General features: G+C 44.2%; 1 protein-coding gene across 2 annotated transcripts; it reads left to right on the top strand.

The window, feature by feature from the left end:
* The first annotated feature begins 173998 nt into the window (after positions 1-173998).
* CDC42EP1 (CDC42 effector protein 1) lies at positions 173999-271978 on the top strand. Of its 2 annotated transcripts, XM_077452240.1 has the most exons (4): positions 174055-174109; positions 174729-174774; positions 241929-242739; positions 260281-271978. In XM_077452240.1, the coding sequence occupies exons 3-4, from the start codon at positions 242328-242330 to the stop codon at positions 260832-260834; spliced, it is 966 nt and encodes a 321-aa protein (XP_077308366.1). In that variant the 5' UTR covers positions 174055-174109; positions 174729-174774; positions 241929-242327; the 3' UTR covers positions 260835-271978. The 2 variants fall into 2 exon arrangements, with proteins under 2 accessions (XP_077308365.1, XP_077308366.1); XM_077452239.1 differs by lacking the exon at positions 174729-174774 and having other exon boundaries at positions 173999-174109.
* The last annotated feature ends 16380 nt before the right edge of the window (positions 271979-288358 follow it).

Raw genomic sequence — 288358 nt, 5'->3', positions numbered from 1 at the left:
AAAGGGTGTACCTTGGTCCGTAAGCAGTTCCTTACAAATACCCACGCGGCTAAAAACAAGAGATAGCTCTTTGGCTATGGTTTTGGCCGAGGTATTTCGGAGAGGAATTGCTTCCGGATAACGGGTGGCATAGTCCAATATAACCAAAATGTACTGATGGCCCCTGGCGGACTTCATTATCGGACCTACCAAATCCATTGCGATCCTTTCAAAGGGGACCTCAATGATAGGAAGAGGTACCAGCGGGTTACGGAAATGTGGCATAGGTGCCGACTTCTGACACACAGGGCAGGAGGAACAATAATTTTCTATTTCCTTCATGACCCCAGGCCAATAGAATCTCTGCAATACCCTCTCTCTGGTTTTCTCTGTCCCCAGATGACCTCCAAGAATGTGCCCATGAGCCAATTCTAACACCAACTTCCTGTAAGGTTTGGGCACTACAAGTTGCTCAATGGGTTCTTCTGCCCTTTGAGCCACTCGATACAGCAGGTCCCTTTCCATAGTGAAGTAAGGATAAGGGCAAGTCTTATCTGGGTTCACTAACTCGCCATCTATTTTCACCACATTTTCCCGTGCCTTTATTAGGGTGGGGTCTTTTAACTGTTCTGTGGCAAAATTTTCCCTGTGAACCTCAAGATCCGAAAACTCCACAGACTGCATGTTTTCATCTGAGGATGTTGGCTCCTCCCCAGTTTCTCGAGTTTCCCCCGCCAATACCGACAAGGGAAATTCAGGAGAGTCCTCACCACTCCCAGAGGAATTCTGGTCATCTTCCTGGTTTATAGGGGCACCAGTGGGGGGCTCAGGACAATCCCAGAGTTCCCAGAATTTTGGAAAATCCCTTCCCACAATAGCATCATGTGGTAAGTGAGACACTAACCCCACCTGATGAGAGAGGTTACCTTTGGGGGTCTCAAAAAACACTGAAGTTACAGGATACTCTCGGGTGTCCCCATGCACACAAATAACAGCCACCCTGTTCTTCCCAGAGACCTCCGTAGTAACTAATTCAGCTTTTATCAATGTTACCAGGCTACCTGAATCCAGCAACACATCAACATTTCTACCATTAATACACATTTTACATAAATGTTTCTCAGGTCCCGGAATGGCAGTGCATGCAACTGTCGCAAACAGCGACTGACGTCTCTCCCTTATAAAGTCACATTGCATAGGCTCATCCACCACGGGGCAATTGGCTGCAATATGTCCCTCTTGCCGGCAGCGGTAGCAAATAATCTTTTTCACTGTCTCTTGCAGCATGGGCTTCCTGGGCTGCTCCCGCCAGACCTTAGGTAGAACCCCCACCCTCTCACTCTCTCCACCCTCACCCCTTGGAGTCATCTTACCCGCCACTGGGGATGATCTGGTCTTAGGATGGAAAGTCCGTGAGTCCCTGGAAGAGGTGGTCAAGTTCTCTGTAGCCAAGTACCTCTCAACCAGATCCACAAGTTTATCTGCATTTTCTGGGTCTCCATGGCTTACCCATTTTTGGATGGCAGTAGGAAGAGCTCTCAGGAAACGATCCATAACAACACGTTCCACAATGTTTGGTGCGGTCAAAGTCTCTGGCTGCAGCCACTTCCTGCTCAGGTGAATGAGATCATACATTTGAGACCTGGGGGGTTTTCCAACCTGAAAAGTCCAATTATGCACACGCTGAGCCCGGACGGCCAGGGTGACACCCAGCCGTGCCAATATTTCTGCTTTTAGCACCACATAGTCTTTTGCTTGGTCAGGCTCTAGGTCATAATAAGCTTTCTGCGATTCCCCAGTTTACAGAGGGGCCACCAGTCCAGCCCATTGCTCCTTAGGCCACTTTTCCCTTTCAGGAGTCCTTTCAAATGTGGTCAAAAACACCTCCGGATCATCCTCTCCAGTCATTTTTGTCAATAAACGGCTCACACCAAAGGATGCGGTATTATTGTAACCACTTGCTTCATTGGTCTGCGGACGTTGCTGTATTAATGTCTCTATTTTCTGTTGAAAACTCTGCTCTTGCTTCTGCAACAGGTCTATAAAGCGGGCTTCAGATTGCTGCTGGGCTTGTTGCTGAGCTTCCAAACTCTGCTGCAAAGTTGCATTTATCTGCTGCTGATTTGCATTTGTCTGCTGCTGGGCTTGTTGCTGAGCTTCCAAACTCTGCTGGTGAGCCTTCTGCTGATTTTCCAGACTCTGCTGCAAAGTTGCATTTGTCTGCTGCTGGGCTGCAAGGCTCCTTTGTAAACCCGCATTTGTTTGCTGCTGATTTGCATTTGCTAGAGCCAGCTGTCTCAGTATCTCCTCCATGCTGGCCTTTAAAAAAAAAAAAAAAACTGCCAAAATTCTCCACCAACTGTGAGGGGTTAGCTCGGCAGCGGGTGTGTGTGACCCCCTGGATGGGTTCACAACACAAAATCAGGCAGAGCAGACAGCGTTGTAGGTGCAAAAAAAACAAAAGATGCAGTTTATTTCTGCTACATGCAGTGATACATATAACAGCCAAACAAAATAAAACATAAAAATAAATCCTGGTCAGCTTGACCTCTAACTACACACTTAGATTTCCCTGTCTAACAACTGAGAGCAGCCTTGTGCTGCCCCAGTCCCTGTCCCTGTCCCTGTCGTAGAGGTTTGCCACACAGGCGTTAACTCACTGCACAGAACAGATATCACACTCCCCAGTCTATACAACACAAAAACTGGTTCCAGGATGGAGCATCTCCCTAAGCATGCTGGGGTTTTTTGTAGAGGTCTTAATGAGCCCACTTACTTCAGCTGGGCTCATTAACTCTTCCCCTCTAATTGTAAAGGTCTGCATAAAGCCTGAATCTAGGGCACACATATTTCCCATCCTGGATACAACCAGGTGACTTTACCTGCTTGCTGCCACATGGGATTGGAGATCCCAGCTGATGAGGAGCAAGGAGAGGTCTGCCTTGTTCTTTGGTGTGGGTCTTTTAAGTACTCTTGCCAACGGACTGCATGGGAGTTCGACAAATGTCTGGTCAAGCATGTGCTGCCCAAGTGGCTGATGTTTTGGCCATGCTTGATACGCTTCAGACATATGTTGCAAACAGCAATGGTGCGCTCTGCTGAACATGTCTCAAAAAAGGCCCACACCAAAGAACTTTTGAAAAAACACATGGAGTCAGCAGCACATTGCACATGCGGAGCTCTGCGGTGTGATGCAGTCGGGTTGGCTGCCCTTAAGCTGGCCTCTGGAGGGCATCCTGCCTCATTTGAGATGTGCCTCCTCCTCATCCTCCTCCTCTCTCCTATCAGGCACCCACATAGAGTCAGTGACCTCATCATCCCCTCCCTCCTTGTCACTGGAGCAAACCTGACAGTATGCTGCAGCTGGGGGAACATGACTGCCAGTTTGTTGTCCTCCTTGGGCACCCCCTCTCTCTGGGCTCACGTTACTGCCTTCCTCAATCTGGGTACCATCATTGCAGCCTGCAAAATGGTGCGTATCCTGCCGCATGTACCCAACACTGTGGTCGAACAGTTCAGGGCACTCCTCAGGGTATGATGGTGGGGCTAGAGCAGGAGTGACTGATGACATTGAGCCGATGGAAGAGGCCGCTTTGGCAGCTGCATTGGCAGCCAAAGTACTCTGAGCCTGGGTGCCAGAGGATGAGGAAGATGAGGACGGCTTGGTCATCCACTCTACCAACTCTTCTGCATGTTGTGGCTCAACACGGCCACGTGCTGAGGATGCACCGTGTCCATGACCAGCAATGTTGACTGTAGACACAGAGCCTGCTTGTCCTCTTTTAGTAGCCGGTGAGCGTCTGCCTCTCCTCGTTGGCCTTCCAGATGTACTGTATTTGATTTATTTGTAATATATTTGAATAGGTACACCAAGAATGGCCTGCAACGAGATGTAGCTGCACAAAGCTGGGATGTGTATATATATATACTGATTCTGAATATACTGCAGGTAACTGAATCAACTGCCTGCCTGTAGTATATTAGGAAGAGAACAACAAGAATGGTCTGCAGTGAGATCTATCTGCACAGGATACAGTACTGAATATACTGCAGCTAACTGAGTCAACTACCTACCTGTAGTATATTAGGAACAGAATAACAGGAACATTCTGCAGTGAGATCTAGCTGCACAGGATACAGTACTCAATATATACCGCAGCTAACTGAATCAGCTGCCTGCCTGTAGTATATTAGGAAGAGAACAACAGTAATGGTCTGCAGTGAGATCTAGCTGCACAGGATACATCACTCAATATATACTGCAGCTAACTGAATCAACTGCCTGCCTGTAGTATATTAGGAAGAGAACAACAGGAACGGTCTGTAGTGAGATCTAGCTGCACAGCATATTGTACTGAATTTACTGCAACTAACTGAATGAACTGCCTGCCTGTAGTATATTAGGAACAAAACAACAGGAATGGTCTGTAGCGAGATCTAGCTGCACAGGATACAGTACTGAATATACTGCAGCTAACTAAATGAACTACCTGCCTGTAGTATATTAGGAACAGAACAACAGGAACGGTCTGCAGCGAGATCTAGCTGCACAGGATACAGTACTGAATATACTGCAGCTAACTGAATGAACTGCCTGCCTGTAGTATATTAGGAACAGAACAACAGGAATGGTCTGCAGCAAGATCTAGCTAAACTGGATACAGTATACTGAATATACTGCAGCTAACTGAATGAACTGCCTGCCTGTAGTATATTAGGAACAGAACAACAGGAATGGTCTGCAGCAAGATCTAGTTAACTGGATACAGTATACTGAATATACTGCAGCTAACTGAATGAACTGCCTGCCTGCAGTATATTAGGAAGAGAACAACAGGAACGGTCTGCAGTGAGATCTAGCTAAACTAGATCAACTGCTTGCCTGAAGTAGATTACAAATAGTACAACAGGAAGGGTCTGCAGTGAGATCTAGCTAAACTGGATCAACTGCCTGCCTGAAGTAGATTAGAAACAGTACAGCATGAACAAACGGTCTGCAGTGAGATCTAGATAAACTGGATCAAATGCCTGCTTGAATTAGAATCGAAATAGTACAGCAGGAACGGTCTGCAGTGAGATCTACCTAACTGAACAAACTGCCTTCTCAAAGTAAATGAAATGACACACTTTCCCTCTCTCTATCTATCTCTCTATAACGCCAGAAATACACTACACAGGGCCGACGTGCAGACATCCTTTTATAGTGTAGGGCGTGTGCTTAACCCCCTGAGCCATAATTGGCCAAAGGCACCCTGCCTTTGGCAAATTATGGCTCTGTTTGCTTACGGCACTGTGATTGGCCAAAGCATGCGGGTCATAGTGCAAGCTTGGACAATCATCAGCCAGCAAATCACTGCGATGACGCAGTGCATTATGGGCTGTGATGCGCCGCTCAAATTTGGCACGAACGGCCCATAATGTTCAATCTTCGACGAACGACCGAACAGCCAATGTTCGAGACAAACTTATGATCGACTCGAACTCTAAGCTCATCCCTACTCAGAAGTTGATATTGTCAGCTTTAGCAGGAAATTACTTCTTGTAAGCATTTTGCACTAGTCTCTAACATTGGCAGTGAAATGTCTGGCCACGCTTCCATGCAAAATTCTTTCAGTTGCATGATATATGTGAATTTATTTGCAATACATTTCAATGGAACAACATTTCAATGGGATCCAAATTAAGGCTTTTATGCAGTATTCGTAATTGACGCAATGACTACAAGCTGCCCAGGCCCTGAAGCAGCAAACAGATAGGAATAACAGCAGGGTGCAATCTGAGTGTAGTATGTTAAACTTATTTAGTATGGTGAAAAGACAAATGACAATTCACATTGTAACAATTAAATACAGGCTCATCACATAGTAAGGGCTTCCGCTAGACAGTCTCGCAACAACAGGGAGCCTCAGAACAAGATAGGAACACTGAGTGGATGGATACACCTGCAGGGCCAAAAAAATACAGCAGGGGCACCAAACTAATATCAGCATTAGATGTACTGAGAAATAGTAAATTGGCAATTCACATAAGAATAAATTTCACTTTTTGTGCGTAGTCGGTGAGCAGCCGGCTCATGCATCTGGGATGGGGAGCCTCTTCCTAAAGCTTGTAGACTGGAAAGCCTGGGTGTCAGTCTGGATAACAGCTGAGATGAGAAAGTGCCAACCAACAAAATGGCAGAGGGCTCTATGGGATACAGAGTGAAGCAGAAGTGATGTCATCGGCACATCAGGGGCAGAGCTACGCATTTTGAGGCTGCCCAAGCCTCTTTCTCAGGTTAGCCTGAGATTATGAGATTTCTGCAGATTATTCTCCCTACAGTGGAATGACTAACCTACATTTTTTTTGGTGATATTTGTAAATCCCTGGCAGACTCATATGCATTAACAACCTTCTTTCTGAATTCCTTAGAGAGATCTTGGCATGATGACACTGCACTTGTCAATATCAAAGAGAACAGCAGATTTAGATATCTGAGGTTTAAATAAGGCATATTCCACCTGTATACCTATGAAAGAGGTAATCACTTAATTTGGAATACCAAATATAATTATAATTGCGCTACCAAAGGAATGTGAAAAAATATGTATAGCAGCCAGCATCAACAATAATACAATTGCATAAAAAATAGTGAACAAAAAATGCAGCGCTTAAAATAAAAAATCACCCCACAGTGAATAGAGTAATAAAGTGAAAATTAGAAATCAGTGGCGTAGTGTAAACTAAGCCAAATATAATGAAAATAAAATAAAAAACACACTTCATATAAGTAAATAAGTGTAAGAGTCCCTGTAGAACATAACATGTGAATCAAGGCTATAGATACCATTTATTCATCCATTTTAGTATTTTCTTGATTCACATGTTATGTTCTACATGGTCTCTTACACTTATTTATTTATATGAAGTGTGTTTTTTATTTTATTTTAATTATATTTGGCTTAGTTTACGCTACGTCACTGATTTCTAATTTTCACTTTATTACTCTATTCACTGTGGGGTGATTTTTTATTTTAAGCGCTGCATTTTTTGTTCACAACTTTTTATGCAATTGTATCATTGTTGATGCTGGCTGCTATACATTTTTTTTGTTCACTACCTAATTTGGATTACCTGTTTCTTATTTAACCACTTGCTTACTGGGCACTTAAACCCCCCTCAGTCCCAGACCAATTTTCAGCTTTCAGCGCTGATGCACTTTGAATGACAATTGCACGGTCATATAACACTGTACCCAAATGAAATGTTTATCATTTTTTTCCCACAAATAGAGCTTTCTTTTGGTGGTATTTAGTTACAGCTCGGAGTTTTATTTTTTGCTAAACAAACAAAAAAAGATGCAAAAAAATAAAAATAAAAAATCATGTTTTAATAGTTTGTTATACAATTTTGCAAACGGGTCATTTTTCTCCTTCATTGAAGTGCGCTGATTAGGCGGCACTGATGGCTGCATTGGTGGGCACTGATGGGCTGCATTGGTGGGCACTGATGGGCTGCATTGGTGGGCACTGATAGGCTGCATTGGTGGGCACTGATAGGCTGCACTGGTGGGCACTGATAGGCATAGTTAAGGCGGCACTAATAGGCACAGATAAGGCGGCACCGATCGGCACAGATAAGGCGGCACTGATGGGCAAAGATGGGCACAGATAAGATGGCATGGATGGGTGGCACGGATAAGTGGCACGGATGGGCACTGATAGGTACCACTGATAGATGGGACTGATGGGCACTGATAGGTGGCACTGATAGGTGGCTCTGATAGGTGGCACTGCTGGGCACTGATGGGCGGAACTGCTGGGCACTGATGGGCGGCACTGCTGGGCACTGATGGGCGGCACTGGGGTGCAGCACCTTTGCGGCAGATTGTGGGCACTGTGGGTGGCACTGTTGGTGGCACTGCTGGATGGCACTGTGGGTGGCATTGTGGGTGGCACTGTGGGTGGCGCTGGGGGCGCTATGGGCACTGCTGGGTGGCACTGATGGGGGGCACTTACTTTCATTCAGGATGGCACTGCGGTGGGCAGGTGGGCACTGGCAGGGGGCAGGTGGTCAGCTGTATTGCTGGCCGTGATCGGGACTGATGTCCCGATCACGGCCGCCGGTGATCGGCTTTTTTTTTCTCTCCTCGCGCTGTCAGCGCGAGGAAGAATAATATCCGATTACCGGCTCCGTTCTGTCACATGATCAGCTGTCATTGGCTGACAGCTGATCACGTGATAAGGGGTCGGGATCGACCCCTTACACGGATCGGTGATCAGGCGAGTCTCATGGACTCGCCGATCACAGAGCGCGCCGCGCGCGCCCCTCAGGGGGCGCGCAGGCCGCTCGTAACCGGGACGACGTCAATAGACGTAGTCCTGGAAATGTAGGTCCGCGCTAATGCCGTCATTTGGCAATAGCGCGGATCTCAAGTGGTTAATGCATTCTGCATTTTCACTAAAGTGGTATTAAACCCAAAAGTAAACATTTATTATATTGCAGCTTACCAATACTTACAGTAGATGTGTTTCCTTTTTTTGTTTTTATTTCCTTTATTTTCACCTGGTAATCCAGATAGTAAGTGTGTTATTTTTCAATAGACCAGACTTTCCAGCAAATGTATCAATTACAGCGGTGTTTCTCAACCTGGGTTCCATGAGATACTCAGTTTTCCTCATTAAATGTGTCTAGGTACAATTTTTAGGGCCATGGGCTTGTTGGACACTGCCATGGAGGACATGTACAAATGCAAAACATAAAAGTACAAGATGCAAAGAGTTTTAATGTGACTTCAAAGGACACATGGTAAAAAAAACACAAATCTATTGATTTACATGCTTAGAGATGCCTTTAAGCTGTATCTGGTGTTATGGAACAGTATGATTGTTATACACAGCATCAGTGACACGCTATTCAGACGTGACATATTTTGCATGTGTAATTGATTTTTTTTTACTTTGAAATGATTGCTTGCTTTAACCACTTCAATACAGGGCACTTTCACCCCCTTCCTTCCCAGCCCAATTTTCAGCTTTCAGCGCTCTAGCGCTTTCAGTGACAATTGCGCGGTCATGCTACACTGTACCCAAATGAAATTGTTATCATTTTGTTCGCACAAATAGAGCTTTATTTTGGTGGTATTTATTCACGACTCCGTTTTTTTTTTTTTTTGCGATATAAGCGCAAAAAAAGCGGAAATTTGGGAAAAAAACAATATTTTCTTTTTTCTATTTGAAAAGAAATCCAATAAAATCAAATTTTGTCATAAATTTAAGCCAAAATGTATTCTGCTACATGTTTTTGGTAAAAAAAATTCCGTTAAGTGTATAATAATTGGTTTGTGTGATCACGGACATATGTACGCAAAGGATCATGTACATATGTGTGCAGGTGATCACGTACATATGTGTGCAGATAATCATTGGGACATGTGATTTTAGTGGGACATATGTGGGGGACATGTTTTTATTATTAGGGACATGTGTTTTTATTATTTGGGGACATGTGTGTTTTGGGGACATATGTGGGGACTGTGTTTGTACTGTGTGGTGTGTTGTGTGTTTACACTACACTGATGATCAGTGAGTAAAAAGCTGTAAAAAGCAGCCCATACTCACTGATCATCAGCCGGCTGCAGCGTTCTGCTCTCCTCTCCTCAGCGGTGACTTCCGTGTGAGGAGAGGAGAGCCGATTGCCTAGCAACCGGCTGTTTGTTTACATCACATGACGGCCGTGATTGGATACGGCCGTCATGTGATCAGGAGGGCCAATCACAGAGCCCTCCTGCCGATCTGAGATGTGCCGTGTCCGGGTGACACGAGCACATCGGGATCGCGCCACTGCGCGGGCACGCGCGCGCGATTTCCGCTACTCCTGAATGACGTTCCTGAACGTCCTATCAGGATTAGACGGCTCCCACCCGGCCGTATATATGCATTGGCCGGGTGGGAAGTGGTTAAATATAACAGCAGCACCTCAATATGTTTAATTACAGCTTTAAAAAAGTTAAAGCCCCCAACTTTGTACCAGTTGGGGAGTGACAAAATGTGTTCATAGTATGCCTTGTGAGCTTTTTTTTGTAGTACCAAATTGTATTGTCTTAAAAATTAAAAATAAAAGTCAAAACAGAGTACACAAAAACACTTCAAAACCACAACCCCACATTCCCCAAACCCTCCCCCCAGTCCCCATTTATTCCAAAAATATTGACTTTAGAAATTTGATGGTGCCAGAACAGTTTGTCAAAAGAATAAATAAATGGCCACTTAAATATGCTTTCAATTAAAGGAAAGTATGTAATCAGCTTGATTACATGTAAGACAGATGAGGCAGATTTTATCTCAAAATAAACATTAGAGTGTATTATTTTGGAAAAAATAGGCACACATATTGTAGAGCATCTGCACAGTATGTAAGTAGCTTCTTTAGGCCACAGTGTAAGAGGGTGAGACAAGGCATGTTTTATCCCTAATTATAAATTAGAGCATATTATACCATAGACAATAAACTCACATATATTAAAATAGCTATGCACCTTGGTTAGTCCGCAATGTAAGATGGAAAGACAAGTCAGGTCTTATGTTTAATTAAAAAGTAGAGTGTATTATTTCATAGACAAAAGCAACAAATAATGTATTGCTGCTGTACAATACATAAGCAGCACAATTAACCGCTTAAGCCCCAGAAGATTTTACCCCCTTCCTGACCAGAGCACTTTTTGCGATTCGGCACTATGCCGGTTTAACTGATAATTGCGATGCCGTGCAATGTTATTCTGAAACAAAATTGACGTCCTTTTTTTCCCACAAATAGAGCTTTCTTTTGGTGGTATTTGATCGCCTCTGAGTTTTTTATTTTTTGCACTATAAACAAAAAAAAGAGCGACAATTTTGAAAAAAAAAGCAACATTTTTTACATTTTGCTATAATAAATATCCCCCAAAATATCTAAAAACATTTTTTTCCTCAGTTTAGGCCGATGTGTATTCTGCATATTTTTGGTAAAAAAAAAATTGCAAAAGGCGTATATTAATTTGTTTGCGCAAAATTTTTAGGGTCTACAAAATAGGGGATAGATTTATAGCATTTCTATTATTATTTTTTTTTTATTAGTAATGGCGGTGATCTGCAATTTTTATCAGAGCTGAGACATGGTGGACAGATCGGACACTTTTGGCACTTTTTGGGACCATTGTCATTTATACAACGATCAGTGCTATAAAAATGCATTGATTACTGTGTAAATAACACTGTCAGTAAAGGGGTTAACCACTAGGGGGCGGTGAAGGGGTTAAGTGTTTTACTAGGGAGTGATTCTAACTGTGGGGGGAGGGGCTACACCTCACACGACAGCAATCTCTGCTCTCGAAGACAGAGAGCAGTGATCTCTGTCCTGTCACTAGGCAGAACAGGTAAATGCTTTGTTTACAAAAGCATCTCCCCGTTCTACCTTTCTGTGACACGATCGCAGGCACCCGGGAGACATCAAGTCCGCGGGACCTGCGGTCACAATCACAGAGACCGCAGCATGGCTTCTTAAAGGGGACTTACCTATATTCCCTTTTGCCCACCAGTGCCATTCTGCCGACGTAAATTGGTGTGTGCTGGTCGGTAAGCAGTTAAGAAGCAATTTAAGAGTGGGAGACAACCCAGAGTAAGTAAACTGCCTCTTTAGTTTGTACTGTAAGAGGGACAGATTTGACAGATTTTCCATTCAATTAAAATGAAAGTGTCTTATTTCAGAGAAAAAGAAAAATGGGCTCTGGAACTTTAAATGAGGCATGACTATGTGTGTATGGAATATTGACTAGGATACCTGAGCTACATTGTTTATCACAGTCCTTCATAGGGGAAATCCAAATAACCACGAGGAATTGCGGATCAATAAATCCAATACATTTAAGTTTAAATCACTGAATAATTTAATTATCTAAAGTATCATAGTATAATACATAATTCATGCAAATCACAGGCATAATGTTAGGTAATAGTAATCATTTTTTCAAACTATAAATTGATATTGGATGACCATATTGAAAACACACAATCACAATTGATGAATTAAATGAACATACAAATCAAGTAAAACTTTATTATCCTAATAATTATACATATATATATAAAAAAGGGCAGTTGATAAAAATAATTGGGTAATCTTGACTTGGCATCCCTGAGTATAGACTCGATGCGTTTCATGGCGTTTAAAGCCAATCATCAGGAGTGAGATGCATCGGTAATGGCTAGAAAATAAATAAAATACAAAAAGTAAATAAATGGGTAAAGCGAGTCTCTGCTAATGGATCATGCTTTCAAAAAGAGAGCGGAGTTTTGAGTTGGATATATTACCTATGGTAAAGCCCTGATGTATCGCCCAATAGTCCCCATAAAGGAGTATGGTGGTGGTCCCAAATGCGCTGTCTTGCCCAGGGTTGAGGCGGGGACAGCACTCCCATCCTCTCCCCCAGCTGTAGATTTTCCCAAAAATTGAAGAGAACCGGAGAGAGTGTGCCGGGAAACAAGGACCAGAGAGAGAATCGGATGGCCACAGCAGCATGCCAGATTGTGAGGTTGGTACAAATGGGACACACGTCAGGTTCTGTGAAAGAATGAAAAATAAAAATAAAATTGAGAAATGTTAAAATGAAAATAAATAAGTGGTGGCAATATATTGAATTAAAATCACAACACTAGGGAGAAATTGTGAATTAATCTTAAAAAATGTATAATATGGGTGTACTCACTTAATGTGGGTAAAATATGTGAAGATTATCAACAATAGTGACACTTGGACTTATATAAGATATTTAGCAAAAAATAATATATATATATATATATATATATATATATATATATATATATATATATATATATATATATATATATATATATATATATATATATATATATATATATATATATATATATATATATATATATACAGTGCCTTGCGAAAGTATTCGGCCCCCTTGAACTTTTCAACCTTTTGTCACATTTCAGGCTTCAAACATAAAGATATAAAATTTATATTTTTTGTGAAGAATCACCAACAAGTGGGACACAATTGTGAAGTGGAACGAAATCTATTGGATATTTTAAACTTTTTTAGCAAATAAAAAACTGAAAAGTGGTGCGTGCAAAATTATTCGGCCCCTTTACTTTCAGTGCAGCAAACTCACTCCAGAAGTTCAGCGAGGATCTCTGAATGATCCAATGTTGTCCTAAATGACTGATGGTGATACATAGAATCCACCTGTGTGTAATCAAGTCTCTGTATAAATGCACCTGCTCTGTGATAGTCTCAGGGTTCTGTTGAAAGTGCAGAGAGCATCATTAAGACCAAGGAACACACCAGGCAGGTCCGTAATACTGTTGTGGAGAAGTTTAAAGCCGGATTTGGATACAAAAAGATTTCCCAAGCTTTAAACATCCCAAGGAGCACTGTGCAAGCGATCATTTTGAAATGGAAGGAGTATCAGACCACTGCAAATTTACCAAGACCTGGCCATCCCTCTAAACTTTCAGCTCAGACAAGAAGAAGACTGATCAGAGATGCAGCCAAGAGGCCCATGATCACTCTGGATGAACTGCAGAGAACTGCAGCTGAGGTGGGAGAGTCTGTCCATAGGACAACAATCAGTCGTACACTGCACAAATCTGGCCTTTATGGAAGAATGGCAAGAAGAAAGCCATTTCTCAAAGATATCCAGTCTTGTCTAAAGTTTGCCACAAGCCACCTGGGAGACACACCAAACATGTGGAAGAAGGTGCTCTGGTCAGATAAAACCAAAATCAAACTTTTTGCCTACAATGCAAAACGATATGTTTGGCGTAAAAGCAACACAGCTCATCACCCTCAACACACTATCCCCAATGTCAAACATGGTGGTGGCAGCATCATGGTTTGGGCCTGCTTTTCTTCAGCAGGGACGGGGAAGATGGATGCAGCCAAATACAGGACCATTCTGGATGAAAACCTGTTGGAGTCTGCAAAAGACCTGAAACTGGGACGGAGATTTATCTTCCAACAAGACAATGATCCCAAACATACAGCAAAATCTACAAAGGAATGGTTCACAAATAAACGTATCCAGGTGTTAGAATGGCCAAGTCAAAGTCCAGACCTGAATCCAATCGAGAATCTGTGGAAAGAGCTGAAAACTGCTGTTCACAAACGCTCTCCATCCAACCTCACTGAGCTCAAGCTGTTTTGCAAGGAAGAATGGGCAAGAATTTCAGTCTCTCGATGTGCAAAACTGATAGAGACATACCCCAAGCGACTTGCAGCTGTAATCGCAGCAAAAGGTGGCTCTACAAAGTATTAACGCAAGGGGGCCGAATAATTTTGCACGCCCCACTTTTCAGTTTTTTATTAGTTAAAAAAGTTTCAAAAATCCAATAGATTTCGTTCCACTTCACAATTGTGTCCCACTTGTTGGTGATTCTTCACAAAAAATAAAAATTTTATATCTTTATGTTTGAAGCCTGAAATGTGGCAAAAGGTTGAAAAGTTCAAGGGGGCCCAATACTTTCGCAAGGCACTATATATATATATATATATATATATATATATATATATATATATATATATATATATAAATAAAAAATGTATATTATTAATTATTTCAGAGGCAACAGCCACACATAATTTGAGTGGTGTGTAAGAACCTTGGTTAGGCTTCATAACATGAGAGATATGAGGCAGATTTTATCTTACAATAAAAAGTATAGTGTATTATCTGAGAAGACAATAGTCACAAATATTGTATAGTTGCTTAAGAGTATATAAGCAGCCTAACTGAAACACAATGTAAGAGGGAGACATGATGAGGCAGTTTTCATCCTGAAATAAAAATTACAATGTATTATTTCAGAGACAATAGCCACAAGTAATGCACAGTGACTAGACAGTACGTAAGCAGTGTTGTTAGGCAGCAATATAAGCTGGAGTGCAAAGGCAGGTTTATCTTGAAATAAATATTAGAATGTATTATTTCAAACAGACAATAGCCACAAATACTTTTGTGTGCTGGAGCACAGGAATAATCTGCAAACTTTAACTTGCAACATGGGATTCAACCTGCATTAAACATTATACATTTTACAGCCAAGGCCCAGTTGCAGAAACATTATACACTTCCCGGCCACTTTATTAAGTACATCTGCTCAATTGCTTGGTAACACAAATTGCTAATCAGCCAATCACATGGCAGCAACTCAATGCATTTAGGCATCTAGACATGATGATGACGACGACCAAGCATCAGAATGGGGAAGAAATGGGATTTAAGTGATTTTGAATGTGGCATGGTTGGCAGGCATGCAGGTCTGAGTATTTTAAAAACTGCTGATCTACTGGGATTTTCACACACAACTATCTCTAGAGTTTACAGAGAATGGTCTGAAAAAGAGAAAATATCCAGTGAGCGGGAGTTGTATGGATGAAAATGACTTGCTCATGTCAGAGGTCAGAAGAGAATGGGCAGACTGGTTCAAAATGATAGAAAAACAACAGTAACACAAATAACCACTTGTTACAACCAAGGTATGCAGAATATCATCTCTGAATGCACAACACATCGGACCTTGATGAAGATGGGCTACAGCAGCAGAACACCACACTGGGTGCCACTCCTGTCAGCTAAGAACAGGAAACTGAGGCTACAATTCGCACAGGTTCACCAAAATCAGGCAATAGAAGATTGGAAGAACGTTTCCTGGTCTGATCAGTCTCAATTTTAGCTGCGACATTCAGATGGTAGGGTCAGAATTTGGCGTAAACAACATGAACGCATGGATCCATCCTGCCTTGTATCAACGTTCAGGCTGGTGGTGTAATGGTGTGGGGGATTTCTTTGGCTGTTTCCGGGAATACTGACATCAGTTCCGGTCGTGTGGAACACACCTTTGGAATGCACGCTACTAACGATGGTTTCATACGATCTGTTCCATGTTTAATGCTTGTTTAATCCCTTTGTTTTGTAAGTACCCATCTTTTGTTCAAATAAATCAATCCAGCAGGATAATGCACCATGTCAACAAGCTCAAATTATCTCAAACTGGTTTCTTGAACATGACAATGAGTTCACTGTACTCCAATGGCCTCCATAGTCACCAGATATCAATCCAATCGAGCACCTTTGGGATGTGGTAGAATGGGAGATTTGCATCATAGATGTGACGCAAAGAAATCTGCAGCAACTGCAGGATGCTATCATGTCAATATGGATCAAAATCTCTGAGGTATGTTTCCAACACCTTGTTGAATCATAATGCCATGAAGAATTAAGGCAGTTCTGAAGGCAAAGGGGGGTCCAACCCGGTACTATCAAGGTGTACCTAATAAAGTGGCCGGTGAGAGTATGTGGTACCTTTACAGAGCCTAAGCACAGAAATAGTCTGCAAACTTGGAGGTGCAGCATAGGATTTGCCCTGTATCAAAAAATAGAAATGTTGCACCTAAGACAGCTGTGGAAACATTATGTATGGTGCTTTTACAGTACTGGAGCATTGGAGTAGGCCAGGAAAAGTGGTTGGAGCTAGTAATGCTGGCAGCAGTAAACTAGGAGAAGTGATGGGAGCTAGTAATAGTGGCAGATTGAGGGAGGTGGTATGAGCTGGGAATGGTGGAAAACCAACTGAGGTGGCAAGAACTGGTAACTGCGACAGCCCGGCAGAGGTGGAAAAAGCTGCTAATTGTGGCAGACCAGCAGAGGTGGCAGGAGCAGGTAATAGTGGCAGTGACAGGCCAGGAGGGGTGTCAAAAGCTGGTAATGGTGGCAAATCAGCAAATGGACATGAGTCTGTAATGGTAGCAGGCTGTAATGTCTGATCTATCCACTGGGAGCTCAGTCATCTCCACTATCTCCGTAACAAATTGATGACATCACAGCTACATCTACTGACTCCTCCTCTTGTTCCTATTTAAATGGCTGCCGCCAATTACTCATCGTTCATGCTAGGAACCTGTTACCAGGCGAAGATCACGATCCGCACATTACCGCTTACTACACTACGTTTGGGCCAGACAGAGTCCCCTCTCTCTACTCTTCGTTTGGGCTGGACAGAGCCCCGTTTTCTACTCTTCGTTTGGGCCGGACAGAGCCCCATTTCCTACTCTTCATTTGGGCCGGCCAGAGCCCCCCACTTTCTACTCTTCGTTTGGGCCGGACAGAGCCCCAACTCACTACCCTTCGTTTGGGCCAGACAGAGCCCCCACTTCATACTCTTCGTTTGGGCCAGTGAAAACCTCACCAACCTCTCTCCACGTAGGCTACCAGAACATCTCTTTGGAAAGAACTGAGTGTCCCCATCCTTGTATTTCAATTCACTGTATATGTGTTCCATATAAACTTTATACCTTTGAACTCCTTCTGTCTATTAGTTTCTCCTAAATACCTACGTTACCGCTGTATATAATCATAGTAAATAAAAACCAATCAATCCTAACATTACTTCGTTCCTTTATGTTATACTTGCCAATATGGCGTAACCAATTAGCAACATAATATGCATGTAAGTCCGAAGCTGTGATCCACTCTAAATCACTCCAAGCACACTGCCTGACGCATTACAGATATCACGAACCTCCTAACAAAAGTGGTAAAATGGATCCATCGGATGTAGTTACGCACATGGCGGCATTCAATCAGAGACTTGACGCTCTTTCACAGATGGTCTCAGACCTTGCTACTGAAAACCAGAATCTCAAAACTTTTGTTACTGATAACTTCCCCATTCGGGTTATACAATCTGACACCCCAGAGCCAAAATGATTAGCTCACCAGACATTTTTTGGGACGATAGGAGAAACTACAGGGAATACATTAACGCTTTCAAAATTTTGTTTGACATTAAGCCACATACTTATGCCTCCAACAGAACAAAAGTTTGCACTGCTATTTCCTACCTTAGAGGAGAACCCCGAGCCGGGCTAACACGTTCATAGAAGAAGATGATCCAATTCTTAACTCATTTAGCGACTTCAGTGCCACCATGGACCTACTATATGATGACCCCAGCAAGCAGATCTCTGCAGAGTCTGCCTTACGTGCTCTGCGACAGGGTAAACACCCTGCCGAAGATTACATCGCCCAATTCAAACATTAGGCCATGCAATTAGAGTGGAACCAAGTCTCCCTAAAAAATCAATTCAGGCTGGGCTTATCAGAGTCCTTGAAGGATGAGTTAGCCCGTAATACAATGTCCTCTACCTTGGATGCTCTCATTCTTCTCAGTATATTCATTGATAGAAGAATGCGTAAACGAAAAGCAGAGAGACTCTCAACGGCCTCAGGACATTCAGAATCAGTAGTTTCCATGGAAATTGGAGCAATTAGGGGACAACTTTCCTCAGCTGAGAGATCTAGGCGTAGGTCCCTTCAGCTCTGTATGTATTGTGGCCCGCCACATTACATTGCAGAAGACTGCCCCATGCTCAGGAAAAAAAGGCCAGGTAAGTCAGCTTACTTATGCAAGCTAGCAAACCCCCACTTACCAGACACTAACTATTTCAAAATTCTTGTCTCTCTACAGTGAGTGGGACCAAACCCGAATTACTCTCAAGGTTTCTCTCGAGGCTATGATTGACACCGGAGCATGTGGGAATTTCATAGACTATCATATTATTAAAACCAATAAAATTCCTGTATCCACTAAATGCAAACCTGTCTCTCTTAGATTTATTGACGGTACTACTTTAACCTCGGGTCCCATTACTTCACAAACACAACCTCTACTTATGGTAACATAATCTACACACATAGAATATATGTGTCTAGATGTGATACCATCTCCCCATTTTCCTCTTATCCTAGGTCTTCCCTAGCTGCATAAACACAAACCCACATTACGTTGGGAAGACAGCAGAGTGCTCCTTGACTCCCAATATTGCCAGGAGACCTGTTATTAAGAGACTTCTTTATCACTGGCACAGTCACTGTCCCCAGGGGAGGTCAACAAGGTTCCTAAGGCATACCAAGATTTTGCTGATGTCTTCAACAAAAATAATGCAGAGCTTCTACCCCCTCATAGAACATATGATTGCCCAATTGAGTTACTCCCAGGCAACAGAATCCCTTTCGGACATATATATTCATTATCACAGCCTGAATTAGCGCATCAAAGAATATATAGAAGAAAATTTGAAGAAAGGTTTCATAAGACCGTCTACCTCACCCGCAGCTGCTGGCATGTTTTTTATCCTGAACAAGGATCAAAGTCTACGCCCCATCATCGATTTTAGAGAATTAAACAAAATCACTGTGAAAAACAGATACCCCCTTCCTCTCATCCCCAAACTATTGGACACGTCTACAAACAGGAAAGTTGTTCACCAAACTTGATTTGAAGGGGGCGTATAATCTGGTCAGAATCCATCAGGGCGAAGAATGGAAGACCGCTTTCCGCACCCGCTGCGGCCTGTTTGAGTACCTGGTCATGCCCTTTGACCTGTGCAATGCACCTGCCACTTTTCAGTTCCTCATGAACGATATCTTTAGGGACCTCCTCCATGTTTGTTTAGTATCTTGACAATCTTGACAACATACTGTACTTATATACTCTGACAACATCACAGACCATCGCAAACATGTCAGATGGATTCTTTCCAGGCACTCATTATCACTAATTTATACGTTACATTAGAAAAGTGCATTTTTGAATCCAACTCTGTCACCTTCTTGGGTTACATCATTTCCGAGAAGGGCATTCAGATGGATCCTGGTAAGGTTGATTGTATCCAAAAATGGCCCAGACCCCTGAATAGGAAGGCACTTCAAAGATTCCTAGGATTCGCAAATTTTTATCGCAAATTCATAAAAATTATTTCCTTAGTTGTGAAACCGTTAACTCAATTAACCAGTATTCGTGCCAACTATACATGGAACACACAAGCTCAGCAGGCCTTCGATACCCTGAAATGTCAGTTCACTACTGCACCCATCCTATGCTTACCAGACCCTAACCTACAATACATCTTAGAGGTAGATGCCTCCCATTTAGCCCTAGGAGCTATCCTATCCCAAAGATCATCCATTGATGGACGACGTCACAATGTCGCCTACCATTCCCGTTCCCTTACTCCTGCTGGGATCAATTATCCCGTAGGTGAAAAGGAGTTGCTAGCAGTGAAAGCTGCCTTGGAAACACCTACTCGGGGGAACCTCACTACCTTTTATAGTGTACTCAGACCATCAAAACCTCCAATACATTCAGAGTAACAAAACACTCTCCTCCAGACAGATACTCTGGGCCCTCTTCTTTGATAGATTCCACTTCGTCATCACCTACTGACCCGAATCCAAAAACGGAAAAGCGGATTCCCTTTCTCACCTAGATGAACACCAAACTGCTACTCAAAGTCATTCCCAAATCATCCCACAGCAAAAAAAATGTATGCCCCATCCTGCCCCTCAAAGAGGAGTTGCAACAGGCCCTAAACCCCCACTACAGTTAGAGTCAGATGTAGAAGGCTTCCTCTACAAGAATAACCGGTTGTACATCCCGACTACTCTACACTATCGATTCCTTCAACTTACTCATAACGTTCCACTAGCTGGGCATCCCGGCATCACTAGGACACTCGATCTCCTTCGCCGCCACTTCTGGTGCCCAAAGATGGAGGAGACAGTTAGGCAGTATGTATCCTCCTGTGAGACTTGTGCCCACTGTAAACGCGAGTCCCAACCCCCTTTTGGTCTCCTCACAAGTCTCCCTATACCTGAAAAACCATGGTAGGCCATTTCACTTGACTTTATTGTTGAGTTACCTCTCTCAGGGGGGTACAACACGATTCTAGTCGCAGTTGATTACCTTACCAAAATGGCCCTCAAGAAACTACCAAACTCCAAAGAGACGGCAGAAATTTTGACACAGCATGTTTTCAAACTCCATGGAATCCCTTCCAGAATTGTGTCAGATAGAGGTTCACAGTTCATCTCCAGATTCTGGAAGGCTCTCTGTCTAAAACTCCAAATTGACCATCAATTATCATCTGCCTACCATCCACAAACTAATGGGCAAACCAAAAGGGTAAACCACTGTCTTGAACAATATATCTGTTGCTATTGCACTTATCTACAAAACAATTGGCATGAGTTACTCCCCCTAGCGGAGTTTGCATATAACAACAATACCAGTTCTACCACTGGTTATTTACCTTTTTATGCTAACTACAGTTTTCATCCCTCCTTCATCCCTCAGCAAATACCTACCAACAACCCTGCAGCTGAAGATTTTATCAACACTTTAAAGAACCTCATTCCTCATTTGCGTGACAACATCATTAGAGCCCAAAACAGACAAAAGTCTTACTACCATCTTCACAGGAGAGCTCCACCCCCATACAAAATCGTGATTTAGTATGGCTATCCACCAAACAACTTAACCTACAGATGCCATCACGCAAATTTAGTGGATTATTCATTGGTCCTTTTCCCATCCTTTCAGTAATCAACCCAGCAGCAGTGAAGCTAAACCTACCATTGACCCTACGGATTCATCCGACCTTCCACGTCTCCCTGATAAAACCATACCATCCCAACACTTTCCCCAGCAGTTCCAGTCCCTCTACCACCAGTCATGGTTAATGGCCACTAAGAATACGAAATTGATCAGATCCTAGATTCCCGAGTGCATATAAACCATTTACAGTATTTGATTCATTGGAAAACCACGGTCCACAGGATGACTCCTGGGAATCCGCCTCCGAGGTTCATGCCCCCCCCCCCCCCCCACGGCTTGTACACCTCTTCCATTTTCACAATCCTGACAGGCCTGCTCCCTTGGCCCCCAGGAGGGGTTCCGCAGCGGGGGGGGGGGGGGTCATGTAATGTCTGATCTATCCACTGGGAGCTCAGTCATCTCCACTATCTCGCAACACATTGATGACATCACAGCTACATCACCTGATCACGATCCGCATGTTACCGCTTACTAAATTTCGTTTGGGCCAGACAGAACCCCCTCTCTCTACTCTTCATTTGGGCCGTACAGAGCCCCGCTTTCTACTCTTCATTTGGGCCGGACAGAGCCCCGCTTCCTACCCTTCGTTTGGGCTGGACAGAGCCCCCACTCACTACACTTCATTTGAGCCGGACAGAGCCCCCACTCACTACTCTTTGTTTGGGCCGGGCAGAGCCCCGCTTTCTACTCTTCGTTTGGGCCAGACAGAGCCCCGCTCCTACTCTTCCTTTGAAAAGGACAGAGCCCCCACTCACTACCCTTCATTTGGGCCAGACAGAGCCCCCAATTCCTACTCTTAGTTTGGGCCATTGCAGGCCTCACCAACCACTCTCCACGTAGGCCACCACAACATCTCATCGGAAAGCACTGAGGGTCATCATCGTTGTATTTCAACTCACTGCAAGTATACCTGTTCCATATAAACTTTATACCTTTGAACTACTTCTGCCTATTAGTCTCTCCTAAATACCTACGTTACCACTGTATATAATCATACTAAATAAAAACCAATCAATCCTAACAACGTTACTTTGTACCTTTACATTATACTTGCCAATATGGCGTAACCAATTAACAACATAATATGCATGTAAGTCCGAAGCTGTGATCCACTCTAAATCACTCCTAGCACACTGCCTGATGCATTACACAGGTCAGTAGAAGTGGCAGGAGCTAGAAATGTTGAAAGGAACTATTGTTTTAGGGGGTCAAATGACAAAAAAAAAAATCTTAGTCAGCAGCATTAGCTGCAAGGGTTTTGCAACCATTGATGATCCAGAACTTGTTCATTTTTTTGAATGTGAGCCAAGTCACAGTGTCAAGGGACAGCCACATATGTCTCTCTGTAACAAAACTGCCTGCTGTTCTGAAGCCCTTCTCAGACAGCACACTGGCCAAAGAGTACTCCAAAAGCTGCAGCACATACTGTGCAAGATTCAGCCAGTGTTTGTCTTCCCCACCTTCCTTATTGGTGGATTCAACTTGGCAGTAAGCTGTAGCTGCGGTAATATCACTGGCAATTAGCGTTTCCTGTCTGCTGTCCATTCCCTCAACATTCCTTTTCTTTTTCTGAACATCAGATAACAAATTATTGTACATATTTCTGCATAAATTGAGTGGTGGGGTTGATTTACTAAAACTGGAGAGGGCAAAATCTGATGCAGCATTGCATTGTAGCTCATCGGCTTCTAATGTCGCCTTGTTTAGTCACATAGGGTGGGGGGCCGGTATCTGGGGGCCCCCTTATTAAAGGGGGCTCCTGGATTCTGATAAGCCCCCCGCCCGCAGACCCCGACAACCAACGGCCAGGGTTGTCGGAAAGAGGCCCTTGTCCTCATCAACATGGGGACAAGGTGCTTTGGGGTGGGGAGGCCGCATGGGCCTCCCTTCCCCAAAGCACCCCCCCATGTCGAGGGCATGCTGTCTGGTACGGCTCAGGAGGGGGTGGCGCTCGCTCTTCCCCACCCCCTTTCCTGACCGGCCGGGTTGCGTGCTCGGATAAGGGTCTTATATGGACCTTGGGGGGAGACCCCCACACCGTTTTTTTGGCTTAGGGCTTCCCCTTTAAGTCCATACCATGTGATGGGGCCAGCGATGTGTCAATCTTGCCGCCGAAGGCGGGGACATTGACTTCCTTCGCTAGTCCCGTCTACCTGGAGCCACATTCAAAATGAATGGACTTTTCTCCGTGTGCGGGAAAGTCCGTTCATTTCAAAAGTCTGGGGGACTGGCGCACAGACGGCCGGAGTCCGGCGGACAATTTTTGTGTCAAAACTTCTTTCTAAGTCTGCCGGACTTTTGAGGTAAAAAAGTCAGCCGGAGCCCACACACGGGCGGATCGTCCGGCGGGCTCTGGTCCGCAGGACCAAGTCCGCTGGATAGTCTGATCGTGTGTACGCAGCATAAGACATTTGTTCCTAGAACAAGGGTCCCTATTGAAATATTCCCTCTTTATTCTGGTTTTGTTAACCACAAAAAAATTTGGATTATCTCTCAGGCTCATTCATGGTGACAATTCTGACCCCTCACGATTATTTACAAAACTTGAAAAAAAAAAGTTCTTTATACATATTTTGACGTGACGTGTCCATAGACATAAGATGTTTGTTGCATGATCAGGAAAATGTAAGGCTATTTCACATAGCACTGGGTGGCAATCTCCTGTCTAATGTCATTAGATTAGAGATCAGGTGAGAAACAGCAACATATTGGAAAACCTTGTTTAATCATTATTGTTTTCTGAAAGATAAGTCAATGCCAGAGGTGTCATTGGCACATCCCTTTCCCTCTTGCACAAGCATAATCAGGAACAGTTGGATAACCTGAGTGGTCATATTTATAGCTGCAACCCAACTTCTAAAGGTGACATTATGCTTGCACACCTGGTCATCCTCTAGTACCTACAGCCAACTTTACAGTAATGTTCTGTGATGATGAATTTAAACCTGTCATATGTACCTTTGCCACAGGCTAGCCTGCCTGCGTTGGCGTAATTTGTCTTGTGCTCTGAGATTTTAAGTAGAATCTTACTCTATAATGAACACCTTTGCAAGTTTCATAACCAGCCACTCGGGGATATCACTATTTTTACATCTTAATATTTTTTATTCTAGTTGATAGCTATATTAACCAGTATGAGTACCTCAAAATGTAAAATAACGATTCACATACTAAGGCAGGTTTTATGCTGGCCATATTTTTCAATCATTAGTGGGGTCAAACTGATGAGAAAATTCAAAGGAGCAGGATGGAAAAAGTTTCTCAAATGGACACATTTTCAAACAGTCTATGTGGCGTTCATTCGAGAAATACATTCATTACAAAATTGAATGTTAAAAACAAGTTACATATTCTAACTGCATTTGTCTATTCATTGAATATACATATAATCTTTGTAAGACGTATTCGTATGAATATTCTCGTCCAAAAATTTGTAGTGTATGGTACGCACTTTTTTCATTAAACTCAGTGGGCTGAATAAAAACTGAGAGATCGCCATACTAACACAAGTGATGTTAGTGCATTGACCTCTGCTGTGCCTTTGTGTTCTCCCTCTTCCCCCCAGAATACACTGATCAGCGCTGGCAGCCAATGGATCAGATGCAGGTCAAATGCTGGTTTTCCAGTACGCCCATTTGACAGAAGCCATTGCTGTGTCATTGTATTCTGACAGTGGAGCGAGTTCTATAGCCTGCAGTACTGATCAAGCGGCTAAAATCCGACAAGGCAGTACTAATCAACTTCCGTTTAGCTCCAGTGGCCATACATAGATCAAAATTTGAGCAGTCCTTGTTGGACCAGCCAAAGTTAGATCCAATTTAAAAGGACACTGGTTATATAAAAGAGCTGCCTTCGCTGACCTCCCTCTTAAAACACTTTTCACAATAAAGTTTTATTGAACAAAAGCTTGTTGTTACAACAATACATAATGATAGTAAAGTACTTGTAATGAATGTGTATCATTCTGAACAATCATCTTACAATTAGAATTATTCATTGTACAGACATTCTACGTAGATCTATCATTTATAATCAATCAGCCTGTCAACATAGCAATTGAATTTATCAAAGATTAGTAAGAGAAGTCTCAGACAGTTAGGAAAGTATAGAAAGGTTTGAGCAGAAGGGTAGCAAAAAGAACCTACCATAGGACCACTGGATCCCTATACGTTCAGGGTTCCGTCAGGTGCTTATAGTTTCTGGTATGTTTGTAAATCACCCAGGCTTGCCTTAGGGTGTTAAGTTGCTCAATAGTTTCCTGTGAAATGGCTCTCAGTTCCTCCAGTTTATACATCTCATGTATAGTTTGTAACCATTCCTTAACCGAGGGCATATTTATGGACCTCCAGTATCTGGGGATTAGAGTGTGTGCTGCAATAAGAAAATATCTAATTAGGGATCTTTTATATATCTCTTCATGGAGCCTTTTGAGGTGTTCAGTAAGCAGCATGTGTCCATCAGGGTGATGGAAGTTTTGGTGATCAATTTGATAAATTCACATACCTTTTTCCAAAATGGTTGTATTAATTCACATTCCCACCATATATGATATAGCGTGCCCACTGCCTTGTTGCACCTCCAACATGTATCTGGTACCCCCGGAAACCATTTATGTAGCTTAAACGGAGTGTTGTACCAATTTGTCAAAAGTTTATATGAGGTCTCCTGGTGTCTCGTACTGATCGAACATTTGTGTGCGAATACACAGGCATGGAGCCATTGGTCTTTGCTAAAGGTGGTGTTCAATCTATCCTCCCCGAATCTTCTGTTTTTATTTATTTCAGGGGAACTAGTGGCTTGCAGCCAGGTGTATGCTGTCGAAATGGCCCTCTCCATTTTGTCGGCTTGAAAACACACCTCTTCTAGTGGTGACAAGGGACTACTGTAGTATTTACAGTTAGAGGAATTTGAGATAAAGCTGTGGATTTGGTGGTATTCCCAGTGGGAGAGTGTGTCTTGTCCATTAACCCGTCGGAGCTCTTGCCATGTTTTCATTTTGTTTTTCTGGAAACATTGGGTAGCAACCAGCCTCTTAAAACACTTGTTGCCTGCCTGTCTCTGGCTTCCTAAGGCCAGCCATAGACAGAGCGAATTTCTTTCCTGCAACCACAGACAGTGTCGACAGGGGAATCCTTCCCACTGAGCCATTGTGTTCTCTTTGTGGGGAGCAGAGGAAGCCACCCCCCCGCACGAGAACACAGTGATTATTGCTAGGGGCTATAACAGCATCTTGCAATAATCACGTGTGAAATCCTTCTGAACCGGCCGAGATTTGAACTGCATTTTGCCGGTCTAAGTTTCAGAGTCACATACCTAAGACAAAGGAAAAATTAGGTGAGAACTTCTAATCTGCGTAAAAACAAAAAGCCAGGTGGTCAACGACTCTAGGCAACTCAAATTTTCAGAAGTATTGTTTCATTTAACTTTGGCCATGTATTATTTCTAAAATAAAGAGAGATGTTTTCAGATGTGTAAGGGCCCATTCACATCATTGCTTTGTGGTAACACAGGTTTATGTTCCTTGGTGTGTTAATGTGGCATTCATTTAAAATGAAGCCTTACAATGCACTTGCTTTGCAGCACACCACAATGCACAGATTTCTGAAAACCACAATGCACCAAAACGTGAATTTGTGAATTGGTCCTTAGCCCTATTTTTTTTAAGTGACTAAAGTGATATATTTGTATGTACGGTATATAAACTAAGTTGTATCCCTAAATGAAGCAGTTCAACTGTGAATAGGTAGGCATCATTTGTATTATGAGATAGGTAACAGCAATTATACCAGGACACAGAATGTTGGCACCATGAGCCTAGTGAATGGGAACCTTTACCACCACATGCACTGAATTTAAATGGTTGTGCAGGTTCTATGCATTTTAATGCTAGTTAAGTAAAAGTGATTTATTGGTTGATGGTTTCAAGCGCTGGTTTTAATGACTCCAGACAAGCTTACATCTGTCCTTCCTGAGGTTGCTGGTTGTCACAGATTATTGGTGGTAGTTTACCTTTCCAGATGACCTCAATCTGATGGCCAGCATCATTTAACCATTTCCTCTTAGCCCAGATCATCCTGATTCCACCCTAGACTGTGACTGGACAGTGAAAGGAAAAGCAGCGCTGTGATAATATAATCTTTCTTTTATTAGCTTTTGTTAGCTTTTATTAGAATTCATAAATCATGCTTTGGATGCTTGTTGTATGTAGAGAAGACTTTACTTTCATGGAGGTTATCTTTTATCATGGCTTTACATCATGTAGAAGCATCAAAAAGGAGCATACAACTACATGCACTGAGGAACAATAACACTTCCTCTAAATACATTACCATTGATACACACTACAGTGTCACCTGCTGGATAGATAGGTATAATGCATATATATATTGTCAATTTATATAAGCAATTTTACATTACATGTTGTTCTTCCAACACCCCTTCTCAACAGCATATGCTTTGTCAAATTTAATTCAGCTTCTTCTGAATATACTGGAAGTATGAGGTTCCTTCAACAAAGGCTTGGTGAGTGCATCGGCAATCATCTCCTCTGACAAGAAGTATTGAATGTCAATAACATGTTGCTCTTGATTATCACTCAGTAGGTGATACAGTACTTGAGATCGGTGGGTTTGGTCCTAGGATTGACCCTTTCTGATTGCGTAAGCTTTATACATCCCTGGTTGTCTTAAAAAAATGGGAATTGGTTTGACATGTCTATCCCACTGTCCACAAAATGCTGACAAATCCATATCGCTTCTTGACATGTGTGTGCTGCTGCAATGTACTCTGTTTCAGTTGAAGATAGTTGTTTGCTTTAAACTAGACCAACTTATGGTTCCTTACCCATAATGGAAGAAAAATCCGCTTGTGAATTTGCAGACTCTGCAGTTCCTGGCCTAATCAGCAGCCACATATCCGACCAGTTTTGGATGTGATGTTGCTGGTAACTGTAACTTCATCTGAATTGTTCCTTTGAGGTACTGCATTACTCTTTTTACTGCGTTCCAGTCATGCTGACAAGGAGCTGAGACTTTCCTTCCTAGTATGCCCACTGCTGCGACTATGTCTGTTCTTGTCACAGTGGCAACATTTAGCAGCTTACCAATTGCTCTGTGATACACGTCATTGTTGGGTAGCTAGTTTTCTGCTTCATTGCTCTTTTGATAGCCTGGTTCCATAAGAGTTTTCACTTGCTTTGCATCTTGCATATGGAATTGTTCCAAGATTTCTGAGATTTGTTGAGAAGATAACTTCCATCTTCTCTCTTTATTTGGATTTCCAGATAGTAGCTATGTACCATGATGTTCCATAGCTCTTTGATTTCAAAATTTTCTTTCAGCTTGTGAATTATCTGATTGTAATCCCCTTCTTGTTCAAAACAGGTTGTAATGTCATCAAGATAAGGAGATAAGGATGTATATCTCTCTGTCTTTTTGATTCTAGGAGTAGAGACAGGGGTCTGCTTTACTGCTTGAGAATCCCTCTTTAGTAAGTACTTTGTTCACTTTCTCATTCCACATCCTTGGAGAATGCTTAAGCCCTTGTACACACGGTCGGACATTCTGACAACCAAATCCGTTGGATTTTGTCCGACGGATTTTGTCCGAAACTGTTGCATACACACGGTCAGACAAAGTTTTCGGAGAATCCGTTTGTACATAACGTGATGACGTTATTTTGTTACAACAGGACTACGTTCAGGCTAGTAGCCAATAGCTTTGGTCTAGGAATTTGATCTGAGCATGCATGGCACTTTGTCCGTCGGAGTAGGCTACACATGATCGGAGTATGTCCGATCGGAGCATGTTGTTGGAAAATTTTATAGACAAGTTGGAAAACTTGGTCCGTCGGAATATCCGATGGAGACCACACACAGTCCGATTATCCGACAATACGTTCCTATCGGACACATTCCGTCGGAATCTCCGACCGTGTGTACAAGGGCTAAGACCGTAGATGCTCTTTTGAAGTTTACACACAAGGTTGTCTTCATGCTCAAATCCTGTTTGTTGCTCCATGTAGAGATCTTCCTTAATGTCTTCATATAGGAAAGCAGTTTTAATGTCTAGGTGTTTCACTTGCATGCCCTTCCCGGCTGCAACGTTAAGAAGCACTCTGATGGTGGAGTGTTTTACGATGGGAGCGAATGTTTCATCGTAATATTCACCAAATTCTGAGAGTAACTCTTGGCAACTAGTCTGGCTTTGTATTTGTGGATATTCCCTTCTGCGTTTGACTTTACTTTGAAAGTCCACTTACTTCCTATAGTTTTGCTGTTAGGAGGGAACTCTGTGAGTGTCCAGTTTTTTATTTCTTGAAGTGACTTTAATTCTTTTTCTGCTGCCTTTCTCCTTTTTTCACTTTTTGGTAGTTTTTCTATGTCTTCCCAGGATGTTGGTTCAAGTATACTGTGTGTTTTGACAGTGTATGGAAGCTTGCAGGGTGGTATCCCCCTTGTTGTCCGAGTGGATCTTCTGACTTCAGGGAGTTCAGCAGGATCTGGTGGGGAACTTGATTTAGGTGATGTGAGTTCCAGCTCTTGTTCTGACTCCGGTACAGGTTCGCTTTGGTTGACCTTTTCTTCTGGTTTGCTTGGCATATTCACTTCGCAGCTTTCAGGGATCAGTGTTTCTGGTGATGGGCTCTCTTCAAAATAAACACTATGACTTATTGTCACTTTGTCAGTCTTTGGGTGTAGGATTCTCTAACCCTTAGTTTGCTCACTTTAGCCTACTAGAATGCCCTCTATGGCTCTGTTCTCCAGCTTGGATTGCTTTTCAGGATAGGCCTAAGGCTTATGGCCTAGCAGCCCAGACAGCTGTCCAGGTGGCACAGAACCCTGATCACCTAAATCCACTAAAATAAATAGGAAGAAAATCCATGCCCATGGGCTGAGACACCCCATTCATTCATAGTCTGTCCTTGCTATGCCCTTGTCTTATCCAATGTCACCAGATACCCAGCCACCTAGTGACAGAAGAGAGACTTGCGGCAATTAGGGGGAAATCAATTGATCTAACAATTGGCCAAGGCAACTATCACCTAGCAACTACATTTAATAGCAGCCCTGCCTAAACATCAAGGTGCTACATGTACTCTCCTCCATTATTGGGACATATTATTCCTGGTTAGGGATGGCCGAACTGTTCGCCCGGCGGTCGTTTCGCAGCGAATTTTGCGTGCTTGCGATTCGCGCAATCGGCGGACTATTGCCGCTATTCGCCCGGCGGACATATGTGTTTACAGTGTGAAAGAACTTTGACCCATGATGACACATCCATCACGGGGTACAGGACAGCCAATTGAGACATTTCAGCACATGGACAATTGGATATTCCCCCTACCTTGAAAATAGACCTGATCTGGCGGCCATTTCACATTCTGTCTTATTTCAGTGTAGGGACAGGACGCTGTGTGGAGCAGGGAGTGACTGTAGTGACACAAATCGCTAGCTATTAGGTCCACAAAAGTCCTTTTAAGGACTGGTATGGTATAGGTGTAGTACAGTATATAGGGTTGAGTGCACTGCTGTGCTGGTGATTGCAGCAGCCTGTCGTTTGTCAGTGCAGGGAGGGACAGGACACTGTGTGCAGCAGGGACAGTCAGTTTAATCACTAGCTATTACTATTAGGTCCACAAAGGTCCTTTTAAGGACTGGTATAGGTGTACAGTATATAGGGTTCAGTGCACTGCTGTGTTGGTGATTGCAGCAGCCTGTCTTTTGTCAGTCCAGGGAGGGACAGGACGCTGTGTGCAGCAGGGACAGTCAGTTTAATCACTAGCTAGCTATTACTATTAGGTCCACAAAGGTCCTTTTAAGGACTGGTATATGTGTACAGTATATAGGGTTGTACATGTATAATATACTTTCTTCCAAATATAGAAAGAATATTATACTTGACTGCTGCCCTATTCTGCAGCAGTCCTTTATCAGTGTAGGGACTGAGGTACAGTCTGAAAATCACTAGCTACTTGGTCCACAAAGGTCCTTGTAAGGACTGGTATAGGTGTAAAATATATAGGGTTGTGGTGCACTGCTGCAGATTGCTGCCCTATTCTGCAGCAGTCCTTTATCAGTGTTGGGACTGAGGTACAGCCTGCAAATCACTAGCTACTTGGTCCACAAAGGTCCTTGTAAGGACTGGTATAGGTGTACTATTTGGAGGGTTGTGGTGCAGGGACTGAGGTACAGTGGACAACAGTAGGTGTACAATATATAGGGTTGTGGTGCACTGCTGCAGATTGCTGCCCTATTCTGCAGCAGTCCTTTATCAGTGTAGGGACTGAGGCACAGTCTGCAAATCACTAGCTACTTGGTTCACAAAGGTCCTTGTAAGGACTGATATAGGTGTACTATTTCATAGTTTCATAGTTAGTTAGGTTGAATAAAGACACCAGTCCATCCAGTTCAACCTGAGTGAGTGTCTACAATTGTCCCTATCCCTGTACATTGCACAATCATGTCAGTCCCTACCCTCAAGGAGCCCACAATCCAAGGTCCCCATTCATATACTAGGGCCAATTTTTGACAGAAGCCAATTAACCTACCTGCATGTCTTTGGATTGTGGGAGGAAACCGGAGTACCCGGAGGAAACCCACACAGGCACAGGGAGAACATGCAAACTCCAGGCAGGTCGTGTCCTGGTTGGGATTCGAACCAGCGACCGTTCTTACTGCTAGGTGAGAGTGCTAACCACTACACCACTGTGCTGCCCATTTGGAGGGTTGTGGTGCACTGCTGCAGATTACTGCCCTATTCTGCAGCAGTCCTTTATCAGTGTAGGGACTGAGGTACAGTCTGCAAATCACTAGCTACTTGGTCCACAAAGGTCCTTGTAAGGACTGATATAGGTGTACTATTTGGAGGGTTGTGGTGCACTGCTGCAGATTACTGCCCTATTCTGCAGCCGTCCTTTATCAGTGTAGGGACTGAGGTACAGTCTGCAAATCACTAGCTACTTGGTCCACAAAGGTCCTTGTAAGGACAGGGGTAGGTGTACAATATATAGGGTTGTGGTGCACTGCTGCAGATTGCTGGCCTATTCTGCAGCAGTCCTTTATCAGTGTAGGGACTGAGGTACAGTCTGCAAATCACTAGCTACTTGGTCCACAAAGGTCCTTGTAAGGACTGGTATAGGTGTACTATTTGAAGGGTTGTGGTGCACTGCTGCAGATTACTGCCCTATTCTGCAGCAGTCCTTTATCAGTGTAGGGACTGAGGTACAGCCTGCAAATCATTAGCTACTTGGTCCACAAAGATCCTTGTAAGGACTGGTATAGGTGTACAATATATAGGGTTCTCTGATGTACTCTGATGTAAGGGGGCTCAGTGCGGACTCTGATGTAAGGGACCTCTGTGCGGACTCTGATGTAAGGGGGCTCAGTGCGGACTCTGATGTAAGGGGGCTCAGTGCGGACTCTGATGTAAGGGGGCTCAGTGCGGACTCTGATGTAAGGGGGCTCAGTGCGGACTCTGATGTAAGGGCGCTCAGTGCGGACTCTGATGTAAGGGGGCTCAGTGTGGACTCTGATGTAAGGGACCTATGTGCGGACTCTGATGTAAGGGACCTCTGTGCGGATTCTGATGTAAGGGACCTCTGTGCGGACTCTGATGTAAGGGGGCTCAGTGCGGACTCTGATGTAAGGGGGCTCAGTGCGGACTCTGATGTAAAGGGGGCTCAGTGCGGACTCTGATGTAAGGGACCTCTGTGCGGACTCTGATGTAAGGGACCTCTGTGCGGACTCTGATGTAAGGGGGCTCAGTGTGGACTCTGATGTAAGGGGGCTCTGTGCGGACTCTGATGTAAGGGGGCTCAGTGCGGACTCTGATGTAAGGGGGCTCTGTGCGGACTCTGATGTAAGGGACCTCTATGCGGATTCTGATGTAAGGGACCTCTGTGCGTTCTCTGATGTAAGGGACCTCTGTGCGGACTCTGATGTAAGGGACCTCTGTGCGGACTCTGATGTAAGGGACCTCTGTGCGGACTCTGATGTAAGGGGGCTCAGTGTGGACTCTGATGTAAGGGGGCTCTGTGCGGACTCTGATGTAAGGGGACTCTGTGCGGACTCTCATGTAAGGGGGCTCTATGCGGACTCTGATGTAAGGGGGCTCTGTGCAGACTCTGATGTAAGGGGGCTCAGTGCGGACTCTGATGTAAGGAAGCAGGGAGCGGGAGGAGCTGGAGATCTGCACAGTGAGTAAAGAGTAAAAGGGGGTGGGCATGATTGCAGGGATACTAATATAAAGAGGACTGCACTGTAAAGGGGCACTGTAATCATTACAGTGCAGTCCCCTTTATATTTATATCAGTGCTCCTGCACATTATAGCGTGGCGGACTGATATCACATCAACCCCCCCATTCATGGAAAATTGGCTGCTCAGTCTAAATTAAAGAAAATTGATGTAAAAAAAAAAAAATTGAAATTCTAACTCTTTAATGAAGGGGAGGGGGAGTGCTGGGGGAGGGGGGGGGGGCGCTGATACAGATTCTCGCCAAGGGTGCTGGAGACCATAGGTACGCCTCGGCATGGTGCTGGTGTCAGTGCTCTATATCACAATGCTGGTGTCAGTGCACTCTATCACGGTGCTGGTGTCAGTGCACTCTATCACGGTGCTGGTGTCAGTGCTCTATATCACGGTGCTGGTGTCAGTGCACTCTATCACGGTGCTGGTGTCAATGCTCTATATCACGGTGCTGGTGTCAGTGCACTCTATCACGGTGCTGGTGTCAGTGTACTCTATCACGGTGCTGGTGTCAGTGCACTCTATCACGGTGCTGGTGTCAGTGCACTCTATCACAGTGCTGGTGTCAGTGCTCTCTATCACGGTGCTGGTGATCATCTCCTGCACCCTCTTCATAGCCTACCCTGACCTTTCCTCTCCTCAATTGCCTTCATGCGCTCCTGAGTCCTGAATTGTCAAAATTTCACATATAAAAAAAGAATGCTTGTAGTTGTCGATCCCAGATTCACTTTATACTTTTGTTATGTCAGTGGCCATGTGGTGGGACTATGTGTGCACAGCTAGTAAGTATTTTGTGGCTGAAAATATGACCTGTAGGTTTTTGAAGTTCGCCTGCCATTGAAGTCGATGGGGCCCGCCGCAAACTTTGCGGTTCGCGAACTTTGCGGTTCGCGAACTTTCAGCGGCTCGTGTTCGCAAAACATCCCGTTGGAAGTTCGTCCAACTCTATTCCCGGTTTCCGTTGGAATTTGCTGCTAGACATGGCAACGAACTCTTGAAGTTTCTCTGGTGTTTCTTTCTTGTGTTTCATTAGCTAAGTAGTTATGTACCTGGAATAATCGTCAATGAAAGTCAGTAGGGAGTTTTCATTGTACCGCATACGTCACTGTGTATGAGCTGCAAGGGGTGGGAAGTTTTTCTTTGAGATGCCTGTTGAAGGGGAGCATGTGCGGCTTTTGCTTCAATACAGAATTTGCATTTCTGTCAGGGCTGGACTCAGCCCTTCCTTCTCAGAGCTTGCTGCTCACCTGTCAGCTAATTGCTAGCTCCTATCTCTTCACAGTTGCTCAGCTGTTGATGATATCCTGCTCGTCAGTCCTGCCTATTAAGCCGTCCAGCCCAAAGGATCTCTGCATTCACCTTGGTCAACATCACAGAGCCTCCATCTCCTGAGTTCCTGTTTAAAGACTTGCTTTGCTGACATCCCTTTTAGCTCCAGATCCTGCTTGCTGTTCCACTACATTGATCCCTGACTTCTGGCTTGGCTGACAATCTGTTCTGGTTACTGAACTTTGGCTATGTTTTGACTACGTTTGTTCTTTTTACTTTTATTATTAAACAAGTGTGATTTAACTTTACTTCTGTCTTGGTCTGATTTCATGGTTTCTGACAATTTAATGAGCACTCTGCAGACAAATCTTCTGATAACCCTCTCTTTATAGTGTCTGGACTTCTGTGTCCCAACCGCCTGTGCCATAAGTGAATATATTTGCTGTGTAGGTCATTAAAGACTACATTGGCTTGCTGGTCTGTGGTGATGAGCCTGTATAAGTGATCATCAAGTTTTCCTTTTGTGAGGAATCGCTTATTATTGTGAATTGTGTGTTCATTACCCCAGAACTTAACTGTGAGACCATTGTTTGCAAGACTTTTCACTGATAGAAAGCTGCCGTCTAGTTCTGGAACATACAGTACTTTCTTTACAAGGATACTGTGCTTGTCTCTTTGTGGTATAATGCAGTTTAGGAAACCCTGGCCATTATCTTCCCAAGTGATGCTTTTCCCGTTTGCCAGGAAAACTTTGTCTTTTGCATTATAATCAATGTTTGTGAAGAAGACCTCATCGCTAGTCATGTGGCTTGTTACACCTGAGTCTATGCACCAGCCAAATGGCTTGCCACTCTGTGTCACTTTAAAGGTGCCACTCCATGATGCTTTTTCAGTTTCCTTTGTAGCTGCTTTGACTCTTTATTTTGTGGATAGCTCTAGCTTTCGCTGCTCGGTTTTCCAGATAGAACAGTCCTTTTTTAAGTGACCGGTCTACTTACAGCAAAAACAGGCTCTGCTTTCTTTGTTGTGCTTTATGCATTTGTACAACTTAAGAGCTTTGTCCTCATGGTGCATATTGTCTTTCCTTCTGTCATATTCAGCGATGAATTTCCCTTTGACATATTCCAATGTCAGCTCCTGCTTGGGTATGGTTTCTAAAGCGTTAATGAGAGCAGTATATGTCTTTGGAAGGCTGCAGAGGAGCAGGGCAACAATATGACTTGAACGCTCATGCAGCTTTGGTAATGATGTCCACATACCTTTGGCTGTTTTCTCTGTTCTTACTGTGCCTTGCAAAAGTATTCACTCCCCTTGGCTTTTTACCTATTTTGTTACATTACAGCCTCTAGTTCAATGTTTTTTTTTATCTGAATTATATGTGATGGATCAAAACACAATAGTCTAAGTTGGTGAAGTAAAATTAGAAAAATATATACATAAACCTATTTTTCAGAAATTGAAAACTAATAATTGGCATGTGCGTATGTATTCACCCACTTTGTGATGAAGCCCATAAAAAGCTCTGGTGCAACCAAATACCTTCAGAAGTCACATAGTTAGTGAAATGATGTCCACCTGTGTGCGATCTAAGTGTTAAATGATTTTTCATTACATATACACACCTTTTTGAAAGGCCCCAGAGGCTGCAACACGCTGCCATGAATACCAAGGAACTCTCCAAACAGGGACAATGTTGTTGAGAAGTACAAGTCAGGGTTAAGGTATAAAAAAATATCCAAATCTTTGATGATCCTTAGGAGCACCATCAAATCTATCATAACCAAATGGACAGAACATGGCACAACAGCAAACCAGCCAAGAGACGGCCGCACACCAAAACTCACAGACCAGGCAAGGAGAACATTAATCAGAGAGGCAGCACAGAGACCTAAGGTAACCCTGGAGGAGTTGCAGAGTTCCACAGCAGAGACTGGAGTATCTGTACATAGGACGACAATAAGCTGCATGCTCCATAGAGTTCGGCTTTATAGCAGAAGAAATCTATTACTTTCAGCAAAAAACAAAATGGCACGTTTTGTGTTTGAGTGCGAAAAGGCATATGGGAGACTGCCGATATGGATGGAGAAAGGTGCTCTGGTCTGATGAGACTAAAATTGAACTTTTTGGCCATCAAAGAAAACGCTATGTCTGGCACAAACCCAACACATCACATCACCCAAAGAACACAATCCCCACAGTGAAACATGGTGGTGGCAGCATCATGCTGTGGGGATGTTTTTCAACAGTCGGGACTGGGAAACTGGTCAGGGTTGAGGGAAGGATGGATGGTGCTAAATACAGGGACATTCTTGAGCAAAACCTGTACCACTCTGTGTGTGATTTGAGGCTAGGATGGAGGTTCACCTTCCAGCAGGGCAATGAACACAGTGCTAAAGCAACACTTGAGTGGTTTTAGGGGAAACATGTAAATGTGTTGGAATGGCCTAGTCAAAGCCCAGACTTCAATCCAATAGAAAATCTGTGGTCAGATTGCTGTTCACAAGCACAAACCATCCAACTTGAAGGAGCTAGAGCCGTTTTGCTAGGAGGAATGGGCAAAAATCCCAGTGGTAAGATGTGGCAAGAACATAGAGACTTATCCGAAGCGACTTGGAGCTGTGATAGCCCCAAAAAGTTGCTCTACAAAATATTGACTTTAGGGGGGTGAATAGTTGTGCACATTGACTTTTTCTGTTATTTTGTCCTATTTGTTGTTTGCTTCACAATCAAAAAAAAATCTTCAAAGTTGTGGGCATGTTCTGTAAATTAAATGATGAAAATCCTCAAACAATCCATGTTAATTCCAGGTTGTGAGGCAACAAAACAAGAAAAATGCCAAAGGGGGTTGAATACTTTTGTAAGGCACTGTATGTGGATAAGCTGGTCATCTTCCACTAGTAAGCTTATAATTGCCTTTGCCTGCCTATTTTTCCTGTCCCATTCCCCCGTCTCTCCGCTTGTGGGTCTGTCTGTATTCAGCACTTGCCACAAGTCATCATTGATCAAGAGCAATTGTAGTTTCAACTTCCACAGCTGCTAATTGGCATTGTTCAGCTTTGCGATTATGAACTTCACATCTAAACCACCATGTGTCATCAGCTTGTATACAGTATATACTGACTTTCTGTACTCCCTGAGTATTCTTTCTAGGGCCTCTGTGCTGCTGGGTGCCTGGGATATCCTCTCCAATGCCAGGGTGTGCCTGGACCCATAACCCATTAGCAGGTTATTGAAATCATGCTTTGGAAGCTTGTTGTATGCACAGAAAACTTTGCATTCATGAAGGTTATCTTTATCATGGCTTTACATCATGTACACAGGAACAAGGAGCATACAACTACATGCACTGAGGAATGATAACACTTCCTATTAATACATTACCATAGATACACACTATAGTGCCACCTGCTGGATAGATAGGCTTAATGCATATATATATATATATATATATATATATATATATATATATATATATATATATATAGTAGGAAGGCCAGTATGGTGGCCTGAATTTATGGGAGGAGCCCGGGGGGTATTTAATCAGCCGACTTGCCTGTGGTCTTTGTCGGTTTCCTGTGTGCGATACTACGTCACTAGGTTGACTATTCGAGATCTGTTCGCTTTCGCAAGTTCCGTCTCCAGAAATCTTGTGGTTTTCGTTACCTATCGTCTTTTGTACAATGTCTCTGGCTCGGCTGTCGCAGGTAGGGTTTCTTCGTTTGAGCTTCATTTCATGCATTTATGTTAGATATCTTGTCACAGATCTCGATATCGAAACTTACAGGGCGCTCGTTAAGAAACCCTACACATAGCCGTATTTCAGCCACTCAATCGCACCGCGACATTTTTTTCATTTCACGTGCCTCACTCCGATTCAAACTTTAGTTATATTAGTTTTGTACCGCTTCATTCAAACATTTCTCATGTTGTATCTTCATTTCCGTACCATGCTCCACAGATCTGGTCGTTGCCAGTCACAAAATTGCGGCACAAGTTTCATGCCTCCATCATGGCTAAATCATTTCAATCATTTCAAACATTTCACTCATTTCACTGTCATGTACCGTGCTCCGATTCGCATCCGCAATGCGCCGATTCATCCCGGTGTGCCCCAGTTGTTTTTTGGCCTCATTTCAGTACATGCTCCAGAGTCCAGTCGTTGTCAGTCGCAGTTTTCGGCTCATCGATTCGTGCCTCTGTCATGGGAAATCATTTCACTGTCATGTATCATGTTCCGATTCGAATCCAGACGCATCTGTGATGCACCGATTCGTTCGGCGTGCCCCAGTTGTTTTTTTACCTCATTTCAGTACATGCTCTAGAGTCCAGTCATTGTCAGTCGCAGTTTGCGGCCTCTCTGATTTGTGTCTCTATCATGGGAGATCATTTCACTGTCACATATCACATTCCGATTAGAATCCGGGTGCATTCTCAGGCACCGATTCATTCTGACCTACCCCAGGGATTTTTTGGCCTCATTTCAGTGCATGCTCCAGAGTCCGGTTCTTCATCAGTTGCAGTTGCGGCCTGTCGATCTGTGCCTCTATCATTACGAACGTTTTATTAATTTCACTGTCACGTACTGCGCTCCGATTCTAATCCAGTTGCATCTAACATGCACCGATTCGTTCTGGTGCGCCCTAGATATTTGTTTGCCCACATTTCAGTACATGCTCCAGAGTCCGGTTCGTTGTCAGTCGTAGTTGCAGCACGACCATTTCGTGCCTCTGTCATGGCAAATTCCTACTTTATTTCACTGTCACCTACCGCGCTCAAATTCGAATCCAGTGGCATCCATGATGCATCAATTCGTCTTGGTGTGCCCCAGTTGGTTTGGCCGCATTTCATTTCATTTTTTCCACAGGTTATCTCAAATTACTAGTCACAGTCGTAGCACTAGTTTGTGTCTACGTGTTAGCACAAAACGTTTCACTCATTTCAGGTTTCACGCAACTGTCACATCAAGTCAAAGATTCAAAACCACTTTAAACCAACAAAGTCGCCATGAGTCAGTCACTTACATCACTTTTTAACTCCTCACCAGTTGTCATCTGTCGTTTCTCTTTCCAGGTCAGTCAAATTCAGTAGGTCCACCCTGCACCAGGTTGGACGGTATTTTCCCAGGTAAAAAAAAATAAAAATGTTTAAAAAAAAGAATACATCTTTAAAGGATGGGAGCTGGGTTTGTGTGTTGATATAGGAAAGAGACTTGTGTCATCCTCAATAGGTTCCGGTCAACCATCTTGCGACCTCAAAGAGATAGGACATCACTTCGAGGGCACAAACCACCTAGAGCCATGTCTCAAGCTGGCAGCGAAGACCTCACCGCCTCTCTGTCATCTCCCCCAGTGTCAGTGAGCGGCAGCGTGCAGTCCCTCAGGGGATGGACAATCCCCAAGCTGATGGCAGAACTGAGGCCCAGGGGTGTGCCTTTCCCCGCCACAGCCAGGAAGGCAGAGCTTTTCAGGCTCCTCTCCCCCTGCCAGCCGCAGCTGGGCCCAGTACTCAACCCCAGGCTTCTCTCCAATCAATTTTCGCAACTCCACAGCATGGTGTCGTCTTTGGCAAACACAGTCACGGATGTCCAGGCCAGAGTGGCACTCTTGGAGGCTCGCCCGGCCACGACTACCCCTGACCCAACCGCAGCTCTGACACTACTTCCAACAGGTACCACAGGGACAAGTCCCGTTGTCTGCCCAGCACATTTAGTTCCAGCCGGCATAAGGAAGGACATCCTGGATGGCAAGGACATTAACCTTGCCTCCCTACTCATTTCTGTCCATGACCTGGCAGAAAACTAAGCCTATACCCGGGGAGATGTCTCGGTGGTCCTCAAGGCCAAAGACCTATATATATATATATATATATATATATATATATATATATATATATCCTGCTGTACAGGGACTGCGAGAGGTTGATACCAGGTCAAATTCATAATAATTTGTGTCTTTTATGTCTACCTAGTGAATAGGAAGAAAACTGGTCATGCACCACCGTTTTAATCCAATAAAACATCCTTTTTTCTTCAAACATGGGACAATAGTGCAGAATAAGTTATAGTTGACATACCTAAGCTTTCCTATGTGTATGTGTGCCAGCACCTGTGAGTAACCCATTACATAATACACCTGAGCGGTATCTTGTTCTCCAGTCTGCATATCTACCTAGTGCTCAGCTTTAAAGCATTTGTTACCCCAACACTTCATATTCCTGATATGTGGCTACTGTATGATGTACTTGTATGGGAAAGTATCCAGTTCTCTTTGTATTGCTTCTTTTTGTGGGAGATCCCTGGTGTTACTGTCAGTCCCTCTGCTTTCCAATTAAACACTGACCACACTAAGCAGGACAACACACAGCAGTCAGTTCTCTAACTATGCTGGGAACTTAGCCTCCAATGATCAGACTTCATCTTCTGACAAGCACACCGCTGCACAGCCATTCACTGGGAAGCTCAGTGTTTTGCTGTTTTCCTCCCTACCCCCCCCAGTTGTTATGCAGCTGAGCACAGAGGGAATGTGATAATTTAGAAAAAAAGGGAAAAAGGTATTTATCATGTTTATATCTATACAAAAATATTTGCCTTTTATTTCTATTTTAAACGGAATTGGTTGTTTTACAAGGTGATTGTTTACAATCACTTTAAAGTGTTGCTAAACTTAAAAATGTTTTCAGTCTCCCTGTGGCCCCCTCCCCCCTTTCCTGTGTGAAGGGTAAGAGAGGGGAGAAGAGATCAGCGCTGTGAAGGGCTGCATCTATTCTCCCTTCTTTTCCTCTTTACACAGCATTCGAGCAGCAGCAGGAGCCATTGGCTCTTGCTGCTGTCAATAAAATGCAGTGAGGAGGAAGTGTAGGGTGGGCCTAAGTCCTGCCTTATAAGTCTATGAAGCACGGCTCCATAGACACACAGGTCGAGAGTGCATGGACTACCTCTCCCCATAGCCAGCAGCTGGCTATGGTGGTCCCAAGAAGAAGAGGGGAAGCCGAGATCACTATTCTGTGCAATACCACTGCACAGAGCAGGTAAGTATAACATGTTTGTTATTTTAATAAAAAAAACAGTTTTGCCTTTACTAACACCTTAACCGCATGCCGACCAGCCGGCGCAGTTGTACTGCAGCAGCATGGCTCGGCTGCGCGAACCGCTGTTATGCTAAGTTGCCCCCGCTCGCTCCCCAAGCCAATGGGAGTGCCCGGCGGTCTCGATTGCTGCCTGGCTTTCGCGATCGCTTGGGGAAAACACGGAGAACCGGCAGCTGTGTGTGTAAACACACAGTTTCCAGTTCTCTGAGCAGGGAACTGACAGATCGTCTGTTCATACATAATGCATTTTTTCAAAATTGGCGCTCTTTTTTTGTTTATAGCACAAAAAATTAAAACCACAGAGGTGCTCAGATACCACCAAAAGAAAGCTCTATTTGTGGGGAAAAAAGAACATAAATTTTGTTTGGGAGCCACGTCGCACGACCACACAATTGTCAGTTAAAGCGCCGCAGTGCCGAAACGCAAAAAGTGGTTTGGTCTTTGACCAGCCAAATGGTCCGGGGCTTAAGTGGTTAAGTGAGTGACTGCCACTGCTTCTTGTAAGGAATGATGATATTTAGGGATGAGGCGAACACCCCCTGGTTCGGTTCGCGCCAGAGCATGTGAACAGACAAAAAATATGTGCTAACATGCAAACACGGTTAAAGTCTATGGGACACGAATGTGAAAAATCAAAAGTGTTAATTTTAAAGGATTATATGCAAGTTATTGCCATAAAAAGTGTTTGTGGACCCGGGTACTGCCCCAGGGGACATGTATCAATTCAAAAAGAAGTTTTAAAAACTGCAGTTTTTTCGGGAGCAGTGATTTTAATAATGCTTAAAGTGAAACAATAAAAACATTCCTTTAAATATCATAACTGGGGGGGGGGGGGGTCCCCTTAGCCTGCCTGCAAAGTAGCGCCTCTTTCCCATGTTTATAACTATACCGCAGCAAAATTACATTTATAAAGGAAAAAATTTAATTTAAATTGCACGTGGCTGTAATGTATTGTCGGATCCCAGCAATATACATTGAAAAATCATTGAAAAAAAAAATGTGTGGGTAGCCCCCCCCCCCAGTCATTTACCAGGCCTTTGCGAAGTGTGTGGTATCATCCAGTTAAAAGAGTAGTATGATTTTTTTTTTTATCCCATAATCATACTTACCTAGGTGGATGCAACATCGGTCCGTTGCTGCATCTGTCCCCCAGCACCGAGCCACGAACATTGTCAATAGCTCGGTTCTCTCACCTCCTAGAGCAGAGAGCTGCTGACTGTCAATCAGCAGCCCTCCTGCTCTGTTCCTCCACACTCACTGAAGCGCTGAGCTGTGTAGGGGTGAGGAGTTGCCATCTCAGCCTCTCAGCGGCTCGCTGAGAGGCTGAGACAGCCATCAGTCCAGGCACCTGGCGGATCCAGACTTCCAGAGTCAGAATGACGCGGTGCCTGGACTGATCTTGGTGACGTCAGCAGAGAGCAGACTTCAGACCGCTCTCTGATGAAATCGGGTCACAGGAGTGCAATACTATTTGCACTCCTGTGACCCTTAGGAGAAGCCCAGCCAAACGAGCTCAGGCTGGACTTCTCTTTTAAGCTTTTTAAGTAGATAACATAAGCATCCATCCTCATGCAGTGTCTATTTGAGGGTCCGCAACTCAGATGCCCACAACCTACTTTTCTACACCTGGAGCAGTCTATTAAGGCCCAACTGAGGCAGAGCCAGTGCAGGGTTTTCTAACCACTCCTATCAAATTTTGGTAAATTTGCTGGCTGCATTCCTGTGCTGATATGCATTCTTTTCTCTAATCAATATATTATTAACTTGCTAAATCCATTGGCAAGACGTAGGAGCTTGAGGAGACAGCCAATAGCATGCTATCAACTTTCTGGCTAAGTAATCTAGTTAAGGCAGTGTATGTAGCAGGGGAATATAGTTCTTCCTCCAATTCACCAAGCAAGCAAGTAGGGATGAGCCGAACACCCCCCGGTTCGGTTCGCACCAGAACTTTCGAACGGACCCCAAATTCGTACGAACGTTAGAACCCCATTGAAGTCTATGGGACTCGAACGTTCGAAATTAAAAGTGCTAATTTTAACGGCTAATATGCAAGATACTGTCCTAAAAAGGGTTTGGGGACCTGGCTTCTGCCCCAGGGGACATGGGTCAATGCAAAAAAAAGTTTTAAAAACGGCCGTTTTGGCGGGAGCACTGATTTTAATGACGATTAAAGTGGGAAAAAAAGTGAAATATTCCTTTAAATATGGTGCCTGGGGGGTGTCTGTAGTATGCCTGTGAAGTGCCACGTGTTTCCCGTGTTTAGAACAGTCCCTGCACAAAATGACATTTAACGGAAATAACGTCATTTAAAGCTGCTTGCGGTTTTAATGTTATATCTGGTTCCTGCAATATGGTTGAAAATCATTGAGAAAAATGGCATGGGTAGCCCTCCCTGCCCATTACCAGCCCCTTTGGGTCTTGTACGCATATTAAGGGGAACCCCGTACCCATATTAAAAAAAGGAAATGCGTGTGGCCCCCAGGCCCTATATACTCAGAACAGCAGTATACAGGCGGTGCAAACAAGACAGGGACTGTGTAGGTTTGTTGTGTTAAGTTGAATCTGTTTGTAATTTTCAACTGGTACATTTTTAACCACTTGCTTACTGGGCACTTAAACCCCCCTCAGTCCCAGACCAATTTTCAGCTTTCAGCGCTGATGCACTTTGAATGACAATTGCGCAGGCATACAACACTGTACCGAAATGAAATTTTTATCATTTTTTCCCACAAATAGAGCTTTCTTTTGGTGGTATTTAATCACAGCTGGGAGTTTTATTTTTTGCTAAACAAACAAAAAAAGATGCAAAAAAAAAAAAAATCATGTTTAATAGTTTGTTATAAAATTTAGCAAACAGGTCATTTTTCTCCTTCATTGAAGTGCGCTGATGAGGCGGCACTGATAGGCTGCACTGGTGGGCTCTGATAGGCTGCATTGGTGGGCACTGATAGGCTGCACTGGTGGGCACTGATAGGCATAGTTAAGGCGGCACTAATAGGCACAGATAAGGCGGCACCGATGGGCACAGATAAGGCGGCACTGATGGGCAAAGACGGGCACAGATAAGATGGCACGGATGGGTGGCACAGATGGGTGGCACTAAGAGGCACTGATAGGTACCACTGATAGGTGGCTCTCACTAGCTATATAGGTGAGGTGAATATAGCGGTGTATACTGCGGTCAGGGCACGCAGACAACAACCACTACACAACAGCAAGATCGAAAATCGTCCGAAAACGATCGGTGTGTACTGTGTTGAAGGTACACAGAACACCCACTAACTCCTGTAGATGCCTTTATTATAGAACACTAGAGATAAAGGGGTATATACAGATGTATACTGTGCTGTGCTGGAGGCACACACAACTTCCAATAACTCCTGCAGATGGCAAGTGGGCTCAAATAGAGAAGAGCTATGTAGGTGAATATAGCAGTATGTACTGGGTACAGAGCACGCAGACAGCACGCACAAGCTCCTAACACTACTGACTGCAAGCTCTATTATAAAAGATAGATCACTAGCTATATAGGTGAGGTGAATATAGCGGTGTATACTGCTGTCAGGGCACGCAGACAACAACCACTACACAACAGCAAGATCGAAAATCGGCCGAAAATGATCGGTGTGTACTGTGTTGAAGGTACACAGAACACCCACTGCTTCAGACGCCAACACACTACACAAGGCCGCCGCGCTGGTGGCCTTATATAGTGTGGGGCATGCACTACACAGCCTGAGCTATGATTGGCCACAGGCATCCTGCCTGTGGCCAATCATGGCTCTCCTCGCTGCTGGCGCTGCGATTGGCCAAGCATGCGGGGTCACAGTGCATGCTTGGCCAATCATGAGCCAGCAATGCACTGCGCCATCGCAGTGCATTGTGGGCCGTGAGCGCCACACGAATTTGGCGCGAACGGACCAAAATGTTCGGACTTCGCCAAACGGACGAACAGCCGATGTTCGAGTCGAACGTATGTTCGACTCAAACACGAAGCTCATCCCTACAAGCAAGTGACCGGGTTCAGTTGTAGCTGTAATTGATAAATATTATTAATACTCCTGACCACTTCCTGCCAGTATCGTACCAGTTTAGGACACTTTCATAGCATATGAATCAGAGTGCCATGGTGTAGTTGGCCTTTTCGGACACAAGGGGGAGTCCCTCCTACCCCAAACATGTAACTGAATAGGAGTTCTATAAGCATGATGGAGGATAAATAGCACATACACTTTAATGGCATCCCAGTCTTAGTCCGTAGGGTTCTATAATAAGTTGGCCCACAGCTTCAACTCTTCTAGGAAGGATGTCCACAAGGTTTAGAAGTGTGTCTATGGGAATGTTTGACCATTCTTCCAGAAGTGCATTTGTGAGGTCAGGCATTGATGTTGGATGAGAAGGCCTGGCTTGCAGGCTCCGCTGTAATTCATCCCAAAAGTCTTCTATCGGGTTGAGGTCAGGCAAGTCAGATTTTCCTTGGAGCCCTCCCGACAACAGACAGATCCTCTCATGAAAAACAGAAATGGAAGGTGCGCACACCTAGTGCATTATCAAAGTTAATTTATTAATAAAAATGTTTTATATAAAAGTGGGTACTCACTTTTATATGAAACATTTTTACTAATTAAATTATCTTTGGTAATGCACTAGGTGTGCGCGCCTTCCATTTCTGATTTTCTTGTAGTTCCTTTTGGATTTCCCCATCTGAGGAAGGCAACATCCACCCAGTTTTGGATATCATATATACAGTGGTGTGAAAAAGTGTTTGCCCCCTTCCTCATTTCCTGTTCCTTTGCATGTTTGTCACACTTAAGTGTTTCGGAACATCAAACCAATTTAAACAATAGTCAAGGACAACACAAGTAAACACAAAATGCAATTTGTAAATGAAGGTGTTTATTATTAAAGGTGAAAAAAAAATCCAAACCATCATGGCCCTGTGTGAAAAAGTGATTGCCCCCTAAACCTAATAACTGGTTGGGCCACCCTTAGCAGCAACAACTGCAACCAAGCGTTTGCGATAACGTGCAATGAGGCTTTTACAGCGTCCTGGAGGAATTTTGGCCCACTCATCTTTGCAGAATTGTCCTAATTCAGTTACATTAGAGGGTTTTCGAGCATGAACGACCTTTTTAAGGTCATACCACAACATCTCAATAGGATTCAGGTCAGGACTTTGGCTAGGCCACTCCAAAGTCTTCATTTTGTTTTTCTTCAGCCATTCGGTGGTGGACTTGCTGGTGTGTTTAGGATCATTGTCCTGCTGCAGAACCCAAGTTCGTTTCAGCTTGAGTACACGAACAGATGGTCGGACATTCTCCTTCAGGATCTCTTGGTAGACAGCAGAATTCATAGTTCCTTTTATCACGGCAAGTCTTCCAGGTCCTGAAGCAGCAAAACAGCCCCAGACCATCACACTACCACCACCATATTTTACGGTTGGTATAATGTTCTTTTTATGAAATGCAGTGTTCCTTCTACGCCAGATATACTTGGACACACACCTTCCAAAGAGTTCCACTTTTGTCTCATCGGTCCACAGAATGTTGTCCCAAAAGTCTTGGGGATCATCAAGATGTGTTGTGGAGAAATTGAGACGAGCTTTGATGTTCTTTTTGCTCAGCAGTGGTTTTCTCCTTGGAACTCTGCCATGCAGGCCATTTTTGCCCAGTCTTTTCCTGATGGTGGAGGCATGAACGCTGACCTTAACTGAGGCAAGTGAGGCCTGCAGTTCCTTGGACGTTGTTGTGGGGTCTTTTGTGACCTCTTGGATGAGTCGTCGCTGCGCTCTTGGGGTAATTTTGGGCGGCCGGCCACTCCTGGGAAGGTTCACCACTGTTCCATGTCTTCGCCATTTGTGGATAATGGCTCTCACTGTGGTTCGCTGGATTCCCAAAGCTTTGGAAATGGCTTTATAACCCTTTCCAGACTGATAGATCTCAATTACTTTCTTTCTCAATTGTTCCTGAATTTCTTTGGGTCTCGGCATGATGTGTAGCTTTTAAGGATCTTCTGGTGGACCTTACTGTGTCAAGCAGCTCCTATTTAAGTGATGCCTTGATTGTGAACAGGTGTGGCAATAATCAGGCCTGGGTGTGGCTAGAGAAATTGAACTCCGGTGTGGACAACCACAGTTATAGTATGTTTCAACAAGGGGGGCAATCACTTTTTCACACAGGGCCATGATGGTTTGGATTTTTTTTCACCTTTAATAATAAACACCTTCATTTACAAATTGCATTTTGTGTTTACTTGTGTTGTCCTTGACTATTGTTTAAATTGGTTTGATGTTCCGAAACACTTAAGTGTGACAAACATGCAAAGGAACAGGAAATGAGGAAGGGGGCAAACACTTTTTCACACCACTGTACCTTTCACACCACCATGTTATCTGACATCTGTTACTCCACATTTTGGAAGACCTATTAGCGCTGGAAGTGACTGTGTTTTTAGATCCTCTTTCATATTCAAGACCTTCTAGGTCCCTGATGGCACAAGACTCCCTGAATGGGAGTCCCTCTCCACCAGGGATCTGGTTACTCACAACACCGCTCCCAACAATATCAGAGTCATTCCTATCTCCATTTGTACACGCCAGTCAAGTTCCTCCACCTCAAACTCGCTCATCCATGTCTTTATGGACCTTGCATTGTGCACTGGTCCAAATCATTTGGTGGAGGGGGGATTATGGTGTGGGATTGAAGAAAAGTGAATCAGTCGCACACCACTCTATGTAGATACTCGTGCTTTATTACATTCAAACCAGGGACGACACAGGTGACACAAGTGCCCCGAGTCTGTATCTTTAATGCGTTTCGCACATCACTGTGCTTAATCATAACAGCCATTATTGCTAGAAAAAAAAAAAGAAAATATGATGAGCGAAAAATTGGATTATGATACAAACAGTGTTTATTTTTGGCACAGGAGATGCTGTTGGAATAGCTCGGCCACAGTGACTGCAAATGAAAACATGTCGGTTTTTCCAACATGGAAACTGAGCTAATTGACGATACTCTGGCCGTCTCTGACTCAGATTACTCACCGGTTAAACACCCAATCCTTAAATTGCATGAGCTATCTGACACACCTGCTGCTCCCCCACCAATAAAATGGGGTTCAGGAATCACAGGAGGCCACGGAACAAAGGCACAGAAAGACCCGCAGAGGGCAGAAGCTATGGGGGGGGGTAAAATTGGTACCCGATACGATCGCAATCTTGCAGGATGTGAACATGGGTAACAATATTTTAAATGTATCTAATAGAAATTTAACTTGCAATGAGATTTCATTATTATCAAAAGGATTGAATTTTTGCCTACAGAGACATTTTAACCTATTTTAAACCATTTTGGACATTAATACATTTATTAGAAATTTGACTATTAAAAAACATTATCATTTTTCAGATGGTGATAGGAATTACTCTGATATTGTTGGGAGCGGTGTTGTGAGTCACGAGATCCCTGGTGGGGAGGAACTCTATTTCAGGGAATTTTGTGCCCTCAGGGACCTGAAAGATCTCAAACATCAAAGTGGATCTGTCTGTTGTCGGGAGGGCTCCAGGGAATCTGACTGGCCTGACCTCAACCCGATTGAACACCTTTAGGATTAATTAGAGCACAGACAGTGAGCCAGGCCTTCTTGTCCAACATCAATGCCTGACCTCACAAATGCACTTCTGGAAGAATGCTCAATCATTCCCATAGACACACTCTTAAACCTCGTGGGCAGCCTTCCCAGAAGAGTTATAGCTGCAAAGGGTGGGCCAACTTAATATTGAACTCTATGGAGGAAGACTGGGATGCCATCAAAGTTCATGTGCGTGTAAAGGCAGGAGTCCCAATACTTTTGACAATATAGTGTATATATATATATATATATATATATATATAAATACACAGTATCTCACAAAAGTGAGTACACCCCTCACATTTTTGTAAATATTTTATAACATATTTTTTAATGTGACAACACTGAAGAAATTACACTTTGCTACACTGTAAAGTAGTGAGTGTACAGCTTGTATACATTTTCTGTCCCCTCAAAATAACTCAACACACAGCCATTAATGTCTTAACTACTGGCAACAAAAGTCAGTACACCCCTAAGTGAAAATGTCCAAATTGGGCCCAAAGTTTCAATATTTTTTGTGGCCACCATTATTTTTCAGCACTTATGGAGCTGGTGGGTGTTAGAGACCTTGCGCTCCTCCACCGTCCATTTGAGGATGCTCTACAGATGCTCAATAGGATTTAGGTTTGGAGACATGCTTGGCCAGTCCATCACCTTTACCTTCAGCTTCTTTAGCAAGGCAGTAATCGTCTTGGAGGTGTGTTTGGGGTGATTATCATGTTAGAATACTGCCCTGCGGCCCAGTCTCCGAAGGGAGGGGATCATGCTTTGCTTCAGTATGTCACAGTACATGTTGGCATTCATGGTTCCCTCAATAAACTGTAGCTCCCCAGTGCCAGCAGCGCTCATGCAGCCCCAGACCATGACACTCTAACCATCATGCTTGACTGTAGGCAAGACACACTTGTTTTTGTACTCCTCACCTGGTTGCCACCACGCATGCTTGACACCATTTGAACCAAATAAGTTTATCTTGGTCCCATCATACCACAGGACATGGTTCCAGTAATCCATATCCTTAGTCTGCTTGTCTTCAGCAAACTGTTTGCGAACTTTCTTGTACATCATCTTTAGAAGAGGCTTCCTTCTGGGACAACAGTCAGGCAGACCAATCTGATGCAGTGTGTGGCATATGGTCTGAGCACTGACAGGCTGACCCCCCCACCCCTACAACCTCTGCAGCAATGCTGGCATCACTCATTCGTCTATTTCCCAAAGACAACCTCTGGATATGATGCTGAACACGTGCACTCAACTTCTTTGGTCAACCATGGCAAAGCCTGTTCTGAGTGGAACCTGTCCTGTTAAACCTTTGTATGGTCTTGGCCACCGTACTGTAGCTCACTTTCAGGGTCTTGGCGATCTTCTTATAGCCTAGGTCATATTTAAGTAGACCAACAATTCTTATTTTTGGAGACATGTTGAACGTCCAGTGAGCAGTACGAGGGAGTGAGAGTGATAACACCAAATTTAATACACCTGCTCCCCAGTCACACCTGGGACCTTGTAACACTAACAAGTCACATATACACCAGGGAGGGAAAATGGCTAATTGGGCCTAATTTGGACATTTTCACTTAGGGGTGTACTAACTTTTGTTGCCAGCAGTTTAAACATTAATGGCTGTGTGTTGAGTTATTTTGAGAGGACAGAAAATTTACACTGTTATACAAGCTGTACACTCACTACTTTACACTGTAGCAAAGTGTAATTTCTTCAGCGTTTGTCACATGAAAAGATATAATACAAAAATGTTAGGGGTGTACTCACTTTTGTGAGATACTGTGTGTATATATATATATATATATATATATATATATATGCTTAAAATAGTTTCTGTGTCATTAGTGGCCAAAGTTACATAAGGTAAAGGTTGCTGCATGCATATGCTTCTCAGCGGTGAAGACAAAGTGACAGATTTGCTATAGTTCGTAAATACCACATCTGTGTAGAATTTTGAGTGTTATTGTCAAGTCCATACAATTTACACCAATGACCTTGAATCTAAAGTATTTGCTCAATTTTTCAAGATAAAAATAACCTAATAACACTTTTTACGCAGCATCTGCCATATTCTCGGTTTTGAAAATAATAGCTGTAATTTGTAACATGAACATTAATCTGACAATGTATGAAGTGATTTTGACATGAAACAAAGTATTTTGGCATAACTTTTCAACAAATACGGGATATCATTTAATGAAATAAACAACAGGGGAACCCTGGATTCAGGAACATAGAATCCCCTTTCGCTGACATTTTTCAAGGAAATTCATAAATTTCTTTTAAAAAGGCACAATTTCACCACACGGTTCCCTTTAGGATCAAAACGCTATGAATTTCAGTATCATCCCATATACTGCTTTTTAAGGGAAAACCCAGCATTTTTTGTTTTCTTTGAAAAAAAAGCTAAAAGAAAGCAATAAAAGGAGTGAATAAATAGCATATGACAAAATATCTGTATATTTCTGTTAACAGTTAATTGGCCCTATGCAGATCAAATCTTCAACTGAGTAAATCAGTAAATATCTGTGAATCTCTGCTGAGTGTTAATTGGCCCTTGTCGGATGTAATCTTAAACTGAGCAAATCAGAAAATATCTTAGTATCTTTGCTAATTGGCATCAGACTTTGAACCTTGTAGATTTAATTTTATGCATCTGTCATACAGCAAAGCTCAAAATTTCAATTCCTGAGCTACTAACCAAGCCTTAAGGGTTACTCACCACCAGTTGCCCCACCTATTCCTTACCCTACCCCTAATTCCACCCCTAAACACACCCTCAGAAATTATCTCATGAAATTACACGTAAATGTTTTATGCAGAATTAAGTTACAAAAAATAGGATTTTTATACAGCTTACCTGTAAAATCCTTTTCTTTGAATTACATCACAGGACACAGAGCCATAGTAGTTACTATATGGGTTATAGGCCACCTTCAGGTGATGGACACTGGCACGCCCTAAATTAAAAAGTGCACTCCCTATATAACCCCTCCCACTGGTAGGAGTACCTCAGTTTTGTAGCAAAGCAATACATGTGTATACCAAGAAGTGAGGGACCTCTGTGTCCCGTGATGTACTTCAAAGAAAAGGATTTTACAGGTAAGCTGTTATAAAGATCCTATTTTCTTATCATACATCAAGGGACACAGAGCCATAGTAGTTACTATGTGGGATGTCCCATAGCAGTGCCAACTGAAGGGATGGAGACACAACAAAAGTAGGGCACCAAGAGACTAAATGACTCATACTGCAACCTAAACTATGCCCAAAGGCGATGTCCTCATGCCTTTTACATCTACTTGATAGAATCTGGCAAATGTATGGACTGAAGACCAATTTGCGGCCTTGCAAATTTAAGAAATGGATGCTTGGTGATGCACTGCCCAAGAAGCACTAACAGCCCTTGTGGAATGTGCATTAATATGAAAAGGAGGAACTTTCCTCTTAAAACCATAGGTTTGAACAATCACTTGACGAATCCATTTAGAAACAGTAGATTTCGATGCTGCCTGTCCTCTTATAGGATCATCTGGCAACACAAACAAAGCCTTTGTTTACGAATCTGAGCGGTCACTTTCCATAGACCCTGACCGCTCTCACAACATCAAGAACATGTAGTGACTTTTCTTCCACAGAAATGAAGTTCTGGAAAAAAATGAAGGCAGAACAATATCCTGGTTTAAATGAAAACCCGATACTACCTTCAGTACGAATTCAGGATGAGGCCGCAATACAGCCTCATCCTTATGCACAACTAATATGGCTCCCCACAAGAAAGAGCAGCCAACACTGATACTCTTCTTGCAGAAGATATGGCAACCAAGAAAAATATGTATTGTCCCCCGTCAAGAGGTCCAAGGGAATATCTTGTACTGGCTCCATAAAAAGACTGCTTCTATAAGCCGACAGGACTAAAATTTAGTCCCAAGGGTTCAGGGGTAACCAAACTGGAGGATTAATACGCTTACCCCCTAAATAAAGTTACAAACCAGAGAGGGAGAAGCAAGTGGTTGATGAAAAGAAAGACCAATAAGGCCAATATCTGGCCATTGACAGTACTCAAGGCCAGCTTCAATTCTAATCTTTTCTGTAGGAATTCAAGGATCCTACCTTTGACATATTTACTGGGGTGCCAACCCCTGGATCTACACTAGAAGACGTATTCCTTCAAGATTCTTGACTCTGGAGGCCGGCTTCCTAGCATTTACCAAAGTAGAACTACTGAGGCTAATCGCCCATGATTTTTCAGAATGTGGATCTCAATAGCCAAACCGCAAAATTTTGTGTTTGTAAGGTAGGATGGAATACCGGATCTTGTGAGAGAATGTCTGGCCATAGTGGTAGGGTCCAAGGGTCCCCTACCGCTATTCTTTATGATCTCGGCAAACCAAGATCTCCTGGGCCACACCGGGGCCACAAGAATCACCTCCTACCCTCCTTGCTTCATCCTGTGAAGAAGGTGCTGAAACAGCAGAACAGGAGGGAACGTATAGATCAGTGAAAAAAAAAAACTGATCCCATGAAAAAAAATCAAGGCATCCGTTTCATATGCCAATGGATCCCTTGTCCTTGACACAAAGTTCCACATCCAGAACTCCTCATCTTCTGGTATATCAACAGAAAACTTGTCAGGGTTAAAGGACCATTCTCCCAGGAACAATTGTTGGTGACTCAAGTAGTCCTCCTATCAATTTGTATTCCTGGAAATTAAAATTGTAAACAGGCAAGGAATGTTGTTTTCTGCCAAGATAGAATATGATTCACCTCTTCCTGGGTGGCACGACTTCTTGTGCCCCCTTGGTGAATGATAAAAGCCCCAGCTTGTGACACGATCGGATTGGATCCTGATAGGACAATTCCATAGTTTGAGCATCCAGGCCTCGAGGACCAGCCCTGCCCGAATCTTTAGAATATTGATGGACAAGGTCATCACTGATTTGGACCATTTCCTTAGCACAGATGCTTCTTCCAGGACAGCTCCTCAGCACAGGAGGCTGGCATCTGTTACCACCTTCATGTAACTGGTAGAAAGGATTCCTCTTTTTTGAGAATTCTTGGATATCAACCACCGATTGGGGCTCTTGGCACACATTGGGGGATCAACTCATTAGGAAGCCCAGAGTTTGGGCCTTCTTGTTCCCTGTAGACAAGATACTGTTTTGCAGCAGTCTTAAATGAAACTGAGCATAAGGAACGGCCTTGAAAGAAGCCACCATCTTTCCCAACAAATTCATGCAAAGCTGAATAGAAGGATTCTTCTTTGACTTGAGTAACTTAATTAGTTCCTAGATTTCTCTAGTCTGAGAATCCAACCTAGGTATTCCAGGTAGCTAACTGCGGTGACCAAAGTTTGGATTAAGCGGGCTACCTAATTGATCTATGAAGAGAAGATCTAAATAGGCTAGTATTGTTATACTTTGAGCCATTACCCTGGCTAAAGGAGGAGACAGGACCTTTGTAAACACTTGAGGTGGAGTATCTAGACCGAAAAGGTAGAGCTACAAACTGAAAATGAAGATTTTCTACCTTGAAGCGTAAATTTCTGGTGAGCGGGGAAAAAATGGCACATGGATAAAAGCATTCTTGATGTCCATTAACGCCAGAAGTTCTCCCCCTTGTAGGACAGAGACTACTGATTGTATTGACTCCAGTGTGAAAAGAATGGATATTCAAACCCGGTTTAGATCTTTGAGATCCAAAATTGGTCTGACATCCCATACGGTTTTGGAAACGTAAAAAAAGGTTTGAAAAACCCTAATCCTTGCTCTACCAAGGGGACCACAGATATCACTCTTTGAGACAAGAGATGATGATCCAAGCTAGAAAGAGAGACTTCTTTTCACTGGATCTCTGGGAATGTTTTGATCTGAGAAAACTTGTGATAATTCTCCCGCTCTACAAGACTCTGGTCCGGCCGCAACCTGGAGTATGCTGTCAAGTTCTGGGCACCAGTCCTCAGGAAGGATGTACTGAAAATGGAGCGAGTACAAAGAAGGGAAACAAAGCTAATAAAGGGTCTGGAGGATATTAGTTATGAGGAAAGTTTGCGAGCACTGAACTTATTCTCTTTGGAGAAGAGACGCTTGAGAGGGGATATGATTTCAATATACAAATACCATACTGGTGACCTCACAATAGGGATAAAACGTTTTCACAAAAGGGAGTTTAACAACACTCATGGCCACGCCTTAAAATTAGAAGAAAGGGGGCGTGGCTTGGCGCATGGAGGAGACGGCTGCCTGAGACCTCGGCTCCCGCTCCACCATACCGAACGGCGCACAGCACGGCCGACTGCATCCTCGCTTTCTTCCCTCATGAGCAGGAGAGGGACCGGAGACACCCCCCGATCCTCGGGGGATCTCAAATCCAAGGAAATCGGCAGCTATTTCCCCACGAAGGGACCCGCAGGCCGGACCACGCCGGCCTCCAAGATGGCGGCGACCCGCTCGGCGGCAGCACAGGCGGCCCTCACCGCCTCTCAGGTACCTTCTCCGCTCCCGGAGCCCTCTCCCCCCTCACCGCAATCCCCCGGTTCGGACACCCGGAGCCCCCGCTACCCTGCATGTCCCGGAAGCCCACCGCCCCAGCCACACTCTCAACCAGTGACTTGGGACATGGAAAGCTACCTCAAGGCCCTCCCCACTAAAGGGGACATTGAGGCCTATATCAGCAGGCTTGAGCGCTCCTATAAACGTGAGATCACAGACCTACGCCACGATATAGGACAGCGCTTTGATGATATTGAAGCGACGGTGGAGGAATCTGTAACCAGAATTATTGAACATGATCACATCCTTCAGGAACACACTAATCAGATCCAACAACTGTTTTACGGTCTCGATGACCAGGAGAACAGAAGTCGACGCAATAATATCTGTATCCGTGGGGTGCCTGAATCAGTTGAAAACAAGGATCTTGCCAAAGCAGCCATCTTGATATTTAATCAGTTATTGAACAAGCCTAAGGAAGAGCACCTGGAAATTGACAGAATTCACAGATCCCTGGGCCCCCGCAATCCCAACCCTGCTTATCCTAGGGACGTTCTCTGTCGCATTCACTTCTTTCATACCAAGTCTGACATTATGCAGGCCGCCCGGAATCGGGACTCCATCCTTTTTAACGGATCCCCCGTCATGCTTCTGACGGACCTCTCCAGGCAGACCCTTCTCATGCGGAAAGCTCTGAAGCCGCTCACGGACGCACTTCACTCCAAGCAAATCAAATATCGCTGGGGCTTCCCTTTCCACCTGTTTGCATCCCATGAGGGTAAATCGGCCACGTTTCGCACCCTGGGTGATCTTCCTAACTTCCTCGGAGTGTTTGAACTGCCACAGATTCGGATTCCGGATTGGCCCTTGGAGGCGGCTACTCCCGGGTTCCCTAAAACGCCTCGCTGGGAGAAGCAATCTAGGAAGAAGAGATCTAGATCCCGCACCTCTAAGTCCCCACCTGGCTGATTTTTCTTTTCTTTTTATACTTTTGTATTTTTTCCTTGCCACCTGCTGGCTTCCAGGCTTGACTCTCTGTTATGCATTGTTCCTTTTTCCCCCTCTAGGTGATTTTTGACTTGGCCATCCGGCTTTGATGAGGACTTACAGCCTGGGAAGCTCTCCGTTTTTCTACAAGACTGTCCGCTGACATTTCTTATTTTTGTCACTCTGTTTTTGTTCTGACCCTTACCTGGGCCTTTTTGTACACCATTCATATTATGGTTGGTCGCAGGCCCCGGACAGTGGCTTGGACAGTATTTTTGCTACTATGTTACTGACTTTACACTGTTGTATTACTGTTTTATTGCTCCGCACGTGCTGTGCTGTGTGCTTTAGATAAGCACTTTATCTTTATTATTGTCTGTTTTGTTATGTTGGGGCAGAGCCCCTGAGTTTTGCCCTTCCACGTTCCCCACGTTAGGGTGTGCAGAGTCTTTACTGCCTCTGTTTTTTGTTATTTTTTAGGAAACCTGTGTAGTGTTCACCTCCCTTTTCCCCCCTGAACACTAGTGGGTGGGGTTTGACTGCTCCCTACCCGTCCTACCTGAGGGCACCGTATCCTGACCCACCCACTCGGGTTCTTTTGAGCCCTCCTGGAGCTATTCAGCTTGACGCCCTCTCCCCCCCCTGACCCTACGATTCACTTGCCGACCTTCTGTTTCCTCAGCTGGAGACTACCTCCTCTAGCTCCCATGACAGGAACCCTGACGCACCCCCCACGTCCCCCCCGCTTGGTGTGCCCTCCCTAGGTATTAAGATCTCTTCCCTTAACTGTAGGGGGTTTAATACTCCGGAGAAACGTAGACAGCTCCTGCATCACTTTCACAAAGCCAAAACGCACATTTTACTATTGCAGGAAACCCATTTCAGGACAGACAAGCTCCCTACTATCTCCGACAAGCGATACCCATGTTGGTTTCATAGTACCAACCCAGACGCCAAGACACGGGGGACCTCTGTGGCCTTCCATGCCTCTTTTAACCCGACCATTCTCGACCAAGAGATAGACCCTAATGGTAGATATGTATTTTTGAAGCTGCAGATTCAACAAACAGTTTTAACCATTGTTAATGTTTATTTCCCAAACCAGAACCAGCACCGATTCCTCTCCTCCGTGGCATCCCGCCTACGTGCTTTTGGCACTCATAACTTGATCCTGGGTGGTGATCTGAACGTACCATTAGTACCGAGACTGGACTCATCCACCGGTAAGTCAAACGTACCTCCTTCCTCACTGACTAGTATACGCTCCATTTTGAACGACCTCTCCTTAGTGGATCCCTGGCGGGTACTTTACCCCTCTGCGCGTGACTATACCTACTACTCCCCTGCACACAACTCCTACAGCCGACTCGACTACATACTGATCTCCCAAACTTTGCTGGACTGTGATCCTACCTGTGAAATCGGACTGAGAATTTGGTCTGATCACGCCCCGGTGCATTTGTCGCTGGGGAGACCCCCACACAACTGCACCCACAAATCATGGCGACTAAACGATAACCTCCTGCGTGACTCCGTCTGCAGCGCAGCGATCACTGCGGCAATCACAGAGTTTAACCTGGTCCATGCTGACGACAGCACCTCTAGCCTGACCAAATGGGAGACGCTTAAATGTGTCCTCCGGGACATTCTAATTCAAAATGGCTCCAGACTGAAAAAGGCCCGTACGGCTGAAATTTCCAGGCTATTCGCACTGATCTCTACCCTTGAGGATTCCCACAAGCGTTTTCCCGATCCTAGGATACTAGTAGAACTTTCTAACGCACGTAGGGATCTCCAACGGATTTTTACCGAACGCTCTGTGATTGCCTGCGCTAAGGGCAGGCATATTCACTACGCCCACGCGAACAAATGTGGGAGACATCTTGCTCGCGCAATCCACCCCCAACAACGCAGACAGCATATTTCCCACTTAGTGTCCTCTACTCAGGTTAAACGCACTAAAAACTCGGAGATTGTTTCTGATTTCCGGGATTTTTACTCTTCCTTATATAACCTTCCGGTAGAGCAGGCACCCTCCCCCTCTTCGCATCTAGACCTCTTACAATATGTACAGGACACTTCTTTACCGCAACTTTCCCCAGACGCCGTGTCAGACTTGGAACGCCCGTTGACCACCTCAGACTTCTTGACTGCCATTAAGGGGCTTAAGCAGGGCAAGAGTCCGGGTCCTGATGGCTACACGCCTTTATTTTTCAAGCAGTATGCCCACCAATTGGCCCCATTGATGGCGCGGGCATTTGAGGAGGTTGGCGACGACCATCCGCTTTCTAACGAACTCCTGCAAGCTCAAATAGTGGTGATCCCTAAACCTGGGAAAGATCCTACACTCTGCAGTAATTACCGCCCAATCTCCTTATTGAATGTTGATCTGAATCTTTATGCCAAAATTCTTGCCACGCGCCTAGCCCCCCTCCTTCCCTCTCTGATCCATGGGGACCAAGTGGGGTTTGTCCCTGGCCGCGAGGCCAGGGACAACATGTATGAGTTCTACAATGGGCGTTGAGGTTTAAAGTGGAAGATTTTCCCATCGTTTGAATACTTGATTGAGAATTCCCAGGAGAGCCCTTTTATGTTGGACAACTCTATATGAGAATATTCTGAAGTTTGATTGATCCTTCGAATGTATATTCGTTTGGATCCATTCTATCTGGTAAGCCTACATCTTATTTGGTGATGGATATGCCACAGGGTGCCTGCATGTGGTCTTCATAGGACGAAGGTGGATGGCTCTTTCCCTCTCACGTGTGGATTGGATTTAATCGAATAACAGATTTTTTGGACTGTTTTCACATTTTTTTGGGTTCATTATAATTTTTTCATTATTCATGCAATTGCTGGGCAGTTTGGGCAAGCACTTTTGTATGTCATGCAATTTTGATCCCTACTATCCAGACTGTTGGAGTGGTTCCCTAGACCCCTGACTAAACTCTCAGTGACTATTGAACAGGATATGACCCCTAGGGACCTTAGGGCCCTCCTATGGGGACATCATGCTATGTTCCGCTCGCTTCGTGGGGTCTCCCCCCTGACGATCGCGGTTCTGACCAAATGGTATACCATCTCCAGTACAACGGGCCTGTCCACGGATCCTAGCCCTCTTTCCTCCCTTTTTGACAACCCACTTCTTCCCACTCTCCTTTCGGCTACCCACGTTGGGGCATACCGCAGGGAGGACTGGCCCACGGCTACTCAATTTGTCCACCCTTCCACTGGTCGCTTAAGAGACCTAGAAACCTCGTCACTTTTGCCGGGCTTGGATTGGCTCTCTGAGCGATCCGTCAACCAATTTTGCAATTCGCTCTTCCTATCCGGTAATACTCATAGACCGCTTACCCTATTTGAGGAACTTTGCACTCTTCCCCACACACCGAAGCACACGCTATCTCTTCTTTACAAAGAAATCCAATCTCTTACTTACACCTCACTTCCTACTTATACGGACAAGTGGTCCGCTGACGTTGAGACCGAAATTACTCCATCGCAGTGGCATACCTCCTTTATCCTTACCCACCAATCCTCGAGGTCAGGGTTTACTCAAGAAAAGAATTACAAATTACTGTCACGATGGTACAGAGTTCCAGTCTCGGTACGCAGGATGTTCCCCGGTTCAACGGATGTGTGCTGGCGGTGCCATGGTGCGACAGGTACATTTCTTCATATTTGGTGGGATTGTTCTATTGTTCGCCCTTTCTGGGAAAAGGTCTTTGAAACTTATAATGCTATGTATCAAGTTGACATGTCCCCCTCGCCCTTGGTTGCTTTATTGTCCATTGTACCGGGCTCCATTAAAAAGCACAAAGCTTGCCTACTTAGATTTCTCCTCTCTGCTGCCCGCCATAACATCACCCTTTCTTGGAAGACGGACCGGGTCCCGTCGGTGGTTAGATGGGTAGAAATTCTTAACGATATGATGGTCATGGAGGAGCTGCAGGTGAAGGCGGACGACAGATACGACAAGTTCACTATTTTGTGGTCTATCTGGCGCCATCACTCTGCCTCATCGGGCTTCCTTAGTGGTCTCCGATAGGACAATGTCCCGTCCCATATTGCCAGGTGCTGAGCATTAAGCCATCGTCCCGGGTCCGCCCTGGAGGCTGAAATATTAATCGATGTGATTTCTGTTTCGGGGTTCCTGTCTCCCTCTCTCCCTCTCCCTTGCCATCCCTTGTCCCTTCCCCCTCCTTCTTCCACCCCTCCACCCCTCTTCCCCACCTACCGATTCCTTTCCTTATTTCCGTTTCAACAGGTATTAATCAGCTTTGTTATTCTCGCAGTTTTTTATGCTTTTACATCTGTACCCCACTGATTGTGTATTTTCGGAAACGTACTGCCATTTTGTACTCCTTCTTTGCACTGATTTTGTGATAATAAAAAATATGTTCAACCTTAAAATTAGAGGAAAAGAGGTTTAACGTTAAATTACGTAGAGGGTTCTTTACTGTAAGAGCGCAAGAATGTGGAATTCCCTTCCACAAGCAGTGGTCTCAGCGGGGGGCAATGATAGTTTCAAGAAACTATTAGATACGCACCTGAACAACCGCAACATACAGGGATATACAATGTAATACTGACATACAATCACACACATAGGTTGGGCTTGATGGACTTGTGTCTTTTTTCAACCTCAGCTACTATGTAACGAGGAGACGGGAACATTGGCATCATTTCTGCCAGACCCTTGAAAGCTGTAGAGGCCTTCCCCCCCACTCGAGAAAGCGGGGGCGCCCTTTCATAAGGCTTTAGTATTTTTTTAGTGCCCCTGGCACTAGAGAAGAAGCACATTTAAAAGAAAAATACTTAAACTCCTTAACCGGAAAAAAGGTAACTTTTCCCATTAGAAATTCTTTGGATATACTTATGCAGATTGTCTCCAAATAACCATTCACCATAAAAAGGGAAACTGGCCAATAGGGATGAGCTTCGTGTTCGAGTCGAACGCATGTTCGACTCGAACATCGGTCGTTCGTGCGTTCGCCGAATTCCGAACGTTTGGGCCGTTCGCGGCAAAATTCGTGTGGCCCACAATGCACTGCGATGGCGCAATGCATTGCTGTCTCACGATTGGCCAAGCATGCACTGTGACCCCGCATGCTTGGCCAATCGCAGCGCCAGCAGTGAGGAGAGCCATGGTTGGCCACAGGCATCCTGCCTGTGGCCAATCATAGCTCAGGCTGTGTAGTGCATGCCCCACACTATATAAGGCCGCCATTAAGGCGGCCTCGTGTAGTGTGTTGGCGTCTGAAGCAGTGGGTGTTCTGTGTACCTTCAACACAGTTACACACCAATCGTTTTTGGCTTTTTATCTTGCTCTTGTGTAGTGGTTACTGTCTGTGCCCTGACCGCAGTATACACCACTATATTCACCTCACCTATATAGCTAGTGATCTAGCTTTAATAATAGAGCTTGCAGTCAGTAGTGTTAGTGCGTGCTGTCTGCGTGCTCTGTACCCAGTACATACCACTATATACACCTACATAGCTGTTCTCTATTTGAGCCCCATTGTCATCTGCAGGAGTTATTGGAAGTTGTGTGTGCTTCCAGCACAGCACAGTATACATCTGTATATACCCCTTTAAGTCTGCTGTTTTCTGGTTATTGTCTGCGTGCCCTGACCGCAGTGTACACCGTGATATTCACCTCACCTATATAGCTAGTGGTCCATCTTTAACAATAGAGCTTGCAGTCAGTAGTGTCACTCAGGAGATAGTGCGTGCTGTGTGCGTGCTCTGTACCCAGTACATACCGCTATAATCCACCTACATAGCTGTTCTCTATTTGGGCCCGATTGTCATCTGCAGGAGTTATTGGAAGTTGTGTGTGCTTCCAGCACAGCACAGTATACATCTGTATATACCCCTTTAACTCTGCTGTTCTATAAAAAAGGCATCTGCAGGAGTTAGTGGGTGTTGTGTGCCTCCAGCACAATATAAACTACCCAACTACTGTTTTACCCAACTCCCTTCAGGCCATTACCATGTCTGGAAGGCCAGCAAGGAGAGGCAGACAGGCGCGAGCCGATAAAAGAGGGCAAGCAGGCTCTGTGTCTAGAGACAACAGTGCTGGTCGTGGACGTGGTGCATTGTCATCAGCACGTGGCCATGGGACATGCTTGTCCTTCTTTTCTGCAGCTGGACATGTTGAACGGCAACATGCCAACGACTTGGTAGAGTGGATGACCAAGCCCTCTTCATCCTCCTCATCCTCTCTCACCCAGTCTCAGGGTAGTAGAAAAGCAGCTGCCAACACATCGTCGTCCCTCCTCTCAATGTCATCATCAGTGACTCCTTCCCTAGACCCACCACGTCCTCCTGAGGAGTCTCCTGAACTCTTTGAGCACAGTGTTGGGTACATGCTCCAGGAGGATGCCCAGTGTTTGGTGGGCTCTGATGATGACACTCAGCTAGAGGAAGGCAGTAGCATGAGCGCAGAGAGAGAGGATGCTCAAGAAGCACAGCAATCTGGCAGTCATGTTCCACAAGCTGCAGCATACTGCCAGGTTTGCTACAGCGATGAAGAGGGAGGGGATGATGAGGGCACTGACTCCACGTGGGTGCCTGGAAGGAGGGAGGAGGAGGAGGAGGAGGAGGAGGCACATGTCCAACGAGGCAGGATGCCCTCCGGGGGCCAGCTTAGGGGCAGCACACCGACTGAATCACACCGCAGAGCTCCGCCTGCGCAGAGCGCTTCCTCTGCCCGTTATTCTAAAAGTTCTTTGGTGTGGGCCTTTTTTGAGACGAGTGCATCAGATCGCACCGCTGCTATTTGCAACATATGTCTCAAGCGTATCTCACGTGGCCAAAACATCAGCCGCTTGGGCACCACATGCTTGACCAGACATATGTTGACCTGCCATGCAGCTCGTTGGCAAGCATACCTCAAAGACCCACACCAAAGAACAAAGCGGACCTCTCCTTGCTCCTCATCAGCTGGCATCTCCAACCCCACTAGACCTTCAGTTCTCTCTGAAACCTGCTCTGAGAGGAATGAAGGTGTAGAATTAGGTGTGTCACAGCCAAGTGCTTCCGGGAACTCTGCTAGTGGTACATCCACGTCCGATTATAGCAGGCAAATGTCCCTCAGTGGCAGGTCCCCAAACGCCACTTTTTCTCACGGAAGGCGATTCCGGCTCTCTACCGGCATGTGGAAGGCAATGTCCTTGCCTCGCTGGACAGGGCAGTCAGCGGTAAGGTGCATATTACCGCTGACTCATGGTCCAGCAGGCATGGACAGGGACGTTACCTGTCTTTCACGGCCCATTGGGTCACTCTTCTGGCTGCTGGGAAGGATGCAGGACAAGGTGCAGTAGTGTTGGAGGTTGTTCCGCCACCACGCCTCCAAAATGCTACTATTGGTTGTGACACACCTCTCTCCTCCACCCCCTCCTCTTCTTCTTCCTCCATGGCCTCTTCCAGTGCTCTGTCCTCAGAACCAGCGGTGCTCCGTAGGCGTTGCAGGGGCTACGCAAGTACGCAGGCAAAACGATGCCATGCCGTGCTTGCGCTGGTTTGTTTGGGGGACAGGAGCCACACTGGGGCGGATGTTTTGTCAGCTCTGCAGGGGCAGGCCGAGAGGTGGTTGACGCCATGCCAGCTTAAGCCAGGAATGGTGGTTTGCGACAATGGCACCAACCTCCTCTCCGCCCACCGACAGGGACAACTGACCCATGTGCCCTGTGTAGCTCACGTCCTTAACCTGGTGGTGCAGCGGTTCTTGGGCAGGTACCCCGGCTTACAGGATGTCCTGAAACAGGCCAGGAGAGTCTGGGTGCATTTCCGCCGATCATTTAATGCCTGTGCTCGGCTGGCTGAGCTCCAAAAGGAGTTGAACCTGCCCAAGAACCGCCTTATATGTGACATGCCCACCAGATGGAACTCAACATTGGCCATGCTGCAGCGGCTGCACACGCAGCAGAGGGCCATCAATGAGTACCTGTGCGACTACGGCACCAGGACAGGGTCAGGGGAGCTTGGTTTTTTCTCACCACGCCAGTGGGGCATGATCAGGGATGCATGCACTGTCCTGTCACCGTTTGAGGAGGCCACAAGGATGGTGAGCAGTGACAGTGCATGCATCAGTGACACTGTACCTCTTGTCCACCTCTTGGAGCATACGCTGCGTGGAATAATGGACAGGGCACTTGAGGCAGAACAGAGGCAGGAAGAGGAGGACTTCCTTGCCTCTCAAGGCCCCCTTTATCCAGACAGTGTTCCTGCTGTGCCACCCATCACACAGGAAGAGGGTGAGGAGGAGGAAGAGGAGGAGGAGGATGATTGTGTCAGCATGGAGGTGGAGGCTGGCACTCAGCATCAGCATCAGCAGCAGCAGTCTTATAGGGATGATTTACAGTCCCAAGAAACACGTGGACTTGTACGTGGCTGGGAGGAGGTAGCTGCGGATCATGTTGTCCTTAGTGACCCAGAGGACTCCGGACCGAATGCCTCAGCTAACCTACGCTGCATGGCCTCCCTGATCCTGCAAAGCCTGCGGAAGGATCCTCGTATTCTTCGGATCAAGGAGAGGGACCATTACTAGCTGGCCACTCTCCTTGATCCACGGTACAAGGGTAAGGTTGCCGACCTTATCTTGCCATCGCAGAGGGAGCAGAGGATGAGACATCTCCGGGAGGCCTTGCAGAAAGCTCTGTGCAACGCGTTCCCAGAGACTGGGAGGTCACAAACTCCTGGTCCTGGACAACGTGTTGCTGAGGCATCAGTCAGAAGGAGCGGTGGAGAAGGTGGCCGTCTGACTGATGCTTTCAGACAATTTTTTAGTCCGCAGCCCCAAGGTATGATTGGTTCCAGCACCCATCGCCAGCGTCTAATTTACATGGTGCAGGAATACCTAGGGGCAAGGTCAGACTTGGACACCTTTCCCACTGAAAATCCTCTGGCTTACTGGGTCTTGAGGATGGATCACTGGCCAGAGCTTGCACAGTATGCAATTGAGCTACTGGCCTGTCCTGCATCCAGCGTTCTTTCGGAACGCACCTTCAGTGCTGCTGGTGGCTTCATTACCGATCACAGGGTGCGCCTGTCCACCGAATCAGTTGATCGACTGACCTTCATCAAGATGAATCAGTCTTGGATCACCCACAGCTACCAAGCACCTGAAGCTGATGTAACCGAATAATTTTTTTTTGAAATACCACATCCCTTCAAGACTGCCTATGCTGATGCTGAGTGACTGTCCTGTTATGTTGATTGTCTATCCTCTTCCTCCTCCGCTGATATGTTGGAAGAACATTTTTGGTTCTGGGTGATGCCAGCAGCCCAATTTTTCTGCCCCTGTTTAACAGGGGCGTTTAAGTACAATTTTTGATGCAATGCTTTGCAGCAGGGCTAATTCCTGCAATAAAACTACAGTATATGGCAGAGGTTGCAGTGTGATGGCACCAATGCCTAAGGCCCAATTTTTCTGCCCCTGTTTAACAGGGGCGTTTAATTACAATTGTTGATGCAATGCTTTGCAGCAGGGCTAATTCCTGCAATAAAACTAGAGTATATGGCAGAGGTTGCAGTGTGATGGCACCAGTGCCTAAGGCCCAATTTTTCTGCCCCTGTTTAACAGGGACATGTAATTACAATTCTTGATATAATATTTCACAGGAGGGCCCCTTCCTGTGCCCACCCAGAGTAACGGTGTGGACTTATAGTGTTGTGGCACCAGCACCACAACCACCAAAGGTCAATTTTTCTACCACTGTTCAACAATGGCATGTAATTACAATTCATGATATAATCGTTCACAGCAGGGCGCTCCAGCGCCCACCAAGAGTCACTTTGAGGGCTTACAATGTTGTGGCAAAACCAACACCTTGTTCCGCCATTTCTGCAGAGCATATAGGGCAGGCCCCTACTTTCAAACATCCAATTTACAAACATCTCCTACTTGCAAACGGAAGGAGACAACAGCAAGTGAGATGAAAAAAGATGGACGACAAAACAAATTATACAGGGGTGATAACCCTTCCCTATGTTTTCCAAAAAGCTTAAAAATAGTTTTTTTGACTGGAGCTACACTTTAAAAATGTACCAGTTGAAAATTACAAACAGATTCAACTTAACACAACAAACCTACACAGTCCCTGTCTTGTTTGCACCACCTGTATACTGCTGTTCTGAGTATATAGGGCCTGGGGGCCACACACATTTCCTTTTTTTAATATGGGTACGGGGTTCCCCTTAATATGCGTACAAGACCCAAATAGGCTGGTAATGGGCAGGGAGTGCTACCCATGCCATTTTTCTGAATGATTTTCAACCATATTGCAGGAACCAGATATAACATTAAAACCGCAAGCAGTTTTAAATGGTGTTATTTCCGTTTAATGTCATTTTGTGCAGGGACTGTTCTAAACACGGGAAACACGTGGCACTTCACAGGCATACTACAGACACCCCCCAGGCACCATATTTAAAGGAATATTAAATTTTTTTTTCACTTTAATCGTCATTAAAATCAGTGTTCCCGCCAAAACGGCCGCTTTTAAAACTTTTTATTGCATTGACCCATGTCCCCTGAGGCAGGAGTCAGGTCCCCAAACCCTTTTTAGGACAGTATCTTGCATATCAGCCGTTAAAATTAGCACTTTCCATTTCGAACGTTCGAGTCCCATAGACTTCAATGGGGTTCTAACGTTCGTTACGAACGCGGGGTCCGTTCGAAAGTTCTGGTGCGAACCGAACCGGGGGGTGTTCGGCTCATCCCTACTGGCCAAGAACTTTTTGTATGGCGCTTCGGCTTACCATCTTTCAACCATAGGCTTCTATGCACCTGTAGCAGCCTTAGCATGAGCCGTGAGGCCTGGAGAATAGAATCTTTCATAGTGATAACTGTAAAACAGAACGCTTCTGATATGCCGGCCAAACCCTGGGCCTGCTGATCAGGAATAATGTTGGAGTACCTTTATAAACTGGTCCTAGAAGCCTACGGCACATGGAATTCACAGGCGGTCTCCCATACAGGTACTAACCAGACCTGACCCTGCTTAACCCCCATAGATCAGACGAGATCGGGCGCTTTCGGGGTGAAGTGGCCATAGGGTGAAATATATATATATATATATATATATAATTTTCTTTTTTTTTTTAAAGAAACTCCAACTTCTTATCTATTGGACCCTTTAGCATATGAGCATTGTTTACTGGACAAGTCAGGTTTTTGGATTACAGAGGATATAGCAACATTAATCGCTGGAACTCCCCATAAAGCCCTTCCTCCATAGAATAAAGTATTCTAAAGTATAAAAAACTGTTTATCTGGGTGCTCTCACTCCGAATACATAAGCTTTCTTAGCCATGAATGGATAAAAAAAGCATGAACAGATTGGGGGGGGGCTTTTAGTGAACCCAAAGCAGAAGTGGGCTCATCGACTGACTGTGTTACTGGCAGTAAAAATGTGGAGTAAACCAATTCAGTGAGTGACTGAAAACAAACTTTCCTGCGAGTTTGATACTTCGCATCAGTTTCTACTGAAGAGGAGACATCAGCCTTTTCCTGGTCCCAGACAGAAAATTTGCCATCTCTCGCTCCTTGTTCCTCAATATGAGGGTTCTGAGCAATGCACAGGGACCTATTACGCTTAGATCCACTCTGGGATGCGATTAAAGCATCAAACTTTTACTTTAAGCTTAAAATGGTTGAAGAAAAAACCTTCTTAGCAATATACACAGGGCCTGCAGTGTTTAAGAGCAACTGCAACACTTGCCCCTACTGACAGCTCACCGTGACCAGCCATATTACTCTCAGGGGAGGATGTCATCTTACTGGGATGGATCTAGGCTTCCGTGTGACTAAATAAGTCTTCATTGAGATGTTTTTACCCCCTTCTACCATAGCCTGATGCATTAAGCAGAGGTACTACAAGAAGGAATCCATATACTGCTTGAGCTATAGATCACCACAGTTGCTGCTATTAATGCCCAGCCTGATGCAACAGTAACAATGTGTCAAAGGAAATGCCTGTGTCAGCAAACCTGATAATGCTATCTCTTTGCCTCCACAGCCTGCAGCAGCACACAGTGGGCTTTTAAAAACGGGCCTCCTCGTGCACCTGGCATTGGAGAAACTAAGCCCCGCACCCCCGCATTGCCTACGGCTCCACCCCCTATTTTAAAAAGAAGGATTTTCCCGTGCAAGCGGCGGACTACAGGTCCTCTCAGACCTACAGAAAGAAGCATGTCAAGGGGGGTGGCGGGCTGATCGTGCTTCCTGTCCGTTTTTTTTAAACAAATCTGAGTGCTTTTACCCCATGAGGGGGAGAATATCAGCATAGGGGGACGATAAGCGGGGAGACAAATCCCCCTTAAGCTTACCGGAGGATCTGCTGTTCGGCGTGAGAAGGAGGAAGCATTTCGGCTCCAGCATGTTTCCAGCATTAGGCGGTGAGTGTTCAATATATCCCGCAGAGGTGACACATAGGCATGACAACATTTTTATGTTAATGGAGACATTCATAAGAAAATTCAAAAAAGTTTCTTAGAAAACTCCACTTACCTTTCCCGCCGCAAGGTTTTCTGTGGTAAACCAAAAGACCCAATCTTCACCCTTCACAGTGGGTTCCGTTAAACGTTCAGGAGCAGGGGATCCTAGAGGAAACCTACAATCCTGGACCTGAAACAGCACCCGGCCAGTAAAAACCTTCATGGCCTTACTACCAAAAAGTACTGGATCCCAGGATCCAGCTCTCTAAAAAGAGAAGCATTCACAGGAAAAAAACTAGTTTCTTCAGATACGAGGCCCGAGTACCATTCAATCTGGCCAAAAAAAGGCACTTTGAATAGATCCAGTCAGCATGACTAGCCCCAGGAAGGATTGCTCCAATGGAGCTCAGCACAGCACATCTTTACTCATGACCAACACTTTAGACACAAAACTGAGGTACTTCCACCAGTGGGAGGGGTTATATAGGGAGTGCACTTTTTAGTTTAGGTCGTGCCAGTGTCCATCATCTGAAGGTGGCCTATAACCCACATAGTAACTACTATGGCTCTGTGTCCCTTGATGTAGGATAAGAAATAAATATTAACAACTTTATCAGTGTCTATCGGTGCAGCCTCACCAGTGCCCCTTAATGCAGCCTCATCTGTGCCCATCAATACAGCCTCACCTGTGCCCATCATTGCAGCCTCACCTGTGCCCATCACTGCAGCCTCACCTGTGCCCATCATTGCAGCCTCACCTGTGCCCATCATTGCAGCCTCACCTGTGCCCATCACTGCAGCCTCACCTGTAACCATCACTGCAGCCTCACCTGTGCCCATCACTGCAGCCTCACCTGTGCCCATAATTGCAGTGTGACCTGTGCCAATCATTTCAGCATGACCTTTGCCCATCATTGCAGCCTCATCTGTGCCCATCATTGCATTCTCATCTGTGCCCACCATTACAGCCTCACCTGTGCCCATCATTACAGTGTGACCAGTGCCCATCATTGCAGCCTCACCTGTGTCCATCATTTCAGCATCCACACCGGCATTGGACCAGCATTCTGCCTGTCACAGGCACTGGGTCAGGAGGTGGGACTGTGTGTGACCACGAGCGGGGGCAATTCAAATGTAAGCTGTTACAGCAGACAATCCCTGCTCTGTGATCCAGTCAGTTCTCGTCTTCCTCTACACTCTCTTTCCCTGTGATGATCCAGCCACCCTCTCTCTTCCTCCACGTTCTCTGCCCCTGGGTGCTCCCATTCAACCCCATCTACCGGCAGTGCACAGCCCCCCCCCCCCCCCCGCTCCCAGGCAGCCCACACTCACCAGCCATCATTTTCCACTCGCAAAATGTGAGTAGGGGGGTGGAACATGTGAGGGCTCTCATACAGTGTACATGCTACTGCTGTGCGCAGTGCACAATGCTTAAAGCTGAACTCAAGGAAATATCTGTTTTGCATATTTATATTTGTCCTGCTTGGCATTATTTAGCACACAGCGCTGGCATTCAAACCCAAATCTAAAATTAGGTGCAGCGGCACCTTGGCGGCGCTTCTGGGTCTAATTGCAGTTTTGATACTATTGTAATGTGAGTGCAATGGCAATGTTTTTCATTTATATTATTTAATAAAGCGGTATTACACTATGCAGGCTCCCCCTCTTGTTCCCCTGTATAGTATTTGAGGCACACAAGTCTGAGAAAGACAGTTTAACAGAACACTGGGAGAGGAGAGTAGTGGAGGAGGAAAGAAAGGAGAAGGAGAAGTTGAATATACCTGCCAAGACCCAGAAGGGTAATATCCACAAGCATACGTTGACTTTTGTGCTGGAAAGCATGTCAATAATATCCGGTGAGTTTATAGAATCACTGAGTGTTGAATGGAGCACTAAAAGCACATAAGTTACCTGTACTGGAGCACTGTTGTTGTTTATGAAGCACTTTATTAAGGACTATCACATTTGCACATCATTAGTTTGTAAATACATATATACAGTTATACAGTTTTCATATTTTTGGTTCTGTATGCCACCAGAATAAAATGAAAAAGTAACAATCCAAATGAATGTGAAGTGTAGAATTTCAGCTTTAATTCAAGGGGTTAAACATAAATATCAAGTAAAAATTGTAGGAACTGCGACCATTTTTACACATATACCCCCCCCCCCCCCATTTTCAGGGGCACAAATGTAATTGGACAAATGATTATCATCATAAATAAAATGCTCATTTTTAATATTTTGTTTAGACTCCTTTACTGGCAATGACTGCCTGAAGTCTGGAACCCATGGACATTACCAAAGACTGGGTTTCCTCCTTTCTGATGCTTTGCCAGGCTCTAACTGGAGCTGTCTTCAGTTGTTCTTTGTTGGTCTTTCTGCCTTTAGTTTTGCCTAGACATGGGCGCCGTCAAAAAATTAGTTTTGTTCTGTTCCGTTTCGATTCGTAATAAAATTAATTCGTAATTCGTATTTCGTGTCCGAAATTCCGTTCTGTTTCGTACGAAATACGAATTTTCGTACGAACGTTCTTTAACATGAATTTAAAGGCAAAAACATTGCTCATTATGCTTATTATGACTTGCAGAAGACTTCTGTCATAGAAGTCAATGTAAGTTGCCTGAAGACATTGGTGAAGCACTTTCATCCTCTCTGGGCAGTCTGCCAAGAAAAGAACAAAATGATACAATGTTTCTTCTTCAATGGGCTGAACTCCATGTGTAGAAGTTCTCAGTTTAACCATTTAAAGACTAAATCATTTTTGACACTTGTTGCTTACAAGTAAAAATCCAGTATTTTCTGCTAGAAAATCACTCAGAAGCCCCAAAAATTATATATATATTTTTTAGCAGAGACCCTAGGGAATAAAATAGCAGTTGTTGCAATATTTTATGTGACGCGGTATTTGCGCAGAGGTCTTTCAAACGCAAGTTAGCCCTTTTTTTTTCGGTCGACCTCTAGAAAGCACTGACATTAGCAGCGTGACATACAGCAATGACACCTGCACCGTGATAGCGTGATCTGACACCAGCACCGTGACATAACACATGTATGAGGTGAATCTGGGATCGACAACTACAAGCATTCTTTTTTTATATGTGAAATTCTGAAAATGCAGGAATCTTGAGATAATGGAGGCGAGGGAAGGTGAGGGTAGGCAAAGAAGAGGGTGCAGGAGATGATCACCAGCACCAGAACCGTGATATAGAGCACTGACACCTGCACCGTGATAGAGTGATCTGACACCAGCACCGTGACATAACACATGTATGAGGTGAATCTGGGATCGACAACTACAAGCATTCTTTTTTTATATGTGAAATTCTGAAAATGCAGGAATCTTGAGATAATGGAGGCGAGGGAAGGTCAGGGTAGGCAAAGAACTTTGCTGCGTTTGGCTGAATCTGGGCTGACAGTCTATCTCTAAACACTGCAGAATTCATCCGGCTGCTTCTGTCTTCTGTCACATCATAAATAAACACCAATGATCTAGTGCCACTGGAAGCCATGCATGCCCATGCCATCACACTGCCTCCACCATGTTTTATAGGCGAAGCTGTGTGCTTTGGACCATGAGCTGTTCCAAGCCGTCTCCATATTTTTTTCTTCAAGTCATTTTAGTACAGATTAATCTTAGTTTCTTGCTATGCTTTTCCAGAACTGGTCTGGCCTTTTTAGGTGTTTTTTGGGAAAGTCTAATCTGGATTTTCTATTCTGCAGGCTTATGAATGGTTTGCACCCTCTGTATTTGCTCTTGTGAAGTCTTCTTTTGATTGTAGACTTTGACAATGATATGCCCACCTCCTAGAGAGTATCCTACACTTGTTTGGATGTTGTGAATGGGGTTTTCTTTACAATAGAATAATTATAGTTACCTAGGTGGATGGAGCATTGATCCAATGTTGCATCTGTCCCCAGCTGCTTCTAATGCCGCGTACACACGATCAAACAAGCGGGTGGAAAAGTCCAGCAAACTGAAGTCCGCCGGACAATCCCCCCGTGTGTAGCCTCCGGCATACTTTTTTGACCCGAAAGTACGGCGGACTTAGAAAGTAGTTTTGCACTCCAATCTTCCCGCCGGACTCGCATTTCGGCGGACAATCTGGCCATGTGTGTGCCAGCCCGCCGTACTTTTGAAATGAACAGACTTTTCCCGCCCGGAGAAAAGTCCGCTCATTTCGAGCGGGTCTCCAGGTAGGCGGGGCCGGCGAAGGAGACGTCGCTGGCCCCGCCACCTGGTATGGACTTAAAGGGGAACCCCAACGCCGAAAAAAATCGGCGTGGGGGTCCCCCAGGTCCACATCAGACCCTCGTCCGAGCACGCTACCCGGCCGGCCAGGAAAGGGGGGACGAGCGAGCGCCCCCCCCCCCTCCTGAGCCGTACCAGGCCGCATGCCCTCAACATGGGGGGTGCCTTGGGGAAGAGGGGGGCCGCACGGCCCCCCCACCCCAAAGCACCTTGTCCCCATGTTGATGAGGACAAGGGCCTCTTCCCGACAACCCTGGCCGTTGGTTGTCGGGGTCTGCGGGCGAGGGGCTTATCGAAATCCGGGAGCCCCCTTTAATAAGGGGGCCACCGGCCCCCCACCCTATGTGAATGAGTATGGGGTACAATGTACCCCTACCCATTCACCTGTAAAATAAAGTACAAAAAAACACACAACACACAAGATAAAATAGTTTATTGCACAGCTCCGGGGGTCTTCCGTCTTCGGGGGTCTTCTCGCCGGACTCCTCCGCTATCTTCTTGTAGCTCTTTTGCTAGCGGAGGAGCCCGGCATTCTTCTGCGTCGCCGCGGCCTCTTCTTCCGACTTCGGGGGTCTTGTCCCCCTCTTCGGTTCTTCTGCCGGGCCACCGCGCCTTCTTATAGCTCTTTTACAGGCAGTGGCCTGGTCTTCTGTCGCCGTCGCCGCCGCCGTCGCCGTCGCCGCCGCCTTCCGTTCTTCTTCTTCTTCTTCTCCTTCTTCTCCTGGAGATGTTGACTCAATGCTCTCTGCGGCCGCAATGCCAGGGATGCGCTGCGCGGCGACTTTTATAGGGACAAGTGGCGGGGTTATCGGTTGATGTCACATGGGTTGATGTCACATGAGTTGATGTCACATGAGTTGATGTCACATGGCGACAGTCCCAGCATCCTCCGGGACTGTGACATCGTAAGGGGCGGGGTCACCATGTGACATCAACCCATGTGACATCAACCGATGACCCCACCCCTTGTCCCTATAAAAGTCGCCGTGCAGCGCATCCCTGGCATTGCGGCCACAGAGAGCGTTGAGTCAACATCTCCAGGAGAAGAAGGAGAAGAATAAGAAGAAGAAGAACGGAAGGCGGCGGCGACGGCGGCGACGGCGGTGACAGAAGACCGGGCCACCGCCTGTAAAAGAGCTATAAGAAGGCGCGGTGACCCGGCAGAAGAACCGAAGAGGGGGACAAGACCCCCGAAGTCGGAAGAAGAGGCCGCGGTGACGAAGAAGAATGCCGGGCTCCTCCGCTAGCAAAAGAGCTACAAGAAGATAGCGGAGGAGTCCGGCGAGAAGACCCCCGAAGACGGAAGACCCCTGGAGCTGTGCAATAAACTATTTTATCTTGTGTGTTGTGTGTTTTTTTGTACTTTATTTTACAGGTGAATGGGTAGGGGTACATTGTACCCCATACTCATTCACATAGGGTGGGGGGCCGGTATTAAAGGGGGCTCCCGGATTTCGATAAGCCCCTCGCCCGCGCAGACCCCGACAACCAACGGCCAGGGTTGTCGGGAAGAGGCCCTTGTCCTCGGCTCAGGAGGGGGGGGGCGCTCGCTCGTCCCCCCTTTCCTGGCCGGCCGGGTAGCGTGCTCGGACAAGGGTCTGATGTGGACCGTGGGGGGACCCCCACGCGGATTTTTTTGGGCGTTGGGGTTCCCCTTTAAGTCCATACCAGGTGGCGGGACCAGCGACGTCTCCTTCGTGGGCCCCGCCTACCTGGAGACGCGCTCGAAATGAGTGGACTTTCCTCCGCGTGCGTGGGCGAGTCCGTTCAGTAGGGCGGATAGTACAGAGGACTTAGTACGCCGTATTAGTCCGCTGAAAAAGTGTCGTGTGTGGGCAAGTAGCCCGTTCGGAAAGTCCGGCGGACAGTCTGGCGGGAAGTCTGCCAGCAGTCTGGCGGGAAGTCCGCCAGACTAAGTTCGTGGGATAGACAGCTACGTATGTACGCGGCATTAGCCCAACAACAGAGTGATCAAAGACAGCTGATCACTCAGTTCTCAGCCTTCAGCGAGCAAAGATAGGTGACTGTTAGGAGTAGCTGGCTCAGAATCTCTGCGACTTACTGAGAGGCTGAGCGAGCTACTGGTCCAAGCATCTGGGTGAATCCTGACTTTAAAGCGGAGGTCCACCCTAAAATGGACCTCCGCTCATCGGAATCCCCCCCCCCTCCGGCGCCACAATCGGCACCTTTCAGGGGGGAGGGGGGTGCAGTTACCTGGATAATCCAGGTAACTGCACCCACTTCCGGGCTAGCTCTCTGCGGAACGGGGCGTACGTTCCGCAGCGCCCGCCCTCTTCAGCAAGTGCCCCGCTGCCTGCTGGGAAACACACAGCTCCCAGAGGCAGCGGGGACCGTCCGGATTGCGCCGCGCGGCTCGCGCATGCGCAGTAGGGAACCGGGAAATGAAGCCGAAAGGCTCCATTTCCTGATTCCCATACCCAAGATGGCGGCGGGACCCGGCAGCCGAGCGAGCGATCGGCTTCGGGTGCCGACATCGCGGGCGCGCTGGACAGGTAAGTGTCACTATTTAAAAGTCAGCAGCTGCAGTATTTGTAGCTGCTGGCTTTTAAAAAAAAAAAAAAAAACGCGGAGTCCCGGTGGACTCCCGCTTTAAAGTTAGGATCTTTCCACAGCACGGACCTGCTGAGGGATGTCAGCTGACTGCTGGCTATAGCTTGCTGTCAGCTAAAAATCGGTCACAAAAGTGCCGAACGAACTGCACTCCTCCCCAGGTGAAGTATAACCAAGCAGTGTGCCTTCCCTTCAGAGAGCATGAACTGGTGACATCACCGGCTGCTTTCCATGTGAATATCTCCTAAACACCACAAGTTTAGAAGATATTCACTATATCTACAGATAAGCCTTATTATAGGCTTACTTGTAGATACAAGTTCCAAAGCTGGGTTTGCTACAGTTTAAGACTCAATAAAAGACAATCATATTGACCAGGCGCAAAGGGCACCATCCTGTGGTAGGCAGTGCACAATATTTTTATTTTTTCATCTCTTAAAACATTTCATAAAATTTCTTAGGACACATTTTTTTAAGGTTTAAATAAATCACTGAATGTACTGCCCACCACAATATGTTGCCCTTTGCACCTGCTCAACTTGCACAGTAAGGTTAGCGAAATTCCAGTCTTGGGTCTCAGTCATATATCCTACATGACCATCCATGGTGCAGCAAGTATACTGCAGACCTTCACCCTGGATCAGATGTTCTAATCTCTGCTCAGCCTGTACACCTGAGTGATGGGCTGAAAAGAGTCATGGATGTCTGCTGCTGTAAACATGTATCCACATGTATCTGTACATCCAGGGGCTACCTGCAGGTAGGAATACATTTTTGCCCTTGGATAAAATCTCTCTGCATCTAGGGTCAGAAATTTGTCCCTAACAGCAGGTAACCATGGTGACCCACAGTTTGTTAGTGTGTCGCTCAGGGTTAATCGATGTGGGGAGTGATGTAGATGATACCGAATGTGCTGCAGATGTGCCGACGAGGGATAGAGCTTATCCCAGCTCCAGTAGTCACTGGAGGGAAGAGATAAAGAAAAATCCCTGGTGCCGCACATCCACGGAGTCTTATGTTAATGTAGTAGTGATGGGAGAGACCTCAGCCTGGCTTCCCACCAGGCCAAACCCCAATGTGTTTTGTTTTGTCCCCTGGAACTTAAACATGGGGACCACTGGATGTACAGATACATGTTAACAGCAGTGACTCTTTTCAGCCCATCACTGGTGAACAGGCTGAGCAGCTGACAGAAATTGGAACATCTGGGATTCTGGTTGTAGGTATTCATGGTATATTTACCATTCCATGGCCATTTAGAACATATGAATGACATTTAAAGCCGGATTCACATGATAAGTTTTTTTTAGTTCAGCCCAGCGGGCTGAAGGAAAAAAAAAATCTAGGGCCTCCTAAGCTCCCTTTTTTTTTGCTGTACCAATGAGTACACTACGGCACCACAACTGCGTGAATTGTGTTCCATTCAGTTGAATGGGGATAATTTTATGCTGCGCTGCATTGCAAAGTCTCCTGGCCCCACTCTGCTGTCACCTGTTTTTACAGTACCTTCTCCAACATAAAAGTGTAAATGATGCCTTTAAGTTTGAAAGACCCGAACCCCCCCTCCAGGAAAAAAAACTATGTACGGCCCTGCCCACCATAGGCAGAATGCCACTCCCTGTGCGAGGGTGACATCACATTTACTTCCCCATCAGCGGACATGACACAAGGTATGTCCAGAGACTGTGGATGTGTCAAAAGAGAAGCTCAGAGATTGCCAACATGGCACAAGAGACAGTTAGAGACTGCAGACATGACACAAGAGAAGGTCAAAGACTGCAGACATGGCATAAGAGACAGGCAGAGAGTGCGGAAATGGCACAAGAGAAAATCAGAGACTACAGGCATGGTGCAAGAGACAATCAGAGACTGTGGACATGGCACAAGAGATGATCAGAGACTACGGACATGGCACAAGAAATGATCAGAGACTGTGGACATGGCACAAGAGACGATCAGAGACTGCGGACATGGCACAAGAAATGATCAGAGACTGTGGACATAGCACAAGGGATGTCCAGAGACTATGGACGTGGCACAAGAGAAGGTCAGAGATTGCCGACAATGGCACAAGAGACAGTCAGAGACTGCGGACATGGCACATGAGATGATCAGAGACTGCGGACACGGCACAAGAGACGGTTAGACATTGCTGACATGGCACAAGAGATGATTAGAGACTGCAAACATGGCACAAGAGATGATCAAAGACTTAGTACATGACACAAGAGACAGTCAGAGTCTCCGTTCCGCCACTGCTCTGCAGCGGAATTTAAGCGGGGGACAAGGAATAACCTGGGGCAACCCCCTCCCTTTCCCCCCCTGTAATGACACCACTGAGCGAAAGGCTGCGTGCAAAGTTGCGTACCCCACAGCAAGCAATCAGTTATTGATCTTACTAAGAATGTTGAAAGCTAAGCTGATGAAATCTGATGTCTTGCTGTGTGCATACTGTACTGATTATGTTTTGAATTTGACAAAAAGTTCAATTGTGTTGTGTTGCAAACTTTTAATCGCTGAGCTTTTTCCTTCCTACACAGTTACATAGAAATGGATGACTGCTAGGAAATTGTAATTACAGGGCATTAATTGTTTTCTTCTTCTCACTTTGTAGGGAAGAATTCCAGGATAAAAAATAAAAGTTCTTTAATTAACTAGAAGCTATACTTTTTTTTCTTGTTTCTATAAGTTCTATGACCAAACAATACAATGCATACATACTTTCACTCTTGATCTAACCGACTGATAATCCTGCTGTACTGCCAACCTCAGGCTCCTGTAACACGGGCATTCCGATTAGGTCTACCTGTCAGTTTTTCTGGCGGACCTGATCGGAAGGTCCATGGAACCCTATGTACTGGCAGATGTAAACAGACTTGTGTCCGTTTCCATCCACCTACTTCTGGGTCCATACAGGTCTGGTAAAAAAAGTGTCCCTTTCCATTTTCTAAGCAGGGGCTCTCTGGGACCCTGATGTAAGTGGGGGATCCACACTCAGATATGTAACCATATATATATATATATATATATATATATACACACACACACGTTTATTATATGCATGTGTATGCCCACCAAAATGTATGACTTTTTTACTTTGCTGCTATGGGCTATAGCCCGAGTTCTTTTGTAGACCCAGCAACTACCCTGGAGGGGGCCCTTCATGTTTTCTTGCACCGGGGCTCTGAAGATTCTAGTTACGCCTCTGCACAGTATACAATATAGTGCAGCTGGTGTACAGTTGCTAATACAGTGCAGGCGGTGTACACAGTATCTAATACAGTGTGTACGGTTTCTAATACACTTCTGGAGGTATACACAGTATATAATACAGTGCAGCCATTGAACAGTTGCCAATACAGTGCAGACGGTGTACACAGTATCTAATACAGTGTATACAGTTTCTAATAGACGTCAGGCAGTGTATTAATATATATACAGTCTAAAATATATATATATATATATATATATATATATATATATATATATATATATATATATATTGTAAGGGATCTTCCCGGGGTAGGGTGTGTTTGGACACAGTTCACAGCAGACTTGGAATTTGATAAAGCAGATCTTGGCGTTTATTCGTGGTACAAACAGTCCAGCAAACAAAATATACAGCAACACCGTGCTTTCTAAGTACAACAAAAATAAAAGTCCTAGCCCGGCTGGGCGCTTACTAACAGGTTCTGCTCACCTATCTGACACTTACAAACACCGCGTCTTTCGCCTGGATATCGCAGGGTGAGTTTTAGCTCCAGCAGTGGCTGTGCTTGCAGCTTCCTTCAACACACAGATTGTTCATTCCCTGGCTGAGAAGCAATCACCTGCAGACCCTACAGAGCCTTTAGCTTCCCAGGCTAATTAGGATCCAAGCTCACCTGATCCCAAACCCAGAACTGGATCGGGGGATGTGGAATGACAGGTCCCTCTACCAAACCTACCTGCCATTCCATATAAACCCAGGCCCGGCAAAATTAAATAACAACTCAGCAGCATATCGCTGCTGAGAAACTGATCCATCCTGGATTTACCATCTCACACTGTGTAGCAACCTAGGTGAGATGTACACCCCCTCGATCACTTCTCCAGTGACATGTCTACATATCCCCCCCCCTCTTTTTCAGACCGGAGGGCTGAGCCTTTTGTCCCCACAGACAACTTACCCTTGACAATGCGTCAGCATTTGCCTGTAATTTCCCTGGCCTGTGTTCCACAGTGAAATTAAAGTTTTGTAGGGAGAGAAACCATCTAGTCACTCTTGCATTTCTCTCCTTGTTTAACTTCATCCATGTTAGGGGGGCATGGTCTGTCACCAACTTGAATTTCCTGCCTAGCAAGTAATACTTTAAAGATTCTAGGGCCCACTTCACTGCCAAACATTCTCGCTCCACAATGGCATAATTTTTCTCGGCCGGGGTTAGTTTTCTACTCAAGTACGTCACCGGATGCTCCTCACCATTCACTACTTGTGAGAGTACTGCACCTAAGCCTGTGCTAGAGGCATCTGTCTGGACCAGAAATTCTCGCCTGAAATCGGGGGTGACTAACACAGGTGGTTGGCACAAGGCAGACTTAAGGCTTTGGAAAGCCTCCTCGGCCTCTGGGGTCCACGTGACCATTGCTGTCTTTCCGCCCTTTGTCAAGTCAGTTAGCGGAGCAGCAACTGAGGCAAAGTTCGGCACAAATCTACGGTAATAACCCGTAATACCCAGGAAAGCTCTAACCTGTTTCCTTGTCAGGGGTCTAGGCCAATTCTGTATTGCCTCAATTTTATTTAGCTGTGGCCTAACCAATCCTCTTCCAACAATGTAGCCCAGATATTTGGCCTCTTCTAGGGCTAGAGCACACTTCTCGGCATTTATGGTCAACCCTGCATCACTTATGGCATCCAACACGGCCTGTACCTTACAGAGGTGACTTTCCCAATCAGGGCTAAAAATGACCACATCATCGAGGTAGGCGGCTGAGTAATCACGATGTGGTCGCAGAATCAAGTCCATCAACCTCTGGAAAGTTGCAGGCGCTCCATGTAACCCGAACGGCATCACTACATACTGGAATAGCCCATCAGGGGTGGAGAAAGCAGTTTTCTCTTTAGCCTCGTCAGAAAGTGGAATCTGCCAATAGCCCTTTGTGAGATCGAGGGTGGTTATGTACCTGGCGTTACCCAACTTCTCAATCAACTCATCTACCCTGGGCATAGGATACGCATCGAACTTGGAGATCTCATTCAACTTTCTGAAATCGTTACAGAACCTCCAAGTTCCATTGGGCTTTGGGATTAGCACAATTGGGCTGGACCATTCACTTTGTGACACCTCAATTACCCCCAGAGCAAGCATACGTTTTACCTCGGCAGATACGGCTTCCCTACGTGCCTCGGGTATCCTATAGGGCTTAAGGTTTACTCTGCTTCTAGGCTCAGTTTCAATGTGATGATGGATGAGGTGTGTACGCCCTGGGAGGTCAGAGAACTTGTTTTTGTTTTTCTGTAAAAATTCCTGAGCCTCCTGTTTCTGTGACACTGATAGAGTATCACCTACCTTGACTGGAGGGATTGGTTGTGACAAATTATTAACAGTATTTGTCGCCCCCAAGGATTCCCTGTCTTTCCAGGGCTTGATCAAGTTTATGTGATAAACTTGGAAATGCTTCCTTCTACCTGGTTGGTGCACCTTGTAGTTCACCTCACTGATCTTTTCAACAATTTCATAAGGACCTTGCCACTTCGCTAAGAATTTACTCTCAACAGTGGGGACTAGTATAAGGACCCTATCGCCTGGGTTGAATGTCCTGATTCTTGCGGACCGGTTGTAAATTCTACTTTGGGCCTCTTGAGCTCTCTGGAGGTGTTCCCTTACCAGGGGCATTACAGTGGCTATACGGTCCTGCATTTGTGCTACATGCTCAATAACACTCTTGTATGGGGTGGACTCATTCTCCCATGTCTCTTTTGCAATGTCTAGTAGACCCCTAGGGTGATGACCATAGACCAACTCGAATGGTGAGAACCCTGTGGACGCTTGGGGCACCTCCCTAATAGCAAACATGAGGTAGGGTAATAAATGATCCCAGTCACGACCATCTTTTGCCACCACTTTCTTCAACATATGTTTCAAAGTTTTATTAAATCTCTCCACTAATCCGTCCGTCTGGGGGTGGTACACAGAGGTACGGATGTGTGAGATTTTAAATAGTCTGCATAATTCCTTCATTACTTTCGACATAAATGGCGTACCTTGGTCAGTTAGGATTTCTTTGGGGATCCCAGTCCTAGAGAACATATAAAACAACTCACGTGCAATTGTTTTAGATGCAGTGTTTCTTAAGGGTACAGCCTCAGGATAGCGGGTCGCATAATCCAGGACTACCAAAATATACTGGTGTCCTCTAGCTGACTTTACAATGGGACCCACTAAATCCATGGCAATACGCTCAAAAGGCACCTCTATAATAGGGAGCGAAACCAAAGGACTGCGAAAATGTGACACTGGGGCACTAACCTGACATGTGGGGCACGACTCACAGTATTTTTTAATGTCATCATATATGGCCGGCCAAAAAAACCTCTGGAGAACCCTCTCTCGCGTTTTGTCAGTCCCCAAGTGTCCCCCAAGAACATGGTTATGTGCCATGTCAAGCACCTGACGCCGGTACGGCTTAGGTACCAGAAGCTGTTCCACAATCTCATCTTTAACCTTATTGACTCTATAGAAAAGATCATTAGTCACCGAAAAATGTGGAAATCTTTTTTCAGCATCTGGTTCCTGAGGTACCCCGTTCATAACAGCAACCTGCTCTCTCGCATTTTTGAGAGTGGGGTCCTGTAATTGTGCAGTCCCAAAATTATCGCTAGACACCTCTAAGTCTAGTATATTTTGCTCAGTGGGAGGAGCCTCCTCCTCCCCAGCCAGGACCTGCAAAGGAAAACAATCATTTTCATCCTGCACATTTTTATCATTCACAGTGGACAAGGCAACCCCCTTAGAGGTATCCTCACTCCTTTTGGGGATTTTTCTTTTTTCCCAAAGAGCCCAGAATAATGGAAAATCGCGCCCCAATATTACATTATGCATGAGGTTTTTAACCACACCCACTTCATATTGTACGGTGCCTTGTTCAGTCCCGACTTTAGCCAGCACTATAGGGTACACTTTTGTATCACCATGTATGCACACAACACTCATATGCTTTTTAGACTCTAAGTCCCCAGTCACCAGGCTAGCATGCACCAAGGTTACAAGGCTTCCTGAGTCCATTAACGCTTTAACAGGAAAGTCATTGATTGTGATGTTGCAGATTTGCGGTTCAGTCTCTAGTCCAGGAACTGCAGCACAAGATGGTTCCGCAAATAGCGACTGACGCCTGCTAGCGTCACATTCCATGGGTTCAGAGGTAAGAGGGCAATGGGCCGACACGTGTCCCGCCTCATGGCATCTCCAACACTGGATAGGGCCTGGTCTCTTTGGCAAGGAGTCCTTTTCAGAGCCCCTTAGCCACCCGGGACCATCACCAGTCTTTTGTCCCTGAGACACCACTTGAGCCCTTTTCCCCCCATCAGCACCCCTCCACACTCCCCCAATAGATGGAAGTCTCTTACCAGCTGACGGCACAGATCTGGCGCTCCGGGGAGGTGAAGATGCTGCAGGAACATCACGGAGGTAGTCCTCAGTCGCCTGGAACCTCTCCACAAGGTTGACAAGTTCGTTTGCATTCTTAGGATCACCTTGTCCCACCCAGCGTTGCAAGTCAGTAGGAAGGGCTCGGAGGTAGCGATCCATCACGACCTTCTCTAGGATTTGTGCAGGAGTAGAAGTGTCTGGCTCCAACCACTTTCTTGCCAAATGGATTAGGTCATACATCTGGGACCTCGCTGATTTGTCCAGACTGTAGCTCCAGTTGCGTACCCTCCGGGCACGGACTGCAGTAGTAACTCCTAGTCGGGCAAGCATCTCCTCTTTTAGCCGAGTATAGTCCTTAACCTCTTGCTCACTGAGGTCATAGTAGGCCTTTTGAGGTTCACCTGTTAAATAGGGCGCAATTACCTCTGCCCACTCAGCGGCTGGTAACTTCTCTCGCTCAGCCACGCGCTCAAATACTGTTAGATAGGCCTCAACATCGTCCTTAGCAGTCATCTTTTGCAGCGTTTTCTGCACAGTCCTTCTCCCAGAAAAAATCTCTGGAGCGGCTCCCTCCATTGTGGGTGGATTAGCAACCACAGGCGCCTCTCGATTTACTATCAGGTGCTCGATAAGTTGTTGTTGTGCAGCCATCATCTGCTGTTGTGCAGCCATGGACTGTTCATGTCGTCTATTGGCCTCTGTCTGCGCCTGCTGTTGTGCAGCCATCATCTGCTGTTGTTCAGCCATGGACTGTTCATGTCGTCTATTGGCCTCTGTCTGAGCCTGCTGTTGTTGCAAACTCACTTGCATAAACTGCTTCAGCATCTCCTCCATGTTGCTGGACTGTTTTTGGAGTGTAGTTGCAGCTTTCACCCAGGACATCAGCAGCTGTAGCCAAGTCTGTCCACACCGTTGCCCCTAGCAACCGCGTTGCCCGCTACCTCCACCAATTGTAAGGGATCTTCCCGGGGTAGGGTGTGTTTGGACACAGTTCACAGCAGACTTGGAATTTGATAAAGCAGATCTTGGCGTTTATTCGTGGTACAAACAGTCCAGCAAACAAAATATACAGCAACACCGTGCTTTCTAAGTACAACAAAAATAAAAGTCCTAGCCCGGCTGGGCGCTTACTAACAGGTTCTGCTCACCTATCTGACACTTACAAACACCGCGTCTTTCGCCTGGATATCGCAGGGTGAGTTTTAGCTCCAGCAGTGGCTGTGCTTGCAGCTTCCTTCAACACACAGATTGTTCATTCCCTGGCTGAGAAGCAATCACCTGCAGACCCTACAGAGCCTTTAGCTTCCCAGGCTAATTAGGATCCAAGCTCACCTGATCCCAAACCCAGAACTGGATCGGGGGATGTGGAATGACAGGTCCCTCTACCAAACCTACCTGCCATTCCATATAAACCCAGGCCCGGCAAAATTAAATAACAACTCAGCAGCATATCGCTGCTGAGAAACTGATCCATCCTGGATTTACCATCTCACACTGTGTAGCAACCTAGGTGAGATGTACACCCCCTCGATCACTTCTCCAGTGACATGTCTACAATATATATATATATATATATATATATATATATACACACACACACACACATATATATATATGTATATATATATATATATATATATATATATGTATATATATATATATATATATATATATATATATATATATATATATATATGTATATATATATATATATATATATGTATATATATATATATATATACACACACACATATATATATATATATATATATATATATATATATATATATATATATACTGTATATTAGGGATGAGCTTCGAGTTCGAGTCGAACTCATGTTCTACTCGAACATTGCCTGTTCGCCTGTTCAGCGAACAGTGAACAATTTGGGCTGTTCGCAGCAAATTCGAAACACCCTATACAAGTCTATGGGAGAAATCTAAAGTGCTAATTTTAAAGGGTAATATGCAGGTTACTGTCCTAAAAAGTGTTTGGGGACCCGGGTCCTGCCCCAGGGGACATGGATCAATGCAAAAAAAAGTTTTAAAAACTGCCGTTTTTTCAGGAGCAGTGATTTTAATAATGATTAAAGTGAAACAATAAAAGTGTAATATTCCTTTAAATTTCGTAGCTGGGGGGTATCTATAGTATGCCTGTGAAGGGGCGCATGTTTCTGGTGCTTAGAACTGTCCCTGCACAAAGTGTCATTTGTGCAGGAAAAAAAGTCTTTTAAAATCACTTGCGGCTAAATTGTCGGCTCCCCGTAATACAGAGAACACTCAATGAGTGTTCTCTGTATTAGCCGACAATTCATTCATTCATTGATTAAAAAAAAAAAAAAAGCGTGGGGGTTCCCCTAAATTCAATTACCAGGCCCTTCAGGTCTGACATGGATATGAAGGGGAACCCCGTGTCAAATTTTAAAAAAAATCGACGTGGGGGTCCCCCTAAATATCCATACCAGACCCTTTATCTGAGCACGCAACCTGGCAGGCCGCAGGAAAAGAGGGGGGGACGAGAGAGCGGCCCCCCCTCCCTCCTGAACCGTACCAGGCCACATACCCTCAACATTGGGAGGATGCTTTGGGGGTCTGTGACCCCTCAAAGCACCTTGTCCCCATGTTGATGAGGACAAGGGCCTCATCCTCACAACCCTGGCCGTTGGTTGTGAGGGTCTGCGGGCGGGGGGCTTATCAGAATCTGGAAGCCCCCTTTAACAAGGGGACCCCCAGATCCCGCCCCCCCCCTGTTTGAAATGGTAAGGGGGTACAAAAGTACCCCTACCATTTCACAAAGAAAGTGTCAAAATGGTTAAATAAGACAAACACACTTTTGAAAAATATCTTTATTAAAAATAAAAAAAATAAAAAAAAGATTCCAGCGGTGCTAATCCACTCTTGCTATCCAGCAACGGATCTCCATGGTCCAGCGATGGATGATCATATCCAGCGACGAGGGATCTCTCAGTCCAGCGCTGTCCATACATCCTTCTTCTGTCTCCACTGCGGAGACTGCGGAGATCCCAGCGCTGACGTTTCTTATATTAGGAGGGCGGGGCCACCCGTCACCTGACCCCGCCCCTCTGACGCTGGAGAGGGAAGCCAGGGATTCCCCAGTGACGTGTGGGTGACCCCGCCCCCTCTGATGAGATGCAGGTTTCCGTTACATCAGAGGGGGCGGGGTCACCCACACGTCACTGGGGAACCCCTGGCTCCCTTCACCAGCGTCAGAGGTGGCAGGGTCAGGTGACGAGTGGCCCCGCCCTCCTAATATAAGAAACGTCAGCGCTGGGCTCTCCGCAGTGTCTCCGCAATGGAGACAGAAGAAGGATGTATGGACAGCGCTGGACTGAGAGATCCCCCGTCGCTGGATATGATCATCCATCTCTGGACCCCGGAGATTCGTCGCTGGATAGCAAGAGTGGATTAGCACCGCTGGAATCTTTTTTTTATTTTTTTTATTTTTAATAAAGGAATTTTTCAAAAGTGTGTTTGTCTTATTTAACCATTTTGACACTTTCTTTGTGAAATGGTAGGGGTACTTTTGTACCCCCTTACCATTTCAAACAGGGGGGGGCGGGATCTGGGGGTCCCCTTGTTAAAGGGGGCTTCCAGATTCTGATAAGCCCCCCGCCCGCAGACCCTCACAACCAACGGCCAGGGTTGTGAGGATGAGGCCCTTGTCCTCATCAACATGGGGACAAGGTGCTTTGAGGGGTCACAGACCCCCAAAGCATCCTCCCAATGTTGAGGGTATGTGGCCTGGTACGGTTCAGGAGGGAGGGGGAGCCGCTCTCTCGTCCCCCCCTCTTTTCCTGCGGCCTGCCAGGTTGCGTGCTCAGATAAAGGGTCTGGTATGGATTTTTAGGGGGACCCCCACGTCAATTTTTTTTTTTTAATTTGATGCGGGGTTCCCCTTAATATCCATATCAGACCTGAAGGGTCTGGCATGGATATTTAGGGGGACCCCCACGTCAATTTTTTTTTTAATTTGACACGGGGTTCCCCTTAATATCCATGTCAGACCTAAAGGGCCTGGTAATTGAATTTAGGGGAACCCCCACGCTTTTTTTTTTTTTTTTTTAATGAATGAATGAATGAATTGTCGGCTAATACAGAGAACACTCATTGAGTGTTCTCTGTATTACGGGGAGCCGACAATTTAGCCGCAAGTGATTTTAAAAGACTTTTTTTCCTGCACAAATGACACTTTGTGCAGGGACAGTTCTAAGCACCAGAAACATGCGCCCCTTCACAGGCATACTATAGATACCCCCCCAGCTACGAAATTTAAAGGAATATTACACTTTTATTGTTTCACTTTAATCATTATTAAAATCACTGCTCCTGGAAAAACAGCAGTTTTTAAAACTTTTTTTTGCATTGATCCATGTTCCCTGGGGCAGGACCCAGGTCCCCAAACACTTTTTAGGACAGTAACTTGCATATTACCCTTTAAAATGAGCACTTTAGATTGTGAACGTTCGAGTCCCATAGACTTTAATAGGGTTCCAAAGTTCACACGAAGTTTAGGTCTGTTCGCAGGTTCTGGTGCGAACCGAACAGGGGGGTGTTCGGCTCATCCCTACTGTATATATATATATATATATATATATATATATATATATATATACTCATCAACTAATCTTATCTGCATTTGTACACTCTGGTTTTTGAATACATTTGAAGATGTTTTATGAGCAACGATTGGTTGTGCGGATCATCTCTATGGATCGTTGTACACTATGCAACCTCATTGTACAATCTCTGTACAATTTTCTTTAGATTCACCAAAGAACATTTCAGAGCAAGTCTGCTGTGCCAAGTAAGTTTAGAACTGCGTGAGGTCAATATAAACACTGCTCATGCGCAAGTGGCTCTTGCGCTTGTTCAAATGCATTTTTTCACTGCGCAACCAAAATTTTAGTAAATATCAAGCAACGTAAATTGTGTGGATTGAACAGGCACACTTCTAATCTTGAATTTGTTTTTTTTATGCTGCTTCAGAAGGAGGCATGCACATGGGTCATGTTAGCATGTTGCGTTGCCAACATGTGACATGGACCTTCTTAAAATTATGTAAAAAGACTCTCGCTCCTCTAATTCCTCCTAAAAGGGCATCTAACCTTCCCCCTCTAATGTATATGATTTCTTTGGTCTAGCTTTTGCTTTTAAAGGGGAACTACACACTCCGTTCTCCAATGCTCTTGTCTCCCCCTCTTACCCCTTTGATTTCCATGGGCTAACTTTTGCTTTTAAAGGGGAACTCCACACTCCACTCCATTCTCAGCCCAATATCAACCACAAAGCACCTTGTACCCACTAGTTTAAAAGGGGCTTTCCACATTATATAAAGCCCCCTGTCTGCAGCCCCCCCCCCCCGCAACCCCAGCCTAGGGTTGTATGGAAGAGGCCCTTGTCCCCCTGAATATGGGAACAAGGTGGTTGACTTTTGGGGAGCCCCTCCTGCCCTCAAGCATCAACCCCCCTTTCATGGGCTGGCTTGGTGTGTGTTTGACAAGGGGTTTGTTAGTGTGTGGGAGGGGCACAATATTTTTTGAGTTTGGGGTGGGATTTTTCACATGGGGTTATCATTTCAAGGCTTAACAGTGTGTCTCTGTGTGTCTCTGTGTCTGTGTGTGTCAAGAGTGTACATTTGTGTGTTTTTATAGAGTTTGTAACACCTGTATTTCCTCTTTGTATTTTGTTTCCTATGTCTTTGCAAAAGAGCAAGTTTTTTTTTTACTTTGGTTTATTGTATTTTTTTGGGTGGAGGATATTTTACCCTGAAATATTTTTGATGTTGTCAATGTGTTGTTTCCCTTTGATTTAATTGTCTGTGCTGCATTATTTTGCAAAATCTTCCTCAAGATGTTGACTAATGTTTAAATCCTTAATAGATGTCCATTTGTGGGCGCAGTCCTTTCAACTCCTGTTAATTTCCTCTGCAAAATGGGCAGACCTCAAAACCATATTTTGTCAGTGTCTCAAATTACCATACATGTATTTTTTTACTTTCTTAGCTCTTTTCCAAGTCCTGTTTTGTTGACCAATAAAATTTGTAGCAAATTTTTATGTTTTATGTGTTTTGTTAATTTTCATGCAACAGATTTCCCAGCTGCAGCTTAACTAAAACAAAAAAAGTGTGATTTCTCTAAAAGCTACTTTCCCGGTGCCTTTCATGGTAGCAAATGCATGGATTGTGCGTATGCTGCTATTGATAGTCACCAGGAAAGGAAAATGACAGAGCGGTAAGTATTCAATTTTCCATTTTTTTTTTAGTGCAGTGGTTCTCAGCCTCAGTCCTCCAGTACCCCCGACAGGACATGTTTTGGGAATTTATCTTGGCTAAAATAGCTGTTCAAAATACAAAGCCATTGACTGTAATTTAACGCACCTGGGCAAAATGAATGAAAACCTGCAATCATGGCCTGTTGGGGGTAATTGAGGACAGGGCTGAGAAGCACTGATTTAGAGCACTGAGCTAAAATTGAGCTCAAGACAATCCTATTCTAATTGTGGGCATTTGAGGGAAACCAAGAGAGTGTTAGAACCCCTGCTTGTCTTTTTTAGGTTGGGCCTTGTGTCCCTTTTCTTAAAATTGGCTTCACTTCCTGTCACGTAGCCAAACAGGATTTGAGGGTAAAACCCTACCAATGTCTTTCCTTGGGGACACACAGGTCAATCTACCTAGTGTCCTCATTAGGCAACTTTCACTCTAGAACTTTGTTGTGTACACCACACATTATTAGGTATTTTGGGGTTTATTAAAAGGCAAAACGAATCTGCAATACAAGTGTACTCGCTGTAAATCTGAGGGGAAGCACTGGTGATTTTATCATGCAATCATATAGAAGCAGAGATGCTGTTTTATATTTTCCTTGCATGTCCCCCTCGGATCTCCAGCAACTGCACATTCAAGTGCACTTGTAGTGCAAAGTGGATTTGCCTTTAGTAAATAAACCCCAAAGATACCTAATAATTTGGGGTGTACACAGTAGGGTTGCCACCTGTCCAGGATTCACCCGGACCGTTTGGGTTTGGAATCATGTGTCCGGGTTTCAGACTGCCTGAAACCCAAACACATTATTTAGATTGACTATGGCTTCCCTTCAGCTTCCACCCCCACCCCACCCCCCAAACACTCCTACCCCTCTGTGTCTGCCCACACTCCAACCCCCGGCGCTGTGCCTCAGAAATGGAAAGTTGGGGCTGGAAATTTGAAGTTCAGCAGCCTCAGATACATCTGGGTGGGAGGTGCTGACTGCCAAGGGGTGAGTGAGTGAATACACTAAGGCAAGTCAGGGTTCTCAGAGCACCCCTTACATCAGAGTTCCCCTTTACACCAGAGGCCACGGTGTCCCCCCCTTACATCAGAGTCCTCTCCATACATCAGAGTTCTCAATGTTCCACCTTAAATCAGGGTTCCCAGAGCATCCCTTATGACAGAGTCCCCAGAGTTCTCCCTTACATCAGCGCCTAGAGGCGATTCAGTTCGCTATACAAGTATTTCATTCATTCATTCATACATCAGTGTCTGCAGAGTCCCCCCTTACAGTGAAAGTGAACTCTGTGAGTTCAGATGTAAAAGAGGAACTCTGCGGACTCTGATGTAAAGGGGAACTTCATATGATTAGAAATGTTATTTAACAGAAAAATATATGTATAGTTTATACTATAAAAAAAAAAATTGCTGCGTGGGGCTAAAGTGTTTGGTATTGACTTAAAGAAAAGGTGGCAACCCTAGTACACAGCAAAATGCTAGAGTGCAATTTACCTAATGGGGAACTATTTGGATTGACCTGTGTGTCCCCAAGGAAAGGCATTGGTGGGGTTTTGCCCTCATTTCCTGTTTGGCTATGTGACAGGAAGTGAATACATTTGAAGGAGAAAGTGGCAAAATTTCGGAGGAGTCTGCACCCTATCAGGGGTGCAGACACCCCCTAAAAACTGACAAGACTACTAATCCCTCTGCACTCTATCCCCAAGCAAAAATAACAGGATTTCATTTAGTTTAACTTTGAAAAGACACCTTCCTAAGTTCAACTGTGATGCATGTCAATGGCCCATTTAGACCTTGTTTAACCACTTCCTGACCAGAGCACTTTTTGCGATACGACACTGCACCGCTTTAACCGACAATTGCGCGGTCCCACAAATAGAGCTTTCTTTTGGTGGTGTTTGGTCACCTCTGCGGTTTTTGTTTTTTGCCTTATAAACAAAAAAAGGGCAACAATTTTGAAAGGAAAGCAATATTTTTTACTTTTTGCTATATTAAATATCCCCAAAAAATATATAAAAAACTAATTTCTTTCTCAGTTTAGGCCGATATGTGTTCTTCTACATATTTTTGTAAAAAAAATAAAAATAAAAAATCACAATAAGCGTATATTGATTGGTTTGCGCAAAACTTATAGCGTTTATAAAATAGGGGATAGACTTATGGCATTTTTATTATTATTTTTTTAGCATTATTATTAATGGTGGCGATCTGCGATTTTTATCATGACTGCGACATTACGGCAGACACATCGGACACTTTGGACACAATTTTGGGACCATTGTCATTTATACAGCGATCAGTGCTATAAAAATGCACTGATTACTGCATAAATGGCACTGGCAGGGAAGGGGTTAACACTAGGGGCGATCAAGGGATTAAGTGTGTCCTAGGGAGTGATTCTAACTGTGGGGGGGGGGGGGTGGGCTACCACTGACATGATAGCAATCACTGCTCCCAATGACAGGGAGCAGTAGATCTCTGTCATGTCACATGGGCATCTCCCCGTTCTGCCACTCCATGACATGATTGCAGGACATCGAGTCCGCGGGACCAGCAGGCACAGTCACGGGTACACAGCAGGCGAATGCTGCATCTTAAAGGAGACGTACAGGTACGCCCATTTGCGCAGCTGTGCCACTGTGCCAACACATATCGTTGTGCACTGGTCGTCAGGCTGTTAATAGAAAACACCAGTTGACTTTCACTAGAAACATTTGTTAGTCCAGTCCTGGAAATCTGAAATCTGCATCTGCTTTACTATTAATTTCCCTAAAAATTGGATTCCTGCAGCTAGATGTGCCAAATGCATGACCGCTGTGTTTGTGAGATGTGCAACTGCTGTGTGCGCAGAAATGTGTACCCGTGGCGCATATTTGGTTCCCGGAAGTGGTGGCCAGCACACAGGAATGACTTCACGCCCCTCCAGGAAGTTGCTAATTTCTTCCCAACACCTTTCCCTGCTCACTGTTCTCTGAGGAAGAGATGATTGTTATTTTCAAATGAAGATAATTTTTGAGTTATTTTTACATGGATGAAACCCACGCAGGCATCGGGAAAACATACAAACTCCGGGCAGATGGTGTCACGGGCAGGATTCAAGTCAGTGACCCTTTTTGCTGCTAGGTGAAAGTGCTAACCACTACACCACTGTGGTGCCCAAATATATATTTATAGATGTAGGTTCTTGTGTCCACCAGCAGAGAGAAGTTGGGTAAATGCTACACTCCCAATTCTGGAGGCATATTAATGGTCTAGCACAGGGGTCTTCAAACTATGGCCCTCCAGTTGTTCAGGAACTACAATTCCCATCAGTTTAGGCCAATATGTATGCTGCTACATATTTTTTGGTAAAAAAAAATCGCAATAGGCGTATATTGTATTGGTTTGCGCAAAAGTTCTCACGTCTACAAAATAAGGGATAGATTTATGGCATTTTTATTATCATTTTTTTTTCTACTAGTATTGGAGGCAATCAGCGACATTGCGGAGGACAGATCGGACACCTAACTGACTTCAAAGTTTTGGTGTTCTGTACAAGTGTGAAGTTGTTTAGATATTCACTTTGCAGACCAAAATCCGGAATGGCTTCGGAGTGGGACTTGACACACTTTTACAGTTGAAGGATAAATCAGATTGGTTTTCTTGTCATTCTCCCCACTGTTTTTGATTGTTTAATTTGTCAGTAACCAGCAAATATACAAGATAGTTTCGGGATCATTTGAGGATGCCTTGTTTTTAGTCACTTCATAAATCAGATTGGATCCCAGGTGGTAATATTTTTTTCTCAATACTTCGGTTTTATCAGACCGTCCAACTTTTGAACTTCAGAATGAGGGACATTGGATGAGTAAAAAGACCTGCGGCACGCTTCGTCACAGTAAATTGTGGGTGTGGTCAAGTGCCTAGCAGTGGGAGGGGCTTAAGTGATGTGGTTAAACAAAACCCATGCTTCCTTGTGCCTATAAAATATACTTTGATTGCTTTGTCTGAGCCTAACTTAAAGAACTTCATTAACCACTTGCCGACCGCTGCACGCCGATATATGTCGGCACAATGGCAGCGGTGGGCAAATGGGCATACCTGTACGTCCCCTTTAATTGGCAGGACTAGTGGGCATGCGCGCCGCGTACAGTATGACCGTGCCCGTGGGACCAGCGAACTCGATGTCCACTGGTCTCCAGGCGACCGTGTCATGGAGCCACAGAACAGGGAAGTGCCTATGTAAACGAGGCATTTCCCCGTTCTGTCATCGGTAGCAGTCATCGCTGTCATGTGAGTTAAAGCCCACCCCCCCCCCCCCCCCCCACAGTTAGAATCTCTCCCTAAGACACACTTTACCCCTTGATTGCCTCCTAGTGGTTAGCACTATAAACAAAAAAAGAGTGACAATTTTGAAAAAAAAAGCATTCTTTTTTTACTTTTTGCTATAATAAATATTCCCTAAAAATATATAAAAAAACAAATTCTTTCCTCAATTTTGGCTGATATGTATTCTTCTACATATTTTTGGTAAGAAAAAAACTAAATTTAAGCGTATATTGATTGGTTTGCGCAAAAGTTATAGCATCTACAAATTAGGGGGTAGTTTTATGGCATTTCTATTATTATTATTATTATTTTTTTACTAGTAATGGCGATGACACATCGGACACTTTTGACACATTTTTGGGACCATTGTCATTCATACAGCAAGCAGTGCTATAAAAATGCACTGATTGCTGTATAAATGACACTGGCAGGGAATAGATTAACACTAGGGGGCAATCAAGGGGTTAAATGTGTTCCCTGGAAGGTGTTTCTAACCATGGAGGAGAGAGATCGCTGTTCCTGATCACTAAAAACAGACAGATAATCTCTCTCTCTACTCCCCTGGCAGAACCGTGCTGAGGGTTACATAATATTATGCGCCCCCCACCCAGTGTAAAAAGATAAATATGTGACTTTTATAGGAAATCCCTAATAGTAAAGTTTGTTTTCTTTCATGCACAGTAATATTTTTGGCAGATGCTAAACTGCAGAGGCCTCCATAATCTAGTAGTATTATATATAGACCTGCAATAGACAAATATATATGAAATACCATATTGGTGACATAGGGTGAAAATCCCATCACCCCTCTGCCATTTCTCTTATGAGATAGGGAGACAGAACAGCCATCTGGGAACAGAAGGAGCGTGGAGTTTGTGTGACATGGGAAAACAGAGGGAAAAGGGCAGAGAATGTGGTGGAACATGCCAAGTTCTTCTTAACCCTTGGAATGTTTCTGTTGACACAAGCAACCAAGTATTATGGGAGGAATGTATATGTGATGTAAAATGAAAAAAGGAAGGGGACGTTGGTGGATATGAACTTAAAAACTTTGGGAGAGGATTTCTGACTGTTTATTTCAAATGTGCCTGGCAGCAATATCTTATAGTTGTAAAGTATGAAATAATTATCTTTTGAACAGTTAATGGAAGACGTATCCCTATATGTGTAGCCCAAGCGTAAAAAAAATAAAGCATGTGTGTAAAACGTAATAATGGGTATTTGTGAATTATTAATTCATTCTTTGACTTTCTGCAAAGTAGTATTATGACCCACAGTATAACAATTTGGACCTTTATGTACTCATTGGGACAAAGTTGAGGTACAGGAATTGTGGGAAGTGGAAAAATATTGCTGGATCCATAAGGATATCTTATTGGTAATGCAATCTAATAGTATTGATGTTGATGTAAATAATCCAATTCCCAACCAGGCAGCTTTTACGCCCATGGGAATATCAATGGTTTCCTTGTTTTGTAGTGTAATGTGGCAAAAATGTACACTGAAGTGTTACACCACTGCTAAAATGTCCAGATAGGACTTTATTCCAATAAATATTTTAGGGGTGGCAATCCAAAGAGTTGCCAATACATTTCGGGGGTCCAAAAATGTCCCCTTCATCAGGGCTTGATTGAAAACAATGTGCATAGACTAGAGGTGAACTGGACCGTTATTGTTTTCATACTGTTCTGTGTAAAGAGCTGTACATAGGTTGGAAGCCCTGTGCAACTCTATCCTTAGCTCACTAATCACATCAAAATAGCAGCAAATGATTAGAAAAGCCATATTTTGCCAATCTAACTGCCAAATCATAAGTCGCCTACTGGACATTCTCATATGTTTTGGAGAAATTCGCACATACATTTTTTTCCTTTTTTTTTTTTTTTAAAGACCAACACATCATTGTATCCTTTTGACCTATGCCAGTGGGAAAAAGAGGAGGAGAAGATGCAGGGGGGCCACATGGGTATGGGTTCCAGTAATTGCACTCTCCTGCTGCTCCAGAGATCTGGCCGCACATTAAAGCTGCCCAAGCCCCCCTGGGCCCAGGCCCTCTGCAGAAGGGCTGGTGCTACCCGCTTCTCCCTAAGGCCGCGTACACACGCGGGGACTGTTCGCCGAAACTGTCCGCTGAAACCAAGTTTCAGCGGACAGTCCGCTCGTGTGTGGGCTTTCAGCGGACAGTTTCAGCGAACAGTCCGCTGAACAAGGTTTTTCGGAAATTCCGAAAAACTGGCCGCTGAAACCTTGTTTCAGCGGACAGTCCCCGCGTGTGTAGGCTTGTTCGTCAAACAAAGTTGCGCGCATGCTCAGAAAGGATTTTCACGTCGAAAGTTATAATGCAGTGTATAGGACGTCGTATTTTTCGTCCCGTCGTACGTGCCGTTCACGTCATCGCGCACGGTTTCAGCAAACTGTTCGTCCGTCGTGTGTGGCCATGTCCGTCCATGCTAATTTTGAGTGGACTGTTTGCCGAAACTGTTTGACAGACAAAGTTGGGCGAACAGTCCCCGCGTGTGTACGCGGCCTTATTGGCGGTTCTGTATGCATACAGCATAAATAAAACCATGGGCCATTGCTCAGGGCCAACATGTAAACATCAATAGTGTGTAATCAGCCATTGGGCCATTTGGGTCTTTCTGAGAGACAGAAGTTTAAGGCAATTTTTCAATACCAGATATTACCCTTCCCCTATGTATGAGTGGGTAGCCATAGCTAGTAATGCTGATAAAGAAGCAGATAAGCCTGGAAACGTTCATTGACTGTGTATGCTCCTTGGGTGACATCGGCACCAAGTGGAGGAGGACATTCCCTGTCACCACAGCTGCTTTCTGATCAGATGGATGAGTCCCGGCTTCTATACAGCAACACTCGGCACCCAACACCATCTCTTTGGCTGTCACCTGTTGGCTTCCCTCGTGGTCAGACACTGAGCCCCGGTGCTGTGAATCTTATCACTTCCAACTGTCTCCTACTTGCTTCTGTGAGTGCAACTTACAATGTTCTAATTAAGTGTTTGTTTTTTTAATACTACACCATGGTGGCCCATGCGCCTGTTGTTTCAATCTCCCCTTGTGTATTTTTTCATTACACTCTTTTGCCCAGAAAATGGGCATTTTTCATTTGACAGATTTGACTCACAGTGATTTCAGTGGGGTTTGGGTTTGACATATGACCTTCTTTGAAGTTCGCTGAACCTTGCTCGAACTAAACCCAAGGAAGTTTCGCTCATTGCTAGTTATCCGTTTAGGACATCTTGGTCTAAGTATTTTCCCATCCTAAATACCCTGTGGACAAGAGGTTTCCCATGTTTTTCAATAATGGAATATATAAAACACAACCCATTTTCTATTCAAATGTGGCCATGCAACTGTTGGCAGTATTTATGGCCGTTTTCCAGACCTGGACCCAGTGCATGGTGTACAACCAGGGGTTGATCTTGATGGATCCCTTTGGTGCTCCATAATTGAAGCTGCTTCTCTTAGCATTGCTGCTGTGTAGCCTGTTGGGTGGACTTTCTGTGCGAGTGCTCTCGCCTGGCTTTTATATCAGTCCAGGTGCACAGGATTTTGTTGCTGCAGTCCTGGTCTGTGGGGGCAGTTTGCAAGAAGTGCCTGAAAAGGATTCGGTTTAATGGGAAATGAGTCATTGAACACCATTATTAATAAAGTCTCTGGCAGTATGACTATGCTTCTTCCTACCAAGAATAAAGCAAAATCTCCCAAGTCTGCCAATCCTGATTTTCAAAAGTTCTTAACTGTTCCCTCCCTGGCCACCGCTTCAAAGGCCACATCCTCCGCTTAGTGGTGTTGTAAGTCCTGGACGTTTAAGCCAGCCAAGGCTTCCAAACCTTCACAAACCTCTGCAGAGAGACCACTGCTTCCACACAATGTGCAAGGATACTTCTCTGCAGAATGCTGACAGGAAAAACTTTTCTGTTCAAGCTTCTAAAGAAAACAAACTGTAAAACTTAGCATATCTTTTCATTTAATGCACTGTTGGGCTTTACCTCATTCTGCCTGCTTAGTTATGAATTTTTATTAGACATGACAGGCTTCTTTTAACCCACTCAGCATTACGTTTTTTTTCCCCAGGTAAAACATGCAAAACAATTTGCATTTATATTTCATTGCATGTTAAAATATGCATTTTGAACCTGAAAATGACTCAATACACCAAAACATTTAATATAAAGCAGAGAACCTTAAACATAAAAGAATAGCTAGTTGCCATGTTTTTTTACACTATATTTGTGCAACTTTAAAATGTCATTTTTTTTGTAACATTTTTCATGTAGACAAACACAATTCAAATTTTTTTGTAATGTTTATAAGAAGAGTGTGTGGCGTAAACATGATGCCACAGATATGTCAAGCCTTAAAATTGCACCTCTAAAAATGATGATACCTAAAATTGTCTATAGTCGACGCTTTAAAAATCTTTACAGATTACAGTTAACCATGAATAAAGGCTTTAGAATTATTCCTCCCATGCCAGCATGCACAGTGAAAACCAATATGTTTTACCCAACACTGTTTACGCAAGAACGCCATAGGTGTGTGCATTGGGGTTTATTTTTTATTAGTTTTTTTTTTTTTTTTTTTTTTTTATTGCTATAGTAAAGGGGCTGAAAACACAATAGACTATATTTATGGAAACATCAGGAGTCTATTAAATTAGTCTGCAAACTAATTGAGTAAAGACAGAACTCAATTGTTTATATCCTGGCCATAGAAAAACAAAATCTGACAACCATGAACAAGGAAGGGCTTAGATCAGGGCACTTCAAGTTTCACACCTAAGTGGGAGATCGGTAAACAGATGTTTGCTGTTCCACCTTCCATTCTCTTGCTATCCAGAGAGGGCCTCCATAACTGGGGGTACTCTATAAAAATGATGACCCCCATGGAAGGCTCTGGATTAACTGTTTGTACAGAGAATTTTGAGCCTGAGTAATTCTTGGGGTTAATGCTAAGAAGGCTAAAGTGGAACTACACCCTTTGTCCAGTTACACTTATATAGTATTCCCTTTGACCCCAACTTGCCATCCCAGTTACCGTCCTGTATGCTCACCTGTCCAAGATATCAATGAGTAAATGGCACAGCCACTTGTCAACATTTTGTCAGCCAAGCCAATGACTGTGCTCTGCACTCCCATTCATCGTAGTGGAGCTTTTCATTCCTCTCTGCCTAGTTCTACACACAAAAAGAGAAAGAGATTGGCCAGTTTTCCTTGTCTGTGTGCATAAAATGGATCAGTAGGGAAAAAAGAGGAACTAAATGGGGTTTGTCTAAAGGTGCCCAAAATGTATTAGACAGGAGAGGTGAAATGTCCCTACAAGCTATGATGTGTTGTTTGAGCTGGTCTTTCCTCAGCCAGCTCAAACACTACATTAGTAGCAGGCTCTATGTTTAACTGTTTCCCGCCTGGCTTATTGACAAATGATGGCCGAGTAGTAACTCACGCGTCCTGGATGAATGTCATATGTCCTCAGAACGCATTTCGCACAGGCCCCATGGGCCATACTGTGGCAGATCTATCACTCGCTGTGTCCAATTGACACAGACGGTGACACATCCGTGTACTGGCCTGCTGCTGGTACCATGTGATCAGTGTGAACAATCACAGCAGATCACATGGCAATTGTACAAACTGGATGGCTTTCATTCATGCTATTCATTGAGTACATTTGTGTTGCTCGCTGTGATTGGTCACAGTGATCACAGTGATCACATGGTACAGACAGCACTAATCACAGCCCATCTGTACCATGTGAAAAAAAATGCTTATTTTTTTTTCTACAGGGGAATGTTCATATTGGATGCAAATTTATACTGTCTCATTGAGCAGTTTTATGAAAGAATTATGCACTGGCAATTGTCTCTGCTTATACACAACTGGAATTCATGGAATTCAAAAGCAGCCAAAGGAGCAGCAACCTGCATCAAATGCCAACACCATGCAACATTTTGGGAAATCCATTGGAAGACGAACCATGGTCTGGCTGTGTAAAAGCACTGGTTGTATGCCAGAGTTAACGTTGCTTTGCCATTGGAGTTCCCAAAAGACATAACTAAGCCAGTATGGTATTCAAGCATGTTAACCAATGTAGTACTACCCCTGTTTCGCTGATATTAACTGGTTATTTTCCAAACTGTACAGAGGCCACCAGTCACCCAGAAACAGTCTATTCATGCTGGCTACAATAAATGGAGGGCGTTTGTCTTTTTGTGGTTTATTGTTGAAAACTTGAGAGCAGGATGGGGATAGGGCAGGGGATACTCCAAAATGTTCCACGATGGTAGGTGAACAGAGGACAGTCTTTCTAGTAGTAGTAGTAGTAGTAGTAGTAGTAGTAGGTAACAGTGAACACAACCAAGGCCCTACACCTGAAGACCGTGAGGAAAATATCTGGGTCTCTGGTTACCCTGTGCCAACTATCGGTACCCAGTACAGCGTACAGCACAGTCTCAGGGATCAACTTAAAGAGTTTTTAAACTTTTCAAGTTGTACCTGTAGGTAAGCCTATAATAAGGTATAATAAGATATTTACTTTGTACTGCGCCAATGATGCAATTGGACATGCGCTGTGAAGAAACAGTCCTTGTGCCATTTTTTCACTAGCCAGTGCTGTGACTGGTGGCTTCCGCACACATGCCAGAGTCCACGGCCCCGGAACGATGAGGGACGAACATGGATGCGGCCTACAGTGGGGACAGCGCGGGGTTTGTTTGCAGGTAAGTGTCACATAATGTTCTAGTATGCAATGCATACTAGCACATTATGCTTTTTACTTTGCAGGGAACAAAAAAGGAAATAAAACCATCAGGGTTTACTTCCTCTTTAAGATCACTACTCACACATTCCCAAGACAGCTGCTTCCTTCCAGCTTCCCCTGGACCCAAACCCGTGGGTGAGATGGCACCTCTCAGGACCAGATCCCTTGTGGTGGGGCTCTGCAGTCAGTTCTGGGCAACTCCATTTTAACCTTTATTCCTGCCCCTTCCTAGAGCAATGGTTTAGTCCAAAAACTGCCTGGCAGCAGCAGCCCTTACACCTCTGGGAGAAGAAACCATGAGGAGAAGAAACCATGCTCTTCAGTGTCTCAGAACATATATCTCCATTCCAGTCCCCTACCCTACTCCTCTCCAGGGATTTGCTGGAACCCAATAAATATTCCGCCGGTTGATGTGAATCTTTTTTGGCCCTAAGTTCTGAAAACGTCTTCCAGAAGTAGGGAGAAGCAATTAAACTCCCCGCCTGTGAGAACCTGATCAGGTCAGAGCAAACAATCACTGCTGCCTTGATTGTGGAAGGAGCCAAAAATTAAATATACCTAGCATCCTACACTAGGAGAGTGTTACATCAGCCTTGGAAAACTCAACTATATTAGTTTTATGTAAATCTGGAATGTAATCTAGTTTGCAACATACAAAAATATAAGTAAGTCACTTTACATTCCAGTGGCGGCTGGTGCTCCAAATTTTTTTTTTTTGGGGGGGGGGGAGGGTACAAGCAAACTGAAAAATTCTGAAGAAAAAAAACATCAATTGCAGCCTCACTGTGCCCATCAAATGCAGCCACTGTGCCATAAAGCACTGCCACTGTGACATCAAACGTGTGCCATCAAATGCAGCCACTGTGCCCATCAAATGCTGCCACTGTTCCCATCAAACGCTGCCACTGTGCCCATCAAATGCTGCCCCCCACCCCCGCCGTCTGCCCAGCACTTACTCTGTCTCGGTGGGGCAGCGGGTGACGGCGGCAGGCAGTGTCCTCCATGCTCCTCCTTGTCCTCGATGTCTTCTCCCATCCTCTCTTCCCGTCCTCTCCTATGATTGGATGCCTCATAGGCATTCAATCAGAGCGCCTGTCATTTCAGCCAATCAGGTGATGGATAACAGACCCAACCATGTGATTGGCGGAGAGGCGGTTCAGTGTTGGGAAAGCAATTATTCGTTCTCTTTTCTAACACAGCTGGGTAAACTGCGAGCTCCAACCATGGCTATGACTATGGCTCTAATCAGGTGCTTCAAAAACACCCCCATCGCTGTAATTCAGGCGACCGGTGCCTGAATAGGGGTGGCAGTGGCGGCCATGGATAGATTCATGCAATGCATGAATCTATCTATTGGTGATAGAGGGGGTGGCTGGAGAGAGGGGAGGCCCGTGCGCCCTTATGGATGCACCGCCACTTCTACATTCTCTCTTCTAGCCTTACACCTAGAACACACTGAAAAACTGACAGCTCAGGTCAGAGCTGCTCTACTAACAATCCTATGTTAGTACAGCGATTTCCCCTGCTGTTCTATTGTGTTCTAACACTCAGGTCAGTATTCTCAGCAATTGTCTGAGAGTGCTGATTGGGACCTGGTTGGTCATGCCCTTTCGACAGAAGCTGGCTGAATGGCTGACTTCTGTCAAACTGCAGTACACGCAGGACAGATGTTGGTCGGATTCTATAGAACTGGCTGATGCTGCCCGTTATTCTGCTTGTATGTCTGGGGCTTTCCCCAATTTTGGTGCCTGTCTGTGTGGAAACTTCATTATCAAACAAGAAAACTCAATGTCCTTTAACCACTTGAGACCCGCGCTATAGCCGAATGACGGCTACAGCGCGGACCTCCTTTGCCGGGACTACGTCTATTGACGTCGTCCCGTGCACGAGCGGCCTGCGTGGCCCCTGAAGGGCGCGCGCTCTGTGATCGGCGAGTCTATGAGACTCGCCTGATCACCGATCCAAGCAAGGGGTCGATCCCGTCCCCTTATCACGCGATCAGCTGTCAGCCAATGACAGCTGATCATGTGATACAACAGAGCCAGTAATCGGCTATTATTCCTCCTCGCGCTCACAGCGCGAGGAGAAAAAAAAAGAGCCGATCACCGGCGGCCGTGATTGGGACATCAGTCCCGATCACAGACCAGCCCTGTCAGTGCCCACCTGCCCCCTGCCAGTGCCACCTCAATAAAAAATAAGTGCCCCCGTCAGTGCCACCCAGCAGTGCCCATAGTGCCACCCAGTAGTGCCCACAGTGCCACCCAGCAGTGCCCACAGTGCCACCCAGCAGTGCCCACAGTGCCAACCAGCAGTGCCCACAATCTGCCTCAACAAAGGTGCTGCACCCCAGTGCCACATATCCGTGCCCATCAGTGTCATCTACCAGTGCCCATCAGTGCCCATCAGTGCCGCCCATCAGTGCCCAGCAGTGCCACCTATCAGAGCCACCTATCAGTGGCACCTATCAGTGCCCATCAGTCCCATCTATCAGTGGTACCTATCAGTGCCCCTTAGTGCCACCCATCCATGCCACCCATCTGTGCCACCCATCCGTGCCATCTTATCTGTGCCCATCTTTGCCCATCAGTGCTGCCTTATCTGTGCCCATTGGTGCCGCCTTATCTGTGCCTATTAGTGCCGCCTTAACTATGCCTATCAGTGCCCACCAGTGCAGCCTATCAGTGCCCACCAATGCAGCCTATCAGTGCCCACCAGTGCAGCCTATCAGTGCCACCTCATCAGCGCGCTTCAATGAAGGAGAAAAATGACCTGTTTGCAAAATTTTATAACAAACTATTAAACATGATTTTTTTTTTTTTTTTTTTTGTTTAGCAAAAAATAAAACTCCCAGCTGTAATTAAATACCACCAAAAGAAAGCTCTATTTGTGGGGAAAAAAATAATAAAAATTTCATTTGGGTACAGTGTTGTATGCCCGCGCAATTGTCACTCAAAGTGCATCAGCGCTGAAAGCTGAAAATTGGTCTGGGCATGAGGGGGGTTTAAGTGCCCAGTAAGCAAGTGGTTAAAATGTTGATGCACATAGCATTTAGCTGTTTTTTTTTTCCAACAAGTAGAACAGAGAAACAAAAAAGGGTCTTGGATTAAGTGCATAATAATATGTAATGGTATTTGCATTAATATTTAGGCTTCCCAAGACAATTAGAGACAGTGGAGGGTGCGGCAAATTATGCTGCAAGCAAAACATGATCACAATAAGTACTGTATATCTGTTTGGAATCTCTTTTCCTGTTTAATTTTAAAATAACTGAAGTATATTACTTTTCTGAACTGTTAAGGTATCCCCAGTCTGTACACTGCCTGGCTAAGTCTAATGGACTGTTTCTGCAACAAGCATGTTCAGGAGGTGCAGAGCCAGACTGGGAGAATTTTAAAGAGGAACTGAGCATAGCTAAATGGCCTAAACTATGAAAAAAAAGCCTCTTGGCTTGGAAGTGTTGTTGCCTTTCCAGAATTTTGCCTTGTTTTAGTGTATATATATTTAGATTTATTTTTTACATATCCAGTTTTGTTTTGGCAGATGTTGATATCCTTTGTGCTCACCCTGGTCTGCTTGGGTGATCGACTTTGGGTGGAGGCATCCTTAAACGCCTTTTTTTAATCTACCAAAATTGTGAGTTCAATATAATTTAATGCATAATGTGTTTCATTAATTTATTGTGTTGAGTATACAGTAAATAATATAAATATAAATATATATATATATATATATATATATATATATATATATATATATATATTGTGGCAGCACGCAGGTAAAATCACCTGGTTGTATTCAGGATGGGAAATATGTGTGTCCTAGATTCAGGCTTTATGCAGACTTACAATTAGAGGGGAAGAGTTAATGAGCCCAGCTGAAGTAAGTGGGCTCATTAAGACCTCTACAAAAAACCCCAGCATGCATAGGGAGATGCTCCATCCTGGAACCAGTTTTGTGTGTATAGACTGGGGAGTCTGAGATCTGTTCTGTTCTGTTCTGTGCGGTGAGTTAACGCCTGTGTGGCAAACCCCTACAATAGAGACAGGGACTGGGGCAGCACAAGGCTGCACCCAGTTGTTAGACAGGGAGTCTACGTGTGTAGTTAGAGGTCAAGCTGACCAGGATTTATTTTCTTGTTTTATTTTGTTTGGCTGTTATATGTATCACTGCATGTAGCCTAAATAAACCGGACCTTTTGTTTTTTGCACCTACACCGCTGTCTGCTGTGCCTGACTTTGTGTTGTGAACCCATCCAGGGGGTCACACACACCCGCTACCGAGCAAACCCCCTCACAGTATATATACTAGTCGGGACGCTACCGGAAGTGACGCAATCGAGCTCGAGGCTCGTTTATACACCATACAAAAACTCTGTCTGTTTGTGAGTACCAAAGCTGTTTTTATAAATAAATTTCAATACTGTTGAAAAATACTATACTATGGGGCTCCCTTCCTCCTTATCTGTTTAACCCCTTGCATAAAACCGCCGAGGTATACCACCAATTCCCCCCCCACACTGAAGTACCGCTGAGGGACCACTTACAGAGCCCAATACGGCGCAGTAGGCAGGAGACGCCAGGACCCGGGGACACGTGAATAGGACCTCGAGGGATAAGGACCACCAGGAACCCTGAGGATACATATACCATATGCTGTTACCTTACAGCTGTAAGGTAAGGGGACACCCATATTCTGATTACACAGGACCACGTGGGAGATATCCACCATCACCATTATCACTGTTTAAATCTCTACCTTATAGTGCACATATATTTTAAGCACCAGCATTGCAGGCGACTGTCTTGTTGCATGCGATTTTGGGCTAATCGCCACTTGTTGTTGCACCAGCTGAATGGACAATTTTAACTAGGATTACTGTTCCATTGTTTTTTTTATATTTTTTATAGCTTCAAACACTGTGCACCTTTTTCCTTCTGTTTTGGATTTATTCCCAGAGGGTTGTTTCCCTCTCACCAACACTTGGATCGTTTATGCGTTTTTGTTTTGATTCAACAATTTGATTTATTTTCTTTGATTGTATGATTCAATTTAGTGCACTGCACTGATATTTAAGTCTATGGTATAAAGACACCCGCACAGAGTCACTTTGCTTAACCCTCCCTTGGCTTTAACACCATATGCGATTTCTTTAGTCACAAGGCAAGCATTACTTACATCTTTTGCCTTATCTAGCTAATGATTACTTTTGTACACTTTATATTCAGCACTGCCACTTTATGCAACTCTGCTACCTAAAAAATCGCATTGGGACCACCAGTCTTATTTATCATTAATTGCTTTTCTTATCCATTTGTCTACCACTCAAAATACTACTACGCATAGGAGTGAGGGTCCCTCACTATATATATATATATATATTTTTTTTTTTTTTTTATATACATATATTGTCTTTTCTTTTTCTACGTTCCCTTTATTACCTGTAGTGGAGACAATATTACATTTATCTTCTAATCTTTTGAGTACCTATTGAATATATTAAACCTGTTTTAACTAGATTCTTCACCATAGTACCGCGCACCACTACCTTTTTACCTTTTGTTTTCTCCAATTGGGGTTCAAGTACCCCATTTCAGTGTGTGCAGCGGTGCAACAATTAGATTACTCTTTGATTAGGCGCAGGAATATTCTCTTTTAAAGTCACCACAGGTGTTTGACCACTTTTTAAGGTAGGTCAAAATGTGCATTTGGAATACCAGGTTGATTCCTACTGCCAACACCACTCCACTTCAATTACCCTTCGGGATGAAGCAAGGACATAAAAAATGACTGCTCGGTGTGTACACTGCGGGGGGATCGCCCTGTGCCCAGCCAGCTGCTTTTTTTTTTTGTAGAAAGCATCCATTTCATCAACCCCCTGAGGAAGACAAATTAAGTTGAAATGTGTTGGGTAGCATTCGTGGACTTTGTGGGTCCCTTCTAGTGGATTGATGACCTTCTTGGCAATCATGTGATATTGATTTTATTCTGTGTATTTGTTGTATGGAACCTTTGGTTTCTTTTTTTTAACCTTTATACAATACAATTCATGTATTTTACTCTATAAAAATATATATCTTTTTGTGTGGTGTCTTAAAAATCCTATCAATCATTTAGCTTGTTGTACTGGTGGATAAGTGAATACAAACTCTGTTCAGTCTGTCCTTAGAGACCTAGGTAAACCCTTGGGTGCCGCCATATTGCCTCTCACGCCATAATTAGGTAAGGTGTGGCAGTCAATTACAGCTGGCATATCAAAGACACCTTTGACCTTCCAGAAACAGCCATGCTTTCTGTATATTTCAGCTGCCTGTGAAGAGAGCTGGTGTTGTAGATGAGAAATTAAGTATTGACACTTTGCATATCTATAATAATGCTGTTTGCCTTGCATGTTTTGGGCAGAGGAGGAGCACATTTCAAGCTAATGGAACAAATTTTGAAGGTGCCTCTATGTTTTCGTGCTTGGGTAATTGAAAGGTTTATTTTAAAATAAACATTCATTTACATATCATGTCTATTGTCTACCAAAAAAGATTACTTCATTATTTTTGCATGTGGGCTCAATACAATCATTATGATTAGCCCACATTCAGCAGCATCCCACGCACCTCTTACCAGATTCAATGCTATCAAGGTCAGTATGTTGACAAACTAATTAAGACATTTCTTTTATTTCTAAAACTTAAAAACTTTTTAACAAGTAAATACACGATAGCCCTGTAAGATGGCTGTTGTGTTGTGCGCTTAGATTTTTACAGGTTCATAAAAATACTTTTAGGGTAAAGTGATTCCAAATCATAACTGGATGGCATTTGGTTTGTTTGGTTTGGTTAGTGCTGGTATCAAAAACCAAAAATAAAATGTTCACCTTTTTTCAACTCTTTTTGTTTGTCACTGCTGCTGACTTCCCTAGCCCAGTGACAGCTTGCACTTAAGTCTGGTACACATGAGCCGAATGTCGGGCAGCGTTCAATAGAAACTGGCTGACATTTGGCCCGTGTGTACTGCAGCCAGTCTGACAGAAGCCAGCTTCTATCAATGGGGCATGATTGAAAAAGGTCTGCCAATCGGCTCCCAATTAGTGCCCTCAGCCAATGGCTGAGAGCGCCGACCTTAGTGTTTCTATCAGGGGGCCATCACCCTGTCAGAACACAATAGCACAGCAGGGGAGATTGCTGTACAACATCCGAGTCCTCACACCAATGTCCAAAGCAGCACTGTGCATTACAGGCCTCCTGACGAAAGTCCCACTCCTGTCCAGAGCAAAAAGCACTGTGTGTACATTACAATTACAGGCCTGGGGCCTCTCCTCAGACCACCGTCCATCCAGAGCACAGTGTGTGAATTTCAGGCCTCCTCTGACCACCGGTATCCAGAGCACTGTGCATTACAGGCCTCCCCTCAGACCGGAGACCACCATCCAGCACTGTGCTGCATTATAGGCCTCTCAGAGTTAGCCCACCATCGCAGAGCACTGTGCATTACAGACCTCCCCTCAGACCACCATCCAGAGCACTGTGCTGCATTACAGGCATTTCATACCACCATCCAGAGCACTGTGCAGAATTACAGGCCTCCTCATACCACCATCCAGGGCACTGTGCAGCATTACAGGTCTCCTCAGACCACCGTCCAGAGCACTGTGTAGCATTACAGCCAGCGTCCAAAGCACTGTGCAGCATTACAGGCCTCCTCAATCCACTGTGCAGCATTACATGCCTCTTCAGACCACCTTCTGAAGCACTGTGCAGCATTGCAGGTCTCCTCAGACCACTGTCCAGAGCACTGTGCAGCATTACAGTGAATAGCAAAAGCTCACATCATTGCATGACCTACTGCAAGCATGTCCATGTCCCTTTCCTCTTTGATCTACTCAGCCATCTTGAGGACTTTAAACAGAACACAAGCTAACAAGACCTTACCACAATTGCACAGAAAATGAAAGGGAATGTAAACCAGGGTTTGGTTTCTTTCTTAGATCCGACTGATGTGTTCTCGCCACTTGCAGCCGCTGCTTGTTTTGTCAAACCTACTGTCTGCAAAACCCTAGTTGATGTGGTGGATGAGACTATTCAGGAACTGATTAAAAAGGCAGAGGAGTATGCTGTAAGAAAATCCACATTGCCCCTCACATAAGAAGAGGAATTGTCTGAAGATTATGTGGGAAAGGAGAATATTGAAAAATCACAGAAAGTAGAAGAAGCACCATCCACATCGAAGCCGGCAGTCGGTTGATTTATTTCTAAATGCTGCAGTAGACCCAGGCAGAGGCTCTTCCCAAACAGCATAGAGCAGCAGATCAGAAAATATAAGGAAGAGCTTTTGCACCAAGTTGCCACCATCACTGTGGACACCGGAACAGATTTTTGAATGTTATCACCAACTAAGGCCTATTGCATTAGACCTGCTGACTATGCCAGCCTCGCAAGCCTTTGCAGAGAGGGTATTCAGTGTCACAGGTGACCTTTCTAGAGGCCTGCAGAATAGATTAAGGGTCATGTTGGCACAAAGTGCTTTCCTTAAAATTAATTGAAACAAATAGAAGTGTTTAAATCTCCAAGTTTTTCTATTTCTCAAATAAGAAGCATGCCTAATACTTGTGAGTTGTGCTTATTGTAATAGGAAGAATCAATAATTCAACAACAGTTTTAAACACTTCAGCCTCTGAAGGATTTACCCACTTCCTGACCAGGCCATTTTTTGCGATACGGCACTGTGTTGCTTTAACTGAAATTGTGCAGTCGTGGGGCGATGTACCCAAACAAAATACAGCACTGTGTTGCTTTAACTGAAATTGCGCAGTCGTGGGGCGATGTACCCAAACAAAATGTCCTTTTGTTCCCACAAATAGAGATTTTTTTGGGTGGTATTTGATCACCTCTGCAGTTTTTATTTTTTGCACTATAAACAAAAAAAAGAGCGTCAATTTTGAAAAAAACAACACAATATGTTGTACATTTTGCTCTAATAAATATCCCCCCCCCCCCCCCCCCCCAAAAAAAAACACATTTCGTCATCAGTTTAGACCGATACGTATTCTACATATTTTTGGTAAAAAAGGAAAAAAAGTGCATATTGATTGGTTTTCGCAAAAGTTATAGCTTCTACGAAATAGGGGATATATTTATGTCATTTTCATTATTCTTATTTTTTTAAACTAGTAATGACGGTGATTTTTAGCGGGACTGCGACATTGCGACGGACAGATCGGACACTTTTGACACTTTTTTGGTACCATTGACATTTATACAGTGATCAGAGCTAAAAATAGCAATTGATTACTGTCACTGGCAGGAAAGAGGTTAACACTAGGGGGCGATCAAGGGGTTAAGTGTTCCCTAGCGAGGTTTTTCTAACTGGGGGGTGAGTGGACTGACAGGAGGTAGAGAGAGATCGCTGTTCCTGATCACTAGGAACAGCAGATCTCTCTCTACTTCCCTAAAAAAACAGAGATCTGTCTGTTTACCTTGACAGATCCCTGTTTTGGCTCTCTGTGGAGCAATCGCGGGTCACCAGCGGACATCATGCACCCCCTATAGCTCTTAAAGCGGCTGACATACGCCTATGGTGGTTTGCGCAGCCATGCCAACTTACTGCAGTATATTGATGGTGGCTGGTCGGCAAGCAGTTATTGTCGATTAAAATTCATAGGAAGAATGTGCAAGCTGCACATGCCATTAGTATGTGGAACAATAATAACCACCACTTTTTATCAACTCCTCTCTCTCTTAGCATTGACAAATTTGACAATAGAGATAAATATCACACTAATGAAAAATAAAAATAGATCAGCAACTTGCAAAAAGGGCAGCCTTATGTCGGGGTCCTGCCCCTAGTAGTCTTTTTAGTGTGATACAGTATTTACCTCTATTGTCATTGCAAATACTGTGAAAGAGAGAGAGAGAGAGAGAGAGAGGAGTTGATAAAAAGTGACTGTTATAATCCACACACATTATTGTAGACTGTGCACTTTTTCTTTGAATGTATCTGAGAATTAGAACTGTTGAAATAATAAACTGACAGTAAACTGATTCTTAATTAGGTTTTAGTCGACTAAAATGTACTGGAGATTTGAGTCACCTAAATACGGCTAAAACTAAAACAAATGCAGATGACTAAAATGGAATTTTAGTCAAAAGACTAAGACTAAAACTAAATCGAAATTTGCTGCCAAAATTAACACAGTACTTAATCATTGGGATGATGATTTGATGTTGGTAAGCTGTGCTCTTTTTGCACCACACAGTGTTGAGTAGGGATGAGCCGAACACCCAGCTGTTCGGTTCGCACCAGAACCTGCGAACAGACCTAAACTTCGTGTGAACTTTAGAACCCTATTAAAGTCTATGGGACTCGAACGTTCACAATCTAAAGTGCTCATTTTAAAGGGTAATATGCAGGTTACTGTCCTAAAAAGTGTTTGGGGACCCGGGTCCTGCCCCAGGGGACATGGATCAATGCAAAAAAAAGTTTTAAAAACGGCAGTTTTTTCAGGAGCAATGATTTTAATAATGATTAAAGTGAAACAATAAAAGTGTAATATTCCTTTAAATTTCGTAGCTGGGGGGTATCTATAGTATGCCTGTGAAGGGGCGCATGTTTCTGGTGCTTAGAACTGTCCCTGCACAAAGTGTCATTTGTGCAGGAAAAAAAGTCTTTTAACCACTTTCAGACCGGACCATTTTGCTGGTAAATGACCAGAGGTCTTTTTACACTTTGGCACTGCGCTGCTTTAACTGGTAATTGCGCGGTCATGCAATGTTGTACCCAAACAAAATTTGCGTCCTTTTCTTCCCACAAATAGAGCTTTCTTTTGATGGTATTTGATTGCCTCTGCGATTTTTATTTTTTGCGATATAAACGTAAAAAGACCGCAAATTTTGAAAAAAAATGATATTTTCTACTTTTTGTTATTAGAAAAATCCAATAAACTCAATTTTAGTCATACATTTAGGCCAAAATGTATTCAGCCACATGTCTTTGGTAAAAAAAAAGTCAATAATTGTATATTTATTGGTTTGCGCAAAAGTTGTCACATCTACAAACTAAGGTACGTTTTCTGGAATTTACGCAGCTTTTAGTTTACGACTGCCTATCTCATTTCTTGAGGTGCTAAAATGACAGGGCAGTACAAAACCCCCCCAAATGACCCCATTTTGGAAAGTAGACCCCCTAAGGAAATTGATAAGAGGCATGTTGAGCCCATTGAATATTTTATTTTTTTGCCTCAAGCGATTGAATAATGACAAAAAAAAAATTTTTTTTTTTTTTTTACACAAAGTTGTCACTAAATGATATATTGCTCACACATGCTATGGGCGTATGTGAAATGACACCCCAAAATAAATTCTGCTGCTTCTCCTGAGTACGGGGATACCACATATGTGGGACTTTTTGGGAGCCTAGCCGCGTACAGGGCCCCGAAAACCAAGCACCGCCTTCAGGCTTTCTAAGGGCGTAAATTTTTGATTTCACGCCTCACTACCTATTACAGTTTTGAAGGCCATAAAATGCCAAGATGGCACAAAACCCCCACAAATGACCCCATTTTAGAAAGTAGACACCCCAAGCTATTTGCTGAGAGGCATGTTGAGTCCATGGAATATTTTATATTTTGCCACAAGTTGCGGGAAAATTACAAACTTTTTTTTTTTTTTCACAAAGTTGTCACTAAATGATATATTGCTCACACATGCCATGGGCATATGTGAAATGACACCCCAAAATAAATTCTGCTGCTTCTCCTGAGTACGGGGATACCACATATGTGGGACTTTTTGGGAGCCTAGCCGCGTACGGGGCCCCAAAAACCAAGCACCGCCTTCAGGCTTTCTAAGGGCGTTACAGTTTTGAAGGCCATAAAATGCCAAGATGGCACAAACCCCCCCCCCCCAAATGACCCCATTTTAGAAAGTAGACACCCCTAAATTTAGGGGTACACTAGTGAGACTAGGTAATAAATGGCGGGTGCCCTGAAACTATAAAAAAATAACTAACCAACCAGCGTCACCTGTAACAGTTATATGGTGATCACTGGTGAAAGGGTTAACTAGGGGGCAATCAGGGGGCTTTATGCGGTAGTATATGGGGGTCCCTGGCGCTATAAAAAGCTGCGGCGAACCTAAATACCTACCTGCCTAACTAGCGTCACCTGTGACACTAATACAGCGATCAGAAAAACGATCGCTTATTAGGCTGGGTTCACACTGGAGCGATGCGGGAACGCCACGAATGCGCGGCGGGTTCCCGCATCGCATGCCTCCCGGCGGCAGTTCACACTGCCCTATGCGAACTGCTGGGAGTGTCAGTGAAATGTTAATGACACCCCCAGATCAGTTCGCATATCGCAGTGCGATCTGCAAACTTGGATCGCATGGTGTGAACACCCATGCGATCCGATTCTGCTGCGGACCAAAAAAAGGGTCCCGTGCGAGTTTGCGGCGGGTGCGGCGGGTGCGACACGAATTCAGCCATACTATCTGTATAGCTGAACTCGAATCGCACAGAGATCGGATGTGATTTGCACTGCAGTGCGGTGCGAATCACATCCGTTCTCATAAACCGCTGCAATGTGAACCCAGCCTTAGTGACACTGGCGACGGGGGGTGATCACGGGGTTAAACCTTTATTGGGGGGGTTAGGGGGGTACCTTAGAACTAAAGGGGGCTAACCCTAACTGCCCTAACAGTTATTAGTCACAAATGACACCTGCCGGGTGATCAGGGGGTTAAACCTTTATTAGGTAATAAATGGCGGGTGCCCTGAAACTATAAAAAAATAACTAACCAACCAGCGTCACCTGTAACAGTTATATGGTGATCACTGGTGAAAGGGTTAACTAGGGGGCAATCAGGGGGCTTTATGCGGTAGTATATGGGGGTCCCTAGCGCTATAAAAAGCTGCGGCGAACCTAAATACCTACCTGCCTAACTAGCGTCACCTGTGACACTAATACGGCGATCAGAAAAATGATCGCTTATTAGGCTGGGTTCACACTGGAGCGATGCGGAAACGCCGCGAATCCGCGGCGGGTTCCCGCATCGCATGCCTCCCGGCGGCAGTTCACACTGCCCTATGCGAACTGCTGGGAGTGTCAGTGAAATGTTACTGACACCCCCAGATCAGTTCGCATATCGCAGTGCGATCTGCAAACTCGGATCGCATGGTGTGAACACCCATGCGATCCGATTCTGCTGCGGGCCAAAAAAAGGGTCCCGTGCGAATTTGCGGCGGGTGCGGCGGGTGTGGCGGGTGCGGCGGGTGCGGCGAATGGCTGAACTCGAATCGCACAGAGATCGGATGTGATTTGCACTGCAGTGCGGTGCGAATCACATTCGTTCTCATAAACCGCTGCAATGTGAACCCAGCCTTAGTGACACTGGCGACGGGGGGTGATCACGGGGTTAAACCTTTATTGGGGGGGTTAGGGGGGTACATTAGAACTAAAGGGGGCTAACCCTAACTGCCCTAACAGTTATTACAGTCACAAATGACACCAATGCAAAAAAAAAAAAAAAAAAATGACATTGGTGTCACTGTGACTGGGGGGCAGGGGTAATTGGGGGGGTGATCGGGGGGTAAAGGGGGGGTGTGAGTGTGCCTGGCATGTTCTACTGTGTGTGGGATGTGTTGGTGCAACTCACTGATCCGCTCTCCTCCGTGTCGGAACGAAAAATACCGACACGGAGGAGAGAATACATCACTTCCTCTCCTGTGTTTACATTACAGGAGAGGAAGTGATGTCACCGGGGATTTCCATTCGTCGGGAGCGATCGCGAGGGGGTGGCCATGAATGAATGGCCGTCCCCTCGTCCGGGATCGCTCCCGAACGAAAACCGACCGCCGCAGGCACCGGGGGGGGGCGGGATCTGGGGGTCCCCTTGTTAAAGGGTGCTTCCAGATTCTGGTAAGCCCCCCGCCCGCAGACCCTCACAACCAACGGCCAGGGTTGTGAGGATGAGGCCCTTGTCCTCATCAACATGGGGACAAGGTGCTTTGAGGGGTCACAGACCCCCAAAGCATCCTCCCAATGTTGAGGGTATGTGGCCTGGTACGGTTCAGGAGGGAGGGGGGGCGCTCTCTCGTCCCCCCCTCTTTTCCTGCGGCCTGCCAGGTTACGTGCTTGGATAAAGGGTCTGAAATGGATTTTTAGGGGGACCCCACGTCAATTTTTTTTTTATTTGATGCGGGGTTCCCCTTAATATCCATATCAGACCTGAAGGGTCTGGTTATGGATATTTAGGGGGACCCCCACGTCAATTTATTTTTTTAATTTGACACGGGGTTCCCCTTAATATCCATGTCAGACCTGAAGGGCCTGGTAATTGAATTTAGGGGAACCCCCACGCTTTTTATTTTTTTTTATCAATGAATGAATGAATTGTCGGCTAATGCAGAGAACACTCATTGAGTGTTCTCTGTATTACGGGACCCGACAATAGCCGCAAGTGATTTTAAAAGACTTTTTTTCCTGCACAAATGACACTTTGTGCAGGGACAGTTCTAAGCACCAGAAACATGCGCCCCTTCACAGGCATACTATAGATACCCCCCAGCTACGAAATTTAAAGGAATATTACACTTTTGTTTCACTTTAATCATTATTAAAATCACTGCTCCTGAAAAAACTGCAGTTTTTAAAACTTTTTTTTGCATTGATCCATGTCCCCTGGGGCAGGACCCGGGTCCCCAAACACTTTTTAGGACAGTAACCTGCATATTACCCTTTAAAATTAGCACTTTAGATTTCTCCCATAGACTTGTATAGGGTGTTCCGGCTTTTCGAATTTTCTGCGAACAGCCCAAATTGTTCACTGTTCGCTGAACAGGCGAACAGGCAATGTTCGAGTAGAACATGAGTTCGACTCGAACTCGAAGCTCATCCCTAGTGTTGAGTATTCTTCCTGAACAGTTCAACTTTTGTTTTATTAGTCCACAAAACATTTTCCCAGTAGCGTTGTGGTTTTTCAAGGTGCTCTTTGGAAATGTTTTTTTTTTTTTATGAATAGCATTGGCTTCCTCCATGGTGTTCTGCAATGGATACCTTGCCTGTTCAAAGTCTTTTGTACCGCACACTCATGAACAGGGATGTTTGCATGTTCCAGTGATTTCTTTAAGCCTTAAGGCTTCATGTACACTGCTGCTGGTAAACAGACGTATAGGAGCAGTTGGGCATTTTTTTCAGCTGCCCCTGAACTCTCCTTTATGTTATCTTATCAGTACATGTAGCCTTAGTGGTAAGGCTTCATGTACATGGGACGTTGTTTAACTTCTCCTGGATGATTTAACTTGACGGCTAGAAACCGGAAACTAAAAACATCAGTTTAGCCACGTTTGCATGCCACTTTTAGCTGAGTTGTCTAGAAGTGTTTGTAAAAAAATATATATTTTTTTGTTAAAATGAAAAACGTCTGTAAACTAAACACTGCTAAAGGCAAGTTACCGCGTTTAGCAGCGTTTACAAGCTGTTACAGGCATTTGGCCTTTCAAATGACTCTGAACATCCGTCTGAACCCATTTTGCATTCCAAAAAATGCTTCTAAACTCAACTGCCTAGAAATGACTATAAATGACCCTGTGTACATGTACTGATATGATAACATAGAGGAGAGTTCAGGGGCAGCTGAAAAAAAAATGCCCAATTGCTCCTAAACGTCCGTTTACCAGCAGCAGTGTACATGAGGCCTTACTTGCGGGTTCTTGATTACCTCATGGAGAATTCTGCAGTATGCCTTGGGAAGAATCTTGGCTGGGCACCCACTTCTAGGAAAAGTAACCACAGTACTGAACTGTCTCAATTTATAGACAATTTGTCTGTCAATTGATGGAGGCCTAAACACTTTCAAATTGCTTTATATCCCTTTCCAGCCTTATGAAGATCTACCACTCTTGATTGTATATCTTCAGAGGGCTACTTTTTGCAAGGTATGGTTTGCCAGCAGATGCTTCTTATGAACAGCAATATTAAAATCTAAAAGTTTCTTTTATCAATCAAATTAGCTCTAAACCAAACCTCCAAATCATTTTCATTAATTGGACTACAGCTTTGCAAACTACTGACTCCAATTAGCTTTCACTGAAGTAATTAGTCTATGGGTTTGCTTACTTTTTCCTCCAGCACTGTGAATGTTTAATGGGTGTGTTCAATAAAGACACAATAAATTTGAATTGTTTGTGTGTTATCAGCACATTGTGTTTGTCTATTGTGACTTAGATGAAGATCAGATCAAATGTTATGGCAAACTACTGCAGGAAACCAGGTAAAACCAATGGGTTCACATACTTTTATTGCCACTGTATATACAATATATATATGTCTGTAATAGGGAAAATAAACTTTTTGGTTTGTCGAATCTTAATAAATTCTGATCTGGGTCCTGGAGCCCAGAAGCTTTGTAGAGCTTAGGGTACGATAAAGTCTCCTTCCCTAAATCCACATTTTACCTGTTAGCCAGACCTTTTAATTATAGGTCTAAGTTTTAAGTTTTAAGTTTTAGCCTGCTGCTAGGTGAAAAGACAACTGCTGACAGAACAAAAAAATACTGTACATGTGTTGCCTGTTTGTGTAAGGAACCCATTAGGGGACAACCTGTTAATCAGGAGCCCAAAAGGCCTACTTTGACTTGCAACCATAGAATGTGAAGAATTTTCAGAGACACAATCGTAGCCAGGTTTGGGATTACCATGTTAGTCCAAAAAGAAAGGGTCTTTTCATGGGAATAGGACCCTGAAAAACCTGCATGACCCCAGATGTAGAATGTATCCCACCTTAAAAACAAGTGCAAGTGGAAGTGCCCAAGAATGCTCAGTATTTTTTTGTTCTGTCAACAGTTGTATTTTCACCAGCAGGCTAAAACTTAAAACCTAGACCTATAATTAAAAGGTCTGGCTAACAGGTAAAATGTGGATTTAGGGAAGGAGACTTTATCGTACCCTAAGCTCTACAAAGCTTCTGGGCTCCAGGACCCAGATCAGAATTTATTAAGATTCGACAAAACAAAAAGTTTATTTTCCCTATTACAGACATATATATTGTATATACAGTGGCAATAAAAGTATGTGAACCCATTGGTTTTACCTGGTTTCCTGCAGTAGTTTGCCATAACATTTGATCTGATCTTCATCTAAGTCACAATAGACAAACACAATGTGCTGATAACACACAAACAATTCAAATTTATTGTGTCTTTATTGAACACACCCATTAAACATTCACAGTGTTGTAGTGCTAGTGGTTTGCGACTGTTACATCACAGCCTTGCGAGTTAAGAGAGCATTAGGCATACCGACTCCCAGAGTGTAGATGAGCTGGTGTCCCATGTGGAGCATCATTTTGCTGGAAGTATGTGCACTCCAATCTAGAAACCCCTGGAAACAGAAAAATATGGACCTTAGGTAAGACTCCTTATGAGGTTGGTGAGACACTCATTGGTTCTAGATATGAACTGAAAACTAGCTCAAAAGGAGAGAAACAGCATATTTGGTGCTTGTGTTGCTAAGGACAGCGACATGTGGCTGTCAATTGCCCCATAATGCATGATGCTTAGGAATGGGACCTTGAAAGGTTACTTTTTGTCAAGTCTATTTTTGCTGCACATAACAAGTAGTGGCGCCAAAGAATAGCAACAATAAAAAAAATGAATGCAGCTGCCCCTTTAAAAGTGGACAAGACCACCTAGCAAATAAGTTTAAAAATAAAAAGGTAAGGCGCTAACTCAAATAGCATAAACAATAAAATCTGATGACGCAAAATACATTGCGAAATGCGTAGAGGCGGCTGGGAAATCCGGTTCGTCACTTCCGGTGTAGCGAAAACGAGTCTCGGAGCGCACACCGTCGTTCTGGAACACACGGCGCTACATGGAGAGAGAGGGACAGATTGGGTAACAGACCTGAACCCCATCCCCACTTAGATCAGCTTGGTGCTGGCATACAGGCATATGCACATGTGAGTTTAACTATGCTTTTTTAACCTTTTAAATAAACTAGAATTACATACTATACCATGATGGCTATCTATATATCTTTATGAGAAATCATTAGAGCAAGAGGCACTAATATACTGCTTGGAGAGGCTGCTGGTGAAATTCATAACAGAGTGGTTATCCTAAATGAACCAAAGGCACATATTCTGGTGTATGTAGTGAGTGGCCATTGCATCAGGTGGTGGTGAAGTCACGTTTATACTGGTGGATATAGAAGCACTTTATACAGGAGGAATATATTTGCACAGTAGTGATCACTCACTTAGGACATTCATTGTACTGAAAGAAACTTTCCTTCATACCACGGAATTGCACTTTATATATTGTTGCTAATTTGCACAAATATATATGTATTTTGATTTCTATCAATGGTTTATATGTGTTGAGGGGTTTATATATGTTTTGATATATGCACAGCACTTTAAATTTGTTTCTAAAGGATTTGCTTATACGGCACTGTAAAGTTAATATTTAAATGAGTTGGTATAGGTAAAATATTTAGAAGTGGCAATGCCAGTGTTAAATGAGTTGTCTCATCTATGTAACTGATACATCTAGAAGAGAGCTTGTTCTTTTGAAACACAACAGCCTTATTGGTTGGATCACCATATTAAAATAAAAGAATGATAGTCTAAAAAAGGAAACAAATGCAGCCATCACATCTAAGGATTGGTAAACTTCAACATAATAAATGTTTGCTTTTGGGTTTAATACTGCTATACACACTTGTGTATAGATGGAAAAAAAAAAACATTATAAATACCTTTTTTTTCCCTTTTATATAAGTGATCACTAGGGAAGAGCCGAACCCCCGCCCCCCCCCCCAGCAGAACATGCGAACAGGCAAAAAATGTGTTCGAACTCGCGAACACCATTAAAGTCTATGGGACATGAACATGAATAACCAAAAGTGCTATATTTTAAAGGCTTATATGCAAGTTATTGTCATTAAAAAGTGTTCGGGGACCTGTGTCCTGTATCAATGCAAAATTTTTTTTTAAAACGGCCATTTTCTTGGGAGCAGTGATTTTAATAATGCTTAAAGTGAAACAATAAAAGTGTAATATTCCTTTAAATTTCGTAGCGGGGTGTGTCTATAGTATGCCTGTAAAGTGGCGCATGTTTCCTGTGTTTACAACAGTCCCTGCACAAAATGAGCTGAAGGGCCTGGTATGAAATTTGGGGAGACCCCCCCCCACGCAATTTTTTTTTCTACATTTTGGTTCGGGGTTCCCCTTAATATTCTTACAGACCCAAAGAGGCTGGTAATGGACTGTGGGGGAATCCCATGCCGTTTTTTTTCAATGACTTGTGTGTATTGCCGGGACCGACAATTCATTATAGCCGCGAGTAGTTTTAAATTACTTTTTTTCTTTAGAAATGTAATTTTGTGCAGGGACTGCTGTAATCACAGGAAACACAAGCCACTTCACAGGCATACTATAGACACCCCCCAGGTATGAAATTTAAAGGAATATTTCACTTTTGTTTCACTTTAACCATTATTAAAACCACTGCTCCCGAAAAACAGCCATTTTTAAACACTTTTTTGCATTGATACATGTCCCCTGGGGCAGGACCCGGGTCCCCAAACACTTTTTTTGTCAATACTATGCATATAATATAAGCCTTTAAAATTAGCACTTTTGATTTCTCCCATAGACTTTAAAAGGGAGTTCTGCGGCTTCCAAATTTGCCGCAAACACCCCAAATTGTTCACTTTTCAGCGAACAGGTGAACACCCGATGTTCGAGTGAAATTTATGTTCAATTCAAACATCGGCCTCATCCATAGTGATCACATTCCCTCCGCTGTCAACTGCATAAGAGGAAAAGCATCAGCAGACTGGTCTTGCCGGTGAATGGTTGTGCGGGACAGGTCTGATCATTGGAGAAGAGCAGGCTGAGTTCCCAGCACAGCTAGAGAACTGACAATGCTGTGTTCTCCTGCTTAGTGTGGTCAGTTTGTATTAGAAAAGCAGAAGGACTGGCAGGAACATATACAATGAGGTCAGGATACTTTTTCATACAAGTACATAGTACAGCAGGCACTTATCAGGAATGTGAAATGTTGGAGTATTAAACGCTTTAAGTATTCTCTATTTTCAGATTGTTAATTATGTTGGTTAACTGTTAGGCCGCGTACACACGCGGGGACTGTTCGCCCAACTTTGTCCGTCAAACAGTTTCGGCAAACAGTCCGCTCAAAATTAGCATGGACGGACATGCCCACACACGACGAACGAACAGTTTGCTGAAACCGTGCACGATGACGTGAACGGCACGTACGACGGGACGAAAAATACGACGTCCTATACACTGCATTATAACTTTCGGCGTGTAAATCCTTTCTGAGCATGCGCGGAACTTAGTTTGACGAACAAGCCTACACACGGGCGGACTGTTCGCTCAAACAAGGTTTCAGCGGACAGTTTTACGGAATTTCCGAAAAACCTTGTTCGTCAAACTGTCCGCTGAAACTGTCCGCTGAAAGCCCACACACGAGCGGACTGTCCGCCCAAACACTGTTCAGCGGACAAAGTTGGGCGAACAGTCCGCCCGTGTGTACGCGGCCTTACACTATTACTATTTTCTGTTGTTTGATATTTTATGTTTATTTGATTGTTGACTGCAGTGTTATAGCCTTTGATAGTGAACCAATCCATTGCATTCTTCCCTTGCTGATTTATCCCTGTATAACCCTTTTCATCACTGTATAACTTTTTATTAATTACAGCAATTGCAATATGCAGTACTTTGCTACTACTTGAACAGGTTTGTGTCATTTCTTGTATGTATATGTACTATTGTGTTTTGGGGACAACAATATATATTAGAGATTATATATATATATATATATATCAGGTGGTGTCTGCATCTATATCCCCAGCCCATCAAGGCATGTGTCAGATAGTACAGAGCTGTTCACGGGCAGAGCACACATCAAGCGCCTCCTGTGGGAGTAAGCCCTACACGATGATAGCTTCTACGATAGATGTTGGGGGCAGTCAGTCTAGTACTGGCATGCTCAGACTGTGAACCCCAGGTTGTATTAGTCGGTACATTAGATTGAGTTCTAATAACCTTTCTGGACTGTACAGAACCACTTGTAACTAAGACAGATGGAGATTCTTCTGCTGCAGGCTCCTCCAGGGTCTGTTGTGCCTGGATATCAGCCTCGTATAAATCATGTATCAGTTCCTACTTTGATTAGCCATATGTTTTCTTGTTCAAACATTTTATTCATTATAAAGCACGCCATCGTGTACAGATATACATATACAACATAAAACAAAATGTTTCACACAAGGGGAGTCAAAGCAGGGGTCGCAAAGGAGAATACAAACCAGAGCAATATCTACAAAGTACAGTAGAAACAGGTAAGGTGTAGATTTTGTAGATGCAATGACGAATAGTCAGATTCTCAGAATCTTAGCCAGAATCTTGTGAAGAGCTTGTTTATTGTAGCCAGCAGAGAGCCACATGTAAAGCCTCATTCACATGGGCACCGTCAGTTTAGCCACGTTAAACGTATCAGTTCTTATCTGTCATCCGTTAATTTACCCATTTACATCCGTTTTGATTCGTTTACAGCAGTTTCTGTGGCTTTGATGACATTACCCAGGAAGCATTGCTCCTCCCATGCTGCATTGCAGTTTTCAGTGAGTGACTTGCCCTTGCTTTATTCTTGTCCTTGTGTGTGCTGTGTAGTGCGATGTATTCCAACAAGTTTGCCACCTTGGCACTGTGGTCCCACAAGCCTGGCCTTTCCTGCACCAGGTTTATTAGTTGCTCCTGGGAGACATCTCTGTCCATGTTTCTCCTTGGGGATGTACTTCCTATGTACTTATAGGTTGAGTTCACAACAAAAAAAAAAAAATTTTCAAAACGGATCTTAACTGATCAGACGTTGATGGACATTGTGCATTAACATCAGTTAATATCCGTTTCCACGGATCTTGACTTAGCCTTGTACGTTCAAAAAAATGAACAAAATCGGAAGCGGAGGTTAACAGATGGTAACGGATGGTCATCCGTTTGCCCATAGGAATGCATTGTCATCCGCTGACAGATGGATAAAGAACAGATAGACAGTCTGATCATGTGAAAGGGGCCTAAAAAGTATTCGGCCCCCTTGAACTTTTCAACCTTTTGCCACATTTCAGGCTTCAAACATAAAGATATAACATTTTTATTTTTTGTGAAGAATCACCAACAAGTGGGACACAATTGTGAAGTGGAACGAAATCTATTGCATTTTTGAAACTTTTTTAACTAATAAAAAAATGAACAGTGGGGCGGGCAAAATTATTCGGCCCCCTTGCGTTAATACTTTGTAGAGCCACCTTTTGCTGCGATTACAGCTGCAAGTCGCTTGGGGTATGTCTCTATCAGTTTTGCACATGGAGAGACTGAAGTTCTTGCCCATTCTTCCTTGCAAAACAGCTCGAGCTAAGTGAGGTTGGATGGAGAGCGTTTGTGAACAGCAGTTTTCAGCTCTTTCCACAGATTCTCGATTGGATTCAGGTCTGAACTTTGACTTGGCCATTCTAACACCTGGATATGTTTATTTGTGAACCATTCCTTTGTAGATTTTGCTGTATGTTTGGGATCATTGTCTTGTTGGAAGATAAATCTCCATCCCAGTTTCAGGTCTTTTGCAGACTCCAACAGGTTTTCATCCAGAATGGTCCTGTATTTGGCTGCATCCATCTTCCCCTCAATTTTAACCATCTTCCCTGTCCCTGCTGAAGAAAAGCAGGCCCAAACCAACTTCTGGAGTGAGTTTGCTACACTGAAAGTAAAGGGGCCGCATAATTTTGCACGCACCACTTTTCAGTTTTTTATTTGCTAAAAAAGTTTAAAATATCCAATAGATTTCGTTCCACTTCACAATTGTGTCCCACTTGTTGGTGATTCTTCACAAAAAATAAAATTTTTATATCTTTATGTTTGAAGCCTGAAATGTGGCAAAAGGTTGAAAAGTTCAAGGGGGCCGAATACTTTCGCAAGGCACTGTTATATAAAAGAAGTGTAATATAGAACCAACAAGGAGTGCAGCATAGCAAGAAGCAATAGCAAACTACAATATAAAACAAAAGATGCTGAGTAAAAGTCATTGTGTGATAAAGTCTTGGAACTTTTGATTGGGTTCACACACTCTTCCAGATCGAGTAACAACTTGTGGGGCTTGCTAGTCTGAAACCTTTTGCCTGTTGCCATCATAGTGTTGTTGTTGTGTGTTACATCCATCGGTGGAAGTGCCAATTGGCACAGCAGCAGACGTCTGTGTTTGGGGTCCTGAAGTGATCATAGGCACATGGGCAATGGCAGTACAGTATGATTCAGGTACCTGCAGGAGGTGACGGCTGTTCCTTTCATAGGTCCTACCACCAGAATGGATAGCATAGCTGTTTGGTTGGCAGGCCTTTACATGAACCATGGCCAGTTTGTCAAACCCATGGGTTATCTCCATCCTTACCACCTGCTCAGGCTCCAGAGGGTAAAGGCTTCTGTCTGATTTGTCATGGCTTATCTTTTCTTTTTGACTGAGTGTAAATAAAGCAACTCTTGGCAGGAGCTTGGATGGGACCATGGGAATCAGTCTTGGTTTGTCATGATAGTAAACTTTGTGCCAGAGAAGGCATGCCATCCGTAGGTGTGTTGCGGAGGTTTAGTAAGGCTGCATAAACGTCAGAACCATCATGTGCACATTTTTCTAGAAGATGCTTAGCCGATCTTACACTACACTCTGCAAGACCATTGGATCTGGGGTAACTTGGACTGCTAGTAGTGACATGCTGAAAATCCCATTGGTGAGCAAAGTTCTTGAATTCCCTAGTGTAGATAATATCAGCTTTAATGTCCTGATCACTGTTACTGGAAATTACATCAAATTCCCACCAGCTACTGTACAAATCTACCAAGACCAGGTAATCCTTGTTTGACCACTCAAATATGTCAGCTGCTGTGATAGACCATGGTCTGTGAGGTATTTGGTGAAGAATTAAAGGTTATCTCATCTGGTGCTGTCGTAGAGCATTGCACGGGGCACATCTGAAAACTTCTCTTTCAATGTCAGTGTATATAGGGGGCCAACCATGGTTTCACATGGCCTTCACTTAGTGGAATGAATGCAGGGTGACCTTGATGGAGGGGTATCAAGTAGTATTTTTGAAGAGAGTGAGGGATTACATATCTCTGACCATGCAGGATTAATCCATCATCCACTGTCAATTCATCCCTCATAGAGTAGAATGGTTGGATATCATGTGGGATTTCCTTAACCACTTGACGTCTGCGCTATAGCCAAATGACGGCCACAGCGCGGACCTGAATTTCCGGGAGGCCATCATATGACGGCCTCCCCTGTGCACGCTCCCTGCACGGAGCGCGCTGTGATCCCCGAGTCACTTAGACTTGGGTGATCACCGATCCGAGTAAGGGGCCAGTTTGGCCCCTTACCATGTGATCAGCTGTCAGCCAATGACAGCTGATCACATGATGAAAACAAAAGCTTGATAATCGTTTTTTTTCTCCTCACGCTGACAGCATGAGGAGACAAAAAAAGGCAATCACCGACTCATCTACAAGGGACATTGGTCCCGAAGAGGAAAAGGCAATTATGCCTCATCTGTGCACACTAGTACCCCTTGCCAGTGCCACCTGCCATTGCCACCTGCCAGTGCCCTCCAGTGCCACCTAACAATGCCCATGAGTGCCACCTATCAATGCCCACCAGTGGTGCCAATCAGTGCCACCCAGCAGCACTGCCTATCAGTGTAACCGATCAGTGCCCATTATTGCCGCCCATCACTGTCACCCATAAGTGCCCATCACTGCCACCTATCAGTGCCCATCAGTGCCGCCTCATCAGCGTATATCAATGAAGGAGAGAAATTACCTGTTTTAAAATTTTATAGCAAAATATAAAAATAGATTTTTTTTATTTATTTATTTTAATTCAGTGTTTTTACATTATTTTTTAACAAAAAATAAAAACCGCAGAGGTGATTAAATAGCACCAAAAGAAAGCTCTATTTGTGGGAAAAAAATGATAAAACTTTCATCTGGGTACAGTGTTGTATGATCGTGCAATTGTCATTCAAAGTGCGACAGCGCTGAAAGCTGAAAATTGGTCTGGACAGGATGGGGGTTTAAGTGCCCAGTAAGCAAGTGGTTAAAGGAGCCAGGCCACCAATTGAGAATGATGTCCATGAGACAGTTACAGGTGGCATCTGCCTGTGTTTCTTGCTTTAGTTCCTGAATCCTTCTGGATTACAACATCCCATCCAGAGCCAACACATCATAATCCTCAACAGCTCCAGAGTTATCAGAAGTGGGGAAGTGTGCACGTGAAAGAGCATCCACAACAAACAGTTCACAACCTTGTTTAAAGATTACATTCAGATGGTAGTGTTGAAGCTTTAACATCATTCGCTGGATGTGCACAGATGCTGTGTGCAGGGGTTTTCTCAGTATGGTTATGAGTGGCTGATGATCCGTCTCCACAGTCACAGGATGGCCATAGATATAATCATGGAATTTTACACAGGCAAATACTAGTCCCAATAATTCCTTCTCGATTTGTTCATAGCGAGCTTCAGTCTCAGTGAGGGCTCTTGATGCAAAAACCACAGGCCTCCCCTCTTGAAGACAGACTGCGCAAAGACCATGCTGGGAAGCATCAGCAGACAATACCACCAACTTATGCACATCGAAATACTGTAGGACAGGTGGAATAGTTAATTGTGCTTTCAATGTTGTTCAGTTCAACACCAGTCGGCATCTTGTCGCAGAAGCTGACGGAGTGGAGATGTTATCTCACTGTAGTGATGAATGAACTTCGAGAGATAATTGGTCATGCCAAGAAACCTTTGCAATCCATGTTTGTCCTCTGGAGCATGAATTTGATGGATGGCTTTGATTTTTTTTCTGGGTGAGGCTTGACACTTTTATCTGTGAGAAGGTGTCCAACATATGCGACCCTTGAGACCCTGAAGCGACATTTGGTAGAGTTGAGCTGTATATTATGGCTCTGACACTGTCTAGTACGCATTTAAGTAGTTTGTCATGTTCTTCAACGTAGGATCCCCAATTCATAATATCATCAATGACTATTTCACATGGCTGTCCAGGAAAGAGCTGTTCCATACATCTATGGAAGACTTTGCTTCCAGTTGAAATTCCATATGGCATCCATAAGCATTTGTATCTTCCATATGGGGTCATAAATCTTGTGATGATTCCTCATCCAGACGGATTTGCCAGAATCCACATTTTAAATCTAGAGTGCTTGAGACCTTTGCCTGTGGCATATCAGCGATCACTTTCTCTAGAGTTTTTAATGAGTGGTAAGGCCTCAGGAGAGCCTTATTGAGGTGCACAGGATCAATGCATACACGGACAGTGCCATCTTTTTTGACTACTGCTGCTATGACAAACACCGATGGGTAGCCACCTGCACTGGTGCAATGATGGCTAGTCTAGTCATCCTTTCCAACTCTTGCAAGACTTTGTCTTTTATAGACAGTGGGATTCTTCCCAGGGTGCACACGGTAGGCTGTACCGTTTCATCTAAGCACATGTGATACATGACTGGAAACTTACCAACAGTGTTAGTGCCAGTCCTCATGACCAATGTATCCGGGATATCGCCAACTCTCTGTACACCCCTTTTACCCCTTAAACCTACCTTTACCTATCCCCCCCCTTTTAATCTTATACCTTTCCCTCTTAACCCCAATAAATAGACCACACCGGAGTTTGGAGTGTAAATAGCCATAGCAGCCTTTATTAACTATATATAAAACACTATTTTGCAACGGCAATTTTAAACTCAGTCAGTTGGTCTTTGACGGTACCTCGGTTTCACCTTTTAACCTGACACTTTCCACCAGTACACTGCGGGACCAAATTTTACCATACCAGGCCTCTGGCTGTTTATCACCCCGGAGACAACCCTCTTTCCACCTTGCCACAAATCTCTTATTCCAGCCTACCCTTCCGCTGGGATACACCAAAAGGGGGCATATACCACATATGAGCCCCCCCCCCCCACACTTCACTTCCATCACATCAGTTTCCTTGCCCCATCAAAGGCCATAGACACCATCGTTACAGCTGCTATGACGACCCGCATCACTGACCCCTGTAAGAAAAGTAAACACAGACAAACAACAAGAAAACACCACAAATAAATACAGTTATACCCCACAACACAAATGGGCAGGTGAGTGGGCAACTTCTCCCATGCTCTGCCCCACGCTTGCTGCTAGACTCCGCCCCCTCCTTTTATAACTCTCCACCCCTTCCATTCCTTTTCCACAACTCCACCCCCTCTCTCTCTCTTGTATGTTTTAACCCTCTAAGTTACTTCACCCGAGCATTCGTCATGCCCGGCCCTCCACCTACATCCTTCTGCCTTCTTTTCCAGGCCTTCCTTAAGCAGTCATCTCAGAAGCCTGTTGTTGTACTGCATGTACTTCTGGACTGAGTTGCATTAGATTTAAGTGCATGCTGTCTGGTAAGCCTATCAGGCTCTTACCATTTCTATCCACAATGTGGAATAACAGCTTGTCCCCTGATAGATCTATGGAAGAAATACTCAGTGTCTGAATTGTTTGACCGCCATTAGCTATCAGGTTTACTTTATTTTAGAGTTGCGCCAATATGCCATTTTTGTTAGTATCGGTACTCGTGAAAATGCCCTAAACTGATACCGGAAGTGATGTGAACGATCGGGGCTTTGTGATAGCATGTCTCCCTGCGTGCAGTGCAGTGACAAGGGAGATGCCGGCATCCCAGCAAGTACGGTCAGGGGGCGGGAGGGGGGCCTCGGAAGGTATTCTGCAATTTCTCTGACCTGACCCTGATGCCTGGATGCCGACGCCCCTGGATGATCTGTCTGCAGAGAGGAAGCGCTTGCAGTGGGGGATGTCTGTGCTAGAACCAGCCACTTCACATTAGTACAACAACGGTAAGGCATGTGCACGATGTAGCTTTTAAGGGAGGGGGGAAAGGTGAAGACAGTAGAGGAGGTGTGAGCATGAGTCAGAGTTGTGGAGGGGTGGATGGGGGATCATGGGGATGAGTCAACAGTAGAAAGGAGTTGTGGAGGAAAACTGAACCCTGCACTCTGCATGTAATGTCCCTGAACCCTGCACTTTGCATGTAATGTGCCTGAACCCTGCACTCTGCATGTAATGTGCCTCAACCCTGCACTCTGCGTGTAATGTGCCTGTACTGTGCTTTCCTGACTCCTCTACATTACCCTTCCTGTGTTGCATCCTCATTCCCTCCACCAGCTGTCACCGCTACCCCCATGTCTCCCAATGATCCTTCCATCCCAACCATCTTTCCCCCAGCAATTGAAGCCTTTTCCATCCCAACTCTTCCACCCCACAATCCCTATTTCACCCCACCCTCAACTACCCTGCCCTCACTAACCCCTCTCCTCCCCCCTACCCTCACCCCAACCTCACCCAACTCCCTAACAACCCCCTGCTACCAAACCACCCCCCCCCCCCCACCTACTCTTCCTAGGCAATAGGTATTGGTAATTGGTATCGGCGAGTACATGATGTCAAGTATCGGTACTCGTACTCTGTGTCAAAAAAGTGGCATCAGTGCATCCCTACTTTATTTGACTGATCATTTTCAGCTTTGGGGTCAATGTTGTGTAATGTGGATAAGGATATGACATTGCATTTGGCACCAGTGTCAATTTTCAACTTGACATGTTTGTTGCATGCTGTTGAGTAAGGATGAGCCGAACACCCCCTCCCCGATTCGGTTCGCACCAGAACCTGCGAACAGACCTAACCTTCGTGTGAACTTTAGAACCCTATTAAAGTCTATGGGACTCGAATCTAAAGTGCTAATTTTAAAGGCTAATATCCATGTTATTGTCCTAAAAAGTGTTTGGGGACCTGGGTCCTACACCAGGTGACATGTATCAATGCAAAAAAAAGTTTTAAAACTGCCCTTTTTTCGGGAGCAGTGATTTTAATAATACTTAAAGTGAAACAATAAAAGTGTAATATTCCTTTAAATTTCGTACCTGGGGGGTGTCTATAGTATGCCTGTGTTTCCTGTGTTTAGAACTGTCCCTGCACAAAGTGTAATTTCTGCAGGAAAAAAAGTCATTTAAAATCACTCGTGGCTATAATGAATTGTCGGCTCCCCGTAATACAGAGAACAGTCATTGAAAGTCATTGATAAAAAAAAAAAAAAAAAAAGCGCGGGGTTCCCCCAAATTCAATTACCAGGCCCTTCAGGTCTGGTATGCATATTTACCCCGCGTCAAATTAAAAGAAAAATTATGTGGGGTTTCCTCTAAATATCCATACCAGACCCTTCAGGTCTGATATGGATTTTAAGGGGAACTCCACGCCAAATTTAAAAAAAAATGGCGTGGAGTTCCCCCTAAAAATCCATACCAAACCCTTTATCCGAGCACGCAACCTGGCAGGCTGCAGGAAAAGAGGGGGGGACGAGAGAGCGCCCCCCTCCTGAACCATACCAGGCCACATTCCCTCAACATTGGGAGGATGCTTTGGGGGTCTGCGACCCCCTCAAAGCACCTTGTCCCCATGTTGATGAGGACAAGGGCCTCATCCCAACAACCCTGGCTTATCAGAGTCTGGAAGCCCCTTTAACAAGGGGACCCCCAGATCCTGCCCCCCCATTTGAAATGGTAAGGGGGTACAAAAGTACCCCTACCATTTCACAAAGAAAGTGTAAAAGAATGTTAAAAAAGACACACACACCTTTGAAAAAGTCCTTTATTAAAAAAAAAAAAAAAAAAAAAAAGATTCCAGCGGTGGTAATACACTCTTGCTATCCAGCGACGGATGATCATCTCTCCGGGGTCCAGCAATGGCCGATCTGATTCAGTGACGGGTGATCTCTCCCTCCAGCGCAGCGCATCCATCCATCCTCTGTCTCCACTGGCAAAGACACTGCGGGGATCTCGGCAGCCTGACATTTCTTATATGAGGAGGGCGGGACCATCCATCACCTGACCCCACCCCCTCTGACGCAAGTGGGAAAGCCTGGCTTCCCCAATGACGTGTGGGTGACCCGCGCCCCCCTCTGATGTAACGAAAACCATAAGACCTGAAGGTCCTGGTAATTGAATTTGGGGGAACCCCATGCTTTTTTTTTTTCATTGACTTTCAATGAATGTTCTCTGTATTACGGGGAGCCGACAATTCATTATAGCCGCGAGTGATTTTAAATGACTTTTTTCCCTGCAGAAATTACACTTTGTGCAGGGACAGTTCTAAGCACGGGAAACATGCGCCTCTTTACAGGCATACTATACACACCGCCCAGGTATGAAATTTAAAGGAATATTACACTTTTATTGTTTCACTTTAAGCATTATTAAAATCACTGCTCCCGAAAAAACTGCAGTTTTTAAAACTTTTTTTGTATTGATCCATATCCCCTGGGGCAGGACCCGGGTCCCCAAACATTTTTTAGGACAATAACTTGCATATTAGCCTTTAAAATGAGCATTTTAGATTTCTCCCATAGACTTGTACAGGGTGTTCCGCGGCTTTTCGAATTTGCCGCGAACACCCCAAATTGTTCACTGTTCGCCGAACAGACGAACAGGCAATGTTCGAGACGAACATGAGTTTCACTCGAAGCTCATCCCTACTGTTGAGAGGGTGGCAGGGCCGGACTGGGAAAAAAAGCCAGCCCTGGAAAAAATGTCATACCAACCCATAGCATTATTATACCAGCCCAACATCATAATAGCATTACTTCCTTGTTCATGAAAGGGAAACCATGCATTTTAAAGCATTTGAAGAGTGTATAATATATATATATATATATATATATATATATATACACACACACACACACACACACACACACACACACACACACACACACACACACACACACACACATATATATATATATTTATGGTTCAGAGCCCTCTGACCGATACGGATAAGGATTACAAACAAGGTTAACATAAACTCGCTTACTTGAAATGGACCTGAAAGTGTGCCCTGGTCTAACGTACGGTATACCAAAATAAGGGGGCATACCCTAGATTGAGAAATGAGTATTAAATGAAATGAACATGAAATGAAGTGAAATGAGTACTCTCATGAGGAGTATAATGCTTGAGAAATGCCCTAAAAAGGGGGATGGGTGGGTGGGTATTGCGCACAGGAACCGACAAAGAAGACAGGCGAACGGGCTGGTTATATACCCCACTGGGCTCCTCCCATAATTCCAGGCCACCATACTGGCCTTTTTATTTATGGTTCAGAGCCCTCTGACCGATACGGATAAGGATGACAAACAAGGTTAACATAAACTCGCTTACTTGAAATGGACCTGAAAGTGTGCCCTGGTCTAACGTACGGTATACCAAAATAAGGGGGCAAAACATTCAGGTAGGGGTTGTGCTTTATTGTTTCTAGTTTTGTTACTGGGTGAGCTTGACAAAGGCCTGGGCCATCTCCACTTGTGGATTGGGTATGTAACAGGCAAAACAGGTGGACTTCCATCTGCCCAACTTCTTGATGACATGGCCCGGGACCCCTTGGCGGGAGGCTGTTGAGGCTGCTCCGATACGGAATGAATGTCCGGAGTAGTGAGTAGGATTGAGCTGAAGGATACGCAGGAGTATCCTGACATGTTCCATAAACCGGGCAGCGTTTAGAGGTTTAGTATGAAATGGCAGAAGCGGGCTCGTTTCTGGTTGATCGGCCAGAAGGGTCAACAAGCGGGTGAGAGTGGCGACCGGGCACCAGCGGTTGTTGGTCTTATAGAAATGTATGTCCGTACCAGAGCCAAGCTGCTGCGTTTTGGAGACTGCTAAGTGTAACATGAAATGGTCTTCGTAACGGACCAGGTGGCGTTTGCACAGCATGCGTGCTGTGTGGATGTTACAAGTAAACTCGCTTGGCCGTAAGAAGCCGTAGAAGGCCAGATGTATGGCTGCTTGTAAGATGACACTAGGGTGGAGACCGAAAGGTGATGTGGCCAGGATATCTGACATGTTTCTAAAAATATCTTCTGTGATAGGCAGCCGTCTGGTGCTGGCCACTGGCTGGCGCTTCTGGACGCCGCGCATGATAGCCCGAACGGCGTGGTAAGAAAATAAGGAAGGTTCGGTAGGGTCCTGGAGGGACGTGAAATGTTGTACACCGGCCAGGTATAGCCGGATCGTATTATAGGATAATGCCATCTCCGAGTGGCAGTAGGAAATGAAGGCCAGGACTTGCTTGACACGGGACGTCTCTGTGCTGTGACGTGTCATGAAGTGGTTAAAGGCCCTCCAGGCCGTTTGGTAGGCCTTGAGGGTATTACGTGAGAGGGAGAGATCGATGAGCTGGGTTGCCGCTAGGAGGTGTGGGGCTAGTCCAGGGTCAGCTGAGACCAGTCCGGGATAGCTGCTGATGTTGGTCCGGCTCCGGGCACCTGATCGAAAAATGAGACAAAGTTAAAGCGGGAGAGGGCGTCCGCTGCCTGATTGAATTTATCGGGGATAAAGGAACAGTGGATGTTCAACTGAAATAATAACGAGAGATGAACCAGCCGACGTAGGAAGGACATCATCGCTAGAGACCTGGACCTGCCTTTATTAATGACCTCTCCAGTGGCTAAATTATCTGTTGAAAAGGTCACAGTTTGACCCAACCAACTGCGGCCCCAAGTGTGTGCTGCAGCTACGATGGGGTATAATTCAAACAGGGAGGATGTTTCGGAGAAGCCAGGTATCGCCAGTATCTGGGGAGGCCAGGGAGCTGCGAGCCAGAGGTGGCAAAAATTGCCGCAAAGCCTGTGGAGGCCGCCGCGTCGGTCACCACCTGGGGTGAAAGGGAAGATACGGAGGGAATGAACAGGGACACGCCATTCCAAGACGATAGGAATTCCTCCCACATAGCGAGGTCCGCTATTGCCGCGGGATCAAGGCTGAGGACTTGCTCCGGGTGCTGTGTGAGGGACAGTAAGACCAATAGGCGTGACACAAAGGCGCGACCCTGAGGGATGATGCGCATGGCGAAATTCAACATGCCGAGTAGGGACTGTAGCTGTCTCATGGTGCAAGTTCTGGCGCGGGTGAAGTCCCTCAGGACCATCCTGATGCGGGCCAGTTTATCCGGGGGGAGGCTGGCCTGCATGGTGTTGGTGTCTAGGTTAACCCCGAGAAAGGTGATGGACTGCGTTGGACCATCCACCTTGTGCTCGGCAATGGGGACGTTGAGGTTTCTGAAAAGCACCCTTAACTTATCCAGATCTCCTGGCGGTGAGCCGGGTGGCTCGATCAGCAGGAAGTCATCCAGATAGTGTATGACTCCCCGACACCGGGCTACATGCAGCAAAATAGTACAGCTCCCTCCACTTGATGCCATGCCAGCACCAGAGAGATGGATGGATGGGAAGGAGCTTGAAAGCATCCGAGATGTCGGCCTTGGAGAGCCAGGTGCCCGTGCCTGTTTCGAGAATGGCCTGGATGGCCGTGTCTACGGATGCATACTTAAGAGAGAACTCCTCGGAGGGGATAAGGGAATTAAGACTGGGGACAGAAGAGGAATGAGGCGCTGACAAATCGTACACCAATCTGAGTTTATTTGAGAACTTGCCCTTGGCAAGCCCAATAGGGCTGACTCTCCATGTGTTGAATGGGGGCTGGGTGAAAGGGCCTATGATAAATTTCTGGTCTAACTCTGTCTGTAGGAGTTGATCAATGGCTCGTTCATCAATGGCTGCTGACCGCAGGTTCCGGCATTCGTGCGTGAGGTGAGGGAGAGAGATAAGTCCAGTGTGAAAGCCTTGAGTGAAGCCCTGAACAAGGTAGACGGATAGTGAGGGAGTGGGATGAGCTGTAAGGTAGATGCTGAGCCGTGAGACGTCGACCCGGCTCAGTCAAGATTTCTTAAGCTGTTTGACTTCGCACATAAGCCTGGGATGAGCCCTATGACACTGCGTGCATATGTGGAGCAGCCTGCATTGACTAAAATTGCATGACCCGCTATTGTAGTTATTGCAGATTGCTGCACCTCCCATGGTCTTGACCGGGCGCCAAAATTTATCTATCTGCGGCAGGCGTGCCAGCGCCTGTGGGCCCTGAGCAGTACATGAAGCAGAAGGATTGTCTGAGGGCCGGGCTGTCACTGAGTTAGCGCACCAGGTAGCGGTATGGGTAGCCGACTGGCAAATTGCACAGAGGGGAGACCGTAGACCCGCGAAGTGGCGGCAAAATAGCTCGGTATCCATGACGCTCCAGTCAGTAGGCATCTGGAATTGGAAGAGCCTGGCGGCCGCTTTAGCAGAGAAGGAGCGGTGGTAGTCATAAAACGAAAAGCCGCCGTATTTGTAACCTAGATCTACTATTGCATGGAGGTAGCGATCCAGCTCCTCCCTCCTGTTGGGGGAGGCTGAGCAGACGATATCCCTCAACATGCCGAAGGCCAACGTAAATTCGGTGACCGAAAGCTTTCTGTCCAGCCTGGGGTCTTTGGCCTTGAGGACCACTGACACGTCCCCCCATGTATAAGCCTTGTTCTCCGCAAGCTCGTGGATGGAGATGAGTAGAGAAGCCAGATTGATGTCCTTGCCCTCTAGGATGTCCTTCCTGATGCTAGCCGATACCAGATGAGAAGGGTACACAACTGACGTACACCCGGTGATACCTGCGAGTTGGCTAGTCACTGCCTGGGCTGCTGGTACTGGAGGAGAAACGGGCGGGCGGGTCTCAAGGAGGGCCACCCGATTCTGGACCTCTGACATTGAGGTCGCCAGGGAAGATACCAGGGTATGTAGCTGCGAAATTGAGGAGGCGATAGAACCCAGGGAAGCCTGCTGGGTACTAGCTTCTGCCACAGCTGGGGGAGGAAAGAGGAGCCTGAAAAGCTCAGCCTTTCTGGCTGTTGCCGGAAAGGGTACACCTCTGCGCCTCAGCTCAGCTGTCAGTCTGGGAATGGTCCATGCTCTGGGGGACCGCTGGCTGCCACTCTCTGAGACTAGAGATGGAGATAATGGGGCTGTGAGATCCTCACTGCCGGTCCGGGACATGGTGGCGTAATCCAGGCCTAGGCGAGCCTACTTGTCCTCGGGTTTGGGTTTTCTTCTAAGCGGAACCTACATAAGGGTGACATGGATTACAAGACTCGTAGGTGACTCCTGAAGAAATACATACTTGATGAGAAGGACGCTTCCGCTCATGTGCGTTTCCTTCATAGATGTTTTTTTTTTTTTTTTTTTTTTTTTTCTTCCTGAAAGTTCTGAAGTACTGAAACTCGACTGACCTGAAAACATGAAGGTGAAGTTTGTTTGAGAGTTCAATACCTAAACAGAGATGGCTAGCTAAATAGTGACTTCATGGAGGTGAGATTTTGAAATGGAAATGAAATGAAATAAATGAAATGAGACAAACAAACAAATGAAATGTTGACTTTTGAATGAAACGCCTACCATGACAGAGATGCGATTTGGTCGCGTCGCAGGCGCAACTGACAGCGAACCGAACTCTGGAGCATGTATTGAAATTGAGGCAACCTTAGTGAAATGAGGCCGATGAGCAAGGCCCCCCGGCCGGAATCAAGACATTGAAGAAACAACTGGATTCAAACCGGGAAGCGGTACGTGACAGTGAAATGAGTGAATCTGCCATGACAGAGGTCCGGATCGCCATGCCGCAATCTTGCGACCGAGCACGAAACGGGTTCTGGAGCATGTACTGAAATGAGGCCTGTCCTAGGGCACGCCGGGACGAATTTGGTACACAGGTGTGACTATTCATACCGGAGCGTGATAGGTGAGATGAAATGATACCCATGACAAAGACAAGAATCAGAGGGTGAGCCCATGAAACGAAAAAATGAATCCTGTCTTTGGAGCATGTACTGAAATGAGGCGTAAACAGCTGGGCACACCGGAACAAATCGGTGTATCAAATAAATGCAACAGGATTCGAATCGGAGCGTGATAAGTGACAGAAATGACATGCCATGACAGAGACAAGAATCAACGACTGGACTGATGGTTGTAACAAAGAATCCGTCTCTGGAGCATGTACTGAAATGAGGCGTAAACAGCTGGGCACACCGGAACGAACTGGTGCATCAATTAATGCGACAGGATTCGAATCGGAGCGTAATAAGTGACAGAAATTATATGCCATGACAAAGACTGGAATCAGGGACTGTGCCTGAACCTGCAAGTGACTCCGTCTCTGGAGCATGTACAGAAATGAGGCTGAAACCTGGGGCACTTCGAAGCGAATTGGTGCATCGGGGATGCAACAAGATTCGAACCGGAGCGCGGTAAGTGACAGAAATGAGCGAATGATTCGAAATGATATGAAATGATTTGAAATGATTCGGAAATGACATGAAATCATTTGAAATTATTCGAAATGACATGAAAAATGATTGAAATGATTCGAAATGACATGAAATGATCGAAATGATTCAAACGAAAAAGATTGAAATGATTCAAATTATATGAAACGATACGAAATGATTTGGAATGACCCGACAAGGTTTGAAACGACTCGTAACGATATGAGACGATTCGAAATGAATTTGATCCGGACTGCTTGACTTTGACATGACGAGCAGTAGGTTGTGATTTCGAAATGATTCGAACGATTTAAATACTTTGAAATGATTGGGGAGTCGTTTCGACTAGAAATGTAAAGCCTACGAAATGAAGTGCCTGATGTGGCATGACCGGCATGTCACGAATAAGTGATAACGACTTCTCTTCAAAAAGAGAAGGAGTAGTGACATGAGGTAACAAGTAAGGGTGACATGATTTTAAAACATTCGTGAAATGTAAAGTGAGAGGTTCGTGAGTTCAGGATATCGTGTTTAAGTGACATAGAAAAACACCTACCTGCGACAGCCTGCCCAGATGCGTTGTATGACAACGGCAATTTCTTTGAGTATGCGACACTCAGACGGGGAAAACACACGAACGCTTAAGAAGACAAGACAATTAACAACACGGACACGATTGGGACTAACAAACACGGGAACTCACGAACACAACTCACTGCGTATGGTCTCGAACAGTCGGCCCTTGATCTCTGACGTATCAGATATCGCGCACAGGAACCGACAAAGAAGACAGGCGGACACACACACACACACACACACACACACACACACACACACACAGATATGTAAGCACATAGGGAGATTATATTAGAGTTCCCATTCCAGAAACACTCTTTCTGCTGCTTCTGGTTCATCGCAAAGTGTTTCTTCTCCAGCAGCATCTTCAAGTAAGGAATGTAACAAACCAAGGCCTCCCAAAAATACAAAATTTCTTCCATTGATCAAGTTCTTGCATGAGCAATATATAACTGAAAATGTATATTGGCAGGAAGCATAAATATATATAAAAGGGAGGTGGTTACATGTTCTCATGTAAGTTGAAATGCTCTTAAAAGGAGAAGTCCAGCCAAAGCTCGTGTGGCTGTACTTCTCCTATGGATCACAATTAATTTTGCACTCCTGTGACTCATTTTCAGCAGAGAGTGGACTGAAGTCTGACGTCACCAATGTCAGTCCAGGCATCTCGTCATCCTGACCACAGAGTCTGGATCCGCCAGGTGGTGCCTGGACTAAGACCCGTTTTAGGCTCTCAGCGAGCTGCTGAGAGCCTGAGACAGCCCGCTCTGCCCCCTCCTCAGCTCATGAAGCTCTGAAAACCGAGTGATCAGAGATATTTGTTCGATCGGTTCTCAGTGTAAAGGCGCTGGTGGACAGATGCAGTATCGGACCCATGTTGCATCCAACCCAGGTAAGTATGAATGGGGGAAAAAAAGAAATCTTTACTTCTCTTTTAACATATACAATCCTTGTTATTCCATTTGTAATAAAAAAAATAAAAAAAACACAAAAATAAAACAAGTGTAGTGTATTTACTGAATAAGCTGTACTTTTATTTCAAGCATAATACTTTTATATACAGTTGTGCTCAAAAGTTTCAATGGTTGGCCTTGGTACAGACACAGAAGGTGGCACACTCAGGTTAAAATGGCAATTAAAGGTTAATTTCCCATATTTGTGGCTTTTTAAATCACAATTAGTGTCTGTGTATAAATAGTCAATGGACACACTAAGCAGGCTAGACACTGAGCCATGAGGATGTAGAAAAGAACAGTCAAAAGACCTGCATAACAAGGTAATGGAACTTTACAAAGATGGAAAAGGATATACAAAGATATCCAAAGCCCTGAATATGCCAGTCAGTACTGTTCAATCATTTAATAAGAAGTGGAAAATGTGGCAATCTCTTGATACCAAGCCAAGGTCAGGTAGATTTCCAGAACTTTACATCTCTAAAGGGGAAACTACAGTTTTCACGGCTTGGCTATTATTTATTTCATTTAATGAATATTGTCTTTTAGAGCAGGGGAGTGTAAAATAATCAAGTTAGGCCATTTTCATTACTCTTCAACTGAATAATCCTGTACCATTAGCTGTAGATGTAATCATTTTTAGCAGGGGTTCTTTGAGACTTTAAAATTATTTAATGGGTTTTTCTGGGGTAAAACGGATGATAAAATCTTGTCTAAAAGTCATAGTGTAGGTGTGCTAAAATGTTTTATAATGTCCAGTAAAATAACCTATTATACCAACTATCCTGCGGAAGTTTTATATTTCCACAGGATTAGGCTTCACATTCAGAAAACCAGCATATCATCTACCAGAATAAAATTATGAATTGTTGGAGACCAAACTAGATATGTGTCTGATGTATATTCTTCCTATGAGGTCATGTAGTTTTTTTTTTAATCTCTTATTTATTTAATTTCTTAATAAACAACAGACAAAACAAAGCACAATGAGATCATGTAGTTAAATGTTGTCGTTTGTTGTTCTGTAGGCACAGCCTATAATTCAGTAAATCTTTATGTTCACGTCAGCAGTTTGTTTTGAAACATGAGGCATTCTGCATGGTTATAGGCAGGTTAATGTATGTTCTCTGTCTGTAGTGTGAGACCAGACACTTCCTGTGAAGAAACAATATATCCCACAATCCCTGGTGCTCTCATTCTAGTGCTCATGCAGGCAAGAGCTGCACAATAATTTGATCTGGCACAGATACAAACAGGCCAAGCAATCACACAGATATTGGGAGATGCATGTTTTATCATATTAGCACTCTCACATTTGTGATGTAACACAGAGGGTATGATGAGGCATGCACTGGATGCAGTGTGACCTGAAACACCAACATCCACTTAAAATAACAAAAACATTTGAAAGTGTAAAGTGCCTTTAATTTAGGTTCACACTGAATGCAGCTTTGAAATTGTGCGACTTCACTTCAAATTGCACAATTTCAAAGCTGCGTATCAGTTCGACTTCAGTTGGGACTTGGCTGACATCTGTGTGACTTCATGCACAAATGTTCATGTAAGTCGCACCTAAAATTGTCAATAGTAGTGCAGGAACTATTTTTTAAAATCAGTGCAGCAACGCAAAGTTGGCGGCACACCGATTTGGACAGTTCCATTGCTGACAATAGGGTGTGACTTGTCATGCGATTTGCCCTGTTAAATCGCATAACAAGTTGCACTAGTGTGAACAGGGGCTCAAACTACATACCAGACTATTTAAAATGTAACCATTTAGAAACAGAGCCTCGTCAAAAGATTTTAAAGACCCTGTTCTAATTAAGGTTTATGATGAATCTGCATTTCTTCTGTAGCACCCTCTAGATAGTGTAACATTGGGGGTTGTTTTATCTTAAGGGTAGAGCTACCAGTGAGCTGATTCCATGCCAGTTGTGCCATTTAAGGGCTTGTTGGCACACGTTTATTAAAGGAAAAAAAAAACAAGTCCAATAACAGAAGAGTTGCCCACACAGGGGTTTCAGCTTTCCACAGCAACAATGTAAGTTAAACAAAGAATACCAAGCCATTTGGCTCTCTTTAGCAGCACTGCTGCTCAGGCTTATGCTTCAGTCCTCTTGGCTCTATAACAGAGTTCCTGTACACCCTGTACCTCAGCACTCTTTTCCAGCTTCCTTGCTGTTCCAGCCCACAGGCTTAGACCCTCTGTCTGCTCTGACAGACAGAACTGTGCAGACATGCACACTTCTCCCTTGCTTGCCTGGACTCCTCGGGAGGATGGAGCCCAGAACCATGGCCAGGTGTCTACAAATAGCCCAGCACACACCTGACCAGTCAGTAATGCTGGTGGATCCTAAAACCCGGATCCAGGACTTGGGATTTCATCCCACCCAGATCGCTACGAAATCCACAGGCTCCAGATCCCAAAACTGATTTTAGTAAATAATGAGGAAACTGAAAGGCCAGTTCCTCCCAAATAAGAAAATCCCCTGGAGCCCCTCAACCTTCCTGGTTGAGAACCCTGCATCCTTCTGCTGTTTGGGTACCACACTACCACAATAGGTAAGAGCTAGAGTGAGATTTTTTTTCAGGGTAGATAAATTTAGGCAGGCCTAGCTGGCAGCCAGACCTGTTTCTGTTGATTTGGTCTGGGCTAGGAGTGGCTCAGAGTAGCAGCTGGTGACTCACAGGCAGCATAAGGGAGACCTTCCTCAGAGAAAGAGAGGAGTAGAGGAGAGATGGAGCTGCCTGGGGTATTCTGAGGAGCCCTGACCAATCTCCAACCTGGATTGGCTGGGCAGGCCTCTTTAAATGCCCAGGGTCCGCCCAGCTGGGGGGGGGGGTTGGAGTTGTTTAGAGCTTGGAGATGGCTGTCGGGGCCTTTGAGGGAGCCCCCCTCCCAGTCTGGGGTGCTCCTTCTTCATACTGATGGAGATGGGTCTCTTACCAAATCCTCATTAAAATGAAGGAGGATTTGGGAAGAGACTCATCTCCATCAGTATGAAGAAGCAGCCTATCAGTTGCTCTGAAATGCGTTACGCCATTTAGACGTCACTTCCGGGACCGCGAGTTCCACGCTGGTTCCTGGTGCACTTCTGGTGACTCAATTGACGAGTCCAGCATATTATGCTGGTCCACATCAGCACGGCAGTTCCTGGTTCTCTGTTATGCGGCTTCCTTCTGCTGGACAGCTGGGACATCTAACACTCTGCTGCAGACCTGAACATCCCAGGACTACCACCATTGCTGGACTCCTCCACATGATGAGACTTTTAACCACCACTTTTTAGTAAGTGGTTTTAACCCCTTTGGCTAATAAAGTCCTTGTGTTCTGCACTTAGAGGCGTCTTCCTTTTGTTTTGTTTCTTCAGAGTCATTGCTTTTCTTTTGAAGTGCTGTCTTGGTGTTCATAACAGACGTTCAACAGCCAGATCCTTACCTGCCTGGTTTGGGGACACTTTCTCTGGACAGATGCTGCTATCCAGAAGCTCCCTTTGTTTTTTTTTATTCTTAATTTTATTGATAACATGTATAAATTATTAAGCAATTATAGTCAATTTAAAGCTATACGCTAGCCAAATCTGTTAATAAGTTTTTTAAATAAACCTTAAAATTCACTGAGGAAACCTTAAGCAGTTTTGCTATAAATACAATTATGTCTATTTTTAAAACATTTGCTGTGCGAATTGTGTCAGCATTTGCACAGCTGTTATGAATAAGCCCAGTAATGTGGCTAAAGTGTACATTTCCTATGATCGTCAGCTCCATCTAGTGTCCATAATACCGTATTTTCCTGAAACACCTCAATAAGGAAAATGGCACAAATGGCTACTAGATGGAGCTGACAATCACAGTCAGACAATCAATTTATGACACCTGAGTGAATGTTGTGAGGTTCGCACAACTCATGTTTTGTTTCAGTACCGTATATCTTTATTGAAGTTTTAATACAAAATTACCGCAACTGCGGAGCAGATGTGCAAGAACAAGTAAAAAACAATTAGATAGCCTCTTAGGACAACATTGTGTTCATAGCATCCAGCACACATAAATAGAACATTAACATAGATGTTCAGGACATCATCAATACACATCAGGGTTTTCAGTAGTATGGTATAGGTAGCACCAGGATGACCAGGATGATCTTGCCAAGCGGCTTCAAAAGATTTCAGTGAGTCTGACCTATGTGCCATGAGTTTCTCAAAGGAATATATTGAGTGGATGGTGGTTATGACCTCACACACAACATTTTTTTTATAAATAGACCCAGTATAATCTCAAGATCAAGTTGATACCATGAAAAAAATTTTTGCTTTTTTTTTGCATTGATCGTAGATCTAGATCTAGAGAAACATTGTAACATTCAACGCTTGTAAAACCTTATGTCACACACCCCCAGGTGTCTGTCCCCCAGACATCTAAGGGAGGGATCCACTATAAAGATACTATACTATACTATACAACTATACTATACTATACTATACTATACTATACTATACTATACCATGCTATACTATACTATACAATACGTGTATGTTTGTTTTAGTAGGAAAAGCTTTGACTCTGCAAAATATGTGCGGCTATCTATGTTCTCTTTGTGTAAGATTTCCCCCACTTCCTGTCCAAGTGACCAAAACTGGAAGTGAAAGAACATCTTTCTAATTGGGACAAATACAGCAATGAAAACAGAGCTAAGGTTAAAGCTGACCATATATTGATTGAATTTAGGTCATTGCCACTAAATTGGCTGAAATTTAATCCCCCAGGTGGCCCTTTCAGCGCCATTTGACTTGACAAACTTCGATCTGAAAAAGCAGTCGGAAAAATTGATGAATAGTGACGGAAGCCACACACTGTCAGAATACTGGAACCAACAGCGGAGATTTGTTCATCTGTGTTGTTTAGCGTGGATGGAGAAATCTGTTAATGTTTTATTTTTTGGGCTCAGCGACACAGGCTGAATAAAAAAACATCTGTTTGGTCAGCTTAAGAATCTCAGATTTTTTAACCACTTAAGGACAGGGCCTCTTTTTGTGGTGTTTACAGGTTAAAAAAAGTTTGTTTTTTTGCTAAAAAATTACGTTGAACCCCCAAACATTATACATTTTTTTTCTAACGCCCTAGAGCAGTGATTTTCAACTAGGGTTCCTCCAGAGGTTGCTAGGGGTTCTTTCAGCATTGGGCAATTTCTGCCTCTCAGATAAGTTCCCACTCACACCATTGATCTTTTTAGCTATCTGTAAGGAGACAATTCTTCCCAATGACCACAAGTGTAAGGACCATTCTTACCACTGACCATCACACTATTGTATCATGAGTTGTAAATTTCTAGCAGGGGTTCCACCGAGACCAGAGAACTATTTCAAGGGTTCCTCTGTGTTGTAAAGGTTGAGAAAGGCTGCCCTAGAGAATAAAATGGCAATCGTTGCAATACTTTCTGTCACACCATATTCGTGCAGCGGTCTTACAAGAGCATTTTTTTGGGAAAAAATACACCTTTTTGAATTAAAAAACAAGACAACAGTAAAGTTAGCCCAATTTTTTTTTTTATATTGTGAAAGATAATGTTTCGCTGAGTAAATTACTTAAAAATTGCGCCCGCTCGTGGAATGGCAACAAACTTTTACCCTTAAAAATCGCCATAGGCGAAGTTTAAAAATTTCTACAGGTTGCATGTTTTGAGTTACAGAGGAGGTCTAGAATTATTGCTCTCACTCTACCAATCGCGGCGATACCTCACATGTGTGGTTTGAACACCGTTTTGGTATGCGGGCGCTACTCAGGTATGCGTTCGCTTCTGCATGCGAGCTTGGCGGGATGGGTCACGTTTTAAAAAAAAAAATCTTATTTATTTGACCTTTTATTATTTATTTTTACACTGTTCTTTTAAAAAAAAAATGTGTCACTTTTATTCATATTACAAGTATGTAAACATCCCTTGTAATAGAAAAAAAAGCCTGACAGGACCTCTTAAATATGAGAGCTGGGTCAAAAAGTCCTCAGATCTCATATTTACACAAAAATGCAATAATAAAAATAAAATGTCATTTGAACAAAGAATTAAAAAAAAAATGCCCCGAGCGAGGCCTCTCCCGCCGCCAATAAAAGTGATCTCGCAGCGGATCCTCCGCAGAGACCGCTTTCATATTGAAGCGGACCGCCAGCCAAACAAGAGTATACTGGGTTATGGCAGTTAGCTGCTGCCATAACAACGATATCCCCTTTCAAAGTAAGGACGTATATCGGCGTGTGGCGGTCCGGGGGTGGTTAATTGATTTCTGTATTGAGGAGGTTGCCTTAATTTCCTCTTTCATAGGCAGTGGTCATTCAGACAGGAAGTGAGAGGAAATCTCCCCAAAAGGTATACACACGACAATAAAAACTTGACTAAGGAGGTTGTAACCTTTCTATGCTCTACACCAGGGGTGTCCAAACTTTTTTCAAAGATGGCCAGATTTTATGAAGTGAACATGTGTGAGGGCCGACCATTTTGCCTGACATACTTTGAATAATTAAAATTCGGTCTAAGTGTGTTCATTTGAGCACTAATGCACTGCCCAACAAGAATTCTCTTGCCTTTGTGGCTGTGTGTGGTAAAGAGATGAGCTTGGGCATATTATTTGGATATACCGTATTTATTGGCGTATAACACGCACCTTCACTTTAAGCCCTTGTACACACGGTCGGACATTCCGACAACAAAATCCGTCTGATTTTGTCAGACGGATTTTGTTCGAAACTGGTGTTGCATACACAAGGTCGGACAAAATTTCGGAAAATCCGATAGTTCGTAACATGATGACGTTATTTAGTTACGACGGGACTATGATCAGGCTAGTAGCTAATAGCTTTGGTCTAGGAATTTGATCTGAGCATGCGTGGCACTTTGTCCGATCGGAATTCTCTACAAACGATCGGACAAAGTCCGATTGGATCATGTTGTCGGAAAATTTTATAGCCCAGCTCTAAAACTTTGTCGGTCGGATATTCCAACCAGAAACAGGCCGATGGAGCCCACACACGGTCGGATTATCCAACAACAAAGTCCGATCTGACATTTTCCGTCAGAATGTCTGAACGTGTGTACAAGGGCTTAGAGGGAATTTTTAGGAAATTTTTATTTTTTTAAATGAACTGTGAAGCAAAATAATGGTTAGTGCCCATCAATACAGCCTAATCAGTGCCCATCTGCAGCCTCACAAGTGCCCATCTGCAGACCCACCACCTAGGAACGCACTCACTATTGCCAGGACGCACTCACCATAGCCAAGAACGCAGCACCATAGCCAGGAATGCACTCACCATAGCCAGGAATGCACCATCATAGCCAGGAATGCACAACCATAGCCAGGAACGCAGCATAATAGCCAGGAATGCACTCACCATAGCCAGGAATGACCCAACCATTGCCAGGAATGCACCATCATAGCCAGGAATGCACAACCATAGCCAGGAACGCAGCACCATAGCCAGAAATGCACTCACCATAGCCAGAAATGCACTCACCATAGCCAGGAATGCACTTACCATTGCCAGGAATGCACCACCATAGCCAGGAATGCCCCACCATAGCCAGGAATGCCCCCACCATAGCCAGGAATGCCCCCACCATAGCCAGGAATGCACCACTATAGCCAGGAATGCACCACTATAGCCAGGAATGCACTCACCATTGCCAGGAATGCACTCACCTTTTCCAGGAATGCACTCACCATTGCCAGGAATGCCCCCACCATTGCCAGGAATGTCCCCACCATAGCCAGGAATGCACCACCATAGCCAGGAATGCACTCACCATAGCCAGGAATGCCTCCACCATTGCCAGGAAATCCCAACCATAGCCAGGAATGCACAACCATAGCCAGGAATGTCTCCACCCTTGCCAGGAATGCACCATCATAGCCAGGAATGCCCCCACCATAGCCAGGAATGCACTCACCATTGCCAGGAAAGCACAACCATTGCCAGGAAAGCACAACCATAGCCAGGAATGCACAACCATAGCCAGGAATGCACTCACCATAGCCAGGAATGCCTCCACCATTGCCAGGAAATCCCAACCATAGCCAGGAATGCACAACCATAGCCAGGAATGCCCCCACTCTTCCCAGGAATGCACCATCATAGCCAGGAATGCACAACTATAGCCAGGAATGCACTGAGGAGCGCCAAAGATTATCTACAGGAGAATCTCCTGTTTACACAGCGGCCTCTTTAATAGAAAGTCCCGCCTCCTTTGATGTACGGAACAGTAGTCCAATGGCAGCGCCGGAGAGGGGACTTCCTATTACAGAGGCTGCTCATAAACAAGAAATTCTCCTGTGTGTGTACAGCGCTCGGTCCCTCCTCCTCCCTGTCCCTCCCAAGGCATTTACATCTTTTGTGGCCCCGGTGCTGGGAGATCGTCGGGGGCCACAAAAGATATATTTGTCCAAATAACCAGGCAGGCCGTTCAAAACCGGAACGTAGGCCATGATTGGGCTGGACTTTGGATATGCCTGCTCTACACAAACTAAAAGAAACAATTTTGGATGGAGCTGCATTTTAACCCTTCCATCATACCCAAACCTTCTATTATTAACAGCAAATTTTTACTTATCATGAGAGCTAATGGTCACAGACTGTCCCAGCGAAGCGACAATCCGTATAGACAACAGAACAGCTTGTGTAACAGCATTAGGGAACAAAATAAAATAACCAGCCCAGAAAAAATCATGCTATTCTCTACAATATCAATTATAAATAAATAAAAATGCCTACACTTATCCCTCCACCACTCAATGTGTGTGAACAAAACAATTGATGCAAAGTAAGTCACACATTTAGAAAAACCTGGAACCAAATTAGTCCGAACACAAAATTTAATATGACAATAATTAAAAATAGGTGCGCTAATCTAATGGCAAACTAAAAATACTCAAAAAATTTGTGAATAATGCAATGCTTAAAACCTCACAACAATAGTCCTATGCAGAATATTTCTTTTAGGTGTAAATGACTGATAAAAACAAACACCGAATAAAATAATAAAAGAAAATAATGTCTTTTAAATAGGGTGACCACATTTCCAAACTGCCATTTAGGCAGGCATGTACTGGCCACAAAGACTACAGGGAGTTTCCCGGTGGGCCGATGGCTCAGTGGGCCAGTTTCAGTGACAGGCCATCAAAGTAATGGCTGAGCGGCTCGCCCTCAACTTCACGCAGGGATGTGAGAAGGATGAGAAAAATGCAGAGGGGAATAAGTGAAATAATAAAAGAAGTTAGTGAGGACTCCTTATGTTATGCTACTTATGTTTTTTTTGCACAATTGCATATAGTTTATATACTGTTTTTGTGCTTGTTTGCAAAATTAAAGTGGGCCGGTCTGGAGAAGTCCAGGGCCAAATTTTTGCCCCAGTCCAGCCCTGCATTTAGGGACACACCCCCCCCCTCCTAAAAATCAGTTTGTGCTGTAACGAATCACAGCACAGCTGGGGCGGTGGGTGCGCGCTTTACCCAGAAGCACCCCTCACAAAAGGCCACCGCATCGCCACTTTACTCACTGACAGTACTTGTCCTGGCCGTCTGAAGCCTGTTTTACCTTGTTTCAATGCTGGCTCTACAGTGATTATACGCAAGAGCCCCCCCCCCTTCCTGAGCCATACCAGGCCGCGTGCCCTCAACATGGGGGGGTGCTTTGGGGAAGGGGGGGCCATGCGCCCCCCCCACCCCAAAGCACCTTGTCCCCATGTTGATGAGGACAAGGGCCTCTTCCCGACAACCCTGGCCGTTGGTTGTCAGGGTCTGTGGGCGGGGGGCTTATCGGAATCCATGAGCCCCCTTTAATAAGGGGGCCCCCGGATCCTGGCCCCCCCACCCTATGTGAATGAGTGCGGGGTACAATGTACCCCTACCCATTCACCTGTGAAAAAAATGTAAAAAAAAACACAACACACAAGGGTTAAAAATAGTTTATTGCACAGCTCCAGGGGTCTTCTTCCGTCTTCGGGGATCTTCTCGCCAGACTCCTCCGCTATCTTCTGCTAGCTCTTTTACTAGCGGAGGAGCCCGGCTTTCGTTCTTCTTGCTGGGCCTCCGCACCTTCTTCTAGCTCTTTTACAAGCGGTGACCCGGTCTTCTATTGCCGCTGTCGCCGCTGTCTTCGCCGTCTTCTGTTCTTCTCTTCTTGAGCTGTTGACTTGTCGCTGTCTCTGGCCACAATGACAGTCACGCGGCATGCGGCGACTTATATAGGGACATGTGATGTCCCCACCCTTCCCCAAAGCACCACCCCATGTTGAGGGCACGCGGCCTGGTACGGCTCAGGAAGGGGGGGCTCGCTAGTCCCCCCCTTTTCCTGACCGGATAAGGGTCCGATATGGACCTGGGGGGCACCCCCATGCCGTTTTTTCGGCGTAGGGCTTCCCCTTTAAGTCCATGCCTGGTGACGGGGCCAGCGACACTTCTTTCGCTGGTCCCGGCTACCTGGAGCCGTGCTCAAAATGAACGGACTTTCCTCCGTGTGTGTGGGCAAGTCCGTTCATTTCAAAAGTACGACAGATAGTAGTCCGCCGGAAAAGTCCCGTGTGTGGGCAGGTCCACTCGTTCGGACAGTCCGGCGGGTTATCGTGAGTATGCGGCATAAGTGAAATTTTTTGGGGACCAGTGACACCAATAAAGCGATCAGTGCAAAAAAATGCACTGTCACTGTACTACTGACACTGGCAGGGAAGGTCTTAACATCAGGGGAGATCAAAGGGTTAAATGTGCTCCTAGGGAATGCTTTCTAACTGTGTGGGGGATGCTTTGACTGGGGGGGAAGACAGAGATCTGTGTTCCTGCTTAGCAGAAACACAAGATCTCCATCTTCCCTTCTCACAGAACTGCGGTCTGATTTGTTTACATAGGCAGACCACCGTTCTGCCTCTCTTGAGAAAGATCGCGAGATGCTGGTGAACATATGTGTCCAATCACAGCGGGAGCCAGTAGCTGGCAACAGGGTCACACGCCCCAGACCGGGTGCACAAAATCACGTACAGGTACATGATTTCGCACAGGAGGGCCGCCCTGCCACAGTATATCTGTGTGGGGCGGTCCTGAAGGGGTTAATCTAGCTGTCCTCACTCCTACTGTCCCCCTCGGAACAAAGCCCCTCTTTCCTTCTCATTTGTCCCTCATTTTGGTCTGATCTATATAGATGTATATAAAATGCATTATCCATCAAAAAGTGTTTCCCAGTGCTAAACCTTTCATCCAATTTCTAAATTACTGCATTTGTACATTTTAAAAGCCAATATGAAGGAATAGTAGTAGTAAAAAAGCACTTGTAGGTTTAACTAATATATATATATTTTTTTACAATTCTCCTTTTAGGGGGGTGTGGCAGGGGGTGTGTCCTATACTTTTTATAATAGGTGTCCCTCAGCCCCATCTCAGAAAATTGGGAGGTATGCTACTTCTATAAGTCTGAACAATCCTGAAGATCAGAAACTTACTTTGTAAAGATCCCCACACATTTACTTCCTTGAATTCTGTGACACAAATTCACTATGCCCTGTGAGTAGGCACTGCTGTGGCACACATTTCACAGAGCCTGCCTTCTGAACTATGAAGTGATGAGAGGTGAATTATCAGGAGGCTGAGTCACTACTGGCTTGCAGGTGTTCTGTCAAAAGAGCCAACCTGTCAAATCTCCAACCACCTCACTTCCGGTGACTCTCCAGCAGCTGTAATTGGAGATTTCTACAACTTGGCTGTTTTGACAGAACACCTGCAGCGTATACACCACGGTACACAACGAGTTGGCTGTTTTGACAGAACACTGGGTAAGGAGGAAAAAAGATGTTGCCACCTTGGAGGCGGCCATGTTGTTGGTTTTAGCACGGGCTGACTAATAAATGTTTACTTAATGTTTATATTGTCTACCATAGTGTATACACTGCCGGTGTTGTGTGAAAACAGCCAAGTCGTAGAAATCTACAATTACTGCCTGCTGTAGAGTCACCGGAAGTGACATAATTGGAGATTTTGATGAGTTGGCTCTTTTGACAGAACACAGGCAGCAAGGTACCATGGGATATGTAGTCCTTAGAAGTGGAGAGTAAACAGCAGAGAAGCTGCAAAGCATGCAGGGAATCCAGGAAGTTGTGGAAAGACATGGCCAGCAGACAGGCAGAACTCACAAACTGAAAGATTTTTCAAGTAAGCTTCCATTGGATTGTCAATAATAAATATTGTTTGTATTGTTATTACAGTGCTGATGTTGTAAAATGAAAGTGTATGAATACTTTTTACTTTTAAAACTGCAGGAGCTCTGTACAGAGATGACGTACAGAACTCCACCTAGAAATGTCATTTCCTGCTTGACTCATTGGCTTACTGATTTTCCCAGAAGTCTGCACTAAGATACAAGTCAGATTTTTTAAATCCCCTGCAACAAGATGTAATTTTTGGTGAGATACTCCGAAAGAGAAATCATGTCTAAAGGGATGCAGACCCTGCCAGTTTTCTCATTAGAGCCCCGCAGGTGCAGCAGCAGATTGATCATGATTAAATTACTCCCATAGAGATTCACTGAGCACATGGACACAGACAAATAACTTTTTTTTTTCAGAATAACAAAAGGTAGAAATCTGCAACAAAGTTTGTTAAAATCTCCGCATTGTACATAGATCACCCAAAGGGGAATGTTTTTTTCTAAACATTAGTGCAGTTACCCTTTAAAGTACTTTCAAAATGTTTTTGCTGTCTGTCCGCAGAGCACGTAGTGTTGCCACCGTTTCTTCAAAGTCAAACCCGAACACTTCAGCATCGCACAGTAATTTCTTTTCATAGTATGCATAGATAAACTATGCATAGATGTTGCTATTAAATAACATTTTTAATCATATGAGGTTAATCACAAGAGTCCCCCTTTACAACATAGTCCACAGAGTTCCCCTTTTACATCAGAGTCCATAGAGTTCCCCCTTTACATCAGAGTCCACAGAGTTCCCCCTTTACATCAGAGTCCACAGAGTTCCCCCTTTACATCAGAGTCCACAGAGTTCCCCCTTTACATCAGAGTCCACAGAGTTCCCCCTTTACATCAGAGTCCACAGAGTTCCCCCTTTACATCAGAGTCCACAGAGTTCCCCCTTTACATCAGAGTCCACAGAGTTCCCCCTTTACATCAGAGTCCACAGAGTTCCCCCTTTACATCAGAGTCCACAGAGTTCCCCCTTTACATCAGAGTCCACAGAGTTCCCCCTTTACATCTGAACTTGCAGTGTTCCCTTTCACTGTAAGGGGGGACTCTACAGACTCTGATGTAAGGGAGAACACTGGGGACACTAACATAAGGGGTACTCTGGTGTATGGAGAGGACTCTGTTGTAAGGGGGTACACTGTGGCCTCTGGTGTAAAGGGGAGCTCTGATGTAATGAGTGCTCTGAAAAGCCTGATTTACCTTAGCATACTCACTTAGAGGTAGGAGAAAAGGGGGGAGGGGGGAGACTTAAGTCACAGACAGGGATGGATGGTGAGTTCACTCACCCCTTGGCAGTCAGCACGTCTCATCCAGGTGTATCTTAGGCTGCTGAGCTTCAAATTTCCCATCCCCACTTTTCTGAGGTACAGTGCTGGGGATTGGAGTGTGGTCAGACAAAGAGGGGTAGGGGTGGGAGAAAGAGGTGCAGATTGAGCCCTCTCTCCTTTCTCATCTGTGTGTGTGTTGGGGGGGAGGTTGTTACTACTGACTTTGGGCAGTGTGAAAGAGAGTGTAACAGCCACTCTCAGCTTAGACAACTGCAACCAACATCTGTGCTGGGAAGCCATAGTCCGGTCTGAATAATGTGACCGGGTCTCAGACAGTCTGAAATGTGGCAATTCCAAACCCGAACTGTCCGGGTGAATCCCGAACATCTGGCAACTCTAAGAGCACGGCATATGTAATGAAACAGATTCAGTTTTAAAAAATTATCCTTCGTGCTGAGGGATATGTAGGTCTGTGAGGCTCACCACACGTTACAATTTGACAGTACAATCTTTGTACAATCAACGTTAGATTTACCAAAACTATGTAATATGAGGACCTTCCTTCACTACCCATTCAGTTTGTATCCAATCAGGCAGGCCCTTGCACTGCGTAGTTGTTAGTAGATCTAAAGAAGATTGTGTAATCCAATTGTAACATGTGTGGTGAGCCTAACATTCTCATTTGTGCCACTGTAATTACTAAGGGGTATGTTGAGAGTACAAGAAATGTGGCATACATATGTGGTGTATACTGCAAGTAGGCTCAGACTCTATTAGGTCAAGCTTAATATTCAGTATAAATTAACCACGCCCACTTTTCACTATAGCCGTATTTGTGGCGCAGGTCCCTCTCTCCCTGAGGTGTCCCTCTTTTCAAGTTCTAAAGTTGGGAGGTATGCTTTGAATGATAAGCATGGCCAAAGCTCTTTTGACCAAACTTCTCCCTTGGGTCACAGGACTGCACTTACTTCTGCTATCCTGTGACCCAGATTCAGCCAACAGCAGGCTAAAGCCCGCTGCCAGCTGATGTCAACAGCCGGTCCAGGCTCTGCAGGAATCAAGACAATGATGTCGGGATCTGCCCAGATCCCTCACCGGCAATTGGCTCGGCCTCTCAGCATGCCAGTCACAGTCTGAGCTATCCCCTCGCACCCCCATGCAGAGCCCAGTGCTCCAGTGAGTGCTGGAGGGGCAAAGCAGAAAGCCAGTGACTGACATTCACTGCTTTGTGCTCAGGGCGGACCTGAGAACTGAGCGATCAGCAGTCTTTGACCTCTCTGTTCTCTGTTCCCCACTTTTGTTTTCCTTGTGTAGCACTGACTCCCGAAAGAGCTGCTGGTTTTATTGGGCTTACCGTTACCTTCTTGACTGCTTCTCCATCTAGGGTTTTCCATGGTAGATGGCCCAAATAAATGTGGAAACTGACACTGAATCTTCTTTTGAGTTATTTATTTGAAACAGAAACAGAGTCTCTCAGTTTAGGGTAGAGGATTAGGAGTAAATTCAGGTACTTTAGCCTGCAAAAATGAAAAGTCTCTTATAGGAAAAATCCAGAGAATAGCAACCGTTTCACAACCGGATTTTACAACCCCTGGATAGACCTCCTCTCACTAGGCCTAGCAGCCGGTAGGGTGTCAAGCAAAGTCTCTGCCACAGACTTGAGTGTAGGATAGTTGAGAGAGTCTCTGCCACAGACTTGAGCGATACTGAGGGACATAGACAAATTTGAAGAGCTATCATACGGTACCAGTATCTCTCAGCTGATCCGGCGATACAGTATGAGTGTAGATCCATGCAGTGTCCTTCAACTAAGCCTTCGGGCTCCTTCAGAGAAGCCAGCCTTACGCACGGCCTTCTCCTGAAGAGTCCCCCCCTGGGGTTTCTCCAGTTGCTGGGCCTCTCCCTTAGATGAGATGGCATCAGACCACCTTTGGATCAATAGGCCACGAAATCCATTCAGGCCTGTCCCTGCAGTTGCGTTGCCTCGGACTAGCCAGCCCCGAGACTTGAAATGCAAGGTTCCGCACCCCAGGCCAGGAGGGTCATGGGGCTGGTCAGGAGGACCAGAACCAAACAGGCAATAAAATTATCTCTGGAACAGAACAACAAAGCACGTGATGTCCGTACCTTAAATACCACCTCCCAGAATGCACAGCAGGAGAACACTCCCACTGGGCTGGTTCCGAAAGAACAGTGGCATTCAATACACCCAGCTAGACTGCATTCTTACCCTTGCCGGCAGTGACAGTGACACCTGCAGTCAAGGAGAACACAGTGCAACCCAGCTGGACTGTTACTGAAACCATAAATTTAGAAAATTAGCCCCAAAACCCAAATGTGGTTTCAGGAAAATTTTACTTTGAAAAACATATAGAGCCTGCTCGTCAGGAGCCAGTGCTACACTTGTTACACCTTTAAACAAAGGGAAATGTTCCACATGGGGACACAGAGGTACAATTTCTAAAACATTCTTTACTTTTGCAAAACAAAAGTCTAAATTTTGCCTAGAGAAGGGCTTTAGGACTTGTTCGTGGTGTTGTGCCACGCAGGAACACGTGCAAAATTGAAAATTTGTCTGCATCGCTTGAAACTTGCTGCCTTTTGCAGACATGCACAGGTGCCTTTAATTCTTAATGGTACCCCCCCACCAAAATGCATTGTACTACCATCCTGCCGGGATCCATTAATTTTTAAGCAGCTCTCATCCATAGATAAGTGACTTATTACATTACTACATTAAAGGGGTTGATTTACTAAAATTGGAGAGTGCACAGTCTGGTGCAGCTGTGCATGGTAGTTAAGAATGAGCTCAGGTGTGTTCACAAACAGCACGTGCAGAGCCCGCCAGGAAGTCAGCACCGGGGAGCGCTAATCACAGGCAGGAAGACATCGTCCCGATGCGTGGCTGCAGAGATCAGGAAATGTCTCACTGCTTGCGATTAGCGCTCCCCAGTGCCGACTTCCTGGCGGGCTCTGCAAGTGCTGTTGCGAACACACCTGAGCTCATCCTTAATGGTAGTCAATTAGCTTCTAACTTCAGCTTGTTCAATTAACCACTTCTGGACCGCCCACCGCACATTTACTGTGGCAGGATGGCCCAGCTGCGTGAAGCAACGTATCTGTATGTTGCCGCTTTCTCTAGGTCTGGGGTGCACGCGCGCACCCCCGGCGGCATGGTGTCCATTCACAGTGGGTGGCAATCAGCGGGTCTAGCAGACCCGATGTTCACCAGCACCCAGTGATATCTCCCGAGAGGGGCAGAACGTCGGTCTGCCTATGTAAACAAGGCAGATCACCATTCTGTCAAAGGGGAAGAGAGAGATTTTTTGTTTCAGCTAAGCAGGAACACAGATCTCTCTTCCCCCAGTCAAACCACCCCCCACACAGTTCGCAAGCACGCTCTAGGAGCACATTTAACCCTTTGATCACCTCTAATGTTAACCCCTTCCCTGCCAGTGTCATTAGTACAGTGACAGTGCATTTGTTTAGCACTAATCACTGTATTGGCGTCACTGGTCCCCACAAAGTGCCACTTAGGGGTTGATTTACTAAAGGCAAATAGATTGTGCACTTTGCAAAAAGAAGTTGCACTCTGCAAGAGCAGTTGCTTCAAAGCTTAGTAAATGAGCAGAAGCTCTGCTGATTTCCTCATCCAATCATGTGCCAGCAAAAATTCAGTTTTTTATTTTCCTTGCACTTGATTGGGTATTCTTTGCAAAGTGAAGCCTTACTTCATTTACTAAGCTCTGGAGCAACTGCACTAGCACTGTTGGTACTATATAAATCAATAATAATAATAATAACTAGTAAAACTAAAAATGCCACTTTTGCACAAATTAATGTACACTTATTGGGATTTTTTTTTCCAAAAACATATAGCAGAATGCATATTGGCCTAAATTGATGAAAACATTTTTTTACATTTTTTTTTATTGGATGTGTTTTATACCAGAGTATAAAGTAAAAAAAAAATTGTTGTTTTTTTTTTTTTTTTAAAGCCGCGTACACACGTGGCGGACTGTCTGGCCAACTTAGTCCGTCAGACAATCCGACGGACAGTCCGTCATACTTTCGAATGAACGGACTTGCCCACACATGGCACTTTTTGAGCGGACTAATACGGCGGACTAAGTCCGCCATACTATCCGCCCTACTTTTGAAATGAACGGACTCGCCCACACACGCGGAGGAAAGTCAGCTCATTTCGAGCGCGTCTCCAGGTAGGCGGGGCCCGCGAAGGAGACGTCGCTGACCCCGCCGCCTGGTATGGACTTAAAGGGGAACCCCAACGCCGAAAAAAATCGGCGTGGGGGTCCCCCCAAGTCCACAACAGACCCTTGTCCGAGCACGCTACCCGGCCGGCCAGGAAAGGGGGGTGAGCGAGCGCCCCCCCCTCCTGAGCCGTACCAGGCCGCGTGCCCTCAACATGGGGGGGTGCCTTGGGGAAGGGGGGGCCGCGCGGCCCCCCCACCCCAAAGCACCTTGTTCCCATGTTGATGAGGACAAGGGCCTCTTCCCGACAACCCTCGCCGTTGGTTGTCGGGGTCTGCGGGCGGGGGGCTTATCGGAATCCGGGAGCCCCCTTTAATAAGGGGGCCCCCGGATACCGGCCCCCCACCCTATGTGAATGAGTATGGGGTACAATGTACCCCTACCCATTCACCTGTGAAAAAAAGTACAAAAAAAACACAACACAGGGTTAAAATATTTTATTGCACAGCTCCGGGGGTCTTCCGTCTTCGGGGGTCTTCTCGCCGGACTCCTCCGCTATCTTCTTGTAGCTCTTTTGCTAGCGGAGGAGTCCGGCTTTCTTCCTCGCCGCCGGCCTCTTCTCCCGACTTCGGGGGTCTTGTCCCCCTCTTCGGTTCTTCTGCCGGGCCACCGCGCCTTCTTATAGCTCTTTTACAGGCGGTGGCCCGGTCTTCTGTCGTCGCCGTCGCCGCCGCCGCCGCCTTCCGTTCTTCTTCTTCTCCAGGAGATGTTGCCTCGACGATCTCTCCGGCCGGAATGCCAGGGACGCGCTCCGCTGCCACTTATATAGGGACAATGGGGCGGTGTCACATGGCTTTATGTCACATGGGTTGGTCACATGGTGACCCCGCCCCCTTACGATGTCATAGTCCCCATGTGACATCAACCCATGTGACCAACCCATGTGACATAAAGCCATGTGACACCGCCCCATTGTCCCTATATGAGTGGCCGCGCAGTGCGTCCCTGGCATTCTGGCCGGAGAGATCGTCGAGGCAACATCTCCTGGGGAAGAAGAAGAAGAACGGAAGGCGGCGGCGACCGCGGCGACAGAAGACCGGGCCACCGCCTGTAAAAGAGCTATAAGAAGGCGCGGTGGCCCGGCAGAAGAACCGAAGAGGGGGACAAGACCCCCGAAGTCGGGAGAAGAGGCCGGCGGCGAGGAAGAAAGCCGGACTCCTCCGCTAGCAAAAGAGCTACAAGAAGATAGCGGAGGAGTCCGGCGAGAAGACCCCCGAAGACGGAAGACCCCCGGAGCTGTGCAATAAAATATTTTAACCCTGTGTTGTGTTTTTTTTGTACTTTTTTTCACAGATGAATGGGTAGGGTACATTGTACCCCATACTCATTCACATAGGGTGGGGGGCCGGTATCCGGGGGCCCCCTTATTAAAGGGGGCTCCCGGATTCCGATAAGCCCCCCGCCCGCAGACCCCGACAACCAACGGCCAGGGTTGTCGGGAAGAGGCCCTTGTCCTCATTAACATGGGGACAAGGTGCTTTGGGGTGGGGGGGCTGCGCGGCCCCCCCTTCCCCAAGGCACCCCCCCATGTTGAGGGCACGCGGCCTGGTACGTCTCAGGAGGGGGGGCGCTCGCTCGCCCCCCTTTCCTGGCCGGCCGGGTAGCGTGCTCGGACAAGGGTCTGTTGTGGACTTGGGGGGGACCCCCACGCCGATTTTTTTCGGCGTTGGGGTTCCCCTTTAAGTCCATACCAGGCGGCGGGGCCAGCGACGTCTCCGTCGCGGGCCCCGCCTACCTGGATACCCGCTCGAAATGAGCGGACTTTTCTCCGGGCAGGAAAAGTCCGCTCATTTCTAAAGTACGGCGGACTGGCACACACACGGGCGGATTGTCCGCCGAAATGCGAGTCCAGCGGACAGTATTTCCAACATTCCGAAATACTTAGTCCGCCAGACTGCACGCTGAAAAAGTCCGCTGAAGCCCACACACGAGCGGACTGTCCGCTGAAATGTGTTTCGGCGGACTAAGTAGGCCAGACAGTCCGCCCGTGTGTACGCGGCTTTATTGTCGCTCTTTTTTTTGTTTATAGTGCAAAATATAAACGCTGCATAGGTGATCAAATACCACCAAAAGAAAGCTCTATTTGTGGGAAAAAAAATAATAATTTTTATTTTGGTACAGTGTTGCACGACTGCACAATTGTCATTTAAAGCAATGCAGTGCAGTTTCGCAAAAAATTGCTTGGTCGTGAAGGGGGTGAAACCCAAAACAGAAAATGTATTATGTTGCAAGTTACAAATGATTTGATGTGGTGGCTGCATTTATTTTAATTTTTAGGCTGTTTTCACCTGGTGATCTGGCCAGTAACACATCTCCTGCATTGTAGTGCCTCTAATACATGCAATGAGCACAGGGGGCAGATGTGAACAGCAGCATTGTCAGTCTGGGGTGGGGGGGGGGGTATAAAATGCACTAGCAGATTCAAATACACAAACAAATTGAAATCAAACTCCAGCTAACACAATAAAAGCAGTTACAGCGTATAGGTTTTACATAAAAAATAAAATACAACTGATCATTATAAGCATCCCTGTCAGTGTTCAATGGTTTCTCAGCCCTATAACTATGGGAGAGTTTGTTCTTTTGAAAAACAACAGACTTGACATCTGGCTAAAAAACAGAAAATTGTTTCATACTTACCTTAATTTTCTTTTCCTGGTGCCTCCATGGCAGCATACCTGTGACAAGCTCTGCCTTGGCTCCTCCCTCAGGACCAGTGAATATTATAAAAGAAAAGGATTAGTGCACTCCCAGCATTCTACATAATATAACATACCGAGCTTGGGATTGTATGCTGCCATGGATAGGCAACCAGGAAAAGAAAATTACGCTAAGAATAATACAGTTTTCTGTTTTCTTGGTGCCTCCAAGGCAGCATACCTGTGACAAATAACTAGCTGAAATGGGTGGGATAATGCATAAGTAAAAGATTTGATTATTTGAAAAAGGATTTAAAAAAAGGGAAATGTTGGCCTGATAGCCTGTCTGCCAGTTTCTATAGATGAGAAAGCTACCAGGTCTACTCTGTAACATCTTGTAAACGCATGTTGGGATGACCATGATGCTACCCTTTAGATGGTTTTGATGGATTTGTCTGCTCTCACTGTCCAAGAAGCAGAAAACAAAACCGGATGACATACAGCCCAACTGAAGAGGGGGCTCTAGACCCCTAGCCCTGTATGACTTCTTAACTAATTTGATTATCAATCAAACTATTGTACTAGAGCCACATTCTGGAGGTCTCCACCCCAGATGAGGCTTCTTTGCCCCCTTTTTTTTGGGGGGGGGGGGTTATTACAAATAGGTTAGATGAAAGTCTAAAGCAAGTCTTGAATATAGTGTCTTAGTACCAAAGTAATATTGTCTTTGTGAAGAAGGTCGAAACTGGATCTGAAATGATCGGCAGGACTTAAGGCTCGGAGATAGTAGAGAAAGAGGAGAACTTAGGGATAAATCCATGTACCATTCTAAGTTCCACTCTATCTGAGTAAGGAAAATAATATTATGGTCTTCTGATCCCAGAGTTTGAAGTTCTGATATTCCCCAGCCCAATACCATCCCCACAAAGAAAAATAGGTTCCAAGTGAGATTCCACAAGAATGCTGAGGCATGCTGAAACAGATGGCGCAAAAGGCTGTTTGGAAAAGAGATCTCAAGTGAGAAAGATTTGTTTTAGTGGGTGGGCTTATCTTCTTGACTGTCTTGAAGAATTAAATTAATAAAGGATCTTCGGCCAATCTTTCAGCATAGATTGCCACCATCTGTACCTTTAAATTGCCTAATCCTAATCCTAAATCAAGGTCTGCTTGCAGGAAGTCAAGGAGATGGGAGGAAGAGGGTACATCAAGATTGCAGTTTTGCTGTAAGTGAAAGATCTAAAATGATTCCAAACCTTGTCATACTTATTGTTCATTGAAGGCTCCGGTGTTTTGAGCAGGGTTGAAACAACTCTGGAGGAACATCCTAATAATTAAAGTCTCTGTGTTTTAACATTCTAATGTGAAGGTTCAATCTGTGAGGATTCTGATGGGTGTGATGCCTCGAACCTGAAGAAAGGGTATCAGAGGAATATTTACCGAATGCTGGACACTAAGATATATTGCCCTAGGGAACCATGGGTCTCCCTGCAAAGATGGCAGGACTGTTATCACCATTATTGTTGATATTACAAGTCTCGAGAGAATTTGAGGTAGGAGGCCGAAGGATGCCTAAATTCGATTTCTTGCCTAAGGACTTTACAGGACATCTATTGCTTCTGCCCCAAGATGATATATGTGAAATAAACCTCCGCAGCTTGGTATTGCTTGCTGTAGTAAAAGGATGCAGTTCAGGAAAAGGTCCACTGGCCCACAATCCAACTAAATAACTCCAGATGTTGAGATCCAGGAATCTTTGGGATAAGTGATTGGCATCTGTGTTTAAGTGGGCTGGAAGATAGACTACTCTTAGGTCCTTCAGATTCCCCTCTGCTCAAATGAAGATGAGTTCCACTTTCCTTAGCAACGAACTGTTGTGGGTTCAGCCTTGGTGATGTATATATGATATTGCAACTCTTTTGTCTATCCGAATCAGAACTGATTTGTCCTTGATCTGAGAGAGCAAATGATGTTGATGTGAGATAAGCTGCCTGGATTTCCAGGACATTTGCGATGATGTCTACCACATTGAACATTCATCACTCTTGAACCAACATCTGGTTACAATGTGCCTCCTAGCCTATAGCATTGGCGTTGGTGGTAACTGTGGTCCAGAAGACATGCCTTAATGAAAGTGGCTTTACAGGCATCTCCCTCTTTGTCCACTAGTGCAGACCCCTGTGCATCAAACTTGTTTCATATAAGGACTGGTATAGACAGTTTGTTCCATTGCTTCAGGAATTATAGATAAAATGTGCCTGAGATATCCATGTGTCCATGGGACCATCTGGATACAAATAAACAAACATCCCTATTAAGTTGAGTTAGCTCGAGGCTGTTATGATCACCCACACTTTCTGAGATGGCAGGGACACTGTCCCTTTTGCGGTGTTGAAATAGGCAAACTGGAGAAAACATGACTTGTTTGATGATGATGATTTTAACCGTATCTTGATAGTGTAGACCACAGCATCCACCTGTGTTCCACTAGCTGGGCTGAATCTTTTGATAAAAGGAGGATATCATCTTGTTAGTGATAAAAACTGAGACCCAGTTCTCGTAAAGAAGCTTGGATAGTGATTCAAGCCCCTGTGAGGGATCTAAGGGAAGTTTGCCTGTTATCGTGTAGATTCGTACTACACGACAGGATGTGTTGTTACCTTGGTAACTTTCGTAAACATGGAGAGGCTGTCCGTCACGTCGTGCTCACCGTAAGTGCACTATAGGAACCCCGTATTGTCTATTCATATATCGGGTGTCACGTAGTTTCCGTGTCCGCTGATGAAGTCCCGCCCATAGGGACGTAACGTACGGACGGAGATCACGTGACGTCACCCGCGGTCATTGATCATTTTAAAGATCGTATGAAGCTTCGTTATTGTAAGTGTGTTTTTTATGTATATTCATCATTAAAACGTTTTTCTATGGAGAGCACTATGGCCTGTCTTTCTATCCACATGGTCTGAGGAATTGTGAATACTGCTATATACCGATCCAGTGTGGGTATTCCACGAACGTGTCAGTTCATTTGACTCTGAATAGGAGAAAGCTGTGTTTTCGTTTGTGAATTGGTCGGATATTGTCGGAGAGGAGTACAGCGATTGGATGAGTTGATATTTAAGTGCATACGACCCTCTGTAATTTAAAGGGTCCATACGATGAGGTGAGCAGCCAATTTTACCATTGGTGGTGGTCCCCCCCTTGGCACTAAGTCACTTTATGCATGAACTGACTGTATACCACTGAAGATTCCTCACGTGGACTTTTTGACTCAAAAGCTATCTTTGGACTTTTTATTAATTTTAATATGTTAGTAATCATTTTATTTTAGTTAGAGCGCTGTACCATCTGTTTGATATATTGTATTTTGGGATTTGGTAATTGATCCTTGGTGTCCAGCAGCTTTTCGTAAAGGGGTTGTACTGCGCTGATTTTTTCTGTATTTATATTTTGACTGTTAATTATCTTTAAATCTAGCAGCAGTTATCGATGTTTTTCAATATATTGAGAAACGGGAAGTTAAAATAAGTGAAGTGTTCTCTCTGGGTCTTACGGCTGAACCTATCAATGATATGTCCCAGGCATTTAAGAAACTGGGACATATATTTGAAAAAAAGATAAAAACTTGGTGGGATATTACGTCATTCAAACAATATCTGTCAGCTAAACTCATACCCAGACGCATACCCAGACGCTTGAGGTGGGACGTACCACCCAATGACGGTCTGATTGATGAAAGCTCAATGATAGAATGGAGTAATTTCTTCCTTGAAAAGGGTTTTGAGTTATTGGAGTTTCTTCTATTGCGTAAGCAAAGGAAGATGGATGTTTTGGACTCTCAAATTAAAGAAATCACCAAAAATTTGGAGTCTCACAAGGAGAGTGAGGAGTTTATTAAATTGTCTGCTGAACTTAAGAATAAACTTATCAAATGGGATTTAGAGATCCAAAATAAGAAAAAGAAAAAATTTGTGAGAGATCTTGATGACTTTGGAGGGGGTAACATTTTTAAGTGGCAAGCAGCCTCTAATTCAGCTACTAACATTAGTCAGAACCCCACAGGTGAGACTAATAAAAACACAGAGAAAGGCCCTCTGAGTGTAGAGCCTATCCATACATATGCTTCACCCCAGCAATTTAGTCAGTTTCCAACACAGGGGAACAATTATGCTCAGGGAAATGGTAGGAGGGGTAAAAACAAACGAGGAAGAGGTAGAGGAGAGAATCGGCAATCATGGCCTATGAGGGATAATCATTATCCCCCCCTCTCCTCATTATGTAAATCAATCTAATGATTGGAGGACGAATAACCAGTATGGGGAGGGAGGAAGTCAGCAGAGAGAAGGGAGACCTTATTTTCCCCCAGAAAGACCAATACCCACCTATAATAAATATGCACCATTAGCTAACCAGGCACCTTATGGAGGAGGGGATTTTCACAGGAGGCAGGAGCAAGTTCCACCAGTATACAGACCCAATGTTGGGGAATGGTGGAGACAACCTCCTCCTCACACCCCACCCAGTGCGGGTCCTCTCAGGAAACGAAAAGAAAGAGAGGAAAACGAGGGGGTAGGCGACTACAAAAGGCCAAAACCCCAATAGGTATGGGGATCTATAACCTGAGTGGTATTGCATTAAACACTGATGAAATAAAAGTATTAGACAGAGGCCTGAAATTTGCACCCGTAAAAAATGTAAACAAATTCCAGACATATGTGTGTCTTCAGAAATATGTTAGGACCTTGAATATAAAAAAATATTTTTTGTCTAATTCACGTGTAGGCCCCACACGGGGTGGGGGTGGCCATTCTAATTTACGTAATAAGTCAATTTTTAACCCTCCTAATGTGGAGAATAAATATATGGAAGTATTTAAAAATATGGTCACAAAAGATCTGGAAGAATTAAGGGTTAAGAAAATTATGGATCCCCAATATATCAAGCGAGGTATGAAGTCTCTAGAAGCACGCAAAGAGATTATCATAAGGCCCGCAGATAAGGGGGGGGGTTTGGTAATTTTAAGTAAGGAGTATTACCAAAGGGAGATGTCCCGACTACTAAATGATGAGGATACGTACAAAATCCTAAATAGAGACCCAATGTTAATGTATAAAGATGAACTGCATTCCATTGTAGAAGATGGAAAAGACCAAAGGATCTTATCCAAAAAGGAAGCAGCATATCTAGACCCTTTGTTTTGTAGAACCCCTATAATATATTTTCTCCCTAAGATCCATAAAGACAGTACCAATCCCCCAGGGAGGCCTATAGTGAACGGTATTGATTCTGTATCTGCTAGATTGGGTCAATATATTGACTTTTTTCTTCAGCCTTTAGTGGTGAATACTCCGGCATACCTAAAAGATACTAAACATATTATACAAATTTTGGAAGAATTGGGATGTTCCCCTTCCAGTATCTTGGTGACAGCTGATGTAGGCTCCCTATACACCATCATAGGTCATGATGACGCTATGACCTCAGTTGAGTGGGCCTTGTCATCATCAGCATTGTCGGGTAGACATCAGGAATTTTTGCTGACTTGTTTAAACTTTTGCCTGAGCCGAAACTATTTTTGGTATGGCAAGGAGTTTTATTTACAGACCAGAGGGGTTGCGATGGGAGCTCGTTTTGCTCCCAGTGTGGCCAACTTATTTATGGCCCACTGGGAGGAAGAAGCCGTTTTTAAACATCGCCCCCCAGAACTGGTGTGCTACCGTAGATTTATAGATGATCTTATCTTGATTTGGGATGGTACTAGATCGTCACTCGATATTTTTATTCAATCATTGGATTCCAATGATAGGAATATTTCGCTCACATGGAATGTGAGTCAAGATCATATAGTCTTTTTGGATCTGGAGATCAACAAAGATTTGGGTAACTTCAGGTTGGTTAACCATTTTAAACCTACTGATCGTAACGCTTATATTCCCCTGGGGAGTTGTCATCACCAATCTTGGTTGTGCAACATCCCCAGGGGACAATTCATTAGGTTACATCGTAATTGTACGAGGAGTGAGGATTACATATCTCAATCCGATGTGTTGATCTCCAGATTTGAACAAAAGGGATATGATCGGTTGGTCTTGAAGGCAGAATTTGAAAAGGACTACTTTAGTCTCCAGTCAACCTAGGGAGACTAATAATAGTGAGCAAAATTTTAGAATGATTTTAGATTACAATGTTCAACACAAAAAATTTGAAAAGATAGTGTCTAAACATTGGTCCATTTTAAAGCAGGACAAAATTTTGGGACCCGTACTACCTACTCGTCCACAGTTTATTTATAGAAAAGCTCCCTCTCTGAGGGACCGTCTTGCTCCCAGTGTTCTTAACCCCCCTATTCCATCAGAGAACCGATTGTTCTCCTTTTTGGGGGGGTTTTATGCTTGTGGGCGGTGCAAGCCGTGTAAGCATTCTAAAGTCAACATTAAGAAACGGAAGAAGTTTCTGGCCTCTGCAACTAATAGGGAATACGATATTCGGCAATTGATTACATGTGACACGATCGGAGTGGTTTACATGTTAGAGTGCGAATGTGGGTTACAATATATAGGACGCACTTCTAGACCTTTACATGTGCGTTTAGCAGAACATGTAGATAATATTAAAAAAGGTCTGAAAACCCACAATGTGTCCCGACACTTTAAACAATTCCATCAGCAAAACCCTAAAGGCCTAAAGTTTTGGGGGATTGAGAGGGTCACAAAACATTGGAGGGGGGGTAATTTCATACGCCAGTTAAGTCGTAGGGAATCTTACTGGATACATGAGACCAATGTATTAATGCCTGGTGGATTGAATGTCGATTTTGATATTAACTGTTTTATTACTGATCGATGATTTTATTGTTTACTTTTTATTGTATTTTTAGTACTATTTAATTTATTGGCTGCAGGTGATGTCACGTTAATATATGTGTATTATACACATTTTAATATTCTTAATTGTTTTTGAATATTAAGTTCGAAACACATCTTTATTTGCATTTTGTAGGAGGTGGACTTTGTAAACTCAAGTTTGGAGAAAAAAGTTCATGCTTTGCAATTTAAAAATGTGTTTAATAATGGGGTTCTTTTGTATTGGTACCCATTAAGCAGTTTTTCTTTATTTGATTACATTATATACATAAGGGGAAGGGATTCATTGTGGCAACGGCAATGTTTGCAAATATTTATATGATTCCTTTTTTATATTCCGCTCGTTGCTGTGCTCATTTGCATAGTGCGGATAGGCATGATGGGATGAGCCGTTAACTTGGTAACGTTTGTTTAAATTCACAAGGGCTTCCCTGAGGTCTTTGCCTGTTATCGTGTAGATTCATACTACACGACAGGATGTGTTGTTACCTTGGTAACTTTCGTAAACATGGAGAGGCTGTCCGTCACGTCGTGCTCACCGTAAGCGCACTATAGGAACCCCGTATTGTCTATTCATATATCGGGTGTCACGTAGTTTCCGTGTCCGCTGATGAAGTCCCGCCCATAGGGACGTAACGTACGGACGGAGATCACGTGACGTCACCCGCGGTCATTGATCATTTTAAAGATCGTATGAAGCTTTGTTATTGTAAGTGTGTTTTTTATGTATATTCATCATTAAAACGTTTTTCTATGGAGAGCACTATGGCCTGTCTTTCTATCCACATGGTCTGAGGAATTGTGAATACTGCTATATACCGATCCAGTGTGGGTATTCCATGAACGTGTCAGTTCATTTGACTCTGAATAGGAGAAAGCTGTGTTTTCGTTTGTGAATTGGTCGGATATTGTCGGAGAGGAGTACAGCGATTGGATGAGTTGATATTTAAGTGCATACGACCCTCTGTAATTTAAAGGGTCCATACGATGAGGTGAGCAGCCAATTTTACCATTGGTGGTGGTCCCCCCCTTGGCACTAAGTCACTTTATGCATGAACTGACTGTATACAACTGAAGATTCCTCACGTGGACTTTTTGACTCAAAAGCTATCTTTGGACTTTTTATTAATTTTAATATGTTAGTAATCATTTTATTTTAGTTAGAGCGCTGTACCATCTGTTTGATATATTGTATTTTGGGATTTGGTAAATGATCCTTGGTGTCCAGCAGCTTTTCGTAAAGGGGTTGTACTGCGCTGATTTTTTCTGTATTTATATCTAAGGGAAGTGCAGGGTCCGAAATGGGAGACTCTGGAATTGTAGATGGACCTGTTCGACCGAAAATCCCAGATACTTCTGTAACAGTTGTAGTATGGGTGCGTGCAAGTAAGCAACCCTGAATCCCCGGGTAGGTCTAATTCTGCTGTTCTGGGGAATCAAGTCTGGATTTCCTCCTGTGGCATGGCAAATGGCTTTCTGTAACCTTTCCTCAAAGAGTGATTTACCATCAGAAAAACTATATTTATACAAATTTTGTTTTGACACACAGTGTCTGCCACTTGTAGTTCTGACCACAATACCCATATGGCTATCACAAGTAGTGACATTCATCTTGTGAAGTATCAAATTGTGTCCATCATCGTCTCACCGGTGAAGTCTGCTGAGAGCCATAATTCATCCAAAGCCTTGACTTTATTTTCCCTAGGGACATTTTGATGAATCGCTGTTTCCATGTTTTCAGTCCATGCCCGCAGGGCTTTGGATACAGATGAAAGGGAAATGCTGACTTCCAGGCGTTTACCCGCCAATTGGTGAGCTCCTTTATGTTGGGGTCTATTAGTCTGTCTAAAGGATCCTCAATTGAGGCTGAATCATCGATTGGTGAGAGGAAATTCTATGTTATATGAACCACTGCCACATCTACAATTACAGAATCTTGTTCCGACAGTTGATTAAGTTTTCCTTGGCAATTGAGAGGGAAAAATTATTTTCATTTTTTTCCCCTTTCAACAATGTCTCTGATATCATCCATCAGAGTAAGCCTATGTTTCCACTATTGCGTCCTGAAAATCGCACGATTTTACCACAATTTTGATGCAACTTGAAACAATGCCTGTGTATTGAGGTCTATGGATCTCAAGTCGCATCAAAGTGGGGCCAAAGCAGTGCAGGGACCACTTTGAAGTTGCACAGATATGAATGGTACTCATTGGAAATCATGGGGTACGACATGTCATGCATCTTTGCAGTCCCAAGTAGCACGACAAGTCGGACTAGTGGAAACCAAGCTGAAAGAAGGAAACCCTCTCCTTTAGAAATGGGAAGTACATCTTTGACTTCTCAGATGTAGCGTCGGTTTCCTCCCAGCCAATAGCTGGCTTTACAGCCTGGACATGGGGCTGAACTAGTAAAAAGTTGAAGTCCGAGGGCCGAGCCCTTCTGAGGTATCCTCAGATGTCCACTATCATCCAGATGTCTAGGAGGGATACTTGCTGCGTGGTGAGAGGATTTTCTTGAGGATGGGCCAGGGAGAGTTAACTTCTCTGGAGGAGGTTGAGCTAATTTCTGCAATGGAACTGCTGTTGCTCCTTCCGCTATGTAACCCCTGCCCATCCTTTGAGTAGGACAGCTTACCTGTTAATCTTCTGACTCTCTGTCTGCTGCATAGACTTTACAACAGCTTTGCAGACCAATTGGCTGGTAATGGGAGGATCCTGCATGCTCAGCATTTGAGGATTTGAGAGTTAGCGAATGTGAAGAACTATGTCTTTTCACGGGTGAACCCTCCTGCTTGCATGGTATTCTGATCTGGATGGTGTGCCCTGGTTGGGGCATTCATAGGTTTGCTTAAGTCGCCTTGATGTCCGCTTGGACTTCTTCTGGTGTACAAGGCTGAAATACATAAACGTACCAGCATAAGTGCTCTCTTTTTTTTTTACTCACCTGGACGACGGTCCCTACCTTAAATGTTGGAGAGGGTCTTGTTCGGGTGGCGTACTACTTATCTTAGGCAGCAGACACAAAAAGCAGCTAGAGAAAGATAAAGGAGTTAGCGACTAGTATTTCAACTAGAGCAAGGAAACGGTATTCCTGAGTAGAAAGAAATTACATTTAGCATTAGCAAAAAACAGGGTCCCCTCCAGGAGCTCCCGCATAGGAAACCTCCTCAGGTGACAACAGGATGCCATGCTGAAAGCCCCCAGCAATAAACAATGGAGAGGGGAGGGACATCTGTGGAAGATACAACCCTCTAAAAAATGATTTTGACAAACAAGAGCAAAAAATTTAAAATGTGCCCCTATTCAAGATGGCCACCACGACCTCAGGCCGGACAGCAAATGCCAGTATATAAATGCAGATAGGAGCTCTTAGTTAAGAGAAAGCTGCTGTCCCAAAAGACCCACAGAAGGGACTCCCTAAGGCCCCTTTCACACTGGGACAGTGCGGCCATCGGCGGTAAAGCGCGGCTATTTTTAGCGGCGCTTTACCGTCGTTTTAGTGCCGGTCTGCAGCTGCTAGTGGGTGGTTTTAACCCCCGTTAGCAGCCAAGAAAGGGTTATAACCGCGGGCAAAGCCGCGCTGTCCCATTCATTTCAATGGGTAGGAGCAGTTTAGGAGCGGTGAATACACCGCTCCTTTCACCGCTCCAAAGATGCGGCTAGCAGGACTTTTTTCACCGTCCTGCTAGCGCACCGCTCCAGTGTGAAAGCCCTCAGGCTTTCACTCCAGACTGAAAGGGGCCTGTTTTTTTCAGGCGCTACACAGGCGCTATTTTTAGCGCTGTAGCACCTGAAAAACGCCCCAGTGTGAAAGGGGCCTAACTTATCAGCGCATTTAGCTGCCCAAGAATAGGGACTGCACCTGGGAGAGGCTTGAACCCAGCTGAAAGCTGCCAACTGCATCGGTAAGGGACTTTCGACCACCATTCACTAACCATGAGGTATGAGGAAAAAAAGGAGAATGCTGGGAGTGCACTAATCCTTTTCTTTTATAATATTCACTGGTCCTGAGAGAGAAGCCAAGGCGGAGCTTGTCACAGGTATGCTGCCATGGAGGCACCAGGAAAAAAGGTTTAAAGGAGCACTGTCATGATAAATTCATTGAGGCTTCCATTGCTGAACTCTCCTTTGAGAATGCCTGTTCCCTGGCTGTCATTCTGATACTTTGACTCAAATGAGCTACTGACCCGGAAAAAGTAGTTCTGACACTTTTCTGACAATGATGTTGGCCCTACTTCACATCTGAGCAATTAGAAGCCTTTTAACACTTGTCCTGAGGATTCCTATATTATCCTACAATATGGTGCCCATTCAAGTTCTCTGTCACACAAAGCTAAAAAAGTTAATGAGCTTCTTTTGGGGCAGAGTCGCACCTTTTTTGTTCCTTGTACTCTTCAATGGGAGTTTCTGGGGATAAGCCTAAAAACGTGCATAATAAGCATTTTTTCTGCAATTTCTTGCTGCTTCTTCTCCTAGTAACTAGCTTTGAAATGAATTAAAACAAAAATATCCAGGCTTCAAAACGCCTGTGTGCAAATGCGCAAAAAACTAAAAGCTTAAAAAACACTTTAAGAAGCTCAGGTGTAAACCTAGCATTATGGGACCAAAACCAAAACATTTTAAGACATAGCCAGGCATCTAACATTTTCAGAAGGAAGCCTGCATGGTCAGCCAAATACTTATCTGATGACTGATTTACTTTAACTTTGGCTAACCCTTTGAGCTAAGTTTAGACTTTTGTTTACACTGCTATGCCTTGCATTTGTAATGCTTTACAGAGGAGTTGGACAGGCAGCAAGGAGGCTTTTTGACACGTCTTCAATGAGTGTTTTAACCCACTATATGCGGTTGCAGAGCGTTTGTGATGCGCCCATAGTTTCTTGAATGAGTCCACCGTACATGACAATGATACACTTTGCTGCAGGCGAGAGTGAAGCATCGTAACCTTGGCATGGGAACACCCCCATCTACTGACTTTACAGCTTATGGGGGGATCAATAGGGTGGATGCTAAAAACGTGACTCAACCATGCATTCATCACATACTTACCTGTTCTGTGGAATGGTTTTGCACAGAGCAGCTCCAATCCTCTTCTTCTGGAGTCCCCCGCTGGTTCTCCAGGCTCCTCCTCCTCTGCAAGTGCCCCATGGAAAACTCTGGTGCCGGGAACCCAAAGGCTAGTGACGGGCCAGCCCGGGTGAGCATGGAGCAGGATCTCTGAACAGGTAAGTGTCCTTTTATTAAAAGTCAGCAAATACAGTATTTGCAGCTTCTGCCTTTGTATTTTTTTTATACAGCCTGAAAATCCTCGCCCGAGAAACGATCCAACGTTGTGGCCGGCTGCTCCCATAGGCGATCAAATAGTAGATACTCTTTGATCAACTCTATGGCATGGGAGGACTGAAGAGACATCATGACATCACTTCAGATCCAGGCTGGAAGTAAATAATTTTATAAATTTTTTTTAAAGCAAAGGATCAAAACATTTTTTGCTATTAAATGTAGAGAAGAGATTTGGGGTCTATTTGCACCACACATGTGAGATATTGCCACGATAGTTAGAGTGAGAGCAATAATTCTGGTTAAGACCATTCTCTGTAAAGTCCCCTTTCACACAGGGGCGCTTTGCAGGTGCTACATCGCTAAAAATAGCGCCTGCAAAGCGCCCTGAAACAGCCGCTGCTGTCTCTCCAATGTGAAATCCCCGAGGGCTTTCACACTGGAGCGGTGTGCTGGCAGGACGCTAAAAAAAGATCTGCTAGCAGCACCTTTGGAGTGGTGAAATCAATGGGGCAGCATGGCTATACCGCCGGCATAGCGCTGTTGTAGCAGCGCTTTGCAGAGTTTTTTAACCCTTTCTTGGCTGCTAGCGGGGGTTAAAACCACCCGCTAGCGTCCGAATAGCGCCGCTAAAATGACAGTAAAACGGTGCAAAAAATATCGCCGCTTTACCGCTGATGCCCGGGCGCCAGCAGTGTGAAAGGGGTCTAACTCTAAACAGGCAACCTGTAAAGGTGTTTAAAGCATCATCTATAGAGAATTTTAAGTACCGAAGTTTGTCGCCATTCAACGATCATGCGCAATTTTAAAGCATGACATGTTAGGTATCTATTTACTCAGCATAACATCATCTTTCACATTATACAAAGATTGAGATAAATATTTACCCACTTCCTGAGCAGGCCATTTTTTGCGATTCGGCGCTGCGCAATTTTAACTGACAATTGCGCATTGGTGCGATGCTGTATCCAAAAAAATTTTTCCCCACAAATATAGCTTTTTTTTGGTGGTAATTGATCACCTCTGCGGTTTTAATTTTTTGCGCTATAAACTAAAAAAAAGCGACAATTTTGAAAAAATATATATTTTTTTACTTTCTGCTATAATATATATCCAAAAATGGCAAAAAAATTGCAATATGTGTATATTGATTGGTTTATGCAAAAGTTATTGCTTCTACAAACTATGGGATAGATTTAGGGACTTTTATTTATTTTTTATTGTTTTTACTGGTAATGGTGGTGATCAGCGATTTTTAGTGGGACTGCGATATTGAGGCGGACAAATCTCACCCTAAAATATACTTTTTAGGGACCAGTCACATTATTACATTGATCAATGCTATGAAAATGCACTGATCAATGTCTAAATGACACTGGCAGGAAGGGGTTAACACTAGAAGGTGATCAAGGTGATCACCTTCAAGGTTAATCAAGGTAATAACTAGAAGGTGGTCAAGGTGATGAACTGTGTTCCCTCAGCGTGTTCTAACTGTAGGGGTGATGGGCTGCCAGGGAATGACAGAGATCACTGTTCCCGATCACTGGGGACAGAAGATCTCTGACATGTCCCCTGTCAGAATGGGGATCTGCCTTGTTCACAAAGGCAGATCCCCGCCCTGCCTCCGTACACTGCGATCGCGGGTTGGCGGCGGACACCGAGTCTCCCGGACCCGTGGGTGCGCTCACGTGGCTCGCAGCGGGCGCACGCCTGCTATTAAGCTATTAGAAGAGCCGGTGTACAAATAACAGCAATTCACGCAGCCGTGCCAACCTGCTGCAGTAAAACTGTGATGGCTGGTCGGCAACTGGTTAAAGTGTATTTTTTTTTCAAACAGCGTTTGCAAAACCGCTGCAAATACCACGTACATAAAAAATTGCATCAATCTTACTTTTATTCCCTAGGGTCTCTGCTAAGAAAAAAAAAAAAAAGTATAATGTTTTGGTGTTATAATTTTTTTTTTTTAATATTATTTTTCTAGCAAAAAAATACTGATTTAAACAAATAGTGCCAGAAAAAGCCAATCGGCAATTCTGCATATATTCATTAAGAATTTATTGGGGTTTTTTTCCCATCCTTAACTTAATTTTAAAATGTCCTTCTTAAAAGCTTTACAAAATCCTGTCCCTTTTTTATTTTCAGTTCTCCTCCTTTGACTTCCTAACTTTCCTAATTTTCTGTCTGCTCTCCCTCTCCCCACCCTGCGTGCTCTGTCTGTCCCAGCCTACTTTTCCTACCAACCTCTTGCACACATTGCCGACCCTTATTCTTCCAGCTGTTATAGCATGCTACTGAAGCTCTGCGCTATCGGACAGAGACATTGACAAGAACAGGTAATCCTGAAATGCTCCCTAGGCATGATCTATCTACCTCTTTGCAGAGGGTCCTTAACATTTTCTGAGCATTTGGAAAATTTAGTGATTCTAACACTGTGCTTTATAAACTCTATAAGCTTTAAATCCTCATTATCCTACAGCGTCTCATATTGCTAAATACTTAATCTACTATAATGCTGACATGTGAATGGATGTACATGTTTAAGGGTTATCTTCGCAAATGCTTTTAGAATTACAGATAAAAAATAAAAAAAAACAGTTCTCCTTAAATAATGGGGATTTTTGTGCCGGCATCCTGCCACTTTGCTCTGGCATTTTGCTGATTCAGTAGTACGCGGCAGTACACAGGAGGGCACCTAACCTCCAAGTCTGATATATACATTGGATTTAAGAACAGATAACGCCAAACTGGCTCTTGAGACATTAATCCTTGCCATAATGCTCCCACCGCAAATCACAGGACATGTATATCTTACTCTGCTCCAGATAAAACTGAACGAAACATGATTACGTTTGATTTGTGCTGGTAAATCAGTCCATAAAACGACCACAATGCCTACAAAAAACACGGTTAAGGAGTTAGTCCGCCTAAAAACAGCTTCTTTGGATTTTGTAGATGCAGTCAAGCGATCAGCTTCCCTCATCTTTACAGGTCTTCAGTGGTAAGTCTCTGGCTCTGATCGCTCTTCCTGCTGCTTTAAGGGAAGTCTCACTCTTCCTGCTGCATTTATAAATACATGCAGAATTGCTATGACAAGGTTTATCTTTAAAGTGGATCTTTGGGCTGTATGAAAGAAGTCAGCAGCTGCAAAAATACTGTATCTACTGACTGTTACTAAAATGACACTTACCTGTAAAGGGATCTAGCGCTGTGCTGTCCTCACCTGGGCTGGTTCTTGATCGCCCTTCGGGTACCCGACACTGGTTTAAAATAAATTCAAATCTTTTGATTTGAATATATTTTAAATTGTAAGCTCCATGAGCAGGGTCCTCCTTTTCCTTCTGTATTGATTTGTATTCTAATTGTACTCCCCCCTTTACAGGCATACCCCAATTTTAAGTACACAATGGGGTTTATTTACTAAAGCTGGAAAGTGCAAAATCAGGCTCACTTCTGCATAGAAACCAATGAGCTTCCAGGTTTTATCACCAAAGCTTAATTGAACAAGCTGATGTTAGAAGCTCATTGGTTTCTATGCAGAAGTGAGCCTGATTTTGCACTTTCCAGCTTTAGTAAATAAACCCCATTGTGTACTTAAAAGTGAGGTATGCCTGTATATTGTAAAGCCCTGCACAAACTGTTGGCGCTATATAAATCCTATATAATAATAATGATAATTTCACTGTGAAAGATTACAATTTAAAAACTTCTGTATCAAGTAAGAAACTTAGGATCTAAACAATGGAGACCTTACATATGATTCAACTAGCCAATATCTACTGAATCCTATTAGTTTTGGTTGGATGAATCCTTTAGGTTTTTGGCAATTTTAATTTACCTATTTTATTGTCTTATTATTCACGATGGTAGTTGCTTCTAAAAAGTCTCTTTCTGTCCTTAACAGACATTTCCTGCTTGTACATTCCGTTCAGTGAACAGAGTGTTTGTTTCCCACCCTCTTACCTTGCCCTGAATAAATAGCTTTTACATTTGTTTTACTGTTAATATTAATCTCCTGCGCACTTGCCAGCCAAACGCGGTTACTTATACAAACTCTTTCAGGAGGTCAAGAACAGCATAATGCCGCCTCTTGATCTGTGTTCATTTTCATTGTTGTACTTGTTCACAGCAGATGGACGGCCAACACATCAAAAAATGTAACATATTTAAAGTTTAAGGTAGCTATCATAGTTAACATAGAGTTGTATGCCAGTATGAACACCTTTACTGCCCAGTCTACATCAAGGTACTATGACATCTACATTTTTTTCACAAGGGACATACAATATATTACCAAAAGTATTGGGGCGCCTGTCTTTACACGCACATGAACTTTAATGGCATCCCAGTCTTATTCCATAGGGTTGAATATTGAGTTGGTCCACCCTTTGCAGCTTTAACAGCTTCAACCCTTCTGGGAAGGAGTATGTCTATGGGAATGTTTGACCATTCTTCCAGAAATGAATTTGTGAGGTCAGGCACTGATGTGGACGTGAAGGCCTGGATCACAGTCTCTGCTCTAATTCATCCTAAAGGTGTTCTGTCGGGTGAAGGCCAGTCAAGTTCCTCCACACCAAACACACTCATCCATGTCTTTATGGACCTTGCTTTGTGCACTGGTCCAATTTATTTGGTGGAGGTGGGATTATGGTATGGGGTTGTTTTTCAGGGGTTGGGCTTGGCCCCTTAGTTCCAGTGAAGGGAACTCTTAAGGCATCAGCAAACCAAGACATCTTGAACAATTTCATGCTCCCAACTTTGTGGGAACAGTTTGGGGATGGATCCTTCCTCTTCCAACATGACTGCGCACCAGTGCACAAAGCAAGGTCCATAAAGACGTAAATGAGTGACTTTGAGGAGAAAAAACATGACTGACCTGCACAGTGCTATGACCTCAACCCTACAGAACACCTTTTGGGATGAATTTGAGTGGAGACTGCGAGCCAGGCCTTCTTGTCCAACATCAATGCCTGACCTCACATTCTGGAAGAATGGTCAAACATTCTCATAGACACACTACTAAAGCTTGTGAACAGCCTTCCCAAAAGAGTTGAAGCTATTTTAGCTGCAAAGGGTGGACCAAATGAGTCTTGAACCCTACGGACTAAGACTGGGATGCCATTAAAGTTCATGTGCATGTAAAGACAGGTGTCTCAATACTTTTGGTAATATAGTGTATATGCATACATATTCACAAGCATACACAGATGGCCACATTGTAACCTCATTTGATGCTTGAGTGGTGCATTTTATGGTTAGGAGCCCATGAATGTGAACAGTGCTTGGCCCACTTGGGAAGGTTAGACTAGCCCATGGTTGTAACTAGATAAAAAAATTAACTTTTAAAATGTATCTGTTGTGAATTCACAATGCTTTATGTCTTTTGCAAAAGAATGCCTTCCCACCGAAAACACAAACTTAAGCCTAATGGGCACAAAGGTGGTGGTCCAAGTATCATGAGAGCTAGTCTTAGCTAACCAGGGCCCAGCAGATCCAAGTAAATTACAACCTCCTGCATCCAGTTCATGCTAAAAAAGTGTAGTAGAAATAAAGTACCCCCAAATAGGCTACTTTGTTAAATAATGAAAAAATAATCAATCTCAAAGAGAAACTTTGGTGAAGTTTGGTCAATTTCATTAAAATTATTTTTGGAGTGTTTACAAGCTCATAAATTAGGACACAAATAAATACCTATTATTATGTATACAAACTTTATTGAAGACAAGCATACTTTCTAATATATGTTAAAAAATACTTTCATGACAAGGATTCTTGGTTTTCAAGAAGGGAAACCCAATGGTAGCTGCTCACTTGTGAACTGCCTCTCTCTAATTGATACTTTAAACAAAGTTGTATGATAGGAGCTGTTGCATAGCTTTATGTATAGTCTGATTCCAAATCTCAGGCTGCATTCACACCTGAGCGTATAATTTTCATGCATTTTTTATTTCAATTTTTACCACAATTTGCCACGATTTTGTACAGGTCAAAAGGTCACCAATGCAGAAAAATGTCTGTAATCTTCCCAAAAAGAAGCTCATGTACTTTTTTGAGCTTCAGGCATTTTGCTTCAGGTGACAGAATGCTCAGATGGGCAGTGAACAGGGGCCGTTTAAATGAATGCGATTTTGCTTGTTGGGCGTTTTTGAACTTTTGAGATGAGCGTTTTACAAGCTGAAAACGCTCAGGTGTGAGTGCAGCCTAACCAGCATTTGTTTACTGCTCTGAGGCAAACACATACAGACCACTTGTAGTCAGACAACTCCAGAGCTCCACCTGCTGAATGCACATGGTATTTATGAAAAATAGAGGTATATATGTTTTATATATATATATATATATATATATATATATATATATATATATATATATATATATATATATATATATATATATATATATATATATATATATATATATATATTCTAAAACATTTAATATTCTGTTCCAACCATATTCAATTAAGAAAATATGTACAAAACGCATTCCCTTTAATGCGATTTCTGAATTCACTCATCAAATGCAAAGTCCCCTTTTCAATAATATAAAAACACAACAAGGGTTAGAGTTAGGAGAATAAATGTGATCCGTATGCTCCAGGTGCAACCTAAATGAGCTTTGTACTGATTATAGGTATGTGTAAAAGACTCTCACAGTCTGATTTCTATATCATTTTTTAAAGGCTAACTCTAGTATTTAAAAAAATATGTCGGCAAATGCTGCCCCAGGCATCCTTGTAGACTACAAATGACAGCTTTGCTAGGTTTGCATCCTTACGGATGGACGGTGTGGCAGGTGTGCAGTGTGTACAGCTGCTGACGTGTGCACTGCTGCTTGTATGCTTGGAGGCTGCCTCAAGATTCAGACAAGTTGGCAGGATCTGACTTCTGCTGGCCAGCATTCTCTATGAGTCAACCAAGGCAGCTTCTACCCACTTTAATACCAAAGGAAAGTTTTGTGAACACCTTATAGAGTCGCAGTGGGAGCCACATGATCCGTATATATACACTTAATCATGGTTGATGCGACACAGTACCACTATCAATATCATATATCTATTTTAGGTTCAATAATGGTTATCCTTTTTGACCAAAGAAATAGGACATTGTTTGTAAAGTGTACGCAGTTTTTTTGGAAGTACATATAATTTATTGTACACAGCTGCATACTTCCTTCAGTTTTATAAGATAAAAATATGGTTGGTCATCAGTCTGCATGGACTTCTATACATATCCGACATGAGACTGTGTGTTAACCTTTTAAGTTTAACATACTAATGAATTTGTGCATTTGTTTTTCTTAGTAATTAGTTTCTTAGTAATTTCCTCGCCGGAACATGTGTTGCCGGCACGTTCCCATGTGCTACGATTGTGCAGCAATTTATTTGAATGGGCTGCAAAAGGCACTGGAATGCTAAAAAAAAGTAGTGCAAGCACTTTTTTTTGTTCAGAATGCACTTCACCAAACCGCATGGTACTTTGGTACCATGTGATTGGATGCCTGCAAATCTGCTGCAGCAAGAAGCATTTGGCGTGCCAATAATAATTTATTGGCATCCACATGCTGGCTATTGTGTTCTGGAATCAAAAGATAGAGCACCAAAACGATCATCTCAAAAGTCCATAATCCTTTATTGTTGATAGTTAATGACAATAGGAATGACAGCACTTTCCAATGCGTTTTGAGAAAGACCTCCTCCTTCATCAGATCTTTGGCTTAAAGTGGAAGTAAACCCATTGATTTAAACAGTTTCAAAAAATGGCATGCCGGGAATGCTAACTGCACATTGGCTGTGCTCTCAACCAAACTGTCAAACCACCCAATGGCTGGTGTCATAACGGATCACATGTACAGCACTGTGGCAGCTGAAGATTAAACAGAGGCAAAGATGGCAGCTTCCGTGGATGAAAACGATAGGGGAGTTTACTTCCACTTTAAATATACAGTTTCACAAATAGTGTTTTTTAGAGCCCCAGTGGACAATCTGTCTTGGTAGAAAAAGCCTTGCTGTCATAATTGGCTTGTATTCAAATACTGGTATAATAATACTGTGCTGTCTGCCAGGGGAGTGAAGGATCAGGTCAGAAAAACTGATTTTACAAGCCCCTAGATCGGTAGTCTCCAAACTTTCAAAGGGCCAGTTAATTGTTCTTCCGACTTTAGGGGGGCCGGATTGTGGCCAGTGGGAGTAATAATATTCCTGGCACCAGCGGGAGTAAACATAGTCGGATTTGGTATTAGGTGGAGGAATAGTGCTCCATCGTTGTTATCATAGTGATGCATAGTGCCCCATTATTGGTATCAGTGGGAGAAATGGTGCCTCACTGTTGGTGTCAGTTGGTAGAACTGTGTCTTGTATCAGTGGGAAGAATAATGCCTCAAGGGCCAGGATAAAACTAGCAATGGACCGCATCCGGCCCCCCGGGTGGCACTTTGGAGACCACTGCCCTAAACTAAACCAACAGTTTGAGTTCAGCTTTAAGTTTTACTACCATCCTCTAGCTGATGGGAGTTAGATTTGATTTCAGCTCATTCTATTCTTTGCTTTTGTATTCTGACAGCCAGTACCCGCGGCTGTCAGAATACCTAAACAGTAACTGCAGCTGATTGAGGAAGGATGGTTTTGGGTGGAAGACATTACTGTATGCTGTCAATACATTGATTATTAAAAATATGGCAAGAAGAACTAATTGAAGTGTGACAGATTTTTTTCCTATTGTCAATAAGGAGTGAGTGGAGTTCTGGATCTGTGTGTATTTCTGCAGCTGATTTGCTGCTGTCACTGTTTGGCTGACTTTTTTCCCGCCAGCCTTCTTCAGTTTCTAAATTGGAGTTTGTCGAGCCAGGTAGTGTCAGCCAGGCTGATCAAAGAGAATCCAATGAAATTGAAGTCTTAAATGGCCAGCTTTGAAGTGAAATGCTGCCCAAAACGTTTAGAAAGAATAGAAAAGTCAAACCAGTGGTGTTGCGTCGGTTGTTAGTGCCTGGGACAAGACAAGTCATTTGGGCTCCCTCACCTGTGGACGTTTAGCACTCTCTGATTCCCCTCCACGTCACCAGTATTAAAACCCTTACCTTACTCTTTAAGCACATGTATTGTATTTTAAGAAAATACTGATGTAATTAAAGTAAAATGCGTCTAATACTAGTATACTCAAATACCTATACTAATGTTAATGGGGTCAGTAGGATGTAGAGCAGTATACAGGGGTCAGTAGGATGTAGAGCAGTGCACAGAGGTCAGTAGGATGTAGGGCAGTATACAGGGGTCAGTAGGATGTAGGGCAGTATACAGATGTCAGTAGGATGTAGGGCAGTATACAGGGGTCAGTAGGATGTAGGGCAGTGTACAGGGGTCAGTAGGATGTAGGGCAGTATACAGGGGTCAGTAGGATGTAGGGCAGTATACAGGGGTCAGTAGGATGTAGGGCAGTATATAGGGGTCAGTAGGATGTAGGGCAGTATACAGGGATCAGTAGGATGTAGGGCAGTGTACAGAGGTCAGTAGGATGTAGGGCAGTATACAGGGGTCAGTAGGATGTAGGGCAGTGTACAGGGGTCAGTAGGATGTAGGGCAGTGTACAGGGGTCAGTAGGATGTAGGGCAGTGTACAGGGGTCAGTAGAATGTATTGCAATGAACAGAGGTCAATAGGATATAGAGTCGTGTACCAAGGTAATTAGCATGTAGGGCAGTGTACAGGGAATATTAGGGGAGAGGACAAGTGTTAGCAGGGCAGCGAACAGGAGGCCAGCAGGGCAGAAGACAAGCGTTGGCAGGACAAAAGGTAGGGATCAGCAGGGCAGAGGAAAGGGGGCAACAAGACAATATACAGGGGTCAGTGTGATGTAGAGCAGTGTACAGAGATCAGTAGGGCAGAGGACTGGGCATCAGTAGGATAGGGGACTGGGGGTCAGCAGGGCAGAGCACAAGGGGTCAAGAGGGCACAGTACGGGGAAGAGGGAGGGGGTTAGCATGGCAAAGTAAAGGAGGTCAGCAGAGCGCATGGGACAGTGCAGGGAGTGAGGAGGGCAAAGTACAAGGGCGTTAGCAGGGGTGTTAGGAGAGCACAGTACAGGTGGGGTTGGGAGGGCACAAACTGGAGAGTTGGGAGTGCACTGTATAGGGGGAGTTGGGAGGGCACAGTACAGGGGGGCTCGGGAGGGCAGAATATAGGGGGTTGGTGGGCACACACCAGGGGGTCGAGAGGGCACAGTATGAGGGGAGGAGTTGGGAGGGCACGAGAAAGTGGGTCGGAAGGTGGTTGGGAGAATACAGTAAAGGGGGGTTGGGAGGGAAGAGTAAAGGGGGCAGTGGAAACCTGGGGGCCATGACAACCCATAATGAACCCATTTCTCACAGTGAAAAAAGGAAAAAGGAAATGACATCTTCCCATTTGTCAGCTAACAGCACTTCTTTGCTAAACTGCAGTAACTCAGCAGATTGAGCATAGAGGTGCCTACATGCCAATCCATGATGTACTGCTGGCTGAGTTTACCTCCAGACACACTGCCTTTTGCTCGGCCCCAGTGGCGGCCCACCCATAGGGGGCGCCCGGGCGCCGCCCCCTCTCCCCCTAGGTGTAAAAAAAAAAAAGTAAAAAAATAAAAAACGGACCCTTTAAGACATTTAAAAAAAAAAAATGTCATTTAACAATTTAACATAGTGTACTGTGGTGCCGGTCACAGTGCACTATGAGAAGCGCCACATCGATGCAATCACAAGATTGCATCCATGGCGCTTCATTTGCGAGTTAAAAACCCGCCTTGCGGCGCACTGCAGAACGCCGACTAGCTTCCGCCCGTAAAATCACTGTGATTCTACGGGCGGGAGCATTGTCATTCTTAGATAGGCAGGTCACTTCCGGCTTTCGGCTGCTTCACGAAACCCGGAAGTGACGTCGGCAGCTCCGTTCCTCAGCCCGAGCGGAGCTGCAAGACAGTGAGGCAAGAGGTGAGTCACCGCATAAAGGCTTTCTAGTTTCTACTTTGTTGAGAATGTTCATGCATTTAGCTGAATGAATGGAAAAAAAGCTTTCACAGCCAGAAAGGTTTCCCCAGGCCAGGCGACTTTTGCTGTGGCCAATCAGAGAATGAGCTCTGAAGGGGGAACTCCACGCCAAATTTCAGAAAAAAAATTTGACGTGGGTTCCCCCTCCGAGAGCATACCAGGCCCTTAGGTCTGGTATGGATTCCAAGGGGAACCCCCTATGCCGAAAAAACGGCGTGGGTGTCCCCCCCAGATCCATACCAGACCCTTATCCGAGCACGCTACCCGGCCGGCCAGGAAAGGGAGTGGGGACGAGCGGGCGCCCCCCCCTCCTGAGCCGTACCAGGCCGCGTGCCCTCAACATGGGGGGGTGCCTTGGGGGAGGGGGGGCATGGGCTGTTGTGCCTGAGCAAACATGGGCCACACAATCAGTCCACACAATTGTGACTCTAGCCTAATTTCTGCACCCGTCTAAATTTTGTGCCCGGAGCGACCGTCCCAGCTGCCCCCCATGCTACGCCACTCAGTCCAGCTTCATTATTTCTCCTGGTGACCATTGTCTCTAGGGTAGAAAATGAAACAGTTGTCACTAGAACAGGAGTAGTTAGGATATCTTTTAAAGGGGTATTAAACCCAAAAGCAACCATTTATTATATTGGCACTTACCATTTCGTAGATATAGTGGCTGCATTCATTTTCTTTTTTAGATTTTCTTTCTACTATTTCTACTATTTTCATCTGGCAATCCGCTCAGTATGTGTGTTGTTTTTCAAAAGAACAAGCTTTCCAACAGAATGTATCAGTTACAGAGATGAGACAGGCCCCTCGTATTAAGACTACCTTCAGAACTTTTTTTGCAGTATGTTAAGGCAGTTATGCCAAGCATTTAAGCTGGCCATAGATGGTGCGAATTTCTTTTCTAGAACCACAGGTTGCAGTGTTGCACAGTGGTGATGGGGGAATGCCTCCCGTGGAGCTATTCTGTTCTCCCGGCAGGCGGTGCCTTCCCGGCCAGGAGAGCAGACGGTGATTATTGCTAGCAGCTATAGCCGCTGACAATAATCGCATATACAATCCTACGGGCTGATTGTACCCACGTTGTTCGATCGACACACGGTATTATTGCTATGTGTTGCAGTGTGCTGCAACACAGGTTGCTTTAGTTTGGATGTCAAATAAAACAAATGGCATTGCAACACATAGGTGTGAAGCCAACCTAAAGGAAACATGTCATGAGAAAAATAAAGGGGCTAGTGTTGCTAACGAAGGTCTCTTCTGAATATACTAGTTGTCTTGCTGTCTTTATGACCCCTCGGACTGTCTTGTGAGTTGCTAACATGGATCAGGTACCCATATTTGAAGTCCTGTCTTGCTGCATGCTTGTCCTGTATCTGTAACTCTCAAAATATTGAAACCTGAAACAACCAGGCAGCTAGATTTTTCAGCAGTCAGGTGTACGGGTGCTCCACTGTAGAGAAGAAGGCTGACTTTAATGTGAAGGAAGTATGAGCCTCTTTAACATAAAGGAAACCTGTACTTAGGCCCCGTTCACACCTGAGCGAAGCAGCCAACGTGTGTTTTTTTGCGTGTTTTTATAGCGCTTTTTTGGAGCATTGCTTAAGAAAACTATGCGTTTTAGCAAGTTTTTCTCTCTTCTGCTGTGCCCTGATGTGAACGGGGCCCTAGATAATCTGGGGAATACAATTTTTGCCCTCTATTTTAGAAAATGCTGTTTTCTTGGCTGACATGTAGATCTAATGGCTTTAATAGCTCCAGAGGCACAGACCTGGAACAAGTATGCCATTCAGACTTCACTTCTAACCTTCTAATCTGAATGCATGTTCCAATTCGGTAAAGCTGACCACACACCATGCATTCTTTTTGTACAATCCCTCTAGTGACAGCCTCCCCTGTTTGTCTTCCTTTTGTTAGTCTGCAGTTGAGGATGAAGGGAGTGGGAGATGTCCACCAGACTCATGCTGACCCCACCCTCTTGCCACAATGTCTCAGTGGGCCGTGAATAGCAACATGGACCAGCAAAGTGGACTCCTGGGCAGGGACATGGGTGTGTACCCAGGGCTGTCTTTAATATTGATTGGGTCCTGGGCAAAAATTCTCATGGAACCCCCAACGCCAAAGCCCTAACACCCCCCCCCCCCCCCCCCCATGCAATTTCACTCTCCACCTGCTCTGAGATATACAATAAATAGCAGCTAGACTCAAAATCGGTTTACTGTATCAGATCAGGCATGAATGAAAGGATTCTACACCAAGCCCCAATGTAATGAGAAGATTTACACTGACCACTAGAGATGAGCTTCGAGTTCGAGTCGAACTCATGTTCTACTCGAACATTGCCTGTTCGACTGTTCAGCAAACAGTGAACAAATTGGGCTGTTCGCAGCAAATTCGAAAAGCCGGAACACCCTATACAAGTCTATGGGAGAAATCTAAAGTGCTAATTTTAAAGGGTAATATGCAGGTTACTGTCCTAAAAAGTGTTTTGGGGACCCGGGTCCTGCCCCAGGGGACATGGATCAATGCAAAAAAAAGTTTTAAAAACGGCCGTTTTTTCAGGAGCAGTGATTTTAATAATGATTAAAGTGAAACAATAAAAGTGTAATATTCCTTTAAATTTCGTAGCTGGGGGGTATCTATAGTATGCCTGTGAAGGGGCGCATGTTTCTGGTGCTTAGAACTGTCCCTGCACAAAGTGTCATTTGTGCAGGAAAAAAAGTCTTTTAAAATCACTTGCGGCTATTGTCGGGTCCCGTAATACAGAGAACACTCAATGAGTGTTCTCTGCATTAGCCGACAATTCATTCATTCATTGATAAAAAAAAAAAAAAATAATAAAAAGCGTGGGGGTTCCCCTAAATTCAATTACCAGGCCCTTCAGGTCTGACATGGATATTAAGGGGAACCCCGTGTCAAATTTAAAAAAAAATTGACGTGGGGGTCCCCCTAAAAATCCATATCAGACCCTTTATCCAAGCACGCAACCTGGCAGGCCGCAGGAAAAGAGGGGGGATGAGAGAGCGCACCCCCCTCCCTCCTGAACCGTACCAGGCCACATACCCTCAACATTGGGAGGATGCTTTGGGGGTCTGTGATCCCTCAAAGCACCTTGTCCCCGTGTTGATGAGGACAAGGGCCTCATCCTCACAACCCTGGCCGTTGGTTGTGAGGGTCTGCGGGCGGGGGGCTTATCAGAATCTGGAAGCCCCCTTTAACAAGGGGACCCCCAGATCCCGCCCCCCCCCTGTTTGAAATGGTAAGGGGGTACAAAAGTACCCCTACCATTTCACAAAGAAAGTGTCAAAATGGTTAAATAAGACAAACACACTTTTGAAAAATTCCTTTATTAAAAATAAAAAAAATAAAAAAAAGATTCCAGCGGTGCTAATACACTCTTGCTATCCAGCGACGGGTCTCCGGGGTCCAGCGATGGATGATCATATCCAGCGACGGGGGATCTCTCAGTCCAGCGCTGTCCATACATCCTTCTTCTGTCTCCACTCCGGAGACACTGCAGAGATCCCAGCGCTGGCGTTTCTTATATTAGGTGGGCGGGGCCACCCATCACCTGACCCCGCCCCTCTGACGCTGGAGAGGGAAGCCATGGGTTCCCCAGTGACGTGTGGGTGACCCCGCCCCCTCTGATGTAACGGAAACCTGCAGGGACAGTTCTAAGCACCAGAAACATGCGCCCTTTCACAGGCATACTATAGATGCCCCCCAGCTACGAAATTTAAAGGAATATTACACTTTTATTGTTTCACTTTAATCATTATTAAAATCACTGCTCCTGAAAAAACTGACGTTTTTAAAACTTTTTTTTGCATTGATCCATGTCCCCTGGGGCAGGACCCGGGTCCCCAAACACTTTTTAGGACAGTAACCTGCATATTACCCTTTAAAATTAGCACTTTAGATTGTGAACGTTCGAGTCCTATAGACTTTAATAGGGTTCTAAAGTTCACACGAAGTTTAGGTCTGTTCGCAGGTTCTGGTGCGAACCGAACAGGGGGGTGTTCGGCTCATCCCTACTGACCACCAATGTAACTGAGACATTTAGCGTGCGTTCACATTTGTGTGTCAGGAACGCATGCAAAATCTGCAGCTGCCCTTTAGCAGATACACAGTAATGCCATCAATTGTTAATGACACCCTCACACATCCGCTGACATGTGCCTCGGCACCGTGTGATTTTGAAAAAGGGTTAGGGACCTTCTTCCACATTTCTAGCGCATAGAGCAGCCCATTGAAATGAATGGGCTGCCCCACACACGACCTACATCTTTATCCACCCTGTCAGTACACCTTTGCATCATAAAACCCCTGCTAACCTCTGCACCCCAAACCTCCCCCATCCTCTCCACACCAACCCTCCACCCCCTTTAACTCTACCTGCCTACTCTGCTCATCTTTGGACCCACCTATTCGCTTGCCTTTGCAGAACAGGCAGATGTTAGGCTTAATAACCACAATTGTAGGTTGGACTTTCAAGCATGCCCCTTTACCTCCCCAGTGGGCAGCATTCGGTATAGGTGATGGTGGATTTGACCTGGGGGGGGGCATGATATACATATGAATGGCACCAATATTTACATGTAAACGCAGGGTCTGCATGTGAGTCATCTGTACACAACAATAGGGTAGAGCTTAGCAGCATTAGTAGCAGCACTTCACACTGAGACATTGGGACACAGCACGAGACTAAAACTTCAAGGAACAAGGGAATTTAAACCAGAATAGTTGGCAAGTATGTGGCAGCTGCTTTGGGCCCCACAACAATGACAGGGCCCAGGGCAGCTGCCCCTTTTGCCCTGCCTTAAAAACGGCCCTGTGTGTACCCCCCTCAAAGTAATGTATTACCACAACTGTGGCAATGCACATTAAAGCCGCGTACACACGGGCGGACTGTATGGCCTACTTAGTCCATCGAAACACATTTCAGCGGACAGTCCGTTCGTGTGTGGGCTTCAGCGGACTTTTTCAGCGTGCAGTCTGGCGTACTAAGTATTTCGGATTTTTCGAAATTCTGTCCGTCATACTTTGGTTTCAGCGGACAATCCGCTCGTCAGTAGGCTAGTTCGACGGACTAAGATTGGCACATGCTCAGAAAGGATTTACACGGCGGAAGGTTGCATTGCTGTGTATTCGACTTCCTATTTCTAGTCCCGTCATACGTGCTGTACACGTCATCGCACAAGCTTTCGACGGACTGTTTGTGCATCCGTGTGTGGTCAAGTCCGTTCATTCGAAAGTATGACGGACTGTCCGTCGGATTGTATGACGGACTAAGTAGGCCATACAGTCCGCCCGTGTGTACGCGGCTTTAGTGTGCTGATCTAATGTGGTGCCATTCATTTTGAAGGCCACCTCAACGCACCTTCCGATGGACGTGCTTTACAGAGCAAAGCGAAGCAATGCAATAACTGGTGGTGCACTGGCAAAACTTGGCATACATACATGTGCCCTTCGTTCAGGAGATTCACCCTCTCTATTTGTCCTGTTTACCATTATCATTGGAAGCAAAAGTAAAAGAAAATCTCACATTTTGGGTTGCCATCAGAACAATAACAGAGGAGAAATCTTCCAATGGGGATGCTAGTTTGGATGACCCACTAGGATTCCCTCACTTTAGATGGATTTCCTCTCACCCTCTGTTTTGACTATGGGACAGGAAGTGAAGGGAAATCTCCCCAAAGGCCCTCAGAAAAAAAACCTGACAGAGGTTATAACCCTCCCTTACTCTATCCAAAATGAGAAAAAACATTTCTTGCTTTTAGTTACAATTTAATGTGCATTGAAGTAAAGTGCATGGTGGGAGCTGGGGGGACCCTGTTAGGTAGATTGTTCCATGATTTCTAAATCAGGCAAGTCCTGAGTCACCGCCATGTTCTCCACCTGGGACCGCCTAAAAACAGGGCTGACTAAGGCCTAACACACAGGCCACTTACAGTCCCCACACTGCCATACACATGCACATATAGTGTGTTTGCAACATGGACTGCCCTGTACAGCCACTCATCATACTCCTGGTCACCTATGACAACGACATTCCTCTGGCTTGCGACACTTCCTGCATTGGAACTCGACATCTTCACATTCAGGATAGATCTCCTTCTTCCCTCTGCACCGCCATACCCTGGCCCAACTAGGTTTGTAAAGAGTTGGTTCAGCAGGATGTTATCTCCCAAGGTATGTTCCTCATGAGATGCACAGCGTAGCTTTAGCTTAATGGGGTGCTATCTGAAGTACCTAGCACTGACTTGGTCCAACTTTATTTTATTGAGGTAGCTCTCAGTACAGTTTAAATAAATGATTTCTCTCCATCTAGCATAATAGTTCCTCTCTGTCATAGTGTACATTAAGTGCTCAGTAGTAGGGATGCCCATCCCAGGAGTAACAAAGAAAGAATAAAGTCCTTATACAATCTCTCTTGGCTCTGTTCTTCCCATCAGCCAACCCAAACTGCTCCAAGTTACGCTCCACCCCAGGCTTATATAAGATCCTGCCAAGAAGGAAATGAAATCATTCCCTTTCCTGGAAGGATTTAAAGAAGGAATGGTTCAACTTGGCTTGACGTAAATGTGCAAATCTGATATATAGAGGGCCACTTGGGATGCTTCAGATCATTGTAGTAGGCCATTCTACATCTTACATGTTCTAGGGGAGCAGCTTCCCCTCTGCAGACTGAATACCGGGGGTGGGGTTGCTCGTTCATTACCTCTGCCATTCATAAAATACATTGTACTAATTTCCATTAACACAAGGCATTCTCTAATTGAGATTGTGACATCCCTCCACCTCCTCTCCACCTCATCCAATCAAAGAATGGCTTGTATTCTTTGGAACAAAATACAAGGCTTTCTATGAATGGTGAAGGTGCTGAGCGAGCTACCCCTTGTGTTCAGTGTGCAGAAGGGAAGCCACTTGCACAGAACCCAAAAGATTGTAGCTATCGCCATATGTAACCACCAAGTGATGCTGGTTGTTATCACCAAAATAATTTACAGTATCCTTATCCTCCAAATATCAAGTATGGATACTTACATCGAGCCAAGCTGGACCAATGTACTATAAGTATGCAAAAAATATAATTCCTATAGTCCAGCTTTAAATTACATAGTTTTGGTGAATCTATATGACATTGTATAGAGCTTGTATAGTGTATGACCAGCTTTAATGAGACACCCAGGTAACCAATGTGCTTGGATGAAGACCTGCAAACTTGGCCCTTTTATTTGGCTCAGTATAGGTTAACCATACCTCCCAACTTTTTGAGATGGGAATGAGGGACACCTATCAGCAAAAGTATGCAGGCATAAGACACACCCCTTGCTACACCCCCTTAAAGGAGAATTGTACCAAAAAAAACAAGATTGGTTAACCCCACGAGTGTTTACTTTTTTTTTACCACTACTATTCCTTTATATTGATATTTAGAATTTACCAATACAGCAATTTAGAAATTAGATGAAAGGTTTAGTACTGGGAAACACTTTTTGATAGATAAAAAGTGCTTTTTATATACATCTATAGAAATCAGACCAAAATGAGGGACAAATGAGGAGGAAAGAGGGACAAATCAGGGACAGTCCCCTGAAATCAGGGACCGTTAGGAGCTATGGGTTAATGAACACCGTATAAATGTATAGGGAAACTCGAAATCATTATGTCGTTTGAAGTGAATATAGGTTCACTGTCATAGCAAACATTTCACTCGATTTTCTTATGCGTTAGTCATTTTATAGTCTCCTTCCTGTCTGAAGATATTTTCTTTCCTCCGATCTATTTTCTTTCATTCTTCTGATTTTCTGTTCTGTTCCTTTCCCTTTCTAACCAACACACCCCCCCCCCCCCCCCCTTCCACCCCATTACTTTGTGCTGGGAAAAAAAAAAAGGGTGGATCTGCTGGACAGAGCCAAAAAAAGTCAAGAAACTGCTGATTATACCAAATTTAGCCCAGCCTCAAGCTGAAAACTGCTACTGGAAGCAGAGAATGAGAAAGAGAGAGGGGATCAAGGGAGTGAGTTGAGGACAGGAGGTATTTGGTGGGCATGAGAATTCTCGGTGCATCCTGTATGTAATGTAACCCTTTCATTTCTAAACGTCTTCATAAGAAGATACCAATGTGTATTTTTGCAGTACGGATGATAAGGACAGAGCTCGGCTTGCATTCGAAGAGAACAAGTAGATAGGACTTGGGTTACGCAGGGCTGGATTGACACCTTTTTAGGCACTAAAATAAATTTCCAACTGATAAGTGTTTTAAGAGCCTGTGAAAGTGTTTGACGGTTTTCCTCACTTCGCTTTCACAAGTAGCTGCATGCCTGTTGAAATTGTTCTCAGGCACACCATGGATATATATAATACGGCTGCACATGGGGGACTAATGTACTGCTAAGTGGAGGAACCCAGAGCAGCGAATGAGATTTTAGCTCGACAAAGTCAGAACAGTAAAAACTGAATTCTAATTGGTTGCCTTAAGGTAAAGCATTTTGTTGTTTCTCTTTGATTTAACTTCCCTGGTGGCATGATTATGGCAGATGCTCACAGCGGTACATTGTTTTGGGAGGAAATTTGGCGTTTTATATTGTAGGCCTGTAATTCTTAGGAATAACTAACCTAAATCTGTCCAAACAAGAGTCTAGTAGACATCCCGGGTATGATAACGTTTAAAACACCAAATCATAAATTATAATATTATTATTATTATTATTATTATTATAATACAGGATTTATATAGTGCCAACAGTTTGCGCAGCGCTTTACAACATGAAGGTGGACAGTACACTTACAAGTGTACACAATACAAATCAATACAGAGGGATCAGAGGGCCCTGCTTGTAATGCCGTGTACACATGATCGGAATTTTGGCCGGCAAAGACCGATGAGATCTTTTCATCGGAAAATGTGACCGTGTGTTGGCTCCATCAGAATTTAGCTGGCCGAATTCCCGCCAGCACAAATTTGAGAGCATGTTCTCAATTGTCCCGACGGAAAAACGTTCTATCGGAAATTCCGATTGTGTGTATGCAATTCCGACGCACAAAAACTCACACATGCTCAGATTCAACTACGAGATGGAAGCTATTGGCTACTGTGTATCGAACTTCCTTTTTCTAGTCCCGTCGTACCTAAGTCGCCTATCCTCGGAGTTTGTGATATGAGTGAAACATATGGTATGGGCCACACCTGTTATTGACGGTCGGAATTTGGTGAGACCGTGTGTAGTCACACGGTCATCGGAATTTAGTCGGGAAAACCATGAGACCTTTTTTTCGACCAAAATTCAGATCGTGTGTACGTGGCATTAGAGCTTACAATCTATAACATGCTTGTTATTTTAAAAGAAAAAAATATATTTTACAAATGCTTTAACTTTAATAGCCTGCAGGATAAATATACAATGAATTTTAAAATAAAAAATAATACAAAAATATTTTGTAAGGAAATAATCATATCAATAGGTTTGTTTCTAGAGCACCAATAATATATCTGCCAAAAATTCATAATGATTGAAAAAAGTGTCCGACGTGTTTCATACTAAATGACTCCAGACTTTTGGAATACATTTTTTTTACAAAAGTATTCAGGTTGGGTTCACACTGTCAAATGAAGCCACTCACAGCAGGGGTCCAGTGCGTCCCTACATAAATAACTATAAATAATTATAACAAATAATAATATAATAATAATAAAATGTATTCAATAATGTAATCAAAACAAAAACACTGATATTTGCTCAGCTGCAGAATTGTCGCTGTCGTCACTTTTAGTGTCTGATGACAAATAACTGTCGCTCAATTCTGCAAGTGTTCTAATTTACTATCACTGTTTTCTATCTGGTCTAAAACCAATTTTGATGTAAAGGGACACTTTTTGGTTGCTATGGACATTCTCAAGTTTCCAGACAGAAAGAACAGTATATATAATATAAAAGTGCATGCAGGGCACTGGACAATGCACTGGGGACAAAAGGGAGGTGAAATGATTTGTTACAATAATGTAATCTGTAAGATTACTGTGTACTGTATGTTTTATGTGTTTTTTACTTTTTGAAATTCTCGTCGGCTCCATCTCCATGCATTGTGACGCTCGCAGGTAACGGAGTCAGGAACCCAGAGCATCGGGCGGAGGACAAAGCCTGCAGACACAGCAGGAGGACATTGCAGGTTCCTGGGGACAAAGTAAGTGTCCCCCCGAGTGTGGCTCGGGGTTACCGCTTTTGGCACTGAAAATTAATCCCGAGCCACACTCGGGAATACCGCTAAGGAGGTTAAGGACCCTTTCGCACTGATCAGATTTTCTTCCACTTTACCAAAGGCGAAAGAAAAATGCAGGACCATTAATTCCTATGGAACTCTTCACACCATCAGTTGCATTCTTAAAAGTCCTGCATTTTTGATGCAGTAAAAAAAAGCACTAAAAATGAACCTCCCCATTGAAATTAATTGAAAATGCTTTAAAAACGCATCAAAAATGCATTAAAAAAATGCACCCACCGTTACAATTTTGGTGTACTTTTTGAGTCAAATGTGCTTTTTTTTTACAGGAAATGCTACAAGAACGCACATGGGTTTTTAGTGCGTTTTTGCAGCAGAGCAGTGTGAAAGCAGCCAAAGGTGTCACCAGAAATTAAAATGGCCCCAAAAATGAAATCCCCCAAGGAACCCACTGCACATCGCATTTGTCCCTGTTATACTCTGTGAGAGGGTCAAGTGGTCAGATAGCTCACCATCTTCACCCTCCCCCCCCCCCTTCCAACCACACTGAACAAGGAGATGGACCTTTGACTGATATGCACAGAGGAACGAGGGCGCTGCAGACACAGATCACAGAACATCTGCAGCTTTGTGCCTCCACTGCTTCCTTTTGTACTGTAAAAAGACTAAGCCACAACCCCCCATAGCTCCAAATCGCACTGCAATTGTGGCAAAACGCACTAAATAAAGCTTGTCACCCAAAAAGGTGCAGGAGATTCTTTTGTGTGAAAGTTTTGAGCAATGTCTTTTGTCACGATTGCTGCATGATTTTGATGCACAGCAAAACTCCACTGCGTTTGAGGTGCCATTAAGAATGAATGGCACCCAAACACACATGGTGCATTTTGCGACTAGCGCAAAGCGATTTTTCAAAAAAAAAAGTGTGAAAGGGTCCTTATTGTTAGTGTTTTTTTTTATTTTTATGGGCAGCCCAAGACAATTCCTCTTCTTCCAATATGGCCCTGGAGAGTCAAAACATTGGACACCTCTGCCTCAGAACATTGTACAGGCATACCCCACTTTTAAGTACACAATGGGGTTTATTTACTAAAGCTGGAAAGTGCAAAATCAGGCTCACTTCTGCATAGAAACCAATGAGCTTCCAGGTTTTATCACCAAAGCTTAATTGAACAAGCTGAGGTTAGAAGCTCATTGGTTTCTATGCAGAAGTGAGCCTGATTTTGCACTTTCCAGCTTTAGTAAATAAACCCCATTGCATACTTAAAAGTGAGGTATACCTGTACTTAAGAAAACATGTCAATGCTAATTGCCTCATTGCCACCTAACATAACTATATGGTACAGGTAGAAAAAGTACTTTCACTCATTTCTGATGAATTTCATGTAGCAAAGTTTCTATGCATGGCGGCTAATCTGTCTCAACACGGGTTGCTGTTCATTTCTTCAGGGAGACAAGAGGCAATCTTGATTAATAACAAACAAGTATACCTACAACTGCTATACAACTGTTATATGTATGTATACTTACCTGCTTGTTAGTATCGTAGATTGCTTTTTGTTGTCCTAAAGAACAGCAAAACGCATTAAAACTGATTGGCCACCATACATAGAAACTTTCCCACATGAAATGAATCAAGAGAAAATTGTTTGTAGTTACACAAAATAAGGGGTTGTGCCACATCCAGTGTTAAAGAAAAGAAAAGGGGGTCCCCTATGTGTTGGACTTTTAAGGCCACACATTTTATCAAAAGAATTTAAGTAGCATATACATGTATTTATGAAACATTTATTTTGAAAAGTAGTAGCACAAAAGAATATAAAGCATAAACATATAAAAACATGAAGTGTTTAAACATCTATTAACGCTAGTGCAGCATGTAATTATACAGTACAGTTATGCGGTTTCTCACACCGGACGCGTTTCGGAGTCTATAGTTTCCTCCTTCTTCAAGGGAGAGAACAGGGAGAAACCAGATGTTTAAACGATGTGTATTGGACACTTCGATGGTTCAAAACTTTAAAAGCATGCATTTAAATACAGATAGCTCCCAGATCTTCACTCCAGGGGTCCCTGGTGACAAGGAACATGCAAAGATGGTTTAAAGGTCTGCAGTTGTCATCAAATGTAAGGCCCACAGGGCACCCAAAACCAGTCCCCTCTCCTTCAAGAGGAGGATTCATACACAGACTAAAAGAACAAGAGAGAAGCCCGGGGGCACACTGTAATTATTGAACTACTGCCTGCACCGAGGGATTGATCAATTTTCAGATACGGTACATCCTATAGTCTTTCCTCCAGGCTAAATAATATACACATATAATATAATAAATAATATAATAGAACACAAAAAAAAACTATAAAAAAACAGTTCAGTTTACCTATCTGATTTAACCACTTCAGCCCCGGAAGAATTTACCCCCTTACTGACCAGAACACTTTTTGCGATTCGGCACTGCATCGGTTTAACTGACAATTGTGCGGTCGTGTGATGTTGTACCCAAACAAAATTGATGTCCTTTTTTTCCCACAAATAGAGCTTTCTTTTGGTGGTATTTTATCGCCTCTGCGGTTTTCATTTTTTGCGTTATAAACAAAAAAAGAGCGACAATTTAAAAAAAAACTCATTATTTTGTACTTTTTGCTTTAATAAATATCCCCATTTTTTTTTTTTTTTAAAAAAAGCTAATTTTTTCGAAGTTTAGGCCGATACGTACACTTCTACATATTACGATGATACAATCTGCAATTTTTATCATGACTGTGACATTATGGTGGACACATCGGACAATTTTAACACATTTTTGGGACCATTGGCATTAATACAGCAATCAATGCTATAAAAATGCATTGATTACTGTAAAAATGTCACTGGCAGTGAAGGGGTGAAGGGGTTAACACTGGGGGTGATCTAGGGGATAACTGTGTTCCCTGGGAGGTGATTCTAACTTAAGGGGGAGGGGACAGACTAAAGGAAGTGACGGATTGTGGTCCCTAGCTAATAGGAACACACGATCTGTCACTGTTCTGTGTCTCCTGGTCACAATCACTTGTGGCCCGCGGTCATCGCGATCGTTGGCCATGAGCATCGGCAGCCCCACTGTGCAACGGGCGCTATGACAGCTCGCACAGCAGAGCCAACCTGCCGCAGTATAACGGCGGTTAGGCGGGAAGCGGTTAACATACATTTAATCTGTATTGTCTCTTTTGCTGGTGTTGTCTGTCGTAGGTTGTAAATTCATAATTTTTCTGGTGCTGTTGAGGTTAATATAGCCAAAAGACCCGTCACAGGCGTTCAAGAGGGCTGACAATGCCTGTCCTTTCTGCCCCCTCCTACTTCATTCATAGTAGATGCTTATTAGCTATACTACATCTGAGCTTGTGCAAAATGCAGGCTGGAGTACTTATTAGTGCAGTACCAATGACTACAGCTACAGCCTAAAGTGCAGCATACAAAGGAGGGAAGTAAAGAACTATTTGAATCAACGTTGAAGTACCATTCAGAAATGTCACATTACAGATCCTATCAATTGTGAGCCAATTATCAAAATCCCAGGGTGAAAGCAAGGCAAGGATAAGTCATTGGTTGTTAGGATGCTGGCGGGTTCTGGCTCCCTGACAACCAGCAGTAGTAATCCCACTGCTAAAGGTTTCAGCTCTTATTTAATACATTTATTAAATAGCGAGTGGCTAGACCACAAGTAATTAACACAAGTATTTTTTTTTTTATTAATTGATTTTACGGTAATATCATTTTTTTTTCCTTTGCTATATTCACTGCAGGGAATTACAGCATATGCTTATCGCATGAGATATTTTGTATAAAGCATATTTTGTATAAAACACAAATATCTCATGCAATACATTTTATTGAATCAACCTCATAATCTTTTAAAAGAGCAAATGTTTATGACCATAATATCTCCTAGCACATGCGCATTACAAGTACAGTGTGCCCTGACTAAGAAGAACATTTAGCCCCTGTACACACGGTCGGAAATTCTGACGGAAAAGGTCCGATCGGACCTAGTTGTCGGATAATCCGACCATGTGTGGGCTACATTGGACTTTTTCCGTCGGAATGTCCGACCAACAGAGTTTGAGAGCTGGATATAAAATTTTCCGACAACATGATGCGATCAGACTTTGTCCGATCGTTTGTAGAGAATTCCGATCAAAGTGCCACTCATGCTCAGATCAGATTACGAGACCAAAGCTATTGGCTATAGTCGCAACGTACAGGGCTGTCTTTAATATTGATTGGGCCCTGGGCAAAAATTCTCATGGAGCCCCCAACGCCAAAGCCCAAACACCCCCCCCCCCATGCAATTTCGCTCTCCACCTGCTCTGAGATATACAATAAATAGCAGCTAGACTCAAAATCGGTTTACTGTATCAGATCAGGCATGAATGAAAGGATTCTACACCAAGCCCCAATGTAATGAGAAGATTTACACTGACCACCAATGTAACTGAGACATTTAGCGTGCGTTCACATTTGTGTGTCAGGAACGCATGCAAAATCTGCAGCTGCCCTTTAGCAGATACACAGTAATGCCATCAATTGTTAATGACACCCTCACACATCCGCTGACATGTGCCTCGGCACCGTGTGATTTTGAAAAAGGGTTAGGGACCTTCTTCCGCATTTCTAGCGCATAGAGCAGCCCATTGAAATGAATGGGCTGCCCCACACGCGACCTACATCTTTATCCACCCTGTCAGTACACCTTTGCATCATAAAACCCCTGCTAACCTCTGCACCCCACACCTCCCCCATCCTCTCCACACCAACCCTCCACCCCCTTTAACTTTACCTGCCTACTCTGCTCATCTTTGGACCCACCTATTCGCTTGCCTTTGCAGAACAGGCAGATGTTAGGCTTAATAACCACAATTGTAGGTAGGACTTTCAAGCATGCCCCTTTACCTCCCCAGTGGGCAGCATTCGGTATAGGTGATGGTGGATTTGACCTGGGGGGGGCATGATATACATATGAATGGTGCCAATATTTACATGTAAACGCAGGGTCTGCATGTGAGTCATCTGTACACAACAATAGGGTAGAGCTGGGCAGCATTAGTAGCAGCACTTCACACTGAGACGTTGGGACACAGCACGAGACTAAAACTTCAAGGAACAAGGGAATTTAAACCAGGATAGTTGACAAGTATGTGGCAGCTGCTTTGGGCCCCACAACAATGACAGGGCCCAGGGCAGCTGCCCATTTTGCCCTGCCTTAAAAACGGTCCTGGCAACGTAGCCCCATCGCAACAAACTTCCGACAACTTTTTCTGACCGTGTATATGCAACACCAGTTTCGGACAAAATCCGTCGGAAAAAATCAGACGGATTTTGTTGTCGGAATGTCTGACCGTGTGTACAAGCGCTAACAGTTAATGCTCATTTTCACCTGCGATAACCCACTGCAGAGTGATCCATGGTGGATAGCTTTTCAGACAGCATTTGACAGGTATTACATTGCTTCTTCACCGCCTGTTTTAAAGCCTGCACTGCTGCACTGCAACTACATTGTGGCTGCAGCACAGCCTCATTCATTTGTATGGACTGCTTTCAGAGGGCAGTACCACACGCTGAACATGATGGGTGACTGGGGGGGGGAGGTAGATTTTGCCATGCCGCAATGCTTTGTATCACATCCATGGCATGTGTATACCCCCATATGGCTGCCTCTGGAGCTGGGGGTGGGGGTCATGGGGCTGTAAAAATGTGGCTCAACCACCTGTGTAAACTATGCCTTGGTATATTGGTTGTTCAGATAGGAAACAAGAAAAAAGTTCAATCCAGTGCCTTCGATTTCTCTTGTGAAAAACAATCATTGATTTGTCCCCATTAACCATTAGGAAATGGAAAGAACATTTGAAAAATAATTTTTTTTTTAACAAAACTCTATCTTTGTATGGCCAGCTTAAGTTTGCAACTAACTGATTTTTTGTAAATAATTCTTTGTGAATCAATTACACCTTTAAAACTTGCATCTTGTGCAATAAGACATACAGTGCCTTGCGAAAGTATTCGGCCCCCTTGAACTTTTCAACCTTTTGCCACATTTCAGGATTCAAACATAAAGATATACAATTTTAATTTTTTGTGAAGAATCACCAACAAGTGGGACACAATTGTGAAGTGGAACGAAATCTATTCGATATTTTAAACTTTTTTAGCAAATAAAGAACTGAAAAGTGGTGCGTGCAAAATTATTCGGCCCCTTTACTTTCAGTGCAGCAAACTCACTCCAGAAGTTCAGCGAGGATCTCTGAATGATCCAATGTTGTCCTAAATGACTGATGGTGATAAATAGTATCCACCTGTGTGTAATCAAGTCTCTGTATAAATGCACCTGCTCTGTGATAGTCTCAGGGTTCTGTTGAAAGCGCAGAGAGCATCATGAAGACCAAGGAACACACCAGGCAGGTCCGTAATACTGTTGTGGAGAAGTTTAAAGCCGGATTTGGATACAAAAAGATTTCCCAAGCTTTAAACATCCCAAGGAGCACTGTGCAAGCGATCATTTTGAAATGGAAGGAGTATCAGACCACTGCAAATCTACCAAGACCTGGCCGTCCCTCTAAACTTTCAGCTCAGACAAGGAGAAGACTGATCAGAGATGCAGCCAAGAGGCCCATGATCACTCTGGATGAACTGCAGAGAACTACAGCTGAGGTGGGAGAGTCTGTCCATAGGACAACAATCAGTCGTACACTGCACAAATCTGGCCTTTATGGAAGAGTGGCAAGAAGAAAGCCATTTCTCAAAGATATCCATAAAAAGTCTCGTCTAAATTTGCCACAAGCCACCTGGGAGACACATCAAACATGTGGAAGAAGGTGCTCTGGTCAGATGGAACCAAAATCGAACTTTTTTCCCACAATGTAAAACGATATGTTTGGCGTAAAAGCAACACAGCTCATCACCCTCAACACACCATCCCCACTGTCAAACATGGTGGTGGCAGCATCATGGTTTGGGCCTGCTTTTCTTCAGCAGGGACAGGGAAGATGGTTAAAATTGAGGGGAAGATGGATGCAGCCAAATACAGGACCATTCTGGATGAAAACCTGTTGGAGTCTGCAAAAGACCTGAAACTGGGACGGAGATTTATCTTCCAACAAGACAATGATCCCAAACATACAGCAAAATCCACAAAGGAATGGTTCACAAATAAACGTATCCAGGTGTTAGAATGGCCAAGTCAAAGTCCAGACCTGAATCCAATTGAGAATCTGTGGAAAGAGCTGAAAACTGCTGTTCACAAACGCTCTCCATCCAACCTCACTGAGCTCGAGCTGTTTTGCAAGGAAGAATGGGCAAGAATTTCAGTCTCTCGATGTGCAAAACTGATAGAGACATACCCCAAGCGACTTGCAGCTGTAATCGCAGCAAAAGGTGGCTCTACAAAGTATTAACGCAAGGGGGCCGAATAATTTTGCATGCCCCACCTTTAATTTTTTTATTAGTTAAAAAAGTTTCAAAAATCCAATAGATTTCGTTCCACTTCACAATTGTGTCCCACTTGTTGGTGATTCTTCACAAAAAATTAAAATTTTATATCTTTATGTTTGAAGCCTGAAATGTGGCAAAAGGTTGAAAAGTTCAAGGGGGCCGAATACTTTCGCAAGGCACTGTATATTACCATATGACTCACACTGCAGCAAGTACAATAGGCTAGTCCTTAGTAGCTAGTTTCGTTCATGATAAATAACGTTGGTCCGAAACATAAGTCAACTTTTTTCAGCATTACAACCTTGTTACCAAATAAATGACGCTGACCATGGCAGTAAACAATAATTACAACTTTTGGCGAAATATGCACTTTTACAGCTTTGCAATAATACTAACTAATCACCCCGTATGTTTTTTTTTTTTATTATCACTATAATGTACGGTAATTGTTTATTAATGAAATCACCTTGCTTGTTTAATTTTACATTTAGGTGTAATAAATTGCCTAATTAAACTTTATTAGTTTGAATAGTAAACATACAGTAGATGTTTTGTGCTACATTCTTTGGTGGCCCAAGTTAACATTTTTACAGACATTGATTCTCAATGTTGTATTTGCTGATTTCAGCAGGATCGGCCGGTGCTTATGATGGACAGCAGGGGCGTTGCCAGGTGGCAAAAAGACCAGGGGCTTCAGCCCGAAGTCGAAGAAGCGCGCGCGGGGGGGGGCGACTTTTTTTTTGGCCTGGGTGGTGGGGATGTGTGACTTAATGAATAAACACACCTGCCTGACACTGACCATTACAGGCTAAGATGGACATCACGTCACACGTCCCGCTCCAGAAGGCGGGACCAGCGGCACTCGGCCACTTTCAACCGCTTTCGGACGCTTTTGGCCGCTATGGCTAATTTTGGCCACCGGGGACCGATCTATTAGCGAGTGCGGCTGAAATTAGCTGACGGCGCTCGGGCCTAACAATGGAATGCGGCATTCCATTGACTCTAGGCTTTTTGGGGACACATTCGGGGCTTCAGCAAAACCCCTAGCCACCCCCTCCCGACGCCCCTGATGGACAGCAAGGGCATATAGCAGTTAGAGCTGTAGCCTTGCAGCAGTGTGATCCTAGGTGCAATGCTGACCAGATAACACTCTGTACAAAGGTTGTATTTTACTACACTGATCAGCCATAACTTTAAGACCATCAAATATTGACTAGGAACTCTTTTGTCTCCAAAAGAGCCCTGACCCATTGAGGCATGGACGACACTAAACCTCCGATGCCGCGTACACACGATCGGAATTTTGGTCGGAAAAAGCTCTGATGGTTTCCTGACGGAATTCCGTGGGATTTCGCTCAAGCTGTCTTGCGTACACATGATCACACCAAATTCCAACCGTCAAGAACGTGGTAACGTACAACACGTACAACGGGACTAAAAAAAGGAAGTTCAATAGCAAGTAGCCAATAGCTTCCATCTTGTAGTTGAATCTGAGCATGCGTGAGTTTTTGCGTGTCGGAATTGCATACACATGAACGGATTTTCAGATAGGAACTTTTTCTGACTGAAAAATTAAGAACATGCTCTCAATCTTTTGCTGGCCGAAATTCGGCCAGCAAAAGTCAGATGAAGCATACACACAAACACATTTTCCGACTAAAAGCTCTCATCGGTCTTTTGCTGGCCAAATTTCCGATTGTGTGTACGCGGCATGAAGGTTTGCTGTGGTATCTGGCACCAAGCCATCAGTAGTAGATCCTTTAAGTCCTGTAAGTAGTGGGGTGGGACCTCCGTGGATTGGACTTGTTTTTCCCACACATCCTGCAGATGCTTGATGGATTCAGATCTGGAGAATTTGGAAGCCAAGTCAACATCTCAAGCTCATTGTTGTGTTCATCAAATTATTTCTGTAGTGTAGCAGGTCACATTATCCCGCTGAAAGAGGCCACTGCCATCAGGAAATACCATTTCCATGAAGGGGTGTACTTGGTCAGCAACAATCTTTAGGTACTTGGTATATGTCAAAGTAACATCCACATAAATGTCAGGACCCAAAGTTTACCAGCAGAACTTGCCTTCTTCCCATACTTCTTCACGGTGCCATTTTTCCCCAGGTAAGCAATGCACATGCACACGGTCATCTACATGCTGTAAAAGAAAATGTGATTCATCAGACCAGGTCACCTTCTTCCATTGGTCTGTGGTCCAGTTCTGATTCTCACATGCCCATTGTAGGCACTTTTGGCTATGGACACGGGTCAGCATGGGCACCCTGACCGCTCTGTGGCTATGCAGCCCTATGCACAATAAACTGCCCATTTTTTTCTGCTTTTGACACAACAACTTTAGGCGGCATTGTAATGACAAAATCAATGTTATTCAGTTAACCACCAGTGGTCAGTTATGGTTGATCGGTGTAAGTTTATGTGAGCCTCTTTGGATGTCCCCAGCTTCTCCCCATAATCCAAAACCATACAAGTAGGTTAAAGCCCACTGTTGGCTGCTGTCAAATTTACCCACGCAGTGGTGTCCTCTCCGCACTGAATGGATTAAATGTTTGTTTGTCTGGGGGGAACCGTCCAACTCTCTAGAATGTGGGTGAGCCCTCAAAGTCCTGTACAAAGCAAGACTACTGGTCTTGCATTGTGTGTGATGACTGCAGAGTGCTGTGACCAGACAGGCAGCAAAGTGAAGAAAGTTGCAGTAGACCAGTGGCACATAGCGAAGGAAGCCTGTGGGAATGAGGAATAAGGTAAGAATTTCTACTTCTTGCTTTCTCAAGATGAATGAACATTTAAGCCAAGCAGTTAGAGGGTATCCCACTGAACAGGTACATTTAACAGCAGCCCAGAGTGAGGCTTCAAAACTGAATTCCAGGCAAGCAGCAAAATTAACAGTTAAAAAACACATATGAAAACTGTTTTACTTCACATTGAATTTTTAATTCTATGCAACTAGTTTTGCAATTTGGGCCAATTATCAAGGCTAATTATTCAACCTCCACTGCAACCTCCATAAAACATTGCCAGCCTGCCAATTGGGCAATAATACTGTATATCAGCACTTGAGTGCAGCTTGCTATGGGGGTATCTGAGCTGAGCCTCAGCACCGTGTGCCCATTCAGACATGGAGCCATGGCCCGGCCCTACCCCCTCATTGGCTCAATGACTTTGATTGACAGCAGCAGGAGCCAGTGGCTCCCCCAATGAGTAGGTAGAGTCCCGGACAGCCGAGTCTCTCGAGAACATCGCTGGATTGAGATGGGGCTCAGGTAAATATTAGAGTATTTTAGGGGACTAAGGGGGGCTGCTGCACACAAAAGGATTTTTATCTTAATGCTTAGAATGCGTTAATATAAAACCTTCTGCCTTTACAACTACTTTAATGTACAATGGTACCATGGCCTTCCATTAAAAAAACTGGTTCCCCAGTTCCATAATTACCTGTCAGAGAAGTCCACTTAATGGAGCTTCCTGGGGTGATGTGTCAACAATGCTGCACTACAGTGGGATGAGAAGCTGTTGCAGGAGCGTGCCTATCAACATTATCCCTGCTGATTCACAAGCCTTAGCTTATGACTCAGCACCTGGCCCCACCTAGTCCTGACCATTGCTTTCTGAATTGACAGCACTGCCTCTGTTACTGAAACCCTCCTACTGTGAGCTGCAGTGTCTGTGAAGGAGAGCACGTAAAACAAAAATGGAGGAGGATTTGGTTGAGTCAGGGAAGGTTAATACGTTTTTTGTTTACTTTATGAGACTTGTGCATCTCATAGTAACCAGATTTGGTAATTGTCTGGGCAATCATACGGGAGATTTTAGTTGTAATTTATACTAATCATTTAACATTTCTCTGCATCTTCATACTAGGAGATTTCCTCTTACCTTTTTTGTGGTGCCAGAAAGGAAATGAGGGTCAACTCTGCATAAAGGCATTGACAACAATAAAAGCCTTTATTTTATAAAAAAAAAAATGATTCTGTTCCTGTCTCTGTCCCCCTTGGAGAGATTTTCCTTTGCTTGCTGTCACTGTGACCCTGTGTCACAAGGACAGGATATAAGGGGAAATAGTCACAGTAGGGACAGAGACAAGTATATAAGCCATACAGAGGTCTTAACCCTTCCCCGCTTTATTCATAACTAGAAAATGTTTAGCAAGAGTAGGGATGCAAAGCCCAGCTCCCGGAAAATAAAGTTATCACAGTGCGTCCTGATGTCATAAAGACCAGAGCAGGGTCCATAGTCACCAGAGAGGCCACTACTAGATTGTGGATGAGCACCATCTGTTGGGGGAGCAGAGAATCAGGTAAGTAAAACTATTTGTCATCTTCCCTGGACAAAATGAGCTAATAACCCTTGCAATGTGGGCACAGCCCCACTGCAAAGGATCATTTTTTTTCTGACCAGAGTTGGATTTTAAGTTTAAGAAACTGTATTGACTGTTCAGAACCCACCATTGTGCGAGAACCCTTCCACAGACACCACTAACTTGAAGCAGAATTAAAATTCTGCTAAGGAACGATGGAATCTTATTAGAGAGCTTATCCTCCGGCAGAGGCCATTGCTCTGCAGAGTAATAAGAGGCTGTGTTCAGCGAGATGACCCATTTATATGTTTGATCTGACTGTCTGCCACAAGGCCGGATGTTGACTTCAAAGGCTTTGGTTTCTAGGCTTTCCAAGGACTCCATAAGTTATTCTGTTTGACATTTTAATACAATACAACCCATTAGTCCATGGCCATAAATATATTTGCTGTATACGACCCAAGCTAGGAAAATAAAACAGGAGCATCTTTCAAACAAACGTTACTATTTTATTGGTACCTACAAAGTTATTCTATAAGTCTATTACATAGTTATTCTCAGTGATGGATATAGGAGGTTTTCTTTTTACTCTTTAAGATTTTTGAAGGAAGGAAGTTGCATTAGGCTGTAAGAATTTCACTTGGGCCAAAAGGTTCACAGGAAAGGCAATGTAAACTTCCCCCTATTAAAAGAGCATTGACAGAAGGAAGAAATGAAGACAATGGGATCTAGAAGGAAAAGGGCGAGGGCAAGAGTTAAACATTGGAGTCTGAAAACACAGGCTATTTCCACCTGTGCCAACAGCGATATAAGCAAGCAAATCACCCGGTGACACTACGAGTGTCTTTAATTCTGGAGACAATCCAGCATCAAGACAAATGAGCAGTAATGAGGAGAATTTATCAATGCCCTCTGTTCCTGGGAGGTAAACCAATGACAGGTTTATCTGCCTAAATACAATGGTACTTTTCATGACTAGATCTTTCCTGTGTATGAATAAATGTAGAGTGAAGAAAGCGGAACACGATCTCATCAAAAGATATAGGCCTATGGAAAACACAGGAGTTTTTTGTGCATGCTCTTTCGGGAAAAAAAATTGTTTAATTTGTTTACACTGTGGTTTGATATTTAAAGGGTCTGAAAACCTTAAACTATTACTTCCGCTTGAGCTGATTCTGGTTGTCTGAATCAGTTGCTGTGTATCTCTCAAGGACACCTTTACTGGAATTCTCATCTGTGCCCCTTCCCACCATGGAGTCACACTCTCCTGCAGCAACGGTGGGAATTTCATTGTAATTTAAAATTAACCAGGACCCACAAAAGGGAATGAAGCTGCTCATGATGTTGGGAAAAATGAGTGAGCATACAATAATTAGTTGTAGGAGGACTAACCCTTTATAACTGGCCACATACGCTTAGTAGAACTTTATGTTTCTAGGTGACCTTAGACAGTCCTTCTCAACCTTTTTAATATGGAGAAACCCTTGAAATAACTTTATCTGAAGCTTATGGTAAATTAGTCTGGTGGTCAATGATCCTTACACTTGTGGTCATTGGGAAGAACCCCTATCCTTACAGAGAGATAAAAAGATAATTGGTGTCAATGGTTACTTATCTGAGAGGCAGGAATTGATCAGTGCTTAACCCCCCTGACGGTTTTCCCGAGTCTGACTCGGGGTGGATTTTTTATACCAAAAGCGGTATCCCCGAGTCAGACTCGGGACTGCATCGCTGGATCCAGGAGGAGGAATACTCACCTTCTCCCTCGGATCCAGCGTCGTCTCCCCGCTGTACGAGCGAGCCGTGTCTCGCTCGATCTATCACATCGGCGATCTCCGTGCCCTGCGAGCGTTGCGACGCACGGGCACGGAGATCGGCGCCAAATTCAAAAAGTGAAATAAACAGTAAACATACAGTATAATGTAATCTTACAGATTACATTGCTGTATGTAAACATTTCACATCCCCGTTGTCCCTAGTGGTCTGCCCAGTGTCCTGCATGCAGTTTTATATAATAAAAACTGTTCTTTATGCCTGGAAACTGGAGATTGTCCATAGCAACCAAAACTGTCACTGTACATCAAAAATGATTTTAGAGCAGCTAGAAAACAGCGATAATAAATTAGAATCACTCGCAGAATTGAGCGATAGCGATTTGTGGGGAGATTCGTCATCAAATACTGAAAAGTAATGACAGTGACAATTCTGCAACTGAGCAAATTTCAGTGTTTTTGATGTGATTACATTATTGAATAATTTTTATTATTGTTATATTATTATTTGGTACAATTATTTATAATTATTTCTTATATTATAATTTATGATTTTATTTTTCAAACTTTATCATACCCGGGATGTCTGCTAGACTCTGGTTTGGACAGATTTAAGAGAGTTATTCCTAAGAATTGCAGGACTACAATATAAAACGCCAAATTTTCATGCAAAATAATGGTACCGCTTTTAGCACCTAAAATCCGAAATAATCGTACCGCCAGGGAGGTTAAGGAACACCTACTACTTCTGAATTAAAACTAGCAATCATTGGAACCCTTGTTGAGAAAGGCTGCTTTTTTCCATTAGATAGCCCCCCGCCCCGCCTCCCCTTCATCCATATAGGGAAGTACCATCAACACCCTGAGGTTGATTTACTAAAGGCAAACAGACTGTACACTTTGCAAACTGCAGTTGCCCTGTGCAAGTACAATTGCTCCAGAGCTTAGTAAATGAGGTAAGGCTTCACTTTGCAAAGAGAATCCAATCATGTGTAAAGAAAATTTAAAAAAAACAGCATTTTTGCTTGCACTTGATTGGATGATGAAAGACAGCAGAGATTCTGCTCCATTTACTAAGTTCTGGAGCAACTGCCTATTTGCCTTTACTAAATAAACCCCTGATGCCCCGTACACACGATCGGACTATGGTCCGCCGGACAATCCGCCCGTGTGTGGGCTCCGGCAGACTTTTTCCCCCAAAAGTCTGGCGGATTTAGAAAGAAGTTTTGACTCAAAATTGTCCACTGGACTCGGCAGTCCGTCGGACAATCTGCCTGTCTGTATGCTAGTCCGCCGGACTTTTGCAATGAACAGACTTGCCCACACATGGAGAAAAGTCCGTTCATTTTGAACGCGGCTCCAGGTACTAGCGAAGGAAGTCAATGTCGCCACCTCCATCAGCGAGATTGACACGTCGCTATCCCCGTCACCTGGTATGGACTTGAAGGGGAAGCCTTACGCTGAAAAAACAGCGTGGGGTCCCCCCAAAGTCCATATCAGACCCTTATCCGAGCATGCAGCCTTCCCCTTTAAGTCCATACCAGGTGAGGGGGCTAGCGACGTGTCAATCTCGCAGATGGAGGCAGTGACATTGACTTCCTTCGCTAGTCCCGTCTACCTGGAGTCGCGTTCAAAAAGAACGGACTTTACTTCGTGTGTGGGCAAGTCCCTTCATTTCAAAAGTCCGGCAGACTCCCGCCATAGTCCGGCGGATTGTCCGCTGGAAAAGTCCGGTCGCGTGTGGGCAGGTCCGCTCGTTCGGAAAGTCCTGCGGACCTCTGCTGCAAAGTCTGGCGATTTGACTGCTGGACTAAGTCTGCCGGATAGTCCGATCGTGTGTACGCGGCATAAGTGTAAGCACATTTTTACATTTACATTACATTTTTAAATGTTTTTTAAAAATCAACATTTTTATGAAAGTTCACGGTTTTGTGTTGGGGTGCATTCATAGCCACCTTGGCCCGCAGGTCGAAGTGTACCAAAACACACAAGCAAAAATTTATTATACTGCAGCTTGCCAGTCTGTAAATATGGTGCCTGCATTATTTTTTACTCATGCTTTTTTCCTTTATTTACACTTGACTGTAATACACCTCACAATTCTGTATGTATGACGGATACAGAGCAACTTTTGCTCTCCTCAAATCTTTGTTTATAGGGGAAGTCTTCTGTAGTCCACAGAGGTGAATACCACAGTGATGATATCCTTGCTTGAGGTGAGCTAGGTAGGTCTGATAACATTGCTTAAAGTGTTACTAAACCCACAACAGTAAACACCAGTCTGCATATGCAGTAAAGCATGATTGTTATACTCACTGTGGAACCTAAAGGGTTAATCATCCACATTTTGTAAAAATGCTGTTTGATCTTGTATGCACAGATCCTCCTCTTCTTTCACTGACTCTAGAACAGGTTCGGATAGTACAGAGCCTTTGGAGTCAGGCTATACATGCTCAGTTTAGTGTGTATTGCTAGAGAGTGGTGCATGTGATCAGCACAGGGCCAGTCAGCACTGTCCAGACAGATGATCAGGGGTCCTAGATCCTGATAGGACAGCTCAGTGCAGTATGAAATCCCCTTCTACAAGCTTTACCAGGAACTGACAGAAGCCACAAGATTTCTATATACTGCTGATGAGAAAAGGTATTTAGCAATTTTTACATAGTTATATAGTTACATAGTAGGTGAGGTTGAAAAAAGACACAAGTCCATCAAGTCCAACCCAAGTGTGTAATTATATGTCATATTACATTGTATATCCCCTGTATGTTGCGGTCGTTCAGGTTATTAATAGTTTATTGAAAATATCGATGCTCCCCGCTGAGACCACCGCCTGTGGAAGGGAATTCCACATCCTTGCCGTTCTTACAGTAAAGAACCCTCTACATAGTTTAAGCTTAAACCTCTTTTCTTCTAATTTTAATGAGTGGCCATGAGTCTTGTTAAATCCCTATTGTGGGGTCACCAGTATAGTATTTGTGTATTGAAATCATATCCCCTCTCAAGCTTCTCTTCTCCAGAGAGAATAATTTCAGTGCTCGCAACCTGTCTTCATAACTAATATCCTCCAGACCCTTTATTAGCTTTGTTGCCCTTCTTTGTACAATCTCCATTTCTAGTACATCCTTCCTGAGGCCCAGAACTGGACAGCATATTCTAGCTGCAGCCGGACCAGAGTCTTGTAGAGCGGGAGCATTATTGTTTTATCTCTGGAGTTGATCCCCTTTTTAATGCATGCCAATATTCTGTTTGCTTTGTTAGCAGCAGCTTGACATTGCATGCCATTCCCGAGCCTATCATCTACTAGGACCCCCAGGTCCTTTTCCATCTTAGATTCCCCCAGAGGATCTCCCCTCAGTGTATAGATTGCATTCATATTTTTGCCACCCAAATGCATTGTTTTAAATTTTTTACATTGAACCTCATTTGCCATGTAGTTGCCCACACCATTAATTTGTTCAGCTCTTTTTTCAAGGTATCCACATCCTGCGGGGGAAGTTATTGCCCTACTTGGCTTAGTATCGTCCGCAAATACAGAGATTGAACTGTTTACCCCATCCTCCAAGTCGTTTATGAACAAATTAAATAGGATTGGTCCCAGCACAGAACCCTGGGGGACCCCACTACCCACCCCTGACCATTCAGAGTACTCCCCATTTATCACCACCGTCTGAACTCGCCCTTGTAGCCGGTTTTCAATCCATGTACTCACTCTATGGTTCATGCCAACGGACCTTATTTTGTACAGTAAAAGTTTATGGGGAACTGTGTCAAATGCTTTTGCAAAATCCAGATACACCATGTCCACGGGCCTTCCTTTATCTAGTTAGCAACTCACCTCCTCATAGAAGGTTAATAGATTGGTTTGGCAAGACTGATTCTTCCTGAATCTATGCCGATTACTGCTAATGATACCGTTCTCATTACTAAAATCTTGTATATAGTCCCTTATAGGGATGAGCTTCGTGTTCGACTCGAACATCGGCTGTTCGCCCGTTCGGCCAATTCCGAACGTTATGGGCCGTTCGCGCCAAATTCGTGTGGCGCTCACGGCCCACAATGCACTGCGTCATCGCAGTGCATTGCTGGCTCATGATTGGCCAAGCATGCACTGTGACCCCGCATGCTTGGCCAATCACAGCGCCAGCAGCAAGGAGAGCCATGATTGGCCACAGGCAGGATGCCTGTGGCCAATCATAGCTCAGGCTGTGTAGTACACGCCCCACACTATATAAGGCTGCCAGCGCGGCGGCCTAGTGTAGTGTGTTGGCGTCTGAAGCAGTTAGTGGGTGTTCTGTGTACCTTCAACACAGTACACACTGATCGTTTTCGGCCGATTTTCGATCTTGCTGTTGTGTAGTGGTTGTTGTCTTTGTGCCCTGACCGCAGTATACACCGCTATATTCACCTCACCTATATAGCTAGTGATCTATCTTTTATAATAGAGCTTGCAGTCAGTAGTTTAAGGAGCTTGTGCGTGCTGTCTGCATGCTCTGTACCCAGTACACACCGCTATATCCACCTACATAGCTCTTCTCTATTTGAGCCCACTTGCCATCTGCAGGAGTTATTGGAAGTTGTGTGTGCCTCCATCACAGCACAGTATACATCTGTATATACCCCTTTATCTCTGGTGTTCTATAAAAAAGGCATCTGCAGGAGTTAGTGGGTTTTTTTTTGTGCCTCCAGCACAATATACACCTGTATCTACCCTTTATTGCTGTTCTCTAATAGAGCCATCTGCAGGGCTTAGTGGGTGTTGTGTGACTCAATTACAGTATACCCCTTTATCTCTGGTGTTCTATAATAAAGGCATCTGCAGGAGTTAGTGGGTGTTGTGTGACTCCAGCACAATATACACCTGTATCTACCGTTTATTGCTGTTCTCTAATAGAGCCATCTGCAGGGCTTAGTGGGTTTTGTGTGACTCCATTACACTGCTGTTTTACCCAACTCCCTTCAGGCCATTACCATGTCTGGAAGGCCAGCAAGGAGAGGCAGACAGGCGCGAGCCGATAAAAGAGGGCAAGCAGGCTCTGTGTCTAGAGACAACAGTGCTGGTCGTGGACGCGGTGCATTGTCATCAGCACGTGGCCATGGGACACGCTTGTCCTTCTTTTCAGCAGCTGGACATGTTGAACCGCAACATGCAAACGACTTGGTAGAGTGGATGACCAAGCCCTCTTTATCCTCCTCATCCTCTCTCACCCAGTCTCAGGGTACTAGCAAAGCAGCTGCCAACGCATCGTCTTCCCTCCTCTCAATGTCATCATCAGTGACTCCTTCCCTAGACCCACCACGTCCTCCTGAGGAGTCTCCTGAACTCTTTGAGCACAGTGTTGGGTACATGCTCCAGGAGGATGCCCAGTGTTTTGTGGGCTCTGATGATGACACTCAGCTAGAGGAAGGCAGTAGCGTGAGCGCAGAGAGAGGGGATGCTCAAGAAGGACAGCAATCTGGCAGTCATGTTCCACAAGCTGCAGCATACTGCCAGGTTTGCTCTAGCGATGAAGAGGGAGGGGATGATGAGGGCACTGACTCCACGTGGGTGCCTGGTAGGAGAGAGGAGGAGGAGGAGGCACATGTCCAACAAGGCAGGATGCCCTCCGGGGGCCAGCTTAGGGGCAGCACACCGACTGAATCACACCGCAGAGCTCTGCCTGTGCAGGGCGCTGCCTCTGCGCGTTATTCTAAAAGTTCTTTGGTGTGGGCCTTTTTTGAGACGAGTGCATCAGATCACACCGCTGCTATTTGCAACATATGTCTCAAGTGTATCTCGCGTGGCCAAAACATCAGCCGCTTGGGCACCACATGCTTGACCAGACATATGTTGACCTGCCATGCAGCTCTTTGGCAAGCGTACCTCAAAGACCCACACCAAAGAACAAAGTGGACCTCTCCTTGCTCCTCATCAGCTGGCATCTCCAACCCCACTAGACCTTCAGTCCTCTCTGAAACCTGCTCTGAGAGGAATGAAGGTGTAGAATTAGGTGTGTCACAGCCAAGTGCTTCCGGGAACTCTGCTAGCGGTACACCCACGTCCGATTATAGCAGGCAAATGTCCCTGCCCCAGCTGCTGGACTGGCGAAAGAAGTTCACTCCCAGCAATCCACATGCCCAGCGGTAGAATGCTAGCTTGGCTAAATTGCTAGCACTTCAACTGCTGCCTTTTCAGTTGGTAGACTCGGCCCCCTTCCGTGAGTTTGTACAATGTGCGGTTCCTCAGTGGCAGGTCCCCAAACGCCACTTTTTCTCGCGGAAGGCGATTCCGGCTCTCTACCGGCATGTGGAAGGCAATGTCCTTGCCTCGCTGGACAGGGCGGTCAGCGCTAAGGTGCATATTACCGCTGACTCATGGTCCAGCAGGCATGGACAGGGACGTTACCTGTCTTTCACGGCCCATTGGGTCACTCTTCTGGCAGCTGGGAAGGATGCAGGACAAGGTGCAGTAGTGTTGGAGGTTGTTCCGCCACCACGCCTCCAAAATGCTACTATTGGTTGTGACACACCTCTCTCCTCCACCCCCTCCTCTTCTTCTTCCTCCATGGCCTCTTCCAGTGCTCTGTCCTCAGAACCAGCGGTGCTCCGTAGGCGTTCCAGGGGCTACGCAAGTACGCAGGCAAAACGATGCCATGCCGTGCTTGCGCTGGTTTGTTTGGGGGACAGGAGCCACACTGGGGCGGATGTTTTGTCAGCTCTGCAGGGGCAGGCCGAGAGGTGGTTGACGCTACGCCAGCTTAAGCCAGGAATGGTGGTTTGCGACAATGGCACCAACCTCCTCTCCGCCCTCCAACAGGGACAACTGACCCATGTGCCCTGTGTAGCTCACGTCCTTAACCTGGTGGTGCAGTGGTTCTTGGGCAGGTAACCGGGCTTACAGGATGTCCTGAAGCAGGCCAGGAAAGTCTGTGTTCATTTCCGCTGATCATTTAATGCCTGTGCTCGGCTGGCTGAGCTCCAAAAGGAGTTGAACCTGCCCAAGAACCGCCTTATATGTGACATGCCCACCAGGTGGAACTCAACGTTGGCCATGCTGCAGCGGCTGCACACGCAGCAGAGGGCCATCAATGAGTACCTGTGCGACTACGGCACCAGGACAGGGTCAGGGGAGCTCAGTTTTTTCTCACCACGCCAGTGGGGCATGATCAGGGATGCATGCACTGTCCTGTCACCGTTTGAGGAGGCCACAAGGATGGTGAGCAGTGACAGTGCATGCATCAGTGACACTGTACCTCTTGTCCACCTCTTGGAGCATACGCTACGTGGAATAATGGACAGGGCACTTGAGGCAGAACAGAGGCAGGAAGAGGAGGACTTCCTTGCCTCTCAAGGCCCCCTTTATCCAGACAGTGTTCCTGCTGTGCCACCCATCACACAGGAAGAGGATGAGGAGGAGGAAGAGGAGGAGGAGGATGATTGTGTCAGCATGGAGGTGGAGGCTGGCACTTAGCATCAGCAGCAGCAGTCTTGTAGGGATGATTTACAGTCCCAAGAAACACGTGGACTTGTACGTGGCTGGGAGGGGGTAGCTGCGGATCATGTTGTCCTTAGTGACCCAGAGGACTCCGGACCGAATGCCTCAGCTAACCTACGCTGCATGGCCTCCCTGATCCTGCAAAGCCTGCGGAAGGATCCTCGTATTCTTCGGATCAAGGAGAGGGACCATTACTGGCTGGCCACTCTCCTTGATCCACGGTACAAGGGTAAGGTTGCCGACCTTATCTTGCCATCGCAGAGGGAGCAGAGGATGAGACATCTCCGGGAGGCCTTGCAGAAAGGTCTGTGCAACGCGTTCCCAGAGACTGGGAGGTTACAAACTCCTGGTCCTGGACAACGTGTTGCTGAGGCATCGGTCAGAAGGAGCGGTGGAGAAGGTGGCCGTCTGACTGATGCTTTCAGACAATTTTTTAGTCCGCAGCCCCAAGGTATGATCGGTTCCAGCAACCATCGCCAGCGTCTGATTTACATGGTGCAGGAATACCTAGGGGCAAGGTCAGACTTGGACACCTTTCCCACCGAAAATCCTCTGGCTTACTGGGTCTTGAGGATGGATCACTGGCCAGAGCTTGCACAGTATGCAATTGAGCTACTGGCCTGTCCTGCATCCAGCGTTCTTTCGGAACGCACCTTCAGTGCTGCTGGTGGCTTTGTTACCGATCACAGGGTGCGCCTGTCCACCGAATCAGTTGATCGACTGACCTTCATCAAGATGAATCAGTCTTGGATCACCCACAGCTACCAAGCACCTGAAGCTGATGTAACCGAATAATTTTTTTTGAAATATCACATCCCTTCAAGACTGTCTATGCTGATGCTGAGTGACTGTCCTGTTATGTTGATTGTCTATCCTCTTCCTCCTCCGCTGATATGTTGGAAGAACATTTCTGGTTCTGGGTGATGCCATTAGCCCAATTTTTCTGCCACTGTTTAACAGGGGCGTTTAAGTACAATTTTTGATGCAATGCTTTGCAGCAGGGCTAATTCCTGCAATAAAACTAGAGTATATGGGAGAGGTTGCAGTGTCCTGGCACCAGCACCAGTGCCTAAGGCCCAATTTTTCTGCCCCTGCTTAACAGGGGCGTTTAAGTACAATTTTTGATGCAATGCTTTGCAGCAGGGCTAATTCCTGCAATAAAACTAGAGTATATGGGAGAGGTTGCAGTGTCGTGGCACCAGCACCAGTGCCTAAGGCCCAATTTTTCTGCCCCTGTTTAACAGGGACATGTAATTACAATTCTTGATATAATATTTCACAGGAGGGCCCGTTCCTGTGCCCACCCAGAGTAACTGTGAGGACTTATAGTGTTGTGACACCAGCACCACAACCACCAAAGGTCAATTTTTCTACCACTGTTCAACAATGGCATGTAAATTCTTGATATAATCGTTCACAGCAGGGCGCTCCAGCGCCCAGCAAGAGTCACTTTGAGGGCTTACAATGTTGTGGCAAAACCAACACCTTGTTCCGCCATTTCTGCAGAGCATATAGGGCAGGCCCCTACTTTCAAACATCCAACTTACAAACATCTCCTACTTGCAAACGGAAGGAGACAACAGCAAGTGAGATGAAAAAAGATGGACGACAAAACAAATTATACAGGGGTGATAACCCTTCCCTATGTTTTCCAAAAAGCTTAAAAATAGTTTTTTTGACTGGAGCTACACTTTAAAAATGTACTAGTTGAAAATTACAAACAGATTCAACTTAACACAACAAACCTACACAGTCCCTGTCTTGTTTGCACCGCCTGTATACTGCTGTTCTGAGTATATAGGGCCTGGGGGCCACAGGCATTTCCTTTTTTTAATATGGGTACAGGGTTCCCCTTGATATGCGTACAAGACCCAAAGGGGCTGGTAATGGGCAGGGAGGGCTACCCATGCCATTTTTCTCAATGGTTTTCAACCATATTGCAGGAACCAGATATAACATTAAAACCGCAAGCAGTTTTCAATGATGTTATTTCTGTTTAATGTCATTTTGTGCAGGGACTGTTCTAAACACGGGAAACACGTGGCACTTCACAGGCATACTACAAACACCCCCCAGGCACCATATTTAAAGGAATATTTCACTTTTTTTTTCACTTTAATCATCATTAAAATCAGTGCTCCCGCCAAAACGCCCATTTTTAAAAACATTTTAGGCATTGACCCATGTCCCCTGGGGCAAGAGCCAGGTCCCCAAACCCTTTTTAGGACAGTATCTTGCATATTACCCGGTAAAATTAGCACTTTTAATTTCGAACGTTCGAGTCCCATAGACGTCAATGGAGTTCTAAAGTTCGTTCGAATTTGGGGTCCGTTCGAAAGTTCTGGTGCGAACCGAACCGGGGAGTGTTCGGCTCATCCCTAGTCCCTTATCATCCCCTCCAAGAGTTTACATACTATTGATGTTAGGCTAACTGGTCTGTAATTATCAGAGATGTATTTTGGGCATTTTAAATATTGGTGCTACATTGGCTTTTCTCCAATCTGCTGGTACCATTCCAGTCAGTAGACTGTCAGTAAAAATAGGAACAATGGCCTGGCAATTACTTGACTGAGTTCCTTAAGTACCCTCGGGTGCAAGCCATCTGGTCCCAGTGATTTATTATTGTTAAGTTTCCCAAGTCTAATTTTAAGTCTGTCCTTTGTTAACCATGGAGGTGCTTCCTGTGATATGTCATGAGGATAAACACTGCAGTTTTGGTTACTGAAGCCCCCCGATTCCCTTGTGAAGACTGAGGAGAAGAAGAAATTCAATACCTTCACCATCTCCCCATCCTTTGTAACCAGATGTCCTTCTTCATTCTTTATGAGGCCAATATGGTCTGTCCTCCGTTTTTTACTGTTTACATACTTAAAGAATTTCTTGGAATTTTTTTGCTCTCCTCCGCTATTTGTCTGTCTTGTTCTATCTTAGCCATCCTTATTACACCCTTACATTGCTGATGATCCCTTAACCTTGCATTTTTTGAAGGCCTTCTCATTTTATTTTATATGAATTTTTACACTGGAGTTGAGCCATCCAGGACTTTTGTTCGCTCTTTTAAATGTATTACCTAATGGGATGCATTGGCTAGTGCCCTTATTTAATATGCTCTTAAAGCAAACCCGCCTCTCCTCCGTTTTCTTTGTTCCTAAGATTTTATCCCAATTTATGCATTCTAGCAAGGTTCGTAGTTTAGGGAAGTTGGCTCTTTTGAAATTCAGTGTCTTTGTATTCCCCTTATGTTTCCAATTTGTGTGATTTATACTGAAGCCAATTGACCTGTAATCTCTGTTACCTAAATTGTCCAGTTTTTCCACATCCGTGATGAGGTCTGTATTGTTGGTAATCAGTAGATCCAGTAACACTTTATTTATAATTGGTGTGTCTACCATCTGACCCATAAAATTGTCCTGCAAGAAGTTTAGGAACTGGCAAACCTTAGATGAATGGGCGGTTCCCTCTGCCCAGTCTATGTCTGGATAGTTAAAATCTCCCATTATGATAACACTTTCCATCCTTGCTGCTAATCAAAATTGTGATAGGAGATCTGTCTCCCCTTCCTCCCTCAGGTTAGGGGGCCTATAGCATACTCCCAGTATTATTTTCCCCTTAGCTTCATCCCTTTGGAGCTCTATCCATAAGGATTCCACCTCCTCCCTAGCTCCCTTAGTGATTTCATCTCTCACAGTAACTTGTGCATTATTCTTGATATATAGGCATACCCCTCCCACTTTTTTACTCTCTCTATCCTTGCAATAAAGGGTATACCCTTGAATAGTTGCCAGCCAATCATGAGAGCTGTTGAACCAAATTATCCTCTTATCGGGTGTTCCAAGATTTATTTACTAAAATAATTGCATTTCCATGTTCTGTGTACTGTGGGAGACCAGATATAACGAATGCAGGGTCCTGGGTTTAGTAACACTTTAACCCCCCTGGCTTGTTTCCTGAGTGTGGCTCAGGGTTAAATTTCAGTACCATTAGAGGTAACCCCGAACCATACTTGGGATTGCATTGCAGGATCCTGGTGCAGGTTACTTACCTTGTCTCTAGGATCCTGCGATGTCCCCCGCTGTGTCTGCGGGCTGTCACCTCCGCCCGATGCCTCTGTGTGCCAGGCTTTGTTCCCTGCGAGCGGTGCGACGCACAGGGGCGGAGCCCAGTGGCAAATTCTAAAAGTACAAAATTCATAACACATACAGTACACTGTAATATTACAGATTACATTACTGTATGAAATCATTTCACATCCCTTTTTATCCCTAGTGCTTTGTCCAATGCCCTGCATGCAGTTTTAATTTTTTTTTTTACTGTTCTTTCTGCCTGGAAACTTGAGATTGTCCATAGCAAATAAAAAGTGTCAGTTTACGTCAAAAGTGTTTTTAGACCAGCTAGAAAACAGCAATAGTAAATTAGAACACTTGCAGAATTGAGCGATAGTGAATCATGGGGAAATTTATTTTATTATTATTATATTATTATTTTTTATAATTATTTATAGTTATTTATTATATTATAATTAATTTATGATTTTGTATTTGAAACTTTATCATACCCGGGATATCCACTTGTTTGGACAGATTAAGTGTGTTATTGCTAAGAATTACAGGCCTACAATAAAAAAAAACGCCACATTTTTATGCAAAACAATTGTACCTCTTTGAGATGCAAAAATCTGACAATCATACCGCCAAGGTGTCTACAACAACAACAGGTATTTTTTTCACTCATAGAACAAATATAATTAAACACTTTCAATTGTATATTTATCAGATCAAATAGGGAACAAATACAGAGAAGTTATTAGTAGGGTTTACGTACACTTTAAAGGGATCCTGTCACTATCCTAAAAAATTAAACCTGCAAGCACACTTGAAAAAAAAAAAAAACACTGTATTTTTCTTTCTGGCGGGTGGCAAGTCAGATCTTTGCTCTTTTGAAAAGCTCCAGCCTTACTGCAATATGACACTTCCCGGCGTGTCGGATAGTGTGTCCCCTGCTGGATGCCATGGTTCCTCCAGCAGACTCCTCCTTAAATTTAAGACACATGCCTAAGGAGCACTTCCAGTGGAGGAAGTATAAGATTATGTGGTCACATGCAAACTCCAAAGTCCTTGCTGTTATCCGGCTGCTGGTGGGAGTCAGTTCCAAGAGCTGGTAGAAGGGACAGTTTCTAAGAGCTGGTAGAAGAGACACCCCAAAAGGGGAAACATACTCTTCCCCTCCTTGTCAGGTACCTCTTCGTATCACTGCTCCTACTTTCTCCCTAACCAGGAGGACTCTGTCCCTTAACCCACTCCCACACTGTGGGTTGATCCAAAGATGCATAATCTGTTATTCAAGCACTTCTAATTACTTACACTTCTAAAGGAAAAAAATGTAATTTAAAACTGCTTGTGGCTGTAATGAATTGTCGAATCCCGGCAATATAGATAAAAAGCACCTTCTCCCCATGTTGATGGGGACAAGGGCCTAATCCCCACAACCCTTGCCCAGTGGTTGAGGGGGTCTGCGGGCAGGGGGCTTATCGGAATCTGGAAGCCCCCTTTAACAAGGGGACCCCCAGATCCCCCCCATGTAAATGGATATCAGGTATCAAACTTCACATTCACCAAAAAAAGTGTCAAAATAGTAAAAATGACAGTAGACAGTTTGGGACAAATCTTTTATTAAAAAATAATAAGGATAAGGGTCTTGTATGGATTTTGGGGGGGGGGGGGCCTATGCCATTTTTTTATTTAATTTTGGCGCAGAGTTCCCCTTAAAATCCATACCAGACCTGAAGGACTTGGCATGGATTTTGGGAGACCCCCCACGTTTTTGTTTTTTTGGTGCGGGGTCCTGCTTAATATTCATACCAGACCAAAAGGGCCTGGTAATGGACTGAGGGTGGGGGCCATTTTTTTCAATGATTTTTATCTATACTGCCGGGATCCGACAATTTATTACAGCCACGAGCAGTCTTAAATTAGATTTTTTTTTTCTTTAGAAATGTCATATTGCTGTGGTATTGTTCTAAACACAGGAAAGATGTGCTACTTTACAGTCATACTAAGGACACCCCCCGGCACGATAGGAATATTTCATTTTTATTGTTTCACTTTAAGCATTATTAAAATCACTGCTCCTGAAAAAACTGAAATTTTTAAACTTTATTTTTGAATTGCTATATGTCCCCTGGGGCAGGACCCAGGTGCCCATACACTTTTTATGGCAATAACTTGCATATAAGCCTTTAAAATTAGCACTTTTGATTTTCATGTTCGTGTCCCATATGCCTTAACGGTGTTTGCTTGTTCATAAAAAATGTTTGCCTGTTCGCATGTTCTGGTGCAAACTGAACCGGGGCGTGTTTGGCTCATCCCTACTCTGTAGTAATCCAGTACAAAACAACTACTGTACTTATAAAGGAGTTGCCTGTAATAATGACCGATCACTGTGGCTCTCTCTCCTTGGGCAGGGTGACTGTTCTTTATAAAGAAGTATATACAATTGACAAAACACAAGGCATACATAAAACTATACTGCATAATTATATTACCAATACATTATCAAATGGTCCACAGCAGTACAATAGCCCACTTTACCCCATAAATCGTGTCTATTATTCCTTAATGGACCCAAATATAACTCTGTTCGGATGATTGATTTGTATTGGTAGGAAACTTGCCGTGGACCATTTGATTATGTATCGGTAATATGATTATGCGGTATAGTTTTATGCATGTCTAGACATAACTTTTGTCAGTTTTATAAACTTCTTTATAAAATTTGAAAAAGTACATAAATGAATAAAAGATATAGCCATTATTAGCAAATACTGTCTTATGTCTTATGATTCTTAGTAGCACTTGAAAAATCCCAGTTGTTTCTTTTTGCTATATTATATCCTTTGTTATTATGGAATATATTTCAAAGAACATTTTTGTGCCCGGAGTTTGGCTTCAAATGAAATGCGGGTTCATTTACAGTAGATTTCATGTGTACTCTTGTTCCTTCAGTCTGAAATAGGCTATTAAATGCATATCGAAATTTAAGCTAGCAGCGTAATAACAAAAAAATTAATAATTCACACAGTGCAACAGAAACACATTAAAGATGCATTTGCGTGTATGAGCTTTTTCATATGCCCTTGAAAACTGCAAGAAATACTACACTGTATATATACCCCAGGGCTGCAGGACAGGGCACATACATATAGTAATGTATTTAGAAATAGAGACCCTATTTAATAATTATATACAGAGGGCTACAGTGCATCTGGAAAGTATTCACAGAGCTTCACTCTTTCCACATTTGGAATAATGTCATTTTTATTCATTATTTTCCTCAAAATTCAACAAGCAATTCCCCATAATGACAATGTGAAAGAAGTTTGTTTAAAATCTTTGCAAATTTATTAAAAATAAAAGACAAAAAAATCACATGTACATAAGTATTCACAGCCTTTGGCCAATGCTTTGTTGAAGAACCTTTGGCACCAATTACAGTTTTGAGTCTTTTTGAGTATGATGTTACAAGGTTGGCACACCTATTTTTGGTCAGTTTCTCCCATTCTTCTTTGCAGGACTTCTCAAGTTCCATCAGGTTGGATGGATCACATTGCTGCACAGCCATTTGTTCAGATCTCTCCAAAGATGTTCAATTGGGTTCAAGTCTGGGCCAAGTTTTTTTTCCATTCAACCCAGCAGGTTAAATAAAAAAAAAGAATGTCCGCTCTTTTGGATCTCGATCTCCCCCGCTAAGCTTTGTGTTCTGCAGAGATGGCTCCCCCCCCCCCCCCCCCCCGCCAGAACACTCCGATCAGCTCTCTCAGTGCTGATTGGGACCCAGTCAGCTGCTGGTTTTTCAGCATGCTCCTCTGACAGAATCCAGCCAAACAGCTGGCTTCTGTTGGACCGACTGACATACACACGGGCCAAATGTCGGACGTTTTTTTTTTTAACAGGCCATTGTCGCCTGGCATTCGGCTCATGTGTTGTTTCTCTCTAGTACTTCATTCCTCTGTTATCAGAATTGGTAATTTCTGAAAAGTATTCCCAACATATGAGATACAATTTGTGTCAGGGGTTGGTGGAGAGCTCAGCAGACAGTTTGTCTATTCAGAAAACAGTTCTTCTGCTGTCTGGAGGAGGTGTGTGCCTTTTCTCCAATCAGCTCTCACACACTGTAACTGCAGCCTCTCCACCCCCTCCTCTGTGCTCCTCACAGAAAGTCAGAGTTTAACACTTTTCTATTCTATTAACTGATGTAGGAGGATTTGTTTCATATCTGTATACCATCTGAGGCTATTCAATTCACTGGGTATATGTGAGGTGGCGGGTTTAACTTTAAAGCTGAGGTTTAGTTAAAGGATCATTTTGTGGGATACAGGTTCAGTAACATTGCTTAACCTCTTATGAAGTGTGTTTTGTTTTTTGTTTCTTTTTGGGGTTTTTTGTTTTGTTTTATAATATCTGTAGTTATTTTAAAGTGATTATAAGTTTTTTTTAAAATAACAAACATATCATACTTACCTCCACTGTGCAGCTCATTTTGCACAGAGTTGCCCCGAACCTCATCTTCTGGGGCCCCCAGGCAGCTCTCGCGGCTCCTCCACACATCAGATAACCCCCTAGGAGAAGCGCTCTCCTGAGGGGGTTACCTTACAGGGGCGCTCCCGAGTCCAGCATCTGCATCCATAGACATGAATGCAAGACTCGGCCCCATCCCCCAGTGCATGCACCATTGGATTTGATTGACAGCAGCGGTAGCCAATGGCTGTGCTGCTATCAATCTATCCAATCAGGACACAAGACACCAGCTGGAGCTAGTGTGCTCATTCCTGTCACGCAAATTTGAGGGCTCAGGTAAGTATAAGGGGGGCTCGGGGTCACTGCTGCATTGAAAAATGTTTTTCACCTTAATGCATAGACCCCTTTAACACCAAATATTAAAATGTTTCACCATATACAATCCACACACAGGTGGATCAATTGGTTAACAGGAAATTCTGAGACCACAGTACGCCGGACAATTTGATCATGTGTGGGCTCCAGCGGACTTTTTCATCGTAAAGTCCGGCGGACTTAGAAAGTAATTTTGACTCAAAATTTGTCCACCGGACTTGGCTTTCAGCGGACAATCCGTTCGTCAGTGTGCTAGTCCGGCAGACTAAGAATGACGTATGCTCTGAAGCAAGTACGAGAAGGAAGCTATTGACTACTGGCTATTGAACTTCCTTTTTCTAGTCCCGTCGTACGTGTTGTACGTCATCGTGTTAGAAATCGCCAGACTTTCAGAGTGTCCGTGCGTGGCCAAGTCCGTTCGTTATAAAGTCCGGCGGATTGTTTGCCGGATTGTTTGCTGGACCAAGTCCGCCGGACAATTCAATCGTGTGTACGCGGCATTAGTAGACGTGGCCTCATGCATACTTCTGTTTTTTGCCAAAGCCCCTGAACTCAACTCAGTAAAAGCCTATGGGGTTGATTTACTAAAGGCAACTAGACTGTGCACTTTGCATTTGCACTGTGCAAGTACAGTTGCTCCAAAGCTTAGTAAATGATCAGTAGCTCTGCTGACTTCCATCATCCAATCTTGTGCAAGCAAAAATGCTGTTTTTTTATTTTCCTTGGATGTGATTGGGTATTCTTTGCAGAGTGAAGCTTTACCTCATTTACTAACTGCAAATGTCCATGCACACATAGGGGTTGATTTACTAAAGGCAAGCAGTTGCTACAGATCTTAGTAAACGAGCAGAAGCTCTGCTGACTTCCATCATCCAATGTGCAAGCCAAAATGCGTTTTTTTTTTCATTATCCTTGCACTTGATTGGGTATTTTTTGCAAAGTGAAGCTTTACCTCATTTACTAATCTCTGGAACAACTGCACTTCGTAAAGTGCACAGTCTATTTGCCTTTAGTAAATCAACCCCATAGTCTTTGCCAGAGTTTAGGAGCAGCGGAGTTTAATGCCAGTCAAAGCTCCCCTCCTGAACGCAGAAGAATCACGTTCAGAAGACAAGCTTTTTTGGCCTAAAAAATGCATCGCATACTAGCACATTATGTGAAACGTACCTGCAAACAAAGTCTTCATTGCCCCCGCTGGAGACCGCATCCATCTTCGCCTGTCTTCCTTTCCGGGTCCACGGACTCTGGCTGTGTGACTAGCTGGAGCCACGTGACATCAATCCCACGCATGCACACATGAGCAGCTGGTCACGGCACAGTGCTCTGTAGAAATGGCACGGTTGGCTGTTCCTTCAGAACACGTGCGCCGATGATGTAATTGGCAGCATATACAATAAATAGCTCCTAAACGGTGCAAGTTTAGGAGATATTTACAGTACCTATAGGTAAGCCTTATTTCATATCTCCCAACTTTTTGAGATGGCACCTATCAGCAAAAGTATGCAGGCATAGGACACACCCCTTGCTATGCCCCCTTAAAGGAGAATTGTACAAAAAAAAACAAGATTGTTTAAACCCACAAGTGCATTTTTTACCACTACTATTCCTTTATATTGGCTTTTGGCATTTACAAATGCAGCAATTTAGAAATCAGATGAAAGGTTTAGTGCTGGAAAACACTTTTTGATAGATAAAAAGTGCATTTTATATACAACTATATAAATCAGACCAAAATGAGGGACAAATGAGGAGGGACAGAGGGACTTTTTTTTTTTTTTTTTTTTAATTCTTTTTATTGAGTTTGCAATTAAAACATAAAACAACTTACAGCCCATTGGGCATACCCAGGCTGATTACTACTACAACCCCCTGAGTCAACAATAACAATGACCCCCCCCCCCAAATACCGCCACCGGCGTATACAACCAAAGAAAAAACCCACCGTACACTCTAGCACCACTGCTCACTGCTCAGGACAATCTTCAAGTTCGCTCATGCTCTACTGCAGGCTGTAGGCCATCCCCGGATGAAGCATGCAAGCCTTCACCCCCCCCCAACCCCCCACCGCCCCTGTAAGGAGGACCCAGGGCTACAGACGTGTTAATATCCTAGAACACCTCCACTAAGTCCTAATGAAACATTGTCAGTCAGCACTCGAGTCAGCATTGGTGTCTCGTGACTCCGTCCAAATGTCCCATACTTTATGAAATTTAGCTCCGCAGCCACGCGAAAGATAGGTGGCCTTGTATAGTGGAAGAGCCGTGTTCACTAAACTCTTCCAAAAATTAATAGAGGGGGCCACCAGAGCCTTCCACTTAAGAACAATAGACTTACGGGCATAATATAACAATAATCCCAGGAGTGTTCTGATCGCTCGGCGTGGGGCCAGCGATCCGACCAAACCCAACAGACATATTTCAACAGACAACGGTACCGTTACAGTGGTAACCGACCGAATAAAGTTAGTCACCTCCACCCAAAAAATAGCTATTTGAGGACAGCCCCAGAATACATGTATAAAATCCGCTGAGAGTGAGTTGCATCTCCAACAGGAGGCAGGGACAGATGGGTAGATTCTATGGAGACGTTGCGGAGTATAATATACCCTATGCACTATTTTAAATTGCACTAATCTATCCCTGGCTGACACTAACTGTAAGAAAGGATACTCCCAGACGTCCTCCCAGTCCTCTGTGTCCAAAGAGGAGGAATCCGCCTCCCACTTTGCCCTCAGGAGCTCGAGACCGGTATGAACATTCGGGAGCAAAACCTTGTATATGGCCGACAGAGGTTTAGACAGATCATCATCTCTGAGCAGAGTCTCTAGCCTCGAAGTGTAGAACGCCACTGGGGCATTTCCAAACTGTGTTCGAAAGGCATGGCTAAGTTGCAGAAATCTGAATAAATGCGAGTTAGGCAAAGCGTACTGTTGCTTCAGCCTGTCAAAGGTCTGTAATTTACCCTCAAAACAAAGTTGCACGATATATTTGATGCCCCTGTTAGCCCACACACTAGGATCAGGAATAGAACCAAATTCCGGTAAATTGGGGTTAAACCAAAGAGGACTATGCGGAGAGATGTGCCCCGAAGGTACGGGGCGCATCGAGCTAGCTATGTTCCATGCCCTCACAACCGCCCGCATTGCGGCAGTAAGAGGGAACGGGGCCCGAAGACCGCGATACATTAAGTTTCTCAATGCTTCATATGACCCCAACCACGCCGCCTCCAGAACCACCGCCGCATTGGACTCATCCGAAACCAGCCAATTGTGGGCATGGGACAGAAGGGCCGCCACATAATAGGAGTGTAGGTCCGGGCAAGCCAAACCACCCTCCCCCCAAGGCCTCTGCAACACCGTCAGCCGAAACCTCGGCTGACCAGCGCCCCAGAGAAACGACACCAGGAGAGAGTTGATCATGCAAAATATTTTTTTAGGAATCCAGATTGGAGCATGTCTGAGAACATAGAGGAAAGCGGGCAAAAGCTTCATCTTGAATAAATTAATCCTCCCAATCAAGGTGAGAGGGAGATGTGACCACGCCTTCAGTCTAGTCCTCATCTTCTGCACCAATGGATCCAGATTAAGGGCACAAAAATCAGAGGTAGAGGAGGAGATATAAATCCCCAAGTATTTGATTGTGTCCGTCCACACTAATGTTAGGTCGGGATCCGCTGCCGCTTTAGCCCCCCTGTCTATGGGCATGATTTGAGACTTGTTCCAATTTACCTTCAACCCCGAACACTCAGTGAAGTGGGAAAGAATGAGTAGTGTCTCCCGGAGAGACTGGGCAGGGTCACTTAAAAAAAGTATGAGATCGTCTGCATATAAAGCTACCTTTTCTCGTATGGAACCCACCCGTATCCCACGAATCCCCTCCGCCCTCCTGAGGGCCGACGCGAGCGGCTCCATCACCAGGGCAAAAAGAGCAGGTGACAATGGGCAACCCTGCCTCGTACCCCTCCGGACAGCGAAAGGCGCTGACAAGGCACCACCCATCTTAATCTGTGCCAGGACATAAACTGCCATGCCACAGAATCGAAAGCTTTTTCGATATCCAATGACACTATTACCCTCGTGGAAGACTCACTGGATGGCAACTGCAAATGAGTAAAAACTCTTCGCAAATTTATATCTGTGGACTTCCCTGGCATAAATCCGGTCTGGTCTATATCAATCAGGGATGGCAGGACCGTTCGTAACCTGGTGGCCAGCATTTTCGTCAAAATCTTCAAGTCAAAATTTAGCAGAGAAATCGGTCTATAGGAAGCACAGAGGGAGATGTCCTTGCCAGGCTTGGGGATAAGCACTATGTGTGCTTGATACATGGACGGAGGGAGTGCCATCCGAGTTCCACTGTCAGAGAACACTTTCAACAATTTGGGAGCGACCAGCGGGGCGTACATCCTGTACCACTCGCCAGGTAGGCCATCGGGTCCAGGTGTCTTCCCGCCAGGGAACGAGCAAATTGCCTCTTCTATTTCCTCCAAAGTAAAATCCCGGTCTAGAAATGCACAATCCTCTTGTGATAGAGTGGGCAAATCCAGAGAGGAGAGAAACTCCCTCTGCTCCTCCACCGATCCCCCTGGGACTTCAGCATACAGTTTTTCATAAAAGGTTCTAAATTCAGTAAGTATCTGATCAGGTGCAAACACCAACTGACCATCAGACCCTTGGATCTCCGAAACCACTGTCTGAAATTTAGAGTCAGCTGCTAAATTCGCAAGAAGCTTACTGTTTTTGTCCCCGGATTCAAAGATTTTCCCCGCCAGGGACTTCAAATCTAAGTGAGTAGCCTCAGCAAGGTGAAGGGACAAGGCCCGCCGTGATTCAGCCAATCGAGTAAAGCGCTCCAAGGTCGGCGAGTCGGAAAACGCCTCAGCTGCCTCGGCCTCGCCCCCCTCGAGCGTCAGCAGCTGGGATGACAGCTCAGAACGGATCGCCTTAATGGCCGAAATATATTCTCCTCTGGTGTTGGCCTTAAAGGCGTCCCAAACCATCTGTGCTGAGGTAGAACCTTCGTTCAACTCCCAGTATTGTTTCAGTTTAGGAGTGACCTCCTCCCCCACCCGCAAATCCTGTAACCATTTGGGCGCCAGGCGCCAACAAGCATTACCTCTGGCGTTCGACAACTGTAAGGTAACCTCCAAAGGTACATGATCAGAGAGACCTGCAGGCAAATACAGTGCCCCCCTCACCAACGTCAGGGCCCCAGAGTTGCCGAAGGCCATGTCTATCCTTGAGCCCGATTTATGTGTGAAAGAGTGGAAAGAGTAGGCCCTAGCACCCGCGTGCTTCCATCTCCAGATCTCAGTATAGTTAAAAGTTTGAGCCCATTGCAGTAGCTCTGGCGAAAATACCCTATTTGGGTTGGACGAATCCAGGGATGGATCCAAGATGGAATTAAAATCCCCTGCTATATACAACCTGGAGAATTGGAGGGGAGCCAGCAGTTCACTAATCTTATACAAGATCTGCGGATGGAAGGGGGGGGGCAGGTATACATTAACGAAAGCATAAACCACCTGGCCAATCTCTAATAACAGGATAAGGAATCTGCCTCCTTGATCAGTGTGCAGGTGAACAACTTTATAAGCCAAAGACTTACTAAGCAAGATGGCCACACCCCTCGCATAGCTAGAATACGTAGCATGGAACGCTTGTCTCACCCAGGGCCTGCGCAGTGCTAGTATTTTATTCCCCAGAAGATGAGTCTCCTGGAGAAAAGGGACATGGGGTCTATGACTATTTAGGTATTTAAACATCAAGGCCCTCTTAACCTTATCATTAAGACCCCGAACATTCCAAGACACCAGTCTCAAATCCATTGGAACAGCTGGTAACATATTATAACATAGCAATACCTACACAGTAACCCCTTATCCCGCCATTGAGCATGACACATGGAAGTATAGCATACAGAACAGATGCGATGAACAGTGGATTCAGAGTGCACATTGAAAAAAAAAAAAGAAAAAAAAAAGGGAATTAAAATACCAAAAGAGAAGAAAAAAAATAACCCACAACTCCCTACCGGCCAAGAGTGCCCCAATTGGGGAAAAACAAAAAACAATTGGGCACTAAAAATCATGGCCAGTTTGATACCCAAAACCGAACCAAAACTTAAACCTCCAGACTTTTAAACAAAAAAAGTTCCGAAGCAGCGGCCGCTCCAAACCGCTTACTCCTTGTCAGGTCAAAAAACCCTGTAATGAGGGGGAAGAACTGATAAGTCCTTAAGTGTCCCGCGTCCGGGGAGCTCCGAGCTAAAAGGAAGTAGCTAAAAGGACAAGACCTATAACAGAAAAAACAAAGCGGAGTCAGGAAGGATCAACATTGAGCAATGGCAAAGCACCGCAGATGTCCTAGGAGAGGTGGAGGTCAGTACGCCATCCACTGGCAGGAAGGATGAAAAAAAACGCCCACCCATCCAGTGGGTAAGTAGAATCCCATGAGTTCCGCAGCAGCAGTATCAACAAACCGCCAGAAAAAACAAAAACAAAAAGGCCGGGAGCCCATAACAGGATAATAATTCAGTCAAGTAGTACCCCCCCATCAACGTAGGGATAGCTGTAGAAAATTAACGTAGAGTGATCGGCCAGTCATTCGCTTCCTCAGGCGTGTCAAAGAATTTCACTGATCCGTTATAAGGCACCCGAAGGCGGCTGGGGTATAACATGCTGTATTTAATATCCTTGTCCCGTAGGCGCCTGCGGACATCATTAAAGGACCTTCTCTTGCGCTGCAAGTCTGCCGAGAAGTCCGGGAACAGTAGGATTGAGGAGTTGCCATATGGTAGAGAAGGGAGCTTACGAGCTGCGGAAAGGATCCTATCCCGGTCCCTGAAATTCAAAAAGCGGACCAGGAAGGGTCGGGGAACTGCCCCTGGGATGTAACGTCCTGTAGGAACACGATGAGCACGCTCAACAACATATGTCAGGGAGACTTCCGGGAGGCTCAACAGCTTCTTGAAAAAGTCTTCAGCAAACTCCGCTGGTCGGTCACCCTCCTCCCCCTCCGGCAGTCCTAAGACACGGATATTGTTGCGTCTCGCTCTATTCTCCGCATCATCAGCCTTAGCGACGAGCAGTTGCACCGTGCGTTGCAGGTCCGCTATGCTGTTGGTGTGGGTAGCCGTGAGGTCCTCAGCTGCAGAGATTCGTGATTCTGATTCAGTCAGCCTGCCCCTGATCTTGTCCAGGTCATTCCTAATAAGGTTACATTCTTCTGCAAGGCGATCGATTCGTACCAGCATAGAGGTTTTACTCTGTTCGATAGCAGCTAATATCACCGCAGTACTGTCCTGGGTGGGAGGGGCAGGCATAGCCACCCCGGAGGGAGAACCGGACTCCATGGCTAATTCCGCAAGCAGCGACTGCACCCTCCCAATAAGAGAAGGGTCTGGCTGAGCGGGCGGATCAGGAGCAGGACAGCTCAGTGCAGAAGAGCTCTTAGGCCGGTGTTTAGGGCCCATGAAGGGATGGGGGCTGTATGCGTCCGTGAGCCTCCGCTCCTCACAGTAGCAATTCTTAGGCAGCAAGGCTCAGGCAGTGACTCGATATGGCAGGGCCCAGGGAGCTGGATGGATGGATACAATGTCCGTCAGGAAGGGAGGATTGCCAGGGCCCTCAGTCAGTGCACCAGATCAGCCCCCCCTAAAAGGGGTAGCAGTGTCCAGCAATAAAGAAAAGGAGCAGGTACCAAATTACAGGGGTCAGGCCGACCACATCACCTCCCCTCCAGCCACTGGGCAAAGGCTGCAATTGACTCCCAGGTTGCAACAGGCCGGACTAGGCCAGGGCAATATAATGGCTCCACAGCCCCCCCACCAGCTCCCGCCAGGATGGTTATGGAGGAGACAGTCCCCCACCGGCCGACAGCCGCCTCCGCCGCTCCGCTGGCCGATCGCGGCGCTCCCCCGCCGGCCGGCCGTCCAGGAAAGTCCGGTCCGCGGCAGGCTTCACTAGGCCGCGCTAGGCCTCAGGCCCGAAATTTAACTCCGGCGGTCCGCGGAACCACGGGACAATCCGGGGCAATCCAGGGGCGCAAGGGGGCAGTGGATGGATGGAGAGGAGCCTCTTACCTCTCCCACCTCTCCAGGATGAGCGGCCGTATCCCAGGCTCCACGGTCCCCCACTCCACAATTTCCCCGCAGGATAAAGTGCAGCAGGGCAGTAGTCCTTCTGGCTGAAAAAGCTCTCCGTTTGGGCCTTTAGAACAGCAGGATGGCACAGGATTCTGAATCGGACGGCCGGAGCTCCCCAAACACACGTCCGCTCTTATTTACATCCGGACACGCCCCCGGACAGAGGGACTTTATTGCAAATCAGGGACAGTCCCTCCAAATCAGGGACAGTCCCTCCAAATCAGGGACAGTTGAGAGCTATGTTATTATAGGCTTATCTATAGGTACAATTAATCCATGGAAGTTTACTTCCTCTTTAACAATGATTTTGCAAAGTTCAAATCAGGGACAGTCCCTCCAAATCAGGGACAGTCTCTCCAAATCAGGGACAGTCTCTCCAAATCAGGGACAGTCCCTCCAAATCAGGGACAGTTGGGAGTTATGTTATTTTAGGCTTATCTATAGGTACAATTAATCCATGGAAGTTTACTTCCTCTTTAACAATGATTTGCTCTTGTCAGGAGGAACAGTGTTTACGATAAACCAGTGTGCATGAAGCCTAAGGCTGGGCTCACACGATCTTTGCATGTGGCTCACACCAGAGGCCCATTGTGTCCCCGTTCACAGTTTAAGGTCCGATTTCAGCCCGAATTGTTGGCTGAATTCGGACCTGAAACGGACCAAAAGACGCACAGGGCTCCTGTGCAAATTTGCACCGGAGGCACAGCAGAGATATGTGAACCGGCTCCATAGAGAGCCGGTCAAAATCTCCTTCTATGCGAATTGGATGTGGAGAAACCGCATCCAATTTGCAATAGTGTGAACCCAGCCTAAGGTAGTCTGGTGCCATACAATAATGCCTGCATAGAACAAGGAACTCCTCAAGAGCAAGAGGCTATGCTCTCCGAATGTGTTTCATGATTCAGTGTTTAATTTTGGCTAGAGAGCAAATTTAGGTTTATATCTTAAATAAAAATGATTTTACCCTCGATACAGCACATAATGGCTTGTTACATTGCTTCTGGAAATAACTGTCAATATCATCGAAGAAGCTGTTGATCAAAAATCACGTCCGAGCCATTTTAGAGGAAGCAGTTTTAACTGAGAATAATTCTGCCGATAAAGCACAAAACCAACCATTCAACAAATCCAATATGTTAAGAGGCCACAGTGTGTAATATATATTATTAACCTAACCTTAGTACTAGCACAGGTCAGGGTTCTGAACAGTAGCTGATGTGGAATTTCATGTGATAAGTCATTGTTTACTCATGCAGTGATAGCAGGACAAACACAAACCTATGAGGTGAGCTATCAGGTCTGCTCCGGTGGTCTAATAGATGGAACCTACAGTACCTCCTATACTGTTTTCACTGAATTATATGGTTAATATATATTGTCTTGATGGGTTTTTCTGGCATTTTATTTAAAGTTTTGAGGTTACCACTTCAATACTGCGCAATTTCATTCCCCCCTTTCCTTCCCAGGCCAATTTTCAGCGCTCTCGCACTTTCAATGAGAATTGCGCGGCCATGCAACACTACCCAGATAAAAAATGTATCATTTTGTTCACACAAATAGAGCTTTCTTTTGGTGGTATTTATTCACAATCATTTTTTTATTTTTTATGATATAAGCAAAAAAAAAAAAGCGGAAATTTTGAAAAAAAATATTTTCTACTTTCTGTTTTAAAAGAAATCCAATAAAATCAAATTTTGTCATAAATTTGAGCCAAAATGTATTCTGCTACATGTCTTTGGTAAAAAAAAAAAATCCCGTTAAGTTTATAATAATTGGTTTGTGTGTGTGATCATGGATAGATGTACGCAGATGATCATGTACAGATGTGCGCAGATGATCATTGGGACAGATGATTTCACTGGGACATATGTGGGGCACAGGTGTTTTTACTGTGTGGGGACACTGTTGTGGGGACAATATTTTGGGGACATTGTGTGGGGACAGTGTGTATAAAACAGCTGATAATCACTGATTACCGGCCTGCTGCAACGATCCACTCTCCTCTCCTCACTAACAACTTCTATGTGAGGAGAAGAGAGCTGATCGCCTAGAAACCAGCTCTCTATTTCCGTCACATGATGGCTGTGATTGGACACAGCCATCATGTGCTCAAGAGGGCCAGTCACAGAGACCTCCTGCCGATCTGAGATGCTCAGTGTCTGGGTGACACAAGTGCATCGGGATCGAGCTGCTGCATGGGGGGGGGGGGGGGGGCGGCTGTAAATGTCGTAGATCACTGATCGCGATCTTACCTGGAAGTGAGAGTGGGTACCTGTCAAAATCAGGTACCAGCCCCCCCCCCCCCCCAAAAAAGTACCAAATGTTTCATTGGAGGGGGGAGGCTGAAAACAAGTGGAGGTCTGCTTTAACCATTTTAAGACCAGCCGCCGCAGTTGTACTAAGGCAGGATGGCTCTCCAGGGACAATCGGCATCATTGTACATTGACTCGCGCAAGCACAGTTGCGGGCAGAATGTATTAGCGTTGGGAGGACTCGATGTCTGCCGGCGACCCGTGACTGCCAGGTACAGGGGCAGAATGGTGATCTGTCTTTGTAAACAAGGCGGATCCCCATTCTGACAGATAACCTGACAGAGATCTACTGTTCCCAGTCATTGGGAACAGTAGATCTCTGTCATGTCCCAGGCAGCCCATCCCCCTACAGTTAGAACACACCTATGGAACACAGTTAACCCCTTGATCACCCCCTAGTGTTAACTCTTTCCCTGCCAGTGTCATTTTTGCATTGATCAGTGCATTTTTATAGCACTGATCAATGTAATATCACTGGTCCCCAAAAAGTGTCAGATTTGTCCGCCGCAATGTATATAATACAGAATAATACAGTATATATTGGTCTAACCTGATGAAGACCTGATGTTTTTTTACATATTTTGGGGGGTATGTATTATAGCAAGAAGTAAAAAAAAAAAATAATATATATAGTTGATCAAATACTACCAAAAGAAATCTCTATTTGTGGGGAAAAAAGTAGGTCAATTTTATTTAGGTACAGCGTTGCACTACCACGCAATTGTCAGTTAAAACGAAGCAGTGCCGTATAGCACAAAATGGCCTGGGGTATTAATGGGGCAAATCCTTCCAGTCCTTAACTTTAAGTTCAGTCATATAAAGTTGAAATAAACTGTATCTCAGTACAACTGAAAACGCTACTTAACATTTAAAGCAAACTCACTGATCTATTCATGTCTCCGTGTTTTTGTTTTTCTGTTTTGTTTTTTTGAGAGATCACTTTGAAAAACACCCCTCTAGCATTTGTAGCTGCAGCCATGTTGAATAAAGGCAGATGATTAATGTAACATTTACTTCCTGGAATCCATCTTTCCTTTGCTCAGGCAAGCAGGCAGGAAGATAAGCTCATGAAGACTCCTGGGATGTATGATATCATTTTGGCCTAGGCCAGAAACCAGGAAGCAACTATCTATTTACTAATGTTAACAACATAAGGATTAAAAATAGTTAATGCTGATTAAAAGAGTTTAGTTCCACTTTAGGGTAGTATCACATTGTATTAAATGTAAGTGTATGTATGAGCCAATTTCTTATTTTATTTTTGAGGTATTGAAGGGTTAAAGCCCCTGCCAGGACATTTTTTGTCATCTGCATATTGTGGTGGAAATATTGTTTTCACTTTCAGTCCTAGAAACTCAACAGGAAGTAAGAGGAAATTTCCCAAAAGTGAGAAGTCCTGTGTTAGGGTTCCCTCACTTTGGCAGTTTTAAGAGTGCCAGAGCACGGTTCACCCCCTTGGTGCTCCAAAACATACCCAGGAACTGTTAGGTGTACCATGCCAAAGACCACTTGGGAGAGGTGATCCCAGGTGAGGTTCACTTGTGGTCTGGTACTATTCCCTTCATTGTGAGTGCAAAATGCACATGAGCCTAGAAATCTCTAATTTTCTTTAAGTCCCCTAGACCTAAACGAGCAATTAAATCTTGTAGTGCGAGCGCAGGCCCACTGCAAGGTATCATTTTTACGTTTTCTTGAAAGTTGAGCTTCAGGTAGATCTACAATTATTTTCAACTATATCATATAATTGTTTATTCTTATATGGTATATTGTAGTTAATGCTTTTCCATTGCATTATAGCAGGGCACAATTGGATTTCCCTATGGTTTATTCCTGCTCTACAGCTGTATTTAATGTGAGCATATACTGTAACCATATCCCATATCTGTCCTAAAGTGGTCAATCCCTTTGAGTTCTATTTATTTATTTATAACTTTAAATTAAAAAAATGTGCTTTCATTTTCTTGCACGATTCTTTGTGTTTGCTCGATAGGATGCCATAATTGTTAGTCACAAGATATTTTAGTCATTCACTAAAATGCCAGCTTTGTCTGTGTCCCTGACCAATCATCAGGGTCATTCTATCACAGCGTGCTTGTGTTACTTTGGTCACAAATGACTGCAGAAACAGTGATTTTTTTATTTTTTTTTACTTTACAAAAATAATCTGAAGGAAGAGCTATAATAGTTTTTGATCTATTGTATTTAGAGATTCTTTTAAATGTTTCTGAACAAACATTTATACCCCTTTCACACTGGGGACACGGCCACGTTCGCGGTAAAGGGCTAACGGGGGCGCTTTTAACTCCAAAGAAGGGGTTCAAAACTCCTGCATTGCAGCAATTCCGATGCGCTTTTCAGGCACTTCGAAAAGCGTTGCCTATTTATTCCAATGGGCAGGGTGTTTTGGGAGCCTTAACCACTTTCAGACCGGACCATTTTGCTGGTAAATGACCAGAGGTCTTTTTACACTTTGGCACTGCGCTGCTTTAACTGGTAATTGCGCGGTCATGCAATGTTGTACCCAAACAAAATTTGCGTCCTTTTCTTCCCACAAATAGAGCTTTCTTTTGATGGTATTTGATTGCCTCTGCGATTTTTATTTTTTGCGATATAAACGTAAAAAGACCGCAAATTTTGAAAAAAAATGATATTTTCTACTTTTTGTTATTAGAAAAATCCAATAAACTCAATTTTAGTCATACATTTAGGCCAAAATGTATTCAGCCACATGTCTTTGGTAAAAAAAAAGTCAATAATTGTATATTTATTGGTTTGCGCAAAAGTTGTCACATCTACAAACTAAGGTACGTTTTCTGGAATTTACGCAGCTTTTAGTTTACGACTGCCTATCTCATTTCTTGAGGTGCTAAAATGGCAGGGCAGTACAAAACCCCCCCAAATGACCCCATTTTGGAAAGTAGACCCCCTAAGGAAATTGATAAGAGGCATGTTGAGCCCATTGAATATTTTATTTTTTTGCCTCAAGCGATTGAATAATGACAAAAAAAATTTTTTTTTTTTTTTTTTACACAAAGTTGTCACTAAATGATTTATTGCTCACACATGCTATGGGCATATGTGAAATGACACCCCAAAATAAATTTTGCTGCTTCTCCTGAGTACGGGGATACCACATATGTGGGACTTTTTGGGAGCCTAGCCGCGTACGGGGCCCCGAAAACCAAGCACCGCCTTCAGGCTTTCTAAGGGCGTAAATTTTTGAGTTCACTTCTCACTACCTATTACAGTTTTGAAGGCCATAAAATGCCAAGATGGCACAAAACCCCCACAAATGACCCCATTTTAGAAAGTAGACACCCCAAGCTATTTGCTGAGAGGCATGTTGAGTTCATGGAATATTTTATATTTTGCCACAAGTTGCGGGAAAATTACAAACTTTTTTTTTTTTCACAAAGTTGTCACTAAATGATATATTGCTCATGCATGCCATGGGCATATGTGAAATGACACCCCAAAATAAATTCTGCTGCTTCTCCTGAGTACGGGGATACCACATATGTGGGACTTTTTGGGAGCCTAGCCGCGTACGGGGCCCCGAAAACCAAGCACCGCCTTCAGGCTTTCTAAGGGCGTTACAGTTTTGAAGGCCATAAAATGCCAAGATGGCACAAACCCCCCCCAAATGACCCCATTTTGGAAAGTAGACACCCCTAAATTTAGGGGTACACTAGTGAGACTAGGTAATAAATGGCGGGTGCCCTGAAACTATAAAAAAATAACTAACCAACCAGCGTCACCTGTAACAGTTATATGGTGATCACTGGTGAAAGGGTTAACTAGGGGGCAATCAGGGGGCTTTATGCGGTAGTATATGGGGGTCCCTGGCGCTATAAAAAGCTGCGGCGAACCTAAATACCTACCTGCCTAACTAGCGTCACCTGTGACACTAATACGGCGATCAGAAAAATGATTGCTTATTAGGCTGGGTTCACACTGGAGCGATGCGGAAACGCCGCGAATCCGCGGCGGGTTCCCGCATCGCATGCCTCCCGGCGGCAGTTCACACTGCCCTATGCGGACTGCTGGGAGTGTCAGTGAAATGTTACTGACACCCCCAGATCAGTTCGCATATCGCAGTGCGATCTGCAAACTCGGATCGCATGGTGTGAACACCCATGCGATCCGATTCTGCTGCGGGCCAAAAAAAGGGTCCCGTGCGAATTTGCGGCGGGTGCGGCGGGTGTGGCGGGTGCGGCGAATGGCTGAACTCGAATCGCACAGAGATCGGATGTGATTTGCACTGCAGTGCGGTGCGAATCACATTCGTTCTCATAAACCGCTGCAATGTGAACCCAGCCTTAGTGACACTGGCGACGGGGGGTGATCACGGGGTTAAACCTTTATTGGGGGGGTTAGGGGGGTACATTAGAACTAAAGGGGGCTAACCCTAACTGCCCTAACAGTTATTACAGTCACAAATGACACCAATGCAAAAAAAAAAAAAAATGACATTGGTGTCACTGTGACTGGGGGGCAGGGGTAATTGGGGGGGTGATCGGGGGGGTGTGAGTGTGCCTGGCATGTTCTACTGTGTGTGTAGAGTGTTGGTGCAACTCACCGATCCGCTCTCCTCCGTGTCGGAACGAAAAATACCGACACGGAGGAGAGAATACATCACTTCCTCTCCTGTGTTTACATTACAGGAGAGGAAGTGATGTCACGGGGGATTCCTATTCGTCGGGAGCGATCGCGAGGGGGTGGCCATGAATGAATGGCCGCCCCCTCGTCCCGGATCGCTCCCGGACGAAAACCGACCGCCGCAGGCACCGGGCGGGGGCCCGATCGGGCCCCCGACCCGCGGGAGGCAAGGGACGTACATGTACGCCAATATGCCTGCCCGTGCCATGCTGTCGACGTACATCGTCGTGCGGCGGTCGGCAACTGGTTAAATACAGCGCTCCTAACCCGCCCCAAAGATGCTTCTTGCAGGATGTTTCTGAATGTCCTCCAAGTGCAGCGCCTGAGCGTAAAAGGTCACACTTGAATGAATGAGAGGCGGTTTTCAGGCGCTTAGCAGAGGCTATTTCCAGCACTAAAGTAGCGGAAAAATGCCCCAGTGTGAAAGGGGTCTTAAGGTTATGTTTATATTACTTACATTTTATAATTTAACATTTACATTTTTCTTGATGCACGTGTGATGCGCACTTGACGTGCAACAAATAAAACACATAGTTTGCCTATGTTGATGCTGATTTGCAACAACTGCAGAAACAGTAAAAAAAGCAAATTATGATTTGTCACAGGAATGTAGCAATTTTTGCACCCTATATATGTGTACCACATGTAGCGCAGATATTGGACCTCCTCCCAATGTCGCTGGGAGGTGGGAAAGGGCAGACTGCAGGCTCCCTGTGCTGAGTATCTGGAAGGACATTCACAAGAGGAAGCAGGCAGCGGGCAGGTCTATGCTGTTCTGCTGTCTGCCCTTCTCTCTCCCTCCAGCAATTACTGATTGCGGGGTTGAGAGGAGAAGAAGATATACAGTGGGCTGCTATAGCTTGCTGTATGACTTCCTGTACAGTTACAGCACTCTGGATGTGTACTGTCAGTGTACAATATGCACCTAATAAACAATCTAGTATTAAAGCACACTAGTAGAGACAGAACTAAATATGCTGTCTAAAATCCATTCTCATAGTCATACCTCGATTTTCCTGTTACAGCAGTTGTTTAGGTTGTCTTAATGTGACAGTGCAGTCTAATAGGCACTAGAAAAGATCCATAGTTCTCAGTAATTAAAGTGGGAATTTACCCATAACAACTTGATAAAAAATACTGTTATTTAGAAAGGAACATATATTCCACATTAATAATTATACTACCAAAATGTGTTTGTGTTGTAAATTGTGCCCAGTATTGTTTCCTTTTTCTTATTGCTGAAGCCTAGAGCCCCTGAGCAGCAGTAAATCTTTGAGCTGTCAGCAGATTGGCCTCTACATTTTCAGCACAGTGCCAAAAAATAGAGAGCAACTGAGCATGTGCAGAGCAGGGTGAGACAGTGTATTACTGGATTTTAAACAATACAGGCACTCATTTTTAATGTTTTACATATCTATACCTGAAAAAGGGGCCAGTATTAAATGATCTAGCATGACTTAATTTTCAGATCTTGCAGAGTGGTGTGGCTGTTACTCAGCTATGCCAGCCCTGAGCACTGCACTGTCAGAGTTAAAGTGGAAGTAAACTCCCCTATCGTTTTCAGCCAAGGAAGCTTCCATCTTTGCCTCTGTTTAAACTTCAACTGCTATGGTGCTGCACATGTGATTCGTTATGACACCAGCCATTGGATGGTTTGATAGTTTGGCTGAGAGCACAGCCAATGTGCAGTTAGCATTCCCGGCATGCCTTTTTTTTTTTTTAACTGTTTAAATCCATGGGTTTACTTCCACTTTAAGCCTCATACACACGATCGGACTTTGTACAAACTTTCCCATAGATTTTTGTACAAAGGGCGTCGGCCATGAAATTGTATTGCATACACACGGCAGGACTTTTTCAGCCAAATTTTCACCAAATCACGTGGTTTTTCTGCTCTTTACTGCCAACCTTGATCAACTTCTGTATTGTTGTCTGATCTTTTGCATTGGTTCTGAGCATGCGTGTTTGTACTTTTTACAAAAGTCCTATGGTTTTCTGTACACACAATTGGACTTTGCTCCATCTGAAGTTTGTCCATTCGCACAGCCAACAAAAGTCAGATGAAAACCGAAAAAGTTTGTCCGATGGAGCATACACACGGTCGGATGTTGCCCCAAAACAGCTAAAGCCCCATACACACTATCAGATTTTCTGCTGAGTTTTTCCTTCAGATTTACCAAAACCATGTAGTACAAGGGCCTGCCTGATTGCATTCACATTGAAACTCCTAAGGTTTGACCTCATATTATATGGTTTTGTTAAATCTGAAGGAAAAACTCAGCAGAAAATCTGATAGTGTGTATGGGACTTAACTTGCATATTTGTTGTCAAAAAGTCCAATCGTGTGTATGGGCCTCATTTTAAAGCATTTCTAAACAAAAATAAGTCACAAATAATACCATGCAGGGGAACAACACCCTAAAGACCCGTACACACGATCAGACTTTGTACAAACTTTCCCGTGGACTTTTGTACAAAGGGCATTGGCCGTAAGTTTGTATTGCATACACATGATCGGACTTTTCAGTGTACTGACGACACTTCAAAAGAGGACATTCAATTACTCCAGCGCCACCTTTGGTCAACTTCTGTATTGTTGTCTGATCTTTTGCATTGGTTCTGAGCATGCGTGTTTGTACTTTGTACAAAAGACGGATGGTTATGTGTACACACGATCAGACTTTGCTCCATCGGACTTATGTTGTCAAAAAGTTTGTCCGTTCACACACCCAAAAAAAGTCAGATGAAAACTGAAAAAGTTTGTCCGATGGAGCGTACACACGGTCGGATGTTGCTCCAAAACAGCTTATTTGCATGTTGCATGTTTGTTGTCAAAAAGTCCGATCGTGTGTACGTGCCACTTCTCGACCGGCGCACGCCGATGTACGTCGGCAGAATGGCACGGGCAGGTATATTGGCGTACAGGTACGTCCAGTTTTAAATGCCACCCTGCCATCGCGGGCACGCCACCGGTCGCGGGTCCCGCTGATTCGATCGCTGCGGGCTTACTCGATCGTCTCACGGGGCGGCTGAACAGCATCTCCCATTCTGCCTAGCAACAAGTGAAGCTGATCTCTGCTCCATGTGATTGGAGCAGAGATCAGTGTTCACTAAAACAAAGCCCAGCCCCCCACAGTTAGTAACACACCCCTAGGAACACTTAACCCCTACACTGCCACCCACTGGTTAACCTCTTCACTGCCAGTGTCATTTACACAGGAATCAATGCATTTTTATAGCAGTGATTGCTGTATAAATGATAATGGTCCCAAAAATGTGTCAAAATTGTTTGATGTGTCCGCCATAATGCCGCGGTCACAATAAAAATCGCTGATCGCCACCATTACTAGTAAAAAAAAAATATTAATAAAAATGCCATAAAACTATGCCCTATTTTGTATACACTATAACTTTTGCGCAAATCAATCAATAATCGCTTATTGCAATTTTTTTTAACAAAAATATGTAGAAGAATAAGTATCGGCCTAAACTGAGGGAAAAAAATTTTTTTTATATATTTTTGGGGGATATTTCTTATAACAAAAAGTAAAAAATAATGCATTTTTTTCAAAATTGTCGCTCTATTTTTGTTTATAGCGCAAAAAATAAAAAACACAGGGGTGATCAAATACCATCAAAACAAAGCTTTATTTGTGGGAAAAAAAAGGACATCAATTTTGTTTGGGAGCCATGTCGCATGACCGCGCAATTGTCAGTTAAAGCGACGCAGTGCCGAATCACAAAAAGTGGTCTGGTTTTTGGCCAGCAAAATGGTCTGGTCTGAAAGTGGTTAAGTAGATTTAAAAACGCTTGATACTTTAATTGGGCTTTAAATAAACTGATTTTATTTGATTGCAGAATCATGTTTATATTTGTATATATACAATCCTTTTTGTTTTTTGTTTTTTTTAGGTTGGACGGATAGCTTTGGCTATTTTCATCTTGATGCATAATACCGAATTAAGAACCGGAATTCATTTGCATCTACACGTCTTCGCATTCTCAAGTCTACTTACTTTCTTAAGTGATCATAAGATAATAAATTGGATGCTACAAGGTCTTCCCTGAGGCATTGCCTGAAGGCTCTACACATCTGTGATATCATTATTTCAGATTTTCTCTTGCATAGGGAACACACACAAGATACATAAACAAGACCCTGACCAACAAGGTGAGAAAAAAAAATCCTTCAAGTATCTAGTCAATGGGCCTTTGAAAAGTGGGGCTTGTCACTGAAGACAATGCTATAGAAATTCCTTGCGTGTTTTTTTTTTTTTTTGGTCATTCATTTCTCATCATTAAACAGACACAATGAGTCTGGGCAGCCTTCCAGTCATAAAAAACCTGGTTTCTCGGTCCAGGCGGGAACGGGTGTCACTGACAACAGATATGATTAGTCCTCCTCTAGGTGACTTCCGACACACTATGCACGTCGGTAGAAAAGGTGAAGTCTTTGGAGATACCTCATTTCTCAGCAACTGTCGTGAGAAACAAAGACATAATCGTTGGAGCTATATAACCAAGAAACTCCGCCAGGCTAGATGGATGTCACCTGAACCCCAATCCCCTGGGCATCCCACATCACCTCCACCGCCTCCTATCTCCCCCATTATCAAGAATGCTGTGTCCTTGCCACTTCTCAACAAACGTAATTGGGATGATGAAAGAGATGGAAGCTCAGAAGAAGCTTGGAATTGTATCTCAGAGACAAGCAGCCCTTACGGTATGTTAAAGATCCAAATGAAAATGTAACTTAGTTATTTAAAAAATGAGTATATTTCAGTTCTGGGTAAATACCAGTGATTTATATTACACATCACATTCTTACATCTTTTGGTAACACCAACAATTAGAATTATGCTCCTCAGTTCTCAACTCCACCCACCTGCTATGACTAATAAGAAACTTCCTCACTCCGACCTTAGCTGTAAAGCAATTCTTACATGCAGTGGGTGTTTAAATTATGTAGCAATTAACAGGTTGACTAAAGTTGTAACCATGCTCGTAGTTAGCCCTTCTTCCTGAAAACAACCACTTTATGCCGCACATGTTCACTATGGACCCCTTCATTTATATGAGTAAGTCATACTTTGAGTGACCACCACAGTCTTCCATGAATATGGCATTCCCATAAGAATGAATGACTCTGCATGTGCATGCGCAGTAAGGAGCAGCTGTTTAGAGGAGAAAGGGTTTGCTGCTCTGGGAAGGGCCACTCAGTGAAGAAAGTTGGATGTGGGCTTTTAAAAAATAAATAAACTAAACAGGTTTATACTGGAATTGCACAGAGTGGCCCTGAAACTCCTTTTCTCAGGCCCCCTGCTGGTGCTCTGGGCTCCTCCTCTCGGGCAAGTGTCCCCATAGAAAGCTTTTTATGGGGCATTTGTATGGGGCATTTGTGCAAGCTCCCTCTCGTGCCCCATTGTCTGCTTCTATAGACGCAGACAGTGGGACTTGGCCCTGCCCACATCACTGGATTTGATTGACAGCAGTGGAAGTGAGACCAGGAAGTGAGGCGAGAGGATACAATATAGACGTGTTTACACTTGCTTCAAAATGTGGCATTGGGCATGCTTTTTAAAGCACTCTAAATGCCAATCAAAGCACCTGTCACTACATAAAATGATTACCTTACAGACTTGTTCACACATTATGGTTGCTTTGCTTCAAAAACAATACCCCATGTTGCTTTCTTGGTGCTCCAAAGCCTCCATAGAAGTATATCACAAAGCTCGCTTACAGCACCTGAAGCTTTTAAGGGACTGTTATTCATCATTAGCTTTGCTATGAGATATCCTAGAATGCACTGGGAAACCAACAAGTGAATCAGAAAGATGTTATAAACAGTCACTTCTGGTTCCTGTGAATATATTCTGGAAGTGCCAAAAGCAGACGTCACATCTAGCGTGCAGTGTCAAGCAGCAGCAATGTGAGTGAGGTCCAGACTGGAGCAGAACAACTAGCAGACTGCACACATGGTATGCAACCTGGGAACACTATAGCAGAAGTAGAGCAGGGACAGGGGAGATAGGACTGAGTGGCAGAGAATGGAGGACCAGAGTAGCAGATGTAACACATGGAGAGCAGCGTGGGAGCAATATAGTCGGAGGTGAGCAGGTACCGGAGAAAGAGAGAGGAGGACAGCAAATCAGGGGATCAGCAGAGCTGGGGGTACAACTGGGTGGGGGATCAGCAGAGCTGGGGGTGCTACTGAATGGGGATCTGCTGAACGAGGGTACTAATAAGCTGGGGATCTGTTGAATGAGGGTACGAATAAGTACGGGATCTGCTGAACAGGGGTACTAATGAGCTGAGGATCTGCTGAGTGGGGATACTGCTGAGACGAGGGTTCTACTGGGCCATTTTAAAACAAATAGAAAATCAACACTCACAGCATTTGCCAAGCTTCATTAAAATTTCAAAGAAACATAATCAAAGCATTAAAAACACATAAAAAAAAAAAAAACATTTTGAAGCGGTCGGCCATTTATGAGCCCTAAAAAGGTAGGTGAGGGGGCAATGCTGATGGCTAAACATTTTTTGAAAATGTTTAGGCTTTGTAACCACTTTAAGTTAAAGGTAAGACAAAAACAATTCCATAGCTCAACTCACCAACCAGTCTGCTGACCAACCAAATTAACCTGTCTAACCGTCTGGGATTTAGTAAGCACGCATTTGCAAACGCACAAGGGTGAATGAGTGACCATTTACTCATTGTACAATTGATCTTAAATAACATATTACACCCTCCAGAGGGCATCCCACTAAGATAAATACCTACATTTTTCACCTTAATGCATCCTATGCATTAAGGTGAAAAATGTAGGTATTTATCTTAGTGGGATGCACTCTGGAGGGTGTAATATGTTATTTAAGATCAATTGTACAATGAGTAAATGGTCACTCATTCACCCTTGTGCGCAAGCAAATGCTTGGATGTGCGGTGACACCAGGGGGCAGTATGCAAGCGCCTCCTGGCCACATAAATACCTTGTTCATGCTGAACAGCCCTCTGCGCCCATGTGAATGAGGCCTAACGTACTATATAAAATGTTAGTATAAGTTACAAAAAAAAGCACAGAAAATACTCATATTGCTGGCAATATATCTCAAAGGACAATACCTTCTTCTTCAAACGTATTTATAAAAGATTTGCCTTTATTACATTACATATCGTTTCTATTCTGTTGCCTATGTACAGAAATATCTGAAACTTATACTGCGTGTATAGTTTGAATTACGCTCTTAAAGAAGAATCACTACAAACACATGCCTATGGTTTCTGAAGGCTTAGATCTAAGCATAAATAATTAAAAATGTAGCCTCAATTGCTTTATCTGGAAGAGCTAACGATATGCAAATGAGCTAATCTGAAGCAGACCACCAGAGTGCTGTGGTAATAATCTGATGTATGTTAGTAAGTATGTATGAGCTGTGTTGTCTTCATAACTACCCAGCCACTGACAGATGACATTTCCAGGAGTAGGAGTGGACGTGATTCAGCTTCTTTCTATAATATATCATATGAGACAGGGCAGACGTTATCATTTTTTCACAGAAAAATTTGTTGTTGTTTTTTTTTAATGCAATTATTCTATGTTATTGTTTTTTTTTTTTATATGCATGTAGTGTAGCAGGTTTATTCTCCAATGTTCAACCCACATTATAACATAGATGTGTTAACTAAGCAACACTATCTACAATGTAAAAAGCAACGCAGGCAATCATTCATACCAGTGTTGAGCCTCATACACACGATCGGACTTCGTACAAACTTTCCCATGGACTTTTGTACAAAGGGCGTTGGCCGTAAGTTTGTATTGCATACACACGATCAGCCTTTTTAGGCAACAAACACGAATGTAATAATGTTTCAATGTACTGATGACACTTCAAAAGGGGACGTTCAATTACTCCAGCGCCACCTTTGGTCAACTTCTGTATTCTTGTCTGATCTTTTGCATTGGTTCTGAGCATGCGTGTTTGTACAAAAGTCCAATGGATTTGTGTACACACGATCGGACTTTGTTCCATCAGACTTATGTTGTCAAAAAGTTTGTCCGTTCGCACAGCCAACAAAAGTCCAATGCAAACCAAAAGAGTTTGTCCGATGGAGCGTACACGGATGTTGCTCCAAAACAGCTAATTTGCATGTTTGTTGTCAAAAAGTCCAATCGTGTGTAAGGGCCTTTAGGGCTTGTTCGCATGTGCCTTAGCCCTTGCCGTCCTCTAAAAAGCAATTCACGGTGGATCACTTTTCAGTGGAGTTTGATATGCAGTGAGGAGGTGATTTGTACCTACTCACCACCCATTTTAACCTTGTAAATGCAGGACAGCTGTGACACAAGTCAATGCACTTTAATGGGTCACTTTGGCAGCAGTACCGTCCGCTGAAAGTGACTTTTTTTTTCATTTTTTGCCTTCTTTAAATGGGCAGTTTGCAAGGTGGTAAAACTGTGACTCAACTGCCTGCTGGCCAACAGTGTGAACAAGCCCTTACTTCCTTCCCTGGTGGTTGTTAACAGCAAACTATCTAATGTTAAAAGCAGATATAAATCCAAAATATCAAAAATGTGTAGAACCAAAAATGCATTGCAAAATATGAAGCTATTTTATATTTTTAAAGTAAACTTTGAAAACTATTTTTTTTCATAGGGTTTTATAATAGTCACTTCATTGCTTGAAGTGACAAATCTAAATAGGTAGTTTTTAAAAATAAAGCTAAACAACAGCTACAAATTATACAGCTGTTAGAGTTTTTAGATGCAACATATTAAAATATAGCTTTTAGGTTTACATACACTTGTGGCTCATTTACACTTGTGGCTATTTTTACCTCCCCTTGGCTGCCTCCGCTAATTATTATTATTATTATTATTATTATAGAGGATTTATATAGCGCCGACAGTTTACACAGCACTTTACAACATTAGGGCAGACATTACAATACAATACAATTCAAGACAGGAAGAATCAGAGGGCAATGCACGTTAGAGCTTACATTAGCACAGCAGCTGGACAGGGTTATACACATGCCACAGCTAGGGTTGCCACCTGTCCAGGATTCACCTGGATAGTTCGGGTTTTGACTCTTGTATCCAGGTTTCAGGCAGGCTGAAACCCAGACACATTATTCAGACTGGGCTGTGGCTCCCCAATTAACCAAGATAGTCACACACAAATCTGTTGCCACCCGGTAGCTGTGGGCGGCTGTCTGGGGGCAGGGTGATCATGTCAGCAAGAGCATTTTGGCTACACCAACTGTTCGCTGTGGCATGCTATGCGCATCACATTACTACTCTCCTTGGAGCACCAAAAGTGCCCCAAGGTCACTAAAGTGTTTGTGTTTGGCTTGTGCCTTTCTTTGCAGCAAAAATAATACCCATGCCCTATTTGCTGGGCAATACCGCTCCTAAAGGTGGCCCATTCAGGTGGATGAGGCCGTCACACAATTTCAAGTCACACGCTAGGCTCAACATTGTGGAGCGATATTCCTATTTAAAGAAAAACACACTGCCACAAGTATAAACGAGCCCTTAAAGATTCACTAGGTGAGTTGCCTAGGTGAAGCCTTGGAAAAGATGGGAAGAGTGTCCAGAAAAAGTTAAATTTGCAGAAATGTATACAATACAAAGTGTCTACATTTAGCTAAGATATTAGATTTCATGGCTAGACATATATGTAGAGTTCTACTGCAAAGTCTTTGGAATCCCATAGGACAAACACTCCACTGGCCCCTGTAGAGAGAATTGTAAACACGTATGATACTTTCTGTGTTGAAGCTAATGCAAGTCAACTACATAGGCTGAATGGGAGAGATCTAACAACGTGGATGGAAAAATCTCTGTTATTGTATTGAGATAACCCGAGCACCTGCAGCTGTCTGAATACCTGAACAGTGACTGCATCTGATTCTTCACCCAACTCCTCAACTTTCAATTGAAGTTTGCCAACACGGCCACCTCAGATCAGCAGGAAACACACACAATTTGAGTTGTGTATGACCATCTTAAAGTGATTGTAAAGTCTTTTTTTTTTCTATAATAATAACAAACATGTTATATCTACCTCCCCTGTGCAGTGGATTTGCACAGAGCAGCCCAGATCCTCCTCATCTCGGGTCCATCTTTGCCACTCCTGGCCCCTCCCTCCTATCAAATACCAACACAGCACCTTGCTATGGGGGCACCCGAGCCGAGTCACAGCTCCCTGTGTCCATTCAGTCACAGTGCCGTGGTCCGGCCTGGCCCCCTCTCTCTCCTTATTGGCTAACTGACTTTGATTGACAGCAGCAGGAGCCAATGGTGTCGCTGCTATGTCTCAGCCAATCAGGAGGGAGCGTCTGAGACAGCTGAGACACTCGTGGACATTGCTGGACAGAGATTGATCAGGTAAGCATTAGGGGGCTGCACACAGAAGGCTTTTTCTCTTTTTTTATTTTAATGGTATAATTTTTTTTTGTTTACATACAAACAAACAAATACAAAAATGCATATGTAGTATTATGAGAGAAAACAGTGCTCAATCAATAATGAAATATAGTTACAAGGTATCCAGTCAATGAGTACAGATAAATAAAGGATTTTAATCAGTTGCGGCTGGTGCTCAAAATTTTTTGGGGGGGCACAAACAAACTGAAAAATTCTGAAAAAAAGACATCAATCACAGCCTCACTGTGCCATCAATTGCCACCACTGTACCATCAAAACGTAGCCACTGTGTCATCAAAACTCAGACATTATGTCATCAATCGCAGCCACTGTGTCATCAAAACGCAGCCACTGTGTCATAGATCGCAGCCACTGTGTCATCAAAACTCAGACATTATGTCATCAATCGCAGCCACTGTGTCATCAAAACGTAGCCACTGTGTCATAGATCGCAGCCACTGTGTCATCAAAACTCAGACACTATGTCATCAATCGCAGCCATTGTGTCATCAAAACTCAGACACTATGTCATCAATCGCAGCCACTGTGTCATCAAAACGCAGCCACTGTGTCATCAAAACTCAGACACTGTGTCATCAATTGCATGCCACTGTGTCATCAAAACTCAGACACTGTGTCATCAATCGCAGCCACTGTGTCATCAAAACGCAGCCACTGTGTCATCAATCGCAACCACTGTGTCATCAAAACTCAGACACTGTGTCATCAATCGCATGTCACTGTGTCATCAATCACAGCCACTGTGTCATCAAAACGCAGCCACTGTGTCATCAATCGCAACCACTGTGTCATCAAAACTCAGACACTGTTTCATCAATCACATGCCACTGTGTCATCAATCACAGCCACTGTGTCATCAATTGCAGCCACTGTCATCAAAACTCAGACACTGTGTCATCAATCGCATGTCACTGTGTCATCAATCACAGCCACTGTGTCATCAATCGCAGCCACTGTGTCATCAAAACGCAACCACTGTGTCATCAATCGCAGCCACTGTGTCATCAAAACGCAGTCACTGTGTCATCAATCACAGCCACTGTGTCATCAAAACGCAGCCACTGTGTCATCAAAACTCAGCCTCTGTGTCATCAAAATGCAGCCACTGTGTCATCACAACACAGCCACTGTGTCATTAAAATGCAGCCGCTTTGGCACAGTGGTCACTGGTTCAAATCCCAACCATGACACTACCTGCCTGGAGTTTGCATGTTCTCCCTGTGCCTGCATGGGTTTCCTCTGGGCACTCCGGTTTCCTCCCACAATCCAAAGACATGCAGGTAGGTTAATTGGCTTCTGTCCAAAATTGGCCCTAGTATATGAATGGGGACCTTGGATTGTGGGCTCCTTGAGAAGGTTGAACTGGATGGACTGGTGTCTTTATTCAACCTAACTAACTATGAAACTATGAACCTATTAAAACGCAGCCCCTGTCTCATTAAAATGCAACCACGGTGTCATTAAAACGCAGCCACTGATCCCAGACACATGATTGTCTCCTTAATAGCAGCCAGCATCTCTTTGAACAAGGGAAGAAGGGGGGAAAGTTATCAGAGAAGGATACTCACAGTGATTTAGGGGGCTGGAAGAGGATGCTGTATGTGCTAGGGGCCACTTTGGGAGCAGAGAGGATTTGTGCTAGGGGGGGTCTAATTTTATATTCAACCCCCCTTCTAGCACAAATCCTCTCTGCTCCCAAAGTGGCCCCTAACACATACGGCATCCTCTTCCAGCCCCCTAAATCACTGAATTTTCATATCCGAGTTAATTAGGGAGATTGGTCGATATGATTCACAGAGAAAATGGTCCTTGTGAGGTTTGGGGATAAGAACAATCAGCGCCTCAGACATAGAAAGCTGTAGCTGTAGCTGTCCTGTCTTCAGGGCATAGTTGTATACCCTGAGTAGATGTGGAATCAGTAGCTTATATTGCATATACCATTCTATGGGAAATCCGTCCAACCCTGGTGTCTTATTTGTAGCAAATGACTGGATGGCCTATTTCATCTGTCGTTAAGGGGGCATCTAGCAATGAAACCCTAGAATCCAGCAATTTTGGAAGGGAGATATCCTGCAAATAATCGTCTAGTTCCACAATAGCAGAGTGGGTCCTAGTGGAATATAGAGTGGAGTAAAATGTAACCAAAGCCTCCGCTACTTCCTTTGTTTGTTCCACTATTATGCCCTCTAAGTTCCTAATTCTGGGGATGGTGCATGGCTGATAGTCAGGCCTAGAAAGGTAAGCTAGGAGGCGACTGTTTTTGTCACCAAATTCAAAGAGTGGCTGATTTTGATATATCAGTTTTTTCTGGGTTAGTTCAAGTAGCACTATTTCTAACTCCCTGGCCTTATGTCACCAGACAGTGTGTTTCTCGGGTGCAGGGGATGCGGAATAGGCCTCCTCTGCCACTTGAAGCTCCCCTTCCACATCTGCCAGTCTGGACTGAGACGCCATGCAAGCCCACCCTATGGCCGCAGCAAATGAGCCACGCATGGTATCCTTGAAGGCATCCCAGACCACAAGGATGGACGCACTTTGTGCATTGGTGGCTCAGTGGAAACTCATATCCCCGATCTGTGACAGCCTGGTCCACTAGCCATAGCGGGCTCAGCCGCCACACCCAAAGGGTGGGAGATACTCCCAGAGCCAGGTCCATCAAGAGAGGAGAATGATCAGACTCCATCATAGGGAGTTATCTCACATCACTCACCATGCCAAGAAAATCAGAAGATAGCAGACATAAATCAATACATGACAATGTACCATGAGAATCAGATTGACAGGAATATTCCCTCCCATCCGCATGATTCCCCCTCCAGGCCTCTACTAGGTCATATTGGGTCAGATAAGTGCCTAGGGGAGTGGGGGGAACAGTAGAGCATCGAAATCTGTCAAGAGAGTTGTCAAGGACCGTATTATAATCTCCAGCTATCAATAAAGGGTATTCTGTAATTGCTAGGATGGCAGTGAGTACATGATTAAAGAATTGTTTAGTAAAGGGTGGTGGGGTATAAGGGCTAGTCACTGTATATGGTTTACAAAGGAGTTCTAATACCACAATTATGTAGCAGCCACCGAGTCTATCTTAATATGCTTAATAGTAACAGGAGCTGATTTATCTATGAAGATAGAAGTGCCCCTAGAGTACGCGGAATACGTGGAGTATAGGGTGTAAGCTATTTTCACCCTCTTGAGATCACACGTGGGTTTTGTCGTGCCAGTGAACGTTTAATCTTGGAGTTAAGCTCCCTAACATTCCATGAGATCACACGTAGTTTAGCCATAATCATACAACATATACCATAAAGAAGAATATTTCCTGCATTGCAGTGAAGCTAGCCATATGTTATAAACCTGTGGCCCAACTACCATGAGTCACTGAAAACACTGCATAGATGAGCAGGAGTAGCAGTTCTCTTACAGCTGTAGACTGGATACCATGGTGGTTGATCCTGCCAAAAACCATGGAGAAAAAAAGACACAGAAAATAATAGAAAAGGGAGGAACAGGTCCCAAAAATGAGAGAAGCATCCCTAGCCCTCCCGGCCCCCAACCCCAAACACTTGGGGGCTTTGATCCCAAAAACAAAACCATAGAGCATAGGGGACACGGTGTAGTCCCGTAATCAACAAACCGCGGTGGGTGGCGATAGAGTTTACAACAGTTGTGCTCTATCTGTGCCCACAGGGTAAATTATGGTAGATGACCCGGGCCCTACAGGGTATGACATTTACCTCAGTAGCATAATAGCAAGAAAATTATTGCGACTGTTATCCAGGAGTAGTCATGTCTGGTTAGTGGATGGCAGCAGAAAGTAATGGTTCATCAGGCACTTGGATGAATGGATGAGCGTTCTCAGTGAATAATAGGTCAGCAAGGAGGGGATCTCTGTTGCTGGCGTCACTGATCGGGAGGTCCCAAGTTATCCAACCAGTGGGCTGCTGATGATGATCCTCAGTTGTGCAGGATATAGCATGCTATAGGGTAGTTGGGGGTCTCGCAGTCTCCTTTTGATTGCCAGGAAAGTAGCCCTCTGTTTCTGCGTAGTCACTGAGAAATCAGGGCAGATAGTAATTCAATTGCCATTGAAGAATATATGGCCCTTTGTTCGGGCAGCCTAAGAAATGCTTCTCTGTCTCTGAAGTGTAGTAGTTTGATGAGCATGGCACGTGGCAGTGCCCCAATAGGTAAAGGGCATAGGGGAACTCTATGTGCTCGTTCTATGGCTAATAGTGGAGAGAAGGTGGAGGTGTCAAATGTGGATATCAGCCACTGCTTCATAAAAGCCTCAGGGGCCATGCCCTCTGAACCCTCCAGAAAGCCCAATAAAACGCAGATTATTATGCCTCAGGCGGTCCTCCATATCTGTTAACTTATCAGTGGTATATTCTTAAGTTTGGCATAATTACAGAGGCCTGTAAAGGACGGGTGTCATTCTGGTTTCAGGAAGCATAGATCTGATCTGATAGAGTCTATCTGAGCAGTAAGGGAAGTGTGGCTGTACTCAATAGCCTCCATGATCTGTGTGGGTTCTGCAGGTGTCAGCATGGTCAACACTGAGGGAGAGAGGAGCTGTGTCCTCAGGCTGTGAGAACAGCAGGGGATCATCAGGGCTAGAAGCAGTGGGGGTTTGTGACTCACCCTTCCCCGATTTGTGTTGCACTGCTGTGGATGAAGAGGAGGGCTTGCTGTGATCTCGTCCATGAGGCTAGCTGGCGCCATTTTGCTGTGGTTTACACAGGGAGAGCAGCGGACGGAATTTGGTGATTTCCTCCAGTGCGGGCTGTATTTAACCATCCTCGGATGTTCCCAGGGGTCTCAGAAGGGTAAGGCTGATGGGTTCCCACAGGAGCGATCGGGTCAGCAGGATCAAGCCAGGATAGGAGCAGGACAGACGGAGCTTAGGCAAGCTGCTTCGTCACATCCACACACATAGAATGCATTAGGATAAAAAAAAAACTTCTGATGTTACAATCACTTTAAGGTTTGTACTATAAATTTGTTTGTAGATACATTTTTGGATTATATGTAGCTACCTTTGGTTTTTTTTTTTGGCTGAATTTAGGTCAGGCCATGTTATTCTGTTAATGCAGACCTCAAATATTTATTGATGTGGTGTAAAGAGCAGTTTGGACCCTGTAACTGATGGGTCATGAAGAACAACAACTGTAGGCATAGCGTAGGCTCAGTTTACAAAACTTTACTACAAAGATAAGGATGTTTATTTTAAGCAATGTGACTGTAATTCTCAAATCTCATTAAACTCAGCTAACAATAACTGTCATTTATTTAAAGGATCTTTATTCTGGTCTCTTGACTGTGAATTGGGTCTTATATTTTAAATAGCCAGTTTTTTTTTTTATTTAAAAAATATTGAACCTAGAGTATAAGTAGAAGGAAAAGCTACATAATAAGCTACCTGATGAAGCAGAACTAAACTGTATCTGAGCACCACAACTAAAAACACTATTTAATACATTTTTAGCTCCAGCAGACATGAAAGTGTGCATAGGTGAGAGAACCCCTCCTCCCCTCCTCCAGATGAAAAAAAAACAAATGCCAATGGAGATTCCTGGGATGTATGACATCATTTTGGCCTAGGCTAGAAACCAGGAAGCAACTGAATAAATGTAAAAAACAAAAACATATTAACAAGTAAATATAATATACAGTACCTTCCTATCCATTTACTAATGTTAGCAGCATAAGGATTACAAATAGGTACTGTTTATTTAGAGTAAAGTTCTGCTTTAAATGTCAGTCAATGTCTTATAAATCGCCATGTGAATCCCTTTTTTATATGTTTTTCTATGTAGGCATGTGACCACAAAGCTCTGGATAGTTTGTATGTCCTGTGGAAGTCAACAATGCTCCTAAAATATTGCCCCACTGGTCACCATTTTATAATCCCATAATGTCCACACTCTCTGACCCTCATTTCCTTAGATTTGCAGTTTCTTCTCAAACATTACACATATTGAACATTATGTGCGGCCCCCTGGTGATGTAAGTGGCCACATTTTAGCTCATAAATTGACAACCACTGCCATAGAGCAATGACATCATCCCACTGGCATCCATATTGTTAACGGCATGGTCAGCTGGGAGAGAGATCATCCATCACCGGCCACAGAAAAAGAGGATCGAGCTGGAGCTTTGTGGTCATTTGACTGCATAGAAAAACTGTAGAAAGTGATATTTCCATTTCAGTTTATTGGAAAATGTCTGATGGGAGTATCAGAGAAGAATCTGAAGGTTTATGGAACTATAATAGTCTGAGATGACTCCTGCTCTGCTATTCCAAGAGCTGAGTTTCCTTCCCTAACTGATACATAAGGGCTCCACACAGCGTGACCTAACTACTCAACATACCCACTGCCACCTAAGGCTGGAACATTTTGAAACCTGCAAAGATCCTCCTCTCTTCTGGCAGTGAGGAGCTTCCACCTGCTGGCAGAAAAGTTCAACGAATGCCTAAGCTATAAATGCTATTTATGTAAAGCAAATGCCATTGTCCATATAGATGGCATATTTAAGATGAATAACCCACATCAGCAATTAGTTGGAATGAAACACTCTCTAGAGGCTCACATTCTGGGTTTAGGCGTTAGACCAAGACATGAGTTTAGACTGACTTTAGAGGTGATTTTATAGCACTTGTCTCTTAGAAATTTATTTAGCATTAATTAAAATCAACCTTTCAGGTTCTAAGCATTGTCCAATTTACCAAGCTGCTGAAGTGCAGGCACCTTGTACTAATAGCTACGTTACATTTCAGGTTGATTTCTGTGTCCTTCTGGTGCCCTAGGATTCCAGGCCCAAGACACATACAGGAACTTAAAGTGGCACAAGGTTTTTTTTTTTTTTACCTCCATACATTTTATGCATGAAGGTAAAAAACCTGTGTGCAGCAGCCTTCCCCCGGCTCCCCTTAATACTTGCCTGTGCCCCCTCTTGATCCAGAAAAGTCCACGAGAACCTTGTCTGTTCAGGGACTTGCACTTCTGATTGGCTTTTGGCGGGAGCATAAGCCATTGGCTCCCACTGCTGTCAATCACAGACAGTAAGCCAATCATGAGACAGAGGCGGTAGGGCCAAGCCCTGACTCCGTGTGTGAATGGACACACAGAGCTATGGCTCGGGACCATGCCTGCTTGGGTGCCCCTACAGCAAGCTGCTTGCAACCCAGGGGGCACTTGGAAAGAGGAAGAAGCCAGGAGCACCAGCATGGGACGCACAGGAGGAGAATCTAGGCTGCTCTGTGCAAAACCACTGCACTGAGCAGGTACGTTTAACATGTTTGTTATTTTAATGTAAAAAAAAATAGGGTTTAGTAACACTTTAACTTCTGCCATCATTAGGCTAAGTCCTCTGGCATCAGCCCTGCCCCCTCTATTATTTAACAATCTCAGGGAAGAGCCTTCATTGACTGCTAAGATTTTGGTAGTGGACTACTGAATGAATGGGTCTGTGCTTAAGAGGAGGAAGGGCTTAAAGCTGGACTCCAGGCACAAAAACCTTCATTTAAATATTTTTCTCAGTAGTCACAAATGATAACCATCCACGTTATGTGTGACACATGCCTTTACACACTGAGATATTACCTTGAAAAGTAGTGGTGCTGCACCGTGCTGTGGGAGCGGTCAGCAAGCTCCCTGCACCATGGCTGCCTGCAAAGAACTTCAAAAGAGGGCAGATACAAGACCAGTCACAATGTGCAAGATGAGAGAGCAGCAGTGACTGTTCTTTATTAAAGGGAACTTCTGAACAAAGCTTGAGTTTCATGCTGAATTACTGCACAGATCTGGAAAAAAAATTATCTAATGAGAATACACATATAGTTACATAGTTAATAAGGTTGAATAAGGACACCAGTCCATCCAGTTCAACCTGAGTGAGTGTCTACAATTGTCCCTATCCCTGTACATTGCTCACTCACATCAGTCCCTACCCTCAAGGATCCAACAATACAAGGTCCCCATTCACGTACTAGGGCCAATTTGGGACAGAAGCCAATTAACCTACCTGCATGTCTTTGGAGTATGGGAGGAAACCGGAGTACCCGGAGGAAACCCACACAGGCACAGGGAGAACATGCAAACTCCAGGCAGGTAGTGTCATGGTTGGGATTCAAACCAGCGACCCTTTTACTGCTAGGTGAGAGTGCTAAACACTACACCACTGTGCCGCCAATGTGTCTTTGTATTTAGACATTTTAGTTAGAATTAAAGGCTAAACTAGATGGTTTAACTGGTAGTTCCATCTATCAAAAAAACATTTTTTGGGAGGTAGAGCATGAGATTCCCCAGGACGTAGAGTCTAAGATCCAGCAGGTGTTCACCATGGCCACTAATGGTGGAAATGGACTTCGCTGCAACTGGCTCCCAGTTGTGGCCCCCCAGGGTCTCCCAGCTCATGCTCACGGTAGGCTACTGAAAGATAGAGAGGAAGCAGCAGAATGGGACAACAAGGGATAGTCAGGAAACAAGCCAAAATGTCAGGGCAACAAGCAGACAGGGATAGTCAAAGTACACGCCAAAGGTTAGGGTATGAAGCAGACAAGGATAGCCAAGAACAAGCCAAGGATGGTAAACAGAATCAGGCTTAGAACACATGGCAAGAAGCACACAGGAAGCCACACACACAATATTGCTCAGGCAAAGCAGGCTTGGAGAGCACGGTGTTAAATAGTGTATCCTGTAGAGGCTAAGTGTATCCTGTAGAGGGAAGCTTAGTTAACCATGTAGGTGTGAGAGTGTAGGCCCTAAGGCTGATAAACAGAACAGAGGTAAGCAGACAGACAGGGCATGAAAGTATTACTGCAGATTCATGACAATCCCATTACCATCAGGTGGCCAAATATGTTAAAAAAACACCCCTCAGTGTCTTCCTAAAAGCTGCCAGATACTGCCCCGAGTGGCTGATGTCCAGCGTTGTGACAGTTAACAGTAGGAGCTGCTAATGAAAAAAGTTGCACCACCTGCCTGCCCCTTCTGCTGTTTTACAGAACTGATAATACTAAACTCCCACAATGCATTATGTTCTGTGTATAGATAGAAAATGTCTTGTTATTAAACTGCTCCTCCTCCTTTTACAGAATTTCTGTGAATGGCAGAGAGAACAGAAGGAGCCGGGTTTCACAACTTTTCTCAGTAGTTGCTGCTGCTGTTAACCTTCATAGCACCAGAAGACAGCTGCTCAAACTTCAGCTTTAAAGGGCATTATAGATGATTAATAAAAAAAACACACATACTGACCTCTATGCTGAAACATTGGTGTGATGCTACATCTGTCCCACATCAGCTCAGAGACTGAGAACTGAGCGATCATATAACTTCTGATTGCTCAGTCTCTTCAGAGTGGAGAGCAGTGACTGTCAGTCACCACTCTCTGCTCTGCCTCTCAGATATCCTGACGAAGTTGCGGGGAGCGGAACAAAACATATGTTGATAGACCAGACCTAGAAACAGAAGGCTCTCCCCACATCCCCCGCAGCACCGCCCATCTTGGCCATAAGTTGGTCATGGAGATCCTCAGTGAAACTTAGTGACTTGTAATCTGTCCAGTGGTGTGGAAACTCTTGATTATCTCTCCCCCACCTGGCTACAACTCTGATCCACCCTGCTGTTACCTTTCAAAGGCTTTTCAAGGCTGTAATGGTTGACATGCTGGACATATCCTCCTTCCTTAATGGGAGTGTGCAATATCATGGCAAATGTGTCTAATTGGCACCCAGAGAGGAGTCAGCTGCACTGCATCAGCTGTTTAAACATACAACACTGCGCTGTCACTGCTACCCAGCCAGCAAATCACGATTCTGGGACTGGAAGACTCCAATCTACATCAAGCTCTTATTGGAGGAAGTGGGACTGTAAGTACTCTTTGTAACTGCAAGAGGAGCCAGCTGCACTGCATAAGCTGTTTAAATACACAGCACTGCGCTGTTACCACAAAGTCAGCAGATACACGATTCTGGGACTGGAGAACTCCAATCTACACCAAGCCCTTATCGGAGGAATAGGGACTGTGAGTACTCTTAGCAACTGCAGACCATATCAGCAGAAACATCTGAGGTACCCGGTGTGCTGGGACCTAGCTATGTACTGGCTGGATTGGATGCAATATAACATGCTCATTACACAAGTATTCTACTCACTGTGATTTTCAGTTTTCTACTGACTGTGTGACTTGAAGAGCTACATGTTTAAACATCAGTGTTGATTAGCCAAGTGTGTGGATCGAGTTGCCCAAAAAAGCAGTGCGTTGACATTTGAGTCCCAATTGCGGCATATACTCAAGGCTTGAACTTCCTCGGTTACCCATATTCTGGGAAGGTCCACATTGTCTACATGGGAACAATCATGCACATTGTGGATTGTCCTTTCCCTTGGAGACCTAGTATGGAGGTGCTCACCACATCCGCCCACTAAGGTTTAGGGTATAGAGCTCTCCGGGGATTCATAGATGTGGTTCTCCATTCAGCTGGCCAAGTGGTTGAGTGCAGGTGCAATATATAAGGGTAACATCTGGGGAGGCTGTGCCGTGGTAGTGGTTGCAGCCGTGCTGTCCCAGCTCCTAGGGGAGGTTTTAGGTAAGATCATTGGGGGCTAGGTATTAGTGAGGGGGGTTTTCATTAACCTTTTTTGGGGGCGGGGGGCATTGTTTTAGACGTGGGTTGGGCCCTGCAATTTAGAGAGTGACTGTGTTTTAGAGGGATACTGCACTTTATGGAGACGGCCACATTGTTCCACATGCACACCGCTTTGCTGTTTTATTCAATAAATTCATTCAGAGAGTATACCATTGGGTGTTCATGTTTTCTTTCTTTTTATTTGTATTTATATTTTTTTCACTAATATGTATTGTAAATTCACCCTACCCCTACTCAAGGGTGGCACTTCAATTCAATAATATCAGACTCCCAGTAAAATTGTATTATTAATTTTACATGCAGCACTTAGAGGCAGTGAGAGTTGTTTAAGTTCTGTGTGCTCTATGTCTCCCCTGCCTCCTCTCCTCTGTGCAGTCAGTCAGAAACCCATCTCCTTTGTCCAGAGTTTTGGGCAGGGGAAGGGGCCATCTATCCTACAACACTGCTTATGATCCACAGCATCAGTTTTAATGGTAACAAGTGCTATGTGCACAGGGTCCCTTGGGGGGTGGATTTAACAAGTTTTATTAACTACTAGTGAGACTTCTTCTTTAATGATATAATGATATTTATAGAACCACAATAATTTAATTTAAAAAACACATTGACCAATCTATTAGAATTTATGAAAATCCTAACAATGAACTTTACTTATTTTCTTAACTTTGGTCTGTTATATATACTATTGAAAGTGTTGTATATATGAGCTCAATAAGCCCAAAAAATACTTTTTGAATATGTTAGAGATTCAAAGCTATCCCATGCCCCATTCACACTACCTGTGTTACCTTACAGAGTCGAATTAGCCCTCCAAGTTGTTATCCTAGACAATTAGTCCCCAGGTTGTAAGAATAAGGGGAGTGGGGAGGGATTTAGTAGTTGTGGAGGGCTGAAACCACTCAGTTCACAAAAATTCTGCTGTTGTCAGTCCCCAACAGGACTTGGGATCTGAGGGCATTTCTAGTAGATCAAGGGGTATTTTTTCTGTGAATACAGGGGATCTAAAGGGATAAAACATGGAAAATTTTCATATATTTTAGAAATGTACTTTAATGAGTAGAGCTGCATTTATTTGTATCTGCGTGGAATTCAGCAATTAAAAGACTCTGTATTAAACTTTAATTATAATACAAATGATAACAGGATCTGTTTATATTTTCAGGTCTGAAATCTGGATACTACACCATGCCTCGACTCTCTAGCTCTGAGGATCAGTCGGAGGACACCAGCTCTCAGAAACCAGATGATGACTGGGCTAGCTCTGGGCTACCAGATAGAGAGGATGTCAGTGTCTGTACTGTTCCTGTGGAGCTTTCTAGCAGTCTGTGGCACTGTGACTCCATGCAGTCCTTGGTTATGGACTTCGGACCTTCGCTTACCGAGATCCTGGAAGGGATTAGCTTCTGTGATACTCCCAAGAAAACTGAGGGTGCCAGTGGCTTCAGTGATCCATTCATACCAACAACCAATGATGACCCGTTTCATCTTAACATAGCTACTAACATTGGCACAATGGAGGTAAACCAATCATATTGTGATATCCAGGTCCAAGAACCTAAAGGTCTTGCATGTTGGGAACCAGCAACCATACCCGAGGATATGGAGATGGATACAGACAGTGGAATCACTGGATCAGAACAAGGAAGCAGAGGAGTCACTGCTGATCTATGGGACTCTGGAGATGGTGATGGTGATGGTTCTGAAATTGAAATGTAGACGTTCTTGAAAATAAGGAACCTCTCAAAAGCTACCGAATCAGAACAAGGAAGGAGGGAGTCACTGCTGAACTATGAGTCTCTGGAGAATGCCGATGGTTCTGAAAAAGAAATGTAGACATTCTTCAAAATAAAGAACCTTTCTGAAATAAAAGGAACACTCTATAAATTATATTTTTCCATTTAACATGATTTTGAGCATGGACTCTTCCTTTGAAATGTAAAGTGTCCTTTCTTCACTCCACTTTAACCACATATGTTTATATTGGGTAGTTTTGAAGCATTCATGGAATACTAGGCTTCTATATTTATCATCATACATTGCATCCCTCTTATAATATTCTGAGCAGTGGAATTTGCAGTCACGCAAAATTTAATGCACTGCCTTCAATTGCCTCAGTGGAAAGTTCCATATTAATCCCATTTTCCATAATCTTTATCCTGCACGGTCCAAAATGATTAATGTTCTGGTGCAAATGACCTTCTAGTTATATTCATATGATGTGTTCTGGCCATGATTTCTTTGAAATGTTCACATCTAGACATTTTCAGATCACTCACTAAAATGTAAAAAAATGCACTGCTTCTCTTACTGTTAATTGTGCACTTGCTTAGTAACAGAGAGAAGCTTTGCACTTGAAAAGGGAAGGAGTGGGAGTAGAAATGATTTATACATTACAAAGGAAACCACTTGTGGAAAATCTTGGCTTTGGTTGACAAATAAGGACAGCACCCCTGATGACAATGAGCATTACAAAATCAGGAAGGTAATATTGAGACACGTAGAGCTGAAAGAAAAAGAAGAGAGAAAAAAACGGTATAGTTAAAAGCTATATTGTGTTCATAGTACATTTGCCATTGGACTTTTCTTAAAGGTTAAGGAACATTGTGAAAGAAGTTGTCCAGTATCATTAATTGGAGCTGCTAATGTACACTATGTTGTTTTTTTTTCACCACATAGCGATGTCTGCACCTTTATATGGTATGGTGGAAAGACATAATAAGTAGCACTAGATATGTTTTCATTTCTCTGCTACTTTTACTGGGTCCAGAAATATTAAAATCTATAGGTCCTCTGAGCATCCCACCAGAAATGCCAAAACCCTCAAATGATTGGCTTTTCATCCGCTATGCCTATCAGTGAATGTTAAACATCCTCTTCTTTGGGTAGCAATGTGAGCTTGTTTTTGACAGTTGAACTGCAGACTAACAGCTAAATGCATACCTGAAATTCATACATACATGTGAGCTGTCGTACCTGTAAAGAGATTTGTATTTTGTTAGAGTGATATAAAAGTTGTTTTTTTGTTAAAATAAATAAAAGTATACTTACCAGTTCTGTGCACAGAAAGGTCCCTTCCCTTCTGCCAGTCCCCCTCCTGCACGTGCCTTAGCCAGGCTATGTGCATCTATAGAAACACAAAGCACCGGTAATCCACACCCCCTCTCCATCCTCATAGGCGTTAGAGTAGCAGGAACCTATGACTCCCTCTGAAGTGTCTCCTGCAAGATCCAGAAACCCAGCGGTGCTGCTGCTGGGGCAACACTTGAACGGTTACTGGCATCAGGTGTTTAGGGATGGGGCTAGGAAAAGCATTTTTTACCTTAATGCAGAAAATGTATGTAAAGGTCAATTTAGATGTAAAGGTTAATAGTTGAATTTAGAACCACTTTAACCCAGTCTTAGTATCCAAAAAAGAAGTATACTTTGGCACATTCTAGACAATATGAATTCTAGATTTTTATTCAATGATCCTCAATTAGAAAACTATCAGTACAAAATATCAGTACATCGGCAAGCACTCTGCAAACAGGGCTGTGTCTGTGAATTTGATACAGTCCTGATGAAGAACAGGTTATTATGGGTATTCTTCATGCTCATTAGGTCAGCTGCTGTATGTGGAAAATCATGATCATTTCTTTGCAACATACATTTCTTAGGCCCCTTATACACGGGTGGACTGCCTCTATGGAGTGGTGGGTGTCAACTGACAGGTGTCCATTGACAACCACCAAAACCAATCCTATCCACTAAAAACAGACGAATGAGGATATGTCCCCCATCTGTTTTGGGGATCGGATGGCTGTTGGGAGTAAACAGACAGGCGGTCCGTTTACATCTGACCACCCATAAAGGTCAGCAGGCTGTGTCTTTATCCCTTCTGCATAAGTGGAGCAGACATGGACAAGCCATCCTCCTGCGGAGATCAGTGGGCAGATTCCCTGCCGAGCAGGCGGACTCTAAGCAGAGTTCACCCAATGTGCAAAGGGCCTTAGCTGGACCACAGGACTTACAACTTATGATACTTTGTAACTCTATAAAACATTGCTGTATTTATTAAACTGTACTTGTTTTATAGAGGTGAGCACATTTTGATATACCGTATTTGCCGGCGTATAAGGCGACTGGGCGTATAAGACGACCCCCTATTTTTCAAGTGAAAACATAGGTTTTGGGCAATACTCGTGGTATAAGACTACCCCCCTTCTGAGGCAACACCATTTTAAAAAAAACATTAGAACCATTAAAAAACACAAAGCAAGAATGCCAACTACTCATCCGCCATGCTGTGATATGTCATAAAGTAAATCAAACAATAATAACACAAACAGATCTGTGGAATGCCACAACTCTGGAAAGTCAAATTTTTCACTAACCAAACCTATACCACTTTTGGGTTACATTCTATGGGAATTGTCCACCAAAATGCATTTAATAACCTCATATGTCATATGTCCCAGATTTACCGGTCCCTCTTGGGTGCCTGGGACCTCAAAGGCAAACAGCAGGATGTATAGTAGTAGGAGATCAGTGAATGGATTTACCCAGGGAAGTATGGTGAGCGGTGTATTATTTTAATGAATACAACGCCTGCTTGGATTGGCAGAGGCTGTAGCATCATCAGCTCTTGCCTCTCTCTCTCTCTCTCAAAGCCAATCCGAGCAGGGTACTCTATGTTCATTAATAGAATACATCGCTCGCCGGTATTGGCTCAACGGCGTATACTGTTTGTAGCTGAAGCCACATACAGTATTAGCAGACATTTGGGTGCTGACATCCATCGGGCAGCATTGTATACCCGGCGTATAAGACGACCCCTGATTTTTGGGCATTCTTTTTAAGTGTAAAAGGTAGTCTTATACGCCAGAAAATACAGTATTGATAACAGTCTTATGTGCTAGACATCTTTGGCAGCATAGCCAGGTTTCTAAACTCACTTTGCTGCACTTTAATAGCACAGTGTACTTACCAACATATGGCCTGTCGATTTGACAGTGGAGAAGAATCACCTTACTGATAAAGTCATCGCTTTGTTCCTCCTGTCTGCAAGACTAAAGCAGTATTAAACCCAAAATGTGTTACATTGCAGCTTACCAATCAATAGATGTTGTGGTCGCATTCGTTTTCATTTTCAGGATTCTTTTCCTGTTTTCACCTGGTGATCTGGCCAGTAACATTCCTCCTGTATTTTCCTACACTCTGGACAGAGGAGCAACAGAGACACCTTTGGACAGCAGCATTGTCAGTCTGGGGGGGACATTTTCTAGCAGATTTACATACACTAACAAATTTTAGCCAAATTCCAGCTCACACTTTTTAAACAGTTAGAGCAAAGTTATTTTTTCTTTTTGGAATAAAGGTTTTACATAATATTCTTGTAAGCACCCCTGCCAGTGGTAAATAGTTGGCCCTCTAACTGCTACAATTGTAAGACAGCTTGCGCTGTTGATGTTGAATAGCACCAGACTTAGTGGCAGGATTGCCAGGTGAAAATAAAGGAAAGAAAGCCTAAAAAAGAAAATTAAATGCAGCCATCACACTTAAAAATTGGTAAGCTGCAAAATAATAAATGATTGCTTTTGGGATTAATAAATGATTGCTTTTGGGTTTAATATACCGCTTTAAGCTGCCCATATACCAGAAGAGTTTTGTTAGAAATTGTACATTTTCGTAAGGTCTTTTTTCAAATTGACATTTGTTTTCAACCAACGTGACGTGAAAATGACATATCTCTTTACAAGTAGTAACGGTTCATATGTTGAAAATTTTTCTCAAACAAAGTAATCTCTGTACATGTGTTTTTTGTTAGGGAAAAATCGTACAAATTGTAATGAAACCTGTTTAATACGCCTGGGATTGCATTCTAATAACTAGTCTGGATGAAAATATAAGGGCTTTGGAACTAAATTAATGGCTCAATGATGGCGAGGAAGAGTGCTCTGATTTTTCTATAAACTTTTGAAAGAAAATTTAACGACAGCTTTAAGAGGGTTAATAGATATTTTATTTTAGATTTGATCTGTCAGATAAACAAAATGTACCAGCAATAGATAGTATGTGAATGATACGTATGATAATTATAGAAGAAAACATACAGCTGGTGTGCAGTAAAATACCCTGAAATACCCTCTACACTTGCAGCTGGGGGACTTGCAGGCTTAAAGGGTAACTCCACTTTTATGTTGAAAAAAAAATAAAAATAGTAGGTAAAAAAAAAGATATTTCATGTACAATTGCTACACAAGCCATATTGTAATTGAATGTTATTCATCATTGCCTTACCTTTTTAATTTTCTGTGCTGTAATTGTCTGTAAAATTCAATGCAATATGGGAGCGTGGAGGTGTTCTGTACACCAAAAATGTCATGTTCTGCTTGTGTGATTGGCTCACTAATTTTCCCATAAGTCTACATGAAGATACAAGTCATATTTTAGGCTTCCTCTGCAACAAAAATGTATTTTTTCTCCCAAAGGCTTAATCAAATCTAAAGGGGTGCTGAAAAAGCAATGTTTCCTCGTTAGAGGACTGCAAGTGCATCAGCTGATTAAAAAAAAAAATGTCTCCCATTCAGAATTAGTATCCAAGAAAAATACAAACAGCTTTTTGTTCAGAGCAGAAACGGGTAGGAATCTGCAACAACGTTTGTTAAAATCCCTGCAGTGTATATTTACCACCCAGAGGGGATTGTTTTTTTCTCAACAAAAGTGCAATTACTCTTTAAGCTGCAAAGGCAACCATACAGTGGGTAAACTCATGCTGTGGCCCTCCTGTCACATTTGGTGGGCAGTACCACTACTGGTTCAAGTCATTAAGGCTCCGCCTCAATTACAAGCCAAATGCTAGGCATGGAAGACATGGTATTCCCAATGAAAAAGCTCATTTGGCTACCAAAAAAAAGAGGCATTCAGGAGGCAGCAGTGTCACGTTCAGAACACCAGTCATCTGCTCCCTTGCTGGTCTGTAAAAAAATAAAAAAAGAGTCACTATAGATTGCTTTTCACAGACTTGTTCAAGCCCAAACAAACTAATGACTTCACTAAAGATGCAGTGGCTGTCAGCACTGTATGAACTGTGTGTAGCCTCAGTTACATACAGTTTACTCCACTGTGTTCCTGCAGCTAGACATGAATGCCTCATCCCACTCTCAGAACAATATAGAATTAGGTTGAGCTCTGCTTAGCCAATCAGAACAACTTTTGCATTCTATGAATGAATACAAAGCTTCCTCTGTTTGGCTGAGTCAGAGATTGTGACTTCATCCGCCCACCTTTCTGCCTCCACCTGGAACGAAACTCTGCTCAGCCATTCACAGGAAGCTTTGTATTTTTTGTATGAATACAAAGCCTGCTCTGATTTACTGAGGTGGAGAGGCAGGTGAATGACATCTAAATCTCTGAATACAAAGCTTCTTCTGAATGGCCGAGCAGCGCTCAGCCCAAAACAATTTTGTTCCGGGAGTTCGAAAGCAAGTCCCGCTGCCAGAACTCCACTTAGTAAACTGTATGTAGTGGAGACTGACCAAGCTGGCCCAAATGAACTGTTTATACTTCAATAAAATATGGAGAGCAGTTTTAAAAACGAAACTGTCTTTTACTGATATGTAAATTTTACTTTTTATCAAAAGTCAGTAGCTTAGCCCTCATATTCATCTCAACCACTCCCCCTGGCCCCTATGTATACAGAGAGCAGTGAGGTATTACTATCACAGAAAGTGACAACCTGGCAGATTTAGCTTATGCAAGAATCATAATATCTAAAATTATTAGATCTGCACAGACTTATTTATAAATGCTTTAAATATTTATATATGCACCCTTATTTAGCTTTTTCTACACTGTCTGGCCTGCATTTTGACAGGGGTGAGAGGTCAACTGAGGTCTTCCATTTGCTACCTTGTTAATTGGCATCTGCTGCTATTGTTCCTGTCAGTCTGGATGTCAGAGTAATATTCAGTGAATGCAGTAGAGTTGACACCTAATTCTGACATTTAGCTATAGAAAGAGCCGCAAGGTGATGACTGAGATTGCTGGAGGGACTGGTAACAAAGAGATCAACTAAACACCTAAAAAATATTATTCTTCCTTTGTCTTCTTATTTAAGCCTTATTTGTATATCAGCTTTACTGTCCTTTTAATAGCAGCATACCAATGGTGTTTACTCCAGCAAGACCCATCAATCACAGTATTTATTGGGTTTTAGGAGGGATCTTGAAATATTAGCTTAAAGTGAATTTAAACCAAAGAACAAAAATGTAATATATCAGAACTTTCCAGTCTTAAGGTTGCTACTTTGGGATTCTATATTCAGGTTTTTATCGGCATATGTAACAAAAAGCATTTGCATATTTTAAAATCAAACAGTAGAAAATAGAAGCATTTTAGCCTCTGTTTGATCTATAACTGCCATGACGCTGCACATGTGATCATCTATAACATTGGCCATTTGGTAGTTTGAGGCCGCGTACACACGGGCGGACTGTTCGCCCAACTTTGTCCGCTGAACAGTGTTTCAGCGGACAGTCCGCTCGTGTGTGGGCTTCAGCGGACAGTTTCAGCGGACAGTCTGACGAACAAAGTTTTTCGGAATTCCCGTAAGACAGTCCGCTGAAACTTGGTTTGAGCGGACAGTCCGCTCGTGTGTAGGCTTGTTCGACAAACTAAGTTTCGCGCATGCTCAGAAAGGATTTACACGGCGAAGGTTGCATTGCAGTGTATTGGACGTCGAATTTTTCGTCCCGACGTACGTGCCGTTCACGTCATCGCGCACGGTTTCAGCGGACTGTTCGTTCATCGTGTGTGGTCAAGTCCGCTCATGCAAATTTTGAGCGGACTGTTTGTCGGATTGTTTGACAAACTAAGTTGGGCGAACAGTCCACCCGTGTGTACGCGGCCTGACAGTTTGATTGAGAGCACAAGCAAATGTGACAGCGTTTCCAGCATGTCGGGAATATAACTGTTTTTTTTAACTGTTAAATTGATGGGTTTGATTTTGCTTTTGGCCCTTTTACACTTGCGGACCATTTGTCAATTTTTCATCCATCTGTTGACGGATTAAAACGCACATCAATGCATCTCTATGGAAAAACGGATGTAAAAGGATGATCATCCATTTACATCAGTTTACATCTGTCAACATTCATTTTTCGAAACAGATCAAAGCCCTGTTTTTGTTCAGTTAAAAAAACAGAACGGGTCAAAAACGGATGTAAACAAACAAACGGTCAGTTTTTGCATCTTTTTTTGACATTGGTAGTAGAGGTAAAAAAACTGATGAGAAACAGGAAAAAATGAATGGAAACTGATGAAAAACTGATGTAAACGTCATCCTTTTATTCTTTAAAAAAACATGACTGAACTAATGAAATGAACGGTCCACATGTGTGAAATGGGCCTTAAGATTTCTATATGGCAAAAGACATTGGAATTTTGGTTCAGACAGGAAATTTTATTTAGGCTTTGGGACAAAAATGATAATGACGCATCTATACTAGACATGTGCACTGCCGAAAAATGTGTTTTTGTTTCAGTGTTTTTTGTTATTTTTTTCGTTTTTCGGATCATTCGTTATGAACACAATTCGTAAATTTGAAAATTCATAAATTTGAAAATAAGAAAGAAAATCTGAAAATTCAAAAGAATAACTAACTAATAATAACTAACTATTAAATTATAGGTATTGGAATTTCCTTTCAAATGTGGCTGTTAGTGAATGTAAAGAATACAAACTTATCTGAAGTTACGAATTATCCGAAATAACGAATGCTGCATCTAAAGAAATGGAACCAAAACAATTAATAATAAATAATAATAATAAAAAGTATTCATTATTATTATTGTTATTTATTATTATTAATTTGTTATGTTCCATTCGTTTAGATACGGCATTCGTTATTTCGGATTAATTCGTAACTTTGGATAAATCCATATTAGTTATGTTCACTAACAGCCAAATTTGAAAGGAATTCCAATATCTATAATTTAATAGTTAGTAATTGTTAAGTTAGTTAGTCATTATTTCAGATTTTGGAGTTTTCGAATTTACATATATTCGGAAAAATTCATTAAACGGGTTTTGGATATTTTCGAAATTTCTAATTTGTTGAAATTTGTTAAAAAAAACGAATTCGGTACGAATTGCACATGTCTAGAATTGTCACATGTCACTTAGTCTATACACTAATGCCTGACAAACATGTTACAATTGTATTATATGTTATCTGTACACGCAACCTTAGATTTATCAACAACTATTGCCTCGTTTTCACTGAGCAGAACGGTTTGGGTCGGTACAGTTTGGAAGGGTTAGAATGGTCCGGCCTATTCAGTTGAGCGTTTCCACTGCAGGTCGGACCACCAGGGGTCATACTGGGTTTAGAAAAAATGCCTTTGATGTGAGCATTGAGTTTTGACGTTTTTTCTGTCCAAAAATCAGTGGACTGTATTGTGTGATGCCAGTATCTCCACATTAACAGTACCGTACCATTTTCTATGGCCCCACATCTGAAGCAGGACCCAGAATGGTGCGGTATGGTTCGGTTGTATGGGCCGCTTTCATAATGGAAGCACACAAAATAGCATACTGTACTGAACCAAACCAAACCGATCCGCTCAGTGGAAACGAGGCATATCTAGCCTGATTGTAACGTGCATGTCCAGTTTTAGTATCTTTAGCTAACAAGAATTGAGTTCTGTTTCATAGAGAGCCAAATGTGAGTGTAAGTCCAGCCACATTTAAAGGTCCTTTCGCACGGGCACGCTCCACTTTGTTCAGCTGATGATCTGTGAACAGATCCCCTTCTCACTCAGAGCAAAACGGGAAAGATGTCACTTTTATGACATTCAAACTAGTTCCATTTTTTTGTCTGCATTATGACGGCAGGACTCCTGTTGAATCTTTGGGCTGCTAAATGTCGTTTACATAAGGCTTTGTCCGTTTACAGAAGGCTTTGTCCGTTTACAGAAGGCTATCTCTGATCTGTCACATTTAGGTCTGGAAAAATAGGAAGGGACACAGGGAGAACTTAGAGGTTGGCAGATTTTAAAAGCTACAAGTCCATTTACATCCACTTGCCCATATAGTTATATGAAAAAAGCAGGGACGTGTGGTGAGGTCAGTGGCTGGTGAGACACTGGCTAGTATCAGAGTCAGATACACACAAGTTACATACGCCACGAATGTTGGAATGAGAGCAATAATTCTAGCACTAAACCTCCTCTGTAACTCTAAACATGTAATCTGTGTCGCCTATGGAGATTTTTAAGTACTGAAGTTTGGCGCCATTCCACGAATGTGCGCAATTTTAGAGCGTGACATGTTAGGTATCTATTTACTTGGCATAACATCATCTTTCCCATTATACAAAAAAATAGGGTTATTGTTATTGCTTTTTTTGTTATTATTTATTTATTCATGAAACAGTTTTGTTCCCCTAAAAAATGCTTTGAAAAATTGCCGCGCAAATACCGTGTAACATAAAAAGTTGCAATGACCACCATTTTATTCCCTAGGGTGTCTGCTAAAACAATATATATAATGTTGGGGGGTCTGAGTAATTTTCTAGCAAAAAACTAATGATTTTTACATGTTGGAGAGAAGTGTCAGAATAGGCCTGGGTGGCAAGGGGTTAATTACCATAAGTAATATACACATTTTTATTATATATTGTTTTTATGGTAATTTACTATGTTTTCAGCTGTAGTCAAGCACGTGTTTTAATGGACAAATTACTGAAGTGTGAAGTTATAACTTCAAACCAGTAATTTCACAGTAAATAGATAAATAATAAATTATTATGTTATAACATATAGCATAATAATATATGATTTAGCTTGACTACAACAGTACCTTTTCAACAGCAGCAGATTCTCTTTCACCCTCTTAACTGTGTGAGAAAAACATGGGATTGTGGGTAAATCGTATACACATAAACACATGTTTTTTGCTTGTAGTTAAGAGGGCTGGGCTGGAAGGGTGCATTTGTCTTTTAGACACATGCCCCTTCTATGACACTGCAGTAAGAGGCGTGCCTCCACTGCAGCATTTTTATTGGACAGCTGAGGTTAATGGTACTTTACCATTGGTCTAAGACTCCAAGCTGTCCATTGAGCTCAGTGCCTCTGACAAGAAGTGAGGAGAGGCACTGTGAGCTCATCCTCTCAGTCTGCTGCAAACAGAGTATACCAGCTTGTATTTAAACTGGCAACTCTGTATGTAGCTTCTGACAGGCATGGAGCCCCGTATCTCTGGAACCATAGGTCATAGGAGAAATTACCAGTGGTGGGGTAGCACTTAGGCAACCTACTCCCCAAATTTAGGGTCGAGCTACAACCCTCAAAGCTCCATTTTCTTTTTTCTTACATTTTTTTTCTGCCTCCCCTGACTGCATGTCCATGGAAAAAAGTGACCTGATCAGAAAGTCTGTGTAAAAGGGGCCAAACTATTCAGTTTTAACATAGCTTGTCTGATTTTCTGTTGTGGTGTCCCTCACCCTGGACTGGACCTCCACAGTAATTTATAGAGAAAATAATACAAGATCTGGAAACCTGACGTTCAGTAGAATATATTATATCTATAGTGGGGGCAAACACAGCACTTACATATGTAGATCTCATCTCAGGGATCCTCAAGAGTTATGGAAAGCCAATGAGGCCATCAGGCATTTATTCAAAGTGAGAAGTTGGTTTTGGTTGAAAAAGCCTTAAAATCGTTTTTTTTTTTAATTCATCTTTCAATGAAAATTGAATATATCAGAACCAAAAAATGTGTATTTGAGGGGTGGGGGCAATATTTACTTGCTTATTGTTTATATCAAAACAGCAATCATTTTTACTTTTAACCAAGAATAAATGTTATCCTGTTAAAACATTGTATTGCACTGGTTTATTTCAAGTTTAGAGTAGAACTAAATGCAAAACTCTTTTTCCCATTTTGGATAGAGCAGGGAAGGGTAAGACTGGCTTTTTTAATGCCACCTGTGTTCCTATTTGGTAGATTTTCCTTTACTTCCTGTCTCAATGCCAAAACAGGAAGTGAGAGGAAATCCCTCCAGTGTGAGGGGGTCCCTGGTCGTCACCAGAACTAGTATCTCCATTGGAAGGTTTCACCTCTGTTCTGGTGTCAACCCAAAATGTGGTAGTTATTTTTTCACTTTCCCTCTTGATTATAACAATAAACAGGAAAAACACAGATGGTGGATCTCTCTAACAGGGGCACGGACGGCAGTATAAAACTGACATGGACTCTAATACCTCTCTACTCTTTCCCAGACTCATTTCTGATCACCAACAGTCTCTTTACTTTTCTGCAACTGACTGTGAGATATGCAGCTAATTCCAGTGACTCCCCCCACACAGAAGATCAATCACAATCAATTATGTATTCAATTTAACTAGTTGATAATGCTGTAAATGAATTTTCAGCACTTAGAAGGTTTGTTCAAAAAATATGTTAAAACTACAATACATGTGCTCAACCTAAAAAGTTTTCCAAACAATAAAGTACCCTTAATACCACTTACTGTAACTCCTTCAAAGTGTAACCCTTACATTATAAACAATTCCTGGAGCGCTCGCACACAAATGCTTTGTACAAAAATGAACATAAAAGAAATAAATGACATATATAACAATAAAACAAGACACACACTACATTGCCAGCTGCATGTTGCTTCTGAGCTGTGTTGCTTCAATGTTGCTAATGCCGTGCCAGCAGGTGTGTGCCCAAAGACAGGTATAATTATTCAGATACTCGTCGGATTATGAATACTCATAATAAGGGTAAATGATAAGTAAGTGATCTCCCACACTATGCTCTTTCTCTCGCTCTTTTCTTTTTTTTCCCTATATTTTCTGTAGTGAGACTACTCTCTCTTTAATTTGTTCATTAAAAATGTTATTAGGCTGACCCTTGTCGGATTTCAAACTATAGACGCTATAACCATTATAGACTTGGAAGATACATACTGTTATTACCAAGTACTTTTATGGCTAAAATAATTTCTTTTTATTAACATGACTTAAACGTGGATCCCTACCGGTACCTTTAAAGTGGTTGTAAACCCGATTCATGAAATTTGAGCTGGGCACATATATCTGCAGCATCTTCTTATCTCTCTTTGAAGCACTAAGTCCCATGGCTTTCTCCTGCTCTGTTCTTCTGTTATCAGCCTGATAACTTCTGACAAAGTCTCTGTCAACTGTGATAAAATCAGCCTGAGATTTGTGTCAGGGCAGGTGCTATAAATAGATTAGAAAAGAGATGGACCATTCACAGCACAGCTCTGCAAGTCTCTGCCTATGAGGAGAGGTAGTGTGTGCCTTTCCTCCAATCGGCTGTCTCACAGTGTATGGCAAGACTCCCCTCCCCCTGCTGGAACAGGAAGAGAAAGTTCTAACAGGACCTGCACATTCTAAACAGTATATAAAGCTGAAGATAGTAGATATACATGTAAAACGTATGTAGGGAGATTTGTTTCATCCCTGTGGCTATTCATTTCACTGGGTATATGTGAGGGTTTACATCCACTTTAATGTTGGAATAGGTAGGTTTGTACGACAAAAGTTTGCACTTGAATTTATACAAAATTTTGCTTAAAGTTGAATTTATAAAATGTTATGTAAACATACGTCATAACATAAATGTGTTATTGTAAACTGTTATTTCCTTATGCTTAATAGAATTATATTGAGAAAAAAAAAAGACAAGTATAATAGGAGGAGGGCAACAGTTGAATGCCTGATCTGATTGGTGGCTTTGTGATATTTCTATGTATTAGCATTTTTTAACATTAAGCTGTTTGTACGTGAGAAACAGGAAGGCAAGTGTTCCACCATCACTAGCAGGGGCACTCTAGGATCATCAGATTGCTGACAAAAAAAGATTTAGTGATGCAGTACAGCATAACAAAAACAGATAAGAAAACAAAGAAGTTCATGACTTGGAATTAACTAATGGTTAAAATGGACCTGGAATCAAACTGTGTTGCTTGCTGATGATGTCATTACTGTGCTTTACTACATGCATCTTCCCACTTCAGCTTTACTATTTGTGTTGATCTGTGCTTCTTACACTTCTCCCACTCTGATGAGACCATGATGTCTAAACACATGCATCCATAGCTCAAAGGCACTGATGGCCAGGGGAGAGTTCACACCCACCAGATGCACCGCCTACCCAAAGAGATACCCTCAATGGAGCTTTGTGGTCATGTGACCATATAAAAAAAAACTATAAAAAGTTATTTACATTGCCATTTTCTAGAAAATGTCTGCATTGAAAAGAGAGAAATGGGGAGACAACATTTACAAGATGTGTTAATGTTTTGCCTTTCTTTTTCATTTAAACCATTTGCAAGATTCATTCTCACAGGGGACTCTGCCAGCTTTCCTGAAAGCACAGAGTTGACAGCACGCCTGATATCGAGCAATGAGTAATAGACCTCAATAGACCAGCTGAAGAAGATCTACAGTAAATTCTACAGGAAAGTTGACTCTTAAAAAAAAGCTAAAGCCCTTAACTTCATAAACAGTGGCACTACAGTTTGAAAGTATAGTTTGTGAGGTTCTTTTTCACAATAACACATTGTATTGTCTTGAAAGTTTTATAAAATGTCAAAACAGAGTGCATGAAAATACTTCAAAACCACAATGGCACATTCCCTGAAACTCTCCCCAATTGTTCCCCAAATTTTCAAAACATAGACATCAGGTATGCGTCAGGACAGTACGCGAGCACTTGAATAGCCAGCTAATAGAAAATACATTTACAGGGTTTTTTCTTGCAATAAAGTTTAGAGAGTATTATCTGATAGTCAATAATGTTGTTTAGGGGCTGAACAGTATGGATGCAACTTGGCTTGACGTGCAATATAGGGGGTAGAGACAAGGTCGGTTATGTCTTGAAATAACAATTAGATGGTATTATTTGAGAGGCAACAGCCACAAATATTGAACAGTGGTTGGACAGTGCAGTGTGGACAGGATCTGGCTGAGAATGCAAGACATCAGCATTAAGATGTAACACCCCACATTTTCCAAGATACACAGCATTTTGCTTCCTATGAGATGCTTAGTAAAGGTCTACATCTACTTTAACAGATCTGCCAGTGGTTACACCCCTACATTAATCTCTACCTATACACTTTATCAGTAGAACCCCCCACGCTTTCCCTATCACAGCCAAAGCACATTTTTGGAGCAATGGGATTGAATTATATAAGAAAAAAAAAAAAAAACTCTTGTTGGTCCTTTTAAACCAGCTGACCTGAGCTCAAATGCCAAACCCCCCTTATTGGTTCTTCTAAGCCAGCCTACCTTCAGAAGCAACACATTATGATTACAAAGTATTTTGTCTGGTGAATTTCCTGCATTATTTAATGGGAACATACAGGATTTGCTGCAAACCCATAGTAGCAACAAACCTGAACTTCATCCTTAGTACTGGTGACTAATGGTAAAGTGAAAGGGAGGTACAATCCAAAATTTTAGTGTTGTCCCCCAGAATAAGATGTAAGGGGAAATCGTTTGTAGCCCTGATCTGCAATGCTCCCACCCACCACTGCACAAACTGGATTGCCAATGAGGCTACAGCCTCCAGCACTGCAGTATCTCTCCCTCTCCTTGGTAGCCAAAAGTGGTTGTAGGAGGAGAGGAGGGGAGAGAATGAGAAGAGAAAGGTTCAGTTAAAAGATATCTTTGCAGCCACATAGAGCCAGAAGAGAGTCTGCCCACTGTCCCAGGTTGCAGAGGGTGTTATGGATGACTGTAATCCCCAGGAGACATCTTTCTATTAAGCTAAGGATGGGATGGGACTTCAATTCTCAGCAGGACAGAGAACTGTAGGAGGAGAAAAAGAAAGGTGAAGCCTGGGAATCGGGGGCAGTCTCGTAGGGAACATGGTGACAACTGGAGAGAGTTGCCATGTTGGATCATCATTGGATAGTCATGATCACAGACTACTTGGTAGTGAGAGGACACTGACCACAGCAACCCTGCCCTCTTCTTAAAGGAAGAGTGTTACCCACAACTTGGGATATATTTGGGTACTTATGCCTATACTGTGGGATTCACTTTTACCTGGGCGCTCCAACGCAGGACCTCTGAGCCCCATTTGGTTAAAATACACTGGTCAGTGGATTGGGTTTGGAGAGACTGAAGGACCTTAACTTCCAATACCATCCCCTTTAGTTTCAGGTTTAAGGGTTTAGGTGCAGAGACACTGGGTCATTGAGTTATTTGTTATGTGAAACTAATTTAGTATATTATATTTTATTTGTAGTATTGTACAAATTCATTATCCGATAGGGGACCTAAACAGCAGCAGCTCCTTCAGGGGTAAGCCCTTCACTTCCAATAAAGGCATCTGTGCTAGGGACAATTGTCAAACGGGGATTTCTCATTTGGGATATTTACTCTAACCCAGGGTCGGACTGACCATTGGTCCACTCGGGCACTGCCCGAGGGCCCCGTGCCACTAGGGGGCCCCATCAGGGTTGCCAGCCTCAGTAAAACCAGGGAAAGTATGTAAAAATCTGTGTTTTTTTTACATCTGTCTCTGAAATGTCCCTTACCGACATCCTTTTGGTCTAAAAATCCAGAGATTATAGCTGCCCCACCTCTCCAGTACCTTCTCAGCCAATAGAAACATGTCTGTGTATACTGTGTGATTGTATACTATTTGTGTATACTGTGTGGCCCCATAATGTCTGATTGCCCGGGGGCCCCATAATCTCCTATTGCCCGGGGGCCCCATGAGTTGTCAGTCCGCCTCTGCTCTAACCTTCTGTTGTGTCTCTCATGCAGCGTACACACGTAGCGGACTATCCAGCGGACTTAGTCTGGCGGACTTCCCGAACGAGCTACTTGCCCACAAACGGCACTTTTTCAGCGGACTAATACGGCGTACTAAGTCCGCCGGACTATCCGTCGTACTTTTAAAAATGAACGGACTTGCCCACACACACGGAGGAAAGTCTGCTCATTTTGAGCGCGTCTTCAGGTAGCCGGGGCCAGCGAAGGAGGCTTCGCTGGCCCCGTCACCTGGTATGGACTTAAAGGGGAACCCCTACGCCGAAAAATCTGCATGGGGGTCCCCCCTAGGTCCACATCAGACCCTTGTCCGAGCACGCTACCTGGCCGGAAAGGGGGTGGGAACGAGCGAGCCGCCCCCCTCCTGAGCCGTGCCAGGCCGCGTGCCCTCAACATGGGGGGTGCCTTGGGGAAGGGGGGGCCGCGCACCCCCCCACCCCAAAGCACCTTGTCCCCATGTTGATGAGGACAAGGGCCTCTTCCCGACAACCCTGGCCATTGGTTTTCGGGGTCTGCGGGCGGGGGGCTTATCGGAATCCGGGAGCATCCTCTGGGACTGTGACATCATAATGGGCGGGGACATCATCCGGCGATGTCCCTATATAAGTCATCGCGCTCCGCGTCCCCATCATTGTGAGCAGAGACATAGACGAGGCAACATCTGAAGAGAAGAAAAGAAGAGAACAGAAGAACAGCGGCGACAGAAGACTGGGCCACCGCCTGTAAAAGAGCTAGAAGAAGGCGCGGTGGCCCGGCAAGAAGAACCGAAGAGGGGGACAGGACCCCCGAAGAGGTGGACAAGACCCCCGAATTTGGAAGAAGAGGGTGGCGGCGAAGAAGAAAGCCGGGCTCCTCCGCTAGTAAAAGAGCTAGCAGAAGATAGCGGAGGAGTCCAGCGAGAAGACCCCCGAAGACGGAAGACCCCCGGAGCTGTGCAATAAACTATTTTAACCCTTATGTGTTGTGTATTTTTTAACTTTTTTTTTGCAGGTGAATGGGTAGGGGTACATTGTGCCCCATACTCATTCACATAGGGTAGGGGGCCGGGATCCGGGGGCCCCCTTATTAAAGGGGGCTCCCGGATTCCGATAAGCCCCCTGCCCGCAGACCCCGACAACCAACGGCCAGGGTTGTCGGGAAGAGGCCCTTGTCCTCATCAACATGGGGACAAGGTGCTTTGGGGTGGGGGGGCTGCGCGGCCCCTCTTCCCCAAGGCACCCCCCATGTTGAGGGCACGCGGCCTGGCACGGCCCAGGAGGGGGGGGCGCTCACTCGTCCCCACCCCCTTTCCTGGCCGGCCAGGTAGCGTGCTCGGACAAGGGTCTGATGTGGACCTAGGGGGGACCCCCGCACCGATTTTTCGGTGTAGGGGTTCCCCTTTAAGTCCATACCATACTTGGCAGGTGAAGGAGGCGTCGCTGGCCACGGCTACCTGGAGACACGGTCAAAATGAGCAGACTTTTCTCCGCGTGGGAAAAGTCTGCTCATTTCAAAAGTACGGCGGACTAGCACACACACGGCCGTACTGTCCACTGAAAAGCGAGTCCGGCGGACAGATTGGAGTGCAAAAATACTTTCTTAGTCCGCCGTACTTTTGGGTAAAAAAAGTCCGCCGGAGGCTACACACGGGCGGATTGTCCGGCGGACTTGAGTTTGCCACCGGATTGTTTGATTGTTTGTACGCGGCATCAGACATGAAGTATGGGTAAATTTCGCCAATGGTACACAGAGAGGAAAAAATTATCTTGCAGGGGTTTTAACTCTTTCCTACTCTATTCAAAACTAAAAAAAATGGACTATAGATACACAAATGTCAAACACATTTGATGTCCCCAGTAAGATCCTTTAGATATACCTAAAATATTTTCTTATTCTAGCGGTACAGGTGCCATTATAGATGCCAGCAATTTGGATACCTTAGTAACATGCAGCAGTTCCCGCAAAGAGCACATGCTCTGTATTTCCTACTAGTGCAGAGCTTGGCACAACTAGGGAATTCTCAGGCTTTTAGTAAATCACAGATCACATGACTTAGAGCCATAGACAGTGTCCAGGAGCTTCCATTCCTCCTGTTCCAAGTGAAATGTTTATGAAGGCTGAGTTAGTGCCTAAGAAGACTAAATGCTGATATAGTGGTTCTAAAGTCAAGACATTTTCTAGCTGAATGCATTCCCTGCATTAAGCGAAAACATGTCCCAGTAGCAGTATTGCCCCCAAACACCCCTAAATACTTACCCCCTAAATTAGTCCACTCATCTGGATCATTTGTAGTACTCTCTTCTCTCTCCCTGCATTCGCAGAAGTAGGAGCAAGTGGCTTGGAGGCAGACAGTAAAGAATGGGAGCCAAGAGTGATGGTGGGGGACCCCAGAAGAGGAGGTTGGAGTCTGCTCTGTGCAATTCATTGCCTACTCCATTGCACAGAGCAGGCAAGTATAACATGCTTGTTATTTTAAGAAAAAAGCCTTTATAACCACTTTATTGTCTGTTGGAACCCAAGGGCTACATAGTAGGTATCAAAAGAGGATGGGCAAAAGGGGGCGAACTACATAATTGTGGGTTGTAGTAGTGGAAATTTGTTTGGTGTTTAGATGGCCCAGGGGCCATTTTTGGGCCTGATCTAAATACATTATCAGAACATCTTGACCTTCTGAAGTTCACATAAATCTCAGGCCAAGAGTTGACTACAAAACAATTTACATCAATTAACTTCCAGAATTTAAAGTGTTCTCTTTGGTTCCTGGTACTACCTGCTACTTCTGCACTCCTACTTTGCACCAATGTACTGTGGAATGGGATTAAACACAGAGAATTTAGGCAGGAAGGAGATAAACTTTTTGAACTCCTGACAATAAGTATTCATCTTGTGTAAATATTTATTTTTGGTTCAGGGCCAATTTTCATTCTTTCTTTGTGAATGTCTTTAGCTCAGGATGAAAATGTATGTGTTTGCTTGCTGTTTTCTCAAATAATCATATACTTGTTCAACTATGTCAATGACATTTTGCACTGACGGGGTTACATTCAGACCTTATCAAGTTCCGTCATTCTTTGGCAAGCTCTCCCTAACATTCCATAAGGACACTGAGGATATTATGTCTTTGTCCAAAAAGGACATGGGACATTTGCAGTTTGATATTTAATAAAATCTGAAAGATGAAACACGCTGGCAGCACAAGCTAGTTTTTATCCTCGGTCCTAAAACTATAGCTACATAAATTCCAGCCAGAATATAGATCATCTTGGATAACAAAGTCGAAGGAACTAAAGTAATTTAGGAGGGCATGTTGACTGAAATAATTATTATTATACCATGAAGCAGTAACCTTTAAAAGTGACTCTTTTGCTAAAACCATTATCTAAAATAAAGCTTCACCTGCAAAGAAAAATGTAAACACACATCTCTCCCACTGGCCATGCCACTGATTGCTTCAGTGGCAACACAATAGGGACAGCTGGAAAAATGACCTATTCCCTGCTGTGATCTGTAGTTCATCCTGCAGCCTACAGGACACAGTAGTGACATAACTGGAAAGAGGTGGCCAGGAATCCAACACTCCTGAAAATGTTAGGTTCTAAAGCAGCCTTTCTCAACCTTTTCAACACAGAGAAACCCTTGAAACAGTTCTCTGGTCTCGGGGGAACCCCTGCTAAAAACTAGAAATCTACAACTCGTGATACAATAGTGTGATGGTCAGTGGGAAGATTGATCCTTACACTTGTGGTCATTGGAAAGTATTACCTCCTTACAGATAATTAAAAAGATCAATGGTGTGAGTGGGAACTTATCTGATAGGCAGAATTTGCCCAATGCTGAAGGAACCCCTAGTAACCTCTGGAGGAACCCTAGGGGTCCACGGAAACCTGGTTGAGAATCACTGTTCTAAAGAGTCCACAGTGAGGCATTTCTCTTCACTGCAGTAGCAATTGGCAAAAGGATTTACAAATAGATAATCATCCCAAAAACATGCTACCTATTTTATCCCTGTGATCCCCAGTTCCTGGTGGCCATGCTCACTGTGTATGCAGGAATAAACAAGGATAAAACAGGCAATGCATTTCTGGGCTAATCACCCCTCTTTAAAAAGGGGCAATTAGAGGAGAACGAACAGGCTTGCACTCAGATATACGCTGACATGCCTTTGCCCACCTCACTGGCAGACCTACATCAGGCTAGAAGGGATCTCTATTTACACTACAGAGACATGACAAAAAAAGCTAGGATCCGTACTGAACAGGTATTTGAACAAGGGGGTAAGAATGAATGCCTGTTAGCAATGCTTGTGGCTGATAGCTATGCCTCAACTGTTGTCCCTTGTGTTTATTCGCCCTCTGGATCATTGGTGTCTTTTCAGGAGGACATTCTTAATGGTTTTGTCTCTTTTTTACGCAGCACTGTATTCCCCTATTCCATCTTACTTGGGGGAGGATCCGGTGGCTCTCTTGGACCCACTCCATTTTCCCACTTTACCTTTGGAGGTATCTGAGCTACTGGATGCCCCTTTCAAGGTGGAGGAACTTGCTGCAGCAGTGGGCTCTTTTCCCAGCCTTAAGGCACAGGGAACAGATGGGCTGCCGGCTGAGTGGTACCGACAACATTTAGATTTACTCTCATCACGTTTGTTAACGCTTTATCACACTTGTTCCATTTTCTCTAGTTTAGGGATGCTTTCTCTGCCCAGTTTGGGTCTTCCAATCTGGAGGTGCAGGTTGGGGACCTGGAGTCACTGCTCAGAGCTAAAGATCTACCTAAAGCCCTGTCCGTTATTTATAAGGATTTTTCACGGATGCTACCACGGTTTTGGCCTCCTGTCGTTGCTGCATGGTTGTCGGATTTCCCGCAGCTGGACAGTGATGCTTGGGGTGATGTATGGAGTGCTTTGTTTGCTAGATTGGTGTTGGCACGATCATTTGATACAGCTCAAGTTCCTCCATAGGATATACCACACTCCTGTTAAACTAGCAAGGACTTTCCTTGCTCATCCTTCGAACTGTTGGAGGTGCATTGCACCTGCAGCAGATTTTCTGCACATTTTTTGGCATTGCCCGCACATCAGGCCGTTCTGGGTGGAGGTGGTGGACTGTGTCGGGTCGGTCACAACGATCGCTATAAGACTATCTATAAAAGGTTTGTCAGTTAGGCCTGGTAGATAAGTTGGTACCCAAGCAGGTAACTCACACTTTGCTCACCCTGCTCCTGTATTATGCACGGCAAAATAATTACTTTGTCCTGGAAGAAGTCAACGGCCACTATAATGGCCTGGAAGGCATTTATAAATAAGTCTTTGCCGTTGTATGAAGCCACATATCTAAACAGAGGGGTACCTGATATGTTTAACCACTTACTGTTAAAAGAAATATGTGGCGCTACCCCACTTACTCATACACTACAAATAGTAAATAAATAAAAAAATAAATGAAAAAATAGAAATACCTATGTGCAAAAATGTGCAAATCCACAAAGCGATATAAAAAAAAACCACACATAAAATAATCCTGTGCAATAAGATGCAATCAATAAAGTGCAAATGCAATATAATATGACATAAATTAAGGTGCAAAAGAGTCCATAAACCACACAGATGATCAGTGCAGTACGACCTCCAAATAGCAGCAGTGTTCATAAAAAAATGCAAAAAGTACAAACTGTTCATAAACCACACAGCCGAACAGTGCAGTGCAGGCTCCAATATAATACTGTGATCCTATGACCAATCCATGCAGTGAAATGAAAGCTTTAGTTGCTCCAGATAATGTGACAGTCCACCATTAATTCAGTGCTAAACTTGTGCACCACCTGTTTCCACCCAGCCTCTCACCTCCAATGGAGACCATCAATGGCCAAATCAGACGTAGTACAGGTGACCCACTGACTTTTCCTTCTCTCCTCGTATTACCAGCCGTCAATGTAGATAATTCGCCAACCATAAACCGGATGATAAAAGAGACAAGAGGGGGGCTCCCATATGTAGAACGTAATGTACAATACTTTATTAAAACAATATCCACACTTACAGTTCGTAGTAACACTCGCAAATAGATAAACAAGGAAACTTCCGGTCTCGGCTGCGACCGGAAGTGACGATCGTGACACTTGGCTCCTCTCTGACGCGTTTTTCAAAGTCCAGTACAGTACACAGTAAAAATAAAAAGTTAAATAAAGAAGAAAAAAACAAACATTTTTTTAACACGCCCCATTCTGCTGGTCGCACATTGCAGAAGCGAACGCATTTGGAGTAGCACCTGCATATGTAAACGATGTTCAAACCACACATGTGAGGTATCACCGTGATCATTAGAGGGAGAGCAATAATTATAGCCATAGACCTCCTCTGTAACTCAAAACATGCAACCTATAGAATTTTTTAAACATTGCCTATTGAGTTTTTAAGGGTAAAAGTTTGTCGCCATTCCACGCCGTGTAACATTATTTCACAATATAAAAAAAAATGTGACTAACTTTACTGTTGTCTAATGCCCCATATACATGGTTGGAGATTCCGACCACAAAATCCGTCGTATTTTTTCAGACGGATTTTGGCCAAAACTTTTCTTGCATACACATGGTCGCACAAAGTTGTCGGAAAATCCGATCGTTCGGAACGAGGTGACGTACAAAACATACAATGGGACTACGTAGAGGCCAGTAGCCAATAGCTTTCGTCTCCAAATTTTTTCTGAGCATGCGTGCCACTTTGTGCGTCAGAATTCTCTACACTCAGAAAAAGTCAGATCGGATTTTGTTGTTGGAAAATTTTAGATCCAGCCCTCAAACTTTTTCCGTCAGAAATTCCGACAGAAGAAAGCCCGATAGAGCCCACACACGATAGGATTTTCCAACAACATAATCCGATTTCCGACCGTGTGTATGGGGCATTATTTTTTAATTTAAAAAAGTGTATTTTTTACAAACAAGTGCGCTTGTAAGACCGCTGCGCAAATACGGTGTGACAAAAAGTACTGCAACGACCACCATATTGTTCTCTAGGGTATTAGAAAAAAAAAAAAATATATATATATATATATATATATATATATATATATATATATATATATATATTTATGGTCCAGAGCCCTCAGACCGATACGGATAAGGATGACAAACAAGGTTAACATAAACTCGCTTACTTGAAATGGACCTGAAAGTGTGCCCTGGTCTAACGTACGGTATGCCAAAATAAGGGGGCATACCTTAAAATGAAATGAATATGAAATGGGTGAAATGAGTACTCACTTGAGGAGTATGCTTAGAGAAATGCCCTGATAAAGGGGATGGGTGGGCGGGTATCGCGCACCGGAACCGACGAGGAAGACGGGCGGACGGCTGGTTATATATTCCACCGGGCTCCTCCCATAATTTCAGGCCACCATACTGGCCTTTCTATTTATGGTCCAGAGCCCTCAGACCGATACGGATAAGGATGACAAACAAGGTTAACATAAACTCGCTTACTTGAAATGGACCTGAAAGTGTGCCCTGGTCTAACGTACGGTATGCCAAAATAAGGGGGCAAAACATCCAGGTAGGGGTTGCACTTTATTGAATCAAGACTGTCACTGGGTGAGTTTGACAAAGGCCTGGGCCATCTCTATTTGCAGATTGGGTATGTAACGGGCAAAACAGGAGGACTTCCATCTACCCAATTTCCTGATAACATGGACCGGGACCCCTTGGCGGGAGGCCGTAGAAGCTGCTTCGATACGGAATGAATGTCCGGAGTAGTGAGCAGGATTGAGGTGAAAGATGCCCAGGAGTATCCTGACATGCTCCATGCACTGGGCTGCGTTGAGAGGTTTCGTGTGAAAAGGCAGAAGCGGGCCAGTTCCTGGTTGGTTGGCCAAAAGGGGCAACAAGCGGATGAGAACAGTGGCCGGGCACCAGCGGTTGTTGGTTTTATAGAAGTGTATGTCCATACCCGAGCCAAACTGCTGCGTCTTGGAGACTGCTAAGTGTAAGATGAAATGGTCTTCGTATCGGACCAGGTGGTGCTTGTACAGCATGCGTGCTGTGAGGCTACTACAAGTAAACTGGCTTGGCCGTAAGAAGCCGTAGAAGGCCAGGTGTATGGCTGCTTGTAAATGCCACTCATGTGGAGACCGAAAGGTGAAGTGGCCAGGATATCTGACATAGTTCTAGAACGTCTCCTGTGAAAGGCGGTGGTTTGGTGCCGGCCACCGGCTGGCGCTTCTGGACACTGCGCACAACAGCCCGAACGGTGTGGTAAGAAAATAAGGAGGGTACGGTAGGGTCCTGGAGGGACGTGAAATGTTGTACACCGGTCAGGTATAGCCGGATCGTATTAACGGATAACACCAACTGCGAGTGGCAGTAGGAAATGAAGGCTACGACTTGCTTGACACGGGACGTCACTGTGCTGTGATACGTGATGAAGCGGTTAAAGGCCCTCCAGGCTGACTGATAGGCCTTGAGGGTATTGCGGGAAAGGGAGTGATCGATAAGTTGGGTAGCCGCTAGGAGGTGAGGGGCTAATCCAGGGTTAGTTGAGACCAGTCCGGGATAGCTGCTGATGTTGGTCCGGCTCCGGGTACCTGATCGGAAAAGAGACAAGGTTAAAGCGGGAGAGGGCGTCCGCTGCCTGATTGAACTTACCGTGGATAAAGGAACAATGGATGTTGAACTGAAACAACAACAAGAGCTGGACCAGTTGACGTAGGAAGGACATAATCAACAGAGAGGACGCCTTGGCGCAGCCAGGAATTGCCAGTAACTGGGGAGGCCGGGGAGCTGCGAGCCGGAGGTGGCCAAAAAACAGCCGCAAGCCCGTGGAGGCCGCTGCGTCGGTCATCACCTGGGGCGAAAGGGAAGACACAGAGGGAATGAACAGGGAGACGCCATTCCCAGACGATAGGAATTCCTCCCGCATAGCAAGGACTGCTATTGCCGCGGGATCCAGGCTGAGGACTTGCTCTGGATCCTGTGAGAGGGACAGTAAGACCAATAGGCGTGACACAAGGCGCGACCCTGAGGGATGATGTGCATAGCGAACTCAACATGCCGTGTAGGGACTGTAGGTGTCTTTTGGACGACTAGACTGGAGAATATGCGAGGATATAATATGCCCCTAAAGATGGCAGTTGTGATGGCGAGCGTTTGCCGTTGGCTATGGGCTGATGCCTCTGGATGCCTCGTGGTGGGGATCTTGCTGTATGGGCCGTAACGACAGATGGCTCTCCGTGCACTGTAAGGATAAGAAATGCTGAACGCTGGCTAGAAATAGCCTGGGCGTGCTACAGGAAGAAGCCAGTTGCGTGTGACAACATGATCCTGGTGCGGGACGGAAGCTGAACTCAACTGTCCTAAGGAAGAGACGGATAGACAGACAACAGTGAGTGGTTTGTAAGAAAAGCCACAGGAGACGAGTGGCCAATTAAGTGCTGCTGAAAATGACGTGTAGCCAGTTTGTGTGCCACTGAGAACGTGCTTGCCAACGAATGATTGCAAGAAGTTATGCTAAGTCGCGAGCCTTGGCATAACTAAAAGTTGTGTTTAAACATGTGCTTGCGACAATTGCCCGGGAGTTTGTCACTGGAGATGTATACGTAGTGACTGTGAGCAATTCGTGTTACCGCATGTGCACTGCGAAGACTACAGGAGTTGTGCTTGAATGCATGTTTGGATGCGTGCTTGTGATGATTGCAAGATGTTACCCAGGATGCGTGCTTGCCACGACTGCAAGATGTTATACTAGGATGCGTGCCTGCAACTAATGCAAGGAGTTGTGCCAGGACACGTGCCTGCAACGACTGCAAGGAATTATGGTAGGCTTCATGAGTAGCCAGGCCGGAAAAGACAGAAGTCCATCCGGTCCAACCAAATCAAAATAAATAAGGTATCACACAACCCGACACACCCAATTCTACGCCCGCAGCTGATCCAGAGGAAGGCAAAAAACCCCCAACAGAGCATAGGCCAATTTGCTACAGCCGGGGAAAAAATTCCTTCCTGACCCCTCGAGAGGCAATCGGATTTTTTCCCTGGATCAACTATACCTATAAATAAGTACCCCGTAATACAACGTACATTTAGGAAGGTATCCAGGTTTTCCCTAAAGCAATCTATTGAGCAAGCCAGAAGTGCCCGCCAGCAATGATTGCAACAAGTTGTGCCTGGACACCTGCTTGCAACGATTGCAAGAGGTCTATGCTCGAATGCGTGCTTGCCATGATTGCAAGAGGACTATGCTCGAATGCGTGCTTGTAATGAGTGCAAGAGGTCTATGCTCGAATGCGTGCTTGCAATGATCGCCAGAGGTCTATGCTCGAATGCGTGCATGCAACGATTGCAAGAGGTCTATGCTTGAATGCATGCTTGTAATGAGTGTAAGAGGTCTATGGTCGAATGCGTGCTTGTAATGATCGCGAGAGGTCTATGCTCGAATGCGTGCTTGCAGCGATTGCAAGAGGTCTATGCCCGAATGCGTGCTTGTAATGAGTGCAAGAGGTCTATGCTCGAATGCGTGCTTGCAATGATTGCAAGAGGTCTATGCTCGAATGCGTGCTTGCAACGATTGCAAGAGGTCTATGCTCGAATGCGTGCTAGTAATAAGTGCAAGAGGTCTATGCTCGAATGCGTGCTTGTAATGATTGCGAGAAGTCTATGTCTGGATGCGTGCTTGCAACGATTGCGAGAAGTCTACGCTTGGATGTGTGTTTGCAACGATTGCAAGAAGTCTACGCTTGTATGTGGAGAAAACAGCGAGACACGCCTAAACAAAGCTGTGTTTTCCCTTTTGAGGCAATCTATAATGAAATGAGGCCGAGGAGCAAGGCCCCCGGCAGGCATCCAAACATTGAAGAATCAACTGGACCCAAGCCGGGAAGCGGTATGTGACAGTGAAATGAGAGAACCTGCCATGACAGAGATCCGGATCGCCATGCCACAACTTGCGACCGAGCACGAAACGGATTCTGGAGCATGTACTGAAATGAGGCCATTCCTGGGGCACGCCGAGACGAATTTGGTACACAGATGTGACTATTCGTACCGGAACGTGATAGGTGAAATGAAATGAAAAACCCATGACAAAGACAAGAATCAGAGGACGAGCCCTTGAACCAAACAGATGAATCCTGTCTTTGGAGCATGTACTGAAATGAGGCGTAGCAGCTGGGCACACCAGAACGAATCGGTGCATAAGGAATGCGACAGGATTCGAATTGGAGCGTAATAAGTGACAGAAATGATATGCCATGACAGAGACAAGATTCAACGACTGGACTGATGGTTACAACAAAGAATCCGTCTCTGGAGCATGTACTGAAATGAGGCGTAGCAGCTGGGCACACCAGAACGAATCGGTGCATAAAAGAATGCGACAGGATTCGAATTGGAGTGTAATAAGTGACAGAAATGATATCCCATGACAGAGACCGGATTCAACGACTGGACTGCGGGTTACGAAAAAAGAATCCGTCTCT

This window comes from Lithobates pipiens, unplaced genomic scaffold (assembly GCF_037356315.1).
Source record: "Lithobates pipiens isolate NorthernLeopardFrog02 unplaced genomic scaffold, aLitPip1_a1.2 Scaffold_23, whole genome shotgun sequence".
Lineage (NCBI taxonomy): Eukaryota > Metazoa > Chordata > Amphibia > Anura > Ranidae > Lithobates > Lithobates pipiens.
The sequence above is the reverse complement of the archived record's forward strand: the minus strand, read 5'-3'. Positions and strand labels throughout refer to the sequence as shown.

What these genes read in the sequence shown, in the direction of transcription:
- CDC42EP1 (XM_077452239.1), top strand. Translation starts at nt 242,328, where the DNA reads ATGAGTCTGGGCAGCCTTCCAGTCATAAAAAACCTGGTTTCTCGGTCC. An exon ending in AGAGACAAGCAGCCCTTACG is followed by an intron (nt 242,740 to 260,280) that starts GTATGTTAAAGA and finishes TTATATTTTCAG; the next exon opens with GTCTGAAATCTGGATACTAC.